At 37.6% G+C, this 245,261-nt stretch overlaps 1 protein-coding gene and 1 non-coding gene across 3 annotated transcripts; both read right to left on the reverse strand.

The window, feature by feature from the left end:
* Positions 1 to 59,325: 59,325 nt before the first annotated feature.
* Positions 59,326 to 59,429, reverse strand: LOC122676208. The gene has a single exon (XR_006335492.1). It is a non-coding gene; the product is annotated as a U6 spliceosomal RNA (small nuclear RNA).
* Positions 59,430 to 95,839: 36,410 nt separating this feature from the next.
* Positions 95,840 to 204,884, reverse strand: ZBBX (zinc finger B-box domain containing). Of its 2 annotated transcripts, XM_043874637.1 has the most exons (19): positions 204,817 to 204,884; positions 200,587 to 200,700; positions 197,102 to 197,192; positions 189,581 to 189,629; positions 188,565 to 188,674; positions 182,295 to 182,390; positions 156,523 to 156,681; positions 150,270 to 150,444; positions 139,962 to 140,082; positions 133,835 to 133,944; positions 133,189 to 133,289; positions 131,681 to 131,760; positions 129,256 to 129,395; positions 121,442 to 121,749; positions 117,630 to 117,783; positions 116,777 to 116,893; positions 107,581 to 107,838; positions 97,842 to 97,980; positions 95,840 to 96,075 (listed from the first exon to the last, which is right to left on the reverse strand). In XM_043874637.1, the coding sequence occupies exons 1-19, from the start codon at positions 204,882 to 204,884 to the stop codon at positions 95,949 to 95,951; spliced, it is 2,517 nt and encodes an 838-aa protein (XP_043730572.1). In that variant the 3' UTR covers positions 95,840 to 95,948. The 2 variants fall into 2 exon arrangements, with proteins under 2 accessions (XP_043730572.1, XP_043730573.1); XM_043874638.1 differs by lacking the exon at positions 116,777 to 116,893.
* Positions 204,885 to 245,261: the final 40,377 nt, after the last annotated feature.

Genomic DNA, 245,261 nt, shown 5'->3' on the forward strand with positions numbered 1-245,261 from the left:
GTACAGGTCAAGAAGCAACAGTTAGAACCAGATATGGAACAATGGACTGGTTCCAAATTGGGAAAGAAGAAGGTCAAGGCGGTATATTGTCACCCTGCTTATTTAATTTACATGCAGAGTACATCATGTGAGATGTTGAGCTGGATGAAGCATGAGCTGGAATCAAGATTGCCAAAAGAAATATCAATAACCTCAGATATGCAGATGACACCATCCTTATGGCAGAAAGTGAAGAGGAACTGAATGCTTCTTGATGAAAGTGAAAGAGGAGAGTGAAAAAGCTGGCTTGAAACTCAACATTCAAAAAATGAAGATCATCGCATCCAGTCCCATCACTTCATCATAAATAAATGGGAAAACAATGGAAATAGTGACAGACTTTATTTTCTTGGGCTCCCAAATCACTACAGATGGTGACTGCAGCCACAAAATTAAAAGATGTTTGTTCCTTGAAAGAAAAGTTATGGCAAACCTAGACAGCACATTAAAAAGCAGAGACTTTGCTTTGCCAAAAAAGGTCCATCTAGTCAAAGCTATGGTTTTTCCTGTAGTCATGTATGGATGTGAGATTTGGACCATAAGGAAAGCAGAGCGCCAAAAAATTGATGCTTTTGAACTGTGGTGTTGGAGAAGACTCTTGAGAGTCCCTTGGACTGCAAGGAGATCCAACCAGTCAATCCTAAAGGAAATCAGTCCTGAATATTCATTGGAAGGACTGATGCTGAAGCTGAGACTTCAATACTTTGATCATCTGATGCAAAGAGCCGACTCATTAGAAAAGACCCTGATGCTGGGAAAGATTGAAGGCAGGAGGAGAAGGGGATGACAGAAGATGAGATGGTTGGATGGCAATTCTGATTCAATGGACATGAGTTTGACCAATCTCCGGGGGATGGTAAAGGACAGGGAAGCCTGGTGTGCTGAAGTCCGTGGGGTCACAAAGAGTCGGACACTACTGAGTGACTGAACAACAATGTAGCTGATTCATGTTGTTGTATAGCAGAAACCAACAGAGCATTGTAAAGTTATTATACTCCAATAATAAAATTAAAAAACATAAAAAAGCGAGTAAGAGTTAACAGAGAATAGGGGAAAGAACATTCTGGGCAGCGGACACAGCAGCAGACAGTCTGAGAAGGGCAGAAGATGGCAACTGAGCAGGAAGAGGCTCGTAAATTCCAGATGTTCTCCCTTTATCTCTTCTCCTCTTCTCTCCATCTCTGCCTACATGATATCCAGAGCTAGGACTCCCAGTTGGACTTCCTCACTTCTGGCCCCATGCACATCCAGATTTAGCATGAGATTTTATTATTGTTGTTTTTAATCTATGGCGCCATCTAGAATTTGAACTCACCCTTGGAATCGATATACTTCTAAATGTTCCACTTTAGAAGTATAACCTACTCCTTCTAGTAGGCAGATGAGATCAGATAAAATTCCAACTTTCAGCATTTCTATGCTCAATACATGTGATACAACAATGCAGTATGTGTCTGTGTCTTTGCACAGGCTGCTCCCTTGACCTGTAATTCTCAACCTACGCAACTCCGCAAGGAGTTTAACCAGCATATTTCTAACCAACCAGTATCTTCTTGGAAAGACTGATCTTCTGGAGGAAGTCACACCCTTTGCTTTTCTATGTTCATGTAGTTGGTTTGCCCTTTTCTACCATAGATCCAGCTAAATTTATTGCATGGTTAGAGGGAGAAAGGACGGCAAAGAGGGAAGAAATAAGAGTAGTGAACTCCGGAAGAGAGGGTATGCAAATTAGCAAGCCAAGGCATTTGAAATCAAAACACTATAACCACCAAATACAAGGGACTGCTTCTCATTTTCCCCTACATCTTTTCCTCGGGGGAAAGCACCACCGTTTCCTTAATTGGGTTGGCACCAGTCTGATCTGGGCCGGCATTTCTCAGGAGAAAAGCCTGAGTGCTCTCTTTCTAGGCCAATGAGAGAAAATTAACCAGAAGTCAGCCACCTCAGTCTCCTGTGTGCCTATCTGCTCCCTGTATGTATAACAGAAGATCTCAGTGTTGTTCCTTTCTTTCCCACTGGAAGTGACATATTGGCATTTATGCTGGTTCGCTGATTCTAAAGGGTCAGGATGAGAAAGCCACAGCTCCCTCCAATTACCCAGAATAGCTGAACTCAGCAGACAGTGAAAGACTCCCTTTACGGTCTCTGTTATAAGCAACCAGCTATAAGAGTCATCTCTGTGTGTATCAATACAAAAGGCCAAAACAAAGGACTAGGTCATTTAAAAAAAACAAAAAATGTTAGATCACACATGCAAGATTTCTCCTCTTCTTCCTCCTCTCCAAGTAAATAATTCCAACTAGATAAACTGTTCTAGAGTTAGGAATGTGGATATACAATTGAATAACACCTTAAAAGAAACTCTTGTAAATATACTCTATGAAAGTCCATGCATACTAATGCATGATTTTATTTCCTACCAAATTGAAATATGAAAGAAAGTCATTCCTCATTAGTTTGGTACCTTAAGTTCCTAGCTTAATATATGCGAATGTTCATATCATCCCCAGGGACATTACGGGAAAGACAAGAAAAGGGAACAACCCCTCTTCATTACCCATTTCATCTTTACTTTGAACTTGTATAATGTGAATAAATCTGGCAAATTAACATTCAATGGCAGGATTGTATTACTTGATTTTCTGTTATTTTACTGCTTACCTATGTATTCCTATTACATTTTCAAGTTTTTTCTACTTTTTCATTTCTTCTGAGTTTAAATTTCTGCTTTTAATTTTCCATTTTCAATATGCTCTCTTTCCAAGATTGCTTTAAAATTTATAAATCATGGCATTCTGCAGTGGGTAAGCATTATAGTCAAAAGCCAGTTTTATCCTTCATACATGATGGGACACGCTTATTACCACACACACAAAAAGACCTAGATGATATTTTCTTTTGTTTTTATGGTCACACCACCTTTCATACATTGCAAAGTGTATGAAAATGCAATTGCATCATGCTGCACCATTAATGACTTAATATTAGAAATACATTCCAAAGAAGCAGAAATGACTTACTTAAAGACAACTGCTTTCAAAATTTCCTTGTTCTAGTAACATCTGTGGGGAAAGTATGCACTATATTTAAAAGCATTACTTATTCAAAATGATTGACATAAGCTCCCATGCATCGTTCCATGCTCAGTACCTAATGGCAGGTGCCTTGTACTGTCTTTCACCTCATCATTATGGGGAAGGGTAATGTCTGTATTTTCTAAATTCTTCTCCAATGTTTAAATCAATTACAGCTTGAAATTTTATAGGAATCTAACTCTCATATAGATAAGGTGTAAAGTTAGACTTAAAGAACTGAAATGTAAAATATATATATCCTTATTTTCTACTTTACACGTCCATGCAGAAAAATGACCTTAACATCACTTCTCTATACTAATTTCCTTATTACTAGTAATCATTCATGCACATCCATGGTGCCATAAACTCCAAAACCTTATTCATTTTGTTTTTATTTTACTTCTAAACAGAATGCTGTTTAATTTTAAAATACATAGGAATAAGATGATTATGGTACAGGAAATATAACAGTAATATAGCAACTAACACTTATGTAGCATTTACTATGTGCCAGGCATTTATATAAGCCTTTTACATATATATTGACTCATTTATTTCTATAAGGTTGGTACTACAGATCTTCTAGAGTTTCCCATTCAAATTTCATTTTTGGTGAAACAGTTGAGAACTCATAACAATATCTGTATGTCTGCTCAGTCATGTCTAACTCTTTGCAACCCCATGGACTATAGCCCACCAGGCCCCTCTGTCCATGAGATTTTCCAGACAAGAATGCTGGAATAGATTGCCATTTCCTACTCCAGGGGATCTTCCCAACCCAGGAACTGAACCCACATTTCCTGCATCTCTTGCATTGGCAGGCAGGTTATTTGTGTGTGTGTGTGTGTGTGTGTGTGTGTGTGTGTGTGTGCAGAAAAAAATAATTTATTTTAATCAAATGTCACAGAAGAAGACTTAGCAATTTTATAAGGCAAAAGAGACAATTAATCATCTACATTTCTAAATCATATATAGGCATTGTTGTTCTACTAAGTGGCTCATTTGACATTATCAAATTCCTGTGCTTTATATCTCAGCAACTTTGTGCTTATTTTATCATTGCAGTTTGTATTAACAATGTGTGCTTTATCTGCTTGTTTAAAATTTAGTTTATTTATTTTAATTGGAGGCTAATTACTTTACAATATTGTAAAGTAATTCATACATTGACATGAATCAGCCATGGGTGTATATGTGTCCCCCCATCCTGAAACCCCTCCACCCTCCCTCCCCACCCCATCCCTCTGGGTTGTCCCAGAGCACCAGCTTGAGTGCCCTGCTTCATGAATAGAATTTGTACTGGTCACCTATTTTCCATATGGTAATATACATGTTTCAATGCTATTCTCTCATATCGTCCCACCCTTGCCTTCTCCCACATAGTCCAAAGGTCTGTTCTTTACATCTGTGTTTCTTGTTGTCTTGCATATAGGGTTGTCGTTACCATCTTTCTAAATTCCATATATATGTGTTAATACACTGCATTGGTGTTTCTCTTTCTGACTTACTTCACTCTGTATAATAGGCTCCAGTTTTGTCCAGCTCATTGGAACTGACTCAAATGTGTTCTTTTTTATAGCTGAGCAATATTCCATTGTTTATATGTACCACAACTTCCTTATCCATTTGTGGCAGGCAGATTCTTTACCACTGTGCCACCTGGGAAGCCCTACAACAATACAGGTCCTATTTCTTCTACAAACTCACTACTCAAAGCAATGCCTGCAGTAGAGACTTCAACTGGCTCTGCAGTTTTAAAACGGTATCACTCTATCTTGGGTAGTGCTACTTCCTACTAGCTAATGGTTCATCCCAGTGGTATTACTCTCACTTCCTATGCATCACTCTTCAGTCAGGTTCCACTTGTCTTCTGCTTACAGTTAATTCCACTAAGATTATCACCAGCGCCCCTGTGTTGGCACTGCTCACTCCATGAGAATGTTAGCAGGGACACATCACATGGGACCACATGGACTGCTAGAATTCATATGTTGGATGTGTTTCTAAATACATCTGTATGTATATTATTTTAGACATCAGTATATTACTTTTACCAAAGGTTAAGGATTATTGCAGAGGTATGTGGAAAAGTGGGTAAAATTCTCTTCTCCTGTTCTTCATTTTACTCCCTTATCAGTAATCTAAGACATCATAGTTTGTGCTCCAACATCTTATACATTGTAGATACAAAATAACATTTATTGGCTTTTATTTATTATTCTTCCTCCTTCCTGCAAATATAAATATGAATGCAGGTAGACCTGAGATGACAGTCATACCTGAGGAACAAACTCCATGTTATTCCTCTCAAAGTTCCTTCTTTGGGATCAAAGATTTCTATATTTGGCCAAACTTGTAGATTCATTCCTTCTTCCCATAGGATAAGTTCTTTCTCACAGGGCTCCCAGGCCCTCTGAAAAACATCATCCCAGTAGACCTACCTCATCAGTTCTGGGTGTTTGACCAGCCATCTTCATCCAAGAATAGCTATAAGTTGGAATAAAGATAATTTTACTGCATCAAGATAATCATTATTGATTATTAGCAAAATGATTTTCTCAAAAGTAACAGAATCTATAACTGAGAATTAACAGTTATTTAATTTAACATTTAACCACGATCCATGGCATAAACTATGGTGCTCACTAAACATATGTAATCCTCATTATTCCATTGCTCTCTTGCATTTAAGCTCAGCCATTTACTTAATTCTGGACAATGGCTGTGAATGGAAGTCAATGCCTAGAAAAGTAATACAAAACCTCCCAGTTGTTCTTTCTCTGACATGACTAGGGTACCATGAAGCAGATATGAGATGACAGAACTTTCATCAGCCTGAAATCTTGACTTGTGTTTGCTAATTTCCATGTTGTGAATATTCTCAGCATGGCTGATTTCAAGCTCTTAACATGAAGTTACTGATGGTGACATAGGAAGACGTGGGTAGAATGAACTCAACCAGCACACAACGTGTCTAGAACACACGATAAGCTCTAAAAGAAGACATGCCTATAATTTAGGAACAGAGGCAGAAAATATTGCCCTATAAAATTGAAGGAAAAATAGACTTGAACCTAGACATCTACATAGGTAACAGTGTCTAAGGAACTGAGAAGATATGAATGTGTGTTCCATTTGAGAGAGTGAATTGATCAAGTTTTCTTAAATACATTCAAAACAAAACAGGATGTTTCCCACATCCTGTAAAGGTGATCAGCATGAACTCAGCTTCAATCAGCACTTCAGTGAATGCCCATTATGTGCCAGGAGTAATGCCACTTGTTTTTACATATGTTATCCCATTTCACCACAGGCTCCTTCGCCTTATCTCTGGTTTGCAGATGAGAAAAAAATGAGACATAGGCAATTAGCAAGAAATACAAAGGGGATTTGAATCCAAGCGCTCTGAATCCAAGCTCAACACACTGCTTCTGGGATCAGACTGTCTCTGTAGTCTCAAACCAGAAACAAAAACAACACAACAAAAAGGTGACTGGAAAGTAACTAAAGGAAATAAAGTTCTACTCTGCTCAAGCATATCATAACATTGTGAAACAATTGGGTAATCACAGCCAAAGAATTTAGAGGCCAAAAAAAAAAAAAAAGGAAAGAAAATATTTGAGCTTTGTTATTTCTTTCCTTCACTTACTGTAATTATTAAACATTTAAGAAGTTCCTACATGTTACTTTCTCCATGTGAAAAAGGGAGCTGATTCTAAAAAAAACAATTATTTTTTATTAATTATAATTTTGCTAGCATAAAGAATAACTTTTCAGCTACTGTAGTTTGAGATAAATATTCCTTTTAAAAAATCCTAACTTGATTTTTGTCCATCTGAACTCACGGACTCAAGGAGTCCTGAGTATACTGCCCCAACAGAAGGAAAATTTCCTTTGCAAATGCCAAATGTTGGTAATCTTCTAAGCTGTATCTCTCATTACAATAATAATTTCACATTCTAGTTTATAAATCAGTCCTTTTATAATACTTGAACAAAATAGTTTTGTTTGTTTGTTTGTTTGCTTTTTGTTTGTTTTGTTTGTTTGTTGCTTTGGGAGATACTTTTCAGACCCAATTGGCTCACCAGAAGTCTCTGACTCTTTCTCTATACATCTCATTAGGAGGAACTACAGTGTAACCATATTTAACTATAAAGACATGCTAAAAGTTAATTTTAATTTAACTAGCTTCCTTACTTTTAAGTTAAACAGAGATAAAGAATTAACTTGGGAAGTGAATTAAATTTCTTGAAAACTAGTAGATTTTATTCTCTTATGGTATTAGAGGCATTTTTCACAATGTCTATAAAGAGCATCATTTTACAATTTGCAGGACTACCCTGAATTAGTTTTATTTTCAAAGACAAACAGAAATTTCCTTATTCCCCAAACTCTTTTTAACTTCAGCATGCCAAATAGCAAATTAGTCTCACCTGCAGGTAAGAAGACGGGATGAGCAGTGACAAGTTCATTAGGTTGTTCTCTTTGAAGTTCTTTGAGGTGAAGATTACATAAGGCTGCCTGAAGATGGTATAACTTGGCATAAGGTATAAAACACATTTAACAAATGAGTAGAAATTCCCTCTTCTATCTATTCAGTTTCTGTATCTATTCAGTGTTTATATCAGATATTGTTGCTTTTCTGAGCTCTCTCTTCCCAATTTTCTTCAGATTTTGAGGATGTTGATATACAATGACTTTCAGAAGGTTACTATCCTTAGCAAATGTTTTATTTTTGAATAGCTGTTCAAAATAGACTTATACCCATCTATATGTTTCTCTCTGGGACTTCTCAGACTGATAAAAAATTGTTCAAGAACAAGATAGACATTCAGCCTCTTAGGTCAAATACCTTTTTTACATTTCCCTATCCTATACAGATGGTTTCGCTTCTTAAATAGCTTTGAACACCTAGCTGACATTGGTGCAATAATTCTGCTATTGTCAAGCTTCCTTAGAAGGTTACATATGAATGAGAACATACACTTCCCAAACGGAGTTGAAGTCTTGAGATTACGGGAAATATTAGGATTTATAATCAGGAATTCTAAATTCTTTAATTTAACTCACCTTTGCCACCATTTATTCTGAGTTTATGCAAGTCATTCAATTTCTATTACTGTCTCCTGATCTGTAAAATAAGGAAATTTCCACTGAAGCTCTTTCTGTATCCAAAATACAAGCAGTGAAAAAATTGATGCAGCAGAAACAGATGATGTTTCTAGGAGTAAACAAGACCAAAGAATTCTAGCTATTCTAACACCTGAGAAAAAAACAACAGCTACCAGTCCGCTCTTCTTCCATGTATCCTTCAGAAAAATCTACCCAGTCACTCACACCAAGCCTACAATTCCCCTCATATTTGGTGGAAAGACCCAACAGAGAAACAAATCATCATGGTGCACAGGAAAATCTCAAACTAATTCAACATAACAGACCCAAAAGAGATCACTAGACATTAAAAAAACTATATCAAGTTAGTCAAAATCAAGATGAATAAACAATACAATTCATGATACTGAAGGAAGCAATGCTAATTTAGGGAGCAGAAGATTCAAGAAGATTCTCATGAATCTTAGTTTCATGGGCTTAAAGATATTAGAGATAATATTCTATTCACAAAAGCATAACGTTTTTGTAAAAGATAAAATTTATTAAAGAAGAGAATTACTTTCTTCCATCTCCCCACTCCCCAAACTATTACTGTTTTACCTATTTGAAAATTTGGTAAGTGTATCTTAAATCCTTACTTTGTATCAAAGTCCAGGGACGTTTTTCCAGGTATCATTTTACCTCAGCTTCTATCTCTAACCCCATGCAGCAAAAGTTTAATCTATAATGAGAAATAAGTAAATATTTAATAATGTTAATTAAATAATTTTTTAAAAGGTCCAGAGCCAAAAAACGGCACAAGTATTCAGATTTATTAGCTTACCTGCTGCTGCTAAGTCACTTCAGTCGTGTCCAACTCTGTGTGACCCCATAGACGGCAGCCCACCAGGCTCCTCTGTCTAAGGGATTCTCCAGGCAAGAATACTGAAGTGGGTTGCGATTTCCTTCTCCCGATTAGCTTACCTATTACCAGGCAGACTAAATGAGGAAAACAACAGCAAGAAAAAAATCATACCAGGAAATTTTAAGGCAAACTTTCACAATTCAAAGTACAAAAAAATATTTTTTCTACAAAAATAATTAACTGACTTTATTGTATATCCCCAAAATAACATTCAAAATGATACATAAATCATCTTACATTACTAGAAATCTATACAAGGGAAATTATCAGGTATACAAGGGTGTTTACAGGCATGCAAAATAATCCTAAAATTCCCTGTAGCAATAAATTATTCAAAGAGATGTTCCAGGACAAGAATAAGGAATCTAGAAATAGGTACGATATAAGGCATCAGTGGCAGTATCACACTGAAGCACTGCAGAAAGTTTCATTTCTTGGAAATGTTTTCTCCTGATCAACATATTCTATTAGAAAAATGTTCAGAGGGCTTCCCTGGTGGCTCAGTGGTAAAGAATCCGCCTGCCAATGCAGGAGACACAGGTTTGATCCTTGGTTTGGGAAGATTTCACATGACTCAGAACAACTCAGCCTGTGCACCCCAACTACTGAGCCTGTGCTCTAGAGCCCAGGAACTACAACCACTGAAGCTTGTGAGCCCCAGAGCCATGCTGCGCAACCTGAGAAGCCACTGCAATGAGAAGCCCTCACACTGCCATGAAGAGCAGCCCCTGCTCGCCACAACTAGAGAAAAGCCCATGGAGCAACAAGACCCAGCACAGCCAAAAACAAACAAATGCATAAAGTGAAATCATAAAAAAAGAAAAATGCTTAGAATATTATTTTGAAGAAAAAGAATTAGCAGCACAAGAATTTATTTTCCTAGGTGTTGTTCTGATGGTTCTACTACAGTGTTATATTTATGTTATCATAAATCGCTAACAAGTTATTGGGGTTTTCTGTATTTAGAACCTACAAATTGACAAAGGATAGGATAATGAATTAGAATTACAGAACATAATGTATTGTCTTCCACTTTGACCTTGTAAAAATAATAATATAACAGAAACAAGAATGGGAAGCAGAAGAGACAGAAAGAAAGGCAGATGTGCTAATTTCCTTGTTTCAACACAAAAGTCAATAAATACTGCCAAAATTCACTAAGTCAAGAAGCACAGATCTAAGAAAGTTCAGGTAAACAACCTTAAAAAAAAAAAAAAAAAAAAAAACCTAAATAAAAATATAGCTGTTGGACAGGAAAACCTGGTTTACTGCAATCCATGGGGTCCCAAGAGCCAGACATGACTGAGTTACTGAGCAACAACAGCAGGGTATAATAATGATACCAAATTTCTTATACTTCAGGGTGACAAGTCAATGGAATTTATCACAATTGATTAATGCAGGAGACTCAGGTTTGATTCCTGGGGTCAAGAAAATCCCCTGGAGGACAGCATGGCAACCCACTCCAGTATTCTTGCCTGGGAAATCTCATGGACAGAGGAACCTGGCAGGCTACAGTCCATGGGGTCTCAAGGAGCCGTACACAACTGGAGCAATTGAGTACAACACACAGTGTCAAATTAATGATAATCATTAGAAAAACCAAATTCGGAAATCCTCAATGGTTGCTCTGGGCACTGGGGAAAAGGACTAGAGTGGGAAAGTGGAGAGTGAGATCATTTTAATTCATATACTTCTAGGAACTTCCCTGGATGTTCAGTAGTTAAGACTCCAAGCTTCCACTGCAGGGGTCATGGATGCAGCCCCTGATCTGGGAACTAAGATCCCACGCAGGGCACAGCAAAGAAAAAAATTTAATTAATAATTTATACACTTTTATATCATTTGATATTTCTTTAACACACCTTATTTCATAATATTTTTCATGAATATCTTGTTATAAGATAAGTGTAAAGTGACATGGAAAATATTAACAGCTTATATTGGTGAATTACTTATGCAAATATATTCATATGTATTGTCCTATCTGTGCCTAACAGTTATTAAGAAAGTAAAATTTTTGTCACCAATTCCAGTGTGTATGGGTCTTCCCTACATCACAAAGCAATTCTCTAACACCAAGTTGGGTATCTCACAGTTTTACTCAGTTCTGACACTGTACCCAGGGATAACATCAGCTATCTCAGTTTAGGGCTCAGTCCTATAAGACTGCCCCCACCACAACCACACACACACACTTAGCCACCAATTGCAAGTCCAGTGTTCACTTGTGTAGCTATAGATTGGAAGTCCCAATGACCCTGTCCTTGGTTTAATTAATTTGCTAGAGCAGCTCCTAGAATTCAGGAAACCAATTTACTCACTATATTCACTGTTTATTATACAAAGTATAAATCAACAGCCAGATGCAGAGATAGCAATACAGAAGGTGAGGTCCTGAACAAAGTTGCGTCTGTGCTCCCAGGGCTTGGGACCTGGCACAGTGACACAAGGAAGCACTCTGGTTTGGAAGCTCTCTAGATTTCCTCCTCTTGGGTTTTTCCAGAAACTTCTTTATACACAGGGACAATTGATGAAATAATTGGCCAATGATTCAATCTCCAAGTCTTCCTGTATCCCTGTGCATGCTCAGTCATTCAGTCAAGTCTGACTCTGGGAACTTTGTCCTCTGTCCATGGAATTCTCCCAGGCAAGAATACTGGAATGGGTTGTCTTTTCCTCCTCCAGAGGATCTTCCCAACCCAGGGATCAAACTCATGTTTCCTGCATCTCCTGCTTTGCAGGCTTGTTCTTTACCCCTGAGGAGCAGCCAGGCACTGAAATTTCCAACATTCTATTCAAGGGTGTTTCCACTGGCAACCAGCTCCTTCCTTAGGTGCTTTCCTGGTCAATTCATTAACATAACAAAAGTCAACTTTATTTCTCTTGACACAGGAAGTCCTAAGCCTTTTAGGAGCTCTGCACCAGAAACAGAGACAATAACCAAACATACAAATGTTGTTCAGTCACTAAATCGTGTCCAACTCTTTGCAATCCCACAGACTGCAACATGCCAGGCTTCCCTGTCCCTCGCTATCCCCAGGAGTGTGCTCAAATTCATGTCCATTGAGTCAGTGATGATATCTAACCATCTCATCTTCAGCCACCCTCTTCACTTTTTGCCTTCAGTCTTTCCCAGCATCAGGGTTTTTTCTAATGCATTGGTGCTTTGCATAATAATAAGGTATATAACATTATAAATCACAATGTCAAGAAAAAGTTGTTATTCTTATGTACAACTGAGGAAAAAAATAGCAATTGTTGGTGAAGATATGGCAAAATTGGAATGATTGTAGACTGTTGATGGGAATGTAAAATGATGCAACTGTGTGATCCAGCAATCTCATTCCTGGGCATACATTCAAATGAACTGTTAAGTATCTCAAAGAGATATATATGCACTCTCAAGTTCACAGCAGCATTACTCACAGTAGCCAAGACATGGAAATTTAAGTGTTCACCATGGAATGAATGGATAAAGAAAATGTGGTGCACAGTCACAGTGGAATATTATTCAGCTTAAAAAAAAAAAAAACCTGCTATATACAACAACATGGATGAATCCATAGGACATCATGCTAAGTGAAATAAGTCAGATACAGAAGAACAAATAATGCATGATCCTACTTGTATGAGAAATCTAAAATAGTAAAACAGGAATAGAGAATAGAATGGCAGTTAGTGAGAGCAGTAAGGAGGGTGAAAGGACAGTTGCTATTCAAAACTATGGTTTCAGTTATGCAAGATGAATGAATTCTAGAAATCTGCTGTACAACATTATGCCTATAGTTAACAATACTGTATCATTATGTGTAAATTTTTTAAAGAGGGTAAATCTCATGTTGTATTCTTAACAAACAAAATATAATAATAATAGTTAAAAAGGAAACCAAAGACAAGGGGGAAAAAAGGTTAGGAAAAAAAAATATATCATTGACTTGCCCAGTCACACAGCTATTAAATGATAATGCTAAAGTTTCTTGCTGTCAATTATTTTTTGCAATTTTAATATTAATCTAACCAAGCACCATTTAAATGAGTTATTTTATTGTTTCTATTGTTCTGTTTCAAATTTACAGCATAATTCGTAGCAACTTTGTCTTATTCAAGTTCTCCCAAAATCAGATTCTGAGACAAGGTTTCAAGTAGAAATAGTTTCTTAGAGAGGAAATATCAGAAAACAGTAGTCCTCATGAGCAGTGCTGAGACAGGGGAAAGAATCCAGAAAAGTAAAAGATGTGTAAATCAGAAAGTTGCCATCACAGAAAACTGGGGTGGGTCCTTGGGGGACCCAGATAAAAGTGTAAAATACAAACCTTAGAGTACTTCATCAGTGAGCAAAGAAGTCCAACTATGTAACTACTAAATGCCCCTGGTGGTCTTCCTGGTGGCTCAGACAGTAAAGAGTCTGCCTGCAATGTGGGAGACCTGGGTTCAATCCCTGGGTTGGGAAGATCCCCTGGAGAAGGGCACGGCAATCCACTCCAGTATTCTTGCCTGGAGAATTCCAAGGACAGAGGAGCCTGGTGGGCTAGAGTCCATGGGATCACAAGAGTCAGACAGGACTGAGCAACTAAACACAAATGCCCCTGGTAAGGGGTGAGAGGTTGAAGACTTTTATTACTTGGCCTTTTCTGCTAGCCCTGCAAATAGGGTAGGTTTCAGTGGCTTCCATTGGAAGTTGAGTCCGCAAAGAACACAGTGGTGCGGCCAAGAACATATGTGTGGGACTCTGCTGCACACTCCCAACTAAACGGTGGCATTCCTTGTGAGCAGAATCCATATCTTATTCTTTATTTCTACCAGGTAGCACAGAACTAACATGGAATAAATATGTTATAATTCATTTGAGTTAAGAATACTCTAGCATTTTGAACGTATCACTGACTTAGCAGACAGTCTTACTTTACCAAAAGGGAGAAGAGTTTTGTACGAAGGCTGCCACCATATGCAAAGATTTTTTCCTAGTGCATCAGTTCCCAGATGTTATATAGATGAAAGGTGGTCTACAACTAAGTTTTTATTAATATGTGTCAGAAGAAGAAAAATTGATAATTTCATATTTGTGTAAGATTTATAAAAATTGAGTTCAAATTATAATTTGAAATTATCTCTGTCCTGTGTTTTTTATATTAAAATATCATTTTTCTTGTGTAATTATAGTGAGAACAAATGGCATTCTATTTTTCCCTTTCAATGACTATATGTTCCCTTTATTTTCCTGGGCAAATTCTTTAAGTGTGGTTATACGTTACATAAATCAATTTTTAATTAAAGTCATACTACTCTGTAATATTAAAAAATCTGGAAATATATAAGCTATTGCTAAATAAAATTTTATATACTCATCCTATCAGTTATTTTCCTAACCTAAAATAGCCTTACAACCATTGATGTGATTTCATAAGGTAAGTATGATTATTAGCACCTTCAAAAATGGTAAATATAGAATTTGTTTATTCATAAAGAAACAAAAACATGAACATCTGCTTGGCTATTTTGGATTACATGGCTAAAATTTAATGCTGATCTTATTTTGTAATTAATTAGCTTTATTCTATACTATGTAAATTAAATGCTTCACTTGAAACATGCTATATATGGATTTATTGAGGAAATGATTTACAAAGTAAAACAAAAGACAAATGATCTTTGTCACAAAGTGCAATTGAAAGCCCTGGTATATACAAGATTATAATAACCGTATTTTCCAGGTATAAGAAGACCTTCAGTGATCATAAATATGCTTCTGAGATAACATCCTCTTTGGCTCTTTAAAACAATAACTCTCTGTAGCCCAAAATGATTTGTACACATTTATAAATTTTCATATTACATATTTGAATTCCTATATAGTTCTTTTTTATTCATGGAATTTTGAGTATGGCATAAATAACTGATTGGAAGATTTGGAAAAATGGTTAGCAACAATCTGCATTATATGTAGGAATCTGGCAGGGCTCTCTAGGTAAGTGATGGAGCAAGGGCCACCTGGGAACATAGATCACAGCGTGAGGTTCTAGTCACACACAGACAGACACAGGCTCAAGTGGACAAACACACACACACACACAAAATCTTGAAGGAATAAGAAAGCCACCACAGGGCAGTTTATAGCTCGGGAATGTCTTTTTTTTTTCCGGGAATGTCTTAACAGGCAGCTCCATTTTTGTAAAAAGACATACTTAAAATCTTTACATTCATGGACAATAGACTTGATTTACTATTTAGTATTGGCACTAGTGGTAAAGAATCCGCCTGCCAATGCAGGAAACATGAGACCCAGGTTCTACCCCTGGGTCGGGAGGATTCTCCTAGAGTAGGAAATGGCAACCCACTCCAGTATTCTTGCCTGGAGAATCGCATGGACAGGGAAGCCTGGCAGGCTACAGTCCATGAGGTCGCAAAAAGTGGGACACAACTGAAGCAACTTAGCACACACGCTTGCACGCACACCCGCACACACACATTCCAGAGGGCTTCCCTGGTGGCTCTGTGGTAAAGAATTCTCCTGCAATGCAGGAGAAAAGAGTCGGACACGACTTGGCGACTAAACCACATACATTCCAGACTTTCTTATCTTTTAGACAGTTCTGTTTTGGAACTTACCAGATATGTCCTTATTCAATTTTTCCTGTGTTTCTACATGTGAATTCACCCACAAGACAGTGAGCGGAGACTATGAGGCAGAGTGTGAGGATGTGTGATGACTTGGCATCACCTCCATTAATTTTTCTCAGACATGTGGCACTCCTTTTCCTCGTAACTAGGATTTATTATGAATCCACTGGAATATGTCAGAGACTGAGAAAACAGTCACCAAAGCTTGTCTCTAAGCAACTTCCACATACTAATGTGAACTTATAAACCTGCGTATGGCCTTGTTTGCACGAGGGTGCACAGATCGCTACTGTTATTACTCCAATGCTAATTGGCAAAGTCATCTAAAAGATTTAATTATCTTCCTAATACATAACTTACTGCCAAAGATTAAGAATTTAGAGCCCATTTACTTTTGAAATAATGGATTTTTTAAATCCACAAAAGGTACTTGAATAAATAGATATTTCTTATGAATATTCTAATAAGAAATTATGCTAATAGCAATTGCTAAAGCTAAAAATTGTTGAGAAGATTAATTACTTATAATATGCCACGAGCAACATGGGACAAAAATAGACAATTTTTCAACCTTCAATGTTCAAGAATTTTATTGATATATTCTTGGTGAGAAAAGAAACAAAGATTAACCTTCAGAAGTTTAGAAAAATATTTTAAGAAGAAAAAACATTTTCAATATGAGTTTAAATGCTATCGCTTAGTTTCAACAAGTGCTATACAATCAATGCAATGCTTATGCAAAAAGTAATGATTTGGTTGTAAGCCATTAACATTAAGAAGAAACAGAGGACTTACTCTACCAGATATCAAGATTGATTATAAATCTAAAGCAATATGTGTGGCATTGTTGCAAAATAGATAAATAAGCCTGTGAAACAAAAAGTAGGTTCAACAACTGACATATATATATTTGTTGTTGTTCAGCTGCCAAGTTGTGTCCAACTCTTTGCAATGCAGAGGACTGCAGCACACCAGGCTTCCCTGTCCTTCACTATCTCCTGGTATTTGCTCAAACTCACGTCGATTGAGTCTGTGATGCCATCCACCAATCTCAAGCTCTTTCAACCACTTCTCCTGTCCTCAATCTTTCCCAGCATCAGGATCTTTTCCAATGAGTCAACTCTTTGATCAGGTGGCCAAAACAGTGCAGCTTCACTTTCAGCTTCAGTCCCTCCAATGTATATTTAGGGTTGATATTCTTTAGGATTGACTTGTTTGATCTCCTTGCTGTCCAAGGGACTCTCAAGAGTCTTCTCCAACACCACAGTTCAAAAGCATCAATTCTTTCTGCTCAGCTTTCTTTATGGTCCAATTCTCACATCTGTACATGACTACTGGAAAAACCATGGCTTTGACTATATGGACCTTTGCAGAAAATATGATGTCTCTGTTTATTAAGGTGCTGTCTAGTTTTGTCATAGCTTTCCTTACAAGGAATAAGCATCTTTTAATTTCAAGCCTGCTGTCATTGTCTGCAGGGATTTTGGAGACTTCCCCCCAAAAAAATCTTCACTGTTTCCACTTTTTCCCCTTCTATTTGCCATGAAGTGATGGGACCAGATGCCATGATCTTAGTTTACTGAATGTTGAGTTTCAAGCCAGCTTTTTCAATCTCCTCTTTCATCCTCATCAAGAGACTCCATAGTTCCTCTTCAGTTTCTGCCATAAGGGTGATGTCATCTATCTATCTGAGGTTGCTGATATTTCTTCCGACAATCTTGATTCCAGCTTGAGATTCATCCAGCCCAGCATTTCACATGATATACTCTGCACAGAAGTTCAATAAGCAGGGTAACAATATACAGCTTTGATGTACTGTTTTCCCAATTTTGAACCAGCCCATTGTTCCATGCCCGGTTCTGACTGTTCTTCCTGACCTGCATACAGGTTTCTCAGGAGGCAGGTAAGGTGGTCTAACACACCTATCTCTTTAGGAATTTTCTACAATTTGTTGTGATTCACACAGACAAAGGCTTTAGCACAGACAATGAAGCAGAGGTAGAAGTTTTTCTGGAATTCCTTTGCTTTTTCCATGACTCAATGAATGTTGGCAATTTGATCTCTGTTTCCTCTGCCTTTTCTAAACTCAGCTTGTAAATCTGGAAGTTCTCATTTCATGTACTACAAAAACCTGTTGAAGAATTTTGATCATAATCTTGCCAGCATGTGAAATGAGTGCAATGGTATGGTAGCTTGATCATTCTTTGGCATTGCCCTTCTTTGGGGTTGGAATGAAAACTGACCTACTCCAGTCTTGCGGCCACTGCTGTATTTTCCAAATTTGCTGGCATATTGAGTGCAACACTTTAACAGCATCATCTTTTAGCATTTGAAATAGCTCAGCTGGAATTCCCTCACTTCCACTAGCTGTTTGTCATAATGCTTCCTAAGACCCACTCAACTTCACACTCCAGGATGTCTGTCTCTAAGTGTGTGATCACATCGTTGTGGTTATCCAGGTAATTAAGACCTTTTTTCTGTATAGTTCTTCTGTTTATTCTTGCCACCTCTTCTTAATATTTTCTGTTTCTGCTGCTACTGCTGCTGTCGCTTCAGTCGTGTCTGACTGTGTGACCCCATAGATGGCAGCCCACCAGGCTCACCCATCCCTGGGATTCTCCAGGCAAGAACACTGGAGTGGGTTAACATTTCCCTCTCCAATGCATGAAAGTGAAAAGTGAAAGTGAAGCCACTCAGTTGTGTCCGACTCTTAGTGACCCCATGGACCGCAGCCTACCAGGCTCCTCCATCCATGGGACTTTCCAGGCAAGAGTACTGGAGTGGGGTGCCATTACCTTCTTCTGTTTCTGTTAGGTTGTTACATTTTCTTTCCTTTATTGTGCCCATCCTTGCGTGAAATATTTCCTTGATATCTCCAATTTACTTGAAGAGATCTCTCATCTTTCCCATTCCATTGTTTTCCTCTATTTCTTTGCATTGTTCATTTAAGAAGGCCTTCTTATCTCTCTTTGTTATTCTCTGGAACTCTGCATTTAGTTGGGTATATCTTTCCCTTTCTCCCTTCCAATATATAGATGGTTGATAAATGACAAAAAAAATGTTTGATTGAAAGGAAATGACAAAAAATGATCTTTTTAAAAAATGCTATACATCCATATACAAAAGAAAAAAATAAAATTGATTCCTACTGTTATACATGCTCAAAAATTAATTCCAGGTGGATTTTTACTCTAACAAACATTAAATCTTCCAGAAAGTAGCAGAGAAGAATATTTTCATGAACTCAAAATAGGTGAGATTATCTTTTTTCATTATCACTAACTATAATAGGAAAAACTGATAATTAAATTGCCTTGTCAGAATATCAGTTCACCTGAAAACACTATTTTTAAGAAAGAGAAAATGTTAAACCACAGAGTGGAGAAAACATTTGCAATACATATAAGTAACAAAGAGCTTATATATAGTACGTATGTGTATGTATATTGTTGTTGTTGTTTTTCAGTTGCTAAGTCATGTCCAACTCTTTGTGATCCCATATACTGCAGCATGCCAGGCTTCCCTGTCCTTCACTATCCCCCGGAGTTTGCTCAAACTCATGTGCATTTGAGCTCATGATGCCATCCAACCATCTTATCCTCCGTCACTCCCTTCTCCTCCTGTCCTCAATCTTTTCCAGCATCAGGATCTTTTCTAATACACCCCACAATGCAGATGACTGGCAAGATGTGGCAGTATGATGGGGAGGGAAGGTTACTAGGTACAGAGGGAATTAACATCAGGTTGGCTCATCAGTTACCAGGAAAACCAGCAGATAGGCACACCCCTTTGATACACTATCACCGTAGAAATAGTTCTGATGTAAAGATTAGAACAATCACTAGCTGGAGCATGGGGGTAAGTATGTAAGCTTTTACTAATTAGGTTCTGTGATTAAGAGAAAATATCAGTAGTGTGAGTAGGGTGTGGGCAAGGCAGGGACTGGTCAGCAGGGAAGGTACCAAGAGTAAAACAGCTGCTGTCTTTATGTACTGAGAGCTACCAGTATATAAACAATAACCCTATATAGTTCTAGAGGGAAGAAATGGAAGTATCCTCTTGATAATTTCTTGTATTGGATTGGATAATGACCTTCAAATTTTCATGTTTTTCCTGGAGCCTCAGAATATGAGCATGTTTGGAAATAAGGTGGTTACACATTTAATTAATTAGGATGAGATCACACTGAAATAAGTAAGGTAAGTGGGATCTTAATCAAATATGACTTTTGCCTTCACAAGAAGAGGAGAAGGGCCTCAGAGATAAGCAAACAGAAAAGACACATGTGACAACAGAGGCAGAAATTGGAGTGAGACAGCTATAAGCAAGGAACACCAAAGATTGGCAACCACCACCAGAAGCCAAGGACAGGCAAGGAAAAATTGTACCCAGAGTCTCAGAAGGAGCATGGCCCTGCTGACACCTCGATTTTGAATTTATAACCTCTAGAACTGTGAAAGAAGAAATTTCTCTTGTTTAAAGTCACACAGTTTATGGAACTATTACAACAGCCCTGGGAAATAAAATACAGTTCTTACACTACATGTGAAATGGTATATCACTCCAAGGTAGTTTGTGATAGGTTAAAGACATAGTCCATAAATCCTAAACCTACCACTAGAAAGCACGCTTAACAAAACCTAACATCCATTCCTGTTAAAAACAGTCAGAAAGCTAGGAATAGAAGAAAACTTTCTCAGTCTGATATTCAAAAGGCATCTGTGATCAACCTAATACTGACATTGCACTTGATGACAGACTGAAAACTTTCCCCCTAAGATTAGGAACACGGTAAAGACTCTTGCTATCACACTTCTAGTCAACATTGTATTAGGGGGTCTAGTCAGTATAATAGGGGAAGAAATAAAAATAAAAGACCCTATTATGTAATAAAGACAGAATTCAAAATGTCTTTATTCATAGACAACATGATTATGTATGTGGAAAACTTGATAAAAACTACCACAAAATGCAGAGCTTCCCCAGCAACCTAGTGATAAATAATCTGCCTGCAATGCAGGAGACACAGGAGAGGAAGGTTCACTCCCTGGGTCAGGAAGATCCCCTGGAGGAGAGCATGGCAACCCACTCCAATATTCTTGCCTGGAGAAGCCCATGGACAGAGGAGACTGGGGGGCTACAGTCCACGGGGTCACAGAGAGTCATAAATGACTGAAGTCCCTGAGTACTCACACATGCAGGCCTACCCCAAAATGCTACTCAGACTAGTAAGTGAGTTCAGTAATACTTATTTAGCAAGTGTCACTGGGCTTCTTGCTTCCAGATGCAAGATCAATATACAAAATTGACCTGCATTTCTATATACTAATAATGAGCAACTGGTAATTGAAGTTAAAAACAAAAATAGTCCCATTAAAAATAGCACCAAAAATATGAAATACTTAGGGATAAAGACATGTGTAGTAAAAACTACAAAATATTGCTGAGAGAAATTAAAAACCTAAGTAAATGGAGAGATATACCAGTTCTGAGGGTATATCTCAATGTCAATGTCAAGATTAATTACATTAATATAATCAATATTAGAGTCAATTTTTCCAAAGTCAACTATATTATTATAATCCCAATTAAAAAATCAAGAAGTACTATAATGGCATAAAGATAGATGTTTGGCATCCAATATATCAAAGGAAAAATAGTGTCTAGAAATAGACTTGAACATGTGCAATCAACCAGTTTCTGACCAATAAAGAAAGACAATTCAGTGAAGGATAGGTCTTTATTTTTTCCCCCCTTTTTAACAAATGGTGCTGGAATAATTGTATCTGCACATGCCAAAAAATTACTTTGAGTGGTTTCTCACCTCACATTAAAAAAATTTAACTTAAAACTGACCATAATCCAAAATAAAAAACAAAACTTCATAACCTCCAAAGAAAATATAAGATAAAATTCTTGTAAATTTGGGTTAGATACAACAAACACAATCCCTAAAAGAAAATAATTGTTAAATAGTACTACAAAAAAATTAAAAATTTCTGCTCTTCAAAAGACACTAGTGAGAGACTCTTGATTCTCACAGAAAGGGAAACAATATTTTCAAAACCTGTATGTCAAAATTTTGGTTTGTTTCTAGAGTATATAAAGGAGTTTTAGAACTCAATACTAAGAAAAGACAAACTAATTTAACAACAACAAAAAAATGACCCCCCAAAAAGTTAAACAACTCACCAAAGAAGGGGTGTGTGTGTGTGTGTGAGTCCCTTAGTCATGTCCAACTCTTTGTGACCCCTTGGATGTTCCTCTGTCCATGGGATTCTCCAAGCAAGAATACTGGACTAGGTTGCCATTCCCTTGTCCAGAGGATCTTCCCAACCCAGGGATCAGCCCTGGGTCTCCAGCACTCAGGCAGATTCTTTACCATCTGAGTCATCATATGCTGATGACAAATATGCATATAAAAATGTTCAAAATCATTAGTTATTCAGTGCAGTTCAGTTCAGTCACTCAGTCGTGTCCGACTCTTTGCTACCCCATGGACTGCAGCACGCCAGGCCTCCCTGTCCATCACCAACTCCCGGAGTTTACTCAAACTCGTGTCCATTGAGTCGGTGATGCCATCCAGCCATCTCATCCTCTGTCATCCCCTTCTCCTCCTGCCCCCAGTCCCTCCCAGCATCAGGGTCTTTTCCAATGAGTCAACTCTTCGCATGAGATGGCCAAAGTATTGGAGTTTCAGCTTCAGCATCAGTCCTTCCAATGAACACCCAGGACTGATCTGCCCTAGGATGGACTGTTTGGATCTTCTTGCAGTCCAAGGGACTCTCAAGAGTCTTCTCCAACACCACAGTTCAAAAGCATCAATTTTTTGGCACTCAGCTTTCTTCACAGTCCAACTCTCACATCCATACATGACCACTGGAAAAACCATAGCCTTGACTAGACAGACCTTTGTTGGCAAAGTAATGTCTCTGCTTTTTAATGTGCTATCTAGGTCGTCATAACTTTCAAATTAGTTATTAGGGAAAGGCAAATTAAAGCCATATTGAAATATCACTATATACCTATTATGGATTTCTCTACATATTTACATTAAAAACTCAGATGGACTTCCCTGTTGGCTCAGTGGTCAAGAATCTGCCTGCCAGTATAGGAGACACCAGTTCTATCCCTGATCCGACAAGATCCCACACACCTCAGAGCAACTAAGCCCTGCACCACAACTATTGAGGCTGTGTTCTAGAGCCTGGGAGCTGTAACTACTGGGCCCCCACTCCTAGAGCCTGTACTCCACAGCAAGATAAGCCTCTGCAATGAGAAGACCACACATCACAACTAGAGAGTAGCCTCTACTCATTGCAACTAGAGAAAAGCCCACACAGCTTAGACCCAGCACAGCCAAAAATAAATAAATAAAGTTATATATATATACACTGGCTAGATTGTGAAGCAAATGAAACGCTCACGCACTGTTGCTCCTGAGAATGTATATTGACACAACTGATTGGCACTTTCTTAAAAAAATTAAACTTCATGACCCAGCTGGCTCTCTTCTAGGGTATTTATTTACCTAAGAGAAAGGAAATCATATGTTCATACATAGACTTATACACAAATGTTTACAGAAACTTTATTAGTAAAACATCCCAAACTGGAAATGACCTGTTGCTGCTGGTAAGTCACATCAGTCATGTCCGACTCTGTGCGACCCCATAGATGGCAGCCTACCAGGCTCCCATCCCTGGGATTCTCCAGGCAAGAACACTGGAGTGGGTTGCCATTTCCTTCTGCAATGCAGGAAAGTGAAAAGTGAAAGTGAAGTCGTTCAGTTGTGTCCAACTCTTCACAACCCCATGGACTGCAGCCTACTAGGCTCCTCCATCCATGGGATTTCCCAGGCAAGAGTATGGGTTGCCATTGCCCTCTCAGGAGATGACCTAAATGTTCATTAATATTGATAGACAAATGAACAAACAAATTGTGGTGTATATACAATGGAATACTACTCAAAAATAAAAAGTGATGAACTATCCATACTTCCAATGTAAATGAATCTCATATAACTATGCTAAATTTTTAAAAGGGAAAAAAGAACACATACTCTATCTTAGAAAGTGCAAGCTACTTTTTAATGACAGAGAGCAGACCAGCAACTGCCTAGTTGACAGAGCAGGAGGAGGCAAGGATTATAAAGGAGCTTGGGAAACTTTTGGTGATGATCAATGTGTTTACTACCCTTATCATCGTGATGGTTTTATGAGATATACGTAATTCAAAACATGTTAAATTCCATAATTCAAATGTGTACAGTTTGGCATATATCAGTTCTATCATAGTTTTAATGTCTTTGTACCTGACTGTTATGTCTCTGTACTATTTGCATATATCTTCTCAAGGATTGACTGTTTACTACCAAACTAGGACTACATATTCAATTGCAGAAAGTAACAACATTTATAGTTGCACTCCCCTTCAGTCAGTTAAGGATAGCCTTCCTCTCCAATCAGAGCTGCTGCTCAATCAAGTTATGTTCTTATCAAATATATGGAACTTAAGTATTTGAATTAAGAATGTTATTACTGGGTTCCTCAGTTCCTTTTCTCAACATTTATACAAACTATCTGCTCTTACCTCTTAATGGGGATAAATTATTCATTATGAGAAACAGTCTGGCTGACAGGTGGAACATCATATCAGGCAGCCGAAATTCTCTCTTTCCTCACCTTCATTTAAAGTGACCATATTGTTGTTGTTGTTTAGTTATTAAGTCGTGTCTGACTCTTTGCAACTCCATGGACTGTAGCCCACCAGACTCCTCTCTCCATGGGATTCTCCAGGCAAGAGTACTGGAGTGGGTAGCCATTCCCTTCTCCAGGGGATCTTCCCGACTCAGGGATCGAACTCAGGTCTCCTGCACTGCAGGTAGAATCTTTCCTATCAGAGCCATCAGGGAAGCCTCTTAAATGACCATGGGCAGTCCCTTAACCTCCCCTAGCTTAGTAACCTACTAGCAATATCAGGGCATGAATTCCTCTCAGAACTATTGCTACAACAGAATATGTGTGAGGAACACTTCCGGTTCAAACAGCCTTGACATTGCATATCCTACCAAAATTTTAAATCAGACTTTTACATAAGTCAAGATCATACAAAGAATTTTAGAATAACTTACAATAAACATCACAATTACCTAAAAATTCATAGAAAATTCTTTCTACCTAGAAAAAAAATTTTTTTTGGAAAGACAACAATTTCTCTAGTGTTTTATTTTATCCATCTTTCAATGAGTTTATAAGGGAATATAGGCATTTTTAAAATATTGATTTAAAATTTTTCCTTGGTAATATTTCTAAAAATTACCATTACTTTCAGTTGACATTTATAATTTTGTAGCACTTTGGGGCAGTAAAGGAGTTTAATCTTCTTATTTTAAAATAGAAAAAAAAGAACCTTGAATCTCAGAGGTGTTCAACAACAGATTAGAAGCAGTCTACTATATAAGCAGAATTTGGTGTGGTGTTTTAATCTACAGAGAATTCCTAGAGAAACAAAAACCCTTTATTGTCCTGATGAAATGTTCAAATAAAGATGTTCAATTTTTACTGCCCCTAAAATAAGGAACTGTCTTAGTAAAATGATCAAAATAGACTTGATCCTGTGTCCATATTTGTCCATTCAATAGGGATTTGCTTTTAAATGATAAAATTTGGTGTTATATCTGACGAAACATAGCAGGAATATTCTAAAGGTGTCTTCACTTTTGTTGTTGTGAGTAGCATGTCTCACCCATTGTTATCTATGAAAACATACAGAGGGATATCACTGTATTGACTCCATACAGGCAGATAATCTTTCAAACTAATACTCTACCTTTGTATCCAGTACTACTTCATGTGTTTCCAGGAAAGCTGTTATTAACTACAACATTTTATTTTGTCTCTTTAGAAAAAATATTTAACACACTCACTAAACATGATCCTAGAAATGATAGCTAGTTAGATTTTTCCAAGAATAAACTTATATTTCTGATTACTGACTCAGCTGACTAGTATTAAATGCCTTGGTGGTATGAACAGAGATAAAGTAATTATGTATAACTGTTCATTGTTCTGTTGTTTTCAAGAAATAGAAAAATCAATTTCCTTGAATCTCTATGGCTCAACCAGAAGAGTCTAGCACAAATTGAGTACATAATGCAAAGTCATGTTTTAAATATAAATGTTACATATTCCTTAATCCCCTTGAAATATTGTTATCCATAAAATCTGGGTAATCTAGTAGTCATTGTATCTTTCCATTATTCTGTGCAAAGATGTCAATATGTGACTTTCCATAATCTTCTGTTTCTTTCTGTCCAACTTGCACAGTAGAATACTTCTGATATTACAAAAAGACATAGTAGTGTCCTCTTGAGTGTATTGAAGATCATCTGTCCTGTCAGACATGATGTAATTTGTCAATGATTACTATAAAATCCACTGTAATGAAACAATATGCACCAAAAATCATGTTGTATCAGTAGGCAAACACTCCACCCAGCAACCATGACCTGAGTCTACAAAAAACATCCAATCAAACATAAAGATAATTAACGTAACGTGCATTGACATTTTTCTGAAAGAGTAAATATATTTCATGTTGACATACATTCACCAGTGTACAAAAGGATTTCTTAGGCCAGATGGGCACTTTTTCTTGTCTGTTATGCTTTTTCTTTGTCTATTGTCTATGAATGGACTGTACTGGGTTGAGTCAGGCAAAAAGAAACAGAAACCACAGAGCAGATTGTCCAGAAAAAGAACTATTATGATGGTGAAAGAGCTCTATTTTTTTTCAATTAAATTATTCAACTAAATCAAGATAATTAATTATAATAGAAAAAACTATTCAAAATCATATTTTACTCTGCTTTAATTTTTCTATATTAATACTGTATATGAATAAATAAAAGCTTTCCTTCTTGAATGCAGTAAATTTACAAGGACAACAAGTAAAATGTCTCATATTCATAGAACTTGGCCATAATAGTAATTAATTCTCTCTGCATTCCTAAAATTCACACTCCCACAGTTTCTGCAGAAAACATTTTTAAATAAAGTTTCTTAAAAGTTGATCTGGCTTATCTTAAGTAGAAAAGGCCCAAGGCCTCAGACACAAAGTAAAACTTACCTTTGTAAGAGAAGAAGATATGTCTGTTTGCATTCTTTGCACAGATGAATAATCTAAAACATGAGTTTAAATGCATTTGGGGCCAAGGAGAGTTTCTTCACCACGTGCTGTGAGTTAATGTATTTTACTATAAAGCATTGGAACTTCATTTCTAGTAGTCAAGAGTCCCTTTTAGGATCTACTGAAAATTATAGATTTCTCCAAGGCAAACCATACACATATACACAATTTTTATACAATTAGGGGACACTTTCTGATCTTGTTGATATTCAAGTCAAGACCTGAGCTCCGCCCTAGGAAACCATTCATTTGTAATGCTAAATAAGCAGGTGTTAGAGGCTCAAACAGGCCCTACTTTTGAGTTTTCTGTTATCCTGTTCCCTGCTTCCCTGCTTTATCACTGTTGCTAGGCTGTCAACTCAACTTTGAATTGTACTCCATTCATAGTATGTATCTTTAGGTCTTGGTTTCCACTGACCAAAATCCTCTTTCTCTTCCACCTTTGTTCATGGTCCCACAAGATCTAGGTGCATGAATTTTTATTTACTATGACAAATTATTCACCTTGGCAATGGTAATATCTTATTATTTTCCATTTTTAGAACTGCAATTGTATGTTAAAAACTGATAAATGGACATATGCAGACTACCAAATTTCCCTGGATGCAAAGTTCCAATTTAACAGAGCCAAAATGGGAATTTTTAATTCATCTGAAAAAACTGTCCTTATTGACCAACCATAACATTCTAAAGGGGACACTCATTGAATAACATGAGAATAAGAAAGCTTTGCCTAAGTAATCAGAGCAGAAAATATTAGAGATGGAAGGAGGGGTCAGATTCTTTCCAGTTCAGTTTTTTCAAAACGGCAAGGTTTCTTTTAATTGACCCCCAGAGCAATATCCATGCCTTTAAATTACTGTTTTTTCCCTTTATAACAAAATGAATCATCAAAGAAAATTAATTGCTTCACCATCAGTGTTTTATTCCAACTATTTTATTGCACTTATTTTACTATTGGAAAGCTCTTATTAAAAATAGAAAAGCTTATACTAAAACATAACGATGAAGTCTTAGTGTTAAAATATTTCTGCCTTTGCTATCAAGTAGTTCTTGATTACTTGAAGATAAATTTGCTTATTTTCCCCAAACCTCTGTCTCTCAGATTAAAAGAAATAATAGCACTGAGTTCCAAAGATATTATAATTTGATTTTCTTCTATGTCAATTTTATTGATGACTAAACATGGAAACGTTCATGATGAGGAAAGAATAGTAAACCAGATACAGAGAAGGGAAAAAGAAAGGGTTCCCAGCACAGGGAAGTTGGCATCCATTTCCTCACGTAACCTGCACAGGAAAATACATCTTTTCTTGTTTGGGGACACTGAAATTCTAAGCAGATCAAGTAACAAACCAAGAAATGCAAGTAACAAACCAAGAAATGCATTTGGTACATCTGTCCAGCTGTTAGGCTTCAGCTCCTTCACCTGCAGGACAGGAATGTTCCAGGATGCAGCTACACAATGTGCGATCTATAAATCGGCACCATGGGCATTACCCGGAAGCTGTTTAGAAGCAGAGACATTCAGGACTCCCCCTCCAGACACTCTCAGAACCAGAGCTTACCTTGTAATAAGGTCCCCAGGTGATTATTCCATACACACAAGTATGACAAGCAGTGATCATGATGACTTTTCCCCAAGACTCGAAGGAAATCATACTGGAAAAAAAGAAGAAAGAAGGGAAACTTTCCCTCTGCACTTTACAATTTCTCACCTATTTCACAGAAATAATTATAGCCCCAGGTTGTCTGTTTCTGGGAAAGCACATGCAGCCACTTGTGAGTTCAATTAAGAAATCAAAGGCATGGTTTTACAAACAAAAATTTTATAGAAAAAGTAAAGGGAAAAAAAAGGACTAGACTGAGTAAGATTCTTTGAAAATTTGTCTGTTTGTTTTTTGTGACAGGAGAAGATGAACATAGATTGACTTCTCCAGAAAGATAATAGGGAAAATTTGCCTAAGAGCACGCAATTGAAAATAAGATACAGATGCAATGAAGCAGAGCATTGACAGGTAACAAGAAAACAAGCGCAGTACAGAAGGCTGTTTATTGTAATGCCTGGGTATATGTAACACTGTCGTGAATCTCAAAATTGATTTTCCTTTCTTCTGAAGCAATGGTGTCTTGAGTACAACAAAATAAAAAGGAAGAAAACACCCGTAGTCTAAAGTTGGACTGAAGCGTCACTACTTGGCAACCGTGTTGCAAGCTTAATAATATTAGGACAATGTCATTTGAAGGGAGAAATATTTCCCTTCCACTTGCTGAGTCTCTGAAATGTCTATAAGGGTATGAAAGATGTGGATAATAATGGAGCAGATGCATCTGAATTGGAGCTATATTTTCCTCAAATGTTTCAAATAAAAAAATCCAGTTGAATGCTGTGGTTTACTTAGTAATTTTTCAGTATAAGTTTTTTCTTTTCCCTCCCGATTCTTTGGCTATATATAGCCTATGAGTTTTTAAAAGAATATTTCCTGAGGAATCCAAACAAAGTGAAAGGAAACCCATTCTTGGTAAATCAAAGGAAATGAGGTGCTTTCTATGAGCACTAATAATTTTCTATATCAACAAATGCATCTGCAGTAGATGGATACAAATACAAAATACCATATCCTGGGACTGATAGCGTGGTAGATTTTTGCTTCACTTGCCTAAGCTGAGAAGTTTGGTATGTCTTCCCCCCCACCCCCATGGGTGGTATGTGTGTGGGCATGCTCAGTCATGTCTAACTCTTTTTGAGACCCCATAGACTGTAGCCCACCAGGCTCCTTTGTCCTTGGAATTCTCCAGGCAAGAATACTGGAGTGAGTTGACATTTCCTTCTCCAGGGGATATTCCTGACCCAGGGATCAAACCTGCATCTCTGGCATCGCCTGCATTGGCAGGCAGATTCTTTACCACTAGTGCCACCTGGGAAGCCCAATAACATCAGCAATTTGAACAAATCAAAAATTTTGGATAAAATTTTAATAAAAGTTAAGAGGCTGGAGGAAGACCATATCTATCACATAGAGGCCAAGCTTTTCCCAAGTAGATCCCTAAGCAAACTCAAAAATAGCAATGAAAATGTTTGGGGAATATAGATCGTGAATGTCTAACAAGTTTCTAACATCCCCAGGGCGATGGTTCATTTTCTAGTACATTCAAGTAACTTTTTGGAAGTCTTTCAAAGAACTGACGCAGGCTGTTTGCATATGTACAGGACTCTAAGGCACTCTGTCTAATAGAAGGAGCTCAGGGTTCTGTGAGGAGGTCATTCTAAGGAGTATTTAAAGGGTACACTGAATGAGCCAAGGCTGCATGTGTTAGACCCTTTGAAGAGTAAATTCAGAACAACTTTATACAAATCGTGGTTATAGACACTAGAAACCAATTATTGAAAATACAGAAACATAAGCCAACAATGCTTCCTTGTAAGCAGCAAATCTTCATCAAGTCTTTTGGCATTGATTGCATTCACATGATTCATTTTGAACTCTCCTTAATAATGTGAATTTAATGCATAATTTCTTTATAATGACATTTTTTAATTACCACATAATCACGGGTGGAAAAAACAGTATCTTCCATTTGGTCCACTTTATGAGGCTAAGCAAATAAATCTATAAAATAATTTATTCTGCTAGTTGCTTGGAAACCTTATTGTTGATATGACAACCCTAGCATAATAAATCAAATCACCACTTTCTTTTATTTGCATATAGAAGTCATATATTTTCAGAAGAAAAGTGCTGTTTCTTTTTCCTATACTACAGTGACATCTACAGAAAGGAATAAAGAAAAATTGAAAGGAGAGAGCTTTCTTGTTTTTTTTTAATACTCTAACATAAAGACATTAAAACTCCCAGCTTTAAGAAATAAATTTAATGGTTTCAACACAAAAATCTTTTTTATAAGGACCCTAAAAATCTCAGAAGGCCTAATTTATAGAAGCTTACAACTTGTGCTTCCTGAAAAATCTAGGGAATAACAATTTTCCAAACAAAGTTAGTCATGTTAATTCCAAATAGAAGTAATTATTTCCTTCTTCAGGATCAGTGGATACTTGAATTTTTAGAAGATCAGCTTTTGTAGTCAAGTATAAATAATCACGGATTCCCAGGTGGCTCAGTGGTAAAGAATCCGCCTGGCAATGCAGGAGACGCTGGTTCAATATCTAGCTGGGGAAGATCACTTGGAGGAGGAAATGGCAACCTACTCTAGTATTCATGCTGGGAAAATTCCAGGGACAGAGGATTCTGGTGGGTTACAGTCCATGGGGGTCACAAAAGAGTCCAACATGACTGAGCGACACACACACACACACACACATACACACACACACGCATAAATAATCACTTGTCTTCAGAGCTTCTTTCAAAATGCTTCATCATACATTTTACAATCCATTACCATACAATTTTTTTTTAATTCCTGTCCACTTAAAAATAATTTGAACAAGTAAGTTTTTCTGCTTAGATGTAGGGGGAGAGCAGGGACAAAAAAGTACCGATCTCCATATCAAATAAATTATTAGTGAGAACTTTTTAAATTTCTCATTCACCAAATATCTACCTTCTCTGACTACAAAGACTGATCGAGAGGAAAAAGATCTTAATTCCTGTGTTCTAGTCTCCATAAGTTATTCCACCTACACCTCATTAAAAAGAACACAAAGGAAAATAAATCTCCTTTTGTGCCAGGGTCACTACCACAATAGCGATGTTCAAGAGAAAAATGTCACTTTGAGTAGAGCCTATTGAAACAGTCCCCTTTCCTACAGAGCCTCAACATGGCCCACAGTGACAGATCTCAGTGTAGCTTCTAAGCGGTGGTAAAGTTATGCAAAGTGATACAGTAGAAGCTTAGTATTAGAGGGAAAGAATGTTTCAGAGATCCTGTGTCATGAACACTTTCTCACTAACTGTACTTCCCTTACAGATCAGATCAAGAAAAAGGGTATTGTGACATTGTCATTGTCGTCATCATTATCACAACCATCATCATCATCACGTCTTTTTGTTTGGGAGAGAATGTAAGTGCATGGTATGGTAGTGATTGATGAAGTAGTAAGGAGTCTGGCTACTGTTGACGGGTCATTTGAGAAAAAAAGTAATTTCAGTTCAAGAAAACAAATTAAATTATCGCAAACAACACTTACAAAACACCTGCTATGTACCATGCTCTGTGTTCAAAGGAAAAGGTACAAAGGAAAGTAGAAATGAGATATTCACAAACATGGAAATTAACCCTTAGAATGGTGATGTTCAGTAGAGATTTGTCTGAAAGATATTGTTGTTTAGTATCTAAGTCATGTCTGCCTCTTGCAACCTCATGGACTGTAGCTCTCCAGGCTCCTCTGTCCATGGGATTTCCCAGGCAAGAGTACTGGAGTGGGTTGCCATCTCCTTCTCCAGGGGATCCTCCTGACCCAGGGATCAAACCCGAGTCTTCTGCTTGGCAGGTGGATTCTTTACTACTGAGCCACCTGGAAAGCCTGTCTGAAAGATAGCTAGACATAAATGACTAGAGAGAGAGAGAATGATTGATTGGATAGATGATATATAGTTGATAAGTAGGCAGAAGAAACCTTTTTCCTCCACAGTAGGCATTAGTTTTGTATTTTGTGTTTAGCTTTGCAGGAACAGCTTTAATTCTTAGAAACAGGTATGATTCCTACTGTTTTATTATTTTAAATGCACAGAATTGAGGTTTATTAGAGAGGATATTGCTTCATCAAAAGCAACACCCTTCTTTTTCTGCCCCTGGCATCACACATTTCAAAAGTATGGGATTCAATATGTCAGAGGCTCCTTCTTTTAAGAAATCCCTTAATCCTGCCTTCATCTAAGAGGCACTGTGCTCATTCCCATAAACTCTTCTGGAGCATTCTGCACAATATAGAAGGAAGTAATCATTTACTGGGCTGCTCCTCTCACATTTAGCCCTGGTCATAGCAAAGATCCCAGTGCAGTCCCAAAGAAACTGATAATGAAAATAAAGCATAAATTTATCATTTATGATAAATGATGTTGGAGATAGATTCAAGAGGAGACTGTTATATCGGATCTGTTATGCAACAGTATGTATTTCACTACCTAATGTTTATTAAAGGAACATTAACTTCACACCAGTTACTAAAATTCTGATTCTATGACAATTGATCCACTTCCCTATTCACTATAAAATTTAAAACCTGTTTGGAGTGACTTTGTATAACTTGTTTTTCAAAGAGCACTAGATAATAAATCCAATCTGAGATTCTAAGCAAGGTTTATACCTGTAAGATAGGATCTGGCAAATCATGCAGAAATTAGGAATTATCTGTGTGATTCAACTTCTCTTTTTTCAGTGGCCATCATACATAACTCAGAAATGGGTTCTAGGACACGACAAGACTGGGATCCTCTGAGTCCGTGCTCGGTGCAAGTGTGACAAGTCAGGAGCTAGGCAAATCCAACAGATATGACCCGAGGAAACAAATGAAATCAACATTTTAAATTTACAAACTTTCCAAAACCTACTTGTGCCTGCCTTTTCCCCACTGTCTATTTAGGCCCCTTATTGTCTCACTTCTATCTCCTGTGGCACCCTGGTTCGAAATACTTGAACCTCCTCTTTCTAGTTTATGACTGATCCTGCCTCCTGGCTCTTACTTAGATTTTGCTTCCTCAGGAAGTCTTGGGGGCTCTCTTCTCTGAACTGCCTCCCCCTGCCTTTCTCCAGTCAAAGCCCTGGTTTGTGAGCTCCACCCCAATCCTGGTTTGGGCCACAGCAGTCGGGCTCTGACAAGCAGGCTTCTCTCTGCTGGGGGCTGCCTAAGTCAGCAGCATGAAATGACTTGTGGGGATTGGAGTGTCCTCTCACCTCTGCCCTATACCTTGTTGTTTCACCAGACAAAGTCAGCAAATCCCTCTGTGAGCTCTTCAGTTATGATCCTAAAATCCATTTTTTTTATATTTCATGGATATTCAAAACACAACAGTTTTGAATGACATAAAAGCCAATGCAAGTTACCACCAATACACATTGTATGGAAAGCCATTGCTGAATTCCTGTGCATGAGTGCATGCAAAGTCATTTTAGTCATGCCAGATTCTGTGAGACCCCATGGACTGTAGACCACCAGTCTCCTCTGTCCCTGGGATTCTCTAGGCAAAAATACTGAAGTAGATTGCCGTGCCCTCCTCCAGGGGATCTTCCCCACCCGGGGATCAAACCCATGTCTCTTAGGTCTACCTGTATTGGCAGGTTGGTTCTTTACTGCTAGCACCACCTGGGAAGCCCTGCTGAACTTCTAGAGCATCCCTATTTGGTTTATGGAATGGTTGTGGCCTCTGACTTCACTTAATTGTTCTTCAATTTGAGAATTTAAATACGAAAGTACTATGTGACAGTGTGCAGTTATACAAAAACAGTAGTGTATTAAGTTCAGTACAGTTCAGTCGCTCAGCTGTGTCTGACTCTTTGAGGCCGCATGAACTGCAGCACACCAGGCCTCCCTATCCATCACCAAATGTAGGAGCTTACTCAAATTCATGTCCATTGAGTCCATGATGCCATCCAACCATCTTATCCTCTGTCATCCCCTTCTCCTTCTGCCTTCAATCTTTCCCAGCATCAGGGGCTTGTCTAATGAGTCAGCCCTTCGCATCAGGTGGCCAAAGTACTGGAGTTTCAGCTTCAACAACAGTCCTTCCAGTGAACACTCAGGACTGATCTCCTTTAGGATGGACTGGTTGGGTCTCTTTGCAGTCCAAGGGACTCTCAAGAGTCTTCTCCAACACCACAGTTCAAAAGCATCAATTCTTCAGTGCTTAGCTTTCTTTATAGTCCAACTCTCGCATCCATACACCACTACTGGAAAAACCATAGCCTTGACTAGATGGACCTTTGTTGGCAAAGTAATGTCTCTGCTTTTTAATATGCTGTCTAGGTTGGTCATAGGTTTTCTTCCAAGGAGCAAGTGTCTTTTCATTTCGTAGCTGCAGTCACCATCTGCAGTGATTTTGGAGCCCAAAAAAATAAAGTCAGCCACTGTTTCCACTGTTTCCCCATCTATTTGCCATGAAGTGATGGGACCGTATATTAAGTTACTCAAATATTATTAGCTTGAATTCTGAAACCCATTCACCCAGCACATACATATGCAGTGCCATTTACCCACCAGCCCTATGTGCTAGGCATCCTTGGATGACCAGATGAGTGTGACAAACAGGGGCCCTGCCTTAATGGAACTCTCTGTCTTGCCCAGAGGAATGGAAAATAGACTGTGATAAAATGATCATCAGGTGTCCATTTTAAAGCAATTACTATGAAGGAAAATTATAAGGAGCCATAAACCCAGAGGGAGAGGACCTGATTTTGTCTGAGGTCATTTGAGAAGGCTTTCTAGGGAAAGTGACATAGTTTGCTGAGATTTGAAAGGTAAGTAGGGTTTAATTAGGTAGGGAGAATGATTGAGAGTAGGAGAGAGACTTTCCTGGCAGGGGAGATTTGCTTGTGGAAAGGCATAAAAGGGCTCTATACCTTTGAGTAATTTAAAGACGACCAGGGTGGCTGGAATATGCAAGGGGATTAGGCTGTCTCATAAGGAAGCTACCCCCAGCCTTTTTGGCACCAGGGGCTGATTTCATGGGGGGCTTCCCCTGTGGCTCAGGGGTAAAGAATTCACCTGCAATGCAGGAGCCACAGGAGATACAGGTTCAATCCCTGGGTTGGGATGATCCCCTGGAGAGGGCATGGCAATGCTAGTATTCCTGTCTGGAGGATCATGTGGACAGAGGAGCCTGGCGGGCTATAGTAAATGTGGTTACAAGGAGTCTGACATGACTAAATCGACTTAGCACTCAGGCACTGATTTCATGAAAGCCAATTTTTCTATGAACTGGGATTGTGGAGGGGGGATGTTTCAAGTGCATTACATTTATTGCGCACTGTATTTCTAGTCTAATGCTTCCGCTGATCTGACAGAAGGTACCAGTCCGCAGCCCCAGTATTGAAGACCCCAGCATAAGGGATACAAATGCCTGGTCACTGTAGCTATAAAACCTGTGACAGAAGATGCACAGGTTGTATACAACTAGTAACTATATATAGTTACTCAATTTGTTTATAGCTCTCTTATTCTGATACCTAACCCCAGATTAAATTATGCCACCTAATTTAATTTGTCTATGGGCAAAATAATTTTCTCTTACTCATTTCATTGATTTTCAAAGTCACCTTGAACTGTCTGAAGGATGTTCCCCTCTGTTTTCCATGTAAGAGTAATCTACAAATTCTCTAGCTGTCAATAGCTGGCACCATTCACTTACTTTCCACAGAGTATGCCGCAGTCCATGGGGTTGCAAAAGAGTCTGACACAACTTAGCAACTGAACAACAACACAGCATTTTAGTCATTGAAACAAAAGTTGGCAATTTTATAGACCAATAATGTGATACTTACGTTAGCTGATAATAATTCATCTCTTACTCTGTGTCAGGAACCAAAATAACTCCTTTATCTGGTGAATTTCCCACAGCCAGAACTGGAACCCAGGATTTCTGATGGTCAACTCAGTGGTCTTACTACCACACCATGCTCCTCTCTCCACCATTAACCACCATTGTGAGGTACACACTTAGAATTTAATAGAGCAGAGACACGTGCAGGACCTAGCGATTTGTCTAGGACCCACTTATGTAAAGATCGTGCATAAAGCAAAGGACAGGCTTATTGATGAGGAAGACTTCTTGGAACAGGACAGCTGGCTGTTGGGGTCTTTGATAAAGACCAGTGAAGAGAGAAGTTCTTGGGTTGGAAGGGCAGTGCGTCCTTTGAAAATGAATTTCATTATGGCTGTCAGGAGCACAAGAGTTTTCTCAACAGATACACTCCTTTTTAAAAGGCAAGAGAAAAATAAGTATTCAGTAAGTTTAGCATCCATTCATTTTTCAGACTAGGTTGGCTACAAGGGTTTAGCATCACACAAGCCGAGGTAAAAGAGCCTTCCAAATAACTTTTCTCTTTCCAAGGAGGTCAGGACTTGGTTACCACTGGTGACATTTTTGCTTTGAAAGTAAGGCAAGGGACAGGAAGGAAGTCAGTTATCATCTGCTCTCTGTAACCAAGGGACCCCGCATTTCATTTAGCCTGTGGCTCAGACAGTGAAGAATTTGCCAGCAATGCAGGAGACCCAGGTTCAGTCCCTGGTTCAGGAAGATTCATTGGAGAAGGAAATGGCAATCCACTCCAGTATTCTTCCCTAAAGAATTCTGTTGACAGAGGAGCCTGGTGGGCTACAGTCTGTGGGGTCTCAAAGAGTCAGACACAGCTGAGGGTCTACACTACTAAGAATGGAGGAGTATATATGTATTCAAGCAACAAACAACATCTTCCATTGAGGGAAGGTATATTATATGTCTTGCACAGTTGGTGTCTGAATTGTCATATATGTTTTAGATGTAATACCATTCCCACAAGACATAACAGCAAGCATGAAGCATTTTCTACTTGTACTATATGACACAGTCTGGAAAGAAGATGAAAATGGGCTGCAGTCTTATCACTACACATACATAAAGCACTTGAAGGGGGAAAGGGATTTTCTAAAGCAGTGCCTTAACATTGCCTATGGATTTTGGCTGATAAGCAAACAATTTAGCTTCCTCCTTTGTGCTAGGTAATTAACCATATATCAACTGGAAAATATAATTACTCATAAAGAGATTCTCCCCAAATCATGTTTATTGACTTACCTGTATAATTACAGTTCTATTACCCATTTGCATTTTATTCAAGCATATCATATTACATATGGTTATATGCATTCATTCATTTTTTGACTGACATTGAGTAGATAGCAAAGCCAATTCTCAAAGAAACAGGATCTAGAGGAGGCTTTAAGGTATTACTTAAATCCGGCAAATGAATTTCAGTTTACATCTATGACAAGTACTTCCAAGTGTTGTAAGAGATTTCGTGAAGAGATTGACCCTTTTCAGGAGGCTAGAAGAAGCCTTCATCTTATGCTGTGCAAGAGCAGAGAATAAAGTGCTGCCAATGAAGGAAAGAGGCTGAGGGAAATTGAGGAAGATGGATGGGGAAGTCAGAATGGTTGAAAAGGTAAGAGGAAGCAGCTGGGACAGTCTAATCATAGATGAGAATGGAGAAGGTAAGAGGAGATCAGACCAAGCTTCAAAAGCCGTGGTAGTGGTGTTCGATTTACCCTGTGGCAAGCAGGGGAATGACATTATCAAATTTTCATTTTCAAAATTTAATTTGAAGAGTATAACTTAGATATTGGACAGGGTAGATACAGGGAGAACTGTGTCTTGAAGGAGATTAGTTCACACAAATAGAGAATAGAAATCAAAAAGAATTGTGTTTTGTGATTTTAGAATTTCTATAGCATGTTACTATAAACTAGTATATTATGATCTCTCAGGAACTCTGAAAATATTCCTGAGCCCTTATCAGCTTCCCATTTCCACATCAGTTCCCACTGGAACTCAGCCAAATGTGGCTGCCCTAAGGACAAAATTTTCTCCTACTTTTTTCCTCACAGAATCTCTGGTTGGTATCATGTAATTCAAACTGTAGGTGGTATTACTATTTTTGTCCAATCTGGCCTTTCACAGTCAGCATGCCTCTAGGCCTGGAACTCAAGTGGATCGAATTTCCATTGCATCCAACAATTTTCCTCTAATTCCATTTACTAGATATTCCAGTGTTCACATTGTAATTATGAGAATGATAAGAGCAGCTAGATTTTAAGGCCACATGTTGATGACAGACTTTTCTTCACTGGAGTTGTATTTGTCCTTACTCTCTGTATGACCTGGAAATGCAAAATTCTCTTAAAATTCTATTGTTGGAAATAATAGGTTTCCATTTGCCTCTGAACTTGATTGGCTCATTTTTTTCACGTTGGGAACTACATTTCCTAATGATTAATTCATGTTAAGTACCTTAATTATTATTTTATTATTACCTTAATTATTATTTTCTATATACATTTGTACTTGTACTTAGTTGCTCAGGTGTCCAACTCTTTGTGATCTCATGGACTGTAGCCTGCCAGGTGTCTCTATCCATGGGGATTTTCCGGCAAGAATACTGGAGTGGGTTGCCATGCCCTCCTCCAGGGGATCTTCCCAGCCCAGAGATTGAACCCAAGTCTCCCTCATTGCAGGAGGATTCTTTACCTTCTGAGCCACCAGAGAAGCCCTCTAAATATGTTAGCATGAGCTAAATACCTCCACAAAGGCAATTTCTAGCAGTACAGATTCACCCTTCTTCCCAAAAGCAAACGTTAAACACTTATCTCACTAAGGAGCTCATGAACAATGAAAAAAATCACTTCATTTCTGACTTGCAATGTCATTGTGTTCAAATTATTGTCATATAAGATTTATAACCTCTCTCATATATATATATATATGTATGTATATATATATGTTTTAATTTAAATTTAATTTTTTAAACATGGGACAAGACTGAGTCTCACCAAGATATTTCAAAAGCATACTCTTGTCTGCAATGTTTTGTAATTCATTTACTTAGGAAATCACAGCTCAGATGCAGCATCTGGTTTTCAGTGAGTTCTGGCTTTTTCCCCATTTTTCCATCTGGATTGACAGAGGTACAAGTCAATCAAGTGTGAAGTCAAAGGTCTTACATCAAGATAGAGTCTGGTCCAGCAATAAAGCACAAGAATTCTCCTTACAAGCAGTGGACCATGAGACTTCTTTCTATATAGATATTGTTTTACTAATTCTGTTTTTAAATATGAACGACTGCAGCCCTGCCACTCATAAAGTTTCACTTTTGACTAAAGATCGCAGTCATGATGACCATCATTTTAGAGCATCTGCCACACCACATATCCAAGTTAGCAGTTTTAATATTCAGCAACATGGCTTTTTTTGGTAAGCGTACATCCCATTTGGAAGACTGCAATATATAATCTGCCACTAAAAAATGACCAGCAAATATATCCTTCAAAAAAGGAGAAATTACAGGATTTTGTTGGAAGAGGGTCCAAGTTTAAGACCCAGTTTTATTACTACCTCAATCTGAGATCTCAGCAGAATCTTTAGCACTTTGAGACCTGTTCAACATCTATAAAATGGGTGAAAGTACTATTATGCAACTCAAAGTAATGTTATGAGAGAATAAAATCTAAATAGTTTCAGGATTTCCCTGGTTAAAGACTGTGCATTCTACTGCAGGGGGTGCAGGTTCCAAGCCTGTTCCAGGAAGCAAGATCCCATGTGCCATCACAGAGCAGCCAAAAATAAATACAAATAAAAAAGCTTTTGAAAAGACTCAGAATAATTAAAGACATAAGTTTGTATGCTCTAATCTTTCTCCCACAGAGCCTCTGACCTAAGCAAGCCTTGTAAAAAGAAAAACGGTTCCCTGCTTTTCTTCTAGAACTCACTTTAGCCTCTTAACTTTCTAGTGTCAAACCCAACTCTGAAAGAGAATGCAGTCCTAGTTCTCCAACTGGGCATCCCACAAATTACTGCTCTCAACCAAATGAGATCAAAAGACCCCAAGAAAATAATTCTCATAAAAATTTCAAAAGCCCTGGATGTCTCTAGTAGCTGTATGGTTTGCTCTAGTTGCCAAGTCGTGTCCAACTCTTTTGTGACTCCATGGACTACAGTCCACCAGGTTCCTCTGTCCATAGGGTTCCCTAAGCAATAGTGGAGTGGTTGCCATTTCCTTCTCCAGGTGATCTTTCCAACTCAGGGATCAAACCTTGGTCTCCTGCTTTGCAGAGAGTTTCTTTACCAACTGAGCTATCAGGGAAGCCCTTTAACGTAAGTATATCGGGCTAGTGCATGAGTGCATGCTAAGTTGCTTCAGTCACGTCCAACTCTTTGAGACCCCTGTAGCCTACAAGGCTCCTCTGTCTATGAGGATTCACTAGGCAAGGATACTGAAGTGTTTCCATGCCTTCCTCCAGGGGATCTTAACTGCCCAGGGATCAAACCTGAGTCTCTTACATCTCCTGCATTGGCAGGCAGACTCTTTACCACTAGCACTACCTGGGAGCATGCACTAGATCTAAATACTATGAGTTTCTTCTTCCTTTTCCAAGGAATCTATTGTCTGTCTACCTCCTCTAAGCTCAGAAATTGGAATGGCAGAATCAGATTGCCTAATTTTCCAGGGCTTTAAAATTGTGTCTGTATTATTTAGGTAGATTCATTTCTCTCCTTCATCTTGCTTTAAAAATGTAGCATTTGAATCTAAGCTTTATTTCTCCTAAATGTTCTTAGGCTGGAATGGATCTTAAATAGTCAAACATTTAAGGCATATCAATATATACAAAAATGTTTTCTCTTTAATTACATGCTTTTCCACATGCATCCCCATTGTGGCCAAGCTTAGAGAGCAGGATGAGTGAAACTGATGTTCTGAGGCATTTGACTCAGCTTATTATCCACTCTCAGTGAGAAGATAAAATGGCTTTGTAGGGCTAATCTGGGGTGTCAGTCTGTTTTCAAGCAAAATCAGAGCTTTAAGAATGATGTGTGGCCACCAGTTGACAGATAAGAATCTATCCTACACTTGAAATTTCCAAGGAGATTCCTTTGTGTCCTTAAGGGAACGGTGCGCTATTTACATAATTGGTTGAAATGGAGGCTCATGATTACCTCTTCAATAACTACCAAGGATGTAGTATTATGCATTTCATAAATGATATGAAAATGTAATAATAAAATAGCAAGTACTAATAATAGAAAACATATAATGAATGCCTATTATTTGCATGCACCGTGTGAATAACTTTACATGTGTTGTCACATTTGTGCTAAGTCACATCAGTCATGTCTGACTATTTGTGATGCTATGAACTGTGTCCTGCCAGGCTTCTCTGTTCATGGAATTCTCCAGGCAAGAATACTGGAGTGGGTTGCCATGCCCTCCTCTGGAGGATCTTCCCAACCCAGGGATCAAACCTACATCTCTAAGGTCTCCTGCACTGGCAGGCAGGTTCTTTACCACTAGTGCCTTTCATCACCATAATGTAGAAAGGAAATGCTATCAGAGGAATGCAGACTCAGAGAAGTTAGACACTTGCCCGAGCTGGAATTATGATCAATAACTGGCTTTCTGATTTCAAGTCCTCAATTGCTCTTCTCTACTCTCTTTTGAGTAAAATATACATGCAAATTCTATGACACTTCCAAAAATATTAGAGTCAGACTAAAGCTGTGAATTCAGAGGAGGTCTCATGTTAGAATGAGAGCAGAGATCATTCTAATTGTTCTTCCTGCTTCACCATTGCAAATCTGAGCAGCCAAAATGATCCTTTGAAACATAACTCTGATCATATCACTTCTCTGACACAAATATCTCCAAAGTCTTCTCCCTCAGAATAAAAACCAAAGCCCTTACCATGTTCTCTGAAGCTCTATTCTGTCCCCTCCACGCCTTCTACTCCCCACCCTCAATTTCATCTTCTTCTCCTCCCCTCCTTCCTTTCACAGAGCTACAGTCGCCTTTCTGTGGTCCTCTAAACATACTCTCCCTCCTCAGGACCCTCAAATTTTCTGTTTCTTCAGATTGAAATGTTCTTAGATGGTGATCACATGGTTTGATCTTTAAACTCCTTAAGGTTTTTGCTCAAATACAATTTTCTAAGTGAGACGTTCTCTGACCACCTGTTTAAAATCACAGTCCCTCTCTAACTTCTCTTGGCATTCACTGCACCCTTTTCACAACACTTAGAACCAGTATTATATTTCACTTACTGTCTCTCTCCATAGGAACTAGGATCCCCGAAAGATAGGCCCATTTGGGCCTATTTTGTTTGTTGTTGAATCTCAAGTGCTTAGAACAGGGCATGACACATGTTACTCAGTGAATAATTGTTAAATAAACAGAAGAGAATAAATGAGTGAGTGGTGTGTGCAAGACCACAATGCACCTTATAATACCATTTTTGACCATGTTCTATTAGCAAGTAGAAAAATACGTATTTGAACTATAAACCAGAAATATGATCTACAAATCTATGTAAAAATAAAGACTAACCTTAAGGTGAGTTTAAATTAAAAAAGATAGAAAGATCTCTCAAGACCACATTTTAAAGTTTTCAAATGGTCACCCTGAGAGTTCACAAAAGAACAAAGATATAAGATGAACCACGCAGATACCTCAAATAGAAAGTGTCTCAAACAGAGTAACTAATAAAGTTACCAACATAAAATGTCATGTTCAGAAAAATCAAGATTATAGTGCCATTACTTCATTGTTCCTGTCAATTGAGAAGTGTAGGAAATGAAGTAAGATTTAACCAGGGACTCTGGTGAACAGACTGACAAGAAGACAAGGGAATAATAGTTGCATAGTAATGATTCACACACACTTCAATTCATTCTTGCTCTTTAGCGGTTTCACACTGAAACCTGATAGAGAAAAGTAAGAGGGAAATCCAGCCACACTAGACCTTTATTAGCTTGTCATATGATCAGAGAGATTGAAAGTCAGAGAGCAGAGTGATCCTTAAATAATTTTGAGTGATCATTAATTCCTCAAACTGCCAGCCATGGAAAAGAAGGCAAACCTAAGAAGTGAGCTGGGGCTGCAGAAACATTCGTGAAGCAGCACTCTATCCCCAAACACTCATTGACTTGCTTTTAAACCACCTTTCCTTGGCACCCAAACCAGCCAAACTTCGTGATCTCTGTTTTCTCACCAGATGGAGTGTTCATAAGTTCCTCTCTACTACTATCTTCTCCAAGTATAACTGAAAAAGGGGAAAAAAAAAATTAAGAAAAAAAAGAATTCCAAGAGCTCAGCAGAGGGAACCATTCTTTTTCTTTTGGCAGTGATGTGCAACTCCTTCGCAAGCAGCACCATTAGTTAATGTCATTAGCACTTTGGAATTGTCTATGACTTTTGTCATGTGTTTAAGCTGATTAGCCCCCTGGGTGACTTTGGCTTCCAAGGCAGCATTTCCTCTGACAGCTTGCTGAGGGTACAGATGTCTGGACAACAGATAAAGTTCTTAACCCTTATTTCTCATTTGGTTTCTGCTCAACTATTTTAATAGCGCCTGCAGACTTATAAACAGAAGGCAATGGTTTGTAATGTTTTAAGATGCTCACTTATGGGCTAACCACTATTGGCTAAGGCAGATTTGCATCAACAGATGTACAGAAAAATGTGATTCTTCTTTTACATTCTAACTCCTTTCACATGCTAAACTGTGGAGCTTTGACCTCTACAATCTCAAATTGGCTCTAGTCTTTTCATTTCCATTACTGCTACATTTCTCCACCTCTGTTTCTTATGCCTGAAAACAAAACTAGCCTTCTACCTTGTCTTTCATGATATGAGCTCATCTTCGGTTTTATATTCTACTATTTTCATCCAAATGATCAATGCTTCATCCAAAGTGGAGTAATTTTTATTATTATTTTTTCAAAGTGGAATAATTTTTAATTCCTGGTTATACCCACTGCATTCCAGGTTCCGTGCCTTTGTTCATGATTAATCCATCTAATATGTTTTTATATTATTTCTTGTTCAAAATCAATCTTTTAGCCACAGTTAGCCATTGTGATATATAGCTATATATTCTTCATAAATTTTCCAAATTTCAAGTATCAAAGTGTTAGTTCCATTTTTCAAGGTCCTTTTATTATTCCTATATATGTCTTCCATCACATTAACCGTACACACTGCTAACAAAATTCATTTTCCTGAATAACAAAAATTCCAGCCTACATTTATATAAGCTATAATCACTATAATGAACCCTTTATTTTCATAATGCTTGTAGTATTTGTGTTTTCCTTACTGAACTATGACTGATACAATATTCAACATTTAAAAGCACAAATTCTTTGACTCAATTATTTTTAAATTTATCTATTACAAAAAAATACCCATCCAGATACATAAAGAAAATGGATAGCATTGTTCAGTATTTCACTGTAATAACAAAAATTAGAAAATGTTGAAATACCTATTAATAATGAAGTAGTTAAATGTATTTTTAAATATTTTTGTGTCATGGAATGCTGGAAGCAGTTAAAAAATATGTCTAGATCTGTAAGTGGCAATCATCAATAGAAAAAATTTATCAATATATATTGAAAGTAAAAAATAAAAATTTGCAAAAATACATACCATGTAAATAATACTAAATAAAAATAAATGCTTTGAAAAAATCCCTAAAGAATTTGCCATAAATTGTTATTTCTTGAGTGGGATGCATGTTTGAGCAATGGAAGTAAAAAGACCCATTCTTCAGTTTACCTTTATTTGAATTATTTGTTTGAATTATTTAAAAGAATTATTTAAGTGTTATGCTTTTATTTTAAACAATATACAAGAAGGCAAATGTCTGGCCTCACAGTGGATGCAAAGTGTGTTGTTATGTTACTTTGTTTTATGGAATGTCATTTTTATGTTTGTTTATTTTTTACTAATAACCACATCAAAGCAAACAGCTTATTGGAATTACCTAGAATGCTAATTTAATTTTTTATAGCACTGGCAAAAACAGAAAGATTCTCTCAAGCAGCACTGGTCATCCTGTCTAGGATATAATCTTCAATTTTGGGTTCCACATTTCATTAGCAAAATTAATAACCAGTGTGACTCTGAAGTAGAGAAATCAATGTGAAAGTTAAGTTTGCATGTCAATTTGGCTGGGCTAAGGGTTGCCCAGAGAGGTGGTAAAATATTATTGATATTTCTGGGTGTATCTGTGAGGGTGTTTCCAAAAGAACTCAGCATTTGAATTATTAGACTAAGTAGAAAAGATCCTATTCACCAGTGCAATTGGGCTTCAGCCCATCCATCCAGGGTCTGAATAGAAAGAAGCAGAGAAAGAGCAATTTTGCACTCTGCTTGAGCTAGAACAGCCATCTATTTCTGCTCTCAGATATCAATGTTCTTGGTTCTCAGGCCATTGGACTCAGATAGAATGTACACCATTGGGCTCCTTGGTTCTCAGGCCCTCTGGTCTGGACTAGAACTACAATGCCAGCTTTCCACCAGGCTCCTCTGTCCATGGGATTCTCCAGGCAAGAATACTAGAGTGGGTTGCCATGCTCTCCTCCAGGGAATCTTCCCGATCCAGAGGTCAAACCCAAGACTCTCCTGCACTGGCAGGCAGGTTCTTTACCACTAGCACCACCTGGGAAACCCATTCCTCAGAATATATATTTTTTCTATATATCTCATATATCTTATCGATCTTTATCTATAGAGAACCCTAAGACAGTGAGGATATAGGGCCCATGGGATATTAAAAGCTTTAAGCACAGAGAATATACTGAACAAAAAAAGATTCAATCATTTAAGATGTGTTTAGCTAGAAAGCCACAGACTACTTGCATAAACAAATTCCATTTTAACAAGATAACCCACTTTCAGGATGGGGAACTTCCAGGATAATTATTTTAAATTTTCCACTCATAGCTGCAAAATGACCCCAGGAATCATATGCTTTCATGGAAGTACTAAAAGCCAAGAAGAAGAGAGGGAGAGGTCATCTTTCCACATTCACTGGGTTAGTAACATCAAGTAGAACCTCCACCTCTTCACGTGTCAGTCACGCAGGATAAAATGGCCATGTGATGACACCATGTGAACTGAAAGCCTCTAGAATTTATGCCATTCTAAATTGTCCAAGTATCTCCATAAATCCACTAATCCACATAGGAGAAGCAGTCATCCAGGACTATTAAAGGAGTGCAATTTTGTTTTTCTTTTTTTTCCTTCAATTTTTAAAATTGAAGTGTACTTGATTTATAGAATTGTGTTAGTTTCAGCATACAATAAAGTGATCCAGATACATACATATATATGCATTTGTATATGTGTGTATATATATTTATATAGTGTATATAAATTCTTTTTCAGATTCTTTTCCCTCAGAGATTATTACAAAACATTTAGTTCCCTATGCTACACAGTAGGTCCTTGGTTATCTATTTTATATATAGTAGTATATATCTGGGGCTTCCCTGGTGGCTCAGCAGTAAAGAATAAGCCCACAATGAAGGAGACACAGGGGATGCGGGTTCGATCCCTGGGTCAGGAAGATCCCTTGGAGGAGGATGGAGAAGGCAATGGCCACCCACTCCAGTGTTCTTGCCTGGAGAATCCCGTGGACAGAGGAGCCTGGTGGGCTGCTGTCCATGGGGTCACACAGAGTCGGACATGACTGAAGTGACTTAGCACTTAGCTGGAGGAGGGCAGGGCAACCCTTTTCAGTATTCTTGCCTGGAGAATCCCATGGACAGAGGATGGGCTACAGTCGAGTCGCAAAGAGTCAGAAACAACTGAAGTGACAGCACGCACGCATGCACAGTATATATCTGATAATCCCAAACTTCTAATTTATCCTTCCTTCCTCTCCCCTTTGGTAATCATAAGGTTGTTTTCTATGTCTGTGGGTCTATTTCTGGTTATCTTATTTTTAAAGAACCAAAATCCAAAACTTGAAAACAGGTTATCTAGTCTTAAAAAAAAAAAAAAAAAGCATGTTATATGGCAAAGGGGCTGGCTACCCACTCCAGTATGCTGGCCTGGAGAATTCCATGGACTGTATAGTCCTTGGGGTTGCAAAGAGTCGGACATGACTGAATGGCTTTCACTTATATGCAGTCATGGAACAAAATTTTATACCTTGTTTACTAAGCCACCCAGAATAGTAGTAATGTCACATTCAGGGTAGAGAAAAAAAATAATCATTTTGCACAGTTATAAATGTCATTTGGAAATGAGAAATTTCTAAAGTCTTCCTATGTAAATTTCTAAATAAACCAATCAAAATGTACTATTATTCTTCCCTGAGATGTCAAGCACATCCTTACAGGAATATATTTAATTATTATTTTAGAGTCTAGTCTTTAAAATTCAGTATCATATTCCCAGATTCTGTTATTTCTCCACATGCTCAGCCAATTCTTTCCTGTCACCATTATCTACTAAGGCTCCTCACTATGTGAAACTCATCATTATTTCCAATTCACATCCCTGGGAAGATGGATTTAGAAGCTAGATAGTGGTTATACCATAGTAATTTATAAAGGTCTTTTAAGAAATGGTCCATTTTACATGTACTAATGACCAGCCCACCGAGTTTTACATTATCCGCTACAACTAAACCTGCAGAGATGCTTCATAGGGTTCCAGCCTTAGTGACAATAGAAAGACAGATAGAGAGACTTATTTATAAAACCTCAACATCTAGCTTATTTACTAAGCAGTAAGCATAGGCCGTTATGCTGACTCACTTTTTTTCACTTTACTAAACTGCTAAGGCTATTGGATCGTTTCTTCATTATTTGTTTATTAATTTTAAATCTAAGAACTAGGTTTATGCTGCACTATCATCTAATCTAAAATATTATGTTTATATCTTTTTATCTTCTCTAAGATTAGATAAGATGATATTGTTAAATGCTTATCTATCAGCTGTAAATTGTCATTTGATTTCTTATATGTGCTTAATGACATTTGACCAGCTTTCTGCTAAAAGAGAAGAAGGAAATGGCAACCCATTCCAGTACTGTTGCCTGGAGAATCCCATGGATGGAGGAGCCCAGTAGGCTATAGGCCATGGGGTCCCTAAGAGTCGGACATGACTGAGCGACTTCACTTTCACTTTTCACTTTCATGCATTGGAGAAGGAAATGGCAGTCCACTCCAGTATTCTTGCCTGGAGAATCCCAGGGACAGAGGAGTCTGGTGGGCTGCCGTCTATGGTGTAGCACAGAGTCGGACACGACTGAAGCGACTTAGCAGCAGCAGCAGCTGCTGCTAAAAGAGAATACATGTCTCTCAGACATTAACAGTAATCAACAGCTACCCAATGACAATGGGCTTGAATTTTTTAAGGATTCAGTTCAGTTCATTTCAGTCACTCAGTCATGTCTGACTTTTTGTGAACCCATGTACACCAGGCTTCCCTGTCTATTACCACCTCCCAGAGCTTACTCAAACTAATGTCCATTGAGTCGGTGATGCCATCCAAGAATATCATCCTCTGTCATCCCCTTTGCCTCCTGCCTTCAATCTTTCCCAGCATCAGAGTCTTTTCTAATGAGTCAGTTCTTCGCATCAGGTGGCCAAAGTATTAGAGTTTCAGCTTCAGCATCAGTCCTTCCAGTGAATATTTAGGACTGATTTCCTTAAGGATGGACTGGTTGGATCTCCTTGCAGTCCAAGGGACTCTCAAGAGTCTTCTCCAACACCACAGTTCAAAACCATCAATTCTTCAGGGCTCAGCTTTCTTTATAGCCCACCTCTCACATCCATACATGACCACCGGAAAAACCATAGCTTTGACTAGATGGACCTTCGTTGGCAAAGTAATGCCTCTGCTTTTTAATATGCTGTCTAAGTGGTCATAGCTTTTCTTCCAAGAAGCAAGCGTCTTTTAATTTCATGGCTACAGACACCATCTGCAGTGATTTTGGAGCCCAAAAATTCCAGGTTTTAAGGATTAATATCCTTTAATTACATTAGTAGTTTTTTTTTCAGTTATTTATGTATATATATGTTTATATCCATGTATTTTCAGATTATCTTCCATTATAGTTTGTTACAAGATATTGAATAGAGTTCCCTGTGCTCTATCATAAATTTTTGTTGCTTGTCTATTTTATGTTCAGTAGTATGCTTCTGTTAATCCCATACTCCTAATTTATCACTCCTCACCTCCCTTTCTCCTTTAAAAAACGCAAATTTGTTTTCTGTGTCTGTGAGTCTATTTCTGTTTTGTATATAGGTTAATTTGTAACATTTTTTATATTCTATATACAAGTAATATAATATGATAGTTGTATTTCTCTGACTTCACTTAGTATGATAATCCATGTTGGATTATCCATGTTGTTGCAAATGGCAATATTTCATTCTTTTTATGGCTGAGTTATATTTCTTTTCATAGATATACCACATCTTCCTAAACCAATCTACAGATTTAGTATGATCCCTATCAAAATATCCATGACATTTTTCACAGAACTAGAATAAATGAATCTTAATTATATGAAATTACAGAAGACCCAAAATTGCCAAAGCAATTCTGAGGAAAATGAGCAAAACTGAAACCATAATCCTTCTAGACTTCAGACAATACTATAAAGCTGCAGTAGTCAAAGCATCATGACACTGGCACAGAAACAGACATGTAGATCACTGGAACAGAATAGAGGGTCCAGAAATAAACCCACACGCCTGTGGTTAATTAATCCATGATAAAGAGGCAAGAATACACAACAGAGAAAAGATGGTCTCTTGAGCAAGTGGTCCTGGGAAAGCTGGTCAGCTAACTGTAAATCAATAAATTAGAACACTTTCTCATATCATATACAAAAATAAGTTCAAATTTGTTTAAAACTGAAATATAAGACATGACAGTGTAAAAATCTAATTTAAAAAGAAACACCATCAACATAATTAGGGAAAATGAAATCTCCAAATAGAAAATGCATAACTTCATGAAAAATGGATATATATTGCCATTTTAAAAAAGTCATCATGGGATTCTGCATGCAGAGTGTTGTTCAAGAAAAGTACATCTTACATTTTGGGGAGCTTTCAATAAAGCTGAGATCCAGATACTGGAAATTCTGGAAACGGACTTATTTAGCCAGATACTTTTGAGCTGGGCGAGCTAACAAGAGTGTTACTGTCTACAATTTCAGAGATAGAGGGCACAAAGTCATCAAAAAGTCTATTAGTTTTTTCATTAGAATAGCCATATTTTTTAAATCAACCAAATCTTGTGGAGGTTTATATAACTCCAATGTTAAACCACCTATAAAAAAGATGGTGTGAAATTAGGTACGTTGAACTAACTTCCCTATTGAAATGCAGTCACTTAATTAAGGGAAGTCATGCATAAATCTGCATGCTTTTTTCTTAAAAAATGAAACCCAGCTCTTGAAAGAGTCAGCAGACAGACTCTTATCAGAGTGTCTGGAAACATCACACACACACAGACAGACACACACACAGACACACACACAGACACAAGCACCCACACATTCTTACGCCTTTATCAAGCAAGTGGAAATGCTTTAATGTGATTCTTTAAATTGCCATCTTATAGTCATCATCAAGAACCCACTAGTCATTATCATTTACAATGTCACTTAAAAGGCATATGATCATCTTATTTATTCAATTTTTATTTTTAAAATATTTATTTATTTGTTTTTTACTGCATCAGGGTTTGGACTTCTCTCTAGCTGTGGCACATGGGCATAGTTGCCCAGTGGAATGTAGGATCTTAGTTCCCTGACAGGGATTAAACACGTGTCCCCTGCATTGGAAGGCAGAGTCTTAACCATTGGACCACAAGAGATGTGTCTCTGTTTTTAAATAAAATCTATTCTGAATAAAGTCATATATTTTTGGTAAAATCCCAAACTAGAGTAATCCTCTAACTTCTCCTTTGAGGATTATTACTCTCATTATCTACTATAAATAGACCTATTGGTGGTAAATAATAAGAATATTAATATACCTTTAAATTCAGAATGTTTTTGCTTTATTGACTCTTTATTTTTTTGTTGTTTTTTCTTCCTGAAGCCCAAGAATGTAATGAATAGTATGACAATTTATCAGTATAAATAGCTGGAATGGTATGCTCAATAAATTTCACAAAAATCATCTAAATATGATCAACATCTTTAAAATTATAAAACCAAATATCTTTCAGGTGGAGAAAACTCATCATTCAAAATGCACAGTGAGTAAAGTTATTTGACTTTCAAAAAGACACATTTCATTCAGCATATAAAATTGAAGTTGGTGATTTTTATCTAACACAATTAGGATAATTTTAATTTGTATTAAAAATGAATTGTACTTGCAAACAAGGTTGTATATTGAAGTCTTGTACATCATAACTGTCTTTTAAATAGTCAGAAATGCACTTCTTGAGAATTACCAAAGTAATGTGCAACAATTACCTTTACATTAGATTTGATCAATTGTACAGCATATTTTCCAAAAAGTATCAGTCATAAAGAAAAGCCTTTAGCAAAGATGAAACCTAGAAATAGTTTATTGCATTCACATTTACTCAGAATCTTAAAAAGATGCTCATTTATGTTTTTTATTCCTCTATATTCAGATGATTTTCCTGACCTCATTTCCTATATTATCTCTGAAGCAATATACCTGAACATTTCTTGATGTTTTACTTAATTTTTGCAACACAAAGCTTTCAATATGGAACAAGATAGGTAATTACACAAAAGATATATTTGCATTTACTTGCCAAAAGTCATTTTTCAGAAGGGCTTTGTTGTTGCAAATGATAGCCTGTTGGAATACTATCTCCTTTTAATTAAAGAGGAGTCTGATTCCTGTGAGAGTTTATGATTAGCAGAATCAAAATAAAACTATATCTCAAACCTTTCTCAGCCAAACTGTAGCAAATCTTAAAACTTTGAGAGATTAAAAATTGTGCCCAAGGAAGAAGAAATCAGTTTTATAGAGCCTAAAATATATAATGAGGGTGAAGTGGGGCTCTAAAAAACACAATTTACAACAACAAATTAGGCCAAGGAATGAACTAGTAAAGAACTATACAATTGGAACAAATATTAACCAGCTTAATATTTATTAAGTTCATGGCAAACTCACTATGATTCACTAAAAGGATACCTATACACTTATTTTAAACTGATAAAATCACCAAATCTACATTAAATCTTCTATCACATTTCAACATATTGAAAATTAAGGATTAAAATCAATTTCAATCTGGAAAATAGGTCAAGAGCTGACTGAGGTAAATATTATGCTGAAAAATAAAACTTTATTATGAACAAAAAATAAGCATTAAGATAAAACCTGACTGTTACAGCACTTTAACCATCACTGCCCACTTTTGGAATCCTTAGATTCAGTTCAATTCAGTTCAGTTCAGTCGCTCAGTCATGTCCGACTCTTTGTGACCCCATGAATCGCAGCACGCCAGGCCTCCCTGTCCATCACCAACTCCCGGAGTTTACTCAAACTCGTGTCCATTGAGTCGGTGACGCCATCCAGTCATCTCATCCTCTGTCGTCCCCTTCTCCTCCTGCCCCCAACCCCTCCCAACATCAGGGTCTTTTCCAATGAGTCAACTCTTCGCATGAGGTGGCTGAAGTATTGGAGTTTCAGCTTCAGCATCAGTCCTTCCAATGAACACCCAGGACTGATCTCCTTTAGGATGGACTGGTTGGATCTATTTGCAGTCCAAGGGACTCTCAAGAGTCTTCTCCAACACCACAGTTCAAAAGCATCAGTTCTTCAGTGCTCAGCTTTCTTTATAGTCCAACTCTCACATCCATACATGACCACTGGAAAAATCTAGACAGACCTTTGTTGGCAAAGTAACGTCTCTGTTTTTTAATATGCTATCTAGGTTGGTCATAACTTTCCTTCCAAGGAGTAAGCGTCTTTTAATTTCATGGCTGCAGTCACCATCTGCAGTGATTTTGGAGCCCAAAAAAATGAAGTCTGACACTGTTTCCACTGTTTCCCCATCTATTTCCCATGAAATGAGGCAACTTTGTTTATTTGTTGTTGTTTGTTTTGTTTTAAATCTCACCAAAGAAATTAAAATCCAATAGCCCTTCCAAGTGTCAAAAATGTATGATCATACAGTGAAATCTGAGGTTACATGAATGTTAAAGAGAAAGAAAAAGATAAAGACTTGTTTTGGAGCTAAACTTACAGTCAAATTAGGACACTGCCTCTTACTGCCTCTGGTACCTGAGGATATAACTTAATCTTCCTTAGGAACTTCACTGGTGGCCCAGTGGTCAAAACTCTGAGCTTCCACTGCAGGGCGCATGGTTCAATCCCTGGTCAGGGAACTAAGATCTCTCATGCTTCACAGTGTGGCCAAAAAATAACAGTAATAATAAAAATTTAACCTTCCTTAGATTGAATTTGCTAATCTTTAGACAGTAGACCATAACCTTTATCTGAAAGCGATGTTGCAGACAGTTAGACCTAATATATGCAAAATGTTAGCATATAGGAGATAAAGTAAATAGTAGTTTCTCAACCAGTAATTGTCTGTGGTAGTATCCTCTAACCCTATCTATAGGTAGTTTCACTTTGACCATATGCTTATGTACAACCAACCAAAGCAACTAAAGATATGACTCATTCTTGCCACAAGTATTATAAAGCTATGGATAAATTGTGCGTGGCTAAAAAAAAAAAAAAATTGTGCGTGGCTATGACTTTGTCCAGACTTCCCTGGTGGCTCAGCAGTAAAGAATTCACCTGCCAATTCAGGAAATATGAGTTTGATCCCTGGGTCAAGAAGATCCCCTGGAGAAGAAAATGGCAATCCACTCCAATATTCTTGCCTGGGAAATCCAATGGACAGCGGAACCTGGCATGTGGTCGATGAGGTCACAAAAGAGTCAGACAGGACTTAGAGACTAAGCAACAACAACATGACTTTGCCTATGATTCAAATCAGTTTAGCTAGATAGGTTGTCCAAAAGTCATATTCAAGTTAAAGTTGAAATTCTACTCAAATATTTTGCCATATACTAGAACAAATCAGAGAGATTTACAACTTCTGCTTGAAATACAGAAAGCTAAAGAGTGTTGCTCCCTCTATTATAACAAAAATAAACAAAAATACCAGATAATCAACAAATCTATAACTTTCTTGAACCCATCAGAGAGCTGAGGTCTCAGAAAAAAACACTGACCTGAAATCCAAGGAGAAAAGTTGCCTCCAAGAATAATAAAATCAAAATCTAAGCATGGGAGCAGTGGTTGATTCTCAGGGGCAGGGTAGAATTTGGGGGGGGGGATAGAGCACTTGTTTACCCAGGGGACAATCTGTTGCAAATGAGAATGGTAAAAAGAATTCAGGTAAAATAGCTATAGGCCAGTTGTGGACAGGAATGAGAATACAGAATCCCTGAGGCCACAGATACAAGGTGAATTCACATCGGCTCATGGAGATTCTTCAAAGACAAAATTTTCTCGCAAGAAAGACTGTGTAGGAATGATAAAGACTTGTAAATAATGATAAAAACTTCCTTCCAGGTGAAGGTGTTAGAGAGTGTTGCATAAAAAGCACAAAATCCTTCTCCAGACTCTTCTCATCTATCTCTCCTATGGAAAAGACTTAGATACCTGGGTTTAGGACAGGAAAGCACGTTGCCTTAAAGTCTGTTAAAAAAAAGCACTACAGCTGGGAAAAGGGAACAAAAAATAATCTTCTAACACTGGGGCTCTGTGTGTCCTTGTACAATACCATTTGATATCTCATATCTCAATAGGCTTTTTTTTAGAAACTGACATGATGATTTAAAACAAACAAACAAAACAAAGTTTGACATTTCAATTATTGAAATAATTGATTTCTAAATGTGTAACAACTGCCAGGATAGTTTTGGTTCATTTTGGATAGTTTTGGAATAAAGGTAAACCTATGATAAAAAAGATGTGGTACATTTATACAGTGGAATATTACTCAGCCATAAAAAAACAATGAAATAATGCCATGTGCAACATATGGACCTACAGAGAGTCATACTGAGTGAAGTCAGACAGAGAAGGAGAAATATCCTATGGCATCTCTTCCTTGTGGAATCTAAAAAGAAATGATACAAATGAACTTACTTACAAAATAGAAACAGACTCACAGACCTTGAGAACAACCTTATGGTTGCTGGGGGCAAGAGTCGGGGAAGGGATAATTAGGGAGCTTGGGATGGGTATGTACACACTGGTATATTTAAAATGGATAACCAAGAAGAACCAAGAATGGATAACCATGAAACTGCTCAGTGTCATGTGGCAGCCTGGATGGGAAGGGAGTTTGGGGGAGAATAGATACATGTATATGTATGGCGGAGTCCTTTCACTCTTCACCTGAAATTATCACAACATTGTTTGTTAACTGGCTATACACCAGTACAAAATAAAAAGTTTAAAACCAAAGATAAACCTATAGACCAATGGAACTGGAGATTTCAGAAATAGAAACAGATTTACACATGTATGTTCAATTATCAGTAAACATGAAAGGAAATTCAATGGAGAAAGAATCTTTTTTTTCAGTAAATGGTGCTGGAAAAATTGCATATCCATAGGTGAAACAATGAAGAGTCTTCATTTTAAGCAACTTTGTTGCTGTAATTAAGTTGCTAAGTTGTGTCTGACTCTTTGTGACCCCATAAACTGCCTCACACTAGGCTTCCCTGTCCTACTCTATCCCTGGAGTTCACTTAAATTCATGTCCATCGAGTCAGTGAAGCTATCCAACCACCTCATCCTCTGTTACCACCTTCTCCTCCTGCTCTTAATCTTTCCCAGCATCAGAGTCTGTTATAATGAGTCTGCTCTTCACCTCAGGGGGTCCAAGTATTGAAGCTTCAGCATCAGTACTTCCAATGAATATCAAAGGTTGCTTTCCTTTAGGATTAACTGGTTTGATCTCCTTGCAGTCCAAGAAAGTGTTAAAAGTCTTCTCTAGCACCGCAATTCAAAAGCAACTTACCTTATATGAAAATTAAATAAAAATTGGTTATAGAATGACTCATTAAAGAATAGATTGATAAATTTAACTTCCTCCAACTTTAAAACATGTGCTCTTCAAAACAAGGTTAAACAATAAAAAGACAAGCCATAAACCAGAGAAAATATTTGTAAACCATTGATAAAAACTGATAAAGGGCTTATATCCAAAATAGATTAAAAACTCTTAAAAGTCAATAATAAAAAACAAAATGGGTAAAAGATTCAGATAGAAATTTCACCAAAAAAGATATAAAGATGTGAAATAAGCACTTTTAATGATGCTTTGGAAACACAGCCCACAATAGGCCAGGACTTATATGCTAAACACAACAGGTTAATTGCCCATTAAAACAGATTTTAATAGGACCCCAAGTCATTGTCAATATACTGGCCATGCTGTTATATTATAGTTTTGCAAATGTTACTATTAGCAACTCAAGATTCACCTGTATTATTTCTTACAAATACATGTGAATTTAACAATATCTCAAAATAATTAGAATAATTAGAATACAAAAAGAAAACCTATAAATACATGTTTATATAGCAACTTTATGTGTGATTGCCCTTAAACTACATCCAACCCAAACGTCCCTCCCCTAAGGAATGGATAAAATTACGGTGGTACATTTATACAATGAGAAATCAATAAGTAGCAAGAAGGAAAAGCTACCAATACACACAATAGCATTTCAAAATCACAGATGTGTTATGCTGAGTAAAATAAGCCAGACTCAAAAAAAAAACTACATATTCTATAATTCTACCTACATATCATCCTTTCAGAAGCAAAACTATGGGAAATAAAAAACCAAAGCTCAGCATTGGAGCAGGGGTTGATTCTAGGGGCAGGATAGAATTTGGGAGGATAGAATTTTTTCTGTCCTTTATTTCCTATCTTGATTGTGATTGTGGTTACATGACTCATTTTTTGTTTTTTAACTTTCTGAGCTGTTTTCTGTAAGGATAGATTTTGTTTATGTAAACTTTATGTTTGGTAAAGAAAATGGAGCAAACAGAAGAAGCTACATTAATTTTCCCTGAATACTCAATATTGGTTGTGATCATAAAATGTGATCCTACTATGAAGTCTGTAAAAACATTAAAACTACAGTCAGAACATTCTTTAAGATCATCCAAAATATTGCCATCCCAGGGAGTCACATTCTTTCATTTTTCCATGTATCGTCTATGTATACTAGAATTCTTTAACTGAATTCAGCATTTATTCTGCTTCTCCTACATAGAAATAAGCATTTTTCAAGTGACACATATTCACAATCATCATTTTCCATCTGTACATTGTTCTATCTAGTTAAAATATAATTGACTTAACCTTTCCTTAGTAATAGACATTTGGGCTGCATTAAATTTTTTTTTAGTATTATAGGCAAAAATCCATTGAACATCTTGATGCACATAACCAACTTTTCTTTTGATTTTTCCACACAGGGTAAATTTCAGTGCATGGAATTATATCCATGTGCCCTTAATTTTTCTTCATAAATGTTGCTCATTTCTCATGAAAAGATTTTTACTTATTTTCTCATTCACAATGAAAACTGGAACAATTTTAGAATTGCTCATACTCATTGGTATATATAAACGTTTTCTATGTATAGATGACATTACATATTACATAAAACATTTTTACATAGCATCTATTTTTATATATAGCATTTTTAACTTAATATATGTGAAATGGGATATTTTGCTTTAATTTTCTTTTTTCTTGCGTATTACTGATTATATTGTGTCAAAAGTTGTTTCAAATTTTTATCTATTTGAGGTATAGTCTATCCATGTCCTTTGTCCATATACATTTTTAATATATAAGCATATCAGTTTTGCCATGAATCAGTAGTCTTTCCCTAAATGTTCTCTTCTTGATTCTTGCCAAATTACACTGGGAAATTCTACTAAGTAAAATGAAGACAGCAGTCATGTGCTGTTCATAGGTTACCTGCATAATGCTGTCATATACTGGATGCTCAAAAAATATTTGTGGAAAGAAAGTTATAAACAAGAACTAATCATCTTGCAGGCAGGCCTGGGAGAAGTCTTTCTGAGATTATCCCCAACACTGAAAGTTGTACGTGTGTGAGCTCAGTCATGTCTGACTTTTACAACCCCATGCACTGTAGCTTGCCAGACTCCTCTGTCCATGGAATTTTCCAGCCAAGAATACTGCAGTGGGTTGCCATTTCCTACTCCAAGGAATCTTCCCGATTCAGGGATCGAACCTTCTCTTGCATCTCCTGTTTTAGTAGGTGGATTCTTTACAGCTGAGCCACCTAGGAAAGTTATGTGGTCCTTGTTCTCTCTTGAGTCCCGTTGCCTTGAATGCCATGTTTCTATTACATAGCTACAACTATATTGCTACTTTCCTCTGCTGCAGAGGAACAATTACAAAGAGAAGCACAGACGTAATCTAAATTACTGATTTCTGTAAATTTTCATTCTAACAGTGAAATACATACAAAAGGCTTTCTCAGCCAACAGTATCAATAAAATGAAGCAGACAATTTGGAACTGAAGAATCGAAAAGGGTACCCACCTTCAAATATATCACTGAAACAAATAAAGGAGTAAAGTCCCATTGACAAAGTTGCCATAGTCACAAAACTTCCTCTAGCTTATCATATGTTGATGATTTGAGTTTTCTTTTCATTACAGGAATTGGGATGCCACATCCCCCCGCCACCTTTGAAATATTTACCTACTTAAATTTAAAGTGTATTTTTTATTGTAGCATGAGGATGAAGTATTATCTTCTAACTGGAATACTACATTTCTGTTCAGCAAAAAGTGACCTCTCTCCAGGTATTGATCTTTTGGGGGTTTTTTTTTGTTTTTTTTTTTTAAAATATGGAACGCTTCACGAATTTGCGTGTCATCCTTGCGCAGGGGCCATGCTAATCTTCTCTGTATCGTTCCAATTTTAGTATATGTGCTGTCAGAAGTGAAAAGGAGCTAAAGTAGGGGAGGTTTTCTATTAGACACAAAATGCTCAGTTAAGTTTTGTTTTTTTAAGTCCCCCCTCTCTTGTCACAATACTATATATGATACCAATCTTATTCGGAAAGGTACTTTTCTTTGCCAAGTGAGATGGCAAATGTAAAAAAGTACATTTCTGGCAGAATCGTGGCAAGAGTGAAAAAGCTATCTTTGAAAATAAGTTGCAAAATTTCACTCAGATTGCTGGTCCCATGTGAGGATTACACTACATGAAAACATCTTCTCCCACCCCAACTCCAGAAGAATTGTTCCTGGATATTGGTGGCCCATCTGGAGTGCTCAGAGCCAACTCTGCTAAATTCAGGAGGATGGTGTGTGCATCAGAGCAAAGCTGGAATAATCCTGGCAAGTTGGAAAATGATAATTGGTGACTGGCACTGAAGGTTTTCAGAGAGGCCAGAATCAAACATCTCTCTTTTGACTGTGAATGATGGAGCTTTGCGTGCCACTGTCACACTAAATCCCCTTGTGCTGCTGCTTAGTAAAATGAAAACAAACATTATTTGGAACATTAGCTATAAGTCATGTAAAATTCGGCAGTTCCAATTTGCATTTGAATAATAAATTGAAATGAGCCCAACAAATACCAAGGCTGCAGCAGACTAATATTGAAAAATATATACTAAAGGATATTACCATCTGAGGTGGCAAAGGATACAAATGAATATTGGAATTCTGCATAAAACTGCCTAGTATTTCATTCACCAGTATTTATGAAAATTTGTAAGTGATTTATGATTTCCATTTCTTGCATTGAATCACAAAATAGGAACTTATAAAAAACAGTTAATATCGATAATATATTTCAATATTATAATAACTGGTAGGTTGTCTCAAAATAGAAAACTAGCATGAGAGAATCCCAGGGATCTCCAGAATGACATACGTTCCATATATTACCTCAAAGATAAAGAAGACAATCTGGGATTATAGTAAAGAAAAAAAATATGCATGAGGTTAAAGACAGTATGGTTAAACTCTTTGGGATAAGTGGAACTACCTACCTTGAAATCAATTATTTGGAGGAAAAACATGTGGGAAGTGAGCAAAAAACTTTTTGACACAAGCTAGTAGGGTGGTATTAAGGAAGATTTAGTTTGTTCATTTATCAAAACATTTATTGAGTGTCTAATGTTTCAGATCCATCTGAGATCTACAAATAAACAGGTAAATATTATAAAACACGCATTTTTAAAAGACTTCATGAGTCATTGGAGAAGACAGATGGAGAGAGAGAAGGAGTAAAACAGTGTGAAAGCCCTGAAAGTAAATTATGTACAAGGAAATTGTTATTAAGAGCACCACTAACCTCTTCAGTTAACTGTGATGCCTAAACTAAACCCTTTTTTTTTTTAATTGAAGTATAGTTGCTTTATAATGTTGTGTTAGTTTCTGCTGCACAATGAAGTGAATCAGGTATATGTATACCTATATCCCCTCCCCCTTTATCTCCTTATCCCATCCATCTAGGTCACCACAGAGCCCCGAGCTGAGCTCCCTGGGAGTGTGAGTACATCAAAATCTTAAAGGATGAATAAATGTTATAAATGTGATCAGCACAAGAAAAAAAAAAGATCCATAATGCAATTTTAAGTGTTCATTATTATGATACTGAGAGTCAGACATACATCTAATATTTACAATGAGGTATTAAGAATACAAAATATTTCCTCATCCTTCGACTGACTCTGAAGACCTGATGGCTTTAACCTTTCATCTACAGGATGGCTTTCCTTTACTCATTTACTGTCCGGCTCTTTGGGTTAGAATACCTTTAGAAACAAGAGTGATTCTTGGGAATTCTCTGGCGGTCCAGTGGTTAGGACTTGGTGCTTTCCCTGCCGTGGCCCGTGTTAGTGTCTCCAAGTTAAACAAGACGGCAGTGGAAGGGGTGACGTGAGTGTGCTTCTTGCTATCCAGTATATAAGGTCAGGGCAGCTGATTTTTGACAGAAGACCCCCCAAAAGTTGCTGAGGAACCCCTTGAAATTTTAAGGGACAGATTAAGGATCTGCTGGACAAATGTGATTCTCAAACTTTACTCTCTCAATCTTATGATGGTGATTGTTATATTTTTGGATTGAGAGATGTGTTGAAGAATGGGAGTAAACTTGGAAAATTACAATTGGGGAGATTATAAGATATTTAAAATGTCTGTTTCTTAGAATTAAGTTTGACCTAGGATACTTTGGTGAGTCATACAATAAAGAATCTGCCTGCAATGTGGGAGACCTGGGTTCAATCTCTTGTTCTGGAAGATCCCCTGGAGAAGGGCATGGCAACCCACTCCTGTATTCTTGCCTGGAGAATTCCATGAACAGAGAAGCCTGACAGGCTACAGCCCATAGTATCACAAAGAGTCAGACATGACTGAGCGACTAAAACTTTCACTTCTCATAATCTGATAGGCCAATGTCATGTTATGAGTCCAATTAAGATTTCAATTTGTGCCATGGCAAAATTCCTGTCCCCTACAGTCTCTAATTACATTATTCCAGAAGACTGGAAGTCAGAGAAAGCCTTTAGGTTTTAGAAAAGGAAACAGATTCCTGTGATCTGAACACAATGCAGCCACTTAAAGAAAAAAATTCTCTCCATGTTGACACCTAGAGACTCTTCTTTATGCTCACCCTAGTTCAACTTTCCAAATTGAAAGATGTCAACAAGCCCAGGAGGAACGGGCCATACTCTTCAAAAGTTTCAAAACAGTAAAACATTAAAAAACATAAAATTCAACCATTATTTGCCCACAGTTTTGATATATATTAATAAGCAAATGCCAACCACACACACACCCATACCAAATCCCCCTGAATTCTATATCCCAGAGAAATACCAATAAATAGGTACAAATCTTTCCAGAATATTGTCCATTTTATACATATATATAAAGATATAAATATATGAAGATATATAGAGATATTTAAAAGCACTTTTAAGCAAAGACTTTATATTTTAGAGCAATTTTAGATTCACAGAAAAATTGTGGAAGGTACAGAGTGTTCCTTGTACCCCAGAGTCCATGATTTACATTAGAGTTCATTCTAGTATATGCTAAGCATTTAGACAAATGTATAATGACGTGTCCATTATAGCAGACGTATCCCTTTAACAGATGTTTCCTTATTTTGCACAGTAACCTGTAATTGCCTTTTTCACTAAATATCTGTTTAGGTCCATAGAGACCCACCTTACATTTTGATAATATTATAGAATCTCATGAGCATATGTGCTTTAATTTAATTAAAAAACATTATTGATAGATGTTTAGTTTTCTAGTCTATTGTTTTTTATCATAACAGGTACACAATGAATATTCTTACTCATTTACCTTGCCATTTCATGTACATATTTCTGGGATAGTATGCATAACATCCAGGTAGTACAGGGAAAATTTTCATTGTCTTTGGAAACTTAAGCATTTTTCTTTTAACTACAGTAATATCATTTGCAATTTAAGCAGCTCCGACCAATTGAAACCACAGTTTCATTATCAATAAATTGGCAATAGTAGTAACCTTCTCACAGGATTCTGAAGATAGAATGAGGTAAAACATATAGTTTATTTTAAAAAACTGCAAATAATGTACATGGTTTCATTGCTACAGGTTTTGTGCAGCTGTGAGATTATCAACTTGTCAGTTGTTATCACTTCTCTGAAATGGAAATATTCACTGAAATTCACACCACAAACATCTGGGGGTGAGTGTGCAGAACACCGAAAGGAGAATGCCAGTGAGCTGATCAGCCTTTGACGTGAACTTCAGAACATCCCAATGCAAAGAGTCTACTGGGGCTTTCTGGATTAGCTACAGGTCTTCATGGCTGTGCTTCTCTTCATGAAGGCTTGGCTCAGTTTGAAAGCAGAGTAAGAGACTTTAAGTATTAGACAACTCCCAGAATTGTCCTGAAAGCAGTGGCTGCCAAGATAAATATGGTGGCTCCAAAGTGACAAATCCTGCAAGGTAACAGTCCCCAGCAACAAGCTGCCCCTGCAACCTCTTTAAGTAACTGTATTCTAACTTTGGCCCCCAAAAATAGAATGTGAAATTAGATGCTGTTTGTCCCATGGCAACGTTCTCCTAATGGATGACCCAAGATGGGGAGGTGCTGGTGTTCAGTGAGTTATCAGCTACAAGGATCTAGTTGAGCTGGGCCAATTGTAGAATCAGAGGTCATTCTAAAGAAAAGTGAAGGCCTGAAGTTCCTTGAGGGTTTTTCCTGGACAAGAAACACCAGTGCAAGCAATTATAGAAGTTACAAATGTAGGACTACCAATAATGAGATGTGAAAGTGATAATAAACACATTTTGATTAACTAAGCTGTAACAAATTTACTTCTCAATATTGAAAACCTTATTTTAAAAAAAAGCACTGTTGGATGAAGAAGCAATCATAGTATATGCCAAACAGTGTAAAAAAAATAAATTTTGGAGATTATCAAGTAGTCGCTAAATATGTTCTTTTACTGGATTTGTAGTAGTCACGATTCTCTCAGCTTCTAAAATTGCATAGCTTCCTCTCTTTTCTTTTTTCATGGCTCAGACCAATAACCATTTTATCTTTCACATTTCTGTGGGTTTACTCTGCTTAACTGAGTGATTCTTCTGTGCCAGGCAGCACAAGCTGGTTTCTAGTCCTAGGAAAGCTTGCTTAGACTGGACCGTTGAGATGGCTCATCCCATGGTCATCCACTCACAGCTCAGCTGGCCTATTAACCAGAGCTTTTTTCCATGAGCTGAGTTCTCAGGATGGGGTTCAGAGCCTAAGGAGTGTCTAAAGAGTGAAATTCTAAGATTAAGAAAACAGAATTGTCCAATCTTCATAAAGTCTTGACCTAGAACTAGCACAGCCCCATCTCTGCCATATTCTAAGGGGAAATATAGTCAATCACTCAGTGGAAAGTGTGACAAATAGTTTGCAGCTATTTTTAATCTACCTCACAAGGATACGCAGTACCAGATTCCCAAAATTTACCATTAAAGTCCCAGATAGTGACTGTTATATGAGGTCAATGATTCTTAGGTAGATGGCTTTCCTCTTTTGTCTTTGATTCCGCCTGAAATTGTATAATCTTGGGATGAACTAGAGTATATTTCCCTAAGCTTCAGAACAATTTGACAACTCTTTTTCCCCCTAGCATTTATTTCTCCTAATACAGCACAATTTTCCCAATGAGAAAAGAATTCTACTAGGAATATAGTTAATCAATATCACTGAATGGAAATTCATTATTAACTCTTAGGTTAATCATTCAAATTGATACGGAATCTGGCAACAAGAGATTGGTGTTAGTCAATCTGCTTTTGAGTAATTATAAACTAAGAGCCTTCCTTCTTATCTAGCATAAAATAATATGAAGAATCCTCAAAATAATCATGAATGTTCTTAATAACATGAAAACAAAGCATAGGCCAAACTAATCTTTTGCCAAGTAATATTTTACATAGAAATTCAAGTTGCCCAGCCCTTTTGAAAGTATGCATTTAATCAGCATCAGTATTAATCAGACTAAAGTTTAATAAAACTAATTTTCTTCCTGGTATATGTAGTAATTCTTACACTGTGGAGTCACACCATCTGCTGTGACAATAATATTTTGGGGATTTCTTAGAGAACAAAATAACCATGTATGCTGTAAAGCTTGAAACTGCAATGGCATCCTGAAAATGCATCATTTCTGATGTTTATAATGGCCTACAGAAAGCCTCAAGCTATCTCTACATTCCAAAGAATTTAAAGCAGTGGTTTCCAATATAAACTAATCAAGAGCTGTCACAGGAGTTTACACCATCTGGCATCACATAAACCCAAGACTTCACTTAACACTGAAGTTCAGGAGTTTCACTCTCTCTGACTCGTTTGGATTTCCACAGTGTATGCAATCAGTAAAGAAGGATATATGCATACTACAAAGCCTGTGATATGTCTGAAACCACCAAAGCCACTTTTCAATCATTTCTCACCCACTTGTTAAGTTACTATGGCTGCTATACATTCTCCTCAATGACCTCCATCATGTAGTTATTGTATTCTTCAGCTCTGATTGGTTCTTTCTTAGAGTTTCTACCTCTGCTGAAGAAATGGAGTTCGTTCATTCTTCTGCCAAGTTTGCTGAGCCTCTTTCTGACCATTGCTTTGAGCTCTTTATTAAGTAAATTACTTATCTCTATTTCATTTGGATTTTTTTTCTTGGAGTTTTATTTTGTTCTTTTGTTTGGAATGTATTCCTTTATTTTTTCATTTTGTTACACTTTCTGAATAGTTTCTATGAATTGGGTGAAACAGCTACCTCTCCTAGGCTTAAAGGTGTGCCCTTATTTGTAAACATCCCTTGTGTAGACTGTGTGTACCAGATGACTGGAGCTAGAGTGTGTGTGACCAGAGGAAGTCCAAGGATTGCTACACCTAGGTCATTTTGGCAGGCTGGCAGGACCTGGGTTGGGCACAGGCTGGGGTCCATCCTAAGGGCACACAAACAATGGCACTTGCCTGGTGCCTCCAACCTTGGAGAGTCCCAGCAGTTGACAGATATTTTAAGGTTAATAATTGAATTTCCTTTCCATTTAGTCTAGGTGCCCCGTCAACTGATGTTTTTTCACTGTGTCCCGAAGCAGGCAAGTTTGCACGTAGACTCCTCAGTGATTCTCTGTCTACTCACTGCAGGACACTATGTCAGGGGTGGGCTTCCTGTGGACACTACATCTCCATCTTTCCTGCACATTTCTTTGTAGTCCCTCTATGTTCAGAAGCTGTTCAATCAGTCCTCAGGTCTCCTTCAGGAAAAACTACTGTGTGTAGGTGTAGATTCAGAGTGTCAGTGGAAGAAGGTGAGTGCAGGATCTTCTTTTGCTGCCACCTTAGACCTCTCCAAAAATCTCCTTTTTAATGGCATTGTTTTCTTTGACAGTCACATGTTAAACAAGGGAGTCAAGTAATATCACTAGAGTTTTTGCTGTTTTTATATGAGCTGCTATTTTCTAGTTTATCTCAGCCATATCTATGAAATGGCTAATTTTTAAATATCTGTATAGGGAAATATTAATATGATTCAATTATGATTAATTACATTTTGTTGTTTTAGAAACATTCTAGCTAGGTTACATCTGTTTTCCATCTTTCTTTAAATTTAGTTTCCACCTCATTTTTACTTGAATTTTTTCTTTTAGTTTTTATTGAGTTTTATTAATAATTGACATATAGCAGTCTACATTTACCCTGACCCCGTTAGTTGCTCAGTCATGTCCAACTCTTTGCAAGCTCATTTAAGGACAGCATAATGACTGACATATATATCATAAAATGATTAACACAATAAGTTTAGTTAACATCTATCATCTTATGTAGATAAAAAAAAAAGAAAGATTTTTTTCCTTTTGATGAGGAATTTTAGGATCTACTCTCTTAGCAACTTTCAAATATATCATACAGTAATGTTAACTATAGTCATCATGTTGTACATTATATCTCCAGTACGTACTAATTTTATAACGAAGTTCCCATCTTTTAACCACCTTCATCCAATTCCCCCATCCCCCATCCCCACCTCTGGTAACCACAGATTGATCTCTTAAAACAAACAAAAGAAACTTCTTGATTCTTATAAACATGCTATGGTTTTCTACACATTATTTCTAATAGAACTGCTTTTACCATAATTAAAATAAAGACATTTTTAACATAAGAAATCTTACCTAAGCTATCACCGTCAAGGCTCATTTATGTAAAGCAGTCTACAAAGGCAAAGTACACTGTTGGATGAAATAAGCAACAAAAATGATCATCTCTTCATCTCGCAACATATTCTTCAGTTACCCTAATTGGTCCAACTGAATAACGAGTCAAATGATATCTCAATATTTCCCTCAATCATTTTTACCTAGACTGATCTGGCTTTACAGCATATATATAAATAACGACAGTTGCCCATATCACACACGAACACAAATACAAACTAGATGTTTATCTCTTTACTCCTTGTCATTATCTTTTTTATGAGAGTTAATCTTTTCTCATTCTCCTCGAGAAGGAAATGGCTCTTGCCTGGAAAATCTTATGGACAGGGGAGCATGGTGGGCTACAGTCCATGGGGTCGCAAAGAGTTGGGCATGACTGAAAGACTAGCACTTAATCTTTTCTCATTCTCCAGAACTGCTGGAGCTGGACCAAGGTAAATGTCTGTGTTCATGACACGAGTCTTTCAGCTCAGTCTGTATAGGTACCTATGGGCTATTTTAGAAAAATCTCGTTAATCAACCTTGAAGGAGTTATTTCCAGGATTCATTGCTGGATTAAAAAAAGTCATTTGAAGGATCTCTTCTAGAAGATTGACATTGATTTTTCTATCATTTTATTTGAGAATTATCCAAGACCCAAGAGAGAAAGAAAACATAATAACCCTTTTCTAGACATCTTAGTTATTTGAATAGGAATGTCCTGGTTGTCTATATCTCCCCTTACTGAAACAATTTCTTAGAATCATTCCTATACTGACATCTTATTGTTTGCTGTATTTTTTACATGTGGCAGTGAATGTGGGTAGAGTTCATATAAGGGCATTATTAGCCTAAAGATCTCTCCTTTTCCTTTCCAATGTTATTGTCACAGCACATGAGTATCTAAAATTAAAACGTAAAAACTTTATAATACCCTTGAAATGTATTAGTATGGTTATGACAAGAAAATCAACAGTACTTTCACCTATTTATATTTGAAGGTGGCATAGCTCTTTTAAAGGTCAATTAAAAATTTGTTAGCATAGATCCTGTGACTATTTCTAAAGAGAAAAGCTTAAAAATGGAAGCCATAAAATAGTGAGGTTATGTTTTAAGAGTTGAAAGATTAAATGGAAAGGGTCTTGTCTAAAAGGTCCAATTTAAAATTGTGTCAGGTTTCCAGCCAAATGATAGAGAAAAAACTTATCAGATCTGAATGGAGACACAAAGCTTTAAAAACCACTGGGTAAAAGCTCACCAGTTTTTGACTTAGGCTTTTTGAGCAATTCATTAAAATTTCAGCTTCTGGACTCATTAACGGCATAATGTACCTTCAAAAGCACCCCACACTTGTCAGGCAGCCAAGGGTTATCTTTGTCACACAGGACTGAGAAGTTTGGGCAAGCCTTTAATTTGTTTTTCATTTTTTTTTTTTTTTTTTGATGAAAGTAAAGGCCATATAGTAGGAGTGCATGCAGATTTAATCTTTCTGGAATGCAATTTAACATTATCTATTTTAAAACATAAAACTCTAAAAATGAGCATTCACTTTGTTTTTATCTGAAGTTTTCTAAAAGCAGAAAGAGAAAGAAAACAACAAACAACCAAAAAAAAAAAAATACAGAGGTAAAGTTTTAGACACAAATTGGTATGTGATTTCAAGAGAAGCAGGACCGGGAAGTCCTGTTTCCCAGGGAGGCAGGAAGGGGAAGCCAACGAAGTGTGAGCTGATAAGCAGTTTACCTCTGTGAGCAAGTTGGCCCCAAATACGTTGGCGACCATTTGAGAGGCTATAAGACAGGTTTCATGATTGTACCACTGAGAAGTGATGAAGCTGGAAGATTGACCCACCAACTCTCACCTTTTATTGATGGAGGGTAACTTCATGGGCATGAACTTCCTTGTTCATTTGGCCTTATGTTGCCAAGTAGGCTAACTATAGCATTCAGAGAATACTTTGAGGTGGAAGAACTCAGAAAACCATCAGACTGTATGGGAATTGTTTGCAGGTGACTTTCTGGGTAGGCAAAGAGGATGAGAGGTGGGCCACCAATGCCCTCTGCTATGCCCTTTGACCTAGGGAATCACACGTAGACACATATTCTTTCATCATGCCTCTCATACTCTACTCATCATACAGTGAGTTGACGAGTCTAGTCTAGTTTTTCCAGTGGTCATATATGGATGTGAGAGTTGGACTGTGAAGAAAGCTGAGCACCGAAGAATTGATGCTTTTGAACTGTGGTGTTGGAGAAGACTCTTGAGAGTCCCTTGAACTGCAAGGAGATCCAACCAGTCCATCCTAAAGGAGATCAGTCCTGGGTATTCATTGGAAGGACTGATGCTGAAGCTGAAACTCCAATACTTTAGCCACCTCATGCGAAGAGTTGACTCATTGGAAAAAACCCTGATACTGGGGGGGATTGGGGGCAGGAGAAGAAGGGGCTGACAGAGGATGAGATGGTTAGATGGCATCACCGACTCGATGGACATGAGTTTGAGTAAACTCCGGGAGCTGGTGATGGACAGGGAGGCCTGGCGTGCTGCAATTCATGGGGTCGCAAAGAGTTGGACATGACTGAGAGATTGAACTGAACTGAACTGAACTGAACAGTAAAATTTCTAAAAGATAATGTTGTATGCACATAATTATGGACAAAACCAGTGGATTTTTGTTTAGTGTTAGAATCTATCAAAAATTCATCTTTTCCAATAATCAAATTTCCACTGAAACTATGACCTAATAGAGATGTTATATGAATATAGAGCTATAGTCACAACGTACCCTGCTATTGTGAGGTGCCTGGTAATATGATCGAATGAATATTCTTAGGAGACTGAAGAGATCCTCCACAGGGTTACCAGATTTGGCAAATAAAAATGCTGAACATGCAATGTATTCATTTTCTCAAGAGTCATAACAAAGTGCTGCAAACTGGGCACCTTCAAACAACAAAAATTTATTGTTTCCCAGTTAGGAGACTAGAAGTTTATAATCACCATATCAGCAGGGCCAGGCTCTCTCTGCAGGCTCTGCAGGGGAAGGATCCTTTCTTGATTCTTCAGCTTCTAGTGGTTGCCAGTACTCTTCAGTGTTACTTAGCTTGTAGAAGTATCATCATTCCTATCTCTGCCTCCATCTAACTTGGCCTTCTTCCCCCTGTGTCTGTGTGTCTGTGTTTCCTTGTAAAAACATTTGTGATTGAATTTAAGGTCCACCATCATGAAATAGGACTTCATCTTAACTTGATTACTTATGCAAAGACCTTATTTCCAAACAAGATCACACTCATAGGTTCCAGGTGGCACACATTTTGGGGACTTACAATTTAACTCAGTGCATGTGTTTTGCTAAGTCACTTCAGTCATGTCCAACTCTGCAACCCAATGGACTGTAGCCTGCCAGGCTTCTCTGTCCATGAGATTCTCCAGGCATGAATACTGGTGTGGAATGCCATGCCCTCCTCCAAGAGATCTTCACAGTTGAGGGATCTTCCCAATTCATGGGTCAAACCCAAATATCTTACATCTCCTGCATTGGCAGGTGGGTTCTTTACCACTAGCACCACTTTGGAAGGCCTCGTTAATTTGACTTTCAGATGAACAATGAGTATTATCCCAAGATATTACAAGGAGAATACTAATACTAAAAATCACCTGCCTACTTGAAATTAAAATTTAATTGGATGCTCTAATTTTTACCTGGAAAAATTATTCCTAGAGGATACCCAGGATCTTCATTATCACCTCATTTCCACAGTCCTTTTGGAAAAAACTCAGTTTTACTTTAATTGTAATCCACTTTATCTAATTGCATGAGTAACCTTTTTCCTCTTTTGCCCCAATTTCTCCTGAAGTCTGAAGTATTGATGAATTTGTCTTAATGAATATTTATTGAATTATTCACAATATATAAGGGTAATGTGAAAAATGAGTATGGACCCTTGGTCAGATGCTAGAAGAAGAGAAGCTGTGCCCCCTGCCCCAGAGAATCTACATTAGTTAGAGTGATGAGAAAGACACCTCTCCTGTAACTGCTGCAAGACAGAACATGTATCACCAAAGATGTATGAACAAAGAGGAAGGAACATGAACTCATTGGTATCCCTCCCATTCTGGAAGGTTCAGGTCTGATTTCATGGAAAGGTGGCTTTTGAATTGGGCCTTAGGAGATGGAAAGGATGGTATGTTCTAGGCAGAAAGAAGAACTTGACCAAAGGAAGGAGTCATTAGCCTATTTAAGGATGAGTCACCTAATTCAGCAGTTTCTAACTTTATTGTCTATCAGGAGTCCCTATGTTCTGAATGTCTATAGTTCATCCCAAAGGGTGCTGATTTAGCAGGCCCAGAATGGTTTAATTTTTTGAAAAACTCCACAAGAATCACAGTATACAATTTAGGCCCTACTGTGCAATAACTCAAACACAACCTAAATTTATATTTGGTTCTCACATCAGTCCAGGGTCAGTATGGTAGAATAGGGTTGGGTTTGGTAAAAGTAGATTGAAATGGGAGCACAATTGTGTATTTCCAAAGCAGAAGTTATTTTTAGATCTACTCAGTGGTCTGAATAGAGAATTCTATCACCAGGAAAATTTTTCACTAATACAAGCCCCTTTTCCTTCCTTTCACAAATACTAAAAAAAAAAAAAAAGAAGAAGAAGAATCTTCTCATGAGTAAAAAATGTTACCTTTCTCATTAAACAGTTGAAAAGTCAAAGAATATTTTCCACTCTGAAATAATTTGTAAGTGCTCCATCATGGATGGTTTCCAACTAGTGACATTAAATGAAGCCTGGACATCCTCAGTTCTAAACAGGAACAAACCTATACTGATTGATAATTCATGTTAGATTACCAATATAGAGTCAGGAGCTCGTGAGGTAAAAATTGCACTAACATAAAAGGTATAACTAAGTTTTCATACTAACCACCAAAAAATTGTCTAAAAATAACAGTTTAAATAACTAAAAATAACAGTGTGAGTCAAATTCTAAGAAACGCAGTCTGTTGCTTGTTGTGTCTCTGCATTTCAAATAGTTTATAATTAAAAAAACAAACTCATCAAAACAGGAAAAATATGCAACTCTCCAGATAGGAACATGAACTTCTGGAGAGTTGTTCCCTGAAGGCATGAAAAATGCTTAGAGTCTTTATCAAGGAAAGGTTTTGTTCTCTTTATTTTAGGAAGGCCTCCAATTTTAAATATCAAGCACGTTGTGTTGGGCTTGCCAGGGTGATAATAGTAAAGAATTCCCTGCCAGTGGAGGAGTCATAAGAGAAGCAGGTTTGATTCCTTGGTTGGGAAGATCCCCTGGAGAAGGGCATAGCAGCCCACTCCAGTGTTCTTGCCTGGAGAGTCCCCATGGACAGAGAAGCCTGGTGAGCTACAATCCCTAGGGTCACATAGAGTGGACGTGACTTAGCACGCACGCACACACACTGTATTCTCTTGGTAAGAAAGGACTTAGTGCGACACACACACACAGCATTCTCTCTTTGTAAAGGTCAATGTAGGTCATCGACACACCAGGAAATAATGATAACTAACATTTGTGATTTGTGAAGCACCTGTGCTTCCTCAGTTGCATTTGGTCGCTAACAGTTGTGGTGGGTGGGGAGAGACTGAGCCTCCTGTGAGCACTACCTTTACCATCCAGGTAATCAGTATGTGGTTTAAGGATGTCCCTAGAGATATCCAAGGCCCCATAGCTTCTTAGTGAGAGAAGCAGGGTTGAATAATGCACAACTGTGACTAACAGTCTAGTGGTCTTCCTATCATGCTATGATGTTTCAAGCTTTTCAGGAAAAGCTTGTCCACATGAAATACTGTAACAGGGCAGAGAATGGGCAATTGTTCTCTTCAATTCTGATTTGTGAGAAGTGTTATCAGGATGTGGGTTAAATAGCTGAGAAGCAGCTATTGGCGATATGCAACCTTTATTAGGATGCAATATCTCTGTGTTTTGGTTTTAAAACAACTTAGTAAGCTGAACCAATCAATATGATCAAGTAACAGTCTATGAAATTCCATTTGAAAACAAAGCTGTTATATTAAAGAATCCAAAAATAAAATCTAAAATGTAAGCTATTGGTAGTCCTCTTTATCATTTTGAAGAAATTCAAATCACAATAAAAGCTGAGAAATGAAGGGTTTAAAAAGAAAATATGAAAATTGATTCTGCAAAATTTCATTTCATATCAAGTCTTAACAGTCATTAAAACCCTGAATATGAAGGTTCTCATGACAGGCCTTGCACTGTTTTAGCGATAATGAGGTGGCTCTATAATCAAACAACATTGTTTGTAGTAGAAAGTGGAATGCCTACTTTACCATTCTTAGTTTAAATAAACTGACAGAAAATCAACCAAATAACGTCCCATTTGGATCACCTTAAGGAGCCTGTGGTTTCATTAATTCTGAACTTTGAGAGTTCCTTAGCAAACAGGAAAAAAAGCTGACTATCCAACAATAGGGAACAGTGAACTATATTATGATGATTCCCTTCAGTGTCATATTAGCTCATCACGAATTTTTATTGACACGGCAAAACACCCAGGATCTAATATTAGTTGTGGAAAAGACATGACAGCAGTTGAACTCATCTGTGAGGGCTGCCAGGACAAACAACAGAAATTAATTTTCTGTTTTAGAGACTAGAAGTCCAAGATAAAGATATTGGCACTTGGTTTCTCCTGAGGCCACTCTCCTGGGCTCGCAGATGGCTACCTCCCCACATGGGCTTTCTTCTACCTCTGCTTTTAAGGACACAGTCATAGGGCCCCATCCTAACAGCCTCGCTTTAACTTAATCACCTCTTTAAAGACTTTGTCTCCAAATAAGGTCACATACTGAGAAACTGGGGTTTGTAACTTCATCATGTGAATTTTGAAGGAACATAATTTGGTCCATTACACTAATTATATGCAGAAAGATTCTCCTCTGGCTATATGTATAGGTATATGTTATGACAAAAACTAAATGGAAATATGACAAAAATTAACAGAAATAAATGCGTAGGGTAAATGAGGTTAATTTTATTTTCACCTTACACTCTTCTAAACTTTAAAACCATACATGGTTATTTAAAGAGAAAGGAATCAAATTATTAGTCATGAAATATCAGGGCATCTGCTTAAGAAAGTATTATAATGGTGAGCCAAAGAACTTCTACACTAATCTGTCTATATACAGGATTATCTCTCTTTTCTTTTATTTCTTTTCCTTTTATTTTTCTAAAACTATAAACTATTGCTTCAGCAAAAGTCTTAGTCACCCAAGAAGTAATATTGGAAAGAGCAAAACTACTCTAGTTAATGCAAGGCCATTTTCTTTGTAACCTGTAAAGAATTCTGTTGCCCACAGTAAATTTTTAAGTACTTTGAGAGCACAGACTAAATCTTTTTCATCTTTAAAACTTTTAATACCTAGAATAGTGCCTTCAACTGAACACATACTCAATAAATATGTCAAATGACAAGACACTGAAGTATCTCACAGATATTTCTTAAATAAGAAGACAACAGAAAATGTACTTGATTTAAGTCAAAGCAATCCAGCTCAAGTCCTTGTTCTGCTAAATAGCATACAGATAACTTTCATCAATCCACATAATTTTTTGTCCTTCGGTTTCCTCCTGTGGTGGTAGCGCAAAAGAAAAAAACCAATTTTCTTAACAGCTGGTCTAGGTCCAGGAAGAGAATTGTCTTTATTTAGAAAAGGTCTATGATAAGACACTTGGGACAGAGATAAGGTCCTGAACATAGGAGCCAAGACAAAAAAAAAAAAAAAGTCTTAGTTTTTACTGCACATGAGAAAATGAAAATTTCGTTCTTAATTTTGAAGGGAGAGTGCAAAGAGGAATAAAAACCAAGGAGGAAATAGAAAGAAAGAAAGAGATATGATAGCAAGATGGCAAGAGTCTGGGACACAATATATGATGTCACAGCACTGGAAATTTCTGCAGCAAGGCAGGAGAAGGGGTCAATATAAATTTTAAGCTGTTAGCTGTTTAAGGTCCAAGTTGATCACTCATCAAGTTTTTCAAATTTCAGAGGAAGTTCTATTACACTAAAGAGTAATATAGTTACACTATACTGATAGTTGATGGTAAATAGTAGGGGATGCAGAGGGAGAAGTGGTGTTCAGTTCAGTTCAGTCGCTCAGTCATGTCAAACTCTTTGTGACCCCATGGACTGCAGCACACCAGGTCCATCACCAACTCCCAGAGTTTACCCAAACTCATGTCCATTGAGTTGGTGACGCCATCCAACCATCTCAACCTCTGTCATCCTCTTCTCCTCCTGCACTCAATCTTTCCCAGAATCAGGGTCTTTTCAAATGAGTCAGCTCTTTGCATCAGGTGGCCAAAGTATTGGAGTTTCAGCTTTAGCATCAGTCCTTCCAATGAACACCCAGGACTGATCTCCTTTAGGATGGACTGGTTGGATCTCCTTGCAGACCAAGGGACTCTCAAGAGTCTTCTCCAATACCACAGTTCAAAAGCATCAATTCTTTGGTGCTCAGCTTTCTTGACACTCCAACTCTCACATCCATACATGACTACTGGAAAAACCATAGCTTTGACTAGATGGACCTTTGTTTGCAAAGTAATGTCTCTGCTTTTTAATATGCTGTCTAAGTTGGTCATAACTTTCCTTCCAAGGAGTAAGCGTCTTTTAATTTCATGGCTGCAGTCACCATCTGCAGTGATTTCACAGCCCAAAAAAATAAAGTCTGACACTGTTGCCACTGTTTCCCCATCTATCTGCCATGAAGTGATGGGACTGGATGCCATGATCTTAGTTTTCTGAATGTTAAGCTTTAAGCCAACTTTTTCACTCTCCTCTTTCACTTTCATCAAGAGGCTCTTTAGTTCTTCTTCACTTTCAGCCATAACGGTGGTGTCATCTGCATATCTGAGGTTATTAATATTTCTCCCAGTAATCTTGATTCCAGGTTGTGCTTCATCCAGCCCAGCGTTTCTCATGATGTTCTCTGCATATTAGTTAAATAAGCAGGGTGACAATATACAGCCTTGACATACTCCTTTCCTTATTTGGAACCATTCTGTTGTTGCATGTCCAGTTCTAACTGTTGCTTCCTGACTTGCAAACAGATTTCTCAAGAGGCAGTTCAGGTGGTCTGGTATTCCCATCTCTTTCAGAATTTTCCACAGTTTATTGAGATCCACATAGTCAAAGGCTTTGGCAGAGTCAATAAAGTAGAAATAGATGTTTTTCTGGAACTCTCTTACTTTTTCAATGATCCAGAGGATGTTGGCAATTTGATCTCTGGTTCCTCTGCCTTTTCTAAATCCAGCTTGAACATCTGGAAGTTCACGGTTCACGTATTGCTGAAGCCTGGCTTGGAGAATTTTGAGGATTACTCTTCTAGCGTGTGAGATGAGTGCAATTATGTGGTAGTAATAAGGTCCAATTTGATCACTCACCAAATTTTTCAAATTTCAGAGGAAGTTCTATTACACTAGAGAGTAATATAGTTACACTATACTGATAGTTGATGGTAAATAGTAGGGGATTCAGAGGGAGAAGGGGTGACTCAGTGAGAGTGAGTCCTCTTCAAGAGTAGACTGAGGAGCCAAGGCAATCATGACAATGCATGCCATGAAGACCACAAACAACTTTTTAGAAGGGTGCTGAGCTTCTACAACCCATGATCAATCTCATAAAGATATTAACTGGGTGTGAGAGCTTGAGTGATATGTGGATCATGTGTTAAATGGGATATTCATGTACTTCTGCTGACTTTATAGAATCACTATGCCAATCAAAGAAAGGGAAAGGGAAGTTGCTCAGTCGTGTCTGACTCTCTGTGACCCCGTGGACTGTAGCCTACCAGGTTCCTCCATCCAGGGGATTCTCCAGGCAAGAGTACTGGAGTGGGTTGCCATTTCCTTCCCCAGGGGATCTTCCCGACCCAGGGATCGAGCCTGGATCTCCCACATTGCAAGTGGAATCTTTACCCTCTGAGCCACCATAAACTATATCAATCAAATGTGATGTTAATACTTAACATTATGCAGAATTTACTATATGCCAGATGGCGCTAGTGATAAAAATCCACCTGTCCAAACGCAAGAAATGTTGATTTGATCCCTGGGTCAGGAAGATCCTGTGGAGGAGGGCATGGTAACTGTCTCTGGTATTCCTGCCTGGAATGGTGGGCTGGTGGGCTACAATCCATAGGGTCACAAAGAGTCAGACACAACTGAAGTGACTTAGCACATGTTCTCTATGCCAAGCACTTTGAGGAGCACTCTGGATATTATTGGGATTCCCAGGTCACTCAGTAGTAAAGAATCCACTTGCCAATGCAGAAGATGTAGGAGATGTGGGTTCCATCCCTGGGTCGGGAAGATTCCCTGGAAGAGAAAATGGCAACCCACTCCAGTATTCTTGCCTAGAAAATTCCATGGACAGAAAAGCCTGGTGGGCTACAGTCTGATGGGATCACAAAGAGTCAGACACGACTGAGAATGCATACACTAGATATTATTACCCTTTAAGCACTCACCAAAATGGCAGAAGAATCTTACTGCATGCTTTGTCTGCATTTTATGGGACAAAAGGAACTTGCTCCAATAGTTTGGCCACCTGATTGGAAGAACTGACTCATTGGAAAGAAGGCAGGAAGAGAAGGAGATGACAAAGGATGAGATGGTTGGATGGTATCACAGACTCAATAGACATGAGTTTGAGCAAGCTCCAGAAGTGGTGATGGACAGGGAAGCCTGGCATGTTGCAGTCTATGGGTTCACAATATGTCGAACATGACTGAGAGACTTAACTGAACCGAACGTGCCCTATTTCACATAGCTAATAAGTAATTGGTAGAGCCAAGATTCAAAACTTGTAATAAATACTCTTTTACAGCCCAGAATACTAATTTATGTAAATTAAGGTATATTATTTTGAAGTCGCTTAGTCATGTCCGACTCTTTGTGACCCCATGGACTGTAGTCTACCAGGCTCCTCCGTCCATGGGACTCTCTAGGCAAGAACACTGGAGTGGGTTGCCATTTCCTTCTCCAAGGAAGGAAATATTTTGTATTGCTTATGTTATAAGCAATACAAAATATCATTCTCTGGCATTTAGACAGATCAGGGAGTTAGAGTTAGGAAGAGAAAGAGTAGGAGAAAGGTGTAGGATTTGTCCCATCTCTCTTAAATTAATAATGCCCTCACAGATGAAAGGTCATATAGTTTTTCCTAATATGATCTCTTGGCATGGAACATCTTCTGCTTATTCTGTGGTGACTGTGCCTGACATAAGAAGTTAGGCACAGGGAGTAATTGGGGCTGAAATCCAGTCCTCTGTCCATTATTCAAGCTATGTGCCACTAGGCTGTAACTTCTCAAAGAGGACACCTTTTGAAATCTTACACGAAGGTGCTTGTCATCCAGAGTAGGTCCCACTTCCTTTTTCGTTAACAATCATCTACTTATCGTTAGACTAACTCTTCACCCTTAATACGGCCTTCCCCTTAGACTTCTCACTCCATGCCCATACCTGGCATTCTGCTTGAGTTCATCACTACTCTATACTATCCTCCCAACCTTCCTTGTATGTAAGCCTCTTGAAGTCGAGAGCATATTGATTCACAATTCCAAACAGGAACACAGTAGGTCCTCAATAAAAAGGTTTTCTTTTCAGTAAAGGAGTAAAAACCAAATGGATTTTTCCCAGGAGAAATATGCTAGGAAACCATAAGCCATAAATTCTGGAAGAGATTTTGTATAAGAATCCAGAGTTAAAATTTAGTTTCAACTTTGATTCTAACTTGCTCTATGACTTTGGGCAAGTTACTTAACCTTTCTGGTCTTCAAGTTTCCATTATAAAATCATTGGTTTGGGTTAAATTGATCTTTCAGGTCAATCCTTGCTCTTAACTTTCTATTAACACTCTTTCTCTTCTGTCAGAAGTATGATTAATGACCAAATGCCCCTTATAACCTACTGGTCAACTTGAAAATTCAGGCAAGATGTCTGCCTTTAAATAATGTTTTTCTTGATCCAAGTTCAAGTATTTATAGCCCTTGAGACTTCATAACTTCTGTTTTTCTTGCTAAGTGTGTTCTTAGTTATCCCCATGATCCAACTTGTATGTCCTCATTACTAACGGCTCCATGTAAACTATGAGGCATTAAAAGAGAAAGATGTCTCTATGATAGCTAATTGTTCCAATGTTTCTTTTATGAAGAACTAAACATATATATATATATATTTAGCAGCATATGAGAGGGAAATGGCTGGAGATTTTAATGCCGCAAGCACTTTACTCTTGTCCAGCAACTTAGGTTGATCTGCTTTGGCAGCCAACTGGAGGGAACAAAGCGGGTGGGAAACAGAAAATTAACAGATTCAAATGCATGCAATTAGCAGTCCATTATTTCCACCTCAGGGCTAGATTGGTCACCCAGTAAGTCTCTGAATTAACCAACTATCACATTCCAATGCAAATCAATTGAAGACATTCACTATATTATTTTCAGATTTCTCATAAGTAAATTGATTAACATTTGTTTAATTCAATATATTTTGGATCAACTGGCATATTTAAAGGCAGATATCTGTTCTGCAGATATGATAGGCATCACTTCTGAATGATATCAAACCACAGAATGATATCAAACCACAAAATGGTGTGAATTTCAAATCAGTCTAATTTCATAGTTTATAAAAGTTAAAAATCACTGTATGTAGCTAGGTAGATTTAACCCCAACCAAAAATATATATTTGAGAAATCTTATGGTATAGATTAAACATATAATAAATACATAAATATATAATTATAGGGGGCTTCCATAGTGGCTCAGATGGTAAAGAATCTGCCTGCAATATGGGAGACCCAGGTTTGATTCCTGGGTCGGGAAGATCCCCTGAAGAAGGAAATGGCAACTCACTCCAGTATTCTTGCCTGGGAAATCCCATGGACAGAGGAGCCTGGAGGACTGCAAAGAGTCAGACATGACTGAGTGACCAGATGATGATGAATGATGCATCACTCTTTATCTTTCTTCAACCAAAGAAATATGTATGGAGGTGACATGTCACTTCTGATTAAAAGTTTAAAGAAGGAGGGTCTGGTTACCTCATTCTCTTTCTCTATGCTATAGTAACTGATAATGTCCCAGATGGAAGCAATACCATCAGCCTTCTCTTCAAATGACAGTGTAAAGCCTCAGTGAACTAGCCACTCATTTTTGGATGTTCTTTTGCTATTGCTGCATAACTTAGTCTGTCCCAACTAACAGTCTCAGCACTCTGCTTATTTCTATCTCTAACAACAATCTATAATTACTTATTATCTTATCTATCCTACTAGAATATAAGTTTCATGAGAGCTAAAATCCATTATATGCCTGCTGCTGCTGCTTCTGCTAAGTCGCTTCAGTCGTGTCCGACTCTGTGCGACCCCATAGACGGTCAAATATATTGTAGGCACTAAATAAACATTTGATGACTACAGGAGAGAACTTAAGTCCTGTGTTACTCCAGATGCTCCTCACTGGAAAGGAGGAAGCATTCAGATCTCCCCTGATGAGCTGGAAGTGGCACTCTTTGTTGATTTCCCTAACTCTGGCTAGTGGGAGAACTTCCAGGAAAGACAGTTATACTTCGCCTAATTTCCTCTCTCTCTCTCAAAGCAGGGGCCAGCTAACCTTTTTGGTAGGCTGACTTCTACACACATTATGGGTGCTTCTCTATCCTTCTTTGAGAAGCAGATTGTTATTTAGACACCTCATCATCAAGTCTGCCTTTACCTTAGTCCAATCTACCCCTGGGGACCATCCAGAAATCGTGAAGCATTTTCATATATAGATTACTTTAAAACTCTGAAGAACACCATGAACTCTTTCCAGAGTACAAAATTATGCAAGTTTACAATTTCATAGGACTCACAAACTCTCTGGAGCTTTTCAGGGACCTCTTCTACCACATTCCAGAGACCTCAAGGTAAGAAATGCACTCAATCTAATTCCCTGATCAAGCCTCCATGTATCCCATTGCTGCTGAGCCTCGTGTTCTGATGATCTGTTCAACATCCTGGATCGTCTCTTGCTGTTCTGCCTTTATCTTACTCCATTTACTGTCCTAAATACCAGGGGTCGGCAGGAGCTCAGCTATTTGTTCCTCCCTGTTATTTCTCATGTGTGTGCATAAGACTGGCTCATTCCCTTTGTCTATAGATGGATAATGTACCTTCCCTAAGCTCCAGTGCCTGTCCCACAGAGGAAATATGATTTTGGTCTAGGTCCTGGACCCTTCCAATATCTTCAGGTCTATCTCCAAAACACTTTCAAAGACTCTGAAAGTAGAAAAGAAAAAAGAAAAAACCCTCTGATATTGGATATCACTTAAATGAAAAGACTTCTAAAAATCTCTCTTATTTCTTCAGCTTCTTACAACTAGAAGTGAATAAAAATAGGCTGTAGAGTCACTTTACATATTAAGAGGCTATTGCTTAAACTCCTTTCGGTAGAATCAGAGGCTACAGAGTTAAAGTGTTTCTTCAATTGATAAAAGTACATCACTAGAACAATGACTCAGCTTCTGAGTCAAGCTGAGTTTTTCCAAAACAAGGTGCATCTTAGGGATTTGTGCATTATGCTGCTCTAAGCATGTACACAGTACTATTCCACTCAATGAGAACAGCAGTCATAAGAAGGGCTCCTTTCTCATCAGAGAGCACTTAGAACAGTGTTGTTTAAATATTTCAGATGAGAAATCTTCAGTGGAGAAAAATCCTATACAGAAAAAGTGATAGGGAAAAGACAGAAGTAGAGTATTTGCACTGAAACTCAGGTAGGGGGTTGCAACCCTGCCCGTATGTCCTCCACCCTGAGAGGTCTTCTTAGAACCACCTTATTAATGCTCCATGGAGCAGAGTTTCAAACATACTGACATAAAATATTTTCATCTGTGTTGAATCTAAGTTGCATATGACAATGCAGGGAATAAATATCTCAACAAATAGTACAGATACTGCTTCCCATCTTCCATAAAGTTTAAAAAAAAAAAAAAAGGAAGACAGCTCAGAACTCCATTGCTCATTTTGCTAGAGTTCCCTGGTGATGACTGTTTTTCCGGTAATTCGAGAAGACAATTCAGCGCCTTGCTGTTCTGCTGTGTGACATATTCTAGCCATGCTGCCACGTACGGCTGCCTTCAGCTTGTCCCCATGTATAAGTGGAGGTCCCCCTTGCTCTTTTTCCATACTGTCATCAGTACTTAATGTATAAATTGGAAAATAGATTCTATTGTTTCCTGTTTCTTTAGGGCAGAATATTAAATCCCTAGGGCTTAGAGAATATACTGATACCTGATGTCAAACCTTAAGATAAACTTAGTACATGGAAGTGCAAAATCTTCCATCTTCAAGTTATAAATTATCTGAATACATAACTAAATGATAATTACTGAACTTATTAATGAGAAACCCCAAAAGGCAATTGATGCCCTCTCTGGGAGGGATATTTCTGTCACATAAATTTTACCAAGAATGTTTTCAACCTCCACCCAACTGTCTTGGCTGAGATGACAACATCTAAATCATTCTCAAGACCCAAATTGAAGATCACTTCATCTGTGAAGACGTCCTTAACACAAATCTCAGAGAGGTGAGGTCAATCTGCATTCATTAGTGCAATTATTCATGTGTCTATCCTTTGGATCAGTTCACAAATTCCTTGAGGCAGGATTCATACTTTATTCATTTAGCCCCAGAGCCTACTTCAGGGCCTAGCACATAATGGATTGTCAAAAATGTTTATTAAGTGACTAATACTGGCTACTGATATAAATGAGGTGCCTCACAGAATTGTTTTGTGGCCAGGAATACTAGGAAATCTGATGATGCAAGTGGTACTTGAGCCTACAGCCAAGGACAAAAAAGCCAGACACTAGCTTTAGCTCCCCTGCCAACCACCTTTTAGCACTGACAAAACTACATACACAACCTTTAGCAGAAAAATGACCACTGTGATGCCAAGAGTATAAATATTTCCACACATCTAAATTTTGCTATTGATATTTTATTCAGCCAAGATCTATTGAAAGCAATTTAGGAGATTTTGTTGTTGTTGTTGTTTTTCAAGAACACACATTTTAAAGAATTAAACTATAATAAAGCTACATTCAATATTTTACTATTCAAAATCCAATCCCAGCACCTGAGATTAAGATCTGTTCTATAAATCAATAGTAAACTCTCTTTTAAAAGTTCACTAAAGTGGAAAAAAGTAGAAAGGAAGTATTGTACACATTGGCAAGTATAGACTCCCGGAATGGGAAGGCCTATATTTGCAATCCAACACCCTCAATTACTAGCTCAGTAGCCTAGGGCACATTATTTAAACATCCTGGGAGTCTTTTTTTTCATATGCAAAATAGGGAATATTGGTAGTACTTACCAGGTATCCTTGTTGTAAGGCAATGAAAATGTTTACATTATGATGCTCAATGTATGTTAGAAAGTTGCGATAGAAAATTTCTTCTCAACCTCTACCTACAGATCTTTGCCAAGAAAAAATATTCTTTAATTCGATCAGTATTCACTAATGATGATATTCACCAATTAATATTCTCTGTGCCAGACACACACTGGTGACATGGTTATGAATGAGACAGCTTTCAGGGAACTTACATTCTGAGGATGTCGATAAAACGGTGAGTCAATGCTTTCTGTGTAATAGAAGGGAAAATGTTTAGCATACAAGAGGGTGAGTGAAAACATGTGGCTCCTTTATATAAAGAGACCAGTGAAACTTCTCTGGGCTTCCCAGGCGGCACTAGTGGTAAAGAAACCACCTGCCAATGCAGGAGATATGAAATGCAGGTTCAATTTCTGCGTTGGGAAGATCCTCTAGAGTAGGAAATGAAAACCCACTCCAGTATTCTTGCCTGGAAAATTCCATGGACAGAGAAGCCTAGCGGGCTACAGTCCATGGAGCCATAGAGAGTCAGACAAGGCTGAGAGACTAAGCAGCCACAGCAACTAACTTCTCTGACTGATCATTGAGATGAGATCTGAACTAGAAGGGAAAGCTTTGCAAGGATCGGTGGGTGGCGGGGAGTGTCACAGATGGAAGAGTAAGTATAGTGGTCCTAAAGCTAGAACCTTCTTGAGTTCAAATAACAGCTCAGAGAACAGGGAGCTAAGGAAGGGTAGTCCATGAGGCTGTACAGTGAGGCAGGCACCTGATTTTATGAAGCTTTAGTGGACATTGGGAAACTGACCTTAGTTCTAACTCTAATGCAAGGAGGGGCTTGCGCTGAGGAGACAACTTGATCTGATCTTCATTTTTGAAAGATAATGCTGGCTGTTTTATGAAGTCAAGCTATCGGGTCCAGTGTGAGAGGAGTGGATTGGGTGGGAGTGATGGAGGAGGTAGTTGGATGGGAAATTTTCAGGGCCTATTTCAAGACAGAATTAACAGAAGTTACTGCAGAATGGGTTAAAGCCTGCAAGGAAAAGGAAGATTCAAAGGTGACTCCTAGTGTCTTTAGCTTGAGCAATTAGGTGAGCAGTGCTGTCACTGAAAAATAAGAGGGAAGGAGGAGCCAGTTTGCAAAGAAAAATCAACAGTTCTCTTTTGGACCTGCCAATATCCTAATTCAGAGTTAAGGGATGATTTTTAAGGTGAAATTATGTATTTCAGAATGGAAAGGATCAGTTTTAAAAAATATAGGAGGCCACAAGATTTTCCCCCAATATTTCAGGGAATATCCATGATATTCAGATGCTGAGAAAAGTAGAAGGAATTTCAGACAACACTATAAAGGCACAGCCACTAAGATTAAAAACAAAAAACTCATGAGACTGTGGTGTCACCAGTGATAACGTGAAGAACAGTTTCAAAGAGGATGGAGGAGTCAACCACATCAAATGATACTGAGAGGCTAAGGTGATCTCTCAGAGAAATGGAGGTTGTTACTAACAAGAACACTATTAGGTGGTGAGAACAAAAGCCTAATTTCATGGGTCAAAGAGAACACAGGAGGTGAGGCATTGATACTGCTTTTGAGAAATTTTACTATAGAAGGAGCAAAAAAAGTGATTATGAGGGGAATGGCTCATGAGGATATGGGTTCAAAGAAGTCTCTTTTTCAATGGAAGTCATAACAATATGCTGTCCCCCCTCTAAAAGGAACTTTTTGAATTGAACAAGAGATAGGAATTCTATCTCCATTATTAACAAAGTGAAAGTCACAGCGTCATGTCGGACTGTTTGCAATCTCACAGGCCAGAATACTGGAGTGGGTAGCCTTTACTGTCTCCAGGGTGTCTTCCCAACCCAGGGATCAACCCAGGTCTCCCGCATTGCAGGCAGATTCTTTGCCAGCTGAGCCACAAGGGAAGCCCAAGGATACTGGAGTGGGCAGCCTATCCCTTCTCCAGCAGATCTTCCCAACCCAGGAATTGAACAGGGGTCTCCTGCATTGCAGGTGGATTCTTTACCAACTGAGCTACCAGGGAAGCCCCTTTATTAACAAATCTCCTACTAAATCTGTGGTGAGTATTGGAATGGGTATTCATTCCAGAAAAAGAAAAGAAGAAAAAAAAAGCTTAAGCTCGATTTAAATTTTGTACAGTTGGGATTTCATGAAGAAAATGCAAAAACACTTCTTCTAAAGTACCATTTACATTCACTGGTGTTGTAGAATCAAACAGAATAATTTCTCTAAATCTAGTTGAGAAACTGAAGTGTTATGAAGATATCATACGATAAAAAATTGGCCATTTGGTACAATTATAATCTATCATTCTTATTTATAGAAAAATAAAACTGTATTCATTTAAAGAAGTCTCAGTGAGTCAGATACTTTAATTCATGAAAAGGTAGGAAATATTTTTAGAAATATGAAAATTAAATTGGGACCTTTTAACTAGCTTAATGTCAAATCTGTCTTTTATGTAACAGTGCAATGAACTATGTTCCACTAATACCAAATAAATGTATTTTTAATGGTTATAATAAACCTAAAATCTTGAGAGTGATGCTGTCAAAGTATAATTGTTTCAAACTTGGAAAATAAACCATTTACCCCTAGTACAATGTTTGTTTGTGGTTAAACGGCTCATTTTCGCCTTGGTATTTATCTGATAGCAGGAGGAGACATATCCTTGGTAAAAGTTCTATCATCATTATCCCTTATTTCAATCACAAGCATCTGGTTGAGGTTTCGTTCCTCCTCTATAAAGAACAAAATGGGACTATTTCAAAAACCAATAAAGGGGACTCTGTGTGAGACAGGCTGTCAGACTCATCCGGCTATGGATGGCAGGCAAGCCAAGGGGAGGCACCTGCCACATTTGTAACATTGCTGTTGAGAGTCCACTGGGGCCTCCAGAGAATACTCTGCCCCAAGGAGAATTCGGTGTGAAATTTCACTTCATAGTTGTCAAGTAGATCAGTCCTGGAAATGAAAAAGCACTGTGATGAGGACATCAGGGAAAAAATCTTAGACCAAAGATCCAGGTTACTCATTTTCAGCAATGGCTCTTTGAGAATAGAGTAATATTTATACTCCAGTCATGTTTGGGAACGTGACCTGGAAGAGGTCTAGGAAGAGCCCCTGAATGGCAGGTTGCTGCTGTCTGAGACAAGGACCACCTGCCCTGTTCCTATACCTCAGGGTGATCCTGACCTGCCACCAGCCCCCCATTCCCTCCCCTTCACTGTCCCTCTCCTCACACCCACTCCAATATTTTTATAACTGTCCTACAAACCTCCTCTCTTTGACTTTGCATTCCTTCCCTGAGGGCCTTTCAGAGAGGACTGTGGTTATCAGACTCACTTCACTTTTCAAAACAGCCTTAAATCATTGCCCTGGGCCTGTTGAGTGCAGAGATCATATTTTATAACAAGTTATCCTTCCCTTTCTCCACTTCCTCTCCATGGTCTGGAAACAATTGTTTGAGCCTGACCCAGCCCAGGGCCCTCCTTAGGCAATCACATTACCTTATTTGAAAATATAAACTGGACCATTCCAGTAAGGAGAAACAGAGCTAATGTGTGCCCCATTACCCACCACGACCTCAAATCAGGGACCCATGAGTGTCCACAACCATCTGGAGAGAGAACTATCTCAAGGCCAAGTCTAAATCCCTGTGAGGTCAACTCTTCTATAGTTCCTGTTCTTGGATTTCCACACAATTCCACTTCTTATTAAAATAAGCCCACAAAATAAGCTCATTAAAAAAGTGGGCTTTTATATGTGAAGAAAAAAATTTTAGCTAGAAGTCAGTTAGCAATACAGGCAACTGACTAAAGTTGGATAATGTTTGGATTGTTGTTTAGTCACTAAGTTGTGTCTGACTCTTTGGCGACCCCACAGACTGGAGTCTGCCAGGATCCTCTGTCCATGGAATTCTCCAGGCAAGAATATTGGAGTGGGTTGCCATTTCCTTCTCCAATGTTTGAATACCTTCCAATAAATTGAGCAGGAGAAACTGTCTTCCCTCCATAGTTCTCTAGAGTCTAGTCTTAAACCAAAGACATATAAATCCAGTCATGTATCTTAACAACATCTAATATTCTGTGACAACATAAATCTCAGAATACCAGCCTGAAAGTGTTGCAGGAAGGGGGACCGCTTCCAGGGCCCAAAACTGGGCTGTTGTCTAACACTCGGAAATGAATTGTCCCAGGAGACACATGTGCTGACAAAGCAAGAGATTTTATTGGGAAAGGGCACCCGGGTGGAGAGCAGAAGGGTAAGGGAACCCAGGAGAACTGCTCTGTCACATGGCTTGTAGTTTCGGGTTTTATGGTGATGGGATTAGTTTCCAGGTTGTCTTTAGCCAATCATTCTGACTCAGAGTCCTTCCTGGTGGTGCACGCCTTGTTCAGCCAAGATGGATGCCAGAGAAAAGGATTCTGGGTGGTGGTCGGACAGGTGGTGTCTCCTTTTGACCTTTCCCGAACTCTTCTGGTTGGTGGAGGCCTATTAGTTCCCTGTTCCTTACCAGGATCTCTTGTTGTAAAACAACTCATGCAAATGGTTACTATTGGCGCCTGGCCAGGGTGGGCGGTTTCAATCAGCGTGCTTCCCCTAACAAAAGGGCGTTCAGAGATCTTCCCAAACACTAGACAAATGATCTCTAAATTTTCTCACAGAATTCTTTCTTCAGTCTTACAAAGAACCCCTTCATATAAAACATATCCAACTACATATGTTTTTGTTGGGCAACTCAATCCCACTTATACTCCCCGACCAGATCAAGAAACACTAAGAGTCCCCAGAACTCAGTTTGAAAGCAATTAATCTCTCATTTTGTATGTACTCTAAAGGATTTCAGCAGTGCCCTATAGGAACACAACCTTGGGGCTTTATCTCTGAGACCATCTGTAATCTCTGGCTCCACTGTACAAATATTCAACAATCCTACAAGAAGCAATTATTTTATATTTGTTCTCTGTGTATTCTTATGAAAATTTCCATCATAGGTTTCAAAATAGCCTACTACTGGAACATTCATTTGAGACAAATATTTCCTATCACAGTGTTTTTAACAGTGCACTGAGTCTTTGCCAAAGCAGATTGGATTTGGGCACCAGCCCAAAGACTGAACTTTAAAGAGATGTAGAATGTGTTTCAAGAAGTCCTAAGGTGAAAACTTGAAGCTGAATAATGATGACGTCTCTGTTTGTGTAACTCCAGTAGGTCTTTCAGACTAAAAAAAGAAGTACGGTTTCTATAAGAAATTGAATGATTTAAGTCTGTGTCTCTTAAATTTGAGTGATTTAAATTTCAAAAGGTTGGTTTCTACCATGTATTTTCAAATCACATTAATGTCAAAATACATATATTCTGAGCGCATGGGTTTGTGGATCAAGGATGAGAATAGCATTCTGTGACAGAGAGGCCAGTTGCCTCAGTATCTGCTCTCCCCATCTTCCCCAGTGACACGGCCCCAGCTTTATTCTGAGCAGCAACACAACCATTTAAGCAGCTACATTTCTAAGCTCCCTTGCATCTAGACGTGGCTAAGTTCTGGCCAATGAGATATAAGCAGAAGTATTGTGTGAGATTTCCAGAGAGACTAGTTTCAAGGAAGCTGCCTCATTTAGGAAGTGCCTATCTTGCTCTCCCCACTGCCCTACTTCTAGTTGCCTCAAACTCAGCTGGTGATGGCTAAAAATTGCCATCCCTGTGGCAAGAATACATAGAAGAACTGTACAAAAAAGATCTTCACGACCCAGATAATCATGATGGTGTGATCACTCACCTAGAGCCAGACATCCTGGAATGTGAAGTCAAGTAAGCCTTAGAAAGCATCACTACAAACAAAGCTAGTGGAGGTGATGGAGTTCCAGTTGAGCTATTTCAATCCGGAAAGATGATGCTGTGAAAGTGCTGCACTCAATATGTCAGCAAATCTGGAAAATTCAGCAGTGGCCACAGGACTGGAAAAGGTGTTTTCAATCCAATCCCAAAGAAAGGCAATGCCAAAGAATGCTCAAACTACCACACAATTCCACTCATCTCACAAGCTAGTAAAGTAATGCTCAAAATTCTCCAAGCCAGGCTTCAGCAATCTGTGAACCATGAACTTCCAGATGTTAAAGCTGGTTTTAGAAAAGGCAGAGGAACCAGAGATCAAATTGCCAACATCCTCTGGATCATCAAAAAACTAAGAGAATTCCAGAAAAACATCCATTTCTGCTTTATTGACTATGCCAAAGCCTTTGACTGTGTGGATCACAATAAACTGTGGAAAATTCTGAAAGAGATGGGAATACCAGAACACCTGATCTGCCTCTTGAGAAACCTGTATGCAGGTCAGGAAGCAACAGTTAGAACTGGACATGGAACAGCAGACTGGTTCCAAACAGGAAAAGGAGTACGTCAAGACTGTATATTGTCACCCTGCTTATTTAACTTATATGCAGAGTACATCATGAGAAACGCTGGGCTGGAAGAAGCACAAGCTGGAATCAAGATTGCCGGGAGAAATATCAATAACCTCAGATGTGCAGATGACACCACCCTTAGGGCAGAAAGTGAAGAGGAACTAAAAAGCCTCTTGATGAAAGTGAAAGAGGAGAGTGAAAAAGTTGGCTTAAAGCTTAACATTCAGAAAACTAAGATCATGGCATCTGGTCCCATCACCTTATGGGAAATAGATGGGGAGACAGTGGAAACAGTGTCAGACTTTATTTTGGGGGGCTCCAAAATCACTGCAGATGGTGACTGCAGCCATGAAATTAAAAGACGCTTACTCCTTGGAAGGAAAGTTATGACCAACCTAGAGAGCATATTAAAAAGCAAAGACAATACTTTGCCAACAAAGGTCTGTCTGGTCAAGGCTATGGTTTTTCCAGTGGTCATGTATGGATGTGAGAGTTGGACTGTGAAGAAAGCTGAGTGCCAAAGAATTGATACTTTTGAACTGTGGTGTTGGGAAGACTCTTGAGAGTCCCTTGGACTGCAAGGAGATCCAACCAGTCCATCCTAAAGGAGATCAGTCCTGGGTGTTCATTGGAAGGACTATTGTTGAAGCTGAAACTCCAATACTTTGGCCACCTCATGCGAAGAGTTGACTCATTGGAAAAGACCCTGATGCTGGGAGGGATTAGGGGCAGGAGGAGAAGGGGACGACAGAGGATGATATGGCTGGATGGCATCACCGACTAGATGGACATGAGTTTGAGTAAACTCCGGTAGTTGGTGATGGACAGGGAGGCCTGACATGATGCGATTCATGGGGTTGCAAAGAGTCAGACATGACTGAGTGACTGACTGAACTGAGGATCAGGGGACCTTCAGGATAGAAGCAACACAGTGAGATGTAGCTTCCTGATGAACTCTTGACTGCCTAATCCCAGACTTTACATACAAGGAAGTAAATACCATGTTATTCCACTGTTCTTTGATGTTTCCTGTAATATAAAGTTAAACAAAATCCTAACAGATTAAGTAGTCTACCTTACAAGATATTCTTCCAGAGCTATGGCATAGGAGGTCAGAGGAGAAAGTAAATGTGATGATTACTTCTGAAAACTAAAATGTGCATCTGTCTGTCTCATGTTTCCACTTGCAACTTTCATTTTTTAAGTATAGAAGCTATCAAAGAACTCTGATCGTTTGAATAAACAAGGACAGAACCTTATCTGATAAAAGTATGACAGTTACCTAAATAATGTGAAATTATATCAAAACTTACTTTAAAACATCTCTTTCAGAGTTATTTAGAATATATAAGGTTCAGTTAATTATAAATAGGGATGAAATACACTTCCCTTCTAGAAACTTTACTAAGCATTTGTATGTAGAATAATGTGAATTTGTTTCTGAATAGAAAACAATTCACCTACTGCTTCCTTCTGGCAAAAATAAGGGCATAAAAAGAGCCCTTTCACACCTACATTTCCATAAATGTTATTGTACTGTATATGTATCTGAAAAGAAAAAAAGAAACAGAAGATAATCCCATCAATCAATTAAATCTTTTCATTTTAAACATAACTGTCACCTCATGGAGAACATTAAGAACATTCTCTCCTTTTCCTTTAACTATGAAAGACATTTGCATTAAAAGAGGAGGATCTTTATTTCCTTAAAGCTCGTCTATGCCTGCTGGTTATTCCCCAGCTAAAGCCATAATCCTGTTTGCAACATCATAATCATTTACCCAGCAAACAATCAGTGTATCACTAACAAAGAATTATGACTTTAGGTGGGGGATAAACTACAGGCACAGATGAACTCTGAGGAAATAAAGATTGTTTTCATGCAAATGTGGCCAGTAATAAATAACCAGGGATGAAAATTATGATGAAACAGAATGCTCTATAAAAACAGATTTGGGGAGGTATAAATAGTATGTTTTCAAAATTTCTCCTTTCTGGAAGTATGATGCACAGTGTTTATAAAGTACCAGTGCAATTTTAATATTTAAAAACTCTGAATTTACACATGATAGCAGAAATCTATAAACACAGAGAATAATGTTTCAGAAATATTTTTAATTAAATTAATTTAGATATTTAGATTTCAACATAAATGCCAGCTTTATACAATATTCAATCTAATTGTCCAACTCACTGATGCAGACTTCATTTTTGATACTGAGTAATTTTTCATAGATCATTTATGTCAACTTGGCCCTAAATTCACTAATTAATCCATCCATTAATTTTCTGTATATTCAATGATCGTAGGGTAAACACATGAGAAATTATGACAATAAGCATGGCACAACACTTTCTAGTTCCCAAAGGGTTTCTGAACTCAATACATTTTATACCCACACTATCTTTTGAGCTAAATCAAGCCAGTCAGTATCGTTTCCTTCAATTCAGAAAGGAACACATTCAACTAAGTGATCTGCCATCTAGTAAGCAGTGTAACCTGATAAGCTGTGTTTCTCCCACTATATATACTATGCTGTCTCTCCTTGGGAAAAGTTAGGGATTGAGACAGCTTATCAATTGGATCCTGTACATTATTTCTTTCTTTCATTCATTCATTACTAATGACCACTCAATCTCAGCCAGGCATAAGACAGGGGCTAAACTTAAGAGTGGTGAACAAAACAGGTAAACTCCATGCTCTGTTGAACTGTATCATCTAGTTGAGAGATATACATTAAAAAATGCACACAAATAAATTAAAAATTATCAGTGCTACAGAGGAAAAAGTAGGACACTATGAGAAGGAATAAAATGAATAATGGGAATTAATTTAGATAGAAGTTAAGAGTCTGTTAAGAAGGTACATTTTGAGACCTTGGAGATGAGAAAATGGCATGTGCCCAAAGCCAAGATGAGATAAGCTTTGCTCAAGATCTTTCCAACAACTGAATCATAGGGACAAAGAGAACTGGTTTTTCTGAATCAAGGCATTATTTTAAATATTTCAGTGCCTTATTATAGAGATGGAGCCATTGTGTATTTCATCTGTTCAAGAAAAAATTTCCTTGCCCCTCCTGTATAAAACACAGAATGAGGTGGTCTTAAGCATGGGGTGTGCCACTGGCCTGCATTGCGTGACACATTCAGAGTGCACCAAATATGGATGACTTCAACAAGTATCAAAAGACATATTAAATTATCAACTATAATTTAATTTTGTTTCCATCATGTGTATGGCCAGAATTGTAAAATTACAGGATTTACTCTGACTGTACACCAGAGGCAAGTCTGAATATAAATTGTGAAATCCTAATATGCATGTAAAATCATGTTATCGCTTGTCCAGGAGTTTCTAGAGGCACACTGTACTAACTCTAGAATTGGGAATATGGTTGTGATTCTTCTAGAATGTCTGTTACTCTCTCAATTCCACAGTGAGAACTAGGCTCATGCCTTTAACAACTATTTTAAGCTTGATCTCCAAGATGAGAGAACACACTGAAGTTGCTTCAGGCAAAGGTTCTAATCTTATTTAGTTTTTTATTTCCTCATTAGACTAATGACGAATGAATTAGGAACTTTTCTAAATGTATGGTTATGGGAAGCAAATAAAGGCAGAAGGGGGTCTGCTCTGCCCCAAAGGACCCTCATGTTTAATTTCAATGTTATATTGGAAGTCAAATGACAAAGTCAATGGTTCATTCCTTATTTCAAATTCTGGCCAGAAACGCACCAATGACAACTAATTATCATCTTAATTTTTACTTCAAAATTCTTAATTATAAAAAGTAATAGAATATTATAAAGTCTCCTTCTGAGCTAGTTAATGAAAGATTCAAGCCATGACTGAATACACAGAATACACAGAAGTGGGCCTACTTTCCTAATGAGAATAGGATAACATCTCCTACCATTTCATCTGAGGAAAAAAATAAAATAAGAGTTTTATAAATTGCACCCAGAGAAACAATTTCCTTTTTCATCCAAAGGGAAAGGAAGATGTCTTAGAGCAAAGGAGGAGAAGAAAAGCCGAGAAACTTTAAACCGGAGCAGACACGCTGAAAAGAAAAATAGCAGCTCTTCCTATCTGAACAGATGAAGAGGAAATCCCCATTTTAACTACAGATACTAAAATTCAGCCTCAGGGTAAGACACCACAAGGGCTTTTGACACAAATGATAGATTCAAGGGTGACTCACTGTTGTCTCTCTTGGGGATTGTGGTGGAAGAAGTGCTCAGAGAACAATAACAATACTGAGGACTCACATTCTTCAAGTTATTTCTTTTGAAAAATTATACTCTGATAGTATGATTGGCTTTCCTGATTACTTTGTGTTCACTTATGTAAATCACTTTTTATAAACGGCATTTGTATGCTAAAAGACATAGAAATGCTGATAGATCTCTTTATCATCCTTTTCTACCCTGTAAGTAGATGATGTGTGAATGCCAGCACAATTTATTGATGCCATGAAAAAAGTATCAAAGATAGATTTACACTAAGCAACCATCAAGTCTATATGGGGTCTACCCAGAATCTCAGAATTTAGAATCTTAGAATACTATCCAGATTAAAAAGAGTTTGAATCCTGAGATATGACTATGCTGTGGTGATGGCATAAAGGTTATGCCAACCTGTAGGGATGTTTCTCTGGTAAGTCAACAAATGCCTTAAGGAGAAACTGTCTGAAGACATTGCAAAGTGATATCCATAAAACTATCCTCCTTTCATCTTCTGTCCCTTTTGAAACTCTTGGTATTATAAAATTATGTGAAACCTTGAATACAAACCAACCCCAGGGACCACTACCACTCAGGACTAGCAAACAGTTGAAATGTCGTTTTTGGTTTTTTGTTTTTTTTTTAGTCTATCACAACAATCCTCCATACTGACTGTGTTTGTACTAGTCAGGGAAACACAGTTTGTACTTCTCCAGAGGAACAGAACCAGTTGTGATGGCTAGCAAATTCAAAATCTACAGGGCAGACAGCTAGGCTTGGGACCAGGGAAGGGTTGATGTTTTAGCTTCACCTGAAGGCAGTCTGAAGACAGAATTCTCTCTTCCTTAGAGGACCTCAGTCTACTATGGACAGTAATCTGCTTTACTCAAAGTCTGTTGATTTAAATGTTAATCTCACCTGAAAAATACCTTTATAGAAAGATCTAAAATAAAGTGACCAATATCTGAGTACTTTAGCCTGGCCAAGTTGCTACATAAAATGAACTATCACACTGGCCCTCCCAAAATAAGATAATTAGGGGATATTTTCAGTGTTTTACCATAACAGAGAATGGCAAGTATCATGTTCATTTTATTTCAGGTCCTCTTTTTCTTTTCTAGCAGCAACTTTTGATGCTACCAAAACACCTGTAAATGTCAAAAACCCTAACAAGAAAAAAAAAAATGAAACAAAGTAAAAAATGGATTCCAGTCTCAGCGATACTGCCAAGTATAACTAGGCCATCAAATGTACATTGGTGATATAATTATTTAAAATATAATTTAACAATTAAATATAACTTTAAAGATAAGCATGTACTAACATATAATATTGTACATCAACTATACTTCAATAAAAATAAATTAATTTTAAAAAGATAATCATGTACTACCTTCTGATAAGTTCTTAGAGACACAGTTATAACTTATTTTTAAAATTTCATTGAATGTTTCTAATATAATGTGCAATTTGGAAGAAAAAGCCCTTAAACTTATAATATCACTAATTTTTATTAGTCTGTAAACCTTGAAATATTAGAGACAATAATCAAAACTCTCTATCACCCGGACAGGTAATCACTTGATAACTTTTTTCAGGTTTGCTTTACTCTGGGTACAAAATGGAAAAAGTAATGAATGATTACTAGGTACTCTTTGACCACGGGAGTGTAATGACATGTTGCTTGTCAAGAAAATCTTCTTCCTCTTCGTCCGTACTGCTTTCAGAAACTGTCAGCAAAGACTGGATTCCAGTATCCTTTTCAGAAGAGCTGAAAATGCATTAAAATGTCAATACACAATATACAGAACCAGGTTTCAACTCTTCATTTATCTTCTGATCAATACTACACACACTGAAGTTATTGGAGGCAGGGAGACATGAGGGGGCTATTTCCATGGGCTGAGACCATAATTCTCAATGTGCCCAATAAACCAAGCCTCCGTGATTCTCATCATTCTCCCTCTCAAGAGATAAAGCCACAGTGGAACCAAGGAGAGAAGATTTTATGGTCTCTGGTTGCATCTTTCATTGATGATACTTTAGAAGGTACTTCAGAAACTTGCAGAGCCTCCAGGTTCTTGTTAAGAACATTCATCATTACGTTGGTGGTTTAACAGAATCCCAATGCATAGGCTGCCAGATAAATCACTTCTTTTGTGTACAGTAAATTAGGACCATGTGAATAGCCAGTCTAGATATGCCAAAGCCAAAATTAATGACAGCAATTATGTAGTTCTTTTATTTTCTTGCATCTTATGGTGAAAAGGAACTCATGGAAACTCTAGTGTGTTGCTGTCTGAGGCTTGGAGTCAGAAGTAGTATGGGGGCACAGAGAGGAGTCCGCATACTTCAGATATTTTGGTCCAAGTTATTAAAAATTTCAACCCATGTACACTACTAAATAATATAAAATATTTCACCCTGTGATGGATAGAACTCTTCTTTGGAATTTATGCCCCAAACAGGCTAAACCAGCATTTCGTAAACTCTTGTCTGTGGTCCAGTTCAGATCTTAAATGTGATTAAAAACAAAAACAAAAGAACTTTTCACTGGCCTAAACAGAGAAAAGAAGGACAAGGTAATAACTTTTTCATGAAATTTTTAATTTTAAAGAACTGTGCTTTATTCTATTAATATAATTCCCTTATATTTAGTCCTAAATATCCTTCATTTTATGAAGTTGGTTTAGTTACTTTGGTTATCTTTAGGGAAAAAACTAGCAACTTTACACTGATCCCTTTTTAAAAAAAAATTTAAGTGGTGTTAGAAATGGAAAACTCCTTGAACCACAGATAAATGATTTTCTCCTTCAGAAAGACAGAATATGAACTCTTGATTCCTTTTTACTACAATATTAGACTTCAACAAATCAAAGGAATTTACAATTCAAGGGGATTTTATTTTACTTTTTTCTCAGTCTGTTTAGAAGAATCACATTTCCTTTTTCAGGGAATTCTGTATGACCATAACACCTTGACATGATAGACTACTTTTCTGAAGATTTATTAGTTTTACCAATGTTCCTTATAAACTGATCACCATCTCTAAATGCTCTTATCCTGTGTAAGGGAAGAATGAAGTCATATAGATTAAAATGATATCATTAACAATCTAGACTTGATTTCAAGAAGGAGACTTCTCAATACTCTATTCTAAAAACTTTATTCACGTTGACTAAGAGTCTATGAATACAAAGTATTGAAATTCAGTAACTTAATGAAGACAAGTAAGGCAACTGTTTTTCAATATAAGAAGAAATGCTGAAGGATTATTAAATTCCAAATGTCTTTTCATTTTCCTGACACATATCGTGCAGCAGAGAATTATCTCTTCACACTAAAGCAACAACTTCATAAGCCTTTCACTAAATCCTGATAAAAGCTTAGCAAAGCACCTCAACATTTTATAAAGAATAGCTATATAAATACACACATGAGGACAATCTTTATTTATGTAGTAAAGGTAACTAGTTGGGGGTTGTCAAAAATTTTACGATGCACTCTTTGTACATATAAGCAGCATATTTAACCTACCTCTGTTCCTCCAATCCACAGAGACCCCTCACACCTGAGGCCTTAAGGAAATCTAGGGTGGTCTGACTTGTATTCAGCAAATGGTTGTTGAAGGCTGGTAACTCTTCTGAGGTTAGGCTGTAAAGTTTTTCTGAAGGATCTGAAATATTTTATTTCATGCATTGTCAACACATAAATTCAAGAAACAAATACAGAGCATATGGTGCCGAAAGCTTACTCAGTAAACTTTAAGCAGTACAAGGATAGGGGCTTCACAGGTAGCTCAGTGGTAAAGAATTTGCCTGCAATGCAGGAGATGCAAGAGACTGGGGTTCAATCCCTGTAGTAGGAAATGACAACACACTCCAGTATTCTTGCCTGGAAAATTCCATGGACAGAGGAGCCTGGTGGGCTACAGTACATGTGGTCCCAAAGAGTTGGATACGACTTAGCAACTAAACAGCAGTCTGACTTATTTTGCCTAGCCACACTGATTTTTAACATACACTAAACTTAAGTGCCAAATGCTCTGAAATTTTACAAAGTTCCAAGGAAATACAAGCAATCTTTTTTAAACTTACGATATTGTGCAACTCCTCAACTTGCCTGAATGTTAAACACTTTATTATATCTTTTTGTCTTCTAAGAAATAAAAGGTTTGCCCCCACACAATCTGAGGCAAAGGTTAGTTTTGGAAAAGCTACTCTTTCTTTTAGACTGGCTTGCTTTATTTGGGTAGATAATAACCATGTGTATGTGAAAGGGGAAAAGCCTTAAATCATCTTCTTTTTCCTGAAGTTGGCCTGTGATTCAGCCTGCTGCTGCTGCTGCTGCTAAGTCCCTTAGTCGTGTCCAACTCTGTGCGACCCCATAGACGGCAGCCCACCAGGCTCCCCCGTCCCTGGGATTCTCCAGGCAAGAACACAGGAGTGGGTTGCCATTTCCTTCTCCAATGCATGAAAGTGAAAAGTGAAAGGGAAGACGCTCAGTCGTGTCTGACTCTTAGTGACCCCATGGACCGCAGCCTACCAGGCTCCTCCATCCATGGGATTTTCCAGGCAAGAGTACTAGAGCGGGGTGCCATTGCCTTCTCCTGATTCAGTCTGAGTAAGGACAAATAGTGCAAGTTCAATATCAAAAGTGTAAGCAATACCTTCTTACATGAACTACCAAAATATCAAGTATAGAAGTAAATATGATTACTATGTAATTAGACATAATGTTGTCAGAGCCATCTAACTCCCACAAGAGGTTATGCTATGTATGGTGACTTTTAAAACTATTAAAATTACTGGCTGCTATTCCTGGGCTTACCCAGATAGTGCAAGTGGTGAAGAACCTGCCTGCCAATGCAGGAGATGTAAGAGAGGGGAGTTCGACCCCAGGGTGGGGAAGATCTCCTAGAGGAGGGCATGGCAACCCATTCCAGTATTCTTGCCTGGAGAAACCTTTGGACAGAAGAGTCTGGCGGGCTACCGTCCGCAGGGTCTCAAAGAGTAGGACATGATTGAAGCAACTTAGCATGCATTCCTCCCTTCACTTTAATGAAAGTGACAGGATCAGAAGGACGAAGCACCAGACTGCATGTATTAAACCCCTGACTGAAGATAGTTGGGGGTGGGTAGTATTAACTTGAAGTTTGTGAGCAAGCAGAGATTCCCCTACAAAAATGAACTTAGAATATCCCTCCTGCAAGATAACTAAGATCATGGCATGATCCCATCACTTCATGGCAAATAGATAGGGAAACAGTGGGAACAGTGACAGACTTTATTTTCTTGGGCTCCAAAATCACTGCAGATGGTGGCTACAGCCATGAAATAAAAAGACGCTTACTCCTTGGAAGAAAAGTTACGACCAACCTAGACAACATATTAAAAAGCAGAGACCTTACTTTGCCAAAAACGGCCCATCTAGTCAAAGCTATGGTTTTTCCTGTAGTCATGTATGGATGCGAGAGTTGGACTATAAAGAAAGCTGAGCACCGAAGATTTGTTGCTTTTGAACTGTGGTGTTGGAGAAGACTCTTGAGAGTCCCTTGGACTGCAAGGAGATCCAACCAGTCAATCCTAAATGAAATCAGTCCTGAATATTCACTGGAAGGACTGATGCTGAAGCTGAAACTCCAATACTTTGGCCACCTGATGCGAAGAGTTGACTCATTTGAAAAGACCCTGATGCTGGGAAAGACTGAAGGCAGGAGGAGAAGGGGACCACATAGGATGAGATGGTTGGATGGCATCACCAACTCAATGGACATGAGTTTGAGTAAACCCTGGGAGTTGGCTATGAACAGAGAGGCCTGGCATGCTGCAGTCTGTGGAGTCTCAAAGAGTCGGACACGACTGAGCGACTGAACTGAAGATAGACATCAATACATTTACAACTGTAAGTGCCCTTAGAAGTTCAGAGCATTCACAATGACAATATGTGGAGAAATCCGGCAGGCTGAGGGTTAAAGCTTCTGCTCCCATTACCCCAAAGCAAGCAAGACAGCTTTCATTGGTCTCATTTATGTTTGGGAATTCTCTATAAAATTACTTCTGAGAAAAACAAGATTCCTTAGTGAAAATTTTTGTCCCATCCCCACTTATTGGAGATTAGGAAATTGAGGGCCCACTAGGGACTGATAACTTGTTCACACAACTACAAGTAGAAGAACTGGAACTCAACGTAAGCTCTTTCAGCTCACCACAATCATAAATCACTATGTTCCAGAATCTAATTATTTAGCATTGGGCTATTATCTTCTCTACAAGGAGGTGTCCCCCCCTCTCCACAAGGTGAAAGAAAACAGGTATACAAGGTCCCTTTACATACCCCATGAAAGAGAATGTTACCCATGGGAAAGTAGTCAGCTCAGGATTTGGAATTGGTAGAACCACAGTGCTAACCCAATGGTGATGCTTAGATCTAAGGAATCCCACCAGGAGAGGTTAGTCTTTCAAGTCTCTCTGTTAGTCTTTCAAGTCCTAACTGAATGAATACTGAGTTAATTCAAATTGTACAAACAGAATGGGACTATTTTTGCATAATCATTCAGTCTCAAAATTTTATTTCAGAATTAATAGGAGTAGTTATTTAATTTCGGTTAACAGGAGCAGAGGTGACATCACTTGACTTTCAAGGCAGAAAAAAATAAAACTTTAACAAAAACCCTACTGTTAAAACCTAAAAGGTCAACCATACAAAAACCGAAGTGTTCTGATTTTTCTCATATGGGACCAGGGAAGATTGCATTAATATTTCCATTGGAGATTTTACTTTATAACCTTCAAATCAGCTGATTGTTGAGAGTGGATTGAAGTTAAACCTTTCCTCTCCCTGGAATAAATGGGATATGTGTATGTTCTTTGATCACTGAAGAATCTCTTAAATGCAATAATAAAGAATGGCAAAGAGGGAAAATCGACTATATACAAAGTTCCACAGTATATTTCTAAAACTCAGGTCACTTAAAACACATACATAAAACTTTATTCTACAGGGAAATAAACACATATGAATAAATAAATGAAGTAAAGAGGAAAGGAAGGACCAAATGACAGGTTAACCCCTTTCAAGGAACAGAAACAAAGCATATAGGCAATTTCCCAGTAAATAATTCACCACCACCAACAAAAACAAACACCACTTCTAAAGGACTAGATACACATACAAAAGACATCCCGATATTCGGGAGATATGACCATCAGGACCCTCCCGCAGTAACCTGCGAGCCCACCCAGCCCAACCCACCAGCCTGTTTCCCCTCCTCCGCTGTCTTGCCTCATTTATCCTTCAACCCGTCTTTCCTTTGCCTTCACTCTGCCCAACACCTTCTCCCTCTCAAGTGATCACAATAGTGATCTGAAGGAAGGATCTCAAATTATTTAAGTGGCACACGGTTCTGGTGATCGGACAGAGGCACGTGGGGCAGGCCTGCCTGGGTTTGTGCGTGGGTGCCCCTGGGCACCCAGGGGAGGCAGTCACTGCACCATCCAGAGTCTCAGTTTCTGCAGCCACACAGGGGAGACCAAAAGTAGCACCACTTCCTCACCCATCTACCAACAGGATAGCGATGAAGATCAAATGGAGCAACAGCTCATATAAGAACAAACAGTGATTATTACGACTTATTGAATGGCTTCATATTCCTACATCAGAATTTTTTAATATGTTGACTTTCACTTTTATGTGTCACTCAACTTTTTTTCCTGAAATTCCAAGATACTTTATAGCAAAAAAAAAAAAAATGCCATTCTAATTCAATTTCACCTGACTGTCTTTACAAGGGTTATCAAGTTAATTAGATAACTATAATCCTGATTAGCCATTTTACAGTTTAATATCTTACTTGATGGTCAGCCTTCTAATTACTCAGGAAACCACTGCCTCACTATTTGACTTCATACTGTAGTTAGTAAGGCTACATCTGCTAGTATCAGGTAGATTTTTATTCTTTCTTATTTAAGAAAAAGTTCTCTGTCTTTAATTACTCAGCTGAGTACCTGTGGACTCGTACAAGCATAGGATTGCCAAAGGAATTTAAGGACCACAAAAACTCAAACAACAAGTCAGAATGAGTTTAAAACAAATGAGACTTTTCTTTTTGTCCGCATGGTGTGGCATGTGGGATTTCAGTTCCCTGAGCTGTGCCCCCTGCACTGGGAATGCAGTCTTAGCCACTGAACCACCAGAGAAGGCCCAAAACAATAATTTTTAACCACTGAAGAGGTGAATGCTTTACTGTATTTGATTACTGATATTTTCTCATAATGCAAATCTTCTGATATTTCCAAATTATGCCTTGGTAATGGCTCAGTGGTAAATAATCTACCTGCAGTGCAGAAGACACAGGAGACACGGGCTTGATACCTGGGTCTGGAAGGTCCCCCGGAAGAGGAAATGGCAACCACTCCAGTGCTCTTGCCTGGAGAATACCATGGACAGAGGAGCCTGGTAGATTACAGTCCAAAGGGTCACAAAGGGTCAGACATGACTGAGAGACTACAGCATAAGCAGAATTTAGTGTTATTTACAAAGGTACTTGTGGAGGAATAATTATACGGCATGAACTAGAGCTAACCATAATTCTCAAAGTGGCCCAGAAGAAAACATGGTTCTAGAATAGAAACAGATTTTATGTTTTTGACTAAAAGTTGGACATGCCAAGAGCACCTTAGCTTACTGTATGTCAAAAGCACTGTTCACTGGTTTCTTATATAATTTAACAGTGTTTTCAGGACAGACTATGTGCTAAGCACTTCAATGTTAAAGTGCATGTGTGTGTGTATGTGCAAAATTTTTATAAAATTAGTATTTAATATATACTCAAATACAATCACTGAACAATTTATGATAGGATCTATTATCATACTCATCTTTCATACATGGAAACTGATACAGAGAGAGATTAAGAAAGTATAATAATTTGTCCGTTGTCACAAAGCTGGGAATTTGTAGCTCCACATTGCAGAGCCAAACCCCTGGCCCTAGAGCCTGGCTCTCAACCACCCTGCTTTGCTGGCTCCTTGTTTCCTGATTCAGCCTGCACACACACACACACACACACACACACACGCGCACACACACACACACACACACACACACATATCCTCATCTCCCACTGGCCCCATCTCCTTCTGAAATGACTCTATTGTCAGCCTCAGCAATTGGAGTCGAAGGAGAAACACTACTCAATGTAATTATTTCCTGTCTTCTCTTGCCCAGACTCTTTGGCAGGGCTCTTTTCCTAGAACTTGGAGGAAGTGGAGGTATCCTAGAGCTGACATAAAATCAGTCATAAGGTATGTTGCTTACAAAAAAGGCAGCTTTCATGGAAATGCACACCCATTTACATTTGTATGAGGACAGTTGTGTAGCTGTATCTGTGTGAGACCAGACTTCATTGAGAGTTTGTTTCAGAACTCACCACGAGTGAGTGTGGATGGAATTTCTCTACCCGCTGATGCTGAACAGAATATAAAAGTCTGTGCAGAATCAATGAATTTTCCAGAATAAAGCCTGATTGCACCACCGCAGCTGTCGCCTCCCTGACTGTTGGGACGATTTGGCTGATGTGCACTCCTCCTCTTTCCTCAGCTCCAGGTGAATTTCTCCAAAGCTGTGCATTCATCCAAGGCCAATCTTCCCAAAGAGAAAGACAGCCATTCCCCAGTGGACTGGGTGTAAGTGATTACATTCTGCTCCTGGCCCATCAGAAAGCTCTGGTAGTTCACAGGCTATGTAGTGTGTACTTGTTTTTAATGTACGAAAAGTTATGTATTCTGGTGAAAATACTGGTGTGGGTGTATGAGGAAATGAGTGACAGGGAAAAGGTGAAGCACATAAGCACAAACCTGATAAACAAAATAAAAAAGCTGAGAGGTTAGAGACAAACAACCCAAAACTACTGTTCGTAAAGTATCTCATTTGTAAATAATGAAATTGATCAATTTACCAAATCAGACAACCTTCATCTTCTGATTAAAAATTGCATTACTATCCTTTTGATCTAGTTCAGATCTGATATGCTTCATTTTAGAACTAATTTTTTAAAGGTATTTTTATGTGACCCATTTTTTTTAAAGTCTGTATTAAATTTGTTACAATATCATTTCTGGTTTTGTTTTGTTTTTTGGCCACTAGGCATGTGGGATCTTAGCTCCCCAACCAGGATTGAGCCCTCTACCCTCTGCATTGGAAGGCAAAGTCTTAACCACTGAACCTCCAGGGAAGTCCCTAGAAATGACATTTGACATGAGAATTACCTCCAAGCATATTTATATTTGATTTTTAGTAATGTGGGATAAGGCAAGTGCATGATAGGTAAAGGTGAATCACAATTTCTTCTTCTCCAATCCCTAATGAAATGAATAGGAAAGGGAAAAAAATAAAAAATAAAATAAAATCATAAGTGGAACGAAAGGAAGAGATACAAATTCACATAATAAACCTTGACAAGTCAGGGACAACAAAGGAATAAACAGAAGATTCATTAAGGTCCAGCTGGGGGCCTACTGCTGTCCACACCCTTTCTCCTGCCCACTCAGTATGCACACAAACTAGTAATAGGAAAAGGAGAGTCATCTAAGGTGCTCACAAGTCTTCCCAGTATCATAAGAAATTGGGGAAAAAAAGTGGGTAAGGGGAAAGCAAGGAGAAAATGTTGAAAATATTTTTAAGCCCTGAACATCCACCATAATATCTTAGCAGAGGCAAGACAATCGCATACCCGCAGGTGGCCCAACAGAGACAAAACACATTTGAAATCAGGTCCAATGAAGTTTGGCATTCAATAAAATCCAGAAAAAGACAAGAGAGCCCAGATCCTCCAGTAAAGGAAGCTGAACTCCTCAGTCCTTCATCTACACTCCCCTGTGCCTTTGAGCCAGCGGGATACAGAAAAGAGTCAATGGCCAACTCACAAACAGCAGCTCCATAGAGAAGACGGACACGTCCAACCCAAGTAGAGAAGAGAGAGTAGATTTTAGGGAGAGTGAAGTCTCACTATATCAGAAAAGACAGAAGATACGAGCAAAGCCACTCACAACACATGTGAACAAGTAAGACACAAGGAAATGACAGCAAACAAACTGGAATCCAAGAATTCACACAAAAAATGATTAAGTGAAAGAGCAATCTGGTAGATAACAGATCAAGACCCTAAGAAAATTCTCTCATAAATCCTTTGGTTACAGAATAAATAATAAGAATGACATTTCTAAAAAGAATAAAACTAATTTAAAAGATCAAATAGCAACATGTCAGACATCAAAAAGGAAAAGCAAACTTGTTCCTGGATTGGACCTTGCACCAGAAAAAAAACATGCTATAATGAACATCACTGAGACAATTTTAAAAAATTAAATATGTACTGAAGGTTTGAGAATTACAATGTATTGATGTTTAATTTCTTGATTTTGATCACTATACTATGGTTACACAAGAAAAAGCTGTTGCTTGTAGGAAATACACTAAAATATATTTTTGGAAAAGGGTCATGATTCTTGTAACATTCCCTCAAATGGTTCAGAAAAAGAGTTGTATTTGTGTGTGTGTGTGTGTGTGTGTGTGTGCGCGCGCGCGTGCACATATGTGCAAACGAGGTAAAAGACAAACAGGTCATGAAATGGGTGAAGTGTATATGGAAGTTCCTTGTACTATTCTTACATTCTTGCAATTCTCTAAGTTTAAATTACATCAAAGTAAAAATTACCCAAAAAAAGAATACCTGTAGAGAGCTAATTTATTGGGTCAGTCCATAAAGAATGGACTATAACTAGCTGAAAGTTGAAATGATGATACAAGAGACAAACGAGATAATCACAGTAAATAAAAAGCAAAATAAAAACAGCTTAAAGCAATTGAAGAAACATAAACATTGTAAAAAGATCCAACATAAACAAAACAGGTTTCTCGGCAGCAAAAACCCAAATGGAACAGAAAAGCAATTCAAATATATGACAGAAGAAAATTTCTCTGAGAACAGAGAGCAACTTCTGTGCTTTAAGAAATGCTGAATTACTGATATTGAAATACAATCCTGGTCTAATAACTGAATTTCAAATATTAAGAAAAAAAATTCTTCAAACATCCAATCAAGAAAGAAGCATGTCACATGCAAAAGAGAGTGAAGTAAAAAATGAGAAACTTCGAACTACTTCACAGCAGGATTCAGATCCAGGAAAGGATGAATCAGTGCGTACAAGGTTTAAGAGAAAAATGACCCAAGGAAATTTTGTTGTTGTTTAATAGCTAAGTCGTGTTCAACTCTTTCGAGACCCCATGGACTTGTAGCCTGCCAGGCTCCTCTGTCCTTGGGATTTCCCAGGCAAGAAACTGGAGTGGGTTGCCACTTCCTTCTCCAAGGGATCTTCCTGACCCTAGGATCAAACCCATGTCTCTTGACTGGTAGGCAGATTCTTTACCACTGAGCCACCCGGGAAGCCCAGATGCAAGGAGAATACCCACAGTCAATTTGCCATTCAAATACAAAGGTAGCAGGCATTCTCCAACATGACAGGATTCAGGTAATAGAGCTACCACAAGCTCTACCAATGGGAAAGAATTTGACAATTAAATTCAACCAAACAAAAGTTAAATGGAGAAACTGTGCCAAAGTACTAACTAGCACATTATCCAGTGACAGAAGACAGTGGAGAAATGCCTACTAAGTGCAGAGGAAAAAAATTGCTAAATTAATCTGACTTGCCAATGGACTCTAAAGATAAAACAGACATTTTCAAGAATGCCACAATCAAAACTTCTAGAAATGAATGAAAATAAAAGGCTCAAAATTGGGAAGTCTTAGTAAAAATGCAGAATCTTGCATCCCACCCCAGACATACACCTGCATTATAACAACACCCCTGGGGGATTTATGTACACATTGAAAAGTGAGAAATACTGCTTCAAAAGATCAGATGGAATAGCTCTTGTCTCTAAGAATACTAGGCAGTGGCTCTTATAAGAGATTAGTCACTCAGTGAGCTTGTAGGAAGGAGAAAAAAAAAAATTTTTTTTCTGTCCACATGAAGGACCTTAGCCACCACTTAACTGTGAATTATATGAACTAAGGGGATAATCTCCGATTTGGCTGGGCACACACAAGTTCTATTACATTTTCAGGGTGACATCAGAGGATAGTCAAGAAAATAGACACAAAGGTTGATGGTTTAAAGAGGAAAAGGGAAAAGTTTGTTTGCTTGGAGCATGATATGGAGAATCAGGCAGAAGGCAGAGTTAATACTGTTTATGGTGAAAAAAATAGCATTACCTGCAAGATTTCTCAGCTCATTTAATTCTTTTTCCAAACTGTCTAAGGTCTGCTGATCATCAGTGTCATCTAAGAAAGGCTCATCATGGTCAGTACCATCAATATATTCAATTTCTGAAATTTCAGAAGCAGCTTTAGAGAGTGACTGAGCAACTGCACTTCTTGACCGGGGATGAGAAGAAGAAAAGCAACTGGAACTTCTTTTCAAAGAGTTGGAAAGTGGTAAATTTGCTGTTGAAGGTCTCTGTGATATCTGGCCTAAAATAAAAAATAAATTAATCAACCATTTTAAAAATTCTGAATGAATGCTTTAAAAGATACAGAATACTAGCCTCCTGAACTCAGTTAAATTCATGCAACAGAATTTATGAGAAAATGAACTTTAGATTATCATGTATTTTGCTTTACCTCCTTTTGTGAATCCTAAATTACCTTTTTTGTGTTATAAAGAACACTTTGGGTTATTCTTCCCTAATTTTGTCTACTTTCGAGAAGTAGAGAAAGGCAAGTTAATTTCAATATTAACTAAAACAAAAGTCTGTAAGTGCAGTCAATTCCAGAACAATTCAACATACCAATCTTATCATCTACTCCATGGCCAACCATTGTACTATGTTTCTTAAATTCTAGGACAATACTGCACTGTGCCTTGTAAGAGAAAAAACCCCACAGGATAAACATGGTACCACTTCCTAATGATCCAATTTTATTTGATGATGTGTATATTCATCTATTAAAACAGATATGGAGACAAAATAGACCAGTATGCAAAACCTTTTGGAAAAACAAAGGATTTAAAGAAAACTGAGAGTACATTTCTAATTTTCCTAAATATTAGTTCACTCTCAGCTGCTTTATAGGGCACTTCAGTGGAAAAATTACAGAAGCAGAGATCTGAGTCAGATTAGTACTTTGTTCCACGAGGGCAGTCACCATTTTGTCTTGATTTATTTCAAAGGTCGACTTAGTTGGTTTCTTCAATATGTGTGGTTCTTTCATGGTAGGAAAAAAAAAATCCCTTCAAAATTTATACTAACAAAACATAACTATATATATATCATTTGGTATTGCTCACAAGACTCTTTAATAAAGGCCAAGGGAATATTCAAGGCACAAATTTAGATATTCATAGCACAGGTATAGTGTTAATATAGTGAATCATTATTTTGATTTAGATAAATACATGTATATTAAACATAAATAATTTATAAGATAATCTTGCATTCCCTTAATACAAATTGCCTTTGTGTAAAATGTTGGATTCTTTAAAGAAGTGTTATGGCCATTATCATGAAAATTATGATTTGACTGAATATATGTCATACATCATGCCCACCCTACTGACTCAAAGAAAAATGTAAAATTCAGAAGAGTGGCTACAGGCAATTGTTTTGTAATAAACAGTCAATGATTATTGAGTTTGTCTTTTCTTTTTTAAGATCTACTTTGAAGGTAGCTAGTACCCTAAGAAGAATCAACATTCAGAAAACTAAGATCATGGTATCTGGTACCATCACTTCATGGGAAATAGATGGGGAGACAGTGGAAACAGTGTCAGAATTTATTTTCTGGGGCTCCAAAATCACTGAAGATGGTGATTGCTGCTGCTGCTGCTGAGTCACTTCAGTCGTGTCCGACTCTGTGCGACCCCATAGATTGCAACCCACCAGGTTCCCCTGTCCCTGGGATTCTCCAGGCAAGAATACTGGAGTGGGTTGCCATTTCCTTCCCCAATGCATGAAAGTGAAAATTGAAAGTGAAGTCGCTCAGTCGTGTCCGACTCTTAGTAACCCCATGGACTGCATGCAGCCTACCAGGCTCCTCCGTCCATGGGATTTTCCAGGCAAGAGTACTGGAGTGGGTTGCTATTGCCTTCTCCGATGGTGATTGCAGCCATGAAATTAAAAGACACTTACTCCTTGGAAGGAAAGTTATGACCAACCTAGAGAGCATATTAAAAAGCAAAGACAATACTTTGCCAACAAAGGTCTGTCTGGTCAAGGCTATGGTTTTTCCAGTGGTCATGTATGGATGTGAGAGTTGGACTGTGAGGAAAGCTGAGCACCAAAAAATTGATGCTTTTGAACTATGGTGTTGGAGAAGACTCTTGAGCGTCCCTTGGACTGCAAGGAGATCAAACCAGTCCATCCTAAAAGAGGTCAGTCCTGGGTGTTCATTGGAAGGACTGATGCTGAAGCTGAAACTCCAATACTTTAGCCACCTCATGTGAAGAGTTGACTCATTGGAAAAGACCCTGATGCTGGGAGGGATTGGGGGCAGGAGGAGAAGGGGACGACAGAGGATGAGATGGCTGGATGGCATCACCGACTCGATGGATATGAGTTTGAGTAAACTCCGGGAGTTGGTGATGGACAGGGAGGCCTCGCGTGCTGCGATTCATGGGGTTGCAAAGAGTCAGACATGACTGAGCGACTGAACTGAACTGAAGAAGAATCTTAATGCAGTATGTAATTATTTAAGCAATTAAAACTGACTAAGGTAAGTCCCAAAGGGTACCAATTTTAATAAACATCTCAGAAATCAATTTTGAAAACAATTTTTGTTGGAATGAAATTGTAAATAAATTAAAAGTCTGACCTTTTTGTATCTGTTTGCACTCAGAGATAATTCTAAAGAAAAACAACTGACAAAAATGTGCCTATGATTGGGTCATTTATTTTTCTGGAATTGAGCTGCAGGAGTTGCTTGTATATTTTTGAGATTAATCCTTTGTCTGTTTCTTCATTTGCTATTATTTTCTCCCAATCTGAGGGCTGTCTTTTCACCTTACTTATAGTTTCCTTTGTAGTGCAAAAGCTTTTAAGTTTCATTAGGTCCCATTTGTTTAGTTTTGCTTTTATTTCCAATATTCTGGGAGGTGGGTCGTAGAGGATCTTGCTGTGATTTATGTCGGAGAGTGTTTTGCCTATGTTCTCCTCTAGGAGTTTTATAGTTTCTGGTCTTACATTTAGATCTTTAATCCATTTTGAGTTTATTTTTGTGTATGGTGTTAGAAAGTGTTCTAGTTTCATTCTTTTACAAGTGGTTGACCAGTTATCCCAGCACCACTTGTTAAAGAGGTTGTCTTTTTTCCATTGTATATCCTTGCCTCCTTTGTCAAAGATAAGGTGTCCATAGGTCCGTGGATTTATCTCTGGGCTTTCTATTCTGTTCCATTGGTCTATATTTCTGTCTTTGTGCCAGTACCACACTGTCTTGATGACTGTGGCTTTGTAGTAGAGTCTGAAGTCAGGCAGGTTGATTCCTCCAGTTCCATTCTTCTTTCTCAAGATTACTTTGGCTATTCGAGGTTTTTTGTATTTCCATACAAATTGTGAAATTCTTTGGTCTAGTTCTGTGAAAAATACCGTTGGTAACTTGATAGGGATTGCATTGAATCTATAGATTGCTTTAGGTAGAATAGCCATTTTGACAATATTGATTCTTCCAATCCATGAACACGGTATGTTTCTCCATCTGTTTGTGTCCTCTTTGATTTCTTTCATCAGTGTTTGATAGTTTTCTATGTATAGGTCTTTTGTTTCTTTAGGTAGATATACTCCTAAGTATTTTATTCTTTTTGTTGCAATGGTGAATGGTATTGTTTCTTTAATTTCTCTTTCTGTTTTTTCATTGTTAGTATATAGGAATGCAAGGGATTTCTGTGTGTTAATTTTATATCCTGCAACTTTACTATATTCATTGATTAGCTCTAGTAATTTTCTGGTAGAGTCTTTAGGGTTTTCTATATAGAGGATCATGTCATCTGCAAACAGTGAGAGTTTCACTTCTTCTTTTCCTATTTGGATTCCTTTTACTTCTTTTTCTGCTCTGATTGCTGTGGCCAAAACTTCCAACACTATGTTGAATAGTAGTGGTGAGAGTGGGCACCCTTGTCTTGTTCCTGATTTCAGGGGAAATGCTTTCAATTTTTCACCATTGAGGGTGATGCTTGCTGTGGGTTTGTCATATATAGCTTTTATTATGTTGAGGTATGTTCCTTCTATTCCTGCTCTTTGGAGAGTTTTAATCATAAATGAGTGTTGAATTTTGTCAAAGGCTTTCTCTGCATCTATTGAGATAATCATATGGTTTTTATCTTTCAATTTGTTAATGTGGTGTATTACATTGATTGATTTGTGGATATTAAAGAATCCTTGCATTCCTGGGATAAAGCCCACTTGGTCATGGTGTATGATTTTTTTAATATGTTGTTGGATTCTGTTTGCTAGAATTTTGTTAAGGATTTTTGCATTTATGTTCATTAGTGATATTGGCCTGTAGTTTTCCTTTTTTGTGGCATCTTTGTCTGGTTTTGGAATTAGGGTGATGGTGGCCTCATAGAATGAGTTTGGAAGCTTACCTTCATCTGCAATTTTCTGGAAGAGTTTGAGTAAGATAGGTGTTAGCTCTTCTCTAAATTTTTGGTAGAATTCAGCTGTGAAGCCATCTGGTCCTGGGCTTTTGTTTGCTGGAAGATTTTTTATTACAGTTTCGATTTCCTTGCTTGTGATGGGTCTGTTAAGATCTTCTATTTCTTCCTGGTTCAGTTTTGGAATAAATGCTGGAGAGGGTGTGGAGAAAAGGGAACCCTCTTACACTGTTGGTGGGAATGCAAACTAGTACAGCCGCTATGGAAAACAGTGTGGAGATTTCTTAAAAAACTGGAAATAGAACTGCCATATGACCCAACAATACCACTTCTGGGCATACACACTGAGGAAACCAGATCTGAAAGAGACACATGCACCCCAATGTTCATCGCAGCACTGTTTATAATAGCCAGGACATGGAAGCAACCTAGATGCCCATCAGCAGATGAACGGATAAGGAAGCTTTGGTACATATACACCATGGAATATTACTCAGCCGTTAAAAAGAATTCATTTGAATCAGTCCTAATGAGATGGATGAAACTGGAACCCCTTATACAGAGTGAAGTAAGCCAGAAAGATAAAGAACATTACAGCATACTAACACATATATATGGAATTTAGAAAGATGGTAACGATAACCCTATATGTAAAACGGAAAAAGAGACACAGAAATACAGAACAGACTTTTGAACTCTGTGGGAGAATGTGAGGGTGGGATATTTCAAAAGAACAGCATGTATACTATTTATGGTGAAACAGATCACCAGCCCAGGTGGGATGCATGAGACAGGTGCTCGGGCCTGGTGCACTGGGAAGACCCAGAGGAATCGGGTGGAGGGGGAGGTGGGAGGGGGGATCGGGATGGGGAATACGTGTAAATCTATGGCTGATTCATATCAATGTATGACAAAAAAAAAAATAATAAATTTAAAAAAAAAATGTGCCTATGTTTTTTTAAAAAAGTTAAGTATCCCTAAGATTTATTTTAATGACTAGAAGTTGGAAATATTTTACCTGTAAGGAATCAATATTTTATTTAAAGACATCAAGAATAACAAATCTGCCACTTTCATAAGTGAACCAGCAGTAGAAACAGTAATGGTAGAAGTACAGGTCAGAGAGTATATAATTCAGCTATAAACAATAATACAATAATTCAGCTATAAAAATAGAAACTTCTAGATCTATGGAGAAAACCACACCTTCTATCTTACTGTGCTACATCTCAATCACAATTTAAAGGAATTTAGAACTCGTTAAAATAAAACACATGAAAGATGTTATTAAAAAAAACTGGACTTCTGCCAACACAGAGAAATATGAGATGAGAAAATTTTAACATAATGTATATGCCCTTCAGAAAATTCAGATTATGAACATTTGCTGAATTCTCATCACAACATCTGGCTGCCACAGTATTAGAGGTTAATTGATCCCAATTGAGAAGAAAAAGTACACAGGTGTAGGTCAGACATGCTTACCATACAGCAAAGAAAGAGACTATTTTTCTTACTGGAAGTATACTCAAAGTGCAATTTAATGTACATAAGCCATAGAAAGACAGAGTGATTTCAGTTTGGTCCTTGGTTTTATTTATTTTGTTCATTTAGATAAATATGTCATTCCCTTTAATGTTTCCTGTATAAGATTATTAATGTTATTGTTAGGGTTAAGATTAGAGACACGGTTAAGACAGGCACAAATGAAAAATGCCATGACTAAAGGGATCATCCTATATTTTAATTTGTAGATTATAAACATAATCTTTTGGAAGTAACCTTTTGGAAATAACTTACGCCATCACTGGCAATGTAAATAATATTTCCATAAATGTTTCAGGAGCACTTAGAAAATACATTTTCTAATGTATGAATTCTCAGTAATTTACACAGTGGAGCAAGAATATTAAAAGACAAATATGTTTTGTGACCTTTATCCAGGGGAAAATATACTGAGTCCTTTGGTCAGAATGTTATTTATTATTGAAACACTATGCAAAAAGCAGGTTACTCTGCTTATATTTCATCCAATTCTAATGTTTTATTTAGAACAGTAATAATTACCACTGTATTAAAGGCTATTCAGTGAGTGATTAATATTTTTTATATCTTTATTGGTATTCTTATACCCATTAATATGACCAAAACCACTGTTTTACATTATCATCCCAATATTTTGCTGGTCTTATTAGTAATCATAGCATATTATTCTTGAACTAACACCAAGGACACTTTCTTTTATTATATTTATAGTGTAACTGTGATCAGGGTTAATCTATAATTTCCTCAGATTACAGAGAGAGGAAGCTGGGGTCGGTCAGGGAACAGTAGGTTTTGGCAGTGGGTGGGAAGAATCAATGAACTTGCTGAAAAACACACATGTATTTCATAGCTACCAGGTTTTTACATCACAAATTTAAAAGTCTTACAGAAAGAGTAATTCCTTTATATACTGGCACCAACTCAGAATATAAGATTTCTGTAACTTGTGGCATAGTCAGGAAATTTTCATTTTTATTTCAGGTCATTACCTCTGTAGTTATCTCCTTCTACCTCTAACTGGGAAGTCTTAACAATTCTTTAAGATTTGGCTGAAATCTCACCTACCATCTAAAATCTTGCATACAGATAGGTTTCAATGGCAAAGCAATTATTTTACCACTTCCATTTGTAAAAAAATGCACATGCACCTACCCCTATTATAACTGATCATATGTACTATTATTAGCTACCTATCAGTCTCCAGAAGCATGTTATTCATGTTTTTTTATAGACCTTTTATTACATATGGTATAATTTATGTATTTACAAGACTATGGTTTTTCCAGTAGTCATGTATAGATGTGAGAGTTGGACCAAAAAGAAGGCTGAGTGTCAAAGAATTGATGCTTTAGAATTCTGGTGCTGGAGAAGACTCGAGAGTCCCTTGGACTGCAAGGAGATTCAACCAGTCCATCCTAAAGGAAATCAGTCCTGAATATTCATTGGAAGGACTGATGCTAAAGCTGAAGCTCCAATGCTTTGGACACCCAATGCGAACAGCAGACTCATTAGAAAAGACTCTGATGCTGGGAAGGATTGAAGGCAAGAAGAGAAGGGGGCAACAGAGGATAAGATGGTTGGATAGCATCACTGACTCAGTGGACATGAGTTTGAGCAAACTCTGGGAGACAGTGAAGGACAGGGAAGCCTGGCATGCTTCAGATCGTGAGGTGGCAAAGAGTCAGACACGACATAGTGAATGAACAACAACAACATATCTATACAGCAGTTTTCTCAAAGTATGATTTTTTGACTATATACGTCGGCATGAAGTGGAATCATTGATAAAATAAATGCAAATCCCTGAACCTTATCTCAGCAAAATTTCTAACGGTGAGATCTAGGAATGCCACAACAGTTTCTCAGGTGATTATACTCACACTGACACTTGCAGGCCTCTGAACTGGACTCTAAGTTCTCAGGCTTCTGGGAAGGTGGCTTATTTTATATCACCATGCCTCAAGCAGGTGCTCCTTCAAATGTTTTTTATAGCAAATTATTGATTTCAACAGACCACGGCAAATGGATACTTCAAGGCATTTGGCTACTTACTTATAAAGATTTGTCCTAGTAACAAATTCTCATGGCATACATGAGAGTTTGTCTTTATCAATCTATGGTGACTTTAAAAAGTTCCTTTGACTACCTCAGAAGGAAGCAGCCAGAATTTTCAAAGCTGCCCCAGCCTTTGATATGAGATATCTAATTATAGAGCCAAAAAACATTTATCATACATGAATGGATTTTCCACTAAAAAAAAAAAAAGCCTATTAAAATCTGACAGTTTCTCAACATAAATGCATATGGAAAGAATCTAAGCTGGCCAAGTTGTTTTAATCATAGGATTTAAGGCAAGAGAGAAATATAAATCTTACATATATGGACAAATCATACGTAATTAAATTTCTGGCTTGAAGTTGGCCTTCAGATGAAGTCAAACAGTCCCTCCTGTCAAATGTTTCTCCTGAATCATGAGCTCCCAAGATCAAAGAACATGACTCAGGCAACTCTTTTCCCCAGGACCCAGCACAAGGTCCTCATACTCACCATGTGTGTTGAATTGTCTTAATTCATCAGTCATCAACTGAAACTTCATATGAAATTGAGCACAAAGCAAATCTACTTTATCAGGTACTTTCAGATAACAATAATAACCAGTAACACTACCGATTTTAATGACGTCAAAACTCTCTGCATGCACTTACTAGAAAAATACTGCAATGAGCATTCAATATGTCAAAAGAGTTATGGTATAGAAAAACCTCAAAATTATTTTGGCTAGAAAATAGAATTAATAAACTGAAATCAAGATTCCAGGGCCAACACATTAAGCATTAGATTTAAACCAGCAGTGTCTTAACCATAGCAGCAAGCAGCAATCTCATGGCTTTGTGTGATCATAATATGAATCAAGTAGAGGAAGATACAAAATCTAGTATAAATATACTGTTTCTTGAAAGTGTAATGAAACTCAGTGTGTATTTTATAAGGGTTGTTCAAAACATATATGCTTTATCCTGAGCTACATTTTAAAAATATCATTCTCTAGTACACTGTGGCAGAAAATAGCTAAGACTGTAAAATGTATGTTTTTGAGAGGAGTAATGACTATTCTTGGTTTTTTGGCTTTGGAAGAAAAGTCCAGAACAGTTTAAATGAATAAGTTTAAATTAAATAACTGACAAAATGAATTTTCAGGTGCCCAGTAAAGTACTAAGAGATAAACTAATAAACACACTGAGCTACAATATGGATCGGCAGCCTTACAGTCAATCTTACCAGTCTTTAGCTGTGTTCTCCTTGCTGATAGTTCCTGGGAAAACTTCAGAACACCCAAGGCAACTGTGTTGTCAGCACATGCACTTACACTGTGGCCTGGGATCCATTCTCTGTCCCCTAAAACGGTAAAATTACATAAGGCAGAAAAAGAGGAGATATCCATGTTGTTGATTCATTATGTGTATTGTCTTACTGGATAATATTTAGCTAAAGAGAAAACATGTATGACAGTGAGGTGTATATTATGAAAGATAAAAATCTCATAATTATACAATAAAAGGAATGAGTTATAAACTGCAAGGAGGTTGTACACACAAAAGACACACACAAGTGTGAACAGAAATAAATATTTTTAAAAATATGCAGGCAATATAACATAAAGTAAATAGTATGCATGTGAAAAAATACATTTGAATACATAAGAAATCTAAGACTACAGGTGATACCAAGACCTGGGTTTAAAAGGAAATGACGGCTATGTCTGTGAATTTCCACTATCCTAAGATTTTAAGATTTGCTTTTAAGATGGCATCTAAGAATTGTAACACTTAACAGTTAATCAAGTGATTTGAAGATGTACTATTAGTTGATTAAGAGCCATACTTCTAATATCTAAAAATATTCTCTCTCAATCTCATTATAGTCCTGTTTTCTGACATTGCCTTAAATATAAATGTTAATATTTGGTAACTCTCATAGGGTCAATAATTCCAGCTAGAAAAGAAGAAAACAATTTCATTTGGTAAACAGAATTACTCAGTATTGCCTAAGATGTTGACAAACTGTTTTTTAAAACATGTCAGAAAGTTGTAAGCTTGGTCCACAGACCATCTGATTTTATGTCTGAATTTACCTGCAATTGTAATCCTAGTATTGGAGGAGCTGCATTCTAAGCTATGAGAAGGAGGTAAGTTGAGTCTTTCATTTTTATCAAAAACAAAGAATCTTTCAAGTCCTTGATATTGTTCAGTTATGGGCTTACTCCTGAGGGCTACTTCTTGTAACAACTAGGAAACAAAATATTCAACAAAATTAAGTTTATTTTATCTTATCCACACAAAGTAGCAATTCATTCACTGAGCACCTACTATGTTTTTAGCATTGATTCTGCCCACATCAAGTTTAGGTTCTAGTTGTGGAGACATAAGTTGTTACACAACATTTATACAGAGTAAGTTTGGAAAAATGCATAAACCACAATTATGGTAATGATCTGAAAGTTGCCATTAAATCTAAGGAGGATTGAAGTTCATTTAAGAAAAAATCAAGTTTTCTCTTTTCTTTCCTTATTTTCTCTCCTCAGTGTCTCTGCACATAAATTACTCTGGAAAATAGAGTCTTTTCTCATATGCTATGCTTTTGACTAGTGTCTTTGACTACATGTAAAATAAATTCAAAGAGGAAAGCAAAATACCGGATGGAAACAAATCTTATCTGATCTTGGTCACAGAGAAAATCCAAGTTAACAAAACATTCACTATGAAGAAAATATACAAGGGGAGACTGAGCCAAGAGTGAGCTAAGTAATTTGTGAAGTTTATACAGCTAAAAACTAGCAGACCTGGATTCTGTATATAGATCTCGCTGATTTGAAGCCTAGGCTTCCCCTACCATGGTGTGAGCTCTTATTTTGATATGCTTTCATCCTAGGGAAGAATATAATGAGATTTATAAAGTACATGAGTCTGGCAGAAAACATCAGAGCTCTGCCAGTGAGAAGGCTGTGCTGCTGTGCTGTCCTCAGTTACTAAGTTGTGTCCTACGCTTCGCGATCCCACAGACTGTAGCCTGCCAGGCTCCTCTGTCTATGGGATTTTCCCAGCAAGCATATTGGAGTGGGTTGCCATGGCCTCCTCCAGAGGATCTTCCGGACCCAGTAATTGAACCGTTGTTCCTGCATCTCCTGTATTGCAGGCGGACTCCACCATTGAGCAACTGGGGAAGCCCAGTGAGAGCTCTAGATGGGCTTAAAATACCATTAGAGTGGCCATCAGTATTTAACAGTTCCCTAATGAATCTAAATAATGCCCAAACATAGTCCGTTTCAAGGTGCTAATCACACAATTAAAATTATTATAACTCCATTCAAATGGGCAAGTCATATAAATGATAAACCATTACAAATTGAAGCTAGGGACCAATAAAGCACTTCCTTCAAAGGCAAGTCCAAGTCAAGTCCCTACTCATGACATTTTCACCGGCTCTTCCAGACACTGATCACCAATCCACAGAAGCCCTTCTGGTGGAGCTCATGTCTGGATCAGACATTTGAAAACATGGAAATTTCTTTAAAGCTTAGGTTAACAGAGAACAATGAGAGTGAATTTGTTTGCCCAATCTCATCTAGTTAACAACTGATAGTTCCACATTTAAAACCAAGAGCTCCTGTCTAGTTCATATTCTTCCTTGCACGTGCCTCCACCTCACTTCTGCTGCTCTACAACTAATTACAATTCCATACCTTTATGAAGAACTCAATGTCTGGAGAGTGAAGTGCAAAATGTACTGTCTCAAACTCTGTTTGAAGGAATGCCACTGCTAAAATCTGCCCCTACTGCTCACTAATGAATTTTCTACAGGATCACAGCAGATTTCTAAACAGTTTCTGCTCAGGGAATTGTTTCTACTAGGGCAGGAAGAAAGTAAAAAGTTCTTGTGTAGTCATTTGGGATGAAAGGAAAGTAGATTCTACAACTAAGTGTAAAGCACTGTGCTCTATGATGCAATCATTTACCACTTTTCTTTTTACAATAGTAGTATAGGGGATCAAAATTATTAGTAGTTTTTTTAACATTTCAATTTTAATAATGAAATGTTTTATATAGATGTGTACAACACATAATGTAACTTTATCATACAATAGTAGTAATTTAAAAGACTTGCTTCAGGTATCTATATTACAATATATATGTTAGACTTTATATGTAACATTAAATTGCTGTTGTTGTTCAGTCACTAAGCAGTGTTTGACTCTTTGTGACCCCATGGACTGCAGCATGCCAGGCTTCCCTGTCCTTCACCATCTCCTGGCATCTGCTCAAATTCATGTCCCTTGAGTCAGGGATGTTATCTAACCATCTTATTCTCTGCCACCTCCCTCCTCCTTTTGCCTTCAATGAATTAACTGTATTACTGTGTTGAAGTTGACATACACTATTACAATGTAAGTTTTTTACTATAATTACATCTGAATGTATCCAGAATTCCTCTGGATAACAGAGCAACGGTGTGTGTCTCACTTAGCTCTAAGCACGATGCCCTTTGGAAACTGGAAAATCAGAGTTCTTGTTTGTTCTATTTGCTGAAATTCATTCCATGATCAATTGTTTTCTTAGTTGGAAAGGGGAGAAGTTCAGCTGAAGTGGAGGTTGATTTGGGGGAATCTAGAAGGAAATGACAATCTGCTCCAGTATTCTTGCCTGGAGAATCCCATGGACGCAGAAGCCTGGTGGGCTACCGTCCACAGTATCGCAAAGAGTCGGACACAACTGAGCAACTTCACTTTCACTATTATTGGCTAAATTGTGAGAATGTCTACGAGGGGCTGGGGCTTACTTTTGTCAGATATATTAAGGGCATCAGTAGACACAGGTCAACATTAATGTTGCAGATTCCAACATTTCTTACTTGGAACTTGCAGATTCCAAGTAAGAAATGTATAGTCAAATTCTAAACGAACCTAGATGAAAGCCCAAGATTTCCATTTTTCAGATAAGATATTTACTGACTTAGGCCTGATCCCCTGCAGAAAGTAGTTTCCTTTCATCCTGCACCTGTGAGTATGTCTCCTTGTGTATTCCGTCAGAGACAGAGCAGACTTTTAGGGATCTAAGGTTTCTGCAGAGGTCTCAGTTCTAATTTCTTACTTTGAAAAGGAACAAGGCCTATCACTAAGTAGGTATAGAAATTCAATTCCTGAGCAGAAGCAGCAGCAGCTCAATACTCATTCTGTAACTCTTTGGTCCTATCTTCAGTTTAGGTACTATGGCGATTCATTGCAAATGACTTTAGAATCTTGTTAAAATATTTCATTTGCCCAATTTCCAAGGAATTTAACATTTAATTTGTCCAATTTCTAAATAACTTATTATTAATAATTATAATCACTTAAGATTTTAGTACATAGAACAGAGATTCAAATATAGTTTTTAAATTTGGCAGTAATGCAATAATGAGCTACTTTATCTTTTTCCTCTAAGAAGAAACAAAACTATACCCTATTTCTTTATTAGCTATATTCCTGAAGAATTACCTTTTAAATGTTATGTTTACATTAAGCCACAAAACTGGTTTTATCTACAAAGCTGCAATTTTTTTTTCATTTTAATCAGTAACTATAGAGTAGAAAGCTAGAAAGGATTTATTATACTAAATTATTCATAATAATGAATTTCATTTAGGAAAGTAACAGCACTCTTACTATGGTGCATGAGGTGGGCCTTAAATTATTTGTCATAGAAAGTCATTTGTTATAATGGCATTTACCATATTAGAATTTCTTCTGTAAATCATTTACATTCTTTCCCATACGAGTTACTCTTCGACTATAAGGTTGTACATTTTAAATTCAATAGGAAGTAACATTTAAGAATATACTGTGTCAATATAACATTTTTATGATGATAATTATAAAATTTTAATACAATAAAAATAATAGATATTTACCAGTGGTGACTCTGTAGTTTTAGAATCTTCAAAGTTTGGCCTCTCATGCAGGTTGCTGAATTCCAAGGATTTCTTGTCCTCTTGAGATAATTTCTCCTTAATGCAGGGTTTTTCTAAATCTGTACTTGGCAAAGAATCCTTGCTCTCAAGTGTTATGTGGGAATCGTCATGCTTTTTATTACTTTCTATATCTATGCCTTCCTCTTTCAAATTTCTCTCAAAAAAGCTGTTTTCCTCTAATTTTTCAATAGCAGGAGTGTATGCATCAGGATCCACAAAGGTATCAAAATCTGCATGGGAAGTTCCTGCTGTTGAAAACACATATTTACAAAAGTTAAGTAAATAAATATAAATAAATGGATGGATTAAACTGTTCATTCACCAAAAGTTCTGCGGTATAAATGTTTATCATTAAACACTATTTTTAAAATCAATTTTCTTTACTGAGTCCTCAGTTTTAAAGACTTTTATACAGCTTATGTTCATAAACAACAATCCTAATTTACCTATACATTCAGACTTAAATGATTTAGACTCATGGAGGGAGACAAGATTTTATTTTGTGATGCAATCTTGAAATTGACACAAGTTTCCATTTCAGCCTGAGGTTCAATTTCTACTTTTCTACCCTCTCTCCCACCCCAGTTTTATATCAGTAATCTATGAGAAATAATGCAGAGAAAACCCTAGTTTCCACATTTACCTCTTTTGCTTAGCATAACTAGTGATGAAGAGAGGGCCATGGGAAGTCTGCCAGATGAAACAGCTGCAGCAGTGAGGGGCACAGAAAGTGTTTAGGCTGAGACACCTGCCTCTGGAAAGCTACAAATGAGCTAGATTATATTAATCACCTACTTCATTATGTCTGCTTTAAATAAATCACTTGGAGTAGATCACTGGTTTTCAACCTGGATGCACAATGGAATCGTCTGAAGTTACTCTCTAAAACTGTCAGTGTATGGGCCTGACCCCAAACCAATTAAATCAAACACTGACTGTGGGAATCAAGCATTTTGCTTGTTTGTTTCTTTCCCCGTCTCCCCCACCAAGCTCTCCAGGTGATTATAATGTGAAACTAGGATTATGAAACTTTGGTCTAGATTTTCTTAAGAATAAAATTCTTAAAAAAATTTTACACTATATTGCTTTTATTACCACATACACATATTTATCCAAACTAAATATAGCTTCATCTGATTAGCCCATATTCGCTTTCCAATATGCATATCTTATCTGTATAAATAGACTGGGTAAAATAGTAGAAGCTATAAATTAAAGTAGTCTTCCATGATATAAACTGTCTTACAGCCCATTGCTGCAATCAAATGTTTATATAACTCAGCAATTGCACATAATATTTAGAACTTCCATTTTCAATTATCACCTTTAAATTGCATAAGTACTATGAGAAATGTAATAAGTTGTATGTCAAAAAAATATTTTATAGAAAACCTTTATGAAAGCTATTCAATGTAATAAACTTTTATGAAAATGTTGTACTTTCCTACTAAGCTTGAAAATAAATTATCTGAATCTAGTTTTTTTTTTTGGGGGGGTTTTTTGGTGTGGAAGGAGATGTCATTTCCTAAGTGTAAATGTCTACAACTAACCTCTACAGTATTTTTGCTAGATTGTAAAATTCCATTATTAGGATTTATTGCTGCTGAAAAAGTGAGAACACAACCTTTTAATAATACATAATATGTGATGCAGAAAGTACAGATATGATTTAATTTATTCTAATCATTAGAAGCCCTGTTAAGTCATAAAAAATAATTGTCTGGGTTCAACATTCAAAAATCAGTTACTCTAACCTGTCATATCAAGAGGCTAAAGAAGAAAAATCACAGGATCATATTAACAGATGCAGAAAAAGCATTCAACAAAATCCAACACTCATTCATGATAAAAATCACAGTGAACTAGAAATAAAGGGAGACTTTCTCTACTTAATAAAGACTACCTACCAAAAAACTACAGTTAACAAAATACTTAATAATAAGAAACTAAAAGCTTTATCTCAAATGTCAGGAAAAAAACAAAGATGTCCATTCTTACCACTCCTTTTCAACACTGTACTGGAAGTCATAGCTAATGCAATAAGACAAGAAAGGAAATAAAAGGTATGCAGACTGAAAAGGAAGAAATAAACTTGATTTTGTTCACAGATTACAAGAGTGTCTAGGTACTAAATCCAAAAGAACTAACAACAACAACAAAAAACTCCTTGTATTAATAAGTGCTTACTGCAAGGCTGAGGATACAAGTTGAGCTAACAAAAGTCATTTGCTTTCCTACACACTAACATGAACAAGTGAAATTAAAAATTAATAATACAGTACCATTTACATTAGCACATGATATTGAAATACTCAGGTATAAATCTAAAAAAATAAACACAAACAAGACCTATATAAGGAAAACTGAATAAAAAAAATAAACTGGATGAAAGAAATTAAAAAACTAAATAAGTGTTTTTTTCACACTAGTTCACATTCATAGATAAGAAGACTCAATTTGTCAAGATGTCCGTTCTTCCCAATTTCATCTACAGATTCAATGTAATCCTAATCAAAGTCTCAGCAAGCTATTTTGTATATATTGACAAATTGGTTTTAAAGTTTATATGCAGAGACAAAAGACCCAAAACAGGCAACAAAATATAGGAAAAGAACAAAGTCAAAGGACTGACAGGACACAACTTAGAAAATTACCATACAGTTACAGTAAGCAAGGGGATTCCCTAGTGACTCAGAGGTAAAGAATCTGCCTGCCAATGCAGGAGATGCAGGTTTGATATCTGGGTCAGGATGATCCTCTGGAAAGGAAATGGCAACCCACTAAAGTATTCTTGCCTGGGAAATCCCATGGACAGAGGAGCCTGGCAGGCTATAGTTCATGGGGTTACAAAAGATTCAGACACAACTTAGCAAATAAACAACACAGTAATCAAGACAAAGTGGTATGAGCAAAAGTATAAAAACAGATCAGTGGAACAGAATGGAGAATCCATAAACAAATCCACATAAATATAATCAACTGATCTTTAACAAAAGAGTAAAGGCAATACAATGGAGAAAAGATAGTCTTTCCAACAAGTGGTGTTGGAACATGTGAATATGCACATGCCCTAAAATAAATCTGGACACAGACCAGACTCTTCACAAAAGTTAATGCAAAGAAAAAATAAAACTAAATGTAGAATCCAAAACTATAAAGCTCCTAGAAGATAGGGGAAAATTCAGATGATCTTGGTTATTCTAATGACATTTTAAGATACAACACAAAAGACAGGATGCATGAAAGAAATCATTGATAAGCTCAACTTCATTAAAATGAAAAATTCCTGTTCCACGAAGGATACTGCTATGAGAGTGAGGAGACAATCCACATAATTGGAGAAAATTTTTGCAAAACACATACATAAAACACTGCAATCTAAAATATGCAAAAGAACCCTAAAATTTCAAAGTAACAGAATAGACAACCCAATTAAAAAATGGGCCAAAGACCTTAAAAGACAACTCTCCAAAGATGACATATTTGGCAGATAAGCATATGAAAAGATGTTCAACAATACATGTCACTAGAGAATTTCAAATTAAAATGAGATACCACTACACAGTTATTCAATTCAGTTCCATTCAGTGGCTCAGTCATGTCCGACTCTTTGCGACCCCATGGACTGCAGCACACCAGGCCTCCCTGTCCATCAACAACTCCTGGAGTTTACTCAAACTCATGCCCAATAGGTCGGTGATGCCATCTAACCATCTCATCCTCTGTCGTCCCCTTCTCCTCCTGCCTTCAATCTTTCCCAGCATCAGGGTGTTTTCAAATGAGTCAGTTCTTCACATCAGGTGGCCAAAGTATTGGAGTTTCAGCTTCAGCATCAGTACTTCCAATGAATATTCAGGAGTGATTTCCTTTAGGATGGACTAGTTGGATCTCCTTGGAGTCCAAGGGACTCTCAAGAGTCTTCTCCAACACCACAGTTCAAAAGCATCAGTTCTTCGGTCTCAGCTTTCTTTATAGTCCAACTCTCACATCCATACATGACTACTGGAAAAATATAGCTTTGAATAGATGGACCGTTGTTGGAAAAGTAATGTCTCTGCTTTTTAATATGCTGTCTGGGTTGGTCATAACTTTTCTTCCAAGGAGTAAGCGTCTTTTAATTTAAGGGCTGCAGTCACCATCTGCAGTGATTTTGGAGCCCAAGAAAATAAAGTCTCTCAATGTTTCCTTTGTTTCCACATCTATTTGTCGTCATGAAGTGATGGGACCTTCACTTTCTGCCATAAGGGTGGTATCATCTCACTCACCTAGAGCCAGACATCCTGTAATGTGAAGTCAAATGGGTCTTAGGAAGAAGCACCACTATGAAAAAAGCTAGCGGAGGTGATGGAATTCCAGTTGAGCTACTTCAAATCCTAAAAGATGATGTTGTGAAAGTGCTGCACTCAATATGCCAGCAAATTTGGAAAACTCAGCAGTAGCCACAGGGTCAGTTTTCATTCCAATCCCAAAGAAAGGCAATGCCAAAGAATGCTCAAACTCCTGCACAACTGCACTCATCTCACACGATAGTAAAGTAATGCTCAAAATTCTCCAAGCCAGGCTTCAACAATATGTGAACCATGAACTTCCAGATGTTCAAGTTGGATTTAGAAAAGGCAGAGGAACCAGAGATCAAATTGCCAACATCCACTGGATCATCAAAAAAGCAAAAGAGTTCCAGAAAAACATCTATTTATGCTTTATTGACTATATAAAAGCCTTTGACTGTGTGGAACACAACAAACTGTGGAAAATTCTTGAAGAGATAAGAATACCAGACCACCTGACTTGCCTCTTGAGAAATCTGTATGCAGGTCAGGAAGCAACAGTTAGAACTGGACATGCAACAACAGAATGGTTCCAAATAGGGAAAGGAGTACATCAAGGCTGTATATTGTCACCCTGCTTATTTAACTTATATGCAGATCACATCATGAGAAACGCTGGGCTGGATGAAGCACAAGCTAGAATCAAGATTGCCGGGAGAAATATCAATAACCTCAGATATGCAGATGACACCACCTTTATGGCAGAAACTGAAGAAGAACTAAAGAGCCTCTTGATAAAATTGAAAGAAGAGAGTGAAAAAGTTGGCTTAAAACTCAACATTCAGAAAACTAAAATCCTGGCGTCTGGTCCCCTCACTTCATGGCAAATAGATGGGAAAACAGTGGAAACAGTGACAGACTTTATTTTGGGGTGCTCCCAAAACATTAAAAGACACTTACTCCTTGGAAGAAAAGTAGTGACCAACCTAGACAGCATATTAAAAAACAGAGACATCACTTTGCCAACAAAGATCTATCTAGTCAAAGCTATGGTTTTCCCAGTAGTCATGTGTGGATGTGATAGTTGGAGTATAAAGAAAGCTGAGGGCTGAAGAATTGGTGCTTTTGAACTGTGGTGTTGGAGAAGACTCTTGAGAGTCCTCTGGACTGCGAGGAGATCCAACCAGTCCATCCTAAAGGATATCAGTCCTGAATATTCATTGGAAGCAGTGATGCTGAAGCTGAAACTCCAATTCTTTGGCCACCTGATGCAAAGAACTGACTCATTTGAAGAGACCCTGATGCTGGGAGAGATTTGAATGCAGGAGGAGAAGGGGACCACAGAGGCTGAGATGTTGGATGGCATCACCAACTCAATGGATATGAGTTTGAGTAAACTCCAGGAGTTGTTGATGGACAGGGAGGCCTGGTGTGCTGCAGTCCATGGGGTCGCAAAGAGTCGGACATGACTGAGCAACTAAACTGAGCATGGCCCTGCCCATCAGAACAAGACCCAGTTCTCCCTCAGTCAGTCTCTCCCATCAGGAAGCTTCCATAAGCCTCTTAGCCTTCTCCATCAGAGGGCAGACAGACTGAAAACAATACAACTATTAGGATCACAAAAATCCAGAACTCTGACTATTCCAAATACTAGCAAGAATATGAAGAACAGTAAGACTCATTAATTGTTAGTGGCAATGAAAAGTGGTAAAGTCAATATGAAAGACAGTTTGGTGGTTTCCTACAAAATTAAACATATTTCTTACCACATGATCCAACAACTGTGCTCCTTGTTATTTACCTGAATGACTTAAAAACTTATGTCCAAACAAAGACTCACATATGGATTTTCATAGCAGCTTTATTCATAAACACCAAAACTTGGACACAACCAAGATGTCCTTTAACAAGTTAACATATAAATAAGTTGTGGTACATCCAGACAATGTAGTACTATTCAGCAATAAAAATGAGTGAGCCATCAAGCCAGAAAAACACATGGGGACACCTTTAAATGCATTTTATTAAGTAAAAGAAGTCAATCTGAAAAGACTGCTGTATGATTTCAGCTATAACCATCTGGAAAAGGCAAAACTGGAGAGTAAAGAGATCTGTGGTTGCCAAGGGTTAGGAAGGAGTGTTGTGTGAAAAGGCAGAGCACAGAGGATTTTTATGGCAGTGAAAATACTTTGTGTTATTCTATAATGTTGATTACAAGTCATTATACATTTGTTCAAACCCACAGAACGTACACCACCAAGAGAGAACCTTAACGTAACCTGGGGACTCAGGAGAAATGGTACATAACAAATGTACTACTCTGGTTTGGGATGCTGAGAGTGAAAGAAGCTATGAATTTGTGGAGGCTGAGAGTATATGGGGACTCTGTATTTCCTGCTAAATTTTCCTACGAACCTGAAACAGCTTTAAAAAATAAAGCCTATTTAAATAAATCAAGAATCTTTAAAGTAACACTTAATGGGCATTTGTAGTCAGCATTTTCCCAAACACAGTTGTAACACCATGCTCTAGGAAGGTTAAAAATAGCTTATGGCCTAGACTTGGAGCCCTGCAAAGGCCTAAATTCCCATATGGATATAGTTCGTGGTCATACGATTTAGAAGCTTAGTATCCAAAGATGTTAAAATCAGCAGGATTACCTTAAATCACTATTCTCTACCATCTGCTACCCAATGAAAAGGTAATCATCAGTTTTACTATAAGTTACTTTAAGTAATGATCTCTGGTCTCTCTCAAATTCTTCACATACGAAATATTTGTTGGTTTTTCTAATCTAAGTAGATAAAGTAAAATCCTAAATAGATAAAAGTAGATTAGAAACCATCTAATTCCTATATTGTAGTTTTGGTAAACGAGACCTAAGAAAGGAAGTGACACAGTGATTTAAGGCAGAAATGAAAACAAAATCTGACTCCCAGGCCAGGATACTTTGTATGACTGTCTTTAAAATGATCTCAGCATCTGGAAATTAAAACCAGACGTTAGTACACAGTATTCTAATCTATAGATCCCCAGGGTACAACTAGTAATAACAATGTAGCTATATAAAGAGATGATTTGTATTGGTTTGGTTTTATCACTTATGTGAAGCTTTACATCAAACTCAAATATTTTAAGAAAATAAATAGTTCAAGGGAGGACAAAGTAAAGCATGCCAATCAGACTTCTGTCCCCAAGAGCCCAACCATGTAAACTTTTAAATGATAGCTCAGGTACAATAACTTTCAGAATAGTTTTATAGTCTGTTTTTTTCTCTGAATACAAATACCATTGTCCGTTAACTAAAAAGAATATTTGATAGAAAATTACGTATTTTCAACCAATGTTCTGAGTATGTAATTTTCTGGGTTTAAAATGAACAGCAAATAGGCAAAGCTTTATATAACCTGCAATACCTACCTATTGATTTTATTTAACTACCAACATTCACTGTTAATAACATTAAGCAAAAATTGAAAAAGTTACCTTTTGAGTTATCTTTACAAAAAAAAGAGTTGTTACTCAGATGAAGGTGGAAGAGGTCAGATTTTCTCTTGGTGAATACATGATGTTGATGGATGTCATTTTCATACAGAAAAGCATTCTGATAATCACGAAATGTGTGACTTTCATGTTTACAGACAAATAAGAGGACATAGTTGAAAGAAATTATACATAAAAATGTTAAAATATGCAGCTTGTTAAAATAAATATAGTAATTTACTTATAAATTAATAAATTAAATTATAAATAATTTTTAAAACTCAGCTTATTAAACTAAATATAGTAAAACCTTAAGGAAATAGGGTTATTCACATTAATTTAATACTTGTTTCAACATACTGTAGACACATTCTAAAACAGTAAGTACCTTGACAGTATTATGAATTTAAAAGAAATAGGCAACTAGAACAAACCTGATTTAACTGCAAACTTTTCACTGAAAGTTTCTTTTTTTAAAAATAGTCTAAAGTAAGTTTAATTTCTTATGGTCTTTCTTCTAAAAATGAAGAGATATCTTTCGATCTCATCAAGCTGATGAAAACAAGATTTTATTGCTTAAATAAACATTTTATTTGTTCATCATGACTATATGGGTTCAAAAGCCTTATGCGGTATTTATATCTCAATTTTAATGATGATTACCATATACAAGCGTAGTTACAACCGAATAACACTTTCTATGAGTTGAATAATGTATTTAATAATACTTGATGTTATGTAAGCTCTACATGGTGGTGGGTGGCTTAGTCACCAATTCATGTCTGACTCTTTGTGACCCCATGGAATGTAACTACCAGATCCCTCTGTCCTTTGGATTTTCCAGGTGAGAATACCGGAGTGGGTTGCCATTTCCTTCACCAGGGGATCTACCCCACCCGGAGAGGGAACCTGCATTTCCTGTTTTGCAGGTAGTCTCCTGCATTGCAGGCTGATTCATTACTGCTGAGCCCACCAGGGAAGCTGCAAGCCCTACACAGTACCACCAAAAAAGCTCATGGATTATGCTTGACCAAAAAGGTTCTTTTGTGTCACATATGATCCTTTATGACTTTTCCAGAAAAGAAGCTCTATGGACACCTCCAAACCCAAGATGCAAAACTATCGCCAAACCATAATCAGTAACTTTCTCTGCCTTGTCTAACATGGAGGTCAAGGGAAAGGCTTGTGATAAAATATATAAAAGACTCAAACTGGAGAGTAGAAATGCTGTACTTCCTCAGGTTTATAGTAGTCCATATAAGTATAAACCTCTTACCTACTGACCAGAATCTGCTTGTCTCCTGCCAAAAGCACATTTGCTGCTAGATATCTGGGTCTATGTGTCCAAAGTGAAAGTGAAAGTCGCTCAGTCCTGTCCAGCTCTTTGCAACCCCATGGACTGTAGCCTGCCAGGCTCCTCTGTCCATGAAATTCTCCAGGCCAGAATACTTTCAGGTCCAAGGGCATCACTTAGGCCCACTGCTGTTCCAAAAGACTGACAGGGGCCTAAGTTGATCTGAACATATAAACAAAGAATCGGTGTAGGGGCTACCTAATAGAAGCTTCATTCTGCTGTTTACCCAGCTTAATACTTTGCAGTCAAAACACCTGAAATCCTAGCTGAGGTTTCGACAGCAGAGAGGACTTGGAATAATTTACACATTACTAGTAGATACAGCTAGATGTTATTTTTTTCAGAAATGACAAATTTTTTTTAAAAGTTACAAACGGAATCATTATAATTCATTTATTGATCACACAGTAAAATCTACCTAAGAAGTAATCTGTAGTTTGGAGGCTTTTTTTTTTGTCTCTCAACCTAATCATTAATATACATTTTTACTTAGGGTTCATAACAAACTGAAGTAAGCAAAATCCAAAGAGTATCTTTGCAAAAAGTAAGAAAGTTTATATGAAATATATAAGACTTGGTCAGTCACTTCAAATAATGACAATTCCTAAATTCTGAAGCATCTATTAAATAATCCAGATGCTAGGTAAAAGCATAAACATATAATTATAGATAATTTTCTAATTATTGAATGCTGATAAATATTAGTAGTATTGTGTGCTATGCTCAGTCACGTCTGACTCTCTGCAACCCCATGGACTACAGCCCTCCAGGCTCTTCTGTCCATGGAATTTTCCAGGCAACAATAGTGGAGTGGGTTGCCATTTCCTTCTGCAGGAGATCTTCCTGACCCAGGGATTGAACCTCTGCCTCCTGCATCTCCTGCACTGCAGGCAGACTCTTTACCACTGAGCCACCAGGAAAGCCCAGTAATACGTACCCAAATTTAAAGATGGCTTAAGTAAAATATGCTCTAGCACTAAATTCATGTGCTTTTTATGTTGTGAACTTCTCAAAAGATAGAAAAATTTTTGTGAGTGTTTAACAAGCATTCAAAGTGAATTAGAAAGATCTTACCTTTGTTGACTGTCTGCATCTGCTAACTCAACTTTATAAGGCACGGCATTTCCTGGTTCTTCAAATTCCACTTCATAAGTCTTATTAAACAGATGTTGTATAATATTAGTATGTTCAAGTAATTTATGATACATTAACCAGCTAACTTATGCACAGTATCTAGAGAATTTTTCTTCTCACAAAAAATGTCATAAACTCGCTGACTATATGCCATAGAACATGAATTCTAAGAGAACTAAACAAATTCAACAGATAATTGTTGAGGGCTTTTGCTGTATAGTTCATCTTATCACCACTGTCACATCCAGAGCCAAACATAACAACTTAGATTTTATTTTGTAACTACAAAGTGCCAAGTGAAGTACAAATGTTAGTCACTCACTCGTGTCCGACACTTTGCAACCTCATGGAGTTCAGGCTCCTCTGTCTGTGGGATTTCCCAGGCAAGAATGCTGGAGTGGGTTGCCATTTCCTTCTCCAGGGGATCTTTCCAACCAGGGATCAAACACAGGTCTCCTGCACTGCAGGCAGATTCTTTACCACTGAGCCACCAGGGAAGCCCTAAGTGCCAAGTAGATGTTTTTAGTTCTCTGACCAGCATGGCATAAGCTTACTCTCTACCGCAACAATTTAATGAAGAGCAATCACAAATATACATGCATGTATGTGTTAATCTGTTCAGAATCTTCAATTTATCCAAAGCAGAAATAAATATGTTGCTAGGCATACACACACACACACACACACACACACACACATGCGTGTGAGCACACTGCAGAAGCTATTAACCTAAAGAGGAAAGTAGTATGTCAAAAAGTACTTCCTCTATTGTATTCCTTCACTGTGACAACCATAGTCAAAGCAATATTGAGAACAGTGGGTATATTCAGTTACTAGAGAATGAGAAATTCAGAAATGAATTCATCCTGGAGCTGCAGCTCTGACTTACTCTAGCTCCAGCTGATTTTACTTGGTGTTTTCCAGAGGCTTATTTTCAATTTATTATTATACTATATCCATTAAATCTTAAAACTACTTTTCCTTTAAATAAAAAGTATTAAATGACATTAAACAAAGTAAATCCATAAAAATTTTATTAAATAAGTATCATATAATGAGAATAATCTTTGTTTAAAAGCACAATAACATAGAAAACTAAATACTGGGTTGGTCAAAAGGTTCATCTTGGAACAAACCTTTGGCCACTCAATAAAACAAACACTAAACACTGTCTCTACAAGTTAAAAGATTGAAATATCTTCTCATCTCCCATACTATGACACAATATCAATTTAGCTCACAAATTTACTGTCTACATTAAAATAATAGTCTTCTGTATTCTTATCAGCATATTTAAATTCAAACACTTGTAAATTTATACTATTAAACTATGCTTAATTATGAAAGAATTATCTTGCCAAAAATAATATGTAGCTGTAACTACATATTATTTATGTGTTATGAATTTCCTCTCTGTTAAGTAATATGAGTGGTCATTATGCACTTACGTCATCCAGTTCAACTATTTTTAGAGCTGGTTCAGGTCTCTCTATGTTTAATTCTTCTATTGACAGAAAAAGAGCTGGGGATTGCATCTTGATATCCTCAACTAGAAAATAAGATTAAAAATAATATCATCCAGAGTATACCCTACCTGATAATTCATCTTCAAATAACATAGGCAACAATGGAAGAATGTTCTTCTGTGCAGCCACACAAAGGTATAAATACTCTCAATTTTCCCAGCTCAAGTAAAATATACAATTATTTAACAATCAATTTTTAAATGAAACTATTTAAAATAAAACAAGCTACATCTAGAGAATAGGAAGGAGAGTGTGTGTCATTCTGATCTAGAGATAGTGTACAGTGTAATGAGAATGATACAGTAAAGGAAACCAAAAGCAGATGCTGATTAATGCTCAGTGTATATAAGTTGAAATAGTAAATTCAAAAATATCCTGGTGCACTGGGACGACCCAGAGGAATCGGGTGGAGAGGGAGGTGGGAGGGGGGATCGGGATGGGGAATACATGTAAATCCATGGCTGAGTCATGTCAATGTATGACAAAAACCACTACAATATTGTAAAGTAATTAGCCTCCAACTAATAAAAATAAATGAAAAAAAATATCTAATCAAGGCTGAACTAACCATCACTATCTTCATCATTTTCATTCTGAGAACACTGTGCCTCACTAATGGTTTTACACTGAGGTATGAAGGTGTCCGGTAGCATGTGTTGAAGTTGCTCCAGTGGAGTTCTACAAAACAAGAAGCAATTAAAAGCCTAAAGTACACCATCTAAAATTTTTCCAGATGAGATCTTAATTTATTTCACAAACAAATGAGTCTACAAAATTAATAAGGAAAATCATAGCCATACCTCTAATTTACAGAAGAAATGTACAACTGCATAACATAATCTACTAAAACAATTTTGTAAATCAAATTAACATCACACAAGATTTTTAATTGCATATCCTACTGTTTTCCTGTTTAGGATGAAAATCAAAGTTATGATAGAATTCAGTGTTCTCGCAAAAAACACATGGAGTCCATGAAACATCACGCTGTTTAAAAAGCTAATTTACAAAGGTGTGTTGCATCTCACAGCCTTGGAAATATGTTGAAAAGTTCTAAGGGAACTGAAGATATTTTTCTAAACTTCCACCAAGCCAACGAACAGGGTGATAAAACAGGCTTCCACTATATGAACATGAGGTGCTGTGGCTGAAGCATCTTTCACCTGATTAACAATGAGGTCTGATGTGGCCTGTCTCACATAGAAGGCAATGAAGCACGGGAATCTTTAGAGGTCTTGTGCATGATTCTAAAGGATATTCCAAAGCGGTGGGGGAGGGAGTCGCGTTTTAACTAAGAAAGTAAGTAGCTGCACATCCATTCTAGATTATATATGCTTGTGGAGTTCCACATATAAAACTCAGGGCTTTCTTAATAATATCCACAGGTAACATCAATAAAGAAAAAAAATGTTCCAAGCTATGTTCTAAACCATTTGGGGTACTGAATCTTAATAGGAATATTAAATAGGCATTAGTAGTATCTTAATTTGGTGAGAAAACTGAAACACAAAGAAGTCAACCAACTTGTTCAGTCATTCAGTGAGTAAATGCAGCAAAGAGAATTTGAATCCAAGCAGTCTGCCTCCTCAAGCCCATGTTCTTGATCATTAATGCTATATTGCCTCTCTCACAATTTGCAAAGACACCAAAAATTTAATGATCTCCTGGCAAATTGTGACCGTGAATTTTCCCAATATATGCAATGTATATGTCAGTACACTCCAAAATATTTATATATTATCCAGCTTTGAAGAGCATGTCATGTTACATCCACAATTTAATTAAGTGATGGAAAATATTAGAGACTAAAGGTCAAAGACAAACTGGCATCTGGCCACTGGAAACCTCTTTCCAGTTTGACGTGAAAATACTTTATAAAAATTCAATTATTGATACACATACATGTTCTAATATCTAGACAGTCCTTCACGAAGTGAAAACATCTAATTTTACGGGGAAAACTCTCAACCAAAGCATTGTAGAGTCCAGATAATAAGAGTATTGGAGCTGAAGGGGCCCCTTAGATCTATTTCAAACTTAGTGTTTTGCAGATGAGAAGATGTGGACCAAGAGAATTAACGTGATTTGCCCATGAACAAACAACTAGCTAGTGAACAAACTAAGTCTGCATTCTGGATATTAAGACCCTAGCACCATTGCTTTGCTAAAAGATCATGCCACATAAATAAAAGATGACATATGCTTTATCTTTTTTTTTTTTAATTTTTTATTAGTTGGAGGCTAATTACTTCACAACATTTCAGTGGGTTTTGTCATACATTGATATGAATCAGCCATAGATTTACACGTATTCCCCATCCCGATTCCCCCTCCCACCTCCCTCTCCACCCGATTCCTCTGGGTCTTCCCAGTGCGCCACGCCCGAGCACTTGTCTCATGCATCCCACCTGGGCTGGGGATCTGTTTCACCATAGATAGTATACATGCTGTTCTTTTGAAATATCCCACCCTCACATTCTCCCACAGAGTTCAATAGTCTGTTCTGTATAAAGAACATTACAGCATACTAACACATATATATGGAATTTAGAAAGGTGATAACGATAACCCTATATGCAAAACAGAAAAAGTGACATATGCTTTAGAATAGGATCACCTCACCAGATTTTTCTTTTTAAAAATTTAAACAAATATATACCCAACATTGACCAGTTCACTGGGGGAACTAAACTGACCAAATCATTCTTGAAATGAGTGTTCTAGATTTATTCTGTGAATCAGTACAGGCCTTTTAGCCTCAGAATCACCAGGGAAAATCTTTCTTTAAATGCAAAGCCTCAGACGATCCTTAAAAACATTGATTTTTAGATTTGCCTCAGACGATCCTTAAAAACACTGATTTGTCTTGAGGTTGGGTAGAGAAATCAGCATTTTCACTTGCCCTCGTGCTTCTGATGATCAGCTAGGACTGAGAAGCAGATATAATTAAAATAGGGGGATTGGAGTAGAAATGCCAACTAATTGATAATATCCATCCTTAAAATACTGTAAATACAAACTGTATGATATCTTTCATGAAACTTCCCTAGCATTTAAAACATCCACTAGAAAAAAGGGAAAACTACACCAGTGGGACTTCATCAAACTAAAAAGTTTCTGCACAGCAAAGGAAACATTGACAAAATGAAAATGAAAAGACAACCTATCAAACGAAAGAAGATATTTGTAAATCATATATTTAATAAGGAATTGACATTGAAAATACACAAATGACTCATACAACTCAACAACAAACAAACAACCCAATTAAAAATGGGCAGAGAATCTGAATAGACATTTTTCCAAACTAGACACATTGATGGCCAACAGATATATGAAAAGTTGCTCAACATCACTGATCACCAGGGAAACACAAATTGAAACCACAATGAGATACTACCTCAAACCTACTAGAATGGCTATTGTCATAAAGGTAAGAAAATAACAAATGCTGGAGAAGATATGGAGAAATAGGAACCTTATACCCTGTTGGTGGGAATGAAAAATGGTGCACCTGCTATGGAAAACAGAACAGAACTACCATACGATTTACTTATTCCACTTCCAGGTATTTATTTGAAGAAAATGAAAATATTAATTTGAAAAGATATAACAGGAAGTACCAGTATATGTCCAAAGGATCATCTAACAGGGAGATCACTCAGTTATCTAAACAGAAGACTTGAGTTATTACCCAAGAAAATGGAAGAATGGTCCTGAAGTTAATTCAGAAATTATCAAGGCTATCCCTCCCATTGGGTTTCCCAGGTGACTGAATAGTCAATAATCCAACTACCAATGCAGGAGATGTGGGCTCGATCCAATCCCTGGGTCAGGAAAATCTCCTGGAGAAGGAAATGGCAACCCACTCCAGTGTTCTTGCCTGGGAAATCCCATGAACAGAGGAGCCTGGTGGGCTACAGCCCATGGGGTCACAAAAGAATTAGACACAACTTAGCAACTAAGTAATAAAAAAATCCTTCCCATAACAGAGAATCTCCAATACAGCAATGTCCAGTAAAACCTGAGGGTAAGGCTGCCCTTATGACCCCAGACTAGAACAGTCACAATTCCAGGTCAGGGGAATCATAACCATGTGACCCATCTCAGAGCCATCAGAGGAACAGTGCCACCCAAGTCATGGGGATGGCGAAACAGGCAGAGCCACCCAGAGCCTTGGGGGCCCAGCCCTTGCCAGGCAAGGCTCAGGGCAGCACTACTGCCTCAGTGTGAAAGCCCTCCAAAAGAGGGCTTGCCACCCCAGTGGGCCTGGACAGCACAGCATTGACAAAGACGAAAATTCTCAAGAGTTAAGGTCTAACAGCATTGTCCTATTAGGTTTCAGACTTGCTCAGGACTTGTTCCTTTTTTATTTTCAATTTCTCCCTTTTGGAATAGGAATATCTATCCTATGCTTGTCCCACCTTTGTATTTCAGAAGCACAGAACATCTTTGATTACACAGATTCACAGTTAAGAGAGAAATCTGTCTCAGAATGAATCATGCATTGAATCTCACCCACATCTGATTTAGATGATATTTAGATAAGACTTTAGAACTAAGACTAGAATTTTGAGGTGACAGTGGGACGACTTAAGACATTAGGGCCTACTGGGACAGAATGAACATATTCTTTAAATGAGAAGGTCATAAACTGTGGAAGGCCAGGAGCAGAAAGCTCTGTTCTGAATGTGTGTGTCCCCACAAAATTCGTATATTGAAACTCGAACCTCCAAGGTGATGGTATTAGGTGGTGAGCATTTGGGAGATGATTTGTTCAAGACAGTAGACCCCTCATGAATGGGATTAGTGCCCTTAGGAAAGAAACCCAAGAGAGACCTCTCACCCCTTCTGCCCTTTGAGGACACAATGAGAAGATAATCCAGTCACCAAGTCTGTTGGCACCTTGATCTTGGACTTCCCGGTCTTAAGAACTGTGAAAAATAAACATCTTTATAAGCCACCCAGTCAATGGTATTCTAATAGCATGAACAGACCACAACATTCATTATTAAGGCAAGGGTGATTTTATAGCAGAGAATCTTGGTGAGCACATCAACTGTGTGTTCAAGGTTAACAACCTGGTGATGAGCTCTACCGACAGTACGATCATGTGACATCATGCACTAAGAGGCACCTCCTCTCTGTGGCATTCTTCCTCAAAATGTGCAACCTCAATCTTATGAAAAAACAGGAGATGGACCCACTCTGAGTACATTCTATGTAACACCCGGCAAGTACTCATGTCCATGTCACCCAAGACCAGGAAAGAGCAAGGAGTTGCAATGGAGGAGATAGGACAAGACTGCACTGTGAGACCCTGAACTGAATCCTGAAACAGAATAAGGATGAAACTGCTGAAAACTGCTGAAATTCAAATAAGGTGTGTAGTTTAGTGATTCATATTCTACCAGTGTTAATTTTTTGGTGTTGATATATGCTGTGATTATATAAGCTGTTGCCATTAGGGAATGCTGAATGAATGATATGTAGAAATTCTTCATACTGTTTTGTAACACTTAATTGCATGCCTTATTTCAAAATAAGAAAATTGAAAGAAAAGGAATACATCCATGAAAAACAGTCGAAGGGATATGGTAATCTGTCAAATAAAAGTTTCAAGAAAGGCATGAAGACTGATTTTTAAAATATGAATTTAAATATGATTTGAATTTCAAATATGATTTTAAAATAGGAAAGGATATCATGAAGAGGAGAGAGTCAATTTGGTCTGTACTGGGAACTAGTAGAATCGGGACCAAGTTTCTCAACCAATCAGAAAAAAATGACAGTTCACTAGGAGATATTATAGCAGGCAGAATGTTCCAAAGATGGAGTAAGCCATCTCAGGAGATGGTTCTGTATTACTAGAAGTGAAACAAGAGCTTGAAAACCACTCTTCTGGTATATTCTAGACAGGTTTTCTTACACCTTACATGCCAAAATGCGGTTCAGAGACTAGCATTATCCATAACAATATCACGTGGGAGCTGTTAGGAATTCAGAAATGCAAGATCTCAGGCTCGGCCCATAGCTACTGAAGAAGAATCTGTACTTTGCCATAGTCTCTAGCTGACTCACAGGCAAGTGTGAGTCTCACTGCTACAGGGCAAACCGAGCTCCCGGCCTTTAAAGGAACCTCCCACAATGGTTCTTTTATCACAGTAAAATTACGAACAACTCCAACACATACTCAATCATTTTGGTTTGATATTTGATAGTTTAACTTTTGAACAATTTATGAAATGGTACAGCTAATGATACAGTTTTTTAATAAAATACACTTGAATACTAGTAATAAAACTATAAAATTAAAAGGCTGGTTAACTTAAAAGTAGCTTCAAAGTTTCTGAAGAGTATAGCCTCAAAAATCACCTTTCAAAGCGAGCTTTCATTTATTGCATTATTTTTGCTATTGTTTAAATTGTGTATCATAGTTGTGCCTTTTTTCCCCCCTACATACATATTTTCATTTAGACAGATCCTAAATCAATCATGCATTACATACATAAATTGAATTAAAATTCTTATCAGTATGGTAGAAGTTTTACAGGGATTTAATATTGCTTTAAAATTATTTACACAGATGTGAAGTACATAAATAACACTGCTATGAAAAAAAGCATGTCACACAAGAAAGGAACAGAAATAGCTTTTACATTTCTTATTGATAATGCAAAAAAATCAGAAAATACCTTCTGTGTTTTTTAAGCCATAATTTTTCCATGTAAGATAGACTATCTTCCTTAAATTCAATAGTAAGTGGTTCTGTCCAAATTTTCAGATTAGTTTGTACTTCACATTCTTCCAATGAATCTAAAAAAAAAAACAAACATAATACACATAATTAATATAACCTAGGATACAAATTACCATATCTTTCAAGATACAGAACTCACCATTTTTGAGGCAAATGTGCCTTGATATTTGTATATACAATCAATAGTTCTATGCTTAAATGTTGCAAAAGTGCTAAATATTGGTGATGTATTATATTTTCATAGTTTTCTTCATTTCTTGAAATGAAAGAAATTTTATAATTCAGAATGTTTTTAAAGAAGCTAGTTATTTTACACAATAAAGATAAAAAAAATAGATTCATTATATATTCTATAAAGGCATACACACACAAAGGCATGTATTACAGCTGCTGACAATAATATTTACACATTACGGGAAACAGAAAATAAATAACTCAGAATGGCACCTGGAGGAGACAACTGTCCTCATGAATTTATGTCTACATGGCAATTTACTTCCAGATGCTTAAGATGTTTCTGAAGTACTACTAAATTAAAACCACCATTCAGAGATATTTAAAATTGATGGAGATTTCTGGGGGAAAAAAAAAATAAGAGCGGTGTAAATCCGGATTTACTCATCTCTCTGCCCTCCTAAATATTAGCTCTTTCTCCAAACTGACCATAATAGGAGGAAAATCTTGGAGAAAATAGGGAAGCAGTAAAGAGGGAAACAATTATTTTTTATAGACCGAAACCAGAGAATAATCCCAAGCGCATACTGCAGGTTTTAATAAATAGCTTTTAGAAGTGGCCAAATGCCAACAATGGAAATAAACCAAAAGAATGTGTCATTCACTCCCATTCTTCCCACAGTATAGAGAAGTGCTGAATAAAGCAATTAGAAGGTGTACGTTGCCAACAAAGCTCTGTATAGTCAATGCTATGGTTTTTCCAGTAGTTATGTACAGATGTGAGAGTTGGACCATAAAGGCTGAGAAAGTGAAAGTGAAAGTCGCTTAAAAGTGAAAGTGAAAGTCACTCAGTCCTGTCTGATAAAGAAGGCTGAGCACCAAAGAATTGATGCTTTTGGACTGTGCTGTTGGAGAAGACTCAAGTGTCCCTTGGACTGCAAGATCAAACCAGTCAATCCTAAAGGAAATCAGTCCTGAATATTTATTGGAAGGACTGATGCTGAAACTAAAGCTCCAATACTTAGGACACCTCATACGAAGAGACGACTCATTGGAAAAGACCCTGATGGGGGGAAACATTGAAGGCAGGAGGAGAAGAGGACTACAGAGGATAAGATGATTGGATGACATCACTGATTCAATGGATATCAATGTGAGCAAACTCCAGGAGATAGTGAAGGAAGGGGAAGCCTGGCGTGCTTCAGTCCATGGGGTCGCAAAGAGTCGGACACGACTGAACAACAACTGAGAACCACCACCGGGATGCATGAACTAAAAGAGCAGGAGTCAAGCAGAACAAGTCATAGGAGAAGGAAAAGCCCTCCAGTGTAAGTCCTCCTTTTCATGAGGAAAAAAAAAAAAAAAAAAAAATTCCAACAGGAAAGCTGAAAGTAAAACAATGAGGACATTTTTTTTTTTTTTTTCTGGCCAAGTCAAGCCACTGACGAGCGATAATCCCCAAGTTTAGGAGGGTGATGAGGAGGAAGGAGATGAAGCAGCTGGCCTGTGCCTCACTCTCTTCCCATCACCAATGGCACATTCCCAGGAAATAAGATGGCAGGTGGCCTGGGTTACCTTGACTGTGAATATGCTAGCTAGACCTTCTGGCAAATGGATTAATGATATTTTCTAGAAAGAGTCTTTAGCTATGTAATGCATTAAGCAGGATAATCTTTGTTTGAAGTTGCTGATAGAAAACAAATCTAGAACACATGGATTTACAAGGCATGCCTCCCTGAACAATGCCATGCAAGCTCTGTAACTTAGGTTCTGGTTTGCTCCCTTGTTTAACGGTTTCCTGGCTACCTTTAGTGTAAGATGTTCCATTGTTTATACTAAAGGAATGATAGGCATTTTCCTTAATAGACAACGCTTTTAAAAAGCCTTAAGATACAAATTTGCCCAAAGTGTTTAAGGAACAACCAGGAGGCCAGTTGTGTGTGTGTTTATTCGTTCAGTTGTGTCCAACTCTTTGCGATCCTTTGGACTGTAGCCTGCTAGACTTCTCTGTCCATAGAATTCTCTGGGCAAGAATACTTGAGTGGGTAGCCATTCCCTTCTGCAGGGGATCTTCCCAACTCAGGGATTGAACCGGGGTTTTCTGCACTTCAGACAGATTCTGTACCCATTGAGTCATCAGGGCAGCCGTAATATTAGTGAATCTTCTAGGTCATTGTAAGTACTTGCCTCTCACACTGAAGGAAATGAGATTTTAGAGTTCACTACAACATAATCAAGTTAGAAATCAATAACACAAATAACTAGGAAACTTGAAAATTCAAAGCTAATGGCCAAGAAACATAGGAAAACATAACGTCATGTGCAATGAGGTACACAAATTATATATACAATTTCATCTATATCATGCCAGCAATTTTTTTTTTTAAAGCTGCCAATTTGTGTTGGTGATAATGGGAAGCAGCCAGGCAATTTAAACACTGCAAGAGGGAGTATAAACTAATACTCTGGTAAATAATTCAAGTTTACCTAGTAGAGTTGAAGACATGGATACCCCCATAACCCATTTATTTTACTCTTAGGAATAGGAACCCAGAAAAGTGTGCACATGAGTGCTAGGAGACCTGGGCAAGAATATTCTTAAGAGTAGTGGTTGCTGGGTAGGGTTAAGGAAACAAGTGATGTTGAAGCACTCAGAAAGTAAAAATTATGAAAAGCTGTTACCAACCCTAGGCTTGAGAGGACAATGTAGGAAAACTTTGTAAGAATCACTGAAAGCAATGGCTGTCGATGAAAGGTCATCTGAGTGTTGCTTTGTAACATAAGCGGAGAATACAGTCACTGCAAAAACCTCAGCACATGAAGAACAGGGAGAGTAAATACTTCAACCTCTTTCCTCCCCTAAATGGGAATCAAGCCAGACAATCGTCAATGTTTAAACAGGTAAATAGTGGTATAAGCAGAGAACTGTGAAGCAGTGACATGAATGAAATACAGCTATGCACATCTTTATGGGTAAATCTCGGTAAATAATCCTGAAAATATTAAACCAGTTGTAAAACAATAATATACTAGCTTTCCATTTACACAGTGTTTGTGTGTGTGCTCAGTCGCTCAGCTGTGTCCGGCTCTTTGCATCCCTTTGTACTGTATAGTCCGCCAGGCTCCTCTGTCCACAGAATTTTTCAGGCAAGAATACTGGAGTGGGTTGCCATTTCCTCCTCATCAGTATTTTCCAGACCCAGGAACTGAACCTGTGTCTCCTTTGTCTCCTGCATTGCAGGCAGATTCTTTTCCGCTGAGTCACTAGGGAAGCCCATACCATGTTTAAATACATGCAAGTTTAACAATTGTTTAGAGAAGCATACATGCAGTAAACCACAGGAAACTAAGGGAATGAGAAAACACAAAATCCAAGCTAGTGATAATCTCTTAGAGGGAGGGAAGAGGGCGAGAAGAGGTTCTTACTGCAGTTTTTCTCCATAAAGTATATAAATTTTATAAATGTTCTTTTTATCTACTATCTCAGAAAAAGGAAAATATTTATAAACATATACATACAATATACATACACAACAACAGCAATATTTATAATACTTTGAGGCAAAATAATCACATATTTTATCAACAGAAGTCCTCATCTTGATGATTTCTCCACAACAGCCACACTGTAATTCCTCTCCAGCCTACTGTGCTACAACAGTCTCCTTTGTTCTCTAAGATCCAGCCACACACATCTCCCTTCAGCTCCATTAACACAATAGGGAACTCTCCATCAATGAGCGCTTTGCACATATTAATCTGTCTCTACGTTTCAACTCATTTTCTAGACCTCAACTTGAACCTTGGCTTCTCAGAAATCCTTTTTTTGATCATCAGTATAAGTCAAGATCCTAACAGGAAAGAGAAAGCTCAAAGGGGTAATTTGAAGAAGGTCAAATGAAGGAACTAACTTGTAATCAAGGAGTAGAGCTGAGGGAACAAGCGATGCTGAAGCAGAGACTAAAAATAGTAGAAAGCTGTTACCAACCTTAGGCTTGAGAGGACAGAGTGTTGTAAGTAGTTATGGAAAGCAATAATTGTGAACAAAAGGTAATCTGAGTGTTGCTAGTAACATAGGCAGACAATGCAGTGACTGCAAAATCTAAGCACATCAAAAAATAAAGGGAGAGGGATACCTCTCCCTTTTCTTCTCACCCTTCAATGTTTCGCTAGTGTCTCCAACTAGCCAAACCGAACTAGAAGCCAGAGAACAAGGGAGCTATGTGATGCAGTCTCTAGAGTCAGCCTCTAGAGGCATAGAATCAGGTAAAAATAAGAGAAAATGAATCCAGAGAGACAGTCTGTCTACTTAGTTTGCATCTAAACCTCCATTTGTATGTCTGTCTATTTCTCTGCAAAAAGCAAGCAGCAGTAGTAGTGTGCTCAGTCGTGTCCAGCTCTTTGAGACCCCATGGACTGTAGCCCACCAGCCTCCTCTGTCCATGGGACTTTTCAGTCAAGAATACTGGAGTGGGTTGCCACCTCTTACTCCAGAGATAGAACCCGTGTCTCTTGTCTCTCCAACATCAGTACGTGGATTCTTTATCACTAGCAAAAAAAAAAAAAGCAAACAAAACAAAAAACCTGACTCGTGTCTAAAGCACATAGAAAACACAAAGTTCTATAGTATGAAGCACATAAGAAAATACAAAGTTTCCACTGGGTATCATAGTGAAAGCCGCTCAGTCATGTCTGACTCTTTGTGATCCCATGGACCATACAGTCCAGAGACTTCTCCATGCCAGAATACTGAAGTGGGTAGCTGTTCCCTTGTCCAGGGGATCTTCCCAACACAGGGATCAAACCCAGGTCTATCACATTGCAGGAGGATTCTTTACCAACTGAGCCACCAGATTTCAATGTAGTGATAATTCCAACTAAATTTAAACATTAGATACCAGCAGTAGGTGTCATATTAGTATGGAGGAAAAACAGGAGAAAAAAAGAATTACTCAACATAAAACATAGCTGCCATCATTCTTCATTTTGTAGCTGGTTTTGGCTCAGTTGTAAAGAATCCACCTGCAATGCAGGAGACTCAGGTTCAATCCCTGTGTTGGGAAGATCCCATGAAGAAGGAAATGGCACTCACTCCCGTGTTCTTGTCTGTGGAATCCCATGGACAGAGGAGCCTGGCGGGCTACAGTCCACGGGGTCACAAAAGAGTCAGACATGACTTAACAACTAAACAATAACAACTGAAGCCTACCTTGATTTGATTATCATAGCTTCCTTCTTTCACCACCTATTGGATGTTCACCTTCCTGTCTGCTGATACCTTTTCCTGGTGGAGTGTCTCAAATCTTCATTCCCAAAGATTCAAGACCATAGCCTTCTTTTCACTGGACTACCACATTTTTTTTTCCAATGAACATTATTACTGAACACAGGAAAACTATTAAGTTTGCTGCTGATTTGTTTACAGATAAAGTCTATCTTTTCTTTACTGTATGATAACAATCCAATCATTCCTTCGTGTCTGTGCTGAAACTACATGGTCAGTACAGTGACACTTGTTGACTATTAATTCAGTGTGATGAGCCCCAAATGGCAAGGGGTAGTCTCAGCTTCCTGTTTAATGGAAATTTTGTTGGAGTTTTATGTAATACATGGTACCCTGGAGGAAAAGCAGCACCCCAAACTCACAAGATGTTGTTTCTCAGCTGGAACCCATACTGAAACTTCAGCAGGCCATTCCATAAAACTATCAAGCCTGCTGGATAGATATGCACATGGTAAGATGAGTGAATTTCAGGTATGAGCCCTATCTCTATACCTCTTTCATAACAAAATGAGTGTCTTGCTCTCAGACACTCGTTGTGTGAGATATCATGGTGACAAAGGTTCTGCTGGCACACTACAGGAAGAGAAGGCAAATCTTTTTCTGAAATACGTAGCTTTTCCTGTGGGAACAAATTACTGCCCATGATGGAAAGGGTCCAATATAATCATTCTGTAACAGATACTCCCTGTTCACCAAATCCACTTAGCATCAAGACATCAATCTAATAATCAAGCATTATCTTCTGTGCAATAGCAAGACAATCAAGGTTCTTTGGGACTATATAATGCTAGAAAGCTAGAGAGTTAATGGAGGTCTGGAGCAAGATTGTGAATGTATACTATGACATCTGCCATATGATATCAAACTATTTCTGATTATATTTATTGATAGAAATAGAAAAGAATATATTTGATATTGGAGCAGCAAACTATAGCCTTTGCACCAAATGTGGCCCGCCATTTCTGTATGGCTTTCAAGCTAAGAGTGGTTTCTACATATTTTAATGGTTGAAGAAAATCAAAACAAGGATAATAATATTGCAACATGTGAAAATTACATAAAATTCAAATTTGCATTCAGAAACAAGGTTTTATTGGAAAACAGTCACACTCATTTGTTAATATATTGTCTTTCATGTTACAATGGCAGAGTTGTATGACCCTTATGAGTGGCCCTCAAAGCTTAAAATATTTATTTATTTATTTTTAGCTTAAAATATTTAAAGTGATGGATATAGAAAATTATAGAAAAATTAGCCCCTGGGTTAGGTCAGTAGCTATCTCCTTCCTCCAGCCATAGAGAATGTGTTGATTTTCTCCAGAGAAGATGCTACATTCAGTAAAGCAACTATGACCTGTATTGTCATTATCTGATCAAGTTTACTCTAACTTGCAGTCATTTTCTAAGATCATTGGCTTTTGTACCAAATACACAAGTTAAATGGAAATGTGCTTCCCTGGTAGCTCAGCTGGTAAAGAATCTGCCTACAATGCAAGAGACCCAGGTTCAATCCCTGGGTGGGAAAATCCCCTGGAGAAGGATATGGCAACCCACTCCAGTATTATTGCCTGGAAATTCTTCTGGACAGAGAAGCCTGGCAGGCTACAGCCCATTGGGTCTCCAAGAGTCAGACACAACTTAGTGACTAAACCATCATAATAAAAAGCAGTATTCCTGCATCTTTCAAGTCTTTGATGTTGCCACTAATCTTTGCAGTTCCCAGAAACTGCAACCCCCTGGTTTTGCTTCCAGCATGGTATTTTAGCATACACATTGGCAAGGAAGGAAGACAGTTCTAGGGTCTTCTACTTATGTACAACCATAACAATCTTCATGCCAGGGCTCAGACCATCAGTATAGGCATTATTACTGTTACTAAGTATATCCGTTCTCATTTTATAATCAAGACTGGGAAAATAACCACATAATGGTCCCACCGGCCCACGCACTAAGAGACAGAATAAAGATAAGACTCCACTTATCACTCCACTTCTACAAATCTCTAACACTGACTGGTGGATTATGATGGTACTAAGGGTCTACAGGGATAACTCTCAGTTCAGACCCAAGGTCTAATAACCCCTCTGGAAGTTTGGGCATTGTTTTTCCTCACTGCATGTTTATTCTGGTGGTGTCCTGGTGGCTCAGACAGTAAAGAATCTGCCTGAAATGCAGGAGACCAGGGTTTAATCCCTGGGTCAGGAAGATCCCCTGAAGAAGGTAATGGCTACCCATTCCAGTATTCTTGCCTGGAGAATCCCATGGATAGAGAAGCCTGGAGGGTTATAGTCCAAAGAGTCAAACATAACTGAGCAACTACCACTTTTGCTTTCACACTTTCACTTTCCTGGTAAATAGCTGTAAATTCTGTAGTGAAGTTATAGAGGAAAATGCATAGTATACCCTGTGGCCACACTACAAAACTTTGCAAAAGGACCCAGCATCTATCTCAGATCTGTGGCCTGGCTTAGGGCTGCGAACTTTATAAAAACTCTGAATCCCCAATATGGTAGCTTAAGATGGGTCTCTGTGCATCGGATAGAAATTTTCTACTCAGAAAAGACAGGAGAGTATACAAATTTTTTTTCATTCTTATGTACTCCAATTAGTATCACAGATCTCTGTGAACTGAAACAATCAATTACTAGTCTTCCTTACCCCTTATATTGGTAATTTTTTCACTAAAACTTTGATAATTATATACCAACTTCTGGCCTCTACCATTCCAGGTTGCTATGATTCCTTTGAAATTAGGCAGTTCAATTCCATCTAACTATCTCCATCCACAATCTTTAGCCTATAGAGGAAAGCTACAACACATCAGTTCTTCTATCATTTTTAAATACTATGTCTTCAAAGTGCACCAATCATAAAGGTATTTCTATAGAAGACTTAGTCCCTTTAAAAGTAGAAAAGTAAAAAAATAAATAAATAAAAATGTGAAAACACAAAAAAAGAGCACATAAAATAAGAGTCATTGAGAGTAATACTGGGGTACATACTAAAACGGGGTATACAAGCAAAATCTTGGAAATATTAACAAAATCGATGTATCATGAACAAATGTAGGGAATATATTTGAAAGAAAGAACATCATTAAGAAGAAAATCAAATTCTAATTGTGAAGAAGGTGTATGATATTTGACACTAGGAATTAAACTATGTTTCAAAAGAGCAGTAAACTGGAAAGTTGTCTCATTAGAAGAAAGAGTGAAAATAGAAATCACAAAATTGAACACTTTCAACTAAGTTACATGGTTTAAATTTATTATCTAGCATTTTATCTTTAATGAAAAGCAGTTGGAAGCCTCAAAAATATTCTGAGTAATAAAATTAATAAACTGAATACTCCTAAAAGTATTATTTCCCTCAAAAGATCCTGGGAAACAAAGCAAAGACTCTGTACACTTCGGCCATCCAGGTCTTCAATGTCTAGAATACGGTTGTAAAAAATCACCAAGGAAAAATAAAAACAAGAAATATTTCTTCAAAAAGAAAGAAAAACAAAAGACAAATTAATTATCCCCCTGAACTTCACAGCAGTCCTTGAAATATATTTCTCAAGACACATATAAAAAAAAATTATTTACTTTACTGTCTCGTAGATCCTCCTGTTTTATGTGTTGTAATTACAGTTCAATAAAGGAACAGTTGTTCTAACAAAAACTTTCTGCTAGAAGAGGAGGAGCTGAAAGAATCCAATTCTCTATTCATTTGACAGTCTGAATTTATGCAGGAAACAAAGGCAAATATATCCCCAAGGCCCATTTAGTTCAGTTCAGTTCAGTCACCCAGTCGTGTCTGACTCTTGAAGACCCCATGGACTGAAGCATACCAGGCTTCCCTGCCCATCACCAACTTCCAGAGCTTGCTCAAACTCATCTCCATCAAGCTGGTGATGCCATCCAACCATCTCATCCTCTGTCGCCCCCTTCTCCTCCTGCCTTCAATCTTTCCCAGCATCAGGGTCTTTTCCAGTGAGTGAGTTCTTCACATCAGGTGGCCAAAGTATTGAAGTTTCAGCTTCAGCATCAGTCCTTGGGACTGACTGATTGGATCTCCCTGCAATCCAAGGGACACTCAAGAGTCTTCTCCAAAAAAAAAAAAAAAAAAGAGTCTTCTCCAACACCACAGTTCAAAAGCATCAATTCTTTGGCACTCAGCTTTCTTTATAGTCCAACTCTCACATCCATACATGACTACTGAGTCCAACTCTCACATCCATACATGACTACTGGAAAAACCATAGCCTTGACTAAATGGACCTTTGTTGGTAAAGTAATGTCTCTGCTTTTTAATTTGTTGTCTAGGTTGGTCATAGCTTTTCTTCCAAGGAGCAAGCGTCTTTTAATTTCATGGCTGCAGTCACCATCTGCAGTGATTTTGGAGCCCAGAAAAATAAAGTCTGCCACTATTTCCATTGTTTCCCTACCTATTTGCCATGAAGGGATGGGACTGAATGCCATGATCTTAGTTTCCTGAATGCTGAGTTTTAAGCCAACTTTTTCTCTCTCCTCCTTCACTTTCATCAAGAGTCTCTTTTGTTCTTTGCTTTCTGCCATAAGGCAGAAAGACTTATGAAAAGGCAAAAAGGCCCATTCAGTGTTCTATAAATATTAAACCACCAAACCAATGGTCACACAGTGACTACTCATTTGAAGAGTTATATCAAACTACTATCCCAATGTTAATAGCTTCTGAACACTGCATTCATCTTCACAGAGAATGGAGATAAAATCAGCTTTATTTTAAAGCATTCGTTTTATTAAAAAAAAAAACCTGTACCTGATTTTGCTGCATGTAAGTTCTGTGTCTCATTGTCATCATGATGTCCATTTCTCCACTGACTTAAAACTTTCTGAAAGGATTGGGCAGAAGCTTCTTCATTGAAAGGCACTTCACACAAGGGCTTGTCTTTTGGACTTGCACATTCTTCTTTTTTTGTTGCTGGATCTTCTACCTAAACGAATTAACAGTGCATCTAAGTGTGCTTTGCCAAATGTTCTGTATCTTAAAATACAGGAAGCATTGATTATTGAGCATTGTGAAATCACACATTTTTTTTTTTACTTCAAGTGTTTTTAATTTGTACTTATTTACGTGCTTTTCTGATTTCTTTAAAACTCTATAGACAGTTATAAACGGTATCTTTGAAAAATATTAAAGCTAGAGCCTACAGGACTGAGGATTTGCCACTATGTTACTCATGAGGGTTTTCTCTGGAAAGCAGTGATGGCCTTGCATCAAACCCTACTTCTCCAATCTCCTGCTCCCTGCAACCTCCCCACAGCAGAAAGAGCAGTTTCATTACCATGTAAATCTGAGGTGGTTTCTCTGCTCCAAATCCTCCAAGACTGTGAAACCCTCAGTTCCTACCAGGGCTTACAAGGTTGTACACAAGCTTGTCTTCCCCTGCCTTTCACTCCACTTCCTCCAGGTCTCCCCTTCATTCATCCTGTTCCAGCCAAACGTCTCTTCTTGCAATTCTAGGAACCCATCAAGCATATTCCACTCAAGGGCCTCATACTAGCTGTAGCTAATGCCTAAAATGATCCTTCTCCATATTTTCATATAGTCATTCCACTCATTTCATTCAGTCTTGGCTCAAATGTCACCTACTCAGAGAATAAGCAATGACCCTACTGATGACATAAAAACAAAGTCCTTTCCCCCACTTTCAGATCCCTTATCTGTTTTATTTTTCTCCCAGTAACTTATATCCACGTGAATTTACTCTACATGTGTGTTTACTGCTGATCTCTCCCCATTAGAATATAATGGGTTCCGGAATGTTGACCGTTTCCTCAGGGCCAAGAGTAGTAACTGGCACAAAGCAGGTGCTCATTAAAAGTCAGTTGAATGAAAGGACATATCAATTAATGCATATGAAATACTGCCGGCCTTTCAGTATAATGCTGGAGAGAAAGGAGAATTCAGTACAAAATATAGATTTACTGTGAATACACAAAAGAAAATGAAGGTACGATTTGGCAGTTATCCAGTGAATCACAGAAAACACCAAAATTGGAGAACTAAAGCAAAATAAGTTCCACAACAGTTCTGAATTATAAAATGTGGATTACCTACACTGATCAAATTGCTAAAGCTCCATTGTGTACCTTCTAGATAAAGCAGTAGAATCCACTATGTTCAGCCCTTAATTGCAAAATAAATAGGCACATTGTTAGAGAACAGTTGAGAGAAGATTGTTAAATATGTGCATATATAAAATTCAACATAAACAAAAAGTGTCTAAAACCTACAAACACTACGCTAGTCATTGCTGTGAAACACAGCTTACTAAGTCCACAATAGAAACAGAAGCAAAGAACAAAAAATTTAACTCAGAGAAAACAAGAATCCCACGGGCAAAAAGTGGCAAGGGCAGTATTCTAGAGCAAAAGAATAATAGAGTGAAGCCATTCCCTTCTCCAGGGGATCTTCCCAACCCAGGGATTGAACTTGGGTCTCCTGCATTGCAGGCAGTTTCTTTACCATCTGAAGAAGCGAAGTGAAGTCTCTCAGTCGTGTCCGACTCTTTGCGATCCCATGGACTAAAGCCTACCAGGCTCCCCTGTCCATGGAATTCTCTAGGCGAGAATACTGGAGTGGGTTGCCATTTCCTTCTCCAGGGGATCTTCCTGACCCAGGGATCAAACCCAGGTCTCCTGCAATGCTGGCAGATGCTTTACTGTCTGAGCTACCAGGGAAGCCCCATCTGAGCCACCAGGGAAATTCACAGAGCAAAAAGTGGGATATGAGAAAATATTAAGGGTAGAAAGAAGAAGAGGCAGACTGTGAAGGATCCTCCCACCATCCAAAGAAAATTATACTTAAATATACTGGAAATGCAAAGCTACTGCAGAGTCCCACACAGTAGTGTGGGAGAGAAAGAAATTGGAGAATAGTGAGTTCAGATGTAAGGAAACCAATTAAAATTCACATCCATTTGTCAATATCAACATTACAAACACATAAACCTCTTCACCTAGGAATTTTAGGATTTTATCTCACACACATATACAAAACAATATTTTTCAAAATTATTCTTTATACTATAGTTCATACTTGCAAAAGACTGAAACAGTGTAAATACTGATCAACAGAAAGCATAGCTTAAATAGTTATTTCATATCTAATAAATGGAGTATTTCAGCTGTTAAAGAATCTGCCTGCAATGCAGGAGTCCCCAGTTCTATTCCTGGGTCAGGAAGATATCCTCGAGAAGGGATAGGCTACCCACTCCAGTATTCTTGGGCTTCAGTGGTGGCTCAGACAGTAAAGAATCTGCCTGCAATGCAGGAGACCTGGGTTCAATCCCTGGGTCGGGAAGATTCCCTGGAGAAGGGAATGGCTACCTACTCCAGTATTCTTGCCTGGAGAATTCCATGAACAGAGAAGCCTGGAGTGTCACAATCCAGGGCTTTGCAAAGAGTCTCACAAAGAGTCAGATGTGACTGAGCAACTTTCACTTTCATATAGAATGAGAAGGCTGTGGGATATACTTATATGAATAACAACAGTGTATTGTTAAAAGTAAAAAGTCTGTTTGCACAGCAGCATGCAACATATTAGTATTTGTGTTAATGCATACCTACAAAATTGAAATTATTATTAACTTCCAAAAGGGGAGATAATTAACTGCCCTTTTCACTTTACAAACCTTTTGCACTTTAAGAAATTATTAATTTTAGTATCTGGAAGAGCAGTAAGAATAGAAGTGACCAAATACTCAAGGGTTTTCAGATGGTTTTAAGACATGGTAATTGATTGGAATTGCAAAGGAAGAAGATAAATGATTATAGAAAATAACTGTTCTTGCTAGTTTGAAAAGCTTGAAGAGAGCTGTCACCAACAGTAATATCTATAGGTTTGGAGAAAAGGTGATGAACTTAGCTTGGAAATACTGAGTCTTAGAAGTATGTGAGAAGGTATTTTCAAGTATTCAGTAGTAAGCAGTGTGTGTGTGTGTGTGTGTGTGTGTGTGTGCACTACACTCATGAAGAAGCACTAAAAACTCAGTGCTTAATACAAAATGAGTTGAGTGTTCCAGTGATTTCAGCAGCTCTCCAGGACAGCTCCCTTCCAAGCAGTGAATAAGAGATATAAGACATTTGCATTTTACAGCTATGCCTATGGAATACTTGGTTTCCACACAGCGGTGATAAGACAGGAAAAAGCCAGAGGATGGTATATTCACTCTTAAATGTTTCAGCTGTCATTTATGGCCTCTAGGCCAAATATACCCCTGCAAAATATGTTTTAATATCCCCACTTTCCAGAAAAGGAAAGGAAAGCTAAGTAAATCGCCCAATGTTACAAAACTATAAGCTGTAAGAAAACCAGAGTTAGTATTTCAAGCTCAGGTTTCAGTCTGTAAAATGAAAGCTTTCATGAACTACACTCCCTTCCAAGGATATCCACTGGCTTGAATCCACCATTTTGATTCTTCCAGGCATTCAAGTTTCTGGGTAAACCAATTAAAAATCAGATTCCTTATTACTTAGCCATTACAAAGAATGAAATAATGCCATTTGCTACAACATGGATGGACCTAGAGAGGGTCATACTGAGTAAATAAGTCAGGCAGAGAAGGAGAAATATCATATGACATCCCTCATATGTGGAATCTAAAAAGAAGTGATACAAATGAACTTACCTACAAAACAGAAAGAGACTCACAGACTTAGGAAATGAACTTATGGTTGCCCAGGGCGGGGGGAAGGGATAGTTAGGGACTTTGGGAAGGTCATGTACACACTTATATTCAAGATGGTTAACCAACAAGGACCTTTTCTAATAGCACATGGAACTCTGCTCAATGTTATGTGCCAGCCGAGATGGCAGGGGTGTTTGGGGGAGAATGGATACGTGTATATGGATGGCTGACTCCCTTCACTCTTCACCAGAAACTATCACAACATTATTAACTGGCTATACCTCAGTACAAAATAAAAAGTTTACAGTTAAAAAAAATTTTAATAAAAAATTTAGTCCTAAAGAGTAAATAAATAAAAATCAGATTCTTGGACCCTAACCTAAATGTAAAAAAAATCCAAATTTGAGTGGCAAGCCAGGAATGCATATTTTCAAAAAGCTCATGCAGTACTTCTGATGTTTCTTGCAGTTGGAAAAACTCTGCTCTCCAGCACAGAGGAGTACCAAGCGTACGCCAGGGGCACTTATTCACTGTGTGCCCTGTATGCAGGTTGACAGCAGGAATGATGCCCAAACAGGAGTACTCGACAGAACGAGCCGGTGTTCAAAGCCCATCACTGGACCACCCCCAGAGATGCTGAACTCACCCACATGTGTTTCCCTAGTGTTTCTCCAGTTGATTCTACTGGGCACTCCTGGATGAAACCACTGAATTAATAGTTTTTAGCTTAAGACCAGAGGTGGAGGGTCTATAGAGCAGACACAGTTACTGATGGGGACAAGAGGCAGCATTTAATTTAGGGATTAAAAGCTCAGGCAAAGGAGTTAGCCCTATAGCTTTCTAGTACAGCTAGTAACTTAAGTCCTCTCTGACTTTCTCATCTGTTAAATGAGATGATAATAATGCAAAACTTATAGGGTTATTGTCATTATTGGATAAGATAAAGCAACTAAAGGATTAAGCTCAATGCCTAGCATATGATATTTAATAAATGTGAGTCTATTGATTTATCACTATTTTTACTGGTAGGATAAGTTAGATAAAATGACAAGCATGAAAGCGAAACCCTTAAAATCTCAGCCTCTGGGTAGTGATTAAAAACCAGTAATTTGGAGTTATAAGGTCTGAGTTGAAACTGAAGTTCCACAATCAATGATATCTTGGGCAGTTTAAAAAAAACTATATTTTGACATAATTTTCTCATTTGAAAAAAAGAAAAAATTAAAAAAGGATAGAAAAGAGATGATACACATAAAATACACAGAACAATGTTTGGTGCATGGTTGGTCCTTAGCATATTATTATTCTAATTATAAGGCTGTAACTCATTCAGTGATTCTTCACAAGCACCCGTGGCAGGTCTACTAGTGAAATCTCCACCAGATTGCTACTCTTTCTAGACAACTCAAGTATAGTTTCTCTGCTGTAAAGAGACCCTGCTAACACAGAACATGTTTTCTTTTATGTTCTCTGATCAAGGGTTTGAAACTCAACAGACTGAAGTTCAAGCCTGACTCTGTCATAACTTAACAAGCTGTGTGTGTGTGACTTTTGCCAAGTCACTATTTCTGAACTACGCTGAAAGGTGAAAGCAAAAGTGTTATTCGCTCAGTCATGTCTGACTCTGTGTTCCCGTGGACTCTAGGTCACAAGGCTTCTCTGTCCATGGAATTTTCCAGGCAAGAATACTGGAGTGGGTTGCCATTTCCTTCCCCTGGGGATCTTCCTGACCCAGGGATTGAACCCAGGCAGCATTATAGGTAGATTCCTTACCATCTGAGCTATCAGGAACGCCCATGTGAAAGGGTGAGTGACACCTAAAAGAATGAGGATTATTACAAGGATCAAAATTTGAGGAAATTTGTTTCCTGCTAAAGAATCAATACAAGTCTATTTTTAAAATACCGACATGAGTAGATATAAGCTTACCTAGGATCAGTAATCAATTTGAATAACCACACAATTTGTTATAAATCTGATTTTAAGTAACTGTGAAATGGCCTGTCACTTAAAACACTTAGAAAGGTTTTGCACTTTTAGTCTCCCTGAGATCCTGATTAAAATAAAACTGCTATATTGCATTGTGTTATTTTCTTATGTTTCTCCCAAATATTCATTTCCTGATGTGGTGGAAATGCCTGGAAAGCAATAAAGTCAAAAGGTCATTCCTCAAAAAACCAGCAGCCAGTGAAATCAAAGCAATCTCCTCAAAAGGATTTTTACAGTAAAAATGTTTTCGATTAATAAGAAAACAAATTCATATTAAGCAACAATGTGATCAAATCATCTTTAAAACTCTAAACCTCTAGTATGTGAATGAATGACAGTCTCCATGATCATGTATGACAGAAAACGTCTACTGCATTTTTCTCCATTTACCTGAGAGCTGCTCCCCTGCAGAAGAGGAGACGTGGTTTTCTGCTGGCTTTTACTAATCTCTTTTGTAGAACGATTCTCCCCTTTGGGTTCATCTGGATTAACTTCTTTTATAAACTGATGGGCAGCATCTAATACATTGGATAATAATTGAGATTTTGCCTATAAAAAAAAAGATAGGAATAAAAAGCCCAATGTCAGCCTAAGTAATTTATATATATTAAATCATGTTTTCATTATTCTGTGACTAGCAAAGTTCAATGCATTTTGTTCAATATTTAACAATATAAATTGCCATTTATATCAGCCATATAATAGTGAGAGTTGCCATATACTGAAGGACTAGTTTGAGCTCACATTATCTTGAGTATCTTAAAAACCATATCATTTAATCCTCAAGTCAACTCTAAAGTGTTAACTATTTTTATCGTTGTTTTAGTGATAAAGTTTTGAGGGTTTAAATAACTTGATCATGGTTACATGGTGAGTGGGTGGCAGAGCTGGGAAGTGGCCCCAGGTGTGTATAATTCTAATGACTCATAGCCTTTCCACTATATCGACCCCAAATAGATAGATGAGCTATTTGTGCACATCATGGCTAAAGAACTAAATATAGTTGATGTAGAGGGGGTCTGAATAAGCAGTAATGAGTATTTTCTTGGTGATAAAACATCTTTAGGAAGAATTAACTACTCAAAGTGCACATCAGGAAGTGCCCTATCAAACTCCAAGTTCTTTTTCTCACGCCTTTGCCCGTGAGATACCAGGAAGTCCCTCCCTCCTCTATTACCTCCTTTGCCTGGCAGACCCCTACCTCCCCTTCTAGATTCACCCCAAGTTACTCCCACAGGTTCAGGAACCCCTCTTTGCCTTCCTCCCCAGCTGCATGAGGTGTCCATTCTTTGTATCCTCTTCTTATTCTAAGATCTTTACAAGCCCACACAAATACTGATTTTGAATCATTTTTTGATGTTTATCGATACCATAAACGTTCACAGAAGAAAAAACATCATGTCTTCTTAAGTCTCTACAGTTACTACAGTGCCTGGCAAACAGTAATATAGCAAAATAACATAAAAATAAGGTGCTGCAGGGGACAGAGAGAGCTACAGAATTAAAATAAATAATAAGGGAAACAAAAGAATTCAAAGACCTTGTCAAATGCCTTCACATGGCTGGAAGAACAAAACAGGCAAATCCCAGGAAGGTCCTATATTCTGAAGGGCTTCCTAGCAGCAATAACCCTGATTTGCCCAAGGACACTGCAGGAGTCTGGACCTCATCTGAGCTCGAACCAGATTAACGCGAGGGAAGATGCAAACCCTTCAGAGACTCGCTGAAAACCTGGTATTAGGTACACAAGGAATAGGTCTTGCTTCTTAAACAAATGTTCTCAAGACAGAAGCAAACTTCAGCAGGGATCAGAAATGGTTATTTTATACTCTCCCATGGAAACATCCCTATTCTAAAAGTTTCATCTAGTTACCTATTTAAATAGCTAAGACTACATTGACAGTTTCCAGTTATGACCTTTTGTAAATCTATTAAGATTCATTGCAATCTGGCTTTGGAATAAATCAGTGAACATCAAATTAACCAGTGTTATTTCACACTGAATTAATAAATTTATCTATGAAAAATGACTAATATGACCTATGCACACATATTACTGTCCATATACAGACCTATGGCATCAGCTCCAAATTTTCCGAAGGATCATCAAAAAGCCTTTATAGACTTAAGCAGTCCTCATTTAAAAAAAAAAAATCATATTTATAATATGCAATTGTTGTCTATATTCACTATGCTGTGCATTAGATCTCCATGGCTTGTTCACCACTTGTTATGAGTTTGTACCCTTAAACAACAACAGTCTAATCCTCCCATACCCTGGTAAACACCACCTTACTCACTGTTATTTATGAGTTTGACTTTTGGGATTCTACATATAGAGGATATCATACAGTATTTTTCTGTCTCTGTCTGACATATCTCAGTGTAAAGTGTTCAAGGTCCATCCATGTTGTCACAAGGGCCAAAGGATATCCCCGTTTCTCATGGCTCAATGATACTTCATTGTGTATATAAGCCACAACTTTTTTATCCATTCTCCCATTGACTAGCATTTAGGTTCTTTCCATATTGTGAGTGATGCCACATAAGATTGTACCTACTTCGTCAAAACCCTCTTTTAATTTTCTTTGGGTATATATTCAGGGGTAGAACTGTCTAACTGAACGGTAGATCTATTTTTAATATTTTGAGAAAACCTCATATTATTTTCCATAATGGTTGAACCAATTTACATTCCCACTAACAGTGTACAAGGGTTCCATTTCCACCAGGTCCTTGCCAGGACCTGTTGCCTTCTTGATGCTATTCCTTGGTTTGCGGTTAGTGAAGACCATAAACAGGCACAAAGGAAAATTTGGGAGGAGTGATAGAAATACTGTGCATTAAATTATACTGGAGGTTACACAAGTGTATTGACAAACATATTTTCAGAACTAATTAAACTGCATACTTCAAAGGAGCATTTTACATAATGATATGAACATACTTATCACCGCTGAACTGTACACTTAAAAATGGTTAAGATGGTAACATTTTATGTTGTTTGTATGTTACAGTTTTTAAACAATGTGAACACAGGAGTAATGGGTGCATTTTATGGGTTCATAAATTAAACCTGAATAAAATTGACTTATCAAGAAAAAAGAAAAAGGACATTAAGCCAATGGTGATGGTTCATTTTTCCAGAAATACCTGCACTTTAACAAATATTTTTTTAAGCACAGTAATCCAATTTAACCTAATTTTAAATTCCCTACAACAAAATATTATTTATTTCTAAGGTAGTTAAAATTTATAGTTTATACCTTATATTTTGAAAAATATCAGAAAGCAATAGTATTAATTTTATATAAAATTATCAAGACAGAATTATCATTCAAGTACATATATTTAAGTAACACAGAACAAAGATCATTCCTGTCTTAAAATGAATCTTGCTAACAATAATTCAACAATCCTTATAACACTTTTAGGTAACATATTAAGAGATCTTGAAATGGCCAAAAAATAATTTAATTCTTCAGTTAAATTTACTGCTAAAAGATAAAGTAAATGTCATGAATAGCTGAAACATTGGAAGCCTATATCTAAACATCTTAAAATTCTGTTAATTCAATATACAAAATGCCAATGTGAATTTTCTTTCCCACAATGTCTTACCTTACACAGAAAAAAAAAAAAGTGAAAGTGAAAGTTGCTTAGTCATGTCCTACTCTTTCCAACCCCATGGACTATACAGTCCATGGAATTCTCCAGGCCAGAATACTGGTGTGAGTGACCCTTCCCTTCTCCAGGGGATCTTCCCAACCCGGGGATCTTCCCAACCCAGGTCTCCCACAATGCAGATGGATTCTTTACCAGCTGAGCCACCAGAGAAGCCTAAGAATGATGGAGTAGGTAGCCTAGCCCGTCTCCAGCGAATCTCCTCGACCCAGGAATCAAACCAGGGTCTCCTGCATTGCAGGCGGATTCTTTATCAGCTGAGCTATCAGGGGAGACCACCTTACACAGAAAATGTGCTTTATTTTTGGGTTCCTGAAACTTAAATTATTAAATTGTATCTCTAATAATAGATATGAACATTGCTCCTTCCATTTAACGAAACAAAACTACAGACATCATGAAACAATTACCACAATAAGTTTGGCGAACACCCATCATGTCATGGAAAATTAAAGAAATAGGAAAAAAAATACTTTATGATGAAAACTCTTAGGATTTACTCTCTTAACAACTTTCATATATAACATACATATATACAATCACTTGTGTGGAGATTAGGTTGAGTTTGGGCTTTTTTTTTTTTTTAACCTTGTGGCTGTGTTTGTTACAATAAAATTTTATTTACAAAAACTGATGAATCCCCTGGCATCCCAGTGGTTAAAACTCGATGTGCATGTTTTGTTTTTTTTAATTAATTTATTTGGATAATTGACTCAGCGAGCTCAAACTGGTGCTCTGTGACAAACTAGAGGGGTGGGATGGAGTGGGAGGGGGGAGGTTGAGTTTTTGTTTTTACTTTATTGTACTTATTTATTTCCATGTTTGACCAAGCACAAGCATGATGAAGAGAGGAACAGACATACTCCTTTCACTCATCTCACCTACATACTGCAGGGGAGAGGGGAGTTGAAGGATAATGTGGACTTCAGAAAAAAAGCACAAGATTTTTAGCAACAAAGTTAAAAATATTCTATAAAAGCAGGATTATAGAACAAACTTAAACCATCTATTGATCCTAAGAGGTGAAAAATTTAACAGAATCATTAAGATTAGAAATTCACCATAATACTTCAAAGTTCCTAGATATGTGAAAAATATATCATATGTATGTTATTTTTAATGATGTTAATTCTTCCAACGAGTACAGAATACCTTTCTATTTTTTTGTGTCTTCTTCAATTTTTTTCAGCAAGATCTTCATAATTTTCATGCACAGGTTTTTCATTTCCTTGGTTAAATTGAAGAAGGAAATGGCAACCCACTCCAGTATTCTTGCCTGGAAAATCCCATGGAAAGAGGAGTCTGGCAGGCTACAGTCCATGGGGTCACAAAGAGTCAGATACGACTGAGCAACTTCACAGCAACAGGTATTTCTTGCTGTTTTTGCAATGGTAAATGAATTGTTTCCTTAATTTCTCTCTTCAATTTTATTGTTAGTGTATAGAAACACAACTTTTTTATACTGATAGCAAATTTACTGCAAATTTATGTCTTTTGTTTATTATTCTAATAGCTTTTCAGTGAGGTCTTTAGGGTTTTCTCTGAATAAAATCATGTCATCCTCAAATAGTGACAGCTTAATGTCTTTCTTTCCAATTTAGATGCCTTTTATTTCTTCTTCTTACCTACTTGCTCTGACTAGGACTTCCAATACTATATTAAATAAGAGTAGTAAGAGTGGGCATCCTTGTCTTGTTCCTGATCTTAGAGGGGTAGCTTTTAGGTTTTCATCATTGAGTATGAAATTCTTCAGCTGAGCGCCAAAGAATTGATGCTTTCAAAATGTGGGGCTTGAGAAGACTCTTGAGAGTCCCTTGGCGGCAAGGAAATCAAACCAGTCAATCCTAAAGGAAATCAACACTAAATATCATTGGAAGGACTGCTGCTGAAGCTGAAGCTCCAATACTTTGGTCACCTGATGCGAAAGGGGCTTTACAGGTAGCAGTAGTGGTAAAGAACCCGCCTGCCAATTCAGGAGACGTTAAGAGACCCAAGTTCAATCCTTGGGTCGGGGAGATCCCCTGAAGGAGGGAAAGGCAACCCACTCCAATATTCTTCCCTAAATAATCCCATAGACAGAGGAGCCCTGCAGGTGGGCTTACAGTCCATAGAGTCACAAAGAGTCTGGCAAGACTGAAGCAATTTAACACACACACACACACACCCCTAATGTTAAGAGACGACTCACTGCACACACACCCCTAATGTTAAGAGACGACTCACTGCAAAAGACCCCGATGCTGGGAAAGACTGAAGGCAAAAGGAGAAGGGGACAACAGAGGATGAGATGGCTGGATGGCATCACTAACTCAATGTACATGAGTTCAAGGAAGCTCTGGGAGATGGTGAAGGACAGGGAAGCCTGGCATGCCACAGTCCTTGGGGTCACAAAGAGTTGGACAGGACTGAGTGATCAAACAACAACATTGAGTATGGTGTTAGCTGTGGGTGTGTCATATGTGGCCTTTATTATATTGAAGTATATTACGTGATGTTTAGTCACTAAGTCATGTCCAACTCTTTGAGACTCCGTGGGCTATAGCCCGCCAGGTTCCTCTGTCCATGGGATTTTCCCAGGCAAGAATACTGGAGTGGGTAGCCATTTCCCACTTCACCATTTTATTAAATATTTTTTAACATAAATGGATGTTGAATATTGTTGGGTGCTTTTTCTGCATCTACTGAGATGATTATTTGATTTTCATCCCTCATTTTGTTACTGTGTTGTATCATGTTGGTTGATTTGAAAATGTTGAATCATTTTTGCAAGCCTGGAATAAATCCCAGTTGATCATTTTACATGATCTTTTTAATGCATTCTATTTGGCTTGCTATTACTTTGTTGTGGATTTTTGCATCTATGTTCATCAGAGATATTGGCCTGTGATTTTATTTTGTGTGTGTTGTTCTTGCTTAGTCTTTGGTATCAAGGTAATGTTGGCCTTGTAAAAGAAGAATTCCCTCCTCTTAAAATTTTTGGAAGAGTTTGAGAAGGAAAGTTATCACATCTTCTTTAAACATTTGGTAGAAATTCACTTGTGAAGCTGTCTAGGCCTGGACTTTTGTTTTTGAAGGGTTTGATTACTGTTTCAATCCCCTGACTAGTGATCGGTCTGATACAGAGTCGAGCTATAGCACACATGTCGTTTCCCTTACCTGAGCTGCCTCTGGCTTTTTTTGAGGGTGGGCACTTTCCAACCCTCCCAGCCTCTGTCAGGGGCGTCCTTAGTGCCCGGTTGTCACTGCCTGTGCCTCAGGGCCTGCTGATGCCTTTCCGCTGCCATTGTCACTGCTGTTGCTAGCATCACCACTGGGGCCCCCAGGGTAGCGGACACCTCCACTGCATCCAAGGTCACCTGGATTGCGGGCACCACCACCATGGCCAGGGGGAAAAGCATGGGTCGTGAGCAGCCCCACGGCATCTGGGGGTGTCAGGCTCAAGTACGCCACTGCCACACGTGGGTAAGGCCGGAATCTCAGGCGCCACCGAGATTGGAAGGACCCCTGCCTCCACCACTGCCCGCTTCCCTGTGGGTGCCACTGCAGCTGGGGTTCTGGAGGCATGCGTTCCGCCTCTCCGGCTGCAGGTGGGTTCTCTGGGGCTGCGGGAGCCTTTGCCATGGCCAGAGGGCTGGCATCATGGGTACCGCCTCTGCTGTTTCATCAGCTCTGCTTCCTCTGTTGTTCCAGTCCATTCACCCCTAGATGGACAGATGTGTGGAACTCTCTGGCATCCTGGCGTGTTGGACAGAGGAAGCTTTGTTGTGTTACGGATGTTTTATTAGAAGTACGTTGAAAGAGAGAGACAGAGCATCGTATGCTACCATGATGCTGACATCACTCCAAGAGCAAACTATTGATCATTCTGAGATGAAGTTTTCTTCCTCAACTAACCACAGCAAGTTTTAAAAAGCCCATGAATTCCGTGTGCTCTACTAACTCCCAGCTTACATCTATGCTAGAGTTTTGCTTTTTACTGCGTGATCTATATATCAGCAGTATCACTATCATCTGAAAACCTGCTAAAAATATGAAATCTCAGGCCCCACTCAGAGTCACTGAATCAAAATCTACAGTTTAATCTGTAATTTGAACATACATTAGGTTTGAGAATCACTGTGTCAGAACACTTATCAGTCAATTGTGTTACAGTTGTTTGAAAATATCTATCTTCTCTTTTGTGATGATGAATCCCTTGATTCCTTGAGAGAGGGGACCATGTAAAATCCCTGCTGCCCTGTCCTTCATGCTTTGCAACTAGAACATCATTTGACACTGACAAGTACTTGAGAAATGGTGGTTGAGTCTAATTTAACTGACTTACTGAGATAAAAATGACTAAAAATTCCATTTGAACATTCATTTCTATACCCACGCTACCTGAGTCAAAGTCAATACAGGTAAAATCAATGGCACTTTTAATAACAACAGAAAAGGGCAAATCATTTACCTATCTAAGCCTAAATGTTTGTACCTGTAAAATGAAGACAGTCTGCCTAGGATAGCTGTTGTGAATACATATCTTATATGAAAAAACACTTAGTAGAGTGATAGTATAAAACAGGACATTCAAATGACTGCTGTCTTTTTATAGATCACAATAGCAAACTATTTTTCTGTAAATAAGAAATATAGTTTGAATATCCAGAAAATAGAATTCCTGCCAAATTCAACAGATCTCTGGCTGTGGAATAAAGAAGAGGTCAGTACATAATTCTACAACCATAAAACAAATACTAAACTGGATAAATTTGTTTAAAAAAATGATTTCAATGAAATCAACCAAAAGCAAACAAACTGATCGATATTTATTAAAAAAAAAAAAAAAAACTACTCTGAATTTTCGGAAGTGTAAGGCTTACTTGCATGGGGTTGCTCCTATCTTAAATGTTCCTTCTCAGGTTTGTCAATTCCTAAGTCAAGACTAGCCTTGCGAACAGGGAGTATGCCTGATTCCAGTGGAGGAGAGAGTCTTGAAGTTACATTGGCGTTATCAGTGAACTAGAAAATTTGGTTATAAATGAATGAGGAAAACCTAGGGCTCCAACAACCTGAGGTTTTGGTCCCAGTTGGGATGAGGAGTGGACCAGATAAGCATTAAATGGGATAAACCTGGAAATGAGAGCTATACAAGGGCTGATTTAAAAATGGAAATCACACACAAAAATAAAATTCTTGAGTATGACCTATATAAACTAACAATAGACTTGAAATGAAAAATTCAATCAAATTGAAGACCAACCAAGATCAATCACCTAAATTGAAAAAAAAAAAAAAAAGAACACAGCTTTTGAGACTTATGGGACAGCATCAACCATCCAACATACATTTAGTGGAAATATCAGAGGGAAAGAAATGAGCATTAAAAAATAGGAAGATTTCTTAAAAAAGTGGAAATAGAACTGCCATATGACCCAACAATACCACTTCTGGGCATACACACTGAGGAAACCAGATCTGAAAGAGACACGTGCACCCCAATGTTCATCGCAGCACTGTTTATAATAGCCAGGACATGGAGGCAACCTAGATGCCCATCAGCAGATGAATGGATAAGGAAGCTGTGGTACATATACACCATGGAATATTACTCAGCCGTTAAAAAGAATTCATTTGAATCAGTTCTAATGAGATGGATGAAACTGGAGCCAATTATAAAGGGTGAAGCCAGAAAGATAAAGAACATTACAGCATACTAACACATATATATGGAATTTAGAAAGATGGTAATGATAACCCTATATGCAAAACAGAAAAAGAGACACAGAAGTACAGAACAGACTTTTGGACTCTGTGGGAGAAGGTGAGGGTGGGATGTTTCGAGAGAACAGCATGTATATTATCTATGGTGAAACAGATCACCAGCCCAGGTGGGATGCATGAGACAAGTGCTCCGGCCTGGTGCACTGGGAAGACCCAGAGGAATCGGGTGGAGAGGGAGGTGGGAGGGGGGATCGGGATGGGGAATACATGTAACTCCATGGCTGATTCATGTCAATGTATGAGAAAACCCACTGCAATGGTGTGAAGTAATCAGCCTCCAACTAATAAAAATAAATGAAAAAAAAAAAAAAGAAAGAAAAAAAATTTTTAAAAAAAGAAGAAACGAGGCCCCAAACTTCTTTTATTTGATGAAAAACTATTACTGAAAAAATCTACAAAGCTCAACAAGCTTCAAGAAAGACAAACAAAGAGATCTACACCAAAACATACCATAATCAAATTATGAAAGCCAAAGACAAACAGAAAAACTTGAAAGGAACAAGAGAAAAAGGACTCATTACATATAAGGGTGCATCAATATGAATAACAAGCTGATTTCACATCTGAAAAAATGGAGACCCAGAAGGTAGTAGAATGATATGAAGTCCTAAAAGGAAAAACTGCCAAAGATAATTTTTACATTCAGAAAACTGTCCTTTAAAAATGAAGGCAAAAACAAAGACATTCCTCAATAGATAAAGTAAGAGGATCATTCATTTCTATATCAGCCTTACAAGAAATACTAAAGAAAGGTTTTAAGACTGAAAGGTATTAAATCTACCAGAAGAAAGACAGCAACCCAGAAGCATAAATATATGAGTAAATGGAAAAGATGTATTAATTTTTTGTCTTTTATTGTCTTTCTTTTGAAAGCATAAAATCATATATAGCAACATTATTAAGACTGTAATTAACACTATGGACTTACTGATTTTCTGCCTAGCTGTTTCATTAGAAATTTCAATACCTCCTTTCCAGAAATTTATGAAACAGCCAAGCAGAGAATCAGTACTTAGAAAACTTTAATAATCTCAAGTAACTTGACCTAAGTGACATTTAAAGAACCCTCAACCTCACAACATCAGATCACAAATTCTTTTCAAGATCATGTGACACATTTTCCAAGACAGACATATGCTCCACATAAAATAAGTATTAATAAATTCATTAAGAATTGAAATACAAAGTATGTTCACTGATCTCAACCAAAAAAATGTAAATCAGGAATAAATAACTTGGGGAAATCATAAAATATTTAGAAGTTGAACAACCTATTTCTAAATAATCTTTGGATGAAAAGTAAATCACAAGGAAAATTAGAAAATTGACTGGAAATAAAAGCACAACATATCCGAATGTATGGTATGCAGGAAAAGCAGTGCTTAGAGTGAAAGTTACAGCTTTCAGTGCTATTTTGGGAAAGCAAGAAAGATCCAAAATCAACAATCTAAGCTTCACTTCAAGAAGGTAGAAAAAGAAAAGAAAAAAGTCCAAAAGGAGGTAGAATTCAGAAAATAAGGATCAGAGCAGAATTGATGAAATAAGAACAACTGCAAAATATCAATGCAACTAAAATTGGAAAGATTTAAAATTTTATCAGTTCAATTCTGTCACTCAGTCGTGTCCAACTCTTTGAGATCCCACAGACTGCAGCATGCCAGGCTTTCCTGTCCATCGCCAACTCTCAGAGTTTGCTCAAACTCATGTCCATAGTGTCGGTGATGCCACCAAACCATTTCATCCTCTGTCATCCCCTTCTCCTTCTGCCTTCAATCTTTCCCAGCATCAGGGTCTTTTCCAATGAGTCAGTTCTTTGTATCAGGTGGCCAAAGTACTGAAGCTTCAGCTTCAGCTTCAGCATCAGTCCTTCCAATGAATATTCAGGACTGATTTCCTTTAGGATGGACTGGTTGGATCTCCTTGCAGTCCAAAGGACTCTCAAGGGTCTTCTCCAACCCCACAGTTGGAGATAAATTTATCTTCTCCAACACCAAAGTTGGATATATATTTATAAAAATTTGTAAACCTTTACTAAACTGACCAAGGGATGGGGTGAAATACAAATTAACAAATCTATAATGATATAAGAAACATCCCTATAGACCTACACTAATTTCCAGATTATAGTAGAATTTGAAATATTTATGCCAACAATGGACAACTTACATTGAATGGAAAAATTCAATGAAAGAAACAAATTACCAAAACTGATTCAAGAAAAAAAAATAGAATAATATGGTAAAGAAATTGAATTAGTAATTTAAATTTTTCCATTAAAAAAAACCCAGACTCAGGTTGCTTCACCTGCAAATTCTATCCAACAGTTAAGGAAGAAATTAAACCAATCCAATAGAAACACTTTTAAAAAACAGAGAAGGAAATACCCGTATTCTGTTCTTTGGGTAGTTTCTTGAAAAGTTAACAAACACTAACCTTGGAACTCAACTATTCTATACAAGAGCAATAAAAATATAAGTCTGTGCAAAGACCTGTACACAAATATCCCTAGCATCATTATTCTAACAGCCAAAAGTCTTTAAAATATCTGTGCCCATCAATTGATGACTGGAGTTAGAAAATATGATACATCCATACAATGGAATATTATTCAGGGTCAGAATGCAATAAACTATTACAATGAACATGTTACCCTGCAAAAGAACCTCAGAAATCTTATGCTAAGTGAAAGAAGTCAGACACAAAAGACTGCATAGGAATGATTCCATTTATATGAAATTTCTAGAAAAGACAAATCTGAAGCAATAAAAAACAGACCAGTGGTTGCCAGGGACAAGAAGTGGTAGCAAGAGTTGGTTGCAAAAAAAAGACCAGGAAATTTTTGGTGTGATGGAAATTTTCCAAAACTCAATTGTGGTGATTATTACACAGAACTGTAAATTTACTCTAAAAATCATTAAACTGTACATTACAATGTGAATTTCATAGCATGTAAATTAAATTTCAATAAAAGGAACTTGGATTAAAAAATAAATCAACAAACAGGAAGCTTATTTCTTCACTAGGCTTGCAGAGATTTGCATTAGGGTGAATGCTCAATCTCTTGTCACGTCCCCTTCTATCAGAATTTCTTCCTAACCCATAGCAGGGCTCATCATCACCCGTCCCACCAAGGAGGTTACAATTACTCAACACATTTCTGTGCTCTGGGCCATGGTTCATTGGACAAGAAATGAGCACCAGGTTGAGCTCATCAAGATTTAGATTTAAAAATCAAGAAAGCAACATTGTTCTCCCTGTCACTGATCCTCAATTATGTATCTTTGTAACTTGTTAATTACAAGAAAACATTAGAGAAGACACACAAGAAAAAATAATAAAGATGGAAGAAGGAGTTTGCCTTAGCATTCAGCAATTTAAAATATCCAGCTCTGGTTCTTATCATGACTTAGCTACATCACCCCTACTCCCATATAATGAGACATCTGTGAGGTCATTGACAACATGAAAAAATTCTTTTCTGCCCAAGCTAGTGTAAATAAACCTAACTAATACAAGGACTGGTCCTTCCCAATTGAGGCAAGGAGATTTGAAAATATGGGAGGTGTTTTGGGTTTTTGCAATTACTGAGAGCATCACTGAGTGCCTCAGAGGTAAAGAGCCCACCTGCAATGTAGGAGACCTAGGTTCGATCCCTGGGTTGAGAAGATCTGCCAGAGAAGGAAATGACAACCCACTCCAGTATTTTTGGCTGGAGAAACCCATGGTCAGAGGAACCTGGCGAGCTACAACCCATAGGGCCTCAAAGAGTCGGACACAACTGAGCAACTGAGAACACACATATCCTGCAGGCTTTTGTCTCTGCTTACAAGGACATATCTAGATTTGCAACACAAAACACATTATCGTCCATTTAACAATATGACAACTATCGTTTTATGTATTAAGTAACCAATGAACAAGAATGTAAAGGTTACTGTTATAAAATATTTAAAATAGATAACTATAAATATCAAGTGTCATAATGCTACCAGATATCTATTAAGATCTTTTCAAATTTTAAAACTCAAAGATAATTTCATGTCCATCTTTTAAATATGAAAATTTACCTATAGTAGTACTAATAGGTAGCAACAGGAGGCAGAGGAGACTGAAATTGAATAAATTTACCTGTGCAACTTCTCCACATACTAAAAATGTTTAAAAAATCAAACTAAAACAGCCTTCAGGACACATAGTAAATCATATATCTCACTGTAAGATGGAAGCTTAAACTAAAGCCAAAGAATGTGATTTACTGCCAGCATTTCCAGATTCCCCCACATCCTTCCCTAAGCTCCATGATGGTAAGGATTTCATCTGGTAACTGTTCTAAATTCTTACTTGAGCTTTTTTTTCTCCCAAGAATGATATTATCTTTCAAATTACACTCTAGAAGAATTCATCACTCTGACAATGTATCATTAATCAAAGTAAAGAGGGCTGATATTTTATAGCATTTTAGAATGGATGGCACCTTACAGAAGTTAAGGTACAAGAGTAAAAGTTTTAGTTTAGTTAGAAAAATGATATACTTTATATAGTGTCAGTGCTTCAGAACTCTAACTACCAGCATCATCCCAAACACTGGCTCTCCAGCAATAAATATTAATGATCATGTTGACATAGCCAGGTCTCCTTATACGATCCAGAAGTTCCAGTTCAATGAGGTTCACACACGGTTTAGACCTATGTTACGTTCTAAGTCTGAAAAAAATGTTCAAATGTCTCTTTTCATGGTGCTAACTTTCATTGATTTTCCAGTTCCAAAATTTTAGAAGAGATTTACTGCAACCACAGCCTTGTATTAAAAATGAAAACTAATACTTGCAGAAGAAATGTTCTGACATTTGTATTCTAGGTGGCGCAGAGGTAAAGAATCTACCTGCCAACGCAAGAGATGCAAGAGAGGTGGGTTCGATCCCTGCATCAGGAAGATCCCCTGGAGGAGGGCATGGCAACCCACTCCAGTATTCTTGACTGGAAAATTCCATGGACAGAAGAATCTGGCAGGCTACAGTCTAGGGGGTCAGAAGAGTCAGACATGAATGAGCAACTGAGTACAACACAACAGAGGCAAATAATAGAGGTAGAGACAGAGGCATGCACATATGCAGAAACACAGGGGAAAAAATGTGTTCCATAAGCACAGAACCCAAGAAAACATTATGGATTCACTGGTTACAAGGATTGTTGAACACAGTTGGAATTCAGATAGCTTTTAATTATAAAAATCATTTCAGGAAGATCCAATTATGCACTAATGGAATTTTTTATGGGAATATGTGTATGCATATAGGTTTTATTGGCCTTACTTTTGAGAAAACACGTTTCCCCCATATCAAGAATATTTTTCAAAAGTACAGTTTGGTTTCTTTAATGTGAATTACCTCACACACAATTGGTAAATAAGGGAATGATGTCAGTATAACTGTGGAGTGGTACTGATTCTTAAGTTTTCCTTTCCAGCAACATTACTGTTTTGAAGTAATCAGGGGCAAGCTGTCTCACAATTAAAGCCAAAATCTTAGCAATATATAAAGACCTTAGGAAAAAAGCTGGAAATCTATAAAAAGACCTCCCCACAGTGGGAATATAGACCATTTTAATGACTTTAATGACCATGCATTCCACGAAGTTAAGCTATCTGGAAAGAATATGAGTGCAGATAAAGAAGTTATAAAGATGCTTTCAGACAGTATCTTCTGAAATGGGCTTCCCTTGTGGCTCAACTGGTAAAGAATCCACCTGCAACTGGGAGACCTGGGTTCGATCGCTGGGTTGGGAAGACCCCCTGGAGAAGGGAAAGGCTACCCACTCTAGTATTCCGGCCTGGAGAATTCCATGGCCTGCATGGACCATGGGGCCGCAAAGAGTCGGACAAGACTAAGCAACTTTCACTTCACTTTCATGTAAAGAATCTGCCCGCAATGCAGGAAGACCTGCTTTTGATCTCTGGGTCAGGAAGATCCCCTGAAGAAGGCAATGGCAACCCACTCCAGTATTCTTGCCTGGAGAATTCCATGCAGGCTACAGTTCATGGGGTAGCAAAGAGTCAGACACAATTGAGCAGATAAAGATGTTATAAAGATACTCTCTCTGATTTAAAGTAATGGATTAATAAAGGAGACAGCAGTTTGATTCAGAGTTTTCATTTAAGCAAAATGATGACATTAGGTGTGAATTGCTACCAGGACCTGTATCACAGAAGAAAAAGCACAAGTCCTCAAGGTCCATGCATCGGTGGTTTTATAAGGAGAGTTTACTGTTTTTGTTAGGGCTTTGATTACAAAGTCTCATAGGATTTTAATTATACGTGGAGCCCTAACTCTAATTATACGCGGAGCCCTGTTAGGTAGGTCGGGGATTATCCAGAATGGCAAGTGTTTTAGAAATCATTTATTGTGTTATGGCAGTAATACATGTACACTGAAGAATTATATTTTAGAGTAAAATATACTTTTTATTAAAAATCATCAAAACATTTGCTCAAGGTATATTTACCCAAAGAAATCTCCTCCACGGATTAATTTGGCTAGCATATTTCTATTTACATATTGCATTAAATACAGTGCATGATGAGAGTATAAGGATCCTGTTATCTAAAATCAACAATATCAAACCAGACTATCTCTCTGAGTCGGGAGCTACATTAAAAAAGGACTACTAACCACATCAAGCAGATAAATTTTCTGAAATTATCATGTATCTATTATAAGATGCAACAAGCCCATTAAATTTCCACCTAGTAAAAATATCTTTGAAAAGTAAAAAGTATTTATAAAAATGCATAATTATGAACATCTTAACCATTAAACAGGAATGAAAAAGTTTGAGGTAGACGGTAAATGGGCCCCTGGGCTGGACAGCTGCTGTTTGTCAAGCAGAGTAAAATTGGAGCTTTGACTTTGCCAGACACTTTAAGGACCAAGTTACTGACAGGAGCTGAGCGCTGCTGAAGTAGAAAGATAAGATGACCACTCCTAAAGTCAAAGAGACCTCCTGGACTGCATCTGTGCAGCAAGGCTCCTTGGGGGTCAAAAGGGAGGGGTCACCAACCCATAATAGGTGCTGTCAAACCTCCCACTACCCTCTACACTGGAATCCATGTTGGCAAAAAGACACACACTCATGTTGGTGAGTGTCCTAAGAATCTTCCTGCAATGTGGGAGACCCGGGTTTGATCCCTGAGTTGGGAGATCCCTGGAGAAGGGAATGGCAACCCACTCCAGTATTCTTGCCTGGAGAATCCCGTGGGACAAAGGAGCCTGGTGGGTTACAGTCCATGGGATCACAGAGTCGGACACAACTGAGTGACTAACATTTTCACTTTCACTTTTTCATGTTGGGGAGTGTCCTAGAGCAGGTCAGATGCGGGAAGAGAATCCAGATAACAGGCCAAAGGTAAGCAAAGACCCGGAAGAACTGCCCTTTATCACTGATTTAACTTCCTCTTTACTGCACTCCTCATTAGGAAAGATGCCCCCAATCCTTTCTCTCCTGAGGTGTATTTCTGCCTTGCTTCTGTCCTAAATAAACAGTCTTTCTCTGCGAGCTTCCCCCATGTTGTGTTGTGTCTCTAGTAATAAACTTTGTGCCTGTTTTTACAGTTTTTGCCTCCTTGAGAAATTCATTTTTCAAATGGGGCAAGAAGAGACAGGGGAACTTTGCTTCTAGCCTCTAGGCCCTGGTGGTCTAGTGGCCAAGATTCTGAGTTTTCATTCAGGTTACCCAGATTCAATTCCTGGGCAGGGAACAAAGACCCTGTTGCTGTTTTTCCAAGATCAAGATGAAATTTATCTCCCAGTTTTTTCACATTATTAAAATACATACTCTTTTCTTGGGGTAAACTATTATTTTACTTTTAGTGAATCCATCTTTACAGGTAGTCTCAGTACAAATTTATTCCCTAAAAATAGGCTTTGCCATAGGGTCAATTCTGAATTTTCTATGAAACTTGAAGTAAAAGATACCCTAAATAAATGGCTTGAGCAAAGTTTTCATATACTGTTAGGATCAAAAGAAAGAGAGAAAAAAGGTCAACTTCAGGCCAGCTAAAAGGTGAAAAAGAAACAAGGACAGGAATTTCCATTTAGCAGACACCAGAAAGAAGAACAGGGTTTGAATAAAAGTCCCCATATAAATATATGAAGAAATAGGAGAAAACTAAATTATTTGCAGGATGAAAGAAAACTGCAGCAGAGGAACTCACAACAGAATCATGTTTCAAATCCAGTACTGCTCATCATATTTCTAAAAACAGATATGGAATTTGCATGAGTAGTACAAAAATGTCAGTGGTATAAAGAACTACTTAGTGCAAGCTAGATAGGAATCAAATCCTGGAAGTGTGGCATTCATGTGACCGAAGTTTATTGCTTATTCTAGCACTCTTTCAGTATAACTTTAAGTAGAACTTAAAGAACCCTTAGATTTTCCTTTCCTCTAAAGGTCTAATGGAAACTATAGGTTTTATTAATCAAAGATTTATGTATTATTATTCCCCCTTGACACATAAAGAGATAAAAAATAAGCAAGTAACTGGATACATGCCTCTGATTATAAATGCAATTTACTATTCAATAGACAGTAAATGTCAAATGAAAGTAATCTGGACTCAATATTTAGTACTATCATAAAGTAACATGTGAGAATAATGAAATAAAACACTAAATGCAGTTAAACTATTTAAAAACAAGACAATATAGCATATAAATGTAATAGCACAAAAGGTAATATATTGTCAAAATTTTTAAATCACTTGACACTAAAAAAAAAAGATAACAAAATGTGATCTCAGCCTTTCAAATTTTATTGCAACATTAAAAATTCTATTTAGAGAGCAATCTTAAAAGAGCCAGAATAGCAACAAGAAAACAACATAGAAAATTCACACCTGCAATCTGCTTTCTATTTGCAGTTTCAATGCCATATAATTATGCACTATATTAATTATCTTAGCAAGTACTATTGTTTTCAACTAATATTACGTGTACAATGAATCCAGATGAGTTAGCTGCTTTCAGCAATTATGCATATTTGAGACACATGACGAACAAGTGATTTAATATGCAATACTTTGAAAAACAGATTTTTAGGCATACTACAGTCCATGGGGTCGCAAGGAGTCAGACATGGCTGAGCGACTAATACAGTTAGGCATATCAGAATAAACTCACCAATAAATAACAATCAATAATTGTCCCCTTGTTTTATTATACCTAGCAATACTATTACCTCACAACTGATGATTTTTATCTCATAAATACAAATGAACATAAAATAGAGTAAAAATAAAAAACTATTGTAAAATTTATCAGACTCCATGAAAAAACTAAGACAATATAAGTAGTACTTGCAAATTATAAAGACTCCTCAAATAATCAGCATCATTGTGACTGAGTAAAGGTTCAGACATGTGATCAGACGAATGATTTTTTTTAAACAACACACATTTATTATCTCATGGGTTCCTTGGGTCAGAGTCTAAGTCCAGCTTAACTGGATGCTCTGCTCAGGGTCTCAGAAGACTGCAGTCAAGGTGTGGGCCAGGACACATTCCTTCCTGAGTCTAGGGTTCTCTTCTGAGCTTACAAGGTTGTTGGCAGAATTCAGTTCCTGAGGCTACAGGACTGAGGTTCCAGTTTCCTGGCTGCCTACTGTCAGCTCATAGAGGCCACCCATACTTTGTCACATGGCCTCTCCCAGGCCCTCTCACTCCAGGGCAAGTTACTCTCCAAGGCCAACAAGAGGATCTCTCTGACTCAGGAAGGGCCTTAGTTTCCCTTTTAAGGGCTTTCATCTGATTAAATCAGGTCCACCCGAAATCAGCTCTCTTTTTATAACTCAAAATCAACTTATCTGGAACCATAAATATGTTTGCAAAATCCCTTCACCTTTGTCACATTCTATTGGTAAGTCATGGGTTCTCAGATTAATGATCTTTACTGCCCCCTCTAATTATTGAGATTAATTATTCTCTGTCTGGATAAGGAGGAAGTCTGTATTTCTCTAAAATTTTACCTCACTGTATTTTCACAAAAGTCTTCCAAGATATATATTACTCTAATACTTTTGAAAATGTTTCTCAAACTATCCCTCTTTTGACTCATTATCATTAATATACCTTGTTTCCTAGATTCTAAATTTGGGTGATCTAACAATTAACACTGAATTTCTTTAAATACTATATCCTGACTAATAAAACCGAATGTATGGGGCACCTGCTATGAATAGGATACTTCCATATTTATTGTCATTTAATCTGATCCTCCTAATATTTTTGCAAGATCCTGAGCTTGCATATATGAGTTTTATCTTACAGATTCTTTTAGCCTAAATATTACAGAAACATTCTCATTTCCCTTTGAGATGGATTTGGGCCATCACTGCATTAAACCCTCACACTGTTTCTTTCTTCTCCACTGCATCTGTTACTCTGTCACTTTATTCTGTAATATACTCCCTAAACCACTCATGTTCTTCCAATTCTTCACCGGTGATAGCAGAAGTCCTACTCTCACTTCTCACACCCCTTTCAAATTTAGTCTCTTCCCTTCCCCTAACTTTTCTTAGTATGGCATCTAAAAATATCACCATCACAGACACAACTTCACTGAGGTAGAGGCTATTAAAATGTACCCACATTTAAACATGCCCTGTATTCTGAAACTGTCTTCACAAAAATCCTTATCAACATTTTTCCAAGGAAGATATAAAATGGCCATAAGCACATGAAAAAATGTTCAACATAATTAGTAATTGGGGGAAATGCAAATGAAAACCACAGTGAGATACTACTTCATGCCCACTAGGCTACTAGAATCAAAAAGTCAGATGTAAGTGTTGGCTAGGGCACAGGGAAATCAGAACTTCCATACTCTGTTAATAGTAGTATAAAATGGAGCAGTCACTCTCTGGCCATTCCTCAGTTAAACATATCCCAAAAAAACCCATACATAAGTATTCACAGCAGCATTATTCATAATGGCCAAACGATGGAAATAGCTACATGTCCATCAAATGATGAATGGATAAACAAAACGTGGTATATCCATACAATGGAATGTTATTTGGCCATAAATAAGTGAATCACTAATACATGCTACAACATAGATGGAACCTGAAAAGCAGCTAGTCATCAAAGACCATACATCCATAATATACTAAAATCCATTGAATCGCAGACTTCATATGGATGAGTTGCAGAGTATGTGAGCTACATCTTAATAAAAACTGTTTTTTAAAAAATTCTTGTCAGTGATGTCTATATATGTGTCCTTTATTTATCTTTTGGGTATAACATCATTCTGTTTTCTGAAATGTCAGCTAATCAAAGACTTAATTGACCATCCTTCATGGAGTCTACCTGAGTAAAATAAACTTTCAGACTCACCAGGTTGTCATCAAACCACTCTTGGCAACAGTCTGCTCAGAAGGTGAAGGACAGGAACAACAGTTTGCCCATGAGATGGCATCAGCTGTTATTTTTTGGTGGGAGTCTTACAATAGCTCAGAAGTACCGCTCAGAGAGGTGAGGGACAGACCCGGCTTAAAGGACTTATTTCCCAAGGCAGTCCCGTTCTGACGGTTCTGAAGCCCCAGAGGGTCCTCGGTTACAAAGCTCCCCACACTGCACTGGGAGACTTGTGGCTCACCCCGGGTATTCTAACTACGGCCCTCCTGTTGAGAGGCAATCTGCCAATCCAGAGTCATTTTATGAATATATGGTCTAGAAACACAGTTGATATTAAGACTTTTATCTGTTTCCTAGGAGAAAAAAAAAAAATCTAGAAAGGTAACTAAAGGTCAAATTCTCAGACACAAGAGGAAAAGCTTTCCTTAACCCTTCACCAACATAACTTACTAACATACCATGTAATTAATTATGCAATCTTTGGTTTTCAAAATTCAGAGAAAAAGAAACTGTGCCACTTAAAATGTAGTCTTAAATTATTTCATGAACTTGATCGTATCCATCAGGATTTATGCATGTTTTCTTTCATTCATTCAAAAATGTGATTTTTACATGCCAGCTATGATGTTAAGCACTGAGAATACAGTGATGAATAATACAGAAATAGTTCTTAGAAGATCTGAAAGTTATCAGAAGATATAGAGGAGAAAATGGTCAATAAGAAAACAGCTTAAAAAATCCTTTGACAGAAGTTCAAAATTATATGGAATTATTCATATTTAAGAAAGAAAAGAAAAACTGAGCTAATACTCAGTTGTGAATATATATATTCTAAATATTTTACTTTTTTTTCTTTTGTATAATGCTAAGTATATTCATAAATAGCGAATTTATACATTGCTATATAATGTCAAGATATTGACATTACCTGGACTTTAATTTGAGGGAACATGTACTCCCCATCCTTCTCTTTCTATTCTTGTCTGTGAGACTCTGGGAAGAAAAAGAGAGTATGCTCACCTCTGCCTGTCCTGGCTTCTCCAAGGGCTGACTGCCCTGAGAAAGATGTATTCCAATCTAGATCTCCACTGAGGGTTTTTTCTGGGTGAATCCTGCCGTGTCAACTTCCCCGGTGGCACAGTGGTAAAGAATCCGCCTCCCAATGGAGACCCAGGTTCAATCCCTGGGTGGGGAAGGTCCCCTGGAGGAGGAAATGGCAACCCACTCCAGTAATGGTGCCTGAAGAATCCCATGGACACAAGAGCCAGGTGGGCTACAGTCCATGGGGTCACAAAGAGTAGGACTTAAGAGACTGAGCCTGCCCTGCCAAAGAGAAATGTCTACAATATGAGGGCTGGGAGAAGGGACAAAAAGTTAAATTTCAGGAAGCTGAATTTGTCTGAACACCTGTGCTGCAACCACTAATTCTGACTGTATCAATAATAGAACTGATATTTTGATTTCTACCTTCTGACTCTAATACCTATTTCTCAATTGGTTTAGAATCTGGAAAGTGAAGAAAGAGTTGTGATATACTGCCCTTCAAAAATTTCAATACATTCTAAAATTGGCCAACAATCATCTATAATCTGACTCTACATTACACAGCGTCACAGATCAGGTTCACCAAGAAACAAATTCTGAGATTTGCCTGCCTGACTTCTACTGGGATGTGCACTAAGAATAATACCTGTGGACTGTGGGAGAGTGAAGATAGCAGAACTGGGCAAAGAGAAAAGCTGAATTTGATGCAACTGTCAACCCCCAAAGAGGAGCTGTAATAGTCCATCGGCGTCATCCTCAATTGAGGCAATGGGTTTCTGAGAATTTGTACCTTAACCTAGATCAGATATTTGACCAGAGGATGGGCTGCCTCCAGAAACGGAGTGTAAACTTGGAGGTGGCGGTTCTCTTTGTGTGAAAGTCGCTCAGTCATGTCCGACTCTTGGAGACCCCAAGGACTATACAGTCTATGGAATTCTCCAGGTCAGAATACTGGAGTGGGTAGCCTTTACCTTCTCCAGAGGATCTTCCCAAGCCAGGGATCAAACCCAGGTCTCCCTCATTGAAGGTGGATGCTTTACAAGCTGAGCCACAAGAGAAGCCGGGCAGTTCTCTTTGGGCAAAGGCAATTCCTGGGGAGAAACTCTGCTATGATCTACCTGCAGACAGCATTCCAGGAGGTTAGGGAAGGTTTCTCAGTTCTAAAGAGGAGGATCTGGGTGTCACAACATAGCATCTCCAGTATGTCTGCACATAGCATTTAAAACTGGTACCTTAAGATCATCAAGTAACCATGTTATTATCTAAATGACTAGCTATGGTCAAAAAATACTGTAGTATTCTAAACAAATAATGATAATGTGAATCTAAAAGCTGATGCTGGTCATTGTCAAACAAAAGAAAACACTCTACCATTAAGTCAGAAAACATATAGTATTCTGATGATAACTGAGCTTCTGCCTGGCAATTATTCTCCTGTATGTATGTTCAAATGAACAAATATTCCCACTTATAATCCATATGTATATAGGCATACCTTATCTTGTAGATAAAAAGGATGAACATAAATGCTTCATACTAGAAAACATGGAAATTCTACTTCAATTATCTCTTGCCTCATGACTAACCAACTCCCTTCCCAAGGTTCCTCCTCTGGTTAAGAAAATCTCCATTCCAATTTTTAAAATATACATACCAGAGTATAGTAATGATTTACTCAATCCAGCCTCCCTCTGTGCATGTCATGCTTCAAAATGGAATGCCTTTCATCTGTTTTCCCCCATTTTCCTTTATTTCTAATTAACCTTGTTCTCTTCTGCTTGATCTTTTGTTGTTAAAAGGAAATACAAATTCCTGATATATTAAAACCTTATTTTTCACCAATGTGAAGTTTTCCCAGTGGAAAAAATCTTTCTTTCCAACCTTTATTGTTGAAAATTTATTCCAAATATAGAAGTAGAATTTTCATCCTCAGTAACTCTATGCACTTACACATTATTTTGCAGATAATTAACTATTTCACAGAGGTCTGGAGAAGGTAAAAAATAAAGAATCTTGTGCTGAAATCACTTCTAAGTATAAATCAATTGTAAACCAAAAGACAGACCCTTTGAAATTATTTTATTCAACATGGAAATGGTAATAGTTTGCCTTTGATAATTTTTAGGGATTTATTTCTTAAATGAAACAAGATATGCCAGAACAAAATGGTCCCTACTGACTGTGAACTTTGTAAAGACTCACTGATCTGTAGGCTGGGGTTGAAATGGTTTACAACACTTAAAACAGGTCATTCTTAAATGCCAACATAGGTTAAATAATATAAAGTACAGCAGCCATTAGCCTAGAATGCTTTCTTTTTATATTGTATTGCTTAATATTCAGATATGAATTCTCAGATTAGGTATGAATTCAAGAGTCATTGAAAAAAATCTCATTACTTCTTTTTCTTGTTTCCACAATATGTATATTTTTAAATTAAGATACAGTTGACATACAATAGTATGTGAATAACAGGTGACCAAAAAGAGTCTCATGACTTTTACCAAAAATGGTGAAGAACTAAAAATACTATGGCTGATTAATATAACTAAACCACCAAGCAGAAAGAGATACACACTCACTGCTTAACAATGACCATCAGGTCAACGTACAACGGCATCAAGAACATTACCTTAATGCACAGGGAAGAATGATGGAAACAAGGAGAAAATAAAGCAAGATGACTGAGAAAAATCAAAGGACTAAAGAGCATACAGAATTAGTAAGAAAATGACAGATAGTCAATGGGACGATTGATTAAAGGCAAGAAGGGCTTCCCGGGTGGCGCTAGTGGTAAAGAATCTGCCTGCCAATGCAGAGACAAGATGGGGGTTTAATTCCTGGGTCAGGAAGATTCCCTGGAGGAGAAAAATGCAACCCAGTCCAGTATTCTTGCCTAAAAAATCCCATGGACAGAGGAGCCTGGCGAGTTTCCGTCCATAGGGTCACAAAGAGTTGGACACAACTGAGGACTGAACTGAAGTGAACTGATACTCCGTACAGCTAAAACAGTGCCTAAATTCACTGAGTGACAATTAGGAAAATATGCTGAATAAATCGCTGAATGGAAAATTCTAATGTGAATTCACAGTGGGGTGATTATACTCCTTACCCTCACAGTGGAGTGCCTTTAGTTAAATTCTATATGATTTATCTATTAACTAGTACACTCACATTTATGCACATTCATTTTAATTTCCTATGACTGTCCAGTTGTACGATACTCCCTGAAGCAGGGGAATAGACAGTGGATTTTTGTTTTCCCTCCTTCACTTCTTCCAGAAGGCTCTAAACACTGAAGAGCCACTCAAAAGTAACTGACCTTGGTAAATGCTGATAAAAGGAAGGTCAGTGTTATGCTTTATGTCCGTTGTGACTCAGGTCTTCAGCATCTGTGAGAGCTACTGATACTTACATATGTTGAAGCAACATGTAATGATTGAAGTCTACCAGTGATCTTTCCAAATATAGGCAATCATAAAATATACAAGATAATATTAAATCCCTTAACCCCAAGATCCTGGATTCTCACTTTTATCTCCGGGTCCTTAGGAGCAGGATCCTAGTAGTATTCATCAGTGCAGGGTCACTGCCTCGCACTGACTCTACAATAAGTGAAATCTATGACAAACCAGTGCATCATCAGATGTATCTGGCATAAAATGTCAAGTCTATATTTAGCCATATTTATTGTTTAAGTATTAGAAACTTAAAGACATCTGACAGGGTTTGAGTTTAAGCATTTAAAAAAAAATGATTACATGAGGATAATAAACGCTGGTGATATGTAGGAGGAAAAGTAGAAACCTGAGAAATAAGCTTATTTAAACAACAATGAGGGAGGACAAATAAAAGACTGTTTTTTTAAAATAAACATGAGAAGAAAGCAAGAGATTTCTATTTATAAACTAGATAGAAATAATACTTAAAACAAATCGTGTGTTCATTTGAAACCACAATAGAAAAAAATATTGTCTAAGTTTTAAATGTCAAGTTCACAGTTAGAATGCCTAATGTAAAAACTCTAATCAAGCTAAGTGTTTCAGGAGCTATATTAAAGAACAGTTTAAACAGCAAAATAAAATCCAGATTACCGTTGTCAAGTAATTTTAAGTTACATGCAAAGACTGTACATAATAGAATTTTAGAAATTAATGCAAATCGTCCTAAATTCTAGATAATTAAACAGGTCTTATATGTCTTCCTGTTGAAACATTTTATAAATACACTACAAGTAGAGCATTTTAAGATGTCATACCTGCAGAAGAGTTGTTCTGTGGAGTTTCAGTGCCCCCTTCTGGTGGATTTTAGCAAAGCATCCTGAGCAATAATCTTCTCCACATTCAAGGCATACCTTAAAAGATATTGAAAAATCATACAGTTTCATCAAATATGACTTTGAGAAAACATATGCATAAAGAACTCATTGCTCTCATCTTTATTTCTCCAATTACACACCAAGAAATTGAGAAGCCCAAGGAAATAGGACAACATTTGTGCCAGTTAAGATGTAACTCAGAAAAATTAACTTGAAAACCCTTAACTATTCTCATGACAAAATAAATATAACAGCTGCAAGTAGGCTTCAGTGCTAGTTGCATGTACATATATAAAACTTTTTAATAAATCACTAAAAAAAAAAACCCAGCAACCTCAGATCAAATTTCTTAACCTGGTAAAAATTAACAGTGTTATCTCTGGGTCAAAACTACTTCATTATGAGTTCTTTTATCTTTCTGTATGGATTTACATGACATAATTTGTTTCAAAGGATGCGTATATCATTTGTCTCCAAAAATCCCCACAGACTTCTTTGAATGGCGCTGCTTCACTGGTGACTCTCAAAATGTGATTTTTAAAAGCATACTTAGAAGATTCCTCAAAGGGGAAAAAAAAAGTATAAGAAAAAACATGTCAGCAATGCTTATGCCTGATGAAATGATTATGCACAAATGTGTATGTATCTAGCAAATGCTATATGCTGTTAAAATGTAATTTTTTTAGATTTGTGGACAAGTCAGAAAATGTGATACACTTCTACCTATGATGGTGCTGAGCAAGAGTGAAAGTGAAGAAAGAAAATGAAATTTTTACTGCAAGAGCAATTACTACTGTGTAGATGTACAGGCACTCCAACGCCTCTTACAATATGATAAAAAATAGTGCAAATGGCCAATGGCCCCCATTTCCTTGAGTTTGGCCTAGGTTGAGAATAACTGATGGCACAAATAGGAAAGCATGAGGCTTGGAGACAGTCAGGAAGCCTGTGTCAAGGAGCTCACACTCCCTTCACTTTCCTTCATTTCCCCCCCTTCAGGATGCCCGCCAATCTTCTCCCCTCCTTCTCCTCTCATTGCATCAGGGTACAATAGGCATAAAGCAGCTGGGGCAGGCTGGGGAGTGACGGACCAGGGTCTTCTGCCTCGTCCGGTTCAGTGGTAGCCTGATGTGCAATGCAGCGGTGACGCTTCTCAAACTGCACGTGTACATGCATCTCCTGGGATTTAGCTACAGTGCACACTCTGGTTTGGGAGGTCTGAATGGGACTGAGATCCTGCGTTCTAACAAGCTCCCAGGTGATGTCCACCAGCTGTTGGATGCAGACCACACAGTGAGTAAAAAGGGATTAGAGTGTGTAGGATGAAAAAAAGTAGACTAAACTTAGGGGAAGGTGAGAGGTTAAATTAGGAGCTTGGGACTAACAGATACACACTGCCATATATAAAATAGATAACCAACAAGGACCTACTGTATAGACAGAGAACTATACTCAATATTTTTAATAACCTATAAAGGGAAAGAATCTGAAAATATATATATACACACATACATAACTAAATGTACATATATATATATACATATGCATATATTTAACTAAATCACTTTGCTGTATGCCTGAAACTAACACAACATTGTAAATCAAGTATACCTCAATGAAAAATAAATAAAATAAAATTCAAAAGGAGTCCATTAATTTTTTAAAATTGTATTGCAAATTCCCATATGATGATGCAGTTACCTACAATAATGTAGCCATGTTTATTAAACATGAAATGATTAAGAAAACTGCCCCAAAAAATGTTAAAGGAGTAACTAATTTTATGTACTTAAAATGAAACTAAAAAGGAAAAGTCGAATCAAATAACAATATTCACAGCATTCGGGAAGCACTTACTCATTGTTCTAAGGGTTTCATGTGTTCCATCTCATTCAGTTCTAACAAGAACCCCATACGGTTGGCATGACCATTGTACCTCCATTGTGAAGATGAGGCAACAAAGGAACATAATGATTGAGAATTTGTCCAATCGTACAGCTAATGAAGACAGGATTTCAACCCCAGGGTCTGACTCAAAGCTTAAACTCTTACCCATACCCACATTACTAATAATTAATCATTAACCATTGATTGCAATACTAATCATTTATGGGAAAACCTTGATAAAATCTTCAATAAAATAAATCAAATATGTCAAATGATGGCATGGTCTAGTATTTATCAAAATTCAAGTGCATTTGTCAAGTGTGATTATAGCTACACAAAATTGGATTTATAATTTTAGTGGAAGAAAAATAAGTACTATCCCCAGTACAGGAAACAGTTATAGCCTGTCAACTCTTGTTTCAAGAGCTATAGTCTCAAATAAATGAAGATACAAACAACTAAATCCATAATTTTTAAGTACAAAATCAAAAGCTATAATTTCACATACACATATGGAAGTAGTATTGTATTAATGTAGGTTTCAAAATGTATTCTACAACATACCAGCTGATATTTTAATGAATGTCTCATAAATATTGGGCACCATTTCTACAATGTAATATAGACGACTGAGTGTCAGTCTGAGCATATAGTGAAAATGTGTCCAACTCTTTGCGACCCCACGAACTGTAGCCTGCCAGGCTCCTCCATCCATGGGATTTTCTAGGCAAGAATACTGGAGTGGGTTGTCATTTCCTTCTCTGGGGATCTTCCCAACTCAGGGCTCAAACCCGGGTCTCCTGCATTGCAGGCAGACTCTTTACCGTCTGAGCCACAAGGGAAGCCTTCAGCATATAATTCTAGGCCAAATATTTGCTAACACTAGATTTTTAATGAAAGTTACCAAAGGGATATTGTACTGGAAGATCAAAGCTGGAGTCATAGAACAAGCTTATATATTTTGTTATACAAGCATATTTGGATTTAAATTGGGGGAAAATGACCAACAACTAGAAAATCTTTTTAGGCAATTTGTATATCTGGCAGGAACATACTAAAAACACAGATAAGGGCTTCATTCCACCACAGATGATTTGTCAATGATGGAATACCTAAGTGCAGTTCTAGCATATAACTTTTTAATTTGATCAAGGCTGGGTCAGTTATGCTAAGACTTCAGAATCCGAGTTTAAATTATCCACATTTGCCAAATTAATAAGTAATTTTCAACTATCCATTTCCCTTTTGCCATAAAGAAACAGCCAAAAGCCTCTGGAATTTCTTTTCAAAATAAGAAATTTGCAAATTGAGGGGTTTATTTTTACCACCAATATATATGAAGACAACATATATAAAATGTGCCAACAAAAAAGGCATACAATTTACTACCTCCTCTTAATGTGCTAGGCACGATGCTAAATACTTCACATGCATTAACCATTATCTTCAATAACTCTGAGGTCTAGACTACTGTTATCCATTTTATCCCATTTTACAAATGAGAAAAGAGAAATATAAAAGAATTAAGTCATTTGCTAAAGGTCACAGAGCTAACAACAGGTAAAGTTGAAATGCCAACCTCCAAAAGGCAAGCTCTTAATCCCTACCTCCCATCCCTATACAATCTTCCCTGATGAAGGTCATGCCATAAGATAGAGAGAGGTTGATTCTGATTATCCAATCAGCATGACCATCTAGAATGATGGAAGCTAAGAATACAAGGTAACCTTAGAATTCAACACTACAGAGTTCATTACATTTGCCAAGCTTGAAATTAAAAAAATAATAATAACATTGTGCTTTAAAAGCATGATGGGATGTTAATTTCATTTAAAATCAAACAATATCCTTTCTTAAGTTAGAGCCTAAATCCTGGCTTCTATTTACAACAGGTTTCAGGCAGATCAGTTTTGTCATCACTGTACACTGTTGCTCTCATCTGCTTTCCAGCCAAAGCAGGTGTCATTTACACTGGAATGTCCTTTGCTTGCTTTTCTGTCGCCCTGGAAAAACAGATCCTTTATTTCCTAGCCAAATCTTATCTACATGTGCCATTTTTTTTTTTCAAATTCCATGGCCTTTATACAGTGTTCAACATAGAAAAGGAGTCACAAGAAATATTGACTCATGGCTCCTATGCCAAATGATTTTCAAATCATGAACAGTTTCAAACAATTCAGTTCTGCCCTTAAGTCCCTTTTAGCTTTCATACTTCAAGCTTCAGGAATATTAGCACTTGTTTATATTTTCTAAACATTTCTGGGTAAGTATAACTTGCTAAAATTCCTCAAATTATAGTCCACCATTACATCAGTAAGAAGAAAAGAAGTATTATATAATAGTAACAGCATTATACCAAGAGCCAGGGTTTTACATTTAGTATTATTAGCTCTTTACTAGAAAGAATTCTAAACCTCTGAGTTCAGTTAAAATTGCCATGAAATAAGGCCAGTAATACAATCTTAAATCAGAAGTGATTACAGCCAAATTCTCTGAAATTATAATAAATATTAGCTATAGTAACCCACAAATATTAATTATAACCATCACATTCTTTGGAGAAAAACCTGCTTCCAAAGTGTGTGATATTTTAACTGCAAAAGATATAGGGTATCTTTCTTTCAGTTAGCTTCAGTGATAACAATGTTTCAACAACAGAAACATTTTAAAGAAATGTGTGTGCTTGTGTGTTGTGCTTAGTCACTAATCTTAGTGTCCAACTCTTTGCGGGCCCATGGACTATAGCCCGCAAGGCTCCACTGTCCATGGAATTTTTCAAGCAAAAATACTGGAATGTATTGCCATTTCCTCCTCCAGGGGATCTTTCCAACCCAGGGACTGAACCCACATCTCCTATGTCTTCTGAATTACAAGCGGATTCTTCACCCTTTGAGCCACTGGGGAAGCCCTAAAGAAACAAACACATTCAACAAGTGTGTGCTGAGTACCTATTAAATTGCAGGCATAATTCTAGGTGGCAGGCACAGAGCAGTGAAGAAAGCTAAAGTCCGTATACTCATGAAGTTTACATCGTAGGTAAACAGAAAATAAACATACACTAAAGAGGGATAAATGTTGTATTGATGGATGAGGCAGCTTCACAGAACTAGAGAGTACAATTCAGCTCTTCCTGTTTTATAAAGGGCTGTAGTTTGAATTGACCTTTATTGATATGAGACCTTGGTAAGGAAAAAAATTGTTGGGGAGATCTGAAGAGTTGAATTTTGAACATGTTAAAGTGATTTTCGTTAGTCATCCAAGTAGAAGTGTTGACTGGGAGTCTGAGTTGAAAGTTCAGGGGGGAAATATTAATTAGAGATGTGTTCATAAGTTTGGAAACCATCAAAATAGAGATGGTCTTTATTTTTTTATTTTTTTTTTAAGAGATGGTCTTTAAAGCCAAGAGAGGAGATGAAACTATTCAAACAGTAAGTACAAATAGACTGGCTTCCCTGCTGGCTCAGTGGTAAAGAATCTGGCTGTCAATGCAGAAGACACAAGTTCGATCTCTGGGTCAGGAAGATCCCCTGGAGAAGGAAAGGCAACCCACTGTAATATTCTACCTTGGAAAGTCCCATGGACTAGGTTGCTAGAGAGTCAGACATGACTTAGTGACTAAAGAACCACATAAACAGACTACAGAAGAGGCTGAGGACTAAGCCCTGTGGCACTCCAAACTCAGGGGTCAAGAATACAAAAAGACAACAAAGCCTTACACAGAAAAAATATACCATGTCATTCCATTTTTATAAATTCCGAAAATAAGTTTAGCACCACTAAAGGTATGCTGCTAAAAATCCAAATTGTCGTTGGTTTTGTAAAGGGAATGAATTGGAAAAGGTACAAGGGAATCTTCTGGGGTATTATATTTTCTCGATGGGGACATATACATTTAAGATCTGCCCATTTCACAGTAGGTAAATTATAACTCAGTTTTTTAAAAAAGAGAGGATGGGAGGAGAGACTTTAATGATAGTAAGTGCAGACAACTCTTCAGGAGTGTTACTGAAAGGGATGCAAGAAGAGATCCGGGGATCAAAGAAGAATTTCTTCTTTGGTCTGGGAAATACTGTGGCATATTTTTGTGCTGATAGGCATGATTCAAGGGAGAGAGGACAAGAGTTAGGTCATGTTCTTAAACAGGAATAAGAAGTTGAGACTCAGTGCATCATTTAGCACTGGCCTTTCCCAGCAGCCTGCACAATTCACTCCCAGCAAAGGTCATGAAGGAAAAGTGCGTGGCTACCAAAGCAGGTTAAGTCGGGACAAGTGTATGTGCCCACGTGAGAGTTCTGCTCCAAGATTTGACCCCAGTGTATGTACCAGCAGAGCAGCTTTCTTCTCACACTGCCCGCAGACCTTCCCTTTTATCTTGGGTTTGTTACTTTCAGAACAATTTGCCATTTTATAATTTAGTGGTTGCTTCACTGGTCCTGAAAGGAAAAACAAAGAAAGACCAATCACATTAAAATACAATGTTCAGTTTTCTGACTGATAAAGTAAGGTAATTATGCACATTTCTATATTCTCAAATAGTATATACATATCAGGTACCAGATAAGAATGGCATGTAGCCAAGTCTAATCTTCCCACTAGACTGGGGAGCCCACAATCTCCCTCCCAACCCCTGTGACCACGGGGCCACACACATCCACCCATATACATTCTGCTGTAAGCTCAATTGAACTAGACACATAAAATTACAGAATGTTAAAAACTGTACTTTGGATAGAATTCTTATAGAGTTCTGTCCCATCTCTGGATGAAACTGAAGCCAATACAGAACAACTTCTATGATAAATGTTATATGTATTTCTAGAACATAGTCTATCAAATTATCTTAATTATTCAAATTAAATGCTTATCCTCTATATTATAAATCCCATTTCTTTTAGAATTACCATAAATTCAAAATTTGGTTTTGCTACTTTTAAATTCTTTTTAAAAAGCAAATTTCAATGTTCTTTTAATTTCCTAGGGTAAAATGTCAATTTATAATTTTATACCGCTAGAATTTTCTTCCTGTTTAAGATATTATATTAATAAAGTTTAAGAAGCAATGCTATGTAAGTCCTCATCTTTCAAAAATACTATTATAGTCATATCCTAAGTTGATATTTTATATAAAATAAGTGCCCTTCCCCAAAACACAGATAAAATATATTGTGAGTATCACAGAAAAAGAGTCAATATTTTGGGGTTTAGAGTCTTTATACTGCATGAATAGTCTTAGAACTACAATTTGTAATTCAAATGTTAAATGTAATTCAATATGTAATTCAAAGGTTAAAAAAATAATTATATCTACAATACCTAATAATACAGTGTAAACTGTTTACCTTGAAGTTGTTCCTTCAGTAATTTTAATTTCACTTTTCCAGCAGAAAACTGTATTAACAAAATAGATACTATTTTTCAGATATAACTCAAAGTTTAAGTGACTAACAAAAATACTATAAAGCCATAACATTTTGCTGCATCTTGAACAAAACAAACATTTTCAAATAATATAATAGGAGATCATCTTTACTGCAAATATAGAGCTTTTAATTAAATCAAGAGAAAATTCACAAATGGAAAATATATTTTAGAAACATATATAAGCCAACTTTCAGGAAAAAATGTCATAAATTATCTTTAAACAAAAGTTACACATCTCTATGAAATGATTTTAGGAAAGCACTAGCTTTTAAATATTATAAAGGCTCAGTATGCCTTCTCCATCTCTGATCTTTCCAAAACACACAAAGTCTAATATTTGTGTAGACTGAATCTAAACTGAATTCTGACTGAGCTATTCTGCTCACAAAACTGTAAAAAGCTAACATTATTATCTGTATTTGCCCAATTTAGAAAAGCATTTAAGCGTCATAGACATAGCCTTTTTCAAATATATTTTTTGTTATCCCGGACTTTCCCAAGGTATAGCCAAAAAAAATTGAGTACGTAAGAATTATGGCTAGGTATTTCAAATAAATAATTGCCTAAAATCCTTGGATCTTCAGATTTTAAGAAATGAAACAGACTTGCCGATTCCAAGTACCTGCTTTGGTCTTATTAAAACCAACATCTGAAGTACACAGACATTCACAGAGCATGGTGAACACTTACACACACACTGTCAATTCATGCCTTATTTTCAATTTTCAATTTCCATGCTCAATTGCCCAATTTGCACATGAGAATATGAGAACAATGGTTGCCTCTCCATCTATAGCTTGTACCACTGCAGTCATCTTTGAAAATTTAGGCCTAATTATTCTCAGTAAATCTAGTGGGTTTGCTTCAAAAGAGCATTTGTTTTCTCACATTTTTTAAGGAGCTGTTCAGATGCTATGTACCAAACACAGCAGACTAGAAAATAGAATTGAAATAGTCATTTTTTTATGTGAATAACACTTTTATTTGTAAACTGGCAGTGTTATACAAGTTACAGATAATTTAATCCCATTTTTCATAACCAAATTCTCCAATATTATTACCTTAATGATATATTTGAATTGAAACATGTGGTTATAGGCTACCTGGGCAGAATGGACATACTAAGGCAGAATAAACCCATTATTAGGGACATATTGTAGCTTGTTCTTGTTATTGTGAATATTTTTCAGCTCTGTGAATACAGCCATATTTACTTCAAATGAATCAAACTGCATATAATATTTCAATGAACAAACTGCTAGCTTGTTATTTTTAGGCAAACAGAATTTCCTTAAGTCTGATTTTTATCTGTTGGGGAAAAAGATGAGAGTGGAGTAGGGTTGGACCAGGGATACACACACACATACACACACACACACACATATGCAAACACATGGTGTTTGTGTGTGTGTGTGTGTGTGTATCCCTAATCCAACCCTACTCCAAAAGCTTCAGTTCAGTTCAGTCGCTCAGTCGTGTCCGACTCTGAGATCCCATGAATCGCAGCACACCAGGCCTCCCTGTCTATCACCAACTCCCAGAGTCTACCCAAACCCATGTCCATTGAGTCGGTGATGCCATCCAGCCATCTCATCCTCTGTCGTCCCCTTCTCCTCATGCCCCCAATCCTTCCCAGCATTAGGGTCTTTTCCAATGAGTCAACTCTTCGCATGCAGTGGCCAAAATATTGAAGTTTCAGCTTCAACATCAGTCCTTCCAAGGAACACCCGGGACTGATCTCCTTTAGGATGGACTGGTTGGATCTTCTTGCAGTCCAAAAGCTTACCAGGTAGCAAAGTGGAAATCTGCCTGCCAATGCAGGAGGTACAAGAGACATGGGTTCAGTCCCTGGGTCAGGAAGATCCCCTAGAGTAGCAAATGGCAACCCACTTCAGTATTCTTGCATGAAAATTCCATGGAGATAAGAGCCTCGTGGGCTATCTTACACTGTTTGTGACCCCCATGGACTATATGCTACAGGACTCAATGCTCACATGACTGAGAACACATATATACACACATATATACACACACATATATATATATGGATATGACTATGTTTATATGCATAAAACATTATGAATTCAATATACTGAAGCTATATACCTCATTAGCCAACTTATGCCTCCATCAGGAGATGCTAAAGGGGTCTCATCAGGGGCCAGGACAGCTTAGAGGCTCAGACATATCATCTGGGCCATTGGGGTCAGACTATGCTGTCTTCATCGGCCTCCCTAGCATTCACAAATGCTTCCAAACTGCCACTAATGTCCTAGACTGCCATGCTGGGCCCACGCTCCTTCCACAAGCCACTTTTTCCAAAAGTCTTATTCTTAATCCAGTTAGCTACTTAACCTTTGCCATCCTCCACTACTTTTCCTTCCATCCAGGCTGCCCCACCCTTCCATGAAACCCTTATTAAATAGTCATCTAACTGTATTATGCCTTAAACCTTTCCTTAACTTATCTCTTTCAAAAGTTCACAGTAACTGGCCCCATCTTTCTCACACACAACCTTCCCCACGGGACTCTCCAGAGGGACTAGCTACATTTCTATTCCCTTGCACTCACCCGGAGAGAAGGAAAATGTTCTCCCTGTTTGCTCCTCAGTGCTGCTTCCAGAACACTGTTCTGCTCTCATCATTCAGCCGAGTTGCCTCTACTGAAGCTCCCACCATCCACTTACTGCCTTTCCCAGGGCCCAGAATCCTCTCCCACCTGAACCTCGGCCGTCTGCTCAGTATTGCTCTCCATCACTTCTCTAAGGTGATGGTCTTGGAGGCTCAATGTCTGTGTTCACCTGACATCCTGATGCTGAAAAACCCTCCTACAGGCTGACTGCTATGCATATCTAAAGTGCCTCTTCAGCAGCCCCTGACCATTATGACCAAACCTGGGACCTAAGCAGCAAGCTGAATGGCCACACCTTCAAAATCCCAAATTCAGAGTTTCTTTGAGCCCTAACCACAATCTCCTTACCTCCTTCCTTTTAGACATCCCATAACTACCTACCACTGTGATGAAATAATAGCAACTGAAAGTGTTAGTTGCTCAGTTGTATCCGACTCTTTGTGACCCCTTAGACTGTAGCCTGTCAGGCTCCTCTGTCCATGGAATTCTCTAGGCAAGAATGCTGGAGTGGGGTGGCCCTTCCCTTCTCCAGGGGATCTTCCTGACTCAGGGATTGAACCTGGATCTCCCACACAGGTGGCAGATTCTTCACTGTCCTAGCCACCAGGGAAGCCCCATTAGCTACTGGGTCCTCTACAAATACAGCCTGAACAAGCCTACTGGGCTCCTATGGCTCTTCAGCAACCTATTTGCTCATTTCTAATAAACCTCAAACGTGATTCCCACAGTGGCAGCTCCAGATCTTCTCCAGTCCCAAAAACTCAAATTCACCCCCATTTCCCTTCCTTAATGTGAACAGTTGATCTTGCCTTCAAATGTGCTAAGAAAGTTGAGGTTTTCCTAGAAAAGATTTTTCCACAGCTTTCTGCCTCACTGCCTGTCAAAAGCAACCTCTAAAAATGTTCCTTCACTGTCACCTGTTTTCCATCTTTCCTGTCTCAAGGAAATGTGCCTTCCTTCCCTTGGTCAAGCCCTCCTCAAGGAGCCACCTCTTCAAAGCCCCGAGCAACTGGTGCCTCGCTCATTTAATCTTCAGCGTTTCCTCCACTAGTCAACATACCCCTCAGCTACAAACTCGCTCACATCGTCTCCCACATAATAAAGTATTAGCCTTTACTTATTGCCACCTGTCTTTCTTTTTCAACAACTTAAAATAAATTCTTACATCTGATGACAACCCAACCATCAAATCAAATTTATTGCTTTTAAAAATTCTCACTCTCCGTAAATAACCATTTTAACATGATTTTCAGTTCATGTTACAATTGGTTTCACACATGTTATCTCATGCACTGCTCGAAACTCTGTGAAGTAGTCAGTAAGTACTGTTATGCATGTTTACAAACATGGTAACATAAGACCAAGAAAGGTCACAGGTTAGATTTTTGCCTGAAAAGGTTAAATTTTTGTCTAAAATCACAAAACTAATTAGATGAGTCACGACTTTAATCTATATTGTGTAGCACAGGATTCTGTGACCTTGGTACCACTGTTTTAGGCCAAATAATTCTCTGTTATGAGGGCTGCCCAGATCATTCTCTAATGTTCAACAGTACTCCTGACTTGTAGCCACTCCCATTAGCCAAAAATATCCCTCTCAGTGGTGATAGCAAAATATGTGTCCAGACATTGCCAAGTGTCTCCTGGGGGACAAAACGGCCCCCAGCTGAAAAACATCGATCTAAAACTACACTCAACTTTTTCATTACAAATACATCAGTCAAGGTTGACTTCTCCATTTTTTTCTAAAGATGTTCTCTTTGACTTTTATCTCCTATGAAATTACATTACTTTGACTCTATTTCTCCCATTCTTTCTCTTCTCAGGCTCCTTTCACTAGAAGGCTGGAAATTATCTTAGAACTAAGCTGAACTATCTTAGAATTTCAGCTGAAAACCTGCATTCCAAATTTTGGCCCTGACCTTCGACACGAGCAAGTTATTCAACTTTTTTGGTGTTAAATTACTTCAGCTGTGGAACTGTAAAAAAGAGCAACTGCATCTTAAGAGTGACACAAGCACTTAAAGAGATAAAACAGGAAAAAGCACTGTTGGTTGGTATAAAACAGGTAGTGAGCAAATATTAAAGTTTTCTTTGCCTCCATATTTTCTGAGCTCTATCCTTCATACCTGCCCTTTATCCTTCACACCTTTCTTCTCCTTTTTTACAAATTCTTAGGGTGCACATTTACTCTCTCAGCTCCAGCCAGCACATTAGAGTGCAAACAAAACTCCAAGGCTTTCAAATTTGTTACGAGTAGAAGTTAAATGTTCTTATAAAAGATAAAGCAAATGTGGATATGTTAATCAACTCAATGGGGGAAATCCATTCACAATGTATATGTATATCAAACCATCATGTTGTATTCTTTAAATATCTTATAATTTTATTAGCCAATCATACCTCAATAGGTCTGGGAAAAGAAAGAAAGGGAAGGAAGGAAGAAGTCTAAATCTAAACAGAAATTTTTCTCCAGCTCCTTTATTTATTCTATCTTTTAGGCAATTCATCCTGGAATATCACTTATATATTTTACTTCCTCCTTTCCTTTCTCACTGTGTTTGGTTCCATGTTTCCTTTATATTTCTTCCACTACATTCTAATTCAAACTCTTCTCATCTGACCTTTTAATAGTCTTGTAAGTAGCCTCTCTGTTTCTGTACCAGTGGCCTCAAAAGTAGCATACGTGCATGGCTGAGTGAGCTCAGGAGAAGCCGAGAGAGAGAAAAAGAAACATCTCTTCATATTTATATCATCCTTGATTAACTTCCATATTTTGTTTTACAATGCACATATTAGTAAATTAGTATGCATATAAATTATATCTATAAGCAAATAAAAAATTGTGGATAGAAAGTTCATTCTCAAAATGAATTCTTTATTGATATGCTACATGATCAAAAAGAATGTGAATATCACTTGCTCTAAAGGTCCATCTAGTCAAGGCTATGGTTTTTCCAGTGGTCATGTACGGATGTGAGAGTTGGACTGTGAAGAAAGCTGAGCGCTGAAGAATTGATGCTTTTGAACTGTGGTGTTGGAGAGACTCTTGAGAGTCCCTTGGACTGCAAGGAGATCCAACCAGTCCATCCTGAAGGAGATCAGTCCTGGGTGTTCATTGGAAGGACTGATGCTGAGGCTGAAACTCCAATACTTTGGCCACCTCATGTGAGGAGTTGACTCGTTGTAAAAGACCTTGATGCTGGGAGGGATTGGGGGCAGGAGGAGAAGGGGCTGACAGAGGCTGAGATGGTTGGATGGCATCACCGACTCGATGGACATGAGTTTGAGTGGCCTCTGGGAGTTGGTGATGGACAGGGAGGCCTAGCATGCTGCGATACATGGGGTCGCAAAGAGTCGGACACAACTGAGCAACTGAACTGAACTGATACTCTACTTACAAACTCCAAATGCACTGGATGTTGAGAAGATCAGCCAATACACATCATTACCTTAAACTTGTCTTCAAAACTCTTAGGGAATTCCATTCACCCAGTGAAAAAAGTCAAGACTCCTGAGTCTGGTTTTCAGTCCTCCTCCCATCCTGCCCAATCTTGCTTTATCTCCCACCTCTGTGCCTCCCCACCCCACCCCATGCTCCCTACTCATGCCCCATGAGTAGGAGGGTGACTCCTACTCAATTATGAGGTTTATGGGAACTGGCATTATGACTTATTCATCAATTTTCCTAACAAGTATATCTAGCACACTCTCAAATATTTTAGAGGTATACTATTATTTCCCAAGCACAAATGATTCATACACTAAATGGCAAAAATTACATAGCAACTTTTCTTATAGATATTTTCATATGTGCCTTGTCTTCTACATCACATAAGGATCTCCTTGAGAACAAGGACAATTCGCTATGAGACAAAGAAGGAACTTAATAAATGCTATTGAATAAATAAATCAATAATCACAAAGAGTCAGCACTTTTAATATATTTACAACAACATCTAAAGCCTGGAACAACGTCTCAGAAAGATAATGAAAAATGCAAAGTGGATTATAAAACTTTTAACTCAAAAATTAAAGTCACATATCTCAGTAAGAGAAAGACAGTAAAGAATAAAATGCCTTTTCAAAGCCAAAAAGGCTAGAAGTGCCAAATAAGATATTTGTAGATGCCAACTGGTCCAATGAAAGTTTAATGATAGGTATATAAAAAAGAAAAAGCTATATAAGTTAAAACTTACAAAGTCACGGATCTTGTACTAAAGAATACAGAAGCAAAGCAGTTTTCATTACATAAGGATACTCCTTTGCTTTTAACCTTAAATATAATGTAATGTTATATTTTACAATACACAGTAAAGATAAAGAAATTCTATAGCTGGGAAATTTTAAAGCAGTTTTCCCTTGGGTATCTTCACACATGGAATCAACAACCTATGAATAATTATTATTCAAGCAGAACATGAACACATTAAATAAATAAAAAGGCAGAAAAAGTCTGTCATCTGTTATATCAAATAACTTCACTTTCACTTTAATATAGAACTATGTAGTTCTACTTCCCATACTTGAAAACCAGAACTGAACTGAAAGGAGAAACTGAAGTTAGAAAAATTCAGCTGAAGGTGAATTTTTAAAAATCAACTTGCAGATGAAAAACAAAAACATATCTGAATAGTGAAAGTTGCATATTAACACATAAAATTTAATAAAATTCAAAATCCAATAATATGCAAAGCTTTTAAAAACAAGAATTGTCGATTCTTAAGTATGGAAGGGAAGGCAAGATCTGAAAAAATAATTTATATATTCTTAGCAAACTGCTTGAGAATCAAATAGTGTTTTCTTACCTTAATAACATTTCCTTTATTTTGTGACATCATGTATGATTGATTACCCAATTTGCCCACTTGTCCAGATTTCCAATGATATCCACTTGACCTTCAATATATATCAATGGAAGACAAAATGCAATTACTAAATACATTTCTCCTTTTAATGAAAACAAATATATTTTCCCTGTTTCAGGAAATGGAAATTCAGTTGTTAACATGTAACAGACCACCACAAAATGAAAATGAAATATCAATAATGCCACAATAGCCTCAGTAATTCTAAAATATAACTCTACTATATTTGGAAAATTTGAAAAGAAATGAATAAAAGTGAAATGTCCAAACACAGATGAAGAATTTCATTTTTAAAGACATTTACAATGACTAAAGATAGTTTTATTGAGTTATAGGAAATTTTACAGATTGCCATGCAGTTTTAAAAGCTAAGTGTTCTCAAATGTAAAGAGAAAAAGGAAGCAAAGCAATATGCCCCCAAATTCTGCAGATCAACTACGTGATGAATGCCTTATTAAGACTTCAAATTAGTTCCCACAGTGAAAGGTAACAGAGATTGCTAAGAAGGCAAAAGGTTTCATTTTATAGTTTCAAAGCACTTTCATTTGAGCCTCACAAACTCCTCTTAAGTCAACAGAGCAGGAAGCCCAAGTCTTATTTTAAACAATAATGAGAAGAAAAGTTGCCCAAGGTCACAGAGATAATAAATAATAAAACCAAGACTGGAAAACCAAACTTCCATCTTCCTGACCAGTGAGTGGCAGGTTCTCATTTGGGCTATGACATTTACTATCTATGTGACCTTAGAAAAGCACTTTACTATTCTGAAAACCCAGGCAAGCTTTAGAACATTTTTGAAAACATCTAGAAAAGGTTCCTCCACTAATGGAAACTTACTCTTGGGGGCTAATTTCAGGAACTCTGTTTCACAGATATATTTATTCATGGTCCGCTGAGGAGCCCAAACTAAGTCCAAAGCAGTGAAGTTTACAAAAAAAATTAAAAGACAAAAGAAAACAAAAACCCAAAAACAACAATAAAAAAGAGAGAACTGGCCATTGGATCATTAGGATAAGAACACCAAGACACACAATAAACTTTGTCACCTGGGATGATGTACCGCATTGAAATATCTTTGATTAAATCAATGCTCGCCAATATAAAATTAGTTTTTCTTTAAAAAAAAAAAAGCCAATGCTCTGCTTATTAGATGTGTGTATGTGTCACGAAGGCTTCCAGGTGGCACTAGTGGTAAAGAATCTGCCTGCCAATGCAAGAGACATAAGAGGCGTGGGTTTGATACCTGGGTTGGAAAGATCCCCTGGAGGAGGACCTGGCAACCGACTCCAGTATTCTTGCCTGGAGAATCCCACGGACAGAGGAGCTTAGTGGGCGCTACAGTCCATAGGGTTCCAAAGAGTCAGACACAACTCAAGCGACTTAGCTCTGTCATAAACATTTTTTCAAAGACTTAGTCTCTAAAGATAAATACCACTGAAACTATAATAAACTTTTGAATTTTCTTTAATGGTTCAGAAGGTAATTCACAGATATTTGATGATCATCACCTGAGCGCTAAGCAAAGCAAATTGAATACACAGAGTCTGGTGACCAGACTTTTAGGAACACCAGAAGTATATGAATGCACTCTCATTCTCTACAGGAAAAAAGTTAGGCACTTTTGCAGCCTATTGGAAAGAAAAGTTCTCCAGTATCTACCAAAAGGTAAGCTGCCATATACTCTAATCTAAAATTACAAGTGTAGGAATTTATCCCATAGATACTCTTACATGTGTAAGCAAAAACATATATAAAAGCATATTCATGACAGCATATATAATCACAAAATACTAAAAACTTAATAAAGATCTGAAAAATAAGTGCTATTATATCCACACAAAGAAATATTATGCAACTCATTTAAAACAATGAGATCACTTTGTGCTGACGTGGCAAGAGTGGCAAAAAGAGCAAGGAGAAAAGTAGAATGTGAATCCATTCACATATTTTTATAGATGACCTCACTTGTAAAAATGTAAAAGACATGTCAAATACACACCTACACACATACATACACATACACACACACACATATATATACAGGCTTGTACAAAGACATTTGTGGGGACAAACATTTTAATTGTTAAAAGTGGTACTACATTATGGGCTGGGAGTCAGCCTAGAGAGAAGAGGAGATTCATTTCCATTATATAACTATCAGTTATACTTGATTTTAATTATATTTATTATTTTTACAACAAAGCAAAATTCTCCATAAAGTTAGTACAGGTATGCAAGCGTAATTATTAGAGAGTTCTCACTAATATAACTTCAGCTAAAGCATGTTTGCTAACAATATTTCAAACATACTTGAGGGTTTGAAAACTCTTATCTGTGTGCATGTAAATCCCTATCCCAAAAGTCTTTTTAAATAAATAAAAATATGCTGCTCATAAACTGGCAATCACCTGTTGATGGCACTTTTATGAGAGCAAAGAGAAACTCTGCACTGTTGTTCTCAATATGTGGGTGCTCAGTACTCAGCTGTTTCCAACTCTTGGTGACCCCATGGACTGTAGCATGCCCACCAGGCTACTCTGTCCATTGAATTTTCCAGGAAAGAATACCAGAGCAGGTTGCCATTTCCTACTCCAGGAGATCTTCCCAGCCCAAGGATCAAATCTACATCTTTTATGTCTCCTGCATTGCAGACAGATTCTCTGAGCCACCTGAGAAGCCCCAACATTCTGAACTATAAATGGTTAAGAAGAGTACTGTAAGAAGAGAAATAAGAAAGTGTGGGCTTCCTAGGCAGCACTAGTGGTAAAGAAATCGCCTGTCAATGCAGGAGACATGAAAGACATGGGTTTGATCCCTTGGTTGGGAAGATCCCTGGAGGAGGGCATGGCAACCCACTCCAGTATTCTTGCCTGGAGAATTCTATGGACAGAGGAGCCTGACGGGCTACAGTCCATAGAGTCGCAAAGAGTCAGACACAACTGAAGCGACTCAGCAGACACGCATGCAAAGACCAAATAAGGTTTAGAGGAAGGGAACACAGTTAGAAAAATGAGGGGCAATTTAAAATTGCTTGTTCATCAGTAAAATCCAGAAAGTACTCATTCAGGACAGATCGTCACTGGAAGGAAAAAAAAAAGTGAACATGTCAGTCACTCAGTCATGTTTGACTCTTTGCTACCCCAGGGACTGTAGCCCGCCAGGCTCCTCTCCATGGGATTCTCCAGGCAAGAATACTGGAGTGAGTAGCCATTCCCTTCTCCAGGGGATCTTCCTGACCCAGGGATCGAATCCAGCTTCCCTGCATTTACAGGTAGATTCTTTACTCTCTGAGTCACCAGGGAAGAATTGGAAGTTCTTGACATTAACATAAAACATGAACATAAAACAGTTCTTGACATAAGGACCTCAGCTTATAATAAGGAAATCCCTTTATTTCTCTAAAATTCTTTAAAAGTGTCACCCACCCTCGTTCTTCCTTTTCTTTATTTCTTGTTGATTGGAACTCTTGTAGTTTCTTTTCCATCTCTTGGTTCTCCAACTCTAGCTGTACTTTCTCCATCCTCAGTTCTTGAGCATTTCTGAATAAGATTTAAGTGCAGAAGATTTAAATGTAAAATTTCATTTGAGGCAAACAAACAAACCCTTCCAAAAAAAAATAAAAAAGGCAAAATAATTTTATAGTCCTATTTGTCCTTAATTAAAATTAGGAGTAATAAATATGTCACAGCGTATTTTTACTTCCTTTTTCGTCTTTGAAATACAGTTTCTAAAGCTAGCATTTGCCATCAATTAATAACCTCAAGCAAGGTACAACTTCAAATCTTGGACTTTTGTTTTTCATATTACATTGCCAGAGGTTTCAAATCATATTCACTTTATGCCTGAGCTATGTCTTTATATATGCACAAATATCCATGACACGCAAACAGAAAATAAACTAAAAATCATTTTCTAATTTTCATACTGCCTTCAAAGGAGTCAAGTAGTTTGAATCACAGTGTTTAAAATAACTATTCTGTATAGGCAGAATACACATATTTGCTAAATAAATCATCTTGGAAAACTCCAATAAATTTCTACCTTTATGCCATGTATGTACAATACAAAAGAAAGAGAGAGAAGAGTTTGCTTGGAGCCTATTAGGAAGAAAGCTCCTGTTGAGAGTTTTGGTTGAGGAGCCATCAAAGGGATAAATGGAAACTGAGGCAAGCACCACTGATTGTTTCCCACAAAGGAAAGCAACAAAAAGAAAACTCTCTGAGGATAGAGCAGAGCCCCTAACAGATTCCTGGACAAAAGAGTCTGTAACAATGTCTGAATCTCATCAAGCTTTTGACAGCCATTTCCTTTGTCTTACAACTCTGGTCCCTTCTCAGCATTAGTCACTCACTCTCTCTGTTTCGTAGAAGTAAACCAACCTAGTTCTCTAGCTTTCATTATCTGTCACGAGTTTAAATATCTTTATTATTTCATTGGTGCCTTATTATAATTAAGCATCGTGGGCTACTTGGGTATGTGTGCTATGGCAAGGAACCTAAATAAAAATAAAGAAGATAAGAAAGGGAAATAATTCAGAGGTAGTGAGCAGTCACCAAAAAGCAAGTGAGCCAAAGATATGACCCCAAGTCCAGGGAGATAAATGGAAAGTAAGAGGAGGCAAAAGCTATACAGAGGGTTCAGAGAAGTGGGTGAAGAAATTGAGAAAGAGAGGCATTATTTTCATTATATCTGTTCCACAAGGAGTAATTCAGCCCTAACTACAAACAAGCACTCGTAAGAGACAGGATGTGAGACCCACTGGAGCTTCCATTATAGAAAGGAACACAGCCAAGCATGAAGGTGACTGAAGTAGAGTGTAACGGTGCTTTCATCGCAAAGTCCAGGGGGACGCCTGAGCACTTAAGGGCACATTCCTAGCCCCTGGGGGAAGCAGAACCGTTCCTGAAGGGAGTGAAGACTGAGCTGAGCCCTAAGGGATGAAAGGACAGAGCCGGTCAAAGGGAGGTGGTGAGAGCAGTTATTCCAGGAAGAAAGCAAAGTGCGGGCACAGGTAGAAAAGAGCGGTGTGTGGGTCCAGGAACTAGGAGTTCCACGTCCCCAGACGTGAAGCACAGGAAGGGGAAAGTGGCAAGAAATGGAACTGCTGAGGCGGACAGTGGCCGCATCATGAGGAGCTGTGTAGGCCATGATGAGAAACTGGGATTTGTACTCTATGAGCAATAAGCATCTTTAAAAAGTTTTAAGAGAATTGAGAATTGATCAGACTTGCATTTAAGAACCATCACTCTGGCTGTATAATGGAATATTAATTAGAGGGTGCAGAGCTGAGAGTAAGGAAGCCAGTTAGGAGACTATTTCCATAACCCTGATATTGTGCTGGTCTGACTAGACAGAGACAGTGGGGACAAAAATGGCAACATTCGAGAACTATAAGGAAACAAAATTAACTGGACTTAAAGACTGAGCAGAAAAGGGAAAAGGAAGGAACCCGAGCTAACCCTAGGAGCTGTTTCCTGAACGAGGTCACTCCGGGGTGGCCTGTGGGCACAGTTCAGAATCACTGGCCCAAAGTTTCAGCGGCTTACAACGCTTTCCACATGGCCTCCGGAGGAAGAGTCCAAAAGCACAAACGTGACTGTGTCACTTATTCGCTTACAAAACTTTTAATGTTTTGGAAGTTCTCACTGTGGTAGAGGAAAGAGACTAAAAAAGGAACTGGCCTCCTGACCAAGTGGTCAAACTGATTCTGTGGGATTCTGTGGGTCTAGAACAACACAGAAGATTCCTCCTGGAGACAGCAGACCCAGAAGGGCAGCTGAAGTTGATCCTACAGAGACCATGTCAACACAAGCAAATCTGAGAGGCAGAAACAACCTGCTAAAACTGTGTGGAGGTTGGGAAACAGAGAGAGGAGCTGGAGAACTCTAACATGTCAGACAACATTAAGACAATTGTGAAGACAATGCCAAACAAACTTGGAACAGGAAAGGGCAAGAAAAGAAACTCCAGAGCAACGACCTTAGAATGGGGGATCCCAACCTAGTCTCTATAGGTTGTGAATCATGGGTGAATCAAGGAGACATACAGGCCAGGGAACAGTGACTCCCCCTCATTTCCAAGACAAATCCTAAACTCCTTAGAGTGGCATACAAGTTAATTTATTAACTGGGTGACTTGCAAGTCTCTCCAATTTTGTTCTATAAATCTTAGCCAACTGGCTAAGCCTGAAAGTCCCCAGACTACGTGTCTGTGTGTCTTTGCGCACATTTCACCCAGTAACCACCCAAGTAACGGCATCTTTCAGGCAAAGCTTGAAGACCTCCTCACCTCTGCCCTAGCAGTTTAGGCCATGTTCTCATCCTGTGCTTTAATATCACACCATGTTTCACATGACTTTGTGGATACAATTTTATATATTGGCATCCTCCACAAGCTACCTGAGGGCAAAGACTGTGACTTCCTTCTTTTGTATCCATCATTCCTTAGCACAGTGTGTAGAATATGTGTACTTAACAAATGTTAAATGAGTGTTTAAAGGTAAATACACAGACTTAAAACACATCAGCAAAATGCACAACCCATTTCTTTTGCATTAAAAAAGGAAAATTGGCAATACTAGCAATTAGATAGCTCCATTCCCTACCAAAAGCTAATAAACCTAATAATGATAATGCCATATAACATCTCCCAGTTGACACAATGCTTTTACACACAGTATCTCAAAGGTGAAGTGAGAGTTAGGAAAGCTCTAAAGATACTAAGTAACCACAGTACTATTGATCTGGATCAGGGAACTCAGAAACTAATATTAAAAATCAATACTCTGCCCCTAGCCCATGCTGGCTGGTCCTGAATAATATTTGAGAGGAAGGCCTTGGAAATTTCCAGTGATTCTAGATGACCTCAAAGGGGGAGAGTACATTGAACCCTTTGGTACCCCCTACAAGTCCTGAAATTCCCACGATACCCAGAATTGCTTGGTTCAGGCTGACTGCATCTTCCAGGCAATCTAAGACAGAAGGTACCCTTCCTAGGAGAACTGATTCAATGTAATGTTCTTTAAATTGCAAAGTGCAAGGGTAGTCATTGATATCTTTTTTTATAATTTTTTAAAAATTTATTTCTTTTTAATGAGAGGATAATTCCTTTACAATGTTATGTTTGTTTCTGCCATACATCAACATGAATCAGCCATAGGTATACACACTGAGAGAGTAGCACTGAAATGGATACATTATTACCATGTGTAAAATAGCATTGGGATGGAAGCTGCTCTAGAGTGCAGGGAACTCAGCGTAGTTAGTGATTTCTTTTCCCTGTTTAAAGGTTTCTCACCTTAATAGTCTCTCTCAATTTCAATTTCTTTCAGTTCTTCAGGGTGATTCTTTTCTAATTTTGAATAAGTGTTAGAAAAATTAGTAACTTTCTGTTAAGTTGCTTCAATAGTTGATGATCCCAATTCGCATAGATTCTTGTGCCATAAATATTTTTAGTCCTCATTTTAAACCATGATAGATTTATAATATTTCAAACCTACTCTCTTATAAAAATAGAGCAATGTGAAGAAAATGGAGATGATAATTCACAAAATTTTACTTCAACTCTAATAGCTTCACGTGAAAAGTATTTAAATTATGATATATAGAAACTTTAGCAACTGTTTCTACTTAAGTAATAAACATATATGCACTTACTTATATTTTAGCTTTACAGAATTTCCAGGTTTTCCCCATGGAAGAACCATAAAATCTTTGGTGTTCATGATTTTCTTAGTATTGCCTAAAAATTATTGTGACTTGTGAAAATTTCTGAAAAAGTAATAAAAGCAAAAGAATTACTTCAGAGGTAAAATGATTACATTACAAATTTGAAACTACATATAATTCAGGAAAAATTTTAAACCAGAAATAATTTTGAGAGATGAGGTCAAATCAAAGGTTAAGCAACAAGAAATTATTATATATACTAAATATAAGTTATACAAATATTTGCACACTAATATAGCTATAGCTATAACATATCTGATGGAACAAAAATTTTACCAAAAATTACATAGCACAAGACTGTGGAAACATTCAACTGAAAGTGAAGAATAAATTTATTAAAACAAAAAGAGCACATATTCTGACTCTTTCTATGATTAAGATTACAAAAATATATATCAGATATTTGTTCCCAGCCAAAAATAAAATCCAGAGCTAAATATAGTGAAAAGGACCTTAGAAACACAGTTCAAGCTCAAAAACTTTTACACATATATATATGTGTATATATATATGTATATATATGATAATGTAAAATAAGAATTAAGGTATGCAGTAATTACCCTAAGGTAGTCTAATATCCTCATTTATCAAAAAACTATAACAATACTCTGCCTACAATCAGAAATTAGCATATTTAGAAAGAATTTTTCAACAAGAAATGAAACAAAAAAAGATTTTTTGCCTAACTCCAAGTTAACCGGAAAATTAAGCTATTCAGAACACCCTATTTCCTGAGTATCCCAGTTACTTGGGGTTCTAGAATCATTTACTCTGTAACGCTGAATTACTGAATTGCATGCACAACTATTGGGCTTCCCTTGTGGCTCAGTCGGTAAAGAATCCGCCCACAGTGTGGGACACCTGGGTTCGATCCCTGGGTTGGGAAGATCCCCTGGAAGAGGGCATGACAACCCACTCTAGTATTCTTGCCTGGAGAATCCCCAAGGACAGAGGCACCTGGCGGGCTGCAGTCCATGGGGTCGCAAAAGAGTTGGACATAACTAAGCACAGCATATGCACAATTATTAGATTTTTATATAAATAAAAACTTCCAAGGTTCAGACACTCTTAAATATAAGAGGCAATATCATAGAGTCCATAGTATAAATGCTCAAACTATCTGATACCATCATTTTATATATATGCTCATAACCCCTACAAATGTTTATTAAGGCTCTATTACACACACAGTACTATATTGAGAGATATGAAGGACTCAAGGAGATCTGCTTTCTGGCTCATAGTATAGAGTCAAACAGGGCACAAAAGACCTATACATAAACACCATAAAACAAGGTAGGAGTTACAAAGGCTATAAAATTTACCGGTATAAGAGGGGAGCCAAAGAAGAGAATTCAAGCTGGCTAGCATTTAATGTGGGGCTTTAATGTGAAAGGAGGCTAATATATGAACATGTGGATTGGATGAACTTTCCTCACTGCGAAGGGAAAGCAGCTCTTGAATGGAGAGGGGAAGTAGGTGTAAATTTGGAAATGTAGGCTGAGGCCCAATATGGGTGACTTTAAGTGCCTAGTTAAAGCATTCGGAATGCAGAATACAGAATGTAGCTAATGAGAGTCCCTGATAAAACTTTTTTTTTAACTTTCTATTTTGTAGTGAAGTATAGCCGATTAACAAACAATGTGTGACACTCAGGTGAACAGGGAAGGGACCCAACCACATGTGTACGTGTAACCGTTCTCCCCCAAACTCCCATCCCACCCAGGCCAGCACACAACACTGAACAGAGCTCCTTACAGTAGGTCCTTGCTGGTTATCCATTTTAAACACAGCAGTGTGTATATATCCATCTCTAACTCCCCAGCTAGCCCTTTCTCCCATCCGTTCCCCACCCCTGAAACCATAAGTTAGTTCTCCAAGTTTGTAGGTCTCTTTCCATTTTGTAAGTTCATTTGTATCATTTCTTTTTAGATTCCACGTAAAAAGGGTGTTATATGATATTTCTCCTTCTTTGTCTGACTTACTTAACTCAGTATGAAAATTTTATAAGGAAGAACAGGAAATAAATCTGGAAGTTGTGCTCAAAGACTGAGGAGAGACGGCATCAGAATAGGAGTGAGTGAAGTGAAAGTCACTCAGTCATGTCTGACTCTTTGCGACCCCCATGGCTATACAATCCATGGAATTCTCCAAGCCAGAATACTGGAGTGGGTAGCCTTTCCCTTCTCCAGGAGATCTTCCCAACCCTGAGTAAACAGAGTATCAAGTGTAATAAAATAGGAGTAATCAAGTGTAAATCTATTGTAATGTTAAAGTCCACACAATCAAATGAATCAAATATCTGGGGGATTATCTTATAATTTCAATGATGCAACCACTGATCAAAACATTTTTGGAAAGTCTCTTTTGAGACTGTCTGCTGAGTCCACAAACACACAAATCTACTTTGCTATTCTTCATTCAAAACTAAAAATGATACTGTCCAGCAGGAGCAACTGTTGTGTTCACTTAAATCTAGTTTCAAGTTACTCTGCCTCCAGAAATCAAATCGAGCCTGGAAGTGTAGAGTTTTACTACTTTGGAGAAATTCTGAAGGAATTTGTTCTCTGAAGAGAATTCCAAAGTGGAATTATACAAAATAATTTTACACTGTAAGTAACGTAATAGCTATATCATAAGACTAGGTTTTTTTTGTGCCTTCAATCAACAGTTATTCAGCTGCTCCTTTCTGATGCATACTGCAAGTCCTAAAGTCACAATGGTAAATAAGACATGGTTTCTTCCCTCAAAGAACTCACAATCAAAGAGAAAAATCACACAAATAAAGACAACAATGTGGGACATTCTGAAAGGAGAAAGTTCTAGGAGAGACATCAAACTCAGACTCATTTCTCTACCACCCAGTCTTGTCTTTCAAAGCTGAAATCAGTATCAAAGACAACTAAAGAAATCACAGGAACGAAAAACCAAATTTGGTTTGCTCCTATCCTTTCTTTGTAGGTAAAACTTTCGTCTCATTTCTATCAAACAGAGGCTACAAAAGATACCTTTTAAAAAATTCTAGAACATAGAGTAACATAGTCTATATATCCCTTTTTGATTTTTATCAGAAATCCAACTGCCAGACCCTCAATCTACTGTAAGTTTTCCATGAAAAGTTCCATAATGTAATCATTATCATTATCATTAAAAAAAAAAGAAAAAAGGAAAATTAATGTCTGATTAATTACAATAGCTTAAATTGCCTTAGCTTCATTTATGCATTGATATATACAATACAATTTTATATGTGTATGTACATTATGCATAAAGCTGAATGGATACATAAAGACTGACATGAATGAAAGAAAAATCTGTAAATTTCATTAGGGTGAGAGAATTCAGATTTACAGCTCTGCTGATAATGTTACTTAACCAATAAATAGTCTTATTCAGTGGGCATTTCACTTCACTGAATGCAATTAGTGAGGCTTCTTCTCAATTAAATGTTTTATCAAGACACACACATGAGTCAGTTTTCTTGCATGAAGAAAAAAGGAAAATTATAATTGTGAGTCATGCTGTTCTGCCTATTTCCTTTCCTAAAACCAACAGAGAATTAGTCACCTTCTTGGGACAACAAGGATGTAACAAAGCGAGCAGGAAGAACAGCAAAGCACAAAAGTTTAGTCTCCTGATGGAACCAGGGAAATACAGATATACAGTTATGCAAGCCTCATCATTCCATATGTCCTTTGATCAATTTTTTTTCTTATAACTGAATAGCAAAAGTTCAGTAGTTGCTTGGAAAGTTTTCTCGTTACCTGATTTATTAGGTTGCATCATTTTTCTGTCCTCAACTTTGTTCTCCCCCAGATACATATGCACAATATGACCCAGAATGGCTCATGTATTTTGTTCCTTTATTTTTGTTTCTCATTCTATTTATTTTTCACCTGGTGAAAAGTCAATTTACAGTGTTGTGTTGATTTTGGTCATCCAACAATGCAAATTAGTCATAATTATATGTATATGTTCCTTCCCTCCTGAACCTCCCTCCCCCTCCCCAAAAGTTGCACTAGGCAAAGAGAATTTACCATCACACCATTGGCAAAATGGGCTATTTGGGAAACCACTGTTTTCATGTAATGGAAAATTTATCTTTTCTAAGGTTAGTTGATTCTTCTAGCCATCCAGATAATCTTAGACCTGAAGATTTAAAAGTCGATAAATAAGGATTTTTCCTTACTTTAGCACATACTAAAGGGGTCTAATAAGCAAGCTGTTTTGAATGGATTAAAATGTTTACCATAGTACTAAGAAATTAAAGACCCAAGCAAGAAATGTTAAATGAAAAATGAATTTAATTAAAACTGATTAAATAAAAATGGTAGTATTTTCTGTCTGATATGATCCTTATTTTAAATATATATGTATTATATATACAATATATTATAATATTAAAGTATTATGCTATATATAATATTTTAAAATTAACATATTTTTTAAAAGCTAAGGAAAGTACTATAAACACATGATCCATACATAATATCTTGTGCTTGAGTGGCCTACTAAATAAGTACATGTCATTTTCTCCTACCATGGGCCTTGAAAGTAAATCAGAGATTAATATCATGGCTGCATTCAGTATTTCAGCCAATTAAGATAATTAAGCAGTCCTTCACAGCACTAAATGGTACCCAAATCACCCACTTTTTACCTTCTCTGTGCAGGTTCATTTACAAAAAACTGAAAAAGTTCGGCTTTACATCAAGGGGTAAGATAACGTTTTAAAATAACTTCTAACTAAAACTGAAAAGTAGTTCTGTGAAAATGACAATGGGATGTTACTAGCCATAAAAAAGGAATGAAATGGACCTAGAGGTTATAATACTAAGTGAAGTAGTGGAAGTGCTGGTCGCTCAGTCGTGTCCAACTCTTTGCGACCCTGTGGACTGTAGTCCACCAGGTTCCTCTGTCCATAGAATTCTTCAAGCAAGAATACTGGAGTGGGTAGCAATTCCCTTCTCCGGGGTAATCTTCCCAACCCAGGGAACGAACCTGGATCTCTTGCATTGCAGGCAGAATTTTTACTGTCTGAGCCACCAGGGGAAAAAAAAGACAAATATCATATGATATCACTTATATGTGGAATCCAAAAAAATGATACAAATGAACTTACTTACAAAACAGAAAGAGACCCATAGACATAGAAAACAAACTTATGGTTATCAAAAGGGAAAGGGTAGGAGAAAGGATAAAATATACAGACTACTATATACAAAATAGATAACCAACAAGGGCCTACTGCATAGCACAGAGAACTATACTCAATATCTGAATAATATATAACTGAACTATTTTGCTGTACATCTGAAAACCAACACAACACTGTAAATGAACTACATTTCAATATATTTCTTAAATAAAATAAAAATGATAATATTAAAAATACCGAGTTTACACTCAAGAGACCTTCGTGTGAGAGGGGTCTCTGAGCCTCTTTGTTTATCCAGTGTAAGATGCTGCGGGCCTCCTCCTCCCTAATTTGCAGAATATCGAGCAAAAGTTCTCTGATTCGTGGCTATAAAGCTATGAGCTCCTAAAGGGCTTCAGAGAGTTCAGGGTTCAGAGAAAGGGGAAGTCTTACAAACCACCTTGAGAAGTAAGTGAGGGGAGCAGCAAGGCTGCTTTATTCATAGCTGCTCTGATTTCAAGTCTATTTTTAACATAATGAGCTTCTGGGTCAGACTTAAACTCTTCTGGAGCTTAAAAAGTCATTTGAAAGGCACAATAATAAAGTAATATATAATTACTATTAACTCTATATCAACTAAAAACTTTATATGATTACATATAATAAGTTCTAAATGTATAAACCATACCTTTTAGAAACTTAAGTCCTTTTATATATTGACAGTCTATTTCTCCCATCCATTCTCATACAAGCCACTGTCATCCAAGGTGTTCTCTTGTGAATATCTTTCTGGCCTGGGAAAATTAAGGTCCCTGTCAAAGGTTGGTGACAAACCAGAAATTATTATTTTATTCTCAGTCCTGTTAGATCCTCTTTGGATTTAAAATCTACAACTTAAAATAACTAATCTATATCATTCAGATTTTTCCCACTATTGTACTCTTAACCTGTCATAAAATTTAGAGAAAGAACTGTTTGACCAAAACTATTTTCTAAATTTTACAGCAATTTATTTAGACACCACTGAAACCCTAGTGCGTTTCAAATTGCTCCCATGTATTTAGTCTCTAAATAGTTCCCCCTAAACACAGGGAAAAAATACCTAGCTACTCTGCTTAGTAGTTAAGATCCTCCATTATGCATTCCAATCTTCCTAAGCCTTATGCATTATTTTCCACTTTTTCAGTTCACTAACTTTTATTTTATTGAGTGCCCAGTTCGAAGGCCACCTTTATCATGAAGGTTTCTTCCATCAGAAGTGAGATTCTCTCCTGTAAGAACATGTGTGATAATGTGTATTACACTCATTTGCTACTATATGCTGCCTTGTGTTATTTTTTTCCCCCACTTTGCTTATATAAAGGTTATTTCCCCAAGTATCCCAAATATTTGAAGGCAGACCTACCACTGGACTTTGAATCCCCAGCAATTAGTAGAGTGCCCACACGCAGTGTACTATCAGTAATAATGTGCTAGATTTTAGTATTTAATTTTTTCCACTGCTTTAAATTCAATGAATAATCTACTCAACGGAAAAAAAAATAATTAAAACAAACACACCCTCTTTTCTACTTCAACAGATCATTTTGTTTGCTTTTTTCCATGTGTCATATACCAGGTAAAGCACTGAGGAACAACGTGAACCAGGCAAGGATAGCACTAACCCTCATTACACTTACACTCTGATGGAGGAGGTAGGAAAAAATTTTAAAGCAAATAATTGTGGGAAGTATTAAGTGATCTGAAGGAAATAAACAAAGGACTGAGATTCTTTCAAATAATTAATTTGTGACACAACTGGCAATATTAAGGGAGGTCAGGACAGACCTCTAGCAGACTCTAGACAAGGTGCTAGAGGGAAGTAGAGGTAGGTGTGTGTGTGTATGTTTGTGTGTGTTTCGTCTTCCATAAACGTACAGTTAGCATAGTTCTAATCCTGGGTAACCAACTTTATACTCTTTTAACTTCTTGCTACCTCTGCATATATAAACACACCTAAGTGAACTTATATATCTGAGCTCCTCTAACGCTGACTGGAGGAAGAAGAAAAAACTTCCACAGCTTCAGATTTCTCGGGAATCTGGCACCCCTCACCGAGATCTTTACTTGGGAAGAGTTGACTTCTAAGAATGAAGGGCCTGCATGAGGCTGCCCAGGCAGAAGGAAGGTTACAAAAGGGGCGTGAAAATGATTTTTGTCAGGGCACCAAATTTTTCAAGTAAGATTCAAAAGACTTCATTCCAGAAGTCTGTGTTATAGAAAGGGTACAGGTGATGTGAAGAAGCCCCAAGTTTCACTATCGGGTTCACCCTTCTTCATGAATACAACAGCATCACTGCCTGGAAAGTCTTTTGTTTGGAGAGAAAAGACGCTCAACTCCGGAAGTCAGGCCACTTCCTGCAGCCCGCGTGCCTGGCCCAGCGTAAGACCCACGGCAGGTGCTCAACAAACACTTGGGGGCCTGCACCCCCAGCTTCCCCGGGAGCCCAGTCTCCTTTCCTGCTGTCCCGCCCGCTCCTGCACCACCCAGACCCGGCGCGCTGCCCGCCTAGCCGACTGCGAAGCCCACCGCCCGCCGCCACCTCACCCAGCCGACCCACCTGGAGCCCCCAGACGTCGGCGTCACCCTAGCAAGCCGCAGCCGGCAGCCCAGAGCTTCCGCCTTGGTCTCCTTGGTTACCGCGTTACCTCGGTATCCATAGCAACCAGAAAGCTTGGTACTATGGCCGTCGGCCCGCAGAGGGCGCAAGGGAGCCCTTTAGAATAGGAGGAAGAAGGAGAGCGGAAAAGAGAAAAGGGAAAGGGCAGGTGCTGGAAGCTTTGTGCCCGAGTGGGTAACAGTTGGCTAACACTTACTGAGCCCCTGTTATGTTCTAGAAAGTTTGAATAACGACACAAAATTACAGAGCTAGCAAATGGCAGATCCACGAAGAATTAACCCAAGTAGTTCAGAACTCTCACGTACATACTGTTCAGTTGCTTACCAAAGGTCACAATAGGCAAAGTCGGGACTAGAATCTAAGTCTCTGACAAGCCTAAAACTCTCTTTTCCTTATATCAAATATATGACACATGGGGGGCGGGGGTTGAGAGAGAGAGAGAGAGAGAGAATCAACTCACACTTCTCAACTCTTCCCTTCCAGAGAGTCACCTGTGATGAACTTATTTTTGGCTTCCTAAATATGCTGTAGTTTTTCATCTCTGTTTTTATTTAAGCTGCAAGTAGGGTGTCTGGTTGGTTCTGCTGAGCTGGGCTTAGTCCCTCAGTCACGTCCGACTCTTTGCGACCCCGTGGACGATATAGCTCCCCAGGCTTCTCTGTCTATGGGGATTCTCCTGACTGGAGTGGATCTTCCCAACCCAGGGATTGAACCCAGGTCTCCTGCATTGCAGGCAAACTCTTTACCGCCTGAGCCGTCAGGGGTTTGTTCTGCAGTCAGTCTGAAAAATCTCTAAGCTTGTTCACACTGAATCCCATTACTGGACTAATCATCTCAACTGCTAAGCAATAGCTGAGATACTAACTCTTGCACCACTGCTTTCCATATTAATGTGCCTGCCAATACCTATTTAAGGACACATTACATGTTTTCACTTGGTAGATTCAACTGTGTAAGATTATAACCAGCATAGATGAGAAGAGACAGTGATAGCCTTGCAGCTATGACTGGGCTTGGAAATGGCAGAGCTGAGTTTGAGTCCTGGTCCTGCCACAACTCACCTGCTGGGGGACCTTGAGTGAATTGTAAGGCCCAGTTTAACTGGTTAAATAAGGTAACCATTGGTTTAGCCCACGCATGATGTAACATGAAAGATTAAATGAAACAATGTATGTTAAGTTTTAGGCACTAAACCACAGTAGATGCTAAATGGTTGAAAAATAGCGGTGATTTTGCAGCTATGGTGGTTATCTTAGTGCTCATGGTAAAAATTCACCGAGTCCTTCCTTTAAATCTAGTGCAATGACAAATTTCAAGTGAATGTGTAATACTACTAGAAGTTTCTTATGCAAGACTGTATTTTTCAGGCAGCTGTGCTCTTTGAATTGCCAGGAAAGTTATTTCCAGCATTCTTCTCTTCATTCATTCATCCATTCATTCATTCATTTATTCAACAAATATTTATGGAGTTCCAGGTTCTGAAAACATTGTTCTAGGTTCTGAAAATACTGCTGTGAAGAAAACATAGCCCCTCCTGTTGTCAAATGTATATTTTATTTGACAATAAACAAACACATAATTATTGGTCAGGGGCTTTGAAGAATAAGCAGGATCAAGAAATAGGAAATAATTAAGAGTTCAAATTAGGTTAGATTATCAGAGAAGTCTCTGAATAATAGAGGAAGACATGGGACAGTCAAGGCAAGAAGCATTCCAGACAGAGGGAGCAGTAAACAAACTTCAATTCCAACTCAATCTAGAGCAGTCTGCTATGTAAAAACCTTAATCACTTCTGTCCAGCACTGATTTTACTTCAAAAATGAGTTTTTACAACATATTGACTGGAGCAATAGAAAATTAAACTCATAAAAATATTGTAATATTATATAAATTATTCTGGCACTTTTCAAAAACTTTAGATGGACATTAACATACTTATATTTAGGAAAATATCTTAGTTCATGCACACTTATGCAAAATAAAACAGAGCTAAGAAACAATCCCCTGCCAAGTTACATAGTAAAGTGAAAAATAGGATGTGCTTGTCTTTCAAAACATGATTCGTGACAAATTGAACATGTAAAGGAAGTAACAGCTCTAGAGAGAGAATATCCTTTCTGCTGATGCAGAGTACATTTAACTGACGTACCAGCAAAACTGACACATTATTCTGCAAATAGGTTGCCACGTCTATATCAAGGGAGGGAATGGTAGTCCTGAGGATTTGGGCAAATTCATGCTTTACTGTGCTGATCTGAAGACAAGATCTGAATGCAAGTTTTCTGAACTGGAGATAGTCAATTTAAAAAGATAAAAATTAACTGTGAAGAAATTGAGAGCACAGACTTAACTGATTTCAAAAAGTAACTGCAAGGTCATGCTTAAAAAGACACATTCATTCTCTCTCTCTCTCTCTCTCTCTCACACACACACACACACACACACACACACACACACACACACCACAAACACATAACTTCCGTTGAGCAAGCCCAACTCATCAAGTAACCTTATTTTGCACTTGGTTGACCCTACCTGGAGGAAAACTGTGGCGGTTCTCAGGACTTCCTAGTCTCTCACAGGTAATAAAAGCTCTTAGATGAGTAACACAAAGGTTCAGTCCCACATAATTGTCAAAACTCCACGTGTGACTTAGCACTAAGGCTTTTCTTTTTCACAGTGGCTGGGCCTCCTGAATGCAGGGAAGCCTGGAGTCACAGAACCCTTAAGAAAAGCCTGGGTTTCCATTCTGCATCATCCATTCATGTTTTAATCTTACTGATTGTCTATGTTAGGATCACCGGAAAGGGTAAGGGTTAAAACAAAAAAGTCCTGCCTTGCCTGGTGTGAGCCTCACAGGTGTTGAAAGCAGATCATTCCCCAGACCACATCCACTGCCCCCCCACATCCACTGAGGACCTCTTAGCTGCCTTGCTCTGGATGCACGCCGTGCATTCTTCTTAGACCTTTGCTTACTGAACCCCTAGGCATCAACTGATCATTCTCATTTCTCTCTGCAGGGACTCAGTGGTTCTCCTGGAGAGAATTTTAAATGACCTACTTTCTCTTACATTTTTGCATGTTCCATGTCAGACCTACAGAAAATGCTCTTTCATACTTTCCCTGCCACTCTGTGGGAATGCAGGACAGCCAGCGTGGTCATCTCTCTTTGGCTCAAACACCAGCAACCTGCCAGCCTAGCAATTGTATTTCTGACTCCTCAGATGGAATATAAAACCAGCCCACTGTGTCCCCAGCTGCACGGACCCACTGATGTACATCTTACCAGGCTTGAAATGACGGTCAGGGACAGTTAATAGACATTGTCTGAGACTTGGAAATCACTTAAAGGAATAACTACATGTCATTTCAGATACACTCTAAAAGCCCACTCAAAGTTTATCCTCTAGGAAAATATTATTTTCTGTGATTATCATTTACTAGTCATAAAGCTCTGATTCTGTGAAGTAATATATTAACTGGTAGGTTTTTTTCCATCTATAATTTTTACATCATTTGCATATAATTTTTGAACCAGTTTAACCATCCTGGTGGTTCCTTCCTTTATGAATTAAATAAATGTGTGAATTCTATTAATATATTTGTAGAACATCATGTTCTTCATTTCTGAAATTATGTTTTGATAGTGGATACCAAGCTTTCCTCTTCTGAAGGGAGATGGGACATATTACAGAACAGAAACTTGCCAAAAGTGCTCTTTCAATATCCTCTCCACTCTTGGCTCCCCAAAGTTTATTATAGGCAGAAGTTGATGATCATATCAGGATTATAAAACAGATTTTCTATCATCTCCTTTTTACAAGTCCTGAAATTTAGCCTTACTTTGAAATGGAACATCTACTTTCCTCATGCCCAGGCAGACACTGAATATAACATCCTATTACATATGTATGGGATTTATCAAATTGTCAAGGATAGCCAAGCTTTAGAGGCAACATAAAATTACAAAACGATTTTTAAACAACATAAATTAGTATGATATAAGTGCATTTAAATATATCTTATGGACTAAACTTAAAAAGGAAAAGAAGAAACTTATAGTTAAGGTGTGACATTGTCCTTTTTGTAATTTTTCTCACATTGTAATTTCTGGCTGTCACCCATGGCATGGAATTCTTCAGCAAATAAATTTCCATAACATAAGGCAATGATTACCGATGTTTCACAAGTGGAGGAAAATCATCAGGACGTATGATAAATTCCTGCTTCCTTCAATGTGTAGTCCTTTCCTAGTTGAAAAATAAATATATAAACTTCTTCAATGGGCATGTAATTTTCAACCAGCATTTATTCAACACCTGCTCTCTTGTAGACACTGCCTAAAGTGGATACAAACAGGAGCAAAGGCTGTATCTCTGCCTTTGAGGAACCCCTTGTCTATTGAGGAAAGTAAGAGATCACAAGTAATTAACATGTAATGTAGCAAGTACTGTATTCACAAAGTATGAGAGAAAGACATGTGTGGCATAGCCAGAAGTTCTGGTTGGTCCAGACATAATATATGTGGCAGGGAGATAAGATAAAAAGCTGGCTAGAGTCAAGTAGGCTGCAGTCCATGGGGTCACGAAGAGTCGGACACAACTGAGCGACTTCACTTTCACGTTTCACTTTGATGCACTGGAGAAGGAAATGGCAACCCACTCCACTGTTCTTGCCTGGAGAATCCCAGGGACGGGGGAGCCTGGCGGGCTGCCGTCTATGGGGTCGCACAGAGTCAGACATGACTGAAGCGACTTAGCAGCAGCAGCAGCGGCAGACATTACACTGTTCACAATGGAAACTATAAAAATTTTTTTAAAACAGAAAATAATCATCTCAGCCTGCTGAGATGCAAATAGAACCAAAGGATAAAATGGAGACAAAAAGACATATTTAAAGTCTGGTTATATTAGTCTGAGATAGAAATGATGAGTCTGGAATAAATCGATGCAGAGGGCACAGGCCAAAGGAAAGAGATTCAGGGGGATTTCATAAACTCCAGCAGGATCTGAAGACTGAAGAAATGTGGATGTCAAGTAGGGAACAGTTCACAGAATGAGGACCACAGAGATGGCACAGAAATAAGTTAGCTCACTTTTCAAGCTTTTAATTTTGAGATAGCAATCGGAAATATTTTTATTGTTTCCGATTGTTATTTCAAAACTAAAATTAGGTCGAGTTGTAGGGAAAGTGATGGGTCATGTATATTAGAGTATCTGGTCATGCCATCAACATATAGAGAGAAACCACAGCTAAAGGAGGAGTTGAAAACATCCCAGGAGCCTTCAAAAAACTATGAAGGAGATGGATTTGATAGAGATATTCATCCAACATACTTAAAATAGATGGTTATGAAATTCATACTTGGCCTTTTTATCTTGCAGTGTTCATTGCAAGGTCCTCACAAATGAACATAACACCATGCATGAATGTATTAATGTGATTCTCAGTTATTCTCAGTGTCATTCATATATTCACCACTGAGAAGTGTGCACTAAAGTAAGTGGTAAGGAAAAAAAGAATTCCATTGGTCCCTGAAACATGTTGCCAATACAAATACACCTACATCAGCTTAGGTAAAAAAGCTCAGAGTAGGCAAAGAGAGAATTCAGGTGATGAGGTTTTTAGAAAAACACTCTATTTGAACAAAAAAATTATTTTATTTCATTTTTCTCTACACCTTCCAATTTAATATGAGATTAGTATTTTTTGGTTCCATCTAAAGATTGATGCTTGTTCCTTGGAAGAAAAGCTATAGAAAACCTAGACAGTATATTGAAAAGCAGAGACATTTCTTCACTGCCAATAAATGCCAGTATTAGTCAAAGTTATGGTTTTTCCAGTGTCGTGTATGGATGTAAGAGTTGGATCATAAAGAAGGCTGAGTGCCAAAGAATTGATGCTTTTGAACTTTGGTGTTAGAGAAGACTCTTGAGAGTCCCTTGAACTGCAAGGAGAAAAGCCAGTTAATCCTAAAGGAAATCACCCTGAATATACATTGGAAGGACTAATGGCAAAGTTGAAGCTCCCACAGTTTGGTCACCTGATGCGAAGAGCTATTGGAAATGACCCTGATGCTGGGAAAGACTGAGGGCAAAAGGAGAAGGGGAAGACAAAGGATGAGATGGTTGGATGGCATCACCACTCTACCAACATGAGTTTGATCATACTCCAGGAAATAAGGAAGGACAGTGAAGCCTGGCGTGCTGCAGTCCATGGGGTCACAAAGAGTCAGACACAACTTAGGGACTGAAGAACAATAACAGTAAAGTATACCAATAATCTGCCCCTCATTTCCCTCCCTTTGCCTGGCAACAGTTTGTGAGCTTTTGCAGCCAACAATTTGTGAGCTTTTGAGTTTGCCTGCACCAGCCAGGCCACGCTGGTAATGATTTAGTGGACCAAGTCCATAAATATGTAAATAAATTCAAACAAGATTCTTTCTTGTGAGAATGTAGATTTGAGACTGAGAGAGTGATTCTTGGGTTAGCAATATTCTGCCATGTGGACAACAGAAAGAAAAAAAATGGAAGAAAGAACAAAAGGAATTTTAAAAAGAAAGAAAGGAGGGAATTTTACAGAAGCTTTCCCTTTCCTGAGAGCTAGCTACCTGCTAGCCTTTGGGTTCCATGATACACTCTGATAATCTTAAATTCCCCTTTATTACTTAAACTGGCATAGCTGTTTCAGTTGTGTTGTGCAGGAAAAAAAAATCTTGACTAAAATGACTGTTAGAATTGTAATACTAAAGTAACCAGGCATGCGATCATGTCTGACTCTTAGTGATCTTGTGGACTGTAGCCCACAAGTCTCCTCTGTTCGTGGAATTCTCCAGGCAAGAATACTGGAATGGGTAGCCATTCCCTTCTCCAAGGGATCTTTCCATCCCAGGGATTGAACCATGGTCTTCTACACTGCAGGCAGATTCTTTACTATCTGAGCCACTAGGGAAGTTCCTACTTCTTTTATAAGGTAAGTCCAAAGTTAGATTCCCAGGGAATTATTTTAGACAATGGTTGAACATTAATCCATGTCTCTCATAATTTTAAATTAATATTCTTACATATACAAAGGTAGGAAGGTCATATGGCATTTTTTGAAGCCATTCTATCAAAAAAGGATAAAAATCTTTTATTTTTTAATCAGTTCAATTTCTTAGTTTATTTTAAGTTTAGCAGTACTAGTTTTGTAGCAGACAATTATTTATAATTGCTGTAGCTTTAGGAAAAAGCTAATCTTGAAAAGAAAAAAAACTAGCATTTCCGAGAAAACGACATTCATTTTGATCCTTGCCAAGTTTTAATAAGTGTATCCTACTGTCTTCTTGAGATTTATGCACTGTTAGTTGTACTTCATTTGGAAAATTTGCATTTTTTCTCTTATGCACTCAAGCTGGGAGGCACAAAACAAGAGTTATTAGGTTTGTTTGACATGAGATGTCTAAGAGTAATTTTCTTTCATCAATTTTATTCTATAGCTCTGATCCCCAAGGGCAGATTTTTCATTGGATTTTGTGAAACATTTTTTAACAGCCTTACCTTTTGCAGAAGTTGCTCCCAAAACATCCGAAGAAGTTGTCGCAACTCTCTCCACTGTAGAACAAACTAGACTTACCATTCTTATGCCTACTGTGAGTTAATGTGACCTACATATTATCCATCTTTGCACTGATTCAAAAAACCATATGTTTATAGTGTAGCTAGCTTTCATGAAAGTGTAAACATCAACCAAATACTTCTTAAGAACCTATTTTGTCCCAGTTACTTGGATAAATAATGGCTACAAGGATGAACAGGATAAATTTGTATTCTGTCATTGCAGAAAAGACAGGAGATACAGACAAGAAACTCAGAATATTAACTACTAAAACTGTGTGAGAACATAATACTCTAGAAGCACAGAGGAAATTCACCCAACAGTTGAAAGTTCAAGAAAGATTTCTTAGCCTAAATTATTTTGGCTTGGCCTAGATGTTGAGTAGGAACTCCAGATTTGATCAGGAGAGTGTGTGAAATTACGGCATGTTGTAGGTAGGGGGAAAAAAAAAAAAACATGCAAACTTCCCCATGATGAGTTAGAATATCTAAATTTGCTGTTCTGCTATTCAGTTCTGTTTGACTCTGTGCAACTCTGGATTGCAGCCCGCCAGGCTCCTCTGTCCATGGGATTTTTCATGCAAGAATACTGGACTGGGTTGCCATTTCCTCCTCCGGGGGGATCTTCCTGACCCAGGGGTTGAACCCACATCTCCTGAGTCTCCTGCCTTGAAGGGTAGATTCTTTACCCACTGAGCCATCAGGGAAGCCCATGGTAAGTTTTGAGAATCTGAAAATGCCAGCATTACTGAAACTTGAAAGGAATTTAGGAGAAGTAGGGAATAGGGATAAAAGAAATGACCATCATACAAGTCTGGCAAAGGAGAGACTAATTAAGAGGGAATAACCATAGTCAGGCTTCCCTGGTAGATCAGTTGGTAAAGAATCATCCTGCAATGCAGGAGACCCTGATTCAGGCAGATATTACTGGCTTAGGACAAGATAACAGAATTAAAATGAAAATAAGGATCAAATATCTATATGACAAATTCATTAGTGGACTTGGAATTAACTAGAATAGAGGTTGAGGAAAAAGGATGATCTCCAAGATTTATGGATCCAAAGATGGAATTTTTACATTTATGTCATGAGAGATATTAGCCGGTAGTTTTCTTTCCCTATAATGTCCTTTTCTGGTTTTTGTTATTAGGGTAATGCTAGCCTCATAGAATGAATTAGAGTAGTGCCTCTGCTGCTCTTCTGAAAGTAAAATTTCTTCCTTAAATGTATGGTGGAAATCACCAGTGAACCTTGTTGCTCTCAGTTTTGAAAGTTTATTAATTATTGGCTCATTTGTTTTATAGGTATAGGCCTATTCAGATAGTCTACTATGTGTGTGTCGGCAAATTTTGTCTTTCAAGAAACTGGTTCATTTCATCTAGGTTATGAAATCTGCGGACATAGAGTTGCTCTCATTTTTCCTTAGGTAGCTTGGATAGAAACACTGATTTTATTGATCATTTCAAAGATCCAGCTATTGGTTCCATTTATTTTCTCTGTTGATTTCCCATTTTCAATTTTATTGATTTCTGTTTTAATTCTTATCATTTCTTTTCTTCTGCTTACTTTGGATTTAATTTTGCCTTATTTTTTTCTTTAGATTCCTAAGGTAGAAATTTAGATAATTGATTTTAGATCACAGAAGGATTACATTCTTCCAATGTATACATTAAATGCTGGAAATTTCCCTCCTAAACACTGCCTTCACTGCATCCCACCATTATTGAAAAATTATGTCTAATTTTTCATTTAGTTCAAAATATTTTTTTTCATTTTGCTTATATTCCTTCTTTGACCTATGTATTATTTAGAGTGTGTTGTTTAATCTTCAAGTATTTGAAGATTTTCCAGCCATCATCCCATTATTGATTTCTGGTTTAGTTTCATTATGGTTTGAGAGCAGACACTGTATGATTTCTATTATTTTAAATATATTAATGTGTATTTTATGGCTTGAAATGTGGTCTGTCTTGGTGAAAATCCATGTGTGCTTTAGAAGAATGTGTATTCTGCCCTTGTTAGATGAAGCAGTCTCTTGATGCCCTTTATATCCAGCTGACTGATGACGTTGATGACTTCAGTCTGTCCTTACTGACTTTTTGCCTCCTGAACTTGTCCATTTCAGATAGAGGAGTGTTGAAGTCTCCAACCATAATAATCAACTTACATATTTCTGCTTTCAGTTTTTCCAGTTTTTGCCTCACATACTTTGACACTCTGGACGGTGAACTTCCCATATGCGTCTCAGTTGCTCTACCCCCGCTTCAGCTGGGACAGAATGGCCTGTCAGCTGGAGCTGAGTATTTCCCTTCCCCCAGGTCAGTTAGACTCTGCAAAAATCCCAGCAGGTTAGACTCTGATTAAATAATTGTTTAATTTGAATCATTAATTAATGAATCATTATTGTTTATCATTTTATCATTAATTATTATTTATCATTAATTAATTCATTTGAATTTATTTTTATCAGCTTAAGTCTTAACTGATTCATGCAGTTAATTCATCCAATTATTCCTCATGCAGTTAAACAAATCTCCATTGCCACGCATTTTATTCATTTTTATTGATTTTATCACAATCTTGGGTTTTTTAGCATTATTTATTTGGGTTTAGTTTTCAAGAATATCAGATTGACAGTATTTCCATAATGGTCCAAGAAATAAAGCAATGATACTACTTGCAGAATATTAATGAATATTTTCTTCATATACTTCCAATTCTCTCCAGCCATAACCTCAATTAATTCTTCATGCTAAAGTTAAAAAAAAAAAAAATCTAATGTGGTTGTCATCATTTCACCAAAGAGGAAACCGGAGTAGAGATATTAAATTATTGGCCTATAAGAGCAAACCAAATTAATGGAAAAGGTGGAAGTAAAATGTAATTATCTCACTTCTGTTTTTATTGAACTATTAGATTACAAGTCACAACCAATTAAAAACATGATGTAAGATCTAAACAGTATAACTTTTTTATCATGTAGACGATGGGTCCTAAAACCTGCCCATTAGCACTTTGCAAAATGTTTCTTTCTTTCACTTAATGTTACCAACCTTTTTCACCGTTAGGTTTACATATAGATACATAGATATAGGCAGATAGGTGAAAAATGTAGAAACATTATTTTTAAAAAGAAAACATATTCACTCCAAATTTTCCACACTTACCAAAAGCTATTTATATCTGGAAGTATTTTTTCCAGCCCTTTCTCTATCCATATCATTAATGATTTAATTTTCACATAATTATGATCAAATATTTGTGATCAAATATAAATTCAAATGGCATGTAAAATATATATTGTATTTCTCAGCCCAAGTGAAATTCAACAGAAATCCATTGGGTGGAGTTGTACCATAGCTTAACATTTCAAAATATTTCTCAATTTTATATTTTTTACATTTTCTCCAATTTTATATAGCTTGTGACTAAGCAATATTTACTATTTGAAGACAAAAATATTTTATTCCCACTGGAAATTGTTTGGAAAGTATTTGTTTAGGCACTGTCCTCTTTTCTGATTGTGTCTAAGACAAGTAGCAAACAATTTAGAATTTAATAATCCTGTCAAAGAATACAGTTGCTTATTTTAAAAAAATATGCAGATTAATGAGATTAAATAGAAAATAAGAGTTGGCTTAGTGGAAAAAAAAAATGTTGCTCTGTCTTTTCACCTTTCAAACTCTTGTTTTTTTCTGCCATCCAAAAAAGCCAGGTAAACATCTGATATTTCAACTCCTCTGAGACAAAATGCTATGTGCATCAAACAAACAAGGCTTCATTAATGTTCATCCATTCTAATACATGCTACAAAAAGTTGCCACAAGTTTGATTTCTCCATGGGGAACTAGCTTTCAAAAAGGTTTGTACATGCATACAAAAGCAGGTTAATCTCTCTCTGGCAGAATTTCGGACTTAAGTGTGCATAAATATCAAGGATCCAGTCCTAGAAATTCTGATTTAATGGACAAGAGGTGGACCTCAAGAATTTTACAAGTACCTGCAATGGTTCAGGGACCACACGTGAAAGCATCGCCCCGAGGGAAGGTCAAAGAAAGTGGGGACCGGGCCATCAGTTAGTTTCAGTCTTGAGCCATAGGAGGAAATAAAGACGTATTAAAACTAGCTTCTGACTCAATTATCCTTTCAATTCCAATTGATTCACCCTCTGAAAAAAGACCTAAGATTTTCTCACTTACTCCCTACGGTTCAGTCCCCTAACCTCCCCTTGCCATTTAGAAGAATGAAGGCTAAGACTATCATGGGAAAATGATGAGATACGGAAATTTGCAGATTATTCTGGATAGGTATTTTCTTTGGCTAATTCAGTTCAGTTCAGTTGCTCAGTCATGTCGGACTCTTTGCGACCCCATGAATCACAGCATGCCAGTCCTCCCTGTCCATCGCCAACTCCCGGGGTTTACTCAAACTCATGCCCATCGAGTCAGTGATACCATCCAACCATCTCATCCTCTGTCGTCCCCTTCTCCTCCTGCCCCCAGTCCCTCCCAGCATCAGGGTCTTTTCCAATGAGTCAACTCTTCGCATGAGGTGGCCAAAGTATTGGAGTTTCAGCTTCAGCATCAGTCCTTCCAATGAACACCCAGGACTGATCTCCTCTAGGATGGACTGGTTGGATCAGGAATTGCTAAAATTCTTTCTTAGGAAAAAAAAGTTCTTGAATATTCCTCTTTTGTTGTCTCATTTTGTATGTAATTGTTATCGATTTCGGTCCTAGCTGGTTTCACCTGTAACACTGGTCTTTTTATGCGGGAATAAGGCTGTGAATTTTCCTTTGCTGGGTGTACAGTAAGTATAGACAGCATTACTAGTGTTAGCAGCCTGGCACCATGGAAAGATCATGGAGTAAAAAATCCTAAGATCTGAACTCGAATTTGGATTCTGGATATAGTAGTTGAGTGTAAAAGGGGCCAGTTCTTGACATCCCTAAGTTTCACATTTGTAAAATATCAATAACAGTGCTTTAACAACTTCATCTGGTTGAGATGAAGTTCTCAACAGAGTAAATAATAAAAAACTTTGTAAACTGTGAAATGTTTTGAAAATCACAGTAATTTTTTTGGCAATACATCCAAAAGAACACTGGCATAAACTATGTAAACTCTGGCGTGTAAACTATGCATATGAATTGAAGGCTGGGAATCTGTCAAAATGCTCACCAATGCATAATTAAATCAACACTGAGCATCCTTTCTATTCTCAGTAAAATGTTAACTCTGATACAGCCATTAAAGATATATTCCTCATGGTCCAGGTGTCTACAATAGAATTATAGACTATTAGAATGAAAGACACCCTACATGTGTGTTTCTTGGGGTGTTTGTTAGTTTCCTGGTCCCACATCAGATCTACTGAATGTGAATCTCCTGGAGACCTATAGACTACAGGATCTATATTCTGTAATAAATACAAGGATATTGTTAATTGTTATGATTAGGGGAAAAAAAAGAACCCTGGAAAACTGTTTCAAAGTGACTTTTTTTCCAAACTCCTAGACAATGTTAAGTATCACTGAGACAATGTCCTTTACCATTTCAAAGTGTAATATATTCTATTTTTGGTCTTTCAGTCAACAAAGAGTTGGGAAGACAAGGTCGTATACATAAAACAGTAGCAAGCATTGTATTTGGTGAGTGTTTTAATGATATACACTGATGCTATGTGCTGGACACTTTTGCTCAAAGTAATGTGGGCAAATGAGAGAGAAAAAAAGAGCTTGAAGAATGATAATCTTATAGCTATAGTGGAGTAATGGGAAGAACACACACAGAATTATAATTGGAGAAACTAGGATTGTTCATATAGAGGGGATAGAGGGAAGTCATGACAATGGATAGAATCACTGAGGGAGAAAGTATGTGTCAAAATATACAACAGAGGTAAGGTTGAAAGTCATGGCTGACTTTTTTGCAATCCCATGGACTGTAGCCCACCAGGCTCCTCAGTCCAAGGAATTCTCCAGGCAAGAATACTGGAGTGGGTTGCCATTTCCTTCTCCAGGGGAATCTTCCTGACCTAAGAACTGAGCCCATGTCTCCCGCATTGACAGGTGAATTCTTTACCACTGAGTCACCAGGGAAACTTAGAGTCAAAATAATGTACATAATTAGCATGGAAAAATAAGTAAAAGAAATGCAGATGGGGAGATGAATCATCTGATGCAATACTTTGAAATCCAAGGAAGCAAAAAAAGAAGACCAAATCTGTCTAGTAGAAAGAATGGGGGGGTCTTCAGATGATACAAGATAAGTGCAGTGCTTGGACACTGACTATCAGAGAGCTAAAATGACTGTGATTGAGAGAACATGTGCTTGTCTGTGGAGCAAATTCCCTACTACATATCCTTTTGCTCTGCTGCTGCTGCTGCTGCTAAGTCGCATCAGTCCTGTCCGACTCTGTGCGACCCCATAGATGGCAGTCCACCAGGCTCCTCCGTCCCTGGGATTCTCCAGGCAAGAACACTGGAGTAGGTTGCCATTTCCTTCTCCAATGCATGAAAGTGAAAAGTGAAAGTGAAATCGCTCAGTCGTGTCCGACTCTGCAACCCCATGGACTGCAGCCTACCAGGCTCCTCAATCCATGGGATTTTCCAGGCAAGAGTACTGGAGTGGGCTGCCATTGCCTTCTCCATTGTGATTAAAAGCAATGACAATATTTAGATTTATCTGAAGGCAATAATACTTAAATTTTAGAACGCGTTTATATCACTCGGGGACTTGTTAACAATGTCAATCCTTTAAGCTCATCCCATGAAGTCCTGACTAGTTAGGACCTTCACAAGTCTGCTTATTCAGTGTGACTCAAAGAACCAGTGTGAACTAGAAAAAATGTTTGTTCAGTCCTGGAAGAAAGAAGGTAACGAGAGAAAGGGCCTAGAAATTTTCTGAACCATTTGACATTGCTGCAACACCTAATCTCCATGGTTAGTGGACTTGTTTTATTGGGCAGATCATAGAACAAAAATGTCAGTCCTCTACAGATTAAGGGAAAAAAGACCCCATGGCACACAGCTCAAGAAGCCCTTAACTAGATAATTCTGATGCAGATGGACCGTTCACCAACATTTGAAAAGATATGCTATTAGGAAATTTCATGGGCTTCCTTGGTGGCTCAGCTGTAAGAGATGAGGGTTGCCTGACAAGGCAAGAGATGAGGGTTCTATCCCTGGGCCAGGATAATACCCTGGAGAAGGAAAATGGCTACCCACTCCAATACTCTTGCCTGGGAAATCCCATGGACAGTGGAGCCTGGTGGGCTAAAGTCTGTGGCATCACAAAAAGTCAGACACAACTTCACAACTAACAACAAAGAAGTTCCATAAAAATCTTGATTCGATCACATTTGAGATGTATTTAATTTGTACAGAAAAGAAATATTTTATATATGTATATACACTCCTATGTATGTGTGTTTATTTCTATGTTAAAGTGATATCCAAATGGACCCATATGCAATTTCAAATAAGTAGGCAAAATTGAGATTCACAAACCTAGAGATTCTTGTTATATTTTATGCACAGATTTGACCTATTTTAAGAATTAGCAGCTTATTTTGTTTTGCTTTGTCTTGTTGAAGGGGCTTCTCAGGTGACTCTAGTGATAAAGAACCTGCCTGCTAATGCAAGAGACATAAAAGACGTGGGTTCTATCCTGGGTCAGGAAGATCCCCTAGAGGACAGCAACCCACTCCAGTATTCTTGCCTGGAGAATCCCATGGAAAGAGGAGCCTGGTGAGCTACAGTCCATAGGGTCTCAAAGATTCAGACAGGACTGAAGCAACTTAGCATGCATGCATGCATATCTTGTTGAAACTAGTCATGAATGCCTGGGCATGTTATAAATATTTATGATTTATGATTGAGAGTGTGCAAATGGCAAAGTCCTTTCAAAATGAACACAATGATGATGATACACTAAAGTCTTTAGGGTTTTGCAAATGAACACTTTAATTGGAAAAATAACATTAGCAATCTTTTTTTGTCATTTTCTTTCAAAGAGTAAAGGGTAAAGAAGACTGAAATATAGCAAAATGACCTCAGAGAATTTCAGCTATCACCAATTGTCTCTGCTTTTTGCAAGACCTAAATAAAATATCACAGTGTCAGATTTGGTTGTTGTTACTGAAGAGGAAAGACCGGGAGGAAGGCAATGTGCTCTACTCTCATATGGGAAGCATGACACTGCTTACCTTTTTTTTTTTTTGAAATCATTAAATCCTTGAGTATCTCATTTATAAACATGAGGAACTCAGCTACTTGCCTGCAAAACTGATGAGATATTTTTTAAGCACAGAGCTTCTTGCTGGTAGAAATCTGGCCCCTTTCCACGAACTTCTTCTATATCTCACTTGTCTTCCCTCATTTCACTTTCTTTGCATTTTTCTTTTTTTTTTTTCCTTCAAGCCACCAATTAAATTGCCAAGTTTCGTTTGACTGAGGAAGAGCTCTGCCTTAGGTCTGCAAAGATACACCAGTCACCTCTTGTATACTGTATGGATGACTTATGGAAATATTAAATTACTCCCTGTCCCATTCTAACATACACGCGGGTACACATACCCACACACACAAACTTTTCTTTTCCAGGTCAAGAGAAAATTATCAGATATGTCTTGTTTCCTTACTTTGTCTTCGTTGAAATAGTACCTAGTCTCATATATTAATATTTCATTCCCCAATGTAACATGTCAAAGTAGAGAGTTGTGTTGACCAGCAAGAAGTCAGAAGGTAAGAAATTTCTCTGCTTCCAAGAAAACTATTGTTAGTACAGCAAACAATAAATAAAGGGGAAAGGCAGGAGGGAGCCTTTTATGCCAAGAAAAATGCAGACCATGACAAAACTTATAAGGCTAAGAAAAAACAAATCATCTTTAGGAGAACTTTCACTCGAAATGGTTTTGCCTTTCAAAAGGAAAAATGCCCTGCTGAATCAGCAGCATTTGGGAGGAAAAACCTTATGTGGTTTTCTAAATACTAAACTGAAACTCACTGGCAAAAAAAGAAGGTTGTGTTTGCATGTAAAATGAGAATGAATTTAAACTCAGCAAACTGCTAATTTCAGATGAGGACAATCAAGCAATGAGGTTAGGGAGAAAAGAAGCAAAGCACATTTAGAATGGTGGTGTTAGGGGAAGCACAGTGACTGAAACTGCCCACCCTGGCCAGGCTCTCTAGTAACCATTCGCATGAGTTGTTTTATGACAGGAGGTCCTAGTAAGGAGTACGGAACTAATAAGCCACCACCACTAACCGGAAGAATTTGGGAAAGGTCAAAAGGAGATACTGCGTGTCCGTCCACCTCCCAGAATCCCTCTCTCTGGCATCCATCTTGACTGAGTGATGCATGCACCGCCAGGAAGAACTCTCAGTCAGGATGATTGACCAAAGACAACCCAGAAACTAACCCCATCACCATAAAACCCAAGACTGTGAGCCACATGGCAGAGCTGTTCTCCTGGGTTCCCTTCCCCTCCTGCTCTCCACCCGGGTACCCTTTCCCAATAAAATCTCTTGCTTTGTCAGACATGTGTCTCCTCAGACAGTTCATTTCCAAGTGTTAGACAAGAGCCCAGTTTCAGGCCCTGGAAGGGGTACCCCTTCCTGCAACAGTGGCGTCCTGTTGTATAAGAGAAAAATCCACATGGTTGGGAGTGGGCCCATTTCATCCCAACACCTTGTTTCATGAATGTGCTCTGAAGATGAGAAAAATGAATGAGCTCTAATTCTTGTTCAGCCATAGAGCTGTTCAGTCAAGCAAGATAACAGATAATGAATCTCTACAACGGAAAATTGATTTGTAGGCTCTCAAATTCTTCATTTTGTTTATGTTTCAGAAATGTGTAGATGTGTCAGGATGCCTTACGAGGTTTATTTTCCCCCCTTTTCAATATTTTATCATAGCAAAAAGGGATAACTTGACTATAACTGTGCAATGCAAACTGATTTTATCTTGAAATGTCAGATAGACTATTGTCAGTCTAAGACAAACATAAAAAGGATAAGATTCTCTGAAGGACTCGATAACATAGTCAATAACATGCTTCTACTGTGGAAAATAAAAATCCCCAGTTCTTCAGAAAAATATTGTCTGGATTTTTATGAACTTGAAAATTACAGGCCATAAATAGTGCTATGTATGTTGTATTAGCTAAGAAATATTTTCTATATCTAGTGAATTTATTATGCAATATGTATAAATCAATTACATAAAATTTAATGAGTGTTTATAATCACTGCTGGTTGGTATTTACTGTAAATCCTTCTCTTTTTTATCTAAATAGTTATGATAGCACATCAAAGTTTAGTTTTAGATATCTGATATTTGCAACCTTTTAGCAAAAATTGAGGCCATGTGAGACACCAGAAATATATTGTTTTTAAATATTCAGGGTATTGCTGTAGGTCAATGTGGCTACATTCAAAACCTTGTATTAAGAACCATTGTTAAACTGATGAGAATGAGCAAATCTAAGATACAAGAAAAGGTAATTTATAGAGATAATCCAAGTAAAAGCTAAAGCTATTGAAAATTTAATTGAAGCATGACAACTATTGTTCATTCATTCACTCATTCATTCAATCACTCATTTAGTAAGTATCTTGTGAATAATTCTTAACAAATATTTTGTTAATACTATAAATGACAATAATTGTCATTTACAGAGTTCTAATTATGTGTTTGGAGAACAGGGAAGAGGTCCAGTTAGAGACAATTGCAGCAACTGAATTCACTGGAATGGTCAAAAAAGCTCAATGAGAAAAAGAAGTGGCAGAACTGTTGATTTCTGCCATTAAAAAAGGTAGACAGGGGATAAGGATCCTGAGACGGAGACTAAGAAGTAAAGAAAGAAGGACTTACATGGTGTTCCAGTAGTTAAGACTCGGCATTTCCACTGCAAGGGGCCTGGGCTCAATCCCTAGTCAGGGAACTAAGCTCCCATGCCCCACTTGTTGCACGGTGTGACCAAAATAACAACAACAACAATAATAATACACTAATCAGGAATCTACTTGACACAACCTCTTTGGCATTCTATGTTCCTGTTGATTTCTTTTTAAAAAGCAAAAAGAAAAAAAGAAAAAACAAGGAAAGAACGAGATGATGACCAGAAAAAGTATGTCACAAAAAAAAACAAGGAGAGAGATTAATTTGAGATGAGGATAGTGTCCAAGGGAACTAAATGTTGGAAGAGAATGAAAACTAAAGCACATTCAATCACTTGGGGAATAGACGATCACTCCTGAACTCTGATAGAATGCTTTCATGAAATGGTGAGATGAAAACCTCATGGCACTGAATTGCAGATGAATGAGAGATGAAGGTGAAGAAAGAGTTAGTATCTGTTCTTTCTGGGAGCTTGACTTTTAAACAGAATGGGAACTCCTGACTTGAAATGAGTAATTGAAGGAGACGTTCAAGTGAGTCGTTGTCACCAACAATTAAAAAATGTATGATGAGAAAGATGTAGTAGTCACTTTCTCAACCAATAGAGTCTTCCCAGCTGGAAAAGAGATTATCATATCTCCCTTTATGTTATGTTGATTTTCAACCTAAGTGACATCTTCAGATATAATTAGCCCTTGATAATAGGCTTTAATAAGCAGCTCTTCTGTGTAAAGGGTTGAGGAAAAGCATACATTTATAGGAAGAATATCAATAAACACTCAAAGGTAATTTGGGCAAAAGCCAACTTACATTCTTCCCAACAGTGGACAGGTTTGACACATCTTCATACAATGGATACACTTTCCAGGGAGCTCATGAGATTGAAAGGGTATGTAGATAAGATGTAAACACTAGGAGAAATCTAAATTATAAACCCCTTCATATGATGTTTCTCCTTAAAATAACCCTCAATGTAAGCACCAGGGATATATCTAGGAAAAGTCTTACACTTCAGATTTCACTCCCTGATTTCAGGGAGCTCTCTGTTTTTCTACTTTGATCTCCAGGAAGGAAGAAGAGAGAAGAAAGGACTTTGAGGAGTGGCAACCAAGACCTAAACACTAACATTATTTCTGCAAAGAAGGTAAGAAATCATACAAGTTGGAAAAGTTTTAATTTTGTGGGTAAGACTTAGTATTTGAAAAATAATAATCTAACTCAAGCGATCACTTTTCTCCTAGTAATTCCTGAATGGCCTCTCTGCCCACTGACAGGACCAGAAGGGCAGACAGGCTGTTGCTTTTGAAGCTCGAAGCTCTAACACCCAGCCCACCACTAGGAATGCCTTCTGCCTGCTCACTCCACTCTCTGCCCTAGGTGTCCACTGAATCAATCTTCAATTGGTCTGCTGGGTGGCGCCAGATCCTCACATAACCGCAGAATCCCAGCAGCATCCAGCATTTCAAAAACTTCAAATGCGTAAGTATAAATACACAACCCCCTATTTTTAAAATTTCTCTAACAAAATCCAAATAATGATACCGGAAAGAAAGAATATTAAATCTCTCCAAGTGTAATGCATCATTTTAAAATGATTTTTTCTAAGGAAAGTGAAAGTGATAGTCACTCAGTCATGTCCTACTCTCTGTGAACCATGGACTGTAGCCTGCCAGGCTTCTCTGTCCATGGAATTCTGCAGGCAAGCATATTGGAGTCAGTAGCCATTTCCATCTCCAGAGGATCTTCAAATTAATGCTAAAACATTTTCATATAGAAGGAATGCCCAAAGGTGATCTCTGTACCTATATAATTTTTCCAGTCATTGAGGCAAATACGGGTTCAATGAGGTTTGTGAAAATAATATACAAGCTTTTTATTAATTTTATCCATGTTTTTTAAAAATATTTATTTATTCTGCTGTACCAGGTCTTAGTTGTGGCATGCCGGATCTAGTTTCCTGACGCGGGCTTGAACCTGGGCCTCCTCCATTGGGAGCAGGGAGTCTCAGCCACTGGACAACCAGGGAAGTCCCTATCCATGTGTTGTAACTACTGATATGCTTTCAGACAGCTCTGGAAAGATCCTGACCTGGTCCTACCAGCTCATGGTAACATCTTCACTGTGCCCCAAGGTGATCCCTTCTAGTGCCTCCAGATTTATCTTTGGCTACTATATTCTACCCTAAACTTATTTCAGGCAACTGCAGTTGCCTCCTCATACCCAGCTCACAGTCAGGCCCAACCAGCCTGTAGAGGGCTTATTCACTGTCTTCCCGTTACGAATATTCTGGTTGTATGTCTCATACTTTCAAGATTTCACTAAAGCAATAGCTGCTTTATTGAATTAACCATATCAAAAATGTTCCGAATGATTCTGTGGTGGATACAGCTGCTGCTCTATCAAAATCTACACTCTTATTCTGGTAAAGAGTCCACCTGTCAATACAGGAGACGCAAGAGACATGGATTCAATCCCTGCGTTGGAAAGATACCCTGGAGGAGGGCATGGCAACCCACTCTAGTATTCTTGCTTGCAAAATCCCATGGACAGAGGAGCCTGTTGGGCTACAGTCCATGGGGTCGCAAAGAGTCAGTTCCACAGTAACAGGGTTCAAACTGAGTATGTGCTTACCTAGCTAGACCACTGCTTTAACAGACTCCTTTGTAGCTGGGATGTGACTTACTTAGCATCAGTGGAATATGCATGGAAGTAATAAGTGCAATTTCTACCTCATTAGTTTAAAGGAAAATTGCCTGCCTTAGACATCTGCTCTTTTAGCTTGCCCCCAGCCAGAATACAGACTTGTCTGCAATTCAGCTTGTATTGTGGAGATGAAGACTTTTCCCAGGAAATGGTAGATCTTTTAAAGTCCCTGTATTTGGGACCTACTATATTTTATAGCTATTAAGCCTTCACCTAACTAGTACAGATGTTACTAGACCAGTGAGTTTCATTTTCATTTGCAGACCTAGTTACTTAATGACAAGGAGCAGCTCTGCTACAGAATTCCCCAGGCCATAGCAAGTCAGACACATCTGCTACTTTCCTAGCACTAATGATTCAAAGGGAAAAACCATGTCTATCTAGCTCGAGCATTTAGCACTGGTTTCATTGCAATGGCATGTATGGAGTTGTTGTTTTACAATATTAGGAATAGGAAAGGTTGGCAGCCACCTAACCTACTTACGCTGGATCATCAAAAAAGCAAGAGAGTTCCAGAAAAACATCTATTTCTGCTTTATTCACTATGCCAAAGGCTTTGACTGTGTGGATCACAAAAAACTGTGGAAAATTCTGAAAGAGATGGGCATACCAGACCACCTGACCTGCCTCTTGAGAAACCTGTGTATAGGTCAGGAAGCAACAGTTAGAACTGGACATGGAACAACAGACTGGTTCCAAATAGGAAAAGGAGGACATCGAGGCTGTATATTGTCACCCTGCTTAACTTCTATGCAGAGTACATCATGAGAAATGCTGGGCTGGAAGAAGCACAAGCTGGAATCAAGATTGCCAGGAGACATATCAATAACCTCAGATATGCAGATGACATCACCCTTATGGCAGAAAGTGAAGAGGAACTAAAAAGCCTCTTGATGAAAGTGAAAGAGGAGAGTGAAAAAGTTGGCTTAAAGCTCAACATTCAGAAAACTAAGATCATGGCATCTGGTCCCATCACTTCATGGGAAATAGATGGGGAGACAGTGGAAACAGTATCAGACTTTATTTTTGGGGCTCCAAAATCACTGCAGATGGTGACTACAGCCATGAAATTAAAAGATGCTTCCTCCTTGGAAGGAAAGTTATGACCAACCTGGATAGCATATTAAAAAGCAGAGACATTACGTTGCCAACAAAGTTCCATCTAGTCAAGGCTATGGTTTTTCCAGTGGTCATGTATGGATGTGAGAGTTGGACTGTGAAGAAAGCTGAGTGCCGAAAAATTGATGCTTTTGAACTGTGGTGTTGGAGAAGACTCTTGAGAGTCCCTTGGACTGCAAGGAGATCCAACCAGTCTGTCCTGAAGGAGATCAGTCCTGGGTGTTCATGGAAGGACTGATGCTGAAGCTGAAACTCCAGTATTTTGGCCACCTCATGCGAAGAGTTGACTCATTGGAAAAGACCCTGATGCTGGGAGGGGTTGGGGACAAGAGGAGAAGGGGCAGACAGAGGATGAGATGGTTGGATGGCATCACCGACTCAATGGGCATGGGTTTGAGTAGGCTCCGGGAGCTGGTGATGGACAGGGAGGCCTGGCGTGGTGTGATTCATGGGGTCGCAAAGAGTCAAACACAACTGAGCAACTGAACTGAACTGAACCTACTTACACACAGAGTGAACCCTGCAAAGTTAGGCTTTATGAGCACTAATATTGCTGCATTGATGTATATACTATCAAGCCGGAAAACAAACTGTATGGCTAATATATCCACATTCTGACTTGCCATAAAATGTGGCAGTTTATCAGGAGATCAGCAGTGAGTAATATTGACATTGCTAATTTTATTGACCTCTGAACTGTGCTTTAATATTAGGTGTCCTAAAATCACATGAATGGTGAGATACCAATGGGCTTAATAAAAAATACTGTGAAATTAAATTGTGAAAAAAAAATACTGTGAAAATAAATATTGTGAAATTTACCAGATAAAAAATAATAGGAAATTTGAATCTGTAGCATTCATGCTACTGTTTGGATGCAGTATTAAAGCAATCCTGGCTCTCCCTGGTCCCTCACGAAAGGCTGTGTTTGAATGACTTAGGGCAAACCTAGGCAGATATGGACTTCATTCCAGCATTATTCTCTAAAGGATACCACATGAGAGCATTTCTTAGCCTGCTCTACCCAATGATCTTAGCTTCAGTTGTATATTTGGTCTGCCAAGTCTAGGCACCCATCTATAGCAACCTTTGAAAGTGATTTTTGTTCTGAGTTTGATCATAAGAGCAAAAGTAGTCATAGAAGAATATACTCAACCTGCAGTTTCTTGACTTAATATATGACCAAGAAAGACAAATAATACCTTGATGGCAAATTTCAGTGCCTTTTGACAAAGAAATCAGAGAGAGGTATAGATAGAGAAAATATATTTCAAGATACAGAATGGTTTTAGTCTGCTCTTCTCTGAATCTTATGCTGATCCCTTTCTCTTTCACCCTTCTTTACCAGGCACTTTTTTAGGTTCACCTTCTCTTGCTTTTGAAGATTGAATTTAAAGGGCTGATACATAGCTATACAAGCTGTAAACAGCTTGATGTAATGAAGCCTGATCTGAGTTCAGTTGAAGCTGCCCTATCATAGAGGACTTCATTTTTGTCTCTTTCTGTCCAGCTTAGCCTGTAAGAAGGGTACTATGCAGTTAGGGCAAAATAGAAGTGTTTAAATATTAATAAAGCATTTGCATTTTCTTGGTCTGGAAGCTCTTAAGAATCTGAGCCTGCTGACTGCTAATATTTGCAGGTCCCTGTGAAGAGAGAAATGGAGGCCCACATACAAATCTGTCTAAGTATTTAAAAGTTGTAAATCCAGCCAAAATTTTAAGGGAAATAAATCTATTCTCTTACCTTAAAATAAACCTTCATAGTAACGTGGAAGGAGGTTTGAATTCTTGAATTAATTGGGTTCCTTTAGCAAAACATGGTGGTAAGAAGAGAGTGAGAACCTCATCCCCAAGGAAGTAACCCACTCTCTTCTCTTTCACCCTGCCTCTGCTTCACTCTGCAGGCAGCCTGGCTGCATACCCATCCCACCCTGTAAAGCCAATCTCCATCTGCCACCCTGTGAACACCAGTCTTTCAGCCCTTTCCTGGGTCTCAAGATGGTCTCGCTAACTGTGCAACAATTCCTAGAGAGAACAGATTCTCGGCAATGCCCTACACTAGCCTAGAAAGAAGGCTTGGGACTGTTTGAGAAGTGAATTCTAGGACTTTGAGTATCTAAAGCATGGTCTTAAAGATCTAAATAAGAGGGTTCCAAGCTCTGGATGGATTCATTCCCTTAGTTTTGCAGACTTTTAACTCCTTGGTCAGAGGAGGTTTATATCATGGGACACTAACTCTCTTCCCTGGATCTAATTGTGATACCCAATCTAGGGTAGCAGTAAGCAACCAGGAGATTTAAACGTTGGGTTCTTGTCCTCTTTCCTAATACAACCAGCTGGTCTTAATATATGGGAAAGGACCCTCTTGAGCATGTCAATTGTGAACTACATTATACATTGGCATGGGGTTTGATCACATCAAATCAGATCCCCAAGACTGGTGAAAAACTAGGAAGAAAAAATTTCAGGCATACCTATGATATGCATTGGAAATGAGAATTTTAAAAGAATTGTTTATAAAAAGAACTATCACTGTAGCATATGTCATATTGCCCTCATTACTAGATTAGTCTAATTAAGATCTGACTTTCTAGTCCCAAGTGTAGAGCTATAGAAATTTTTTTCCCCTTTAATTCAGTGGTTACTTACATAGAGACACATAAGGCAGTCCTGATAAGACAGGCAACCTTGAATACCACTCCCAATTGCTCCCTTTAACTAGAGGAATAAAAGTGCATAGTAAAGGAAGAGAGATAGATGTTAAATTTCCTCAGCATCCTCTAGGCAGGATTGAAAGGGAGTGGACCACATTCCTAATAGCTTTTTTGGCTATTCTAGAAGAAGTCCACAGTTGTGTGTCAGATCAAATGGTGCATGTCCCATTGAGTTAGGCTGTAAGGAAGGAGTGGCATTTAGGCCTTCCATTTTATGACTGCAATTGGGTGTAGTTCTAACATCACTAACAGTGATGAGGCATTCTGGCAAAGAACATTCTGAACAGAATTCTTTAAACACGGATCCCAATGCTTAAAGTCAACTGCAGGAGTCCATTTCAGACTTACAGATATCCACAGTTATTTTCTCAGGTTGCATCAGCCCCCATTTACACATAGATTTTGATTAATTTAGGTGAGAACTGATGCCCAAAGAGGGAAAGTTCATTACAATACAGCAATTGCTTAGGGAGCCCCAAGCTTCATAAAGAGAACTGTCCAGGGGCCTTACACCAAAACAGTTACCTACAATGATATGTTTTGTTTGTTTTTTTTAAAGTGATTATGCTAGTTACTAAAGCTGCAGTGTTTACGGGTTGGTTTCATGATTGGCTGAGACTCTAGATAGGGTAATCAAGTTACTTAAATATAAGTAGAAATCTGTAGAATATAATTACATCTCTCTTACTTCTAGTGAAAGGCAGTGTTTGTCCAGCTCTCAAGTCTCTTCTCTGAGACCTAATTTACATTCCTTCAGGAATGTTAGCCCCTAAATATCTGTAGACAATAACTATCTTAATCAGGACTGAACATATAACCCAAATAGGGCTAATCAGATTATTGCAAGCTGGAATAATCTGGAACTGAAATTTAATGATGCTAACCAGCCTCTGCTGGTAGGTTGGCTTGTGAATATGGAAACTTATGTGGGAACTTACTATACACTTAACTGTATGCATGAAGCAGCAAAAAATCTGACTTACAGAAACAAATGAATTTATCAGGATCCCAAAGAAAAGCAAAAATGAGAAACCAATGCTTCAAAAAGAAGGATGATAATTTAATAACATTCTGAACAAGATGTTGGTTACTTCTGGGTTCTCATCCTTCCTGAGAGTTGGTTACAGTTTCTCCCTTGGTAATCAAAATATTCCTAAATCCTCTTTCCTGTTTCAATATGGTGAGTTTCTGTAGCCAAAGAGCTTTGACTAAATATTACTTGAATTTCTAATTTACCCTGTAAAGAACTCTGCAAACACTGAGTAGACAAAGATTAGTCTTGCTTTTCTCTTAATGTGTGTTCTCTACAAAACAATTCCAATGATTTTATATTTCCTCAAGGGAAGAAATACACACCCATCTGTTTTGTTTTGTTAATTTATTTATTTTTTAACTGAAGGATAATTGCTTTACAGAATTTTGTTGTTTTCTGGCAAACCTCAACATGAATCAGCCGTAGGTATACACATATCCCCTCCTTTTTGAACCTCCTTCCCATCTCCCTCCCCATCCCACCCCTCTAGGTTGATACAGATCCCCTGTTTGGGTTTTCTGAGACATACAGAAAATTCTCATTGACTATCTATTTTACATATGGTAATATAAGTTTCCATGTTACTCTCTCCATATGCCTCACCCTCTCTTCCCCTTTTCCCATGTCCATAAGCCTATTCTCTATTACTTCTGTTTCTCCATTGCTCCCCTGCAAATAAATTATTCAGTACCATCTTTTCAGATTCCATATATATGTGTTAGTATGCAATATTTATCTTTCTCTTTCTGACTTACTTCATAGGCTCTAGGTTCATCCACCCCATTAAAACTGACTCAAATGCATTGTTTTTTATGGCTGAGTAATCTCCCATTGTGTACATGTACCACAACTTCTTTATCCATTCTTCTGTCAATGGACATCTAGGTTGCTTCCATGTTCTAGCTATTGTAAATAGTGCTGCAATGAATAATGGGATACATGTGTCTTTTTCAATTTTGGTTTCCTCAGGGTATATGCCTAGGAGTGGGATTGGGGGTCATCTGGTGCTTTTATTCCTAGTTTGTTAAGGAATCTCCATACTGTCTTCCATAGAAGCTATATCAATTTACATTCCCACCAACAGTATAAGAGTGTTCCCTTTTCTCCACACCCCCTCCAGCATTTATTGTTTGTAGACTTTTTGATAAGGGCCATTCTGACTGGTGTGAGGTAATATCTCATTGTAGTTTTGATTTGCATTTCTCTAATAATGAGCTGATGTGAAGAGCTGACTCATTTAAAAAGACCCTGATGCTGGGAAAGACTGAGGGCAGGAGGAGAAGGGGACAACAGAGGATGAGACGGTTGGATGGCATCACTGACTCGATGGACATGGGTTTGGGTGGACTCCGGGAGTTGGTGATGGACAGGGAGATCTGGCATGCTGCAGTTCATGGGGTCTCAGAGTCAGACATGACTGAGCGACTGAACTGAACTGAAATGAATAATGAGCGATGTTGAGCATTTTTTCATGTGTTTGTTAGCTATCTAAATGTCTTTGGAGAAATGTCTGTTTAGGTCTTTTTCCCACTTTTTGATTGGGTTTTTTGTTTTTCTGGTATTGAGTTGTATGAGCTGCTTGTATATTTTAGAAATTAATCCTTTGCCAGTTGTTTCATTTGGCACAGAATTTCATTCTGTGGCACAAACTATTGGCACAATAGAATTTCATTCTATTATTTTCTCCTATTCTGAGGGTTGTCTTTTCACCTAGCTTATAGTTTCCTTTGCTGTGCAAAAGCTTTTAAGTTTACTCAGACCCCATTTGCTTACTTTTGTTTTTATTGCCATTACTCTAGGATGTGGGTCATAGAGGATCTTGCTTTGTTTTATGTCATTGAGTGTTCTGCCTATATTTTCCTTTAATAGTTTTATAGTTTCTGGTCTTATGTTTAGATCTTTAATCCATTTTGAGTTGATCTTTGTGTATGGTGTTACAAAGTGTTCTAATTTCATTCTTTTACATGTAGCTGTCCAGTTTTCCCATAACCATTTATTGAAGAGGTTGTCTTTGCCCCATTGTATATTCTTGCCTCCTTTGTCAAAAATAAGGCACCCATAGGTGCATGGGTTTATTTCTAGGCTTTCTGTCTTGTTCCATTGGTCTATATTTCTGTTTTTGTGCCAGTACCATACTATCTTGATGACGGTAGCTTTGTAGTATGATCTGAAGTCTTGAAGGTTGATTCCACCAGCTCCATTCTTCTTTCTCAAGACTGCTTTGGCTATTCAGGTTCTTTTGTATTTCCATATGAATTGTGAATTTTTTTTTCTAGTTCTGTGAAAAATGTCACTGGTAATTTGATAGGGATCTCATTGAATCTGTATATTGTGTTTGGTAGTATAGTCATTTTCACAATATTGATTCTTCCTATCCAGGAACATGGAATATCTCTCCATCTGTTTATGTCATCTTTGACTTCTTTCATCAGTGTCTTATAATTTTCTGTGTACAGTTCTTTTGTCTCCTTAAGTAAGTTTATTCCTAGATATTTAATTATTTTTGTTGCAATGGTGAATGAGATTGATTCCTTAATTTCTCTTTCTGATTTTTTATTGTTAGTATATGGATAGGCAAGGGATTTCTGTGTATTGATTTTGTATCCTGCAACTTTGCTAAATTGACTGATTAGCTCTAGTAATTTTCTGATACTATCTTTAAGGTTTTCTATGTACAGTGTCATGTCATCTGCAAACAGTGAGAGCTTTAGTTCTTCTTTTCCAATCTGGATTCCTTTTATTTCTTTTTCTTCTCTGATTGCTGTGGCTAGGACTTCTAGACCTATGTTGAATAATAGTGGTGAAAACAGACACCCCTGTCTTGTTCCTGATCTTAGGAGGAAAGCTTTCAGTTTTTCACTATTGAGAATAATGTTTGCTGTAGGGCTTATCATATATGGCCTTTACTATGTTGAGGTAGGTTCCTTCTATGCCATTTTTTGAAGAGTTTATGACCAACCTAGATAGCATATTAAAAAGCAGAGACGTTACTTTGCCAACAAAGGTCCATCTAGTCAAGGCTATGGTTTTTCCAGTAGTTATGTGTGGATGTGAGAGTTGGACTATAAAGAAAGCTGAGTGCCAAAGAATTGATGCTTTTGAACTATGGTATTGGAGAAGACTCTTGAGAGTCCCTTGGACTGCAAGGAGATCCAACCAGTCCATTCTAAAGGAGATCAGTCCTGGGTGTTCATTGGAAGGACTGATGCTGAAGCTGAAACTCCAATATTTTGGCCACCTGATGCGAAGAGCTGATTCATTTGAAAAGACCCTGATGCTGAGAAAGATTGAGGGAAGGAGGAGAAGGGGGTGACAGAGGATGAAATGGTTGGATGGCATCACTGACTCAGTGGACATGGGTTTGGGTGGACTCCAGGAGTTGGTGTTGGACAGGGAGGCCTGGTGTGCTGCAGTTCATGGGGTTGCAAAGAGTCAGACATAACTGAGCAACTGAACTGAACTGAATAATGAGTGATGTTGAGCATCTTTTCATGTGTTTGTGAAGAGTTTTAGAAGGATAGGCATTAACTCTTCTCTAAATGTTTAATAGAATTCTCCTGTGAAGCCATCTGGTCCTGGGCTTTTGTTTTTTGGGAGATTTTTGATCACAGCTTTATTTTCAGTGTTTGTAATTGGGTTGTTCATAATTTCTATTTCTTCCTGGTTCAGTCTTGGAAGATTGAACTTTTCTAAGAATCTGTCTATTTCTTCCAGGTTATCAATTTTGCTGCCATATAGTTGTTCATATTAGTCTCTTATACACCTTTGTATTTCTGTATTATCTATTGTAACCTCTCCTTTTTCATTTCTAATTTTGCTGATTTGATTCTTCTCTCTTTTCCTCTTGAGTCTGGCTAAAGATTTGTCAATTTTGTTTATCTTCTCAAAGAACCAGTTTTTAGTTTTATTAATCTTCACTATTGTTTCTTTCATTTCTTTCTGCTCTGATCTTTATGATTTATTTCCTTCTGCTAATTGTGTGGGGGGGGGTGTTCTTCTTTTTCCAGTTGTTTTAGGTGTAAGGTTAAGTTGTCTATTTGATGTTTTTCTTGTTTCTTGAGTTAGGATTGTATTGCTACAAACTTCCCTCTTAGAACTGATTTTGCTGCATCCCATATGTTTTGAGTTGTTGTGTTTTCATTGTCATTTGTTTCGAGAAATTTTTTTATTTCACTTTTGATTTCTTCAGTAACCTGTTAGTTATGTAAAATCATATTGTTTAATCTTCATGTGTTTGCATTTTTTAAAGTGCTTTTTTTTTCTTGTAATTGATATCTAGTCTCAAAGCATTGTAGTTGAAGAAGATGCTTGATATGATTTCAATTTTCTTAAATTTACTGAGGTTTGATTTGTGACCCAAGATGTAGTCTATCCTGGAGAGTGTTCCATGCTCACTAGAGAAGAAGGTGTGTTCTTTTGCATTTGGATGGAATGTCCTGAAGATATCAATGAGATCCATCTCATCTAATGTATCATTTAAGACTTGTGATTCCTTATTAATTTTCTGCTTTGATGATCTGGCCATTGGTGTGAGTCAGATCTTAAAATCTCCTACTATTATTGTGTTACTGTCAATTTCTCCTTTTATGTCAGTTAGTGTTTATCTTATGTATTGAGGTGCCCCTATGTTGACTGCATAGATATTTACCATTGTTATGAGTTTCTCTTGGATTGATCCCTTGATTATTATGTAGTGTCCTTCCTTATCTCTTGTTATATTCTTTATTTTAAGGTTTATTTTGTCTGATATGAGGATTGCTACTCCAGCTTTCTTTTGCTTTCCATTTGCATAGAAGATATTTTTTCATCCTCTTGCTTTCAGTCTATATGTGTCTCTAGGTCTGAAGTGGGTTTCTTGTAGACAGTATATAGGTCTTATTTTTTTATCCATTCAGCTAATTTGTGTCTTTTGGTTGGAGCATTTAATCCATTTACATTTAAAGTAATTATAGATCCATATGTTCCTATTGCAATTTTCTTAATCGTTTGGGGTTTGATTTTGTAGATCATTTTCTTCTCTTGTATTTCTTGACTATACAAGTCCCTTTAATAGTTGTTGTAAAGCTGATTTGGTGACACTGAGTTGTCTTAACTTCTGCTTGTCTGAAAGATTTTTGATTTCTCAATTCTGAATGAGAGCCTTACTGGGTTGAGTAATCTTGGGTGTAGGTTTTTCCCTTTCAGTGCTTTAAATATATCCTGCCATTCCCTTCTGACCTGCAGAGTTTCTGCTCAAAGATCAGCTGTTAAACATATGGGGTTTCCCTTGTATGTTACTTGTTGCTTTTCTCTTGTTTCTTTTAATTTTCCTTCTTTGTGTTTAATCTTTTTAGTTTGATTAGTATGTATCTTGGCATGTTTCTCATTGGGTTTATCCCGTATTGGACTCTTTGCACCTCTTGGACTTGATTGACTATTTCCTTTTCCATATTGGGGACATTTTCAACTATAATCCCTTCAAAGTTTTTCTCATACCCTTTCTTTTTCTCTTCTTCTGGGACCCCTATAATTCGAATGTTGGTATGTTTGATTTTGTCCCAGAGGTCTCTGAGACTATCCTTAGTTCTTTTTGTTCTTTTTACTTTATTCTGCTCTTCAAAAGTTATTTCCACCATTCTATCTTCCAGCTCACTGATTCGTTCTTCTGTTTCAGATATTCTACTATTGATTCCTTATAGAGTATTTTTAGTTTCAGTAATTGTGTTGTTTGTCTCTGTATATTTATTCTTTAATTCTTCTAGGTCTTTGTTAATTGATTCTTGCATTTTCTTAATTTTTTTTTCAAGGTTTTTGATCATCTTTACTATCCTTATTCTGAATTCTTTTTCAGGTAGTTTGCTATTTCCTCTTCATTTATTTGGACTTCTGTATTTCTAGTTTGTTCCTTCATTTGTGCAGTATTTCTCTGCCTTTTCTTTCTTTTCTTTTTTTTTTAACTTATTGTGTTTGAGGTCTCCTTTTTGCAGGCTTCAAGGTTGAATTCTTTCTTCCTTTTGGTGTCTGCCCCCCTCCAAGGTTGGTGTAGTGGTTTGTTTAAGCTTTGTGTAAGATGAGACTTATGCTGAGTTTTTGTTGTTGTTGTTTTGTTTTTCCTCTGATGGGCAAGGCTGAGTGAGGTGGTGGTAATCCTGTCTGTTGATGATTGGGTTTGTATTTTTCCTTTGTTTGTTGTTTAGATGAGGCATCCTGCATAGGTTGCTACTGGTGTTTGGGTGATGCCAGGTCTTTATTCAAGTGGTTTCCTTTGTGCGAGTTCTTACTATTTGATACTCCCAAGGGTTAGTTCTCTGGTAGTCTAGGGTCTTGGAGCCACTGCTCCCACTTCATAGGCTCAGGGCTTGATTTCTGGTCAGGAATGATAATTCCACAAGTGGTGTATTATGGCCTTAAGTGAGATTAAAACACATACCCAAAAACGAGAAACCAAAAATGAACCCCAGACAAACGGTACAAAATCAGGCACATAATAATTAAAATAATGAAATATACACATATACATCTATAAGCAA

This window comes from Cervus elaphus, chromosome 19 (assembly GCF_910594005.1).
Source record: "Cervus elaphus chromosome 19, mCerEla1.1, whole genome shotgun sequence".
NCBI classification, from domain to species: domain Eukaryota; kingdom Metazoa; phylum Chordata; class Mammalia; order Artiodactyla; family Cervidae; genus Cervus; species Cervus elaphus.

What these genes read in the sequence shown, in the direction of transcription:
- ZBBX (XM_043874637.1), bottom strand. Translation starts at nt 204,884, where the DNA reads ATGAACACCAAAGATTTTATGGTTCTTCCATGGGGAAAACCTGGAAAT. An exon ending in ACAGAACAACTCTTCTGCAG is followed by an intron (nt 156,682 to 182,294) that starts GTATGACATCTT and finishes TTTTTTTTATAG; the next exon opens with GCAAAATCTCAATTATTATC. An exon ending in AAATAGTTGAACTGGATGAC is followed by an intron (nt 131,761 to 133,188) that starts GTAAGTGCATAA and finishes CTGTTTAATAAG; the next exon opens with ACTTATGAAGTGGAATTTGA.